General features: G+C 39.4%; 3 protein-coding genes across 7 annotated transcripts; 2 read left to right on the top strand and 1 right to left on the bottom strand.

Annotated features, from left to right (window-relative positions):
• Positions 1–60,304: 60,304 nt before the first annotated feature.
• On the top strand, positions 60,305–183,562 carry smchd1 (structural maintenance of chromosomes flexible hinge domain containing 1). 2 transcript variants are annotated; one of them, XM_059022530.1, is made up of 48 exons: positions 60,305–60,850; positions 62,431–62,506; positions 78,252–78,410; positions 78,872–78,954; positions 79,036–79,169; positions 85,832–85,946; positions 86,173–86,292; positions 86,415–86,581; positions 92,465–92,558; positions 94,919–95,129; positions 97,783–97,900; positions 99,002–99,185; positions 118,515–118,712; positions 125,128–125,241; positions 125,624–125,730; positions 125,834–125,916; positions 126,172–126,285; positions 126,529–126,606; positions 127,086–127,205; positions 130,700–130,844; positions 131,271–131,370; positions 131,678–131,750; positions 141,879–142,018; positions 143,621–143,755; positions 143,884–144,111; positions 144,362–144,510; positions 144,613–144,701; positions 144,984–145,102; positions 145,261–145,425; positions 149,765–149,890; positions 152,533–152,612; positions 152,963–153,120; positions 153,271–153,386; positions 155,407–155,468; positions 157,975–158,062; positions 158,515–158,646; positions 160,277–160,429; positions 162,659–162,788; positions 163,645–163,764; positions 164,078–164,163; positions 170,009–170,131; positions 171,450–171,640; positions 173,063–173,172; positions 174,119–174,189; positions 174,761–174,932; positions 175,668–175,826; positions 182,472–182,592; positions 182,933–183,562. In XM_059022530.1, the coding sequence occupies exons 1-48, from the start codon at positions 60,635–60,637 to the stop codon at positions 183,066–183,068; spliced, it is 6,168 nt and encodes a 2,055-aa protein (XP_058878513.1). In that variant the 5' UTR covers positions 60,305–60,634; the 3' UTR covers positions 183,069–183,562. The 2 variants fall into 2 exon arrangements, with proteins under 2 accessions (XP_058878513.1, XP_058878514.1); XM_059022531.1 differs by having other exon boundaries at positions 60,306–60,850; positions 182,972–183,562.
• Positions 183,563–196,593: 13,031 nt separating this feature from the next.
• LOC117399754 (EMILIN-2-like) lies at positions 196,594–241,279 on the top strand. The gene is made up of 9 exons (XM_033999122.3): positions 196,594–196,935; positions 197,880–197,957; positions 207,274–207,449; positions 212,034–213,935; positions 235,957–236,265; positions 237,030–237,074; positions 237,171–237,218; positions 237,617–237,751; positions 239,533–241,279. The coding sequence occupies exons 1-9, from the start codon at positions 196,748–196,750 to the stop codon at positions 239,868–239,870; spliced, it is 3,219 nt and encodes a 1,072-aa protein (XP_033855013.3). The 5' UTR covers positions 196,594–196,747; the 3' UTR covers positions 239,871–241,279.
• Positions 241,280–243,199: 1,920 nt separating this feature from the next.
• On the bottom strand, positions 243,200–285,462 carry LOC117400593 (phosphatidate phosphatase LPIN2). Of its 4 annotated transcripts, none has more exons than XM_059022527.1 (20): positions 285,444–285,462; positions 265,299–265,499; positions 262,661–262,756; positions 261,599–261,891; positions 258,882–258,989; positions 258,221–258,347; positions 253,701–254,064; positions 252,028–252,127; positions 251,686–251,873; positions 251,159–251,252; positions 250,914–250,983; positions 250,737–250,820; positions 250,499–250,578; positions 249,864–250,008; positions 249,414–249,562; positions 247,991–248,077; positions 247,580–247,732; positions 246,562–246,676; positions 246,259–246,362; positions 243,200–244,008 (listed from the first exon to the last, which is right to left on the bottom strand). In XM_059022527.1, the coding sequence occupies exons 2-20, from the start codon at positions 265,488–265,490 to the stop codon at positions 243,864–243,866; spliced, it is 2,694 nt and encodes an 897-aa protein (XP_058878510.1). In that variant the 5' UTR covers positions 265,491–265,499; positions 285,444–285,462; the 3' UTR covers positions 243,200–243,863. The 4 variants fall into 4 exon arrangements, with proteins under 4 accessions (XP_058878510.1, XP_033856672.2, XP_033856670.2 ...); XM_034000781.3 differs by lacking the exon at positions 285,444–285,462 and adding an exon at positions 281,559–281,757; XM_034000779.3 differs by lacking the exon at positions 285,444–285,462 and adding an exon at positions 270,258–270,564.
• Between the last annotated feature and the right edge of the window lie 2,896 nt (positions 285,463–288,358).

Genomic DNA, 288,358 nt, shown 5'->3' with positions numbered 1-288,358 from the left:
TGCCATCATTGAAGGAACCATGAATTCTGCTCTGTATCAGAGAATTCTACAGGAGAATGTCAGGCCATCCGTCCGTGAGCTGAAGCTGAAGCGCAGCTGGGTCATGCAGCAAGACAATGATCCGAAACACACAAGCAAGTCTACATCAGAATGGTTGAAGAACAAGAAATTTAAAGTTTTGGAATGGCCTAGTCAAAGTCCAGACCTACACCCCATTGAGATGTTGTGGCAGGACCTGAAACAAGCAGTTCATGCTCGAAAACCCACAAATGTCACTGAGTTGAAGCAGTTCTGCATGGAGGAGTGGGCCAGAATTCCTCCACGGCGCTGTGAGAGACTAATCAATAACTACAGGAAGCGTTTGGTTGCAGTTATTGCTGCTAAAGGTGGCATAACCAGTTATTGAGTCTAAGAGGGCGATTACTTTTTCACACGGGGGCATTGGGTGTTCCATAACTTTCTTTAATAAATAAATGAAATATGCATCAATTTTTTGTGTTATTTGTTCACTCGGTCCCTTTTTATCTAATATTAGGTTTTGGTTGAAGATCTGATAACATTCAGTGTCAAAAATATGCAAAAATGCAGAAAATCAGACGGGGCAAATATTTTTTTCACGGCACTTTATATTATATACATATTCTTGTAACCTTGTATTGCCATGTAACACTTGTAAGTCGTCTTAGATAGAGGTGTCTGCCAAATAAATAAATAAACAGGAATTATTTCATTCAGTTGCCCTACATAAATAAATCAAAGAGATTTGCATAACAAAATGACTACAAGTACGTAGTGTGTTGACAAATTGTACTTTTACCAGCAGAGGTTTTGAGACCTTCCAATTTTCATGTTAAAATGTGCTCTTTATTATCCCTGAATGCTAAAGCAAGTGTGGCATAATGTAGATTTTAACAGGAGGTATTGGAATTCCCCTTACAATATATTTCTGGAAACGCTGACGTTTAAATATCGGTACGTAAGATAAATAAAGTTTGCTATTAAAATGCTACTAGCACTGTATTGGTATTTAAGAAAACTGTATTTAAAAAAAAAAAAAAAGGTACTTTGAAAGTTTCAGTTTCCATCACTTAAAAGTGTAGATGTTGCTTGAACGTCAAACTGCAGCAGGGCACAGATGATAATGTAAACAACACCAAGCTACATACTGTAAACCCCGATAAGTTCGGCTGACTCAAAAAAATTGAGGCAACTGATTGCCTTTGATTTTTTGAGTAATGAAACTTAAAATGAAAAGGTATACAGTACTTACTATTCTTAGTTAATATCACTTTCAAGTTTAATTAAACTATACTTTAAAATAGTATGATGATGAACTCAATTGCTTTGCTAATTAAAACTCAATACATTGAATTAACCACAACTTACCATTTGAAGTGCACTTAATGTATACATATTATGTTGTCATAACTTAATGTGTTTGTGTTCTGCTTACTGATTTATTTTCTTACCCTTTACTTAACATTTTTAAGTTGTGGTAACTGTCACAAGTGACCATATGCCTGTGTTTAATTTTTTTTCCTGCACGTATTAATTAGTAGTGTTGAATATCTTATTTAGGTCATGTGTTTTCTTTTTTCCTTTTTTTATTATTCTGTTTGTCTTGCGTTGTGTTTTGCTGTGTTGATTATTAATTGTTTATGTTGTTTGGTGCATGGGTGAAACAGAGTTGGGAATTATATATATATATATATATATATATATATATATATATATATATATATATATATATATATATATATTTGTCTATCACAAGCACTGTGTACACGGACATTAAGTCACGCCCCAAACAATTGGCAGGTACCTGGGATTAGAAAGGCTATGGGGTATAAAAAAGGGTGAGGAACTAAGAGAGAGTAGCGTTGGAACTAAGAAGAACCGGAATAGGGGAAAGAGAGAGAGAGACTTTTTTCTGACTTTTCAATTTCCTTTATTTTCAATTATTAATACATTAATACACTTTTTTTCATGACAAAAACCAACCACAATTATTATTTTCCCCCCACCACCATACAGAAAAGAAAACACAAATCCTCTTTTCCATCTGTTATGTTAAAGTTAATTTGTAAGTTTACTCCGTCTAATTCACACAGCACCTCATTTACACACCACAATTCCTCAAATTTTCACCAGTATCATAAACATGCTCAGCACATCCTCACTCCCCTCCCTCTCCACTCTGTTCTTCCTACTCTTATAAATAGCCAGCTTAGCCTGCCCCACCAGGAAATTCACAATTTGATCAATTCTTTTTGTTTTCTTCCTATAACCATTTCCAAAAATAAAAACTGTGATGTTAAAATTTAAATTGAAGGCAGTAAAAACTGAGCTAAAAGACTAAAAATGGGTGCTAATCGGGAGCATGCGCTAAAACAATGAAACACGGTCTCTCTCTGAGCACAGAACGGACAGGAATCAGACACGCCGGGGTTAATAATGCTGATAAAAGCATTGACAGCAACAATCATGTGTAAAACTCTCCACTGCAGATCCCCAGCTCTCTTATTGAGGGGGGGTTTATACAAGCTGCTCCAGGCTGGCACTGTACTCTACTCCTCTTCCAGCCTGGCTCTCCAGGGTGTGTCAGGGAGTGTGGTTAGCTGGGTCTGATGTTTAACAAGCACGCAAACTCTGTACAGGGCTTTGCCCTCCATGCTTGAGACAAGCCTCCCACTCAATCCCTCTGCTTCCAGTAATGGCCCTGGAGGCCCCGCTTCTTCCCTGAAAGCAGGAGACACTCGCAGGCCTGGGAAAAGGGGGCGGGATGTCAGGGAGGGGGTGTCCCTGGAACAACTCTTTCAGGAGCAGCCGTCCCTCCGGGGACAAAGCGGATCTGAGCTGGCTCAACAACCTCTCCACTCTTCGTACTGAGTGCACTCCCAGCTCAGTACTCAGCCTCTCCGCGCTCAGCCAGTAGCCCTGCTGCTGGTCCAGCAGGTGGCGCAGCTTCGTGAGGCAAGCTCTGATTAGCTGGTGGTTCAATGCAGGGGCGTCGGTGCTTGGAGGAGCAAGGAGCGGGTTGATTACAATTGGCTCTTCCAGAAGCCAATGCAAAGTGAGGGCTCCTCCCCTCTTTCAACCCTCAAAATGCACCAGGCCCTCAGCATGCTCCTGTAGAAAGTGGGGAGCTATGACAGGTCCAACCGGCTGGAATCCACTAGGAACAGGTGCTTATCCAGCTGTAGCGCTCCTGCTCTCCTCAGCAGGGCGCAGGCCAGCAGTCTCCAGGACAGTGAGTCATATCCATATAGCAGCCGCTGGACTGACTGCAGTCGGAAAGCCGAGACCCGGCTGCTCACATCCATCACACCCTGACCTCCTTTCTCCCTTGTCAGGTACAGCACTCCTTTCCTTAGCCAGTGCAACCCGTCCCAGAAGAAATCCAGTATCACCTTCTTCACCTCTTCCAGCAGCCCCTGCGGTGGTTTCAAACACACCAGCCGGTGCCACAGTGTGGATGCCACCAGGTTGTTAATAATCAGAGCTCTGCCTCTGTAGGAGAGCTGCGGGAGCAGCCAGCGCCACCTGCCCAGTCGTGCCTTCACTCCCTTCAGCACCCCCTCCCAGTTCTTTATCTCGCTAATGTCGTCCCCCAGGTGCACCTCCAAGTAAGGAGGTAAGAAAGGCCAAGAGAGAGATAGAAATCAATATTGCTAAGGGGGCTAAAACCAATTCCAAAATGTTTTTCCAATATTGTAACAGCAAGAGAACATTCAAAGAGGAGGTTAAATGTCTAAGAGTAACAAATGGCAAAATCATAGATGAAGAAAAAAAAATAGCAAATAAATGATTACTTTTCACAGGTTTTTACAAAGGAGGACATGGACAACATGCCCCACATGTCGACCTGTTCCTATCCCATTTTAAATAACTTTATTAAAATAAACAAATCCCCTGGGCCGGATGAGATCCTCCCAATAGTACTCAAAGAATTGAAAGAAGTTATTTACAAACCGCTAACCAAGATCATGGAACAGTCTCTTGACACAGGGGTTGTACCGACAGACTTGAAAATAGCAAACGTAATACCGATTCACAAAAAGGGAGACAAAACCGAACCAGGTAACTACAGACCAATAAGCCTGACTTCTATTATATGTAAACTTATGGAAACTATAATAAGATCCAAAATGGAAAATTACCTATATGGTAACAATATCCTGAGAGACAGCATGGTTTAAGGAAAGGGAGATCGTGTCTAACTAACCTACTTGACTTTTTTGAGGATACAACATTGATAATTGCAAAGCATACAACATGGTTTATTTAGATTTCCAGAAAGCTTTTGACAAAGTCCTGCATAAAAGATTAATTCTCAAACTGAACGCAGTAGGGATTCAGGGAAATGCATGCACATGGATTAGGGAGTGGTTAACATGTAGAAAACAGAAAGTACTGATTAGAGGAGAAACCTCAAAATGGAGCGAGGTAACCAGTGGTGTACCACAGGGATCAGTATTAGGTCCTCTGCTATTCCTAATCTACATTAATGATTTAGATTCTGGTATAGTAAGCAAACTCGTTAAATTTGCAGACGACACAAAAATAGGAGGAGTGGCAAACGCTGTTGCAGCAGCAAAGGTAATTCAAAATGATCTAGACAGCATTCAGAACTGGGTAGACACATGGCAAATTAAATTTAATGGAGAAAAATGTAAAGTATTGCATGCAGGCAATAAAAATGTGCATAATAAATATCATATGGGAGATACTGAAATTGAAGAAGGGAACTATGAAAAAGACCTAGGAGTTTATGTTGACTCAGAAATGTCTTCATCTGGACAATGTGGGGAAGCTATAAAAAAGGCCAACAAGATGCTCAGATGTATTGTGAGAAGTGTTGAATTTAAATCAAGGGAAGTAATGTTAAAACTTTACAATGCATTAGTAAGACCTCACCTAGAATATTGTGTTCAGTTCTGGTCACCTTGTTACAAAAAGGATATTGCTGCTCTAGAAAGAGTGCAAAGAAGAGCAACCAGAATTATCCCGGGTTTAAAAGGCATGTCGTATGCAGACAGGCTAAAAGAATTGAAGTCTTGAACAAAGAAGACTACGCGCGATCTGATTCAAACATTCAGAACAGAAAATAGGAGGCACTTTTTTACACAGAGAATTGTGAGGGTCTGGAACCAACTCCCCAGTAATGTTGTTGAAGCTGACACACTTGGATCCTTCAAGAAGCTGAGATTAGATTCTGGGATCAATAAGCTACTAACAACCAAACGAGCAAGATGGGCTGAATGGCCTCCTCTCGTTTGTAAACTTTCTTATGTTCTTATGAATCCTCCCCTGCTCCATTGAAGCCCTCCTGGCAGTGCTGGGGGTCCGCAGACCCCCCACTGCCCCAGCAGCAGTGCACAGCTTTTATTCCAGTTCACCTTGGCTGAGGATAATGTCTCAAAGTCTACAAGTGTGCTGTGCAGTGTCTTGATGTCCTGCTCCCCCTTGACTATCATCACAAGGTCGTCAGCGTACGCTGACACTGTGACGGGGGCTGGGGCAGTGCGGTATAGACAGTCCACTGATCCCTCGACGCAGTTCTTGGAGCAGGGGTTCGATGGCCAGGGAGTACAACATGCCTGACAGTGCACAGCCCTGTATAACCCCCCTCTGTACTCTGAAAGCAGCACTCAGCCCACCGTTTATCTTCAGTACACTGTGAATCACGATAGAGCACCTGAGTCATGGCCATGAAGACAGGGCCGAACCCGAAGGCCTGCATGGTCCTCCACAAATACTGGTGCTCAACCCGGTCAAAAGCCTTTTCCTGATCCAGTGAAATCAGACCAGTGTTTAAGCCAAATATCTTGGAGACTTCCAAAATGTCCCGAATCAAAAATATGTTGTCAAAGATTGACCTGCCGGGCACACAGTAGGTCTGGTCTGAGTGTATCACTGAGCCCAGGACATCCCTCAGCCGACTGGCCAGGGTCTTCAAAAGCAAATTGTAATCCACACATAACAGTGAGACAGGTCTCCAGTTCTTTATCTCACACAGGTCCCCCTTTTTTGGCAGCAGTGTTACCACCGCCCTCCTGCAGCTAAGTGGCAGCTCTCCTTTGGCCAGGCTTTCGTTGTAAACCGCCAGGAGGTCCTCCCCAAGTTCACTCCAGAACGTTTTGTAGAACTCTGTGGGCAGGCCGTCCATGCCTTGGGCTTTCCCGTTGTTCAATCCACTGAGGGCAGTGGAGAGCTCCTGCAGAGAGAGTGCTCTCTCCAGCCCCTTCCTCTCCTCTTCAGGGACCTGTGGCAGACCTTGGTGGAAGCTGTGTGTGTGGGCTGTGTCTTCTCCTCCTACTTGACTGGAGAACAGCTCTGTGTAAAACTGCACAGCTCTCCTGCGGATCTCTCCTGGCTCCTGCAGCTCCCTCCCATCCTCCGCACGCAGGCAGTGGATCAGCTTGCTCTGTCCCTGTTTTTTCTCCAGGCTGAAGAAATAGTTGGTTGGGGCGTCCACCTGTGATACACTCTGGAACCTTGATCTTGTTAACGCTCCCTGTGCTTTTGTGTCCAGCAGGTCAATGAGTAACGCTTTTTTTCCTTTGAGATCCTCAACAAGCCTACTATTTGATGTGGACTCTAGAGCCTGCTGAAGCTCCAGAATGTCCTTCTCCAAAGATCTTATTGATTCATTGATGCCCCTTGTAACGCTCACAGTGTACTGCTGACAGAGCTGGCGAATCTGCACCTTCCCCACATCCCACCACTGTGTGAGGGAACTAAAACTGGCCTTTTGCCTTCTCCACTGCTGCCACAAAAAATTAAAACAGGTTTTAAAATGTGCATCATTGGTTAATAGGGTTTTAAAATGCCAATACGTGCTTCGCATTCTAACTGCCGGAATTAAAACAGTTACTATTAAAACACAGTGATCAGACAAACCAGTGGGGGTGATAAAACAAGACTTTACAGTGCTAAAATTGTGTTTAAAACAGTAAAAATGGTCTAATCTGGCCAGAGACAGCTTATCTCCCCTCGCTTTTACCCATGTGTACTGTCTTTTGTTAATATTAAAAGCTTTCCACAGATCTTTTAACTCACACTTCCCTGTTATACGGCGCATCTCTCAGGCTGATGGGGTTTGGGGTTCTACGTGATTCCTGTCCTCTTTGTCATTTTCTGTACAATTAAAATCTCCGCCCAGAAAAAGATACTCCTCCGCTTCACATTTAAGAAAGGTATTCTCTAAAACCTTTAAAAATAAAACTCTTTCTTTTCCGTTGGTTGGTGCATAAATGTTAATAAAAACGAGCAAGGTCTACAAGGAGACGCCCTTTAATAACCTCTTCAACATTCACAGAAGTAGGTTTTACATTTTCAGCAAATAAAACAGCAACCCCGGCGCTCAGAGAGGACCTGTGACTTAAAACAATATCACCCTTCCATTCTTTCATCCATTCAGTACAATTCCTATCATCACTGTGTGTTTCCTGTAAAAACATGACATTGATATTCTTCTGTTTAATCAGCTCAAACACAGCGGCTCTCTTCAGAGCATCTCGATACCCGTTAATATTTAAGCTCCCGATTTTAATTTCACCCATTAGATAAAATAAGAAAGAAAACAAGCAGAAAGAAGCAGCGGAGAGACAGATAAAAGCGAGAGATAAACTACCCTTCATTATATTTTAATTTTGTTAAAACATTTTTTAACCTCCACTTTTCCTGATCGCTCAGACCTTCGCTTGATGTATTCTTTTTCAAAAAAAACCTTACAGTTGCCTTGAACAGACTTATGTTCGGAAAATATTCCTTGACCACTACATTTTTCTTTCCTTTTGTTTTTTGTAAAAACTCCCTAACCTTTTCCAGCTCATACCCCCCGGCCGACCCCGATCTGCTCTGCTCTCTCTGCCAGAGACGAGTCAGTGAGGCCGCCCTCACGCTCACTCTCCGACTCCGAAGACTCCTCGGTGACGCTACTAGCAGCTAAAACACTCCGATCTAGTTGTGGGTCTCCTTTCTTCTACATCTTTCCCTTCAGCCTCTCTCTCCTTTGCCCCCGTTCCAACACCTCCAATACCTCCTTCCTCTGCCTCTGTATTATGTTTTTTAGCTACCAATCCTCTGCTTCTTTTCCTTGTCCTCTTTTTTCCTGGGATTTTCAAATCTCCATCCTTTTCTTTTTCAGTCTCCATCTGTGCTATCTCCTCCCTGATTTCTCCAATTTCCTACAAACCCGTCTCTTATTCTTCGGCTGCAGCCCGCGCTGCAACCCCTTCAGTGCTGCTTCCAGCCTCCTCCCCTCCCTCTGCCTCAACGCTATCACCTACCTGCTGTCCTTGGACGTCTTTTCCCCAGATCAGTTCTGTTTCCCCATCGGCGATGCTAGCAGCCCTTCCCAATCTGTTACTGCCACTGCCTCCTGCTACCTCAGTGTCCGCCTGGTCTATTCCCCTCCTCGGCTGAGGCTGCAGCTGAGTCGCTCTCGGCCACGGCCCCGACCCTGTCTAACCACCCTCCCCAGCTGCACCCCGCTCCTCGGCTACACCCCGCTCCTCCTCCTCCTCCCGCTCCGGACAGTTTTTAACAATGTGCTCCTCGCTCCCACACCTGAAGGACTTCATCGACTCCGAAGTTACAGAAAACACATAATCATGATTCTCAATTTTAAACTTTAAAGAGATGTTTAAGTCATCATTAATATTATTTAAAATCATGTATACTTGCCTTCGGAATGAGACGATGTGCTTCAGTTGTGGAGCTTTGCACCCCAGAGGAATTCTCTTAATCCCGGACATTACCTGCCCGTATCTCGCCAGTTCCCTCTCCAGAATCTCATTTCGGATAAACGGCGGCACATTCAAAATGGTGATCTTCCGAGACGGGGCTGCTAGCGGCAGCACTGGCGTAAACGTGTTGTTTAACACAACCCCATTCTCAACTACTTTCTGTACTAGCGCCGTTGTTTTGAGAAAAATGACAATAGCTCCATTCATGCGTGAAGCAGATTTGACATTCTCACATCCAACTATCTCCCCGACTGCCAACACACAGCTCTCCAAGGGGCAGAACTGCTCCGGGGAAATTTTAACTCCATGTCTCCTAGTTAATTTTTCAAAAGCGTAGTTCGAGGGGTAGCTCCCCCCGAAGCAGCCATTTCAGCCACAAAAGCCGACACCAAATAAAAACACCTCCTGTATGGTTTTAAACTTCTGTGTAGAAAATGAATATGGCTGTTATATTATAAGACTCTGTTTAAATGTCAAGTGTTTAGATATTTTCAGGTGATTAAAATGATGAAATATTGTTTTTTTTGTTGTTGTTTTTTGTATTCCATAGAACAAAAGCAAATGAACATATTGTTTCAGAGAAGGTGCTACCAGTTGAATGCAGAGAAGTGCCACAAACATCAACAAATGTTCATGTTTGGACCGCATGTTATACATTGCCTATGTTTCCTCCAGTTGTACAGATGGCCCTTGATAGAAAGGACATTGGTTTCAAATCAAAAGACAAATCTGCCCTTCGTGCAGCTCTAATACAGACTCTGTTTGATGACCTCAGCAAATATACACTGTAAGAACTGAGATTTCAGTATTTGTTTTAGATACACAGGCAACCAATTTTAGAATAATTACATAACGTAAAATAGCACATTCGTTTTTCAGGATTACTATTTTTTAAATCTATCATAACAGCAATATTTTATTCAAGAGAAAATTTATTAAATTAAATTTTCAAAATGCTCTTGAGCATTTTTTTGTAAATTAAAGCAATTGTAAAATGCAACTGTATTTCATAACATTATTTTTCAAATATATATTTTTCTTTTATCACTTGCAATTCATATATATATATATATATATATATATATATATATATATATATATATATATATATATAATTTCTAATCTGTATATTTAGGTATCCAGACCACGTAATGTACAGTATGTGAGTATAAATAGTATGGTAGTTATATTCATATAAGAAATAGTCAAATAAACATTAATTTGTCAAATTTTTACTAGTTGATATATAGTTTTATAGCCAAATAATGGACATAGGTTTAATTTTCTAACATTGTTTCAGGCTACTCTACTTGAAATACTGAGAATTAAATTAAAAAAAGAGAGAAAGCCACTTATTTCAGTGGAGACTGTAGAAGACATGAAAAAAAGAAGTTGGTGCTGTGGGTCGAGGAAGAAAGCATGCTTTAATTGCACCAGAGCAACAGCAACCGCTGATGAAAAATAGAAGAGAATCTGTGAGCCTAACTCTTGGATCTGCATTGACAGAAATAGATTGCAGCAGTACATTTCAAATGATTTATTTTTAATTTACATATGATTATACGTTATATATATACATACATGTGATTGTGTAGTTTATTAGTTAATTGGCTTTCATGGACAGCACTCGATCTTTAGCATTTTTCCAGAGTAAAGAAAAGCACAGAGAATACATGCAGTAAATGTCTGATCATAAGTATTGAATTACCCTATGTGGAAGGGTGGTGGGTAATTCACTGACACAGGACACAGAGAAATGATTCTGAAACACCGCACAGGTGCCCAGTTTTATTAGGAACTGATTTCGGTTCAGCCCACAGAGGGCGCTGTTGTCTGTGGCCTGCCGTACCAGCTATGGTAGCGACAGAGCCACAACTATACCGGAGAGGTACAGGGTACAGAGGTTTAAACAAAACAGTAATCAAAAGGCGAAAGGAACAGGGAAAACAAAACACAGTAAACAAAACTACAAAATAAAAAGTGCTGCGCTCGGCAGCTTCACCCCAACCGTCGCTACCCGCACGGCCCGGGTCTCCGTCCTGCACTAGCGGCTCCCTCAGCCTGCTATATACTCTATCGGGGCTGCCCAAGAGTTTTCCCTGCTACCGCTAATTCTTTTATTTCTTTCTTTTATTATTTATTTGTCCTGCTGGGATTTTCTTCCCGGCTGATTTTCCTCCAGCGCTTCCGCACGCCTTTTACGTCTCCGTGGGCAGACCTGAGGGAACAGCAGAATGTTAACTTATAGGGTCAGCAATTCCCCCAAGACCCGCCTCTCAGCCACTCAGAGAGAAGGAAAGTCCGCACACCCACTCTCCCCCCTCTCCGTGTCACTGCCATGACTGACAGGCGGATATTGACGAGCTGCTGCCCTCTCCCTGCAGCACTATGAACACGTCAGAAGAGTCAGCACAGGTCTCCCCCTCAAGTCACGGGAACGAGCTAAAAAATCAGCTCCCATGGCTTCCAGCTCTGGGTCGGGTCGGTCCGGAGCGGAGGCAGCCGAGCCAGACCCCTGTGCCGGCTCCGCAGCCTCCCCCCCGACTCTTCACCAACCGCCCCCACCTGAAACCTCTCGGACTCCTTCCATTGCCAGCCCTCATTCTTAGCGGCCCGACGTTCCCGTTTAGTTTTTCGGGGTCTAAATCTATGGCAAAACCAATTCGAGTCACAGAAGGGGAAGATCTCTCCAATTACTTCCTCCTTCTTGGCCAATAGGGTGGGCGGGGCTGTCAGAGCAGCTAACCAATCCTTAAACTGCCCACAGTCCCGCCCCAGAACTACTGGTACTGGCAACTGAGGACATAACCCTACATGCACCTGCGTCCCCTGCTGGCCAATCGTTATATTCACACTTATCTTAGGGTAGGAGCGTACATCCCCATGAATACATTTAATATGCACCTGTCCCAATAACCGTTTATGCCCCAGTGAGATTAGGCTCTCCTGTATTAGGGACTGACCACACCCTGAATCCAGGAGAGCCTGGGTTTTTGTACCATCCACTGTCACAGGAATAACAAAACCCATCTGCTGAAGTGACTGAGGTAATTGAACAGGCTTACCTGGTCGGCTGAGGTCACACTCCATCACGGGGCAATCCCGCGCGAGGTGTCCCACCTCCCGGCACGTCCAACACCGCAGTGGGCTAGTTTCTCGCCCTGGAGCCTCGGCAAGAGGTGGAAACACCGGAGCCATCAATGGGGCTCGACGGTAAGGAAGCCATGCGATACCCCGGTCCGACCCCGCAGCAGTCCGCGGGGAACCCCACGCTGCCCCGGTCCCCGGGCCGGGAGCTCTCACAGCCCCCCCGTCTAAAACCTTGTACACCCCTTCCCCCCAGTCCCTTCGCCCTATCCGGGGCCGGTGGGGCGGATGATGCCGCAGTGCTTCTCCCCGGCGGCCGGGCTGGCGTTGGTTCGGCTGCCCGGTACTGCTCTGCCAGTGCGACCGCCTGATCCAGGGTGGCGGGTGCCTGCCGCTGTACCCACAGCCGTGGTTCCGGAGCTAGACACTCCAGAAAGCGCTCCACCACAATCACCTCCACCAGCCTGGCTTTCGTGGTCGCATCCGGCCTCAACCACCCCATGGCATACTCATTCAAGCGATGGGCGATGGTTCTAGGGTGCTCCTCGGGCGGGAAGCGCTCCTCCCGAAACCTCCTGCGATAGCCCTCCAGTGTGGCCCCCACGCGATTCAGGATGGTGGCTTTTAGCGTGGGGTAGTCCATCATCCGGTCGGGAGACAGCGTCCTCGCTGCTGCTTGCGCCTCCCCCGTTAACTGGGGCAAGAGGTAACTGGCCCATTGGGCCTGATCCCACCCGGCAGAGGTCGCCAGGGCCTCGAACACCTCCAGGTAGGCTTCGGGTCGATCCTCTGCCATCATCTTGGTGGGTCTCATCAACCGGGGGTCAGGTCCCGCCGGTCTAGCCGCCCCTTGCACTGCTGCCGTCAGGGTCTGGCGCAGGAGATTCATCATCTCCGCAAACTGGGAAGCATCCATGCTGGTGTGCACTGCTTAAAGGGGGCAGTGCCAGTGAATCCCACTGCTGACACCACGTGTGGAAGGGTGGTGGGTAATTCACTGACACAGGACACAGAGAAATGATTCTGAAACACCGCACAGGTGCCCAGTTTTATTAGGAACTGATTTCGGTTCAGGCCGCAGAGGGCGCTGTTGTCTATGGCCTGCCGTACCAGCAATGGTAGCGACAGAGCCACAACTATACCGGAGAGGTACAGGGTACAGAGGTTTAAACAAAACAGTAATCAAAAGGCGAAAGGAACAGGGAAAACAAAACACAGTAAACAAAACTACAAAATAAAAAGTGCTGCGCTCGGCAGCTTCACCCCAACCGTCGCTACCCGCACGGCCCGGGTCTCCGTCCTGCACTAGCGGCTCCCTCAGCCTGCTATACACTCTACCGGGGCTGCCCAAGAGTTTTCCCCGCTACCGCTAATTCTTTTATTTCTTATTTTTATTATTTATTTGTCCTGCTGGGATTTTCGTCCCGGCTGATTTTCCTCCAGCGCTTCCGCACGCCTTTTACGTCTCCGTGGGCAGACCTGAGGGAACAGCAGAATGTTAACTTATAGGGTCAGCAATTCCCCCAAGACCCGCCTCTCAGCCACTCAGAGAGAAGGAAAGTCCGCACACCCACTCTCCCCCCTCTCCGTGTCACTGCCATGACTGACAGGCGGATATTGACGAGCTGCTGCCCTCTCCCTGCAGCACTATGAACACGTCAGAAGAGTCAGCACAGGTCTCCCCCTGTTACACCCTACGTTATGATAAATATTGCAGGTGCAAAGTGAGGAGATCCCAGGAGAAGATGAGCATAGTATTGCAAAAAACTTGAACTCCAGAAGAAAAGAAATAATGAAATTGAGGTCGAACATTGAAGCCATATGTGACAGCATGAATAGAACTGTACACACTCGGGAAAGAATGATGGAGAAGTAGTCAACTGAAGAAGTCCTTGGTCTGTTTCCATTCTTAAGGCATCCTAAACTGGTAGGTACTAGTTTTTTTTCTGCTGTGGTGATTGATCAGAAATAATTAATATTTTTAGTTATAAGCATGTATAATCACTTTAATTAATCCTCCTAGGTGACCTTTCTGCATCAGCAATCAACCTGCTCCAGCATTTACAAAATTCCACTGCTCCTGTTTTTTGTCTCATGCAACTTCTTCATTCTATTTAGTTTGATTTTGTTTTATTTATTGATTTTTGTAACTACTACATTATTTGTAATTATTCAACTCTTTGTTTACAGCTCTGTATGTCGCCTTGGATAAAGGCATCTGATAAATAAATAAATATAATAATAACTTTACCATCTGTATTTTAGCACAAAGTAGAACTACGTTTTGGAGTAAACTTGGAACAGAGCCTAATGAGTGGCCTATCCAGAATGGTAGATCCTATTTTCAGACTCTCTACTGGGTCTCTTCGAACTAATGTAATGTCCTACATTGAAGATGCTTCAGATAAGACACAGGAAAATGTTAATGTATAAGAAATATTTATTGTACATCAAATTGTTTTGACCTATCTCAGAATAGGATCTATAAATAACTATTAAACAGAAAATGATGCAACTTCATTTCGTACACTTAGAGCATAATATTTCATGGGGAAGATAGCTGGTATTTAACTCTCACAGGGGCATAAAAACCAATGCGAAAAACCTGCATAAACAGGTTTTTAGAAACTTTGTTGATACTGTTCTTAACATTTTTTTGCTCCAATCCACAATAACATTTATATCAGTGGCGGTCAGTCCTGGTCCTGGAGAGCTACAGTCCTGTGTTTTTTTTAGGTACCTTTTAAATCATTTAAACTATTCTTTATCTGTGCAGTTTAGCAAATAATTCATTCATGAATGTAACTGAGAGCACAGGTGGAATGCAAAGCCAAAGATCCTGAGGATCAGGATCCTGATCCTGATCCTCAAAAGACTGAGAATTAATGCTGCATTGTTGCTGTTGCCAGCTTTGTTTCGAGAGAGGGAAAAAATCTGTTTGTTAATTGAGTTAAGTAAGTTAATTGAGCTCTACTTCTTAAATGTGGCTTAACTGAATTGATGTTTTTAATGTTAAGTACAAAGCCAAATTATCATTTAGAGATATCAAAATTAATTCCAGATATCTGTAAACCATTTTGAGATATCTTAAAAGATATATAATAAATAAAGATGACAGAAAAATAAAGTAAAACAAAGACAGACAAAGGACTACAGATAGAGGGCGCTAATCATTTAAAATAATAGATGGAATGCGCCCTATAGATTAACCAGGAGAAGAAGTGTGGGGCCTTTGAGGTAACACTGAACCTGGGTTGCTGAGCCGTGTGTTTGTTTGTGTTATACATGTTTTTGGTTTGTTTATTGTCAGGACCGGGGTCAGAGTGATCGTGATCCTTGACACCAAGGAGTTGCCGCACTACTGCCTGCACTTTCACCTTGGACATCACACACCCCGCACGACTGAACTGGACACTTCAGCACCTGAGCACCTGCACATTCCACCACCCCAAAAGTGCACCCAAAGAGCTGAGAGGGACTTGCTCTATTGGGACCTATAATTTATATTTTTGTTGTTTTGGACTGTGTTCCACTTTAATAAAGTACGCCCTCTACCATTGTTGGTATTGGAGTATTTGCACCTGTATCAGTGACTCTGTGACGTCTGTTCCACCCCCACAACCACCACACCATCACAGACTTTTTTTTCACTGTGTAAATAATATGGTTTAATTATTAAACACACAGGTCGAATAAAACTTGTATATAACTAAACCTGAAACTGAAACTACACTAATGGTTTAACCTGTAAAACACTAAATTGTTATATACATTTTTAATAAATAAAAATTGTTGGCATCTTGAATTGAGTGATTTATCAAGGCATTTACAATTCTGAGGTTGGGGATTCTAAAGGATGTGAAGACCTCTTCAAGGTATACATTTGTTTTTTTCTCAGATGAACCACAAGTTTCTACATATCACTAAACTGGTGTTTCCATATTAACTAAAACAACCCTCCATAGAATGTTAATTGTAAGGTTCATTAGAGTAACTCTAATGGTTCTATATTAAACCTCAATACAAGGTTCTTCAGAGGAACCAATATGGTTCTGTATTATACCATTAATATAAGAACCATGGTGGTTCTTTATTAAACCTCTAATGCAGGGTTCTTCCAAAGAACCATTCTAAAAGGTTTCATATGGCACTTCAAAATGGTTCCAAATCTATACCAGAAGATAGCACCTTTTAGGGTTCTATATTGTACCCTTTTTTCTAAGAGTGTACTTCTTATTCGAAGCAGAATAGAAATGGATGAAGTATTTCAACGAAGTTGTGGGAAAGAGTTGCTGCAGTAATGAAGAACATGGGGGGCTACACAGTAACTAGAAATGTATGTAACACAAAGTGGAGGAACCTCATGAACACCTACAGAAAAAATAAAGACAAAAAATAGTAGTGGGGAGGGTTCTGTTAAGCGGGATTTTTTTGAAATTATTGACAAGGCCTTTGGATGTCATGCTAGTAGCGATCACCCCAAAGAGATGCTTGCTTCATCTTTATCAAATGATGATGCCTGTACTTGCAGCTCTGGTGAACCAACTGACAATCAAGTTAATTTCATGTATTCTCCTTGCAGCACATCCACACAACCACACTCCTTTAACACCCCTCTCTAATACACTAACTAGCCCCACTCCACTAACAAAAAAAAGAAAAAAAACAATAACGAACCACCAGAATGGTTAAAAAAGTTTGTCGAAGACAGAAAAGAATCTAATTGTTTAAGAGAGGAAAACCAAAAAAAAATGTGGGAGGAGCAAAAAGAGATTGAACAAAAAAAATTGAAATGATCAATAATTTGACTTCAGTTATTAAAGAATTGGCGGGTAGACAGAACAGCATAAATATACATTTTGCAAGTACTGCTATTGTTTTAAACAAATGATATTGTGTAAGGAAAAAGGAATAAGGCATAATTACTCCACTGTGCATTTTGTATCATTCATCTTTATATATATATATATATATATATATATATATATATATATATATATATATATATATATATATATACACAGTATATATACAGTACTGTGCAAAAGTTTTAGGCAGGTGTGAAAAAATGCTGTAAAGTAAGAATGCTTTCAAAAATAGACATGTTAATAGATTATATTTATCAATTAACTAAATGCAAAGTGAGTGAACAGAAGAAAAATCTAAATCAAATCCATATTTGGTGTGACCACCCTTTGCCTTCAAAACAGCATCAATTCTTCTAGGTACACTTGCACAAAGTCAGGGATTTTGTAGGCATTATAGTCAGGTGTATGATTAAACAATTATACCAAACAGGTGCTAATGATCATCAATTCAATATGTAGGTTGAAACACAATCATTAACTGAAACAGAAACAGCTGTGTAGGAGGAATAAAACTGGGTGAGGAACAGCCAAACTCAGCTAACAAGGTGAGGTTGCTGAAGAAAGTTTACTGTCAAAAGTCAGGCAAGACTGAGCACAGCAACAAGACACAAGGTAGTTATACTGCATCAGCAAGGTCTCTCCCAGGCAGAAATTTCAAGGCAGACAGGGGTTTCCAGATGTGCTGTCCAAGCTCTTTTGAAGAAGCACAAAGAAACGGGCAACGTTGAGGACCGTAGACGCAGTGGTCGGCCAAGGAAACTTACAGCAGCAGATGAAAGACACATCATGCTTACTTCCCTTCGCAATCGGAAGATGTCCAGCAGTGCCACCAGCTCAGAATTGGCAGAAAACAGTGGGACCCTGGTACACCCATCTACTGTCCGGAGAAGTCTGGTCAGAAGTGGCCTTCATGGAAGACTTGCGGCCAAAAAGCCATACCTCCGACGTGGAAACAAGGCCAAGCGACTCAACTATGCACGAAAACACAGGAACTGGGGTGCAGAAAAATGGCAGCAGGTGCTCTGGACTGATGAGTCAAAATTTGAAATATTTGGCTGTAGCAGAAGGCAGTTTGTTTGCCAAAGGGCTGGAGAGCGGTACACGAATGAGTGTCTGCATGCAACAGTGAAGCATGGTGGAGGTTCCTTGCAAGTTTGGGGCTGCATTTCTGCAAATGGAGTTGGGGATTTGGTCAGAATTAATGGTCTCCTCAATGCTGAGAAGTACAGGCAGATACTTATCCATCATGCAATACCATCAGGGAGGCATCTGATTGGCCCCAAATTTATTCTGCAGCATGACAACGACCCCAAACATACAGCGAAAGTCATTAAGAACTGCCTAAAACTTTTGCACAGTACTTGTATATATATATATATATATATATATATATATATATATATATATATATATATATATATATATATATATATACTGTATATATATATATATATATATATATATATATATATATATATAGTTTAATTAGGGGTTCAATTAAATAATTGAGAGCTCAGTTGGAACAAAAGCCAGAGTGGGTCCCCAGGAATGGAGTTGAGAACCACAGGGGCTCTCAATCCTGGTTCTGGGGGCCCCGTCTTTTTTTCTTTTTTTTTTTTTAAATAATTTAGTTATTGCCAATTAGTTTTTATTATTTTCTCCCCAATTTGAAATGCCCAATTATTTTTTAGGCTCAGCTCACCGCTACCACCCCTGCGCTGACTCGGGAGGCGAAGATGAACACACGCTGTCCTCCAAAGCATGTGCCGTCAGCCGCCCGCTTCTTTACACACTGCAAACTCACCGTGCAGCCGCCTCAGAGCTACAGCGTCGGAGGACAACGCAGCTCTGGGCAGCTTACAGGCAAGCCCGCAGGCGCCCGGCCAGACTACAGGGGTCGCTGCTGCGCGGTGAGCCGAGGACACCCTGGCTGACCTAACCCTCCCTCCCCACGGGCGACGCTCAGCCAATTGAGCGCCGCCCCCTGGGAGCTCCCGTCCACGGTCAGCTGTGGAATAGCCTGGACTCGAACCGGCGACGTCCAGGCTATAGAGCGCATCCTGCACTCTAGCGAGTGCTTTTACTGGATGCGCCACTCGGGAGCCCCCCCCCCCCCCGTCTTTTGTTTTTTGTTCCAACATTCATTTACTTAATTGAACCCTTAATTGAGATTTGCACTTATGTATACAATTGTATAAGGAACTTGAAATATATAACTTTTTATAATCTAAACCATTTAAAAAGTCTAAGCAATCAGACACCTTTCTAAGTTAGTGTATTATAAGGTCTGCTTTGCATCTCGTTTAAGCGCTGCTTCACTGTACTGGTCGTTAAGAGTGTTGTGTTTATGTCATCATCGGGATCATTTTGAAAAATTGTATTCTGGGGCTTCATCACCATCAAGCAAGCAAATATTGTGCAGTACGCAGCATGCTAAAATGACCTTTGCCATTAAGTCAGTTCTATACATATCTAAATATTTAAGCCTCCTAAAGCGCACTTTGAGAATTCCAAATGCTTGTTCCATTACTCACGGCTGGAACTCACCGGTTGAAGCTTTTCTGTGAGTTAGTGAGATGACCGTTATCTCTGTATGGGGTCATCAAAAAGGTGTCAAGGGGATATTTTGAATCACCAAGAAGATGCATATTTGGATCGTTGTCATTTGTTAATTTGTAATACACTGGACTACGTTTCCACATTCTGGCGTCATTCGATGACCCTGGCCAGCTAGCAAACAAATCAGTAAATACCATGTTAGCATCACAAACGCCTTGCAACAAAATGGAATGAAACCCCTTGCGGTTGTAATAGCTAGCACTATCTGTTACAGGCCCTCTAATTGGAATATGTGTCCCATCAATGCATCCAATTACATTTGGGAAACTTCTTGTCCCACAAAGTTCTTGAAACTGTTTGCAGACTTTCAAAGCATTGTTCCCAGTGGGAAAAACAATATATTCTTGGCATAAAGCACTTATTTTTTTTTACAAAAATGAATAAACTCCCTATCAGTGTGAGCTTTCCCCAACCCAAATCTACCCGCTACCCCTCTAAAAGATTATTGATTCACCAATGTCCATATGGAAGATAAAACAGTTGTTTCCAGATTCTCTGCTGGCCTCCCTGCTGTTCTTATCAGCCTATCATCTGCCTGATTGCCGAGAAGTTCGATGATGAGCTGAAATAATGAAAGAAATCGAATAATAAAAGAGTATAGTGGCTTATAGTAGAATAAGTAACTACAATGTGTCGATATTGAATATTATATAACATTCGATAGTGGCTTATAGAAGTAGAATAAGTAACTACAATGTGTCAATATTGAATATTATATAATATTATATAGTGGCTTATAGAAGTAGAATAAGTAACTACAATGTGTCGATATTGAATATTATATAATATCATATAGTGACTTATAGTAGAATAAGTAACTACAATGTGTCGATATTGAATATTATATAATATCATATAGTGACTTATAGTAGAATAAGTAACTACGATGTGTCGATATTGAATATTATATAATATTATATAGTGGCTTATAGAAGTAGAATAAGTAACTACAATGTGTCGATATTGAATATTATATAATATTATATAGTGGCTTATAGAAGTAGAATAAGTTACTACAATGTGTCGATATTGAATATCATATAGTGACTTATAGTAGAATAAGTAACTACAATGTGTCGATATTGAATATTATGGCTTGCGCTGTTTTGTCATCGATATGGACATTAGCAAACCAATAGTCGGTTCAGTAGGGGGTATGGAGATATGTGGGAAAGAACAATGTTCCCGGCAAGTATTTTTTTTTAAAAGTACAGGCTGAGGTGAATACTGAGCAGTGGATTTTTCATTTCAGAATAGGCTACAAACTAACAACTTCTGTAACACAATTTCGCACTTTTGCACAAATTTATTTTTTGATTGTAAATAAGCCTATTATTACCATATAAAGTGTCTAAGCGCTTTCTTGATAACATACCGTGACGGCGTGTAGTGGGTTGCGGTGGGAAGAAGGAGACACTGAAAAAGGGATTTCATTGGCGCCAACAAGTGCCGTTTATTGCTCTTAATAAAATGGACAGGGTTGCGCTTACAAGTGCCGTTGAGTTTCTCCTTTAATTAACAATCGATTTTAGCTCAAACTTTCACTCGAAGCACTCGCTGCCACTCACTCAGCACACAACACACCAAACAGACTGTGGTTTAAATACACTCGGCACACCTCCGCACCAATCACCGTGAGGCAAAGAGCAGACCTGACTGAGAACACATTGACAACAAGCAGCACATTACACACACACACAGTACAGCAATACACATCAACACACGAGTCACAGCCAAAACAGTAATCCCGGGCCCATCCTAAATGACTTATTTACTACAGGAATTACCAGTTGCCACCCCTGGGCCAAATGCACCCAGGATATAATTTTATTCATAACTGTTATATAAAATGCCTAAATCAAGAATACCCAGATACATTAATTTATTATCATTGTAAACATTAACGATACATTGTATAACACATGGGGTAGCCGAATTACTTATGACATACCGTACCTGCACTGAGCTGCGAAAGCCTGAAATGGGATTTGAAATCAATTTCAGAGTACAGTGTAACCACTTCTTCCACATATTCTCACACTTTTGCACGAATCTCTATTTTGCGTTTGTAAATAAGCTGCTACTGTAGCTACGTCATTTATTTCAGGAATACATAGGCCTGACACCTTTTCTGCGGTGAAAATATCAGAAAAAGCTGCTGCAACCACTGCAATCGCTTCCATGTTTAAATTTTTAGTTTAGGAATGAAACGAAGCGTTCCTAAATACCCGGAAGTGTTGTGACAATAGTGACGTTTTTGTTGAGTCAACGCTCAACATTAGCGTTGAATTTAGGTACGCACACAACGGCTGCGTTCACGTACGCATATTTTCCTAATGCTCCGCAGATTTTGTGCAAAACCTGTCCAAGTTCGCCATCTGCGTGAACTAATCCGGAAAAGACGTCACCAGGTCACGCATCTCCTGACAGGTACTGCGCTGGAGCAGCCACAAGCTCCGTGAAGTTGCTCCCCTTACAAACAGCACAAACTTCACGGAGCTGCAGCAGCTGCTTCAAACAACAGACTTGTGGTAGCTGACAAAGAAGTGTTTCTGCAAGCAAACCCGATCCTCACTCTACGTGCTACTGCCACCTAGGCTGGAGGTGTGAAGAACACAGAAAATGAGCTTGTATAAGTTACCACTATTATATAACTCAGTGGTTTTGAACCCAATACACTCTGTGCCTCTGCTGGTTTTGTTCCAACCGATTTGCTCTCAATTACTTCATTCAATCCTTAACTAATAATTTGCCGAGCCTTAAAATCATTTTAAACAGTTGGGGTTTCAAGTTAAGTATAACATTGTATAAGGAACTTGAATCCTCCAACATTTTATAAGCTGAACTATTCAAAATGTCAAATTAAGCAAATTATTAGTTAACTTAAGGGCACAAATCACAACTAAATCAGCTTCCATGTTTGTTCTCTATTCTTTGCAGCTAACCTCCAAATCGTGTCCAAGCTCCGGCTACACAGACCGTGACGTCAGACACAGACTCCCGTCTGCAATCTAACCGTCAAAAAAGTATCGTGAACGCAGCCAACCTGTCTATGGTTCTCTAACCAAGACTGCCAACTCCGCCTCTATTTCCGTCACCCGCCGCGCAGAGAATTGTGGGATTTAGAGAGAGCTCCGACAAGTGTTCTATGGAGAGTCAATGGAGCCGTGTAAAATTTCGCTCTGTTTTGTAGATTTGCGGTACGTTATTAAAATTTCCCAAACATTTGAAGTTCATTTCGCTGTAGCCCAATATGTCTGTAATGAAACGGCATAATCGTCAATGATGACTGAACGTGATTATTAAGAAAAATACTGTTTTTTGAGAACAGTAACGTATTTGGCGCATGCGCAGAAATACAGTGTGGCCAGTACCTGACAGTTTTCACTTTCGACTGAGGAGACACAAGCGACATTGAAGCAACATATTTGGAGATATAATTTAGCAAAATACAGGTTTTAACAAAAAATAAATGTAGGTTTATTGTTAACGATATAATAGTATTCTTGCATTGCAGTACTGGAAGGCCAAGGTGCTTCTGATTTTTATTCCATTCAATTCCACAATTGGCTTTATTGGACCAATTTAACCCTTTTTCAAGGACCTCCAGTACTGAAATTGAAGAACACTGTACAATAACACAAAATTAATAAAAGTAAAAATAATAATAATCAAAACAGTATGTATATTAAATACATTTTTTGCATTCAACATTTTTGCACTGGAAGTATTGTGTCCTATTTTAATTTACATAACTGAACCTGCTACATGTACCCATCAACATAGACCCATTCTAAGAGGTGTTTCTTGAAGAAGAAAAAAAGTGGGGGAGGATTTACATGTTTGGACTGATCAGATCAAGGGCTCAACGTTATGTTGCAGAGGTGATGCACTTAAGTTTTCTTCTTACTGCTAAACTGGTGAGGTCCCTGATTCGTGCCCACCCTCTGCCTGTGTGTGGATTGCCTCACCCTGTGATGAGCCTGCCTGCGTTAACCGAGATCGCTACAATATAGTTACATTATAGGATTGATGTACTTGGTGAGCACATAAAGACATTTACAAAGCCTACATCTCCAAGCAAAGGCAAAGTACAAACACTACCTGTGTGCAGCAACAACAAATATCTTCTACATAGACAAGATGGTCAACTCCGCTGACTTAACATTGGAACTTCCGTCTTAAACTTTTGAAATAGATTGCACATTTATTCCAAGTTTTCTCTTTCTAAAACGATTGCATTTTTAAACTCTATTAACCTAGATTTACTTAGAGACACCCCTTCTTAACACATACGTGTTATTATTTCTGTCGATGTTTTCACCTGGCCTGACAAGAGCTCTTTATCGCCGAAGTGCAGACAGAAATTGCCACTGAATTTTTTGCTAGTTTTTGCAATTTTTTAATGTTAAAAAAATGCATCAAACTTTTGAAATAGATTGCACATTTGCCCAAGGTCTCTTGAAGAAAACAGCAGCACTAGCAAATTATGACAGTTCGAAATTATTATGAAAAAGGTTATTTTCTGAGCACAGTCCCGTTCTGTGGCGCATACGCAGAAAATACAGTTAAGGCTGATTATACGTCATCTAAAAAATAAGGTACATCTCCTGACGACAACATTCGGAAGGGTAACGATAAAGAGTTATTGCCGAGAGTTTAAAGCTGTATCATTATCAGCTATATTTTATTACTATATTTGTGTATGTTCATTATTTGTGAAATGCCTTTTTTACCTGCTTTGTCCAAGTAGCTATTTATTTTGTTATTTTGTGTTATTATATTATTGCTGTTTATTGTTGTTTGTATTTTATATTTTTAATCTCATGTATTTCTAAAGTTACCTGTTACCCGAATGTTAAATTATTTAATCTATGCGCTTTTTTTATTTTATTAAAAAAGATATTGCAATGTGTGCATTAATAATACAATAAAAGATTTTTCTCAATATTTACTTGGTGATTGTACCCATTTTTGTAAAACCCACAAATTGCATATATGACAAGAGAGTTGCACAAATGTATGTAGTTGGGATCACTGTATGATCTGGATATTCATAATCATTGGCTGGGTTTACGTGCACGTGAAAATCGACTCTACAGTCATGACTGTATGACGTTGTCACACAAATACATTGTGAAAAAGGATGTCCTTTTGGCAGCGTGACTTTAAGGGCAAGGTCAATCACTTTCTCACGATAAAAATAGATAACCCATGTAAACCGGAGCAGGAATCGTGCTTGTGGCTCACGAGGTTTCAGCAGTCAAGATCCAGTTCTTCTGATTTAATCTCACGTAATCTCCAGCAGAAAGGCTGTACAAAACACACACACACAAAATGTAGATTTATGGACTATTTTAACACTAGAACCACCACGATTATACCTATACCTACAACCGCAGACGGCAGTCATTATCACAGTACATTTTAAACATCATCAATATTAAAATGAAAGACAAACTATTGGATACAACTCAAAAGTTGTATTCAAGCACATCATATAAAACATCTGCACAACCGAAACACCATATCTTAATGAACAATTAAACATAAAAGGGTTTATTTTCTAACTTGCCACATATAAAGCACTACTTCAAAAAATGAAAAACTATAATAAAATAAACATTTCAAAAGAAACTAGTGTATAAACAGGTTTATGTACCCGTGACATAAACTCTGTTGCAAGAACGCGTTGACCCGGAAAGTAAACGATGTGGCATCTGCAGATTGGAGAGGTCGTTGCACTCGTTTACCAAGGGGTCATGTGTGACAGCATAAAAGGGGATGGAGAATTGTAATCTGTTCCTTTGTTGTGGTTATGAAAATGAACTGAAAGGACCGGTATTTCTGTGTTTAAAAAGAACGTGAGTGTTTTATTTGTTTTTGTCAGTCTGTATCGTTTTGTTTGTCTTGTGTATTAGACTAGACGCCTAAACATGATCCGGAGCTGTCGCCCACGGCAAGCAAACCCGATCCTCACTCTACGTGCTACTGCCACCTAGGCTGGAGGTGTGAAGAACACAGAAAATGAGCTTGTATAAGTTACCACTATTATATAACTCAGTGGTTTTGAACCCAATACACTCTGTGCCTCTGCTGGTTTTGTTCCAACCGATTTGCTCTCAATTACTTCATTCAATCCTTAACTAATAATTTGCCGAGCCTTAAAATCATTTTAAACAGTTGGGGTTTCAAGTTAAGTATAACATTGTATAAGGAACTTGAATCCTCCAACATTTTATAAGCTGAACTATTCAAAATGTCAAATTAAGCAAATTATTAGTTAACTTAAGGGCACAAATCACAACTAAATCAGCTTCCATGTTTGTTCTCTATTCTTTGCAGCTAACCTCCAAATCGTGTCCAAGCTCCGGCTACACAGACCATGACGTCAGACACAGACTCCCGTCTGCAATCTAACCGTCAAAAAAGTATCGTGAACGCAGCCAACCTGTCTATGGTTCTCTAACCAAGACTGCCAACTCCGCCTCTATTTCCGTCACCCGCCGCGCAGAGAATTGTGGGATTTAGAGAGAGCTCCGACAAGTGTTCTATGGAGAGTCAATGGAGCCGTGTAAAATTTCGCTCTGTTTTGTAGATTTGCGGTACGTTATTAAAATTTCCCAAACATTTGAAGTTCATTTCGCTGTAGCCCAATATGTCTGTAATGAAACGGCATAATCGTCAATGATGACTGAACGTGATTATTAAGAAAAATACTGTTTTTTGAGAACAGTAACGTATTTGGCGCATGCGCAGAAATACAGTGTGGCCAGTACCTGACAGTTTTCACTTTCGACTGAGGAGACACAAGCGACATTGAAGCAACATATTTGGAGATATAATTTAGCAAAATACAGGTTTTAACAAAAAATAAATGTAGGTTTATTGTTAACGATATAATAGTATTCTTGCATTGCAGTACTGGAAGGCCAAGGTGCTTCTGATTTTTATTCCATTCAATTCCACAATTGGCTTTATTGGACCAATTTAACCCTTTTTCAAGGACCTCCAGTACTGAAATTGAAGAACACTGTACAATAACACAAAATTAATAAAAGTAAAAATAATAATAATCAAAACAGTATGTATATTAAATACATTTTTTGCATTCAACATTTTTGCACTGGAAGTATTGTGTCCTATTTTAATTTACATAACTGAACCTGCTACATGTACCCATCAACATAGACCCATTCTAAGAGGTGTTTCTTGAAGAAGAAAAAAAGTGGGGGAGGATTTACATGTTTGGACTGATCAGATCAAGGGCTCAACGTTATGTTGCAGAGGTGATGCACTTAAGTTTTCTTCTTACTGCTAAACTGGTGAGGTCCCTGATTCGTGCCCACCCTCTGCCTGTGTGTGGATTGCCTCACCCTGTGATGAGCCTGCCTGCGTTAACCGAGATCGCTACAATATAGTTACATTATAGGATTGATGTACTTGGTGAGCACATAAAGACATTTACAAAGCCTACATCTCCAAGCAAAGACAAAGTACAAACACTACCTGTGTGCAGCAACAACAAATATCTTCTACATAGACAAGATGGTCAACTCCGCTGACTTAACATTTGAACTTCCGTCTTAAACTTTTGAAATAGATTGCACATTTATTCCAAGTTTTCTCTTTCTAAAACGATTGCATTTTTAAACTCTATTAACCTAGATTTACTTAGAGACACCCCTTCTTAACACATACGTGTTATTATTTCTGTCGATGTTTTCACCTGGCCTGACAAGAGCTCTTTATCGCCGAAGTGCAGACAGAAATTGCCACTGAATTTTTTGCTAGTTTTTGCAATTTTTTAATGTTAAAAAAATGCATCAAACTTTTGAAATAGATTGCACATTTGCCCAAGGTCTCTTGAAGAAAACAGCAGCACTAGCAAATTATGACAGTTCGAAATTATTATGAAAAAGGTTATTTTCTGAGCACAGTCCCGTTCTGTGGCGCATACGCAGAAAATACAGTTAAGGCTGATTATACGTCATCTAAAAAATAAGGTACATCTCCTGACGACAACATTCGGAAGGGTAACGATAAAGAGTTATTGCCGAGAGTTTAAAGCTGTATCATTATCAGCTATATTTTATTACTATATTTGTGTATGTTCATTATTTGTGAAATGCCTTTTTTACCTGCTTTGTCCAAGTAGCTATTTATTTTGTTATTTTGTGTTATTATATTATTATTATTATTATTATTTATTTCTTAGCAGACGCCCTTATCCAGGGCGACTTACAATCGCAAGCAAATACAAATACATTCAAGTGTTACAATATAAGTCATACAATAAGAACAAGAAATACAATAATTCTCAAGTGTGACAAACCACAATTCAATAATACAGCAGATAATAGTGAAAGTTACATCAGGATATGATTAAGTAGTGATAGTTACATCAGGATATGATTAAGTACAAAATACTACAGATTAAACACTTGGCAGATTACAATATTCTGAGGTACAGGATTAAATGCAGTAAAATAGGGGGCAGATAAGAGCAAAATAAAGCATATTTAAATGAAGGGTGATAGTGTCCCAGGATACAACAGAGGAGTTCTACAGGTGCTGTTTGAAGAGGTGAGTCTTAAGGAGGCGCCGGAATGTGGTCAGGGACTGGGCAGTCCTGACATCTGTAGGAAGGTCGTTCCACCACTGCGGAGCAAGGGTGGAGAAGGAGCGGGCTCGGGAGGCAGGGGAGCGTAGCGGAGGTAGAGCCAGTCTTCTAGTGCAGGCGGAGCGGAGAGGTCGAGTGGGGGTGTAGGGAGAGATGAGGGTCTGGAGGTAGCTGGGTGCAGTCTGATCAAGGCATCTGTAGGCTAGTACAAGAGTCTTGAACTGGATGCGAGCGGTGATCGGGAGCCAGTGGAGCGAGCGGAGTAGTGGAGTAGCGTGGGCGAAGCGAGGTAGAGAGAACACCAGGCGAGCAGCAGAGTTCTGGATGAGCTGGAGCGGACGGGTGGCGGACGCAGGGAGGCCAGCCAGGAGGGAGTTGCAGTAGTCTAGGCGGGAGAGTACCAGGGCCTGGACCAGGAGCTGGGTAGCATAGTTGGTGAGGAAGGGTCGGATTCTTCGGATGTTGCTCAGGAAGAATCTGCAAGTGCGTGCCAGAGTGGAGATGTGCTGGGAATAAGAGAGGCAGGGGTCCAGGGTGACTCCAAGGTTCTTAGCTGAGGAAGAGGGAGAGAGTGTGGTAGATTCCAGAGGAACAGAGATAGAGAGATCAGAGGAGGGGGAGGAGGAGGGAAAGAAAAGGAGGTCAGATTTAGAGAGGTTGAGTTTGAGGTGATGCGAGTGCATCCAGGAGGAAATAGCAGACAGACAGGTAGAGATACGGGAGGAGATGGTGGAGTCAGAGGTGGGGAAGGAGAGGAAAATCTGAGCATCATCAGCATAGAAATGGTATGAGAAACCATAGGATGCGATGAGGGGGCCCAGGGAGCGGGTGTAGAGAGAGAACAGGAGAGGACCCAAGACTGACCCTTGGGGGACTCCAGTCAAGAGAGGGTGAGGTGTGGAGGTTGCTCCACGCCAGGTTACCTGGTAAGTGCGGTTGGAGAGGTAGGAGGAGAACCAGGCCAGAGCAGTGCCAGAGATCCCCAGGTCAGCAAGAGATGATAGTAGAATAGAGTGATCAACAGTGTCAAAGGCAGCAGAGAGGTCGAGGAGAATTAGGACAGAGGAGAGAGAGGCAGCTCGGGCACACTTAAGTGAGTTGGTGACAGACAGAAGGGCGGTTTCAGTGGAGTGAGCAGAGCGGAAGCCAGATTGGAGAGGGTCAAGCAGAGAGTGGTTGGACAGGAAAGCAGAGAGCTGGCGGTGTACAGTCCGCTCGAGGGTTTTGGAGAGGAAGGGTAGGAGGGAGACAGGACGGTAGCTCTGGAGGGAGGTGGGGTCGAGGGTAGGTTTTTTGAGGAGGGGAGTGATCGAGGCTTTTTTGAAGGCAGAGGGGAAGATGCCAGAAAGTAGAGAGGTGTTGAGGAGGGAGGAGATGAAGGGGAGTAGAGCAGGAGCAGCAGCTTGAAAGAGGTGAGTGGGGAGGGGGTCCAAGGCACACGTGGTGGGTTTGTGACCCTGGAGCAGGGAGGAGAGGTCAGAGTCTGAGAGGGGCAAGAAGGTGGAGAGGGAGGGCGAGTTAGTAGGGGATGTAGTGGGTGTAGGGGTTGGAGCAGGAGGGGGTGCGGGGGAGGGAGAGGTGTTAAAGAGTTTGCGGATATCTGAGATTTTAGAAGAGAAGAAGGAGGCAAAGTCGTCAGGGGAGATAGAGGAGGGAGGAGGAGGGGGGGGAGGGTTTAGGAGGGAGGAGAAGGTAGAGAATAGTTTACGTGGGTTGTTAGTGGAGGCTTGGATTACAGATTGGAAATAAGCACATTTAGCAGAGGAGAGAGTAGAGGAGAAGGAGGAGAGAAGAGTGCGGTAAAGGTCTAGGGCAGCAGGGAGTTTGGTTCTCTTCCATTTCTTTTCAGCAGATCGCAGTGTGATTCTTGCCGAGCGGAGCACAGAGGAGAGCCAGGGATGGGGAGGGGAGGGGCGAGCGGGTCGGGAGGTGAGGGGACAGAGGGAGTCGAGGGAGGAGGTGAGTGAGGAGAAGAGGGTGGAGGTAGCAGAGTCTACGGAGAGTTGTGAAAAGGAGTCGATAGGAGGGAGGTGAGAGAGAGCAGTGGAGGCAAGGACAGAGGGGGAGAGAGAGCGGAGGTTACGGCGAGAGGTGACAGTGGGGGTAGGAGGAGCAGGGAGAGGGGGGAGAGACAGAGAAAAAGAGATGAAATAGTGATCAGAGAGGTCCAGGGGGGTGACAGAGAGGTTGGAGGGGCAGCAGGCCCTGGAGAAGGTGAGGTCCAGTTGACGGCCAGCTTTGTGGGTAGGAGGAGACGGAGAGAGACAGAAGTCGAAGGAGTGAAGGAGAGGGAGGAATCCAGCAGAGTGGCTGGGGTTGGAGAGATGGATGTTGAAGTCACCCAACAGGACAGTCGGGGTAGACAGAGAGGGGAGGGAGGAGAGTAGATAGTCGAGTTATTATTGCTGTTTATTGTTGTTTGTATTTTATATTTTTAATCTCATGTATTTCTAAAGTTACCTGTTACCCGAATGTTAAATTATTTAATCTATGCGCTTTTTAATTTTATTAAAAAAGATATTGCAATGTGTGCATTAATAATACAATAAAAGATTTTTCTCAATATTTACTTGGTGATTGTACCTATTTTTGTAAAACCCACAAATTGCATATATGACAAGAGAGTTGCACAAATGTATGTAGTTGGGATCACTGTATGATCTGGATATTCATAATCATTGGCTGGGTTTACGTGCACGTGAAAATCGACTCTACAGTCATGACTGTATGACGTTGTCACACAAATACATTGTGAAAAAGGATGTCCTTTTGGCAGCGTGACTTTTAAGGGCAAGGTCAATCACTTTCTCACGATAAAAATAGATAACCCATGTAAACCGGAGCAGGAATCGTGCTTGTGGCTCACGAGGTTTCAGCAGTCAAGATCCAGTTCTTCTGATTTAATCTCACGTAATCTCCAGCAGAAAGGCTGTACAAAACACACACACACAAAATGTAGATTTATGGACTATTTTAACACTAGAACCACCACGATTATACCTATACCTACAACCGCAGACGGCAGTCATTATCACAGTACATTTTAAACATCATCAATATTAAAATGAAAGACAAACTATTGGATACAACTCAAAAGTTTTATTCAAGCACATCATATAAAACATCTGCACAACCGAAACACCATATCTTAATGAACAATTAAACATAAAAGGGTTTATTTTCTAACTTGCCACATATAAAGCACTACTTCAAAAAATGAAAAAACTATAATAAAATAAACATTTCAAAAGAAACTAGTGTATAAACAGGTTTATGTACCCGTGACATAAACTCTGTTGCAAGAACGCATTGACCCGGAAAGTAAACGATGTGGCATCTGCAGATTGGAGAGGCCGTTGCACTCGTTTACCAAGGGGTCATGTGTGACAGCTGTAATAAAGCGCAACTCACTCGGGTTCGTTGCCCCTTTAAGAACTTGACCCAGACACCAGAAATTGATTTTTCAAGCGCGTTGGCGCTATTTTTTTTTTAATGAACACCAAACAAAACACACAAAATAAACACCTAGCTCTTTACGAGCACTAACTAGACAGGCAGGTCCCTGACTCACTCGCAGGACGGCTAAACCGTTTACCTGCCAAACACCTTAAACAAAAACCACACAGGTTTAATGCAGCATACTTTTTTACCTCACGACTGCCCGGAAGCAGAGCACTCCTTTCTGCCTCCTTCTCCTTAGCAGCCCTGAGCAAACTGACTGCCCTCTTTAAATACCCTGCACCTGGTTCTAATTTAACAATAATTACCAGGTGCAGGGGATAATTAATTATAAAACAATTAATTAAATAAAATAATAAAGCAAAACAATTAAACAATTAAATTAAACAAATGTGCATTCCGCACATGTTTTTTCTTCAGGGAGGCTTTAACCCCCTCCCTGCTGTCTTACACAGCATAAAAGGGGATGGAGAATTGTAATCTGTTCCTTTGTTGTGGTTATGAAAATGAACTGAAAGGACCGGTATTTCTGTGTTTAAAAAGAACGTGAGTGTTTTGTTTGTTTTTGTCAGTCTGTCTGTATCGTTTTGTTTGTCTTGTGTATTAGACTAGACGCCTAAACATGATCCGGAGCTGTCGCCCACGGCAAGCACAAAACCCAGACAACAACGCACTGACTGTTCACTAAAATAACATTCACTAAAATGACCAGCACTACAGCACTCACTGGGAGAGGTGACCGTTTGTGTTTGGGTATTTGCATTGGGATTATTGTTCTTGGGGGATAATTGTTTATTGTAAACGGGACTGCAACCCATCATCATTTACTGTGCAATACACATTGTTGTGTATTGCCAGCCATCATTGTTTGTCTCTGTTTGGTCATCAGACCCCTGGATTAAAATAAACAGAAACCTTTTCACCCGTACTTTGTTTGTCTGTCGTTTCTTGTTGGATTACTGCACTGCACCTGCACGTACCACTTACCACTTTGCCACAGTACCGTACATACAAAACTGTAAAAACAAAAGTAGTTTTTAATCTAAAACTAAAGTAACTTATGATTTATCTTGTGTGTGTGTGTCACTCGCAGCACAGAATCCAGGTTGAGCTGCTGCAGCCTGCAGCTTTGCAGTTTTTTGATCGAAACATTTCTGCTGAAGCGCTGTGGCTAGCTTCAAGATGAAATCTCTCCTACTATTATTTTCCCCGGTGCATTTCTTTTACAAAACGAAGGAATTGATGGCTGCTAGGTCCAGTAGAGATAACAACAGTCTTGTATAGTGCCTTGCAAAAGTATACAGACCCCTGACCAATTCTCTCATATTACTGAATTACAAATGGTACATTGAAATTTCGTTCTGTTTGATATTTTATTTTAAAACACTGAAACTCAAAATCAATTATTGTAAGATGACATTGGTTTTATGTTGGGAAATATTTTGAAGAAAAATAAAAAACTGAAATATCTTGCTTGCATAAGTATTCAACCCCCACACATTAATATTTGGTAGAGCCACCTTTCGCTGCAATAACAGCTTTAAGTCTTTTGGGGGAAGTATGTACCAGCTTTGCACACAGTGTCGGAGTGATTTTGGCCCATTCTTCTTGGCAGATTTGCTCCAGGTTGTTCAGGTTGGTTGGACGACGCTTGTGGACCGCAATTTTCAAATAGTGTCACAGAGATTCTCAATGGGATTGAGATCAGGACTTTGACTGGGCCACTGTAGGACATTCACCTTTTTGTTCTTGAGCCACTCCAATGTTGCTTTGGCCTTGTGCTTGGGATCATTGTCCTGCTGAATAGTGAATTTCCTCCCAAGCTTCAGTTTTTTAGCGGACTGAAGCAGGTTCTCTTGCAGTATTTCCCTGTATTTTGCTCCATCCATTCTTCCTTCAATTTTAACAAGATGCCCAGTCCCTGCTGATGAGAAGCATCCCCACAGCATGATGCTGCCACCACCATACTTCACTGTAGGGATGGTGTGTCTTGAGGCATGGGCAGTGTTAGGTTTGCGCCACACATAGCGCTTTGAGTTTTGGCCAAAAAGCTCTATCTTGGTCTCATCTGACCACAAAACCTTTTCCCACATCGCAGCTGGGTCACTCTCATGCTTTCTGGCAAACTCCAGACGTGCTTTCAGATGGTACTTTTTGAGTAACGGCTTCTTTCTTGCCACCCTCCCATACAGGCCAGTGTTATGCAGAGCTCTTGATATGGTTAACTGGTGCACCATTACTCCACTCCCAGCCACTGAACTCTGTAGCTCCTTCAAAGTGATTGTTGTCCTCTCTGTGACTTCTCTCACAAGTCTCCTTCTTGTTTGAGCGCTGAGTTTTGAGGGACGGCCTTTTCTTGGCAGTGCCTGGGTGGTGTGATGCAGCTTCCACTTCCTGATTATTGATCCAACTGTGCTCACTGGGATATCCAAACACTTGGATATTATTTTGTACCCTTTCCCTAATCTATGCATTTGTATTACTTTATCTCTAACTTCTGTAGAATGCTCTTTGGTCTTCATTTTCCTTCAGATTCACAGCCTGACCAATGATCCTTCAACAGTGGGGTTTTTATCCAGAAAATGTGACAGCAACTTTAATGGTTCACAGGTGGAGGCCAATGGTAAGGTAATTGTGACCTCGTTAGGGCAATTTCTTTCATCGGTGTAAACTGGGAGCTTCCACAGCACAGGGGTTGAATACTTATGCAAGCAAGATATTTCAGTTTTTTATTTTTCTTAAAAATATTTCCCAACATAAAACCTCCAGAAAGTCCGGGAACACCGGAAAAGGCTGGGGGGTCTGCACTGTTTGGACACTGCCTTCCAGAGAACCTGGAGGAAGTTTGAGGCTCGCTCCACAAGTGCCCGAACCGAGCTCGAGGGCGCTGGAACCTCAGGCTCTGAGGCAAGCTCAGAGCTGGAGACCGTTTCTTGGGTCAGGTCTTGTTCTTGTGTCACTTCTCGTAGGAAGGACTCCTCATTCCAGGTAGCCGCGATAGGAATCGTGTCCTGTTCTTCCTTTGTTCATCACCACGTCCCACAGTTGGTTAGTACATTTCCTAACAAAAACTACATCATGAAGACGAAGGAACATTCAAAGCAAATCCGGAATAAGGTTCTTCAAAAGCACCAATCAGGGGTAGGATATAAGAACATTTCCAAGGCATTGAATATCCCCCGGAGCACAGTTCTAGCCACTGTATACTGCATGCTGGGCTCGAAGGCAGGCAGAGGGGGGAGACCTGGGTCCCCGTGGCCAAAGACGGTTCGTCCAGGCTGACCGAAGAGGTCTCGCCAGTGAACTGTGCAATCCTATTTTGCAGGGTCTTCTGCTTGGAACTGGCACAGATAGTGCAGAACATCCTGTCTGCCAAGGCAGTAGAGGCGTGCTGCACGCCCAGGCACTTAAACATATTCTTAACATTAATTTAAGTTTAAACCATGTTTAACCATCTTTTAAATTATTATTTTTTTTACAATTAAACAACATAATACATAAGATATCGGTAATACAATACTTTATGTGTAAAGTGAAGTTCATATATTTTGTGTTTTATTTTTTGTAGTTTAATTGATATATTATTTTGTTTATAAACTATTAAATACGGGTGCTTAAGAGACAATATAAGAGACAGAACTGTAAAGTCAACCTTTATTTTTCTTAAAGAAAGAACATTTTTTATTCAAATAAGTCAAAACAGTGATACAGCTAACTGGTCACCGTTTATATTTACAATAATTAATTTATAACAATTACATAACCAGAAACATGTGTTTACAAATTTGTTCTTAATTAAAACGTTTTTAAAAGAAATAGACAACAAGAAACAATGACATATTATTATTACATTTATTACAGCAGAGTGTAATAGCAAAAAATATACATATTTTCTCTAGTAAAAAAAGTCCTATTGGATATGTAGACATAGGCTGCCCAGCTGGCTATGTGCTCGAGCAGAGGCAAAGGGAATAATCATAATTAGGCACTAAAATAATGGTTTTGATAGCACAAGTCATCAAAGGCACAGAGGCTATGGGGCACCGGGGCACGAAGCCACCAGTGTTGGGGAGCAATTGAACACCGAGGGCATCAAGGCCTAGACATAGAGCACCAAGCACCAAGCACTGAGGGCCAAAGCACCAAGGCACTGAGCTGTGTGTCTTTGTCTTGGCTGCTTGCAGTCACAAAACCAGGAACAGCACGTAGCTTGCAACGGTGTGGAGCGTAGCCTTCAGACAGTTGCAGTCTGGTCTGCGTGCAGTCACACAACCGGTGCAGTGCGAAGCTTACAGCGGAGTGGAGCAATCCTCTGATGGTCCCATCTGGATTGAGTGCAATACACAGTCGGTGAGGTGCATAGCTTGCAGCATGGTGGCACAGCCTACAGACGTGGAGAAAAAAGACAGAAGAGAGAAAGGGAGAGAGATACTCTTTTTTTAATAGTAAATTATTATTATTATTATTGGACCTTGTGACAGGATGCGAGTGGTGCGGTGCAACAAAACACAATGTCCAAACAAGATTCTCCAAATAATGCCTGTGTTTTATTTGAAAACAATCCCAAATAATAATAATAATAATAATAATAATAATAATAATAATAATAATAATTATCCACCCCTCTACCAACTATGGTATCGGGGAGAAACAGCAGGTTTCAGTCTTTAATAAATAACAAAAGAAAAACACTCCTTAACCACAATCCTCTGTGCACGAAACTGTGCTCCTTTCTTCCAGGGATCTGTGCTGTGCTGTGAGAGATGTGCTCTGGGGTTTGTGCTGGCTCCGTGGCTGCAGGCCCTCGCTCCTACTCCTACTCTATGAAAAACACAAAACAAACAGCACTGTAGAGACCCCTGAAATAGGATGTAAAGGAAAGGATTCAACACATCAGACCCTGGAGCAGATTGTCAAGGTGTTTATTCAAGCACCAAACAGAGCTCTGGAGAATCAACTGCACACGGCCAAAGGTGTAGCAAGTCAGTTCTGCCAGTGAATCTTTAATGGATGCTTTATATACAATGATTATATGATTATATGCCATACCCATCCGCTTATCCAATCCCTACACCTACGCACTTTATATTCATTCATTAACCCATGCCCTGATATGTTGCAGTTTAATAGCCCCTCTCTGGTTTTGTGGTAGCACGTACTCCTGCTGAGACATCTGTTATTGCCCAAGTTGTTATTGCTTATCGAATAGAACATTCTGTCATCCTTGCCCTTCAACTGACACTTTATCTGTGTATTTGAGTTCATGCACAGTTGACCCATTGTTCTTGTTTTATTCTAGAATGTTCAAGCACATTGTGGTTTCATCCAGTTGTTCTGCAGGAGACGATCTCAGCATTCGGTTTTTACAGTCCCCCCTTATGGTACACGTTTCAGAAGGCGCTGTACCATTTACGGTGGGGTAGAGTCTTCTATATCTCAATGCAGAGGTCATCAGTACTTAGCTTGAGACATCGAAAACTGGTGTTAGAAAACTGCTGCTCGGACTCCTTTCTCAGTTCGCCTCTGCCTCCTTTGGCATCTTATGGCAGATTTCATGCGACAGAACAGAAATAGAATCCCCACCCAGGCGATGCACTGTGTGTTAAAACAATTTGGGCGGCATTTTTGGCTAATTGGGCGTGAAGTTCTGCAATAACAGCCTCATGTCTCACTTCCTCAAGTGCTACTTGTATTTTTTTTTTGTTGCGAGCAATGGCTGGTGGTGAACTGTGTTCAACCACTTGGGCTCTATGTTGTGTTGATTTACATACAGTGTGGGTAAGGGGTGTATTATTTTCACCCTTAAGGTTATTGTTTCATTGACATACAGACGTGCTCAAATTTGTTGGTACCCTTACAGCTCACTGAAATAATGCTTCATTCCTCCTGAAAAGTGATGACATTAAAAACTATTTTATCATGTATACTTGCATGCCTTTGGTATGTCATAGAATAAAGCAAAGAAGCTGTGAAAAGAGATGAATTATTGCTTATTCTACAAAGATATTCTAAAATGGCCTGGACACATTTGTTGGTACCCCTTAGAAAAGATAATAAATAATTGGATTATAGTGATATTTCAAACTAATTAGTTTCTTTAATTAGTATCACACATGTCTCCAATCTTGTAATCAGTCATTCAGCCTATTTAAATGGAGAAAAGTAGTCACTGTGCTGTTTGGTATCATTGTGTGCACCACACTGAACATGGACCAGAGAAAGCAAAGGACAGAGTTGTCTGAGGAGATCAGAAAGAAAATAATAGACAAGCATGGTAAAGGTAAATGCTACAAGACCATCTCCAAGCAGCTTGATGTTCCTGTGACAACAGTTGCAAATATTATTAAGAAGTTTAATGTCCATGGAACTGTAGCCAACCTCCCTGGGCGTGGCCGCAAGAGGAAAATCGACCCCAGATTGAACAGAAGGATAGTGCGAATGGTAGAAAAAGAACCAAGGATAACTGCCAAAGAGATACAAGCTGAACTCCAAGGTGAAGGTACGTCAGTTTCTGATCGCACCATCCGACGCTTTGTGAGCGAAAGTGGGCTCCATGGAAGAAGACCCAGGAGGACTCCACTTTTGAAAGAAAAACATAAAAAAGCCAGACTGGAATTTGCTAAAATGCATATTGACAAGCCATAATCATTCTGGGAGAATGTCCTTTGGACAGATGAGTCAAAACTGGAGCTTTTTGGCAAGTCACATCAGCTCTATGTTCACAGACGAAAAAATGAAGCTTTCAAAGAAAAGAACACCATACCTACAGTGAAACATGGAGGAGGCTCGGTTATGTTTTGGGGCTGCTTTGCTGCGCCTGGCACAGGGTGCCTTGAATCTGTGCAGGGCACAATGAAATCTCAAGACTATCAAGGCATTCTGGAGCGAAACGTACTGCCCAGTGTCAGAAAGCTCTGTCTCAGTCGCAGGTCATGGGTCCTCCAACAGGATAATGACCCAAAACACACAGCTAAAAGCACCCAAGAATGGATAAGAACAAAACATTGGACTATTCTGAAGTGGCCTTCTATGAGTCCTGATCTGAATCCTATCGAACATCTATGGAAAGAGCTGAAACTTGCAGTCTGGAGAAGGCACCCATCAAACCCGAGACAGCTGGAGCAGTTTGCTCAGGAAGAGGGGGCCAAACTACCTGTTAACAGGTGCAGAAGTCTCATTGAGAGCTACAGAAAACGTTTGATTGCAGTGATCGCCTCTAAAGGTTGTGCAACAAAATATTAGGTTAGCGGTGCCATCATTTTTGTCCATGCCATTTTCATTTGTTTTATTATTTACAATATTATGTTGAATAAAAAATCAAAAGTAAAGTCTGATTTCTATTAAATATGGAATAAACAATGGTGGATGCCAATTACTTTTGTCAGTTTCAAGTTATTTCAGAGAAAATTGTGCATTCTTCGTTTTTTGTGGAGGGGTACCAACAAATTTGAGCACGTCTGTATATGCAATATGATATGTTTGTGATATGCAATATGATATGTTTGTGGGGCACACCCTCGCACCCATGGACAGATGGGATCTATCAGATGTGAAAGTTGTCAAAGTGTCTGGTCATAGCGACTCCCATCCTATAGCATCTTTCTTCTGCTGACGTTTGATTGACGTCATCCCTAATAGCTGTTCATAGCTTTCACTAATAATTGGACAGCTGTGGCTGCATGATGTACACCTGTTGCGGCATATGCCAGTCCGTTACCACTCCATGTATGAGTGGAATCATTATCCCTCTGTTGGAACTTGGAGTTTATGTTATTTATGGTTGATTGCGCGGCTCCGAACCTCCCTCCCAGTTCTGAAAGGACTTCCCTACCCTGGCGATCAGGGGCAACACTTATTGTGCTTTGTTGTACATATCGTTCAAGACTTTAATTAATCATTTTAGTAAATAATTTTATAAGTGTGGGGAAGGCTGAACAGTTCTGCTTAAATAAGTGAAGTGAGTAGTTACAGTGTACTGTTACGCAATGCCAAACTACTTCTTCAATCAGTCCTATTGGGTCCCCTTGCTCCACAAGCCCATGAGATGGAGGTGCATATGTCTGTGGACATAGCTTGCATAATGGTTTGCGAGTAAACCATTGACCATATGTGGCGACCCCATTCATTGTAGATTTCATGGTGTCACCGTGGTTGCGACGTGCTCCAGACACGTTTTGTTGGTGCTGTTGAGGAAGGCAAAACGTCTGTATTGCCAAACTTCGAAGGGATCGGTATTTTTAAATTGATAGGGGAGGAATTGTACATACTCAGTAGAATTGATACTGTTGCCTGTTTCAGTACCGTTTGTGGAGGGGTTCCACGTAGGCCTGTGGAATTCCGAGTGTTGACAGTGTGGGTACTTATATCGGATGACAAACAACGTGTAATTTTCTAATCCGCCGGGCGTGATTATGGAGTCTTTGACTGTTAACTGCATCTGGTTGCATTGGGCATCCAATGGATACCCCCTCAGTGTACCCAGACTGTGGGATTTTCACCCTGCTCTCCGTACATTCATCCAGTGAAGGTTCAGGCGTTCTGTGGATACAAAATCAGGTTTAACATGGGTTCAGCATCCTCCTAGGGAAGAAAATGTGTAATTAGACAATCCCTGTTGACCCATATCCTTGTGCCCCCCTTATTGTAGAATCCAAGGTTTGGCGTTCCTGCAAAGTGGGATAACAGATCTTTTCACAGATTAACTGGGCCACTCGGCCTCCAGCATGGACTGTATAGTCTGCATTTCCCAAGTTGCACAGTACAACCTCTACATTCCCCCGATAATCTCTCCCTCTTCCTCAGCTAAGAACCTTGGAGTCACCCTGGACCCCTGCCTCTCTTATTCCCAGCACATCTCCACTCTGGCACGCACTTGCCGATTCTTCCTGAGCAACATCCGAAGAATCCGACCCTTCCTCACCAACTATGCTACCCAGCTCCTGGTCCAGGCCCTGGTACTCTCCCGCCTAGACTACTGCAACTCCCTCCTGGCTGGCCTCCCTGCGTCCGCCACCCGTCCGCTCCAGCTCATCCAGAACTCTGCTGCCCGCCTGGTGTTCTCTCTGCCTCGCTTCGCCCACGCTACTCCACTACTCCGCTTGCTCCACTGGCTCCCGATCACCGCTCGCATCCAGTTCAAGACTCTTGTACTAGCCTACAGACCAGACTGCACCCAGCTACCTCCAGACCCTCATCTCTCCCTACACCCCCACTCGACCTCTCCGCTCCGCCTGCACTAGAAGACTAGCTCTACCTCCTCTACGCTCCCCTGCCTCCAGAGCCCGCTCCTTCTCCACCCTTGCTCCGCAGTGGTGGAATGACCTTCCTACAGATGTCAGGACTGCCCAGTCCCTGACCACATTCCGGCGCCTCCTCAAGACTCACCTCTTCAAAGAGCACCTGTAGAACTCCTCTGTTTGTATCCTGGGACACTATCACCCTTCATGTAAATGTGCTTTATTTTGCTCTTATCTGCCCCCTATTTTACTGCATTTAATCCTGTACTTCAGAATACTGTAATCTGCCAAGTGTTTAACCTGTAGTACTTTGTATTTAATCACATCCTGATGTAACTATCACTACTTAATCATATCCTGATGTAACTATCACTATTATCTGCTGTATTATTGAATTGTGGTTTGTCACACTTGTACTTTGCTTGAACAAAAGTTATTGTATTTCTTGCTCTTATTGTATTACTTGTATTGTAACACTTGAAATGTATTTGCTTACGATTGTAAGTCGCCCTGGATAAGGGCGTCTGCTAAGAAATAAATAATAATAATAATAATAATAATAATAATAATCAACGTCAACTACCCCTGCCAAAACATCCAAAAAATGCTTCGCTACAAGTCCCCGGTTGGTACCTGTATGCTCAAGTCAGTCAGGATGAGAGCTTTGTCATGTGCCGAGACACAATAGTCATAAGCACTGTATAAATCATACCCCGCCGCTTATGGAGTACCTTTGGTGGGGGTGATAGCGTTTGGTGATAACTTGACAAAAAGTAAGACAGGTGTCTCTGTTCTTTGGTGAAGTTCAGACACCGGCTTGATCGTATCCCGTTGGTACAGTTTAGTCTGTGTTTTATGTACTCACTGAACTTGATTATATCTTTGGACACATACACTGGTGGGTGATGTCATGAGCACCATATAGGGACCATTCCAACGTGGTCCCAGCCCATGCCGTACATGGTTGAGTATCATTACTTGATCTTCAACCTCATACTCCGTTTGTTGCGTGTGTTTGGCCTCGTTGAGCCTTTCCATGCTGATTTGTTGGACTTGAGCTTCCTGTCGGAGCAATAGGAGGTGTTCTCCTATTACAAGACACACACAAGTATCTCAGTCACGAAAATATTTTTAATATTCTCGTCTAGATCCCTTAGTTTGTTTCGGGTTTAGTCTGTCTCATCACACCCTGACTTATACTACAGTTGCAATATCTGCAGTTCACCACTGCACCATCAATAATCACACGATTTATTACTGTTTCAGTTATCACATTAATCTAGTTATCATCACCTCTCCTGCTAGAAGCTCCGCAAAACATTAATTGTGACCAACATAAACAAAACATATCGTATATGTGCAAACATCCCATATCACATCATTCGCGTAGCTGAGTGACACTGCTTTTGTCTTTTATGCTACACTCGACTGATGCCTCAGCCTGTTTCACAATTGAAATCCTTGTAGATCACTCTTACCTCTTTCTGCCTTATTCCCATTATCAGTGGCCAGTCAATTCACGCACCTTCGGTGGTATCCTCTACTGCCGCCTTCAAGTGTGCTCGGTTATCACTCACAGTATCATCAGCCAAATATGCTCAGTTTTTTGGTTGCCGGGGGTATTTTAACCAGCATCCCCGCATCACACGCAGCCATTGTAAGAGTCCATACATCGGTTTCTGTTAAACCGTGTGACAACACCTGTCTTTAGTAGCACACTTGCGTTTAATTTTGGGCAGGCACGCCCCTAACGACTGCTTCTCAAGCAGAGTCAGGGGGTGAATCACCTGCATTTTTCCTAACCCTAAAGGGAGCTAGTCGTGTGTGCACTCCCCCTTTATCGTCTTTCTAGTAATGTTAAAACTTTACAATGCATTAGTAAGACCTCACCTAGAATATTGTGTTCAGTTCTGGTCACCTTGTTACAAAAAGGATATTGCTGCTCTAGAAAGAGTGCAAAGAAGAGCAACCAGAATTAAAAGGCATGTCGTATGCAGACAGGCTAAAAGAATTGAATCTATTCAGTCTTGAACAAAGAAGACTACGCGCGATCTGATTCAAATATTCAAAATCCTAAAAGGTATAGACAATGTCGGACCAGGGGACTTCTTTGACTTGAAAAAAGAAACAAGGACCAGGGGTCACAAATGGAGATTAGATAAAGGGGCATTCAGAACAGAAAATAGGAGGCACTTTTTTACACAGAGAATTGTGAGGGTCTGGAACCAACTCCCCATTAATGTTTGATGAGATTCTGGGATCAATAAGCTACTAACAACCAAACGAGCAAGATGGGCTGAATGGCCTCCTCTCGTTTGTAAACTTTCTTATGTTCTTATGTTCTTATGTTCTCTCGCTTCAGTTTGCTGCGCGTTTCAGGACCGGGTCCCGGGGCGGCCGCTCCCTGTACCCGACCCTGTCCCGTCACGGCAGATGTCCCGGACTCTCTATGCCATCTAAAATAATTTAAACATTATTCAAATTCCCTTGGTTTTACACTTAAAATATCCTAAGAAGAAATTTTATTAATTGGCAGTTGTTACTAACTAGATTCATTTCTAAAGGAACAAAGCACTCTTATGCGCAAATAAGGTCATGCTCTTTTTTTTTTAATCTGCAAGGCAGCGAGGCACAGACCCTGAACAGCCTGAAACTTGCCATATCTCTTAATAGGGTATTTTTGCATTTTTCAAACTTGATTCCAAATTAATTATCTTTTTCTGACAATCTATCAATTGTTGTCTTTGCGTTGCATTTTCCTTACGCCTTTCCAATTGCTGTGTAGCAGACAATTGCCTTTCAACCAAAGTAGTACTTGTAATTGTTTCTAACTGTTTAACTTGCTCTCTCAAACTTTTATTCCCAACAGACAATTACTTACAATTTTCGCATTTGTAACTCCTCGACAGTCTGTAACATGGCTTGCACACAATTAGCTTGTTTAACTTTATTTTTTTTCTTTCTCATTTCTGTCTATGCATTACTGCCCTATTGTGATAACAGGTTGTGGCGGAGTGTCCCGCCCCTATGTATTTATTTATTATTATTTGTATTTGTTATTTATAATTTAAAAACCTGTGAGGATGCGTGGCTGATCAGCTACTGATTATTTAACCAGCTGACAGTCATGCATCTTTACCAAACGTGTGCAGACTGTGGCCGAGGGGTAATAAGATAATTAATAGCTAGTTAACCCCTCGGCCAGAGTATAAGAACCTGCAGCTGTCTGTGCTGCGGGGTGGTTGAGTGTAGAGAGGAGAGTACGGGAGAGCGTAGAGAGAGAGCGAGGAGAATATAATGAACAATTGCTATATTTAACATATACTTGTTGCTGTTTATTTGTTTGGCCAACGCGCCTTTTTGTTTTGTGTTTTGTTGTTTTGTTCAAATCTTTTGTTTTGTTAATTTGGTTAATAAATCACGCTGAGTGCCGTAGCATTCAGTTTCACCCGCCCATCCATTGTGTTGGTTCAGTTACTTCCTGGTCCGTGACGTCACCACACTTCACCTCTGCAAGCCATCCTGCCACACAGGTTCACTGCTATTCTGCACATAGACTCCCTTTTTACCATGTTTTGCAACATAATCTATGCTCCACGTTCTCGTCATTCTCATTTTTGTCTTTGTCTTTTGAGTTCATCAGACTCCCTTTTCCCCCAGGCAACGAAAACAAAACAAAACTACACTTAGACTGTTACAGAAAATAGAACTGGCTCGACATAATGTACTGGCATTTTGTACTCCCATAACCTTGCTCACATAACCTTGTATGCTTTGCTAAAGATAAGGAACCGCAAGATGCCTACACTGCAGCTGCGGCTGTGAGATAAAAGGATGAGCCAGACGTGTCTTTTTACACGTATACCCAAACCACCCATCCTTTTTATCTGCTTGCTTAGTTTTATGCCACGTATGCATAGTTATAAGTTTTCTCTTATATGCTAATACCTGAATCATCATTGGCTAACCCTCTGCCTTGCTGACAGTTTTAAGGTATATAAGAAACTGATCTAACTCTGTATGTTGGAACACTGCTCGATGATTATCTATCACCCTGTGTGTTGAGAGTGTTTTCAGTTTGCAAACTTAAGAAATAAAGGCCAGTGTGTTTGGAACTCGCAGTCTCTCTTCCTTTTATTAGAATTTCCACGACAAGACGCACACACACGCAAAACTCTTGAGTAAGCCTTACGCAATACTCTACCTCTACATACCATAATTACACATGCCTGTTCCAACTGGGCTTTCTTTTATTTCACAAACTATGAATTTTGCATTTCATCTGTACTCTCTGGGTCCCAATTATTCTTTAATGCATGTTTTCTGGCTCTTGCCCGTTTGTCCCGGAGGTATTCACATACCTAGCCATGATTACTTTTTATTAACGTACTACCACGATTATGCAAACACTTGCAAGATGCTTCCACAATAGTAATAGGTTTACACACTTGAGTCGGTGACTGTGCCGAATCACCCGCCGGTAGGACTCAATCCCCCAACCACCTGATAGGGTAGACTATAACAAGTTAAAACTGTCTTCAGTTAGTCACAGGCAATGGCATGATAAAATCAACCGCCGTCTATTTGCCACCTATCAGGCTACTATGCCTTTGGGAATCAAACCCTTCAAGCACCTTTTCAATACAACACTCTCCTTAACAATCTCTCCGTCTAACCTATCTGTTTGATATCGTGTCACATTGAATTCTAAACTCCAATTAAGGAATAGCTTACCCCGTAACACAGAAGCCAACCCTGATCAGTCCGAACCCGAACCACACGATCCAATGCATCACGATATCCTGCCGACTACGCCAACTGTAGAGACCCCCAAAATAGGAGGTAAAGGAAAGGATTCAACACTTAAGATTGTTAAGGTGTTTATTGAAGCACAGAGCTCTGGAGAATCAACTGCACACGTAGGGTCTGCTCAACAGTAGGCCAGGCACAGTGGGCATGCCGAGGTCTCCAAGACTCCTCGAGTCAACAGTGGCGGGCAGCAAAGCTGGGTCTCGCTGGAGGATCATGTTCTCCCTTCTCTTAATTTCTACTTTCTGCAAGCTGCAAGTGTAGCAGGATTGTAGTTTCACCAGCGTATCCATCGAAATAATGCTTATACGCTATATATTAGAGCGACCTCTTGTGGTCAGCAAGAGGAATGGCAAGCGCTAATACGAATGCAGATGGACTGATCCACATTGCTACCACAACTGGAGCAGGGTATAGTATACCTCTAGTGGTTGTAGTGCTTCAGTAAAATATGTACTGAATATCTAGTGTACAAGACAGTGTAAGAGAAGTGCTATGGTAGAATATGTTTGAAACATACAAAATATAACATAACACAAATCATTTAAATTTAAAAAACTGAGCACCGTCCGCCCCTCCCTGCTCCAGCTTGTGTTATCCAGAGCCAAACCTTTGATTTCTTCATTCGCCATCTCAACAGCAAAGCATTGCATAGCGTAAGCTGTATTTAAAGAAATGTCTTGAAACCTATCTGCTGTTTGGGATTTTTTTGTTAAATGCCCAGACAAGCAAAAAAAAAGTTGAATGCAAACTGTGCAAGCGACTCGTATCATGGAGGCATACCAATCTCTGGGGTCACTTGACAAACATAAGTTCATATTATTATTAGTATTATTATTAATATTTTAGTAGTAGTAAAATGTGACTGATAGCCTGCTTGGAACGGTGACTGTTAGATAAAGCTTTGTCCGCTGCTGTTGGTGCTGCTGCAATGCAAGCTTACTGTATAGATCGCAAGCAGGCTCAATTAAGTGTAAATAAACAATATGTATTTTTATTTTTATTTAAATTATAAAAACACGATTACTGTTCTGTATAATGTATTTTTAAACTACATGTGAATGTTTTATTCCATTTATATGGCTTACCTGTAAAATAATAGGATTGTCAATCAAATATAAACAAGTAGTTACGGTGACGTTACCAATACATTATGCAAATAAGTACCATTGAAGGTTCGAACCTTCCTTCGGTAATGTGTTCCGAACCTTCGAAGGTCAAAATGTAACCTTCGTTGCAGCCCTAAAAGTTTGTGAAGTTGGACCAAGGAGGCAGAAATGAACCTCCAACTACTTCTTCTGAAAGTAATATAAGTTGCCCTAATGATGATACAGAAACTCCAGATCTGCTTTGTGGCATTAATTTGGCAAATGAAGAGGTAGTTAAAGATGCCGGTGTTGGTGAAATTGACAGGCCTGGGGATGTTGAATCTGAGTATTCCTGCATGGCTGATTTGGATGATCCTGGAACGTGGCCAAATGTAATTACTCAGCGATTAAAAGACTTGTTAGTGGAAAAGGGTCTTGGTTGTAAATCTCCCTCCTGACCTGTGAGGGCGCTAAGCAGCGAAAGTAGAGTTCTTTGGACGGGCTGGCCTGACAGTTCTTTCCCAGGGCTGGGAAGTCGGTAAGTCTGGAAGAAGGCGGGACTCATTTGCAGGAACATATTGACCCGGAAGGGAAACAACGTAGCAGCTTCATATTGTAGAGACAGCTGCACTCGTTTACCAAGGGGTCATGCGTGATAGCATAAAAGGGGACAGAGAATCGCAATCTACTCCTTTGCTTGGTTTTGAGTGAGAGCAAAACTGGAAGGACCGGGAGAAACTCAAAAAGAAATAAAAGGATTTGTGAGTGTTTTTGTTTGTTTGTTGCTGTTAGTAATTGTCTTTTGTTTGCGAATCACTAGATGGCTAACATGTATCCGGAGCTATCGCCTTGGGCCAGCACTACCCAGAAGAACACTACACCACAGTCAATTCATAATTGTTAACACCCACCACGGGTTTGAGGAAGGAAATTTACCTAAGATCCTCCATGAGTCAAGATCGTCTGACAGGTTCAGCAATGATTTCCATTGAAAAAAACTGGACTATACAGACTTAGTAAAATATTTTTGCAGCACAAAAAGCAATAAAGGTTCATTTCTAATGATGAGACTTTTTTTTTTGGGCTATTCGTCACATGGCTGAAGGGGGGGCACAAATAGGAAAAGCTGGCCCTGGTAATACTACAATTATTATTATAATGTTTGATTTGTATTGTTAGACTCCATTTGTTATATTTCATTGTTTTAATCAGCTATGGCCCTGTTTGTGATGTACTTGGTGTAGGTGCAGAGGAGGTCAATTTCATTTTCTTTTCTTTTGCCTGTGATACAGTGTGTGAGGTACTGTACCTGCAATAAAGGACTGTTGGTGAATGATTGGTCCAGGTCTGATTCTTTAAGAAATGGTGCCGTGCCCCGTAGTATGGTCTGCAGAAAGCTGACCGCCGAATTGCTGCAACATTGCCTGGAACGCTAACCTGTCATTCTCTTCATCTGGAATCTACAACACATCGTCAATTGGGGGGAGGTTAGCCTGTTGGAACGTGTGCACAGACCAAAGTATATCATATATAGTTAGACATACTGTGTTTTATTTCAAGTTGTGTTGTTTTCTTTGAATTGTATTGAATATGGATGTAAACAACCTTATCATAGTGTAATAGGGAGGGGTAGAGGAACATTTTTGTCAGATATGCTGCCCTTAGAGCACATACATGTTGGGCAGCCTTTTTCTTCTACACCTTTGTTTATGGAGAGCGGTTTCAATTTGACCAATAGGCAGTCAAAACCTTTGGTTAATAATTAATTCTTAGCAGTCAATGAGTCACCACCTGCATTATTGCCATCTCATGAGGCAGATATGTCAACATACCAATATACGATCTGATAAAGCAGATTGGTGATTCAATCAAGGAGTGCTTGGCAGCAAATATCGAGCGTAGTAGTACATCTATTACAAAAGAAAGTAGTCACACCACAGTTGAAAAGCCTGAACCAATTAACTCTAGTCTCCCTGATTTGACTAAACTGAGTTTAGTATTAAAATCAGATGTCAAAGAACCACTACATTTCAAAGGAGATGAATATTCAATTGGGCACTGGATTGGTGCTATGGAAACGTACCTGAAAAAGAAGGGTTTCACACAGCAAGAGCGTGCTGAAGAAGTTCTTTGTAAATTGGTTGGGAGGGCAAGGGATATTGTTAAGGTCAGTTTACGTAACAATAGTTCATTTCAGGTTAATAAGACCGCTGATGTATTGAAACAGCATTTCAGTGATGTGGTGTATTCTAACATGCCACTAGCTGACTTTTATGACACTAAACCGAAGCAAAACGAGGGTCCAGTTGAGTATTGGATACGATTGAATAAGGCAGCTGAAATAGTCGAAGAGTGTTTCAAAACACAAGGAAACATTTTGGATGATCAAAGTCTAATTACAGAAGTAATGTTCATTAGGAATTGCCCAGATAAAGAATTGGCCTATGTGTTTAAGAGCAAGCCTGTTAGTAAATGGACAGGTGGTGAAGTTCAGGAACGCTTGGATGAATACCAGCGTGAATGTAAAGCTAATGCAAATGATTTGGCTTGTTCAGGGGAGCAGCTCTATACTTAATAATACTATACAAGAGTATAAACAGGTTGCAACAATTCAACAATAACCGAATTGCACACGTCCATGCAAGGTACATTAGATATGGTTCTGGATTAACTGCCGTGCACCTTAGCACAGAATAATTTGAATACACAGAACCAACAACAGACACAGACACATAATAGGAGGAGGGTGTTTGGAAGACTGACATGTAAAATTTGTCATGACACACAACATAGTACAAGGGGCCATTATTATGAGGAAAAGCTGTGTTTTAAGTGTAACCTACCTGGGCACAATCATGCAGTCTGCCCAAAAAATGTAAATGCAGGGGGACCAAGGAGATTGTCAGGTGCCAACATGCCTGAGCAGCAGGAAAACTAGAGGGCCACTTTTTAGAGGAGGGGAATAGTAGGCCAGTAATTGACGCCTCCGATGACAAAGATTTAGAAACATTGTATTCAAATTACTGTAAGACGCTGCCTCAAACTAGTGAAGTAATTTGGCAGAATGTACAGATAACATCCAAGAGCACAAGCCTATTTTACACTGATGTAGTAAGGTGCCTCAGTTAAATTAAGAGCAATGATAGATAGTGGATCTGTGGCAACTATTTTGAGTGCTGCTGTCATACCCAAGTTGAAAGAAGCAAACATCATCTCCAAAGTCAAATGTCATTCTTGTTGGTTGTGGAGGAAAACGTGTACAGCCACAAGGTATGTGTAACCTGACTGTCCAGTTGTATAACCACGAATATACTGTTCCAGTGCTGATTGGGGAGGGACAGACTGATGACCTCATTCTCAAGGGCACCCATTGGGGAACGAGAGGGTGCTGCTCCAGTAGTGAAGGGTGTGCGTGGTTGAGGGGGCCCAGGCCTTGGGCCTGCCATCCTGGGCCCGTCATCAGCGCAAGGTCCCGTTGGAGAAAACATTGCCATGGTTTCTCCAATAGAGGGCCGCCCCGCAGCTGATTGCAATGGAGTCCTTCCAGGTATGTGCAACTACGCGCTCTCCCTAATATGGTCACCTTCCGGTTTCCGCCTACCGTCAAGGCAGTCCATCTAGGAGGAAGCATACCATCAACCTTACCCAGCGCCCTTTCTGGTTACAGCTTGAATTCTTTCTCTCTCTGTCACAAGTTACCATAGTGTAGTTTTTTTTCTATAGAATAGTACATATAGCCCAATGAATTCTACAGATTTTGAAAGCATACCATAGTATAGTTTTTACTATATTATATACAATACTATAGTTTTTAGATACTAAAATATTCTATACAATTTGCAAGAATACCATAGTATAGGTTTTTTTATAGTATATAATATATAGTACTGTGACAGAGATCGAATGAGTCTTAGTGTTAGATCTCCCTCTCGACCTGTGAGAGCACGGTATACAAGGAACAGAGTACCCTTAATGAAATGGCACGACAATTTATTCCGTAGGGTAGATGGAAGTCGGTCAGTTCGGAAGGGGGCGGAGCCATGGCACCCGAGCTCAGTGACCCAGACGGTAAGCGGCGTGGCATCCGAGGACTGGAGGAGCGGATGCGCTCGTTAACCTCGGGGTCATGGGCGAGGGTATAAATAGGGGGCATGGCTTGAGTGATCTGTTCCTTTGCATATGGTTAAGTTAACTAACCGAGAAGGAGCCCGTACTGTGAGTAAACCGTGAGTGTTTTGTGTCTGTGTATTAACACTGTGTGTCTTGTGTGTTATTTGTCACAGAAGATTACTGAGCACGATCCGGAGCTGCAGCCGCAGGCCAGCGAAAAACCCGGACTTCACCACTCACCTTTCACTACCGGAACTGTCTTTGTGTTTGCACCTTTTAGCACTTGAATCACGCACTGTCTTTGTGTTCGTGTTTAGTGTGGGTGTCGGAACGGGACTTTGGGGTTGCGGGTCAAACCCGTGGGATTATAAATTAGAAGTGATACACGCCGCTGTATCACTTCCAGCACTATTATTATTTACAGGTTTTGCCTTGAGGCTCTGGACATTTACTAAATTAAATAAACACCCTTGCACCTGTACCAACGTCTGTCTGTGTAATTATTCTGCACTGCACTCACCTGCACGTCATTACCACTTTGCCACACGTGGTCGTCAGAAGTAGGAGATGGACTACGCAACACTGTCGGCGCTGCTGGAGCAGCTGGACAGCAGACGGGAGGGGGAGGAAAGACGGAGAGAGGAGAGGTACACCGCGCTGATCGAGAGGGTCGGGCTGGCAATACCTCCCACAGCATCAGCGGAATGCGGCTTCATAGCGCCCAAAGCCAGGACGCATAAAATGACGGCGGATGATGATCCAGAGGCATACCTGGTGGCATTTGAGCGGCTGGCTACCACCGCGTCATGGCCCCGACAGTTCTGGGCAAGCCACCTGGTACCCTGCCTGATTGGGGAAGCACAGGCAGCATACCAGGCAATGGGGGATGACGACGCCGCTCAATATGACCTGGTAAAGCTGGCTATTCTCCGCCGTCTGAATATTACGGAGGAAACGCACAGAGTGAGGTTCAGGGAGTACAGGAGGTCCCCGAACGTACGCCCCAGGGTGGTCGCGCAGAAGCTCTGTGACCACATGATACACTGGCTCACCCCGGCGCTAAAAACAACTGCCCAGATGGGGGAGGCCATCGTTATTGAGCAGTTTTGTCATGTGGTCGGCGCCGAGACCCAAGGATGGATACGGCGCCACAACCCCGACACCCTGGAACAGGCAGTCAAGCTCGCTGAGGACTTCGAGGACTCCCTGGTATCCGCCCAGACCGGGCTACTCACCCCGCTACCTCAACGGAGCAGCCGAGCCCCACCTCCTCTCTCTGCTCCATCAGCCCCACCACCAGGACCGGGTCAACGACCTCCGAGAGCACCAACCCCAATGGGCGACCTTGCCTCCTCTTCATGGAGACCAAGGTTGGCCCCCAGCTGGGGTAGAGGTGCTGCCCCTGCCCCGTTGCCATACCAGCAGCGGGACAGACCATTTAATACTGTGCCCTCCTTTCCCCCTACCTGTTTTAGGTGCCGCCAGCCGGGACATCAGGCTAGGTCATGCCCATCTGCGATGGAGTGTGACGTGGCCGTCTGTAATCTGGCATCTGAAGCGGGTAAGCGAGGGAAAAATGGTCGGGAGGGGCCTTGTATTGTTAAGGTGATTTTTGGAAATGTGAAGACCCATGCATTAGTGGACACAGGGTGTGGTCAGACCTTAATTAGAGCATCTCTCTTGGGCGGTATGGTGTGGCAGCCACAAGGTCAGGTGGCGATCTCCTGTATCCATGGAGACACAGCAACATACCCCACAATAAAAGCATATTTATCGGTCGGTCCGATGAAACATTCCCTGGTAGTTGGGGTAGCGGAAAGGTTACCACATCCCATTATTCTGGGTCGGGACTGGCCCAACTATAAAGATTTATTGAAATTAAGGGCAGTCCCGGCCATACACGCAAATGTGGCAGAAAAAGTAGAAGGGGAAATGATTGGTAATGTTTTTCCCTTTCAAGCGGAAATGTTCTCTTCCCTGTTCCGGCCGAAAAAAACAAACAAAGAGAGAAGGCTGCGGAAATGGGAGGGAGCGTTAATGAGACAAGGCTGGGGGCTGGTGGGAGCCTGTTATAACGGTGAAAAACGTCAGTCGAAGGGGGTCGGAACGCAGTGTGACCGAGAGGGCGAGGTTACTGGGCCATCAAGGGCAGATGTTACTTCCGCCCCGCTCAATATACCGGACATGTGGCACTCGAATGTGAACCTAGTGTGGGAGCAGGACAATGACCCATCACTGGTGCACATTCGGGGACAGGTCCGGTCCATTGAAGGTAAGGATGTTGAAGGCGCTGGGGCACTAGTATTTCCACACTTCATTATCAAGGGGCAATTACTATATAGGGTAAACCTGGCCGCGGGCACAGGACATCCTGTAACACAATTATTGGTCCCCCCGTCTTGTCGGCTGGAGGTCATGAGGCTGGCGCATGATATCCCTTTTGCGGGGCACCTCGGAGTTGACAAGACAAGGGAACGGATATTGGCTCGATTCTTTTGGCCAGGTCTTTATAAAGAAGTGTCGAAATATGTAGCCACATGCCCAGACTGCCAGAGAGTAGCGCCGGGTCGAGTGCGCCCCGCCCCTTTGGTCCCACTGCCGATTATTTCCACCCCCTTTGAACGCATCGCAGTGGACATAGTCGGCCCTTTGCTACCTTCTGACTCCGGGTATACGCATATATTAGTGGTGGTAGATTACGCAACGCGATACCCAGAGGCAGTTCCATTGAGGTCCACTAGTGCTGCTGCGATAGCCAAAGAACTAGTGCAGATTATGGCAAGAGTAGGGATCCCCAACGAGATATTGACTGATCATGGAACTAATTTCTTGTCAAATACGCTACAGCAGGTATATAAATTACTAAAAATACGTCCCATCAGAACGTCGGTTTATCATCCACAGACGGACGGTTTGGTGGAACGTTTTAATCAGACTCTAAAGGCGATGCTGAGACGATTTGTGAATCAAGAGCAAAAACATTGGGCATCGCTTCTTCCCTACCTCCTTTTTGCAGTGAGAGAGGTGCCGCAGAGTTCGACAGGGTTCTCCCCCTTCGAGCTCTTGTACGGCCGACAGCCTCGCGGCATTCTCGATCTGTTGAGAGAGGGGTGGGAGGAGCACAAAGGCTCGTCCAAAAATGTAGTGCAGCATGTGCTCCTACTGAGAGATCGCCTAGATTTGGTCGGTCGTTTGGCCCAAGACAATCTCAGATCGGCTCAGCATCGACAACAGCAGCATTACAATCAAAATGCATTAATCCGAACTTTTCGACCTGGAGACAAGGTAATGCTGCTACTTCCCTCAGCGGAATCCAAACTATGTGCTAAATGGCAAGGGCCATATGAGGTGATTCGGGCTATAGGAAAGGTGAATTACGAAATTAAACAGCCTGATCGCCGTAACAAAAAAGAAATTTATCACATAAATTTATTAAAGCCCTGGCAGGCAAGAGAGGTGTTATTCATAGCCCCAGGCAATATAGAGGATGATTTAGGGCCTGAGCTAGAACCCTCTAGCACAAAGAACATTTCGATGGGGGAACAGTTACTTCCTGATAAGCAACGTGAACTCCGTAGGTTAATTGAGGAATTTAGCAATGTTTTTTCTAACACGCCCGGTAGAACTAACCTCGCTGAATATGACATTATCTCTCCCCCAGGTGTCACAGTGCGAGAGAGAACTTACCGGATCCCGGAAAGTCGACGGAGTGGCGTTCGCAAAGAGGTATGGGACATGCTCGAACTTGGGGTGATTGAGCCTTCCAGGAGCGAGTGGTGCAGTCCAATTGTGATAGTGGCCAAAAAGGACGGCACTATCTGCTTCTGCGTTGATTTCCGCAAGGTAAACGCTATTGCCAAGTTTGATGCGTATCCCATGCCTCGGGTCGACGAACTCCTAGATAGACTGGGGACGGTGAGGTTCATCTCCACTCTGGATCTGACGAAGGGATATTGGCAGATCCCGTTAACTCGTAGTTCTAGAGAGAAAACCGCATTTTCAACACCAGAGGGGCTGTTTCATTTTACAACCATGCCGTTTGGGTTACATGGTGCGCCTGCTGCCTTCCAGAGACTGATGGACCAGGTTTTACACCCACATCGTGAATATGCGGCAGCGTATATTGATGATGTGGTCATTTACAGCTCCACCTGGCGAGAGCATTTGGCTAGGATCACAGCTGTCCTTCAGTCTCTAAGGGCAGCCCGGCTGACAGCTAACTTGCGAAAATGTGCGTTTGCCAAAAGAGAAACACAATATTTGGGATTTGTAATGGGGAATGGCAGGGTGAAACCCGTTGTCTCCAAGGTCCAGTCCTTGGTAGACGCGGCAATCCCCAAAACCAAGGCTCAAGTGCGGTCGCTACTGGGGTTAGCCGGTTATTACCGCCGCTTTATCCCCGAGTATGCCACAGTGGTTAATCCCTTAGTTGACCTCACCAAAAAGAGCGCACCAAATTTAATTAAATGGTCAGAAGAATGTCAGGGGGCGTTTAATACTGTTAAGCAGAGACTTTGCCAGGCCCCTGCTCTCATCACGCCAGACTTCACTAAGAGATTCATCCTCCACACCGATGCTTCGGATGTCGGGTTGGGTGCAGTCCTGTCTCAAATGGTAGGCGGAGTAGAACATCCTGTTCTGTATATAAGTAAAAAAATGCTCCCTCGGGAGCGCAACTACTCCGTCGTCGAAAAAGAGTGTTTGGCCATTAAATGGGCTACTCACTCTTTAAGATACTACCTGCTGGGACACTCATTTGATCTTGTCACTGACCACGCCCCACTCAAGTGGTTAAGCACAATGAAGGACAGCAATGCCCGGATAACTCGGTGGTATCTGGCATTGCAGCCCTTCATGTACCATATGGTACACCGTGCAGGGAAAGACCACCACATGCAGATTATTTTTCCCGGGAGGGGGGAGTAATGGGAAAGGTAGGTTTAGCCGAGTGTTCCTTCGGCTCCACTCTGAGCGGTGGGATATGTGACAGAGATCGAATGAGTCTTAGTGTTAGATCTCCCTCTCGACCTGTGAGAGCATGGTATACGAGGAACAGAGTACCCTTAATGAAATGGCACGACAATTTATTCTGTAGGGTAGATGGAAGTCGGTCAGTTCGGAAGGGGGCGGAGCCATGGCACCCGAGCTCAGTGACCCAGACGGTAAGCGGCGTGGCATCCGAGGACTGGAGGAGCGGATGCGCTCGTTAACCTCGGGGTCATGGGCGAGGGTATAAATAGGGGGCATGGCTTGAGTGATCTGTTCCTTTGTATATGGTTAAGTCAACTAACCGAGAAGGAGCCCGTACTGTGAGTAAACCGTGAGTGTTTTGTGTCTGTGTATTAACACTGTGTGTCTTGTGTGTTATTTGTCACAGAAGATTACTGAGCACGATCCGGAGCTGCAGCCGCAGGCCAGCGAAAAACCCGGACTTCACCACTCACCTTTCACTACCGGAACTGTCTTTGTGTTTGCACCTTTTAGCACTTGAATCACGCACTGTCTTTGTGTTCGTGTTTAGTGTGGGTGTCGGAACGGGACTTTGGGGTTGCGGGTCAAACCCGTGGGATTATAAATTAGAAGTGATACATGCCGCTGTATCACTTCCAGCACTATTATTATTTACAGGTTTTGCCTTGAGGCTCTGGACATTTACTAAATTAAATAAACACCCTTGCACCTGTACCAACGTCTGTCTGTGTAATTATTCTGCACTGCACTCACCTGCACGTCATTACCACTTTGCCACAAGTACATACTACAGTTTTTAGGTACAAAAAAATTCTATCGAATTCTATATTATAGATTCTATATTATATAGATTCTGCAAAAATACCCTAGGTACATACTAAAGTAAATACTACAGTAAATGTTATGGTACTTTCTATAGGTTTTTTCATATGGGTGGTAAGCTCGCTGTACAGCCATGTGTGTGTATTGGCTGGAACAATCAGTATGACGCGCATTATATTATTATTTATAACCCTGCCTTTAAAAGAGACTGGTGTCTATTTATCATATTTCCCAGCAGCCCCGTTGCCTGTTACAGACCGGCGAGTATTTGAGACCGGCAATTATTTGAAGTTTTACAGTATACACAATGTTTCACTTATTCGTTACATAGAGTCAGTTGACAGCTATCACCAGCAGCATTCATAAAACAGCATTAACCATATTTTCTACTGTACAGTAATGTATGTGTATTTCAGTGAGTTTCAGTGAGCAGTGGCTGCATTGCACCCTCCCCGCGCCTCCACTGGGGGCAAGTCAAGCCGCTGGCGAGCTTCTCAGACGCGGACTGTCACTAGAACAGTTCCAGTCCCCACAGCTTTGCTGGGTGACCTAAGGCATCGCCTACAGGGCACATCAGCGCAAGCAACCAGGCCCAACCGGCAGGTGGAGGGAACGCAGGACATGGCCAGTCCACACACCAGCATCACAGGAGACGCTTTCAGGGCCAGCACACTAAACAGCCACCCCAAACCGCCACCCCAAACCGCCCCGCCTCAGCCTTGGCAGCCCGAGCAGGGCCCCTGAAAGCTGGCGGCCTCAGACACCCTTTTCGGCACAACAGCTGCAGTACTGGCGCACTTGCACCTCAGGCTGCTGGGTGCTCGCCACTGTGCAAAATGGTTATGCGCTTCAGTTCTGCTTGGGACCTCCTCCCTTCGAGGCATCACGAATACTTTCGTGACAGACCATCTCCAAGCCTCGGTACTTCAGAAGGAAATGGCCGTCTTGCTGTGCAAGCGAGCCATTCGTCTCGTAGACCCCACCTCCCACTGAGAGGGGTACTACTCGAGGTATTTTCTGGTACCAAAAAGGATGCCAGCTTTCGCCCCATCTTAGACCTGAGGCTCCTCAACGGATTCTTAAAAGAAAGGAGGTTCCAAATGCTGACGCACCGTCACATCCTCCAGTCCGTCCGGCCGGGTGACTGGTTCACCACTGTGGACTTATGGGATGCGTACTTTCACGTTCCCATTCATCCAGAGCACAGAAAGTATCTCTGCTTATCTTTTCAGGGAAGCGTTCACGAGTTTGCTGTGCTGCCATTCTGCCTAGCTACTCGTACGTTCTCAAAGTGCGTGGACGCTATCCTGGCTGCTATGCGGCTGCAGGGGATTAGAGTAATAAATTATCTCAACGACCGGTTGATCTGTTCTTAGTCGCGTGAGGGAGCACTGACCCACAGGCCCACATGGCGGTTGTGACAGAGCATCTGGCGAGGCTGGGCCTCACAATCAACAATGCAAAGAGTCAGCTTACACCGGTGCAGTGCACTACTGTGTGGCAAAGTGGCGAGTGGTTACAGGTGTGTGCAGTGCAGAACGGATACAAAACAGACAGACAATGATTTCCAGGTGCAAGGGTGTTTATTGATTATAAAATGTCCAGAGCCTGAGGGCAAACACCTGTAAAAAATAAATGTTGGAAGTGATACAACAGCGTGTATCACTTCATTTGTCTGTGCACAGCTCCTGCATGCGTATTTGGGAGGATGGCAGCAGGGCGTCTCTGCGCACCAAACCTGCTTTCCACCCCAAGGTGATCACAGCCTTCCACGTTAATCAGTCTGTGGAATTGGAGTCCTTCCATCCACCTCCGTTTTCTTCAGCGGAGGATAAGAGATTAAATTTCCTCTGCCCAGTGTGGGCAATGAGATGCTACGTGCACAGGACAAGAGCTCTACATCAATCTGACCAGCTCTTCGTCTGTCACAGGACACGGACCCTAGGACAGCCCCTCTCTAAGCAGCGTCTGTCACATTGGATTGTGGATACAGTCTCGACTGCATATAATAGTGCTGGCTTGCCCCCACCTGGTAGGGTAGCCGCACACTTCACTAGAGGGTTGGCTACATCTTGGGCCCTCATCAGAGGTGCCTCGATGTCTGATATTTGTACTGCAACTAGCTGGGCTACGCCGCATACTTTCTCCAGGTTCTACCGCGTTAATGTGGTAGACCCTGCCTTGCCTTCTTTAGGCACAAGGGTCCTTGAGGGTGTAAATTCACACCGCTAACCTCTGGGTTAGACAGTACTTGTGAGTCCCTCATATACTGCCGTTCCTTCTCCCTCGCGATGGCTCTGGTATAAATGATCCCATACGTAATGTCATTGGTGGTCGTCTTCAAATTGAAAGGGAATGTTAGGTTACTTACCGTAACCCTGGTTCACTGAAAGAGAAGATGACCACCAACCACAAGGTCGCATCGGTCGCCCTCACGGGTTCGATGAGAGTTTTATCCCCTCGGTGGGCAGGACCGAGTGCATCATCCCAGGAAGGGGCCTATCGGCAGCTCTGGTATAGAAAGCTCAGCGATACCTACCCAATGGGCAGGCATATCCCATACGCAATGTCATTGGTGGTCGTCTTCCCTTTAAGGGAACCAGGGTTATGGTAAGTAACCTAACGTTCTGGTGTATTTAGAAGAATTTGACGTTTCCATTTGAAGTGGGATACTTCAGGCTTGATTGACTTGGTAGTTGAGTTGGGGGTTTTGTCGAGTTCAGGGCTGTGCAGGTTTGCAAGGAGCCTCGCAGTGGATCACATTAAAGAAGTAAATGCAGATTCATGAGTATAGTCGGAACATGGCCAAACAGCCAATCAAATCGACTGGTCAGCCGAAAAGCTTGAGCTGCAACCCTCTGAACTACACATTGGTTATGATGTGCTGACAGCTCACGCAGCTGAACTCTCACCAACCTGCTTAATAGCTATGAGATACTGCATCCCTTACAAAAGGTGTTTTTATAGCTATGAGATACTGCACCCCCTCAGAAAAGTTGTGTTAATAGCTATGAGATACTGCCTCTTGGCAGCCTCTCTGATCAGTCTCCTTCTTGCTCAGTCATCCAGTTTGGAAGGATGGCCTGATCTAGGCAGGGTCTTGGTGGTGCCATACACCTTCCACTTCTTAATAATCGTCTTGACCGTGCTCCAAGGGATATTCAAGGACTTTGATATTTTTTTATACCCATCCCGATCTGTGCCTTTCAACAACTTTTCAGTTTTTATTTTTAATTAATTTTCTGCAAATTTCTAGAATATTTTTTTCACTTGGAAGTTGTGGGGTAGGATGTGTAGATAAATGAAAAAAAAAAACTATTCCATGCTTTAAGGCAACAAAAGGTGAACATTTTGAAAGGGGGTGTAGACTTTCTATAGGCACTGTACACACACACACACACACACACTATGTAAGCAATACTGCACGACAGGGTGCTGGATATGTCTTCAGCGCTGGAAGTTATTCTAGTACACCCAGGAGTGGATCTGCGCTTATTAAATGGGTTAATTTTTTTTTTTTTAGAAATAAAGATATATGATATAGAAATGAATTTTGTTCAATGTATTACTTAGCTAGGAACAATAGTCCAGTTACATTTAATTACATGAACATATCTACGTATGTATTACTAGTGTTACTGAAACCTTGTTCGTAATCTTTTAAAGAGAAATGGGCTAACAGAAAAAGCCTCAGTCGTTTGCAATGGTGGTTTTGTGATGGCATATCCTTGCCTACACCCCTCTCTGTCTGTCAGCACTCCAACGCAGCACCTCTCTGCGCGATCTGTGCAGCCGCTTAAGTCTATGGCTGCGTGACGTCTTTTCCGCCTGAGTACACGCAGACGACTAACTAGAATGAGTTTTGCGCAGAATCTACGCAGACTGGTGAAAGTCTACGGTCAAGAACACAACCAGAGACTAAGATTTGCATATTTTCGATAAACACGTGTTCCAATTGTAATGATGCTGACAAGTGACGCAACTTGAACTGTAGGAACCAGTTCCGGGGTTACACGACAATCGCTTTGTTTTGGAATTTCGCGGCGCTGAGTTCAAGTGTTTTTTGAACTTAAGACGCATTCCACGGCACTGTTGACAGCGGTGCTCTTAATTAATCTTACTGTTTGCTGCGGCCGACAACAGCAAATTGAGCACAAACATTTGCTGCAGCCCCGTACTCGGTACAAACATGGAGGCGGGCAGCGGGAAGCATAGCAGCAAAAATAGCATGAATAAGCCTTCTCTCTTCCCGGTGGTATCCCAAGACGCGGCCGGCCCTTCTCCTCTCAGCCGGACAGTTTTTGTGTTTGACTGCCGCCTGGAACGCAGTAATGCTGGTGGTAACGAGAAGAAAGTGGAGAGTGGAGGTATCTCATTCCTGGAGTTCAGGAAAACAGTGTGCCAGGTAAACCGGAAACTGTTTTCAGTTACATTTTTTTGTGTCATCTCAAACAATATAATTTTGTATGAAGGAATATTATCACATTTTTAAAGCTAATGTTATGCATGGTCATGTTCGGGTTTGCTTTCCATGACAAAACTATTTTAATTTAAATTAGAAAATTGCACAGTGGTACACCACGCTGTCATAACCACGCTAGTAGTTTTACTGTCCCTGCCAGGGTTGCCAGGAGATACTAATCACAAAAATCGCATGTTGACGAAAACATATCTCCCATTTGCAGCAGCAGTTACAGCTTCTTAGATTTATGTCATCATACTGGTGCTTTAATATGACTTCCTTATAACAAAAACAGAATTTCAGGTGAAATTTGTTTATACTGGCAGAAACACAAAAATAGATCAAAGTTCAAATAGTCTCTAGAAACAAACATATATATAATATATATATATAGCATTTATTTCTTAAATGCCATAATACATTTTATAGATCTAATGCATATATAATTGATGTAAATATAAAATATTCTGTAATCACACACACTTTACATGTTAATTTTAAAATTGAATTGATTTGTGATTAGGCGAGTTAAAACAAACAAACAAACAAAAAAAAACACCCTGTCCTACTGTCCCGTAATTATAGGGCCAGGTGGCAACCCTGGAATGGACTGACAGCCTATATTTACTCCGAATCTGAAGCCATCGATAAAATGTTGTAAAAACGAATGTTCTTAGAAACTTTCTTCACAATTGGATTATGAGTGGTCCTCGACTATACATATCTACAAATGTTATTGCCAGCTAGGGTTGCACTGACCCCATAATTCCGGGACAGCGATTTTAAGTTGCCCCTAAACTGAAAGAAAAACACGTGAATTGAGCACTAAACACTTGCTTAATTTATACTGCTTCTTAATTATCCAAATCGTTGTGATAATACAAAAATCGTACAAAATAAATAAAGAAAAAAGCATCTTGAATAAACGTGTGTAGGTTTTATTGAGTAAAATTAGTGTTTCAGTTATCTCTTTAAAAGTTGCTATTTTTATCCTGTTAATTAGTAATATATAGCCCTAATTTACACTGACTCTCCCAATTTAATAACACTGATCAGGTGTTCACATTGTCTTCTGTCAGGAATAGTGAACTGGTCAGTATTAATGGGGGAAGGCGATATACTATTATAAACTATAAAGAAAGTTTAAAATGTATATTTTTAAAACTTAATAAAATAAATAAATATTGATGATGGCATTTATTTATCTAATTTGTTAAAAGCTATTGTATTCTCATGCTGCCTCGAGATAATTAATCAACAGAATCAATTTATCAAAGGTTTTGCGCTCAATTCACATGTTGATTTCCTTCTGTTTAAAGGCAACTTCAAAATCCTGTTCTGTCTCGCAATGTTCTGGAATTATGGTGATAGGTGGCAACCCTAATTGCAGTTGGACCAACCTGTAGTACAACTCCCAGATTATGTCTTTAGTTAGACGAGCAGTTATCTAGATATGTGTAATGTGTAATGTGGCACCAGCAGAGGATACTAGTATCTTTCTACTATTTTTTTTCTACCCGTAGGTATTTGGTATAGCTCCAGAAGAAAACTTTGTTATTACAACAACAGCCAGAAAGTCAATCACAGACCACAGTTTTGGTAAGCATGATTTGAAATACAAGATTTACAATCAAACAACTATTCAAGACTACTACCTGCTAGTTTGACCATATCCAGTATACTCCCATTTTAAAACATGATGTCCACCTGTCTGAAATAGCCATGGTGTCTGTCTGCCCTTAACATGTACAGATACCATTTAAAATAAGCTAAGGACTAAAAGTTTAGCTTGTTATACAGTACTCATGCTTTTAGTAAAAAAAAAAAAAAAAAGATTGTCTCTGCTTTGATGACTGGCAGATGCACAGACATTCCCTGAAGATGACAATATTATTTTGACTTTGTAAAGAACTTGCACACGTGAGAGCCGTACAGGTACAATTGATGATTACTTGAATGTCCTGGTTAATATTATGAATTCATATACAGTATGATTAAAATAGCATAATTCTACTTTCTGTACTAATAATATTGGAATCTGTACTAATATAATATATTAGAAAAGACTATCTAGATACCATTGGAATACTGGTAAAGTACAACATTGTCACTGATATGACAAGATAAGATAATGGTTCTACTTTGGTAGTCACAGATGCACAGCTACATTTAGCTTGCATCTCCATTAATACGTGTATCTAGATTGCAGGTCTTGAATTTCATTTTTGTGTGCTGGGGGAATTCCAAAGTTTTAGAGGGGAATAGTATAAAAGGCACTTTTGCATATAGAGCACTCACCATTGCTTTTGCCATTGCCTGACATGAAGTTTCTACTTCGCGTTTCTTTTTTTTAAAGCTGCATTGTGTGTTCTGCCAATGGAATGGCTCAATAATATAGACGTTTTGTAACAGCGGCTAGCAAACTTTACAGATGCATAGACTGCAGACTGAACAGCTCATTACACCGTTATTAAACTCCAGCCGTGGGTAAATATTCAGCCAGTTTGACTGAAACATATCTTTTTTTGCCTTTCCCTTCACTGCTATTGTTTGTACATTCTGCACTGTTTTCATTTAACGGCTCCGGCAAACTTTTTTTTGCCTGCAGCTAGTGCTGCATGAAACAATTATTAATGTAATTGATTAATCTATCAATTATTGCTTTGATTAATCAATCATTCGGATAAATACCAACACATCACTCAATAGCAGATTTTTAAGTACCCAGTGTACCCTGTATCCTGTTGTCCACAGTAATTATGCTCTTCTGCACAGCAGTAAACTTAGCATTGTGTCACTTTGTAACAGTCCCATCTGGTTTGGTTTCCCAAAGCATAAGTTGGACTGCAGTCATTCTTCCTGCTGATTGAATAAGTTCACGTTTTCATGATTGGAGAAGTTTTGCATTGCCTACATTTGCTACCAGGAATCATTGCCCATTTGTCATTTCTATAAATGAGTTCTTCCAAACACATGGAATCTGTACCAGCAGGTACATGTAGAGGATAAACATGCAACACCTCTTGGTTTGATGAGCAGTAGTTACATCTAGTACATAGAATGTCATAACTTATTGTGACTGAAACCATGCGAGATACTTCAGGACAAATTTCAGACAATTTGGTGAGAAACTCTGCAATATCTTGCTGCTCACCTTTATTGAAAGGTTCTCCTAAGAAGTGACAAATATCCACAGTAGTTAGAGACGCAGTGGATGGCAAGTGATCCTATTTGTGAACAAAGCACCCGATAGCCTCTTGTTGACTGTGTTTTAATGAATCCTTCAGAGGTTGTAAGTGAAGAAGGCACTACAATGTTGCATTTGCATAGCATGAGGTGAAATTGGGGTTGCTCAAGCCTCTGAATGGATGTGTAAGTGCAAGTGTTCTCTTGATACATTTACTACCAAACTAAATACAAATGCAAATATGTGACAAATGCTAAATGGACTTCAAATACTTTCCCATACAACAAATGTTAATTTATTAACATGAGTTTGGCAGAGGCCTTTATCCAAGGTGACATACAAGGAAAACAGTTTAATAACAACATAAACACAGTAATCACGTAGTTCATAATAATAAACAGGTATGTACCAATTAGGAAGCAAGTTACATAAAACAGTGTTTCCCAATCTTGGTCCTGAGGACCCAGTATTTGCTGATTTTTTGTTCCAACTGAGCTTTTAAATTACTGAATTGAACCCTCAATTGAATGAATAATTTGTCTAATCAGAGCATTTGAATTATTTGTAGCTCTAAATGGCTGGCTGCACAGGCCTCAATTAGTACTAATCTAGGACTACCTAATGTTAACTCAGGTAAGGTAGTCCAAGATTAGTGCTGATCAGGGTTTGTGAAAGCAGCCAAAAGAGTTGGATATTTCAAGTTATTTCTAACATTGCATTAAGTCACTAATTGTTAGTTCAATTGGGGGATCAATTTAGTAATTGAGAACTCAGTTGTAACACAAACAGCAGACACAGTGGGCCTGCAGGACCAGGTTTGTGAAAAACTGACAAACGATGAGATATATGTATATAGTATATATTTATATATGTGTGCATTGGACAGTTATTCTTTTTACTTGTTTTGATTGTTATGTTTAATAAACATGAAGTTCTCAAAAGTGTCCTTTAGTTTGCATCTTTCAGGTTAATCAACTTTACCAGCAATACTGAGAAGTCTTGCTTCTTTATTATGAGCATTATTATTATTGAAAAGTATTTAAATGTATTTAAATGTATTTGAAATATTTTTGAAGCTTTCCCTTGATTTGAAATTCAAATGCAAATTTTTATATTTCAGAATATACAAATACCAAGTCAAATGCAAATAGTTCAGCAGATTGCATTTAAATTATTATTTATTTTTTAGCAGACACCCTTATCCAGGGCAACTTACAATTGTCACAATTCATCTGATGTCAGTACTTGATGGCTAGTTGTAACTACTAATGTTAAACTAGACATTGTTTGTACACTTTGTGAACCAGGCTAAACTTTACCGGCTTACATGTTATGCTGTCTGTTCTTCTTTTGAGAAACATTTTGCACTAAATGTTTCTCAAAAGAGACTCTGTCAGCATGAGTCATCAATCACGTGATGATGCAAGATGGTGACTTCTGCAGAAGTTCACAGGGTGGGAGCCAGGCTACCTATAGAGATGTCACCTGACTTATCGGAGAGCCGCCCACCATTGGGACCAAGCCCTCGGCAGGACGAGGTCTCCATCATGGTGAGGTCACCACCGCATATTATGATAGTGCTGTGTCATGATGCGGTTAATTCCAAGGCTTGGTGCTTGGCACCCTCAGGGACATAGTTAGTAAAGATTGTAACATATTAGGACCCGCTGTTTGCTAAGGCCCGACATGTAGAAGGGGAGGTCCCCTTCATTTGGGGGACCAGACACACGGGAGATCCCCTGCACATAAAACAGAGGCTTGAGAACCTGAAAGGAAGAAAGAAAGTAGAACTGGCTTGTTGAGAGCTGCCCTCGATGAGGTGAATTAGACTTCCAAAGCTGGGGTGGAGAAGCACCCCTAGAGAACCTGAAATGAGAAGATTGCCCTGTGTTACAAAGGAAAAGCTCCTTCTGCGAGGTTAGCTAGAATAAGCTTAGATCCTCGGATTGCGAGGGGAGCGATAGGACGTGAGATGCTAAAAGGTTGAGTTTGGCCGGGGGTCCCCTCTGACTCACTGAGAGAACCTCCTTACTGTAGGTAAAGGAAGCGTAGCTTGCACAAAGGTCGGGGAAGTTGAGTCCTGCATCGGGTCGGGTACCCGCGGAGCCCGCGGATGACCTGCAAAAGCGGGTCTGGTTCGGGTCGAAATGTGAACTTTCGCGGTTCAGGTGCGGGCCCAAAATGTTTTCTGTCCTTTCAATGTACTCGTCTGTAACCCTTTCCTAAATAACTCACTAAAGCAGGAGGCGATGGAGGAGTCCGCTGACTAAGCAGTGTTGTTCTCACTTGTTTTATACGTCTTAGATCTTTTATCACGTCTGCTTGGTGATATTAAAAATGCTTGTGGACGAGATGAAACACAAGATAGTGCTGGGTTTATATCATGTGGTGGATAATAGTTAGACAGGTAAATCACAAGTGTGGAATTCTTTTGGAATCATAGCGAATGAGAATAATGAACATGTGACTGGATGCATTGCTTGTAAAACCTGTCATTATGTTTTGTAAACGACAGCCACAAAACTCTCTGCAAAAGCAAGTAAGTAGAGATAGTTCATGTTACAATGTTAAAATATATTCAGACCACTAGAAAATGCTACCACACTGTATCCCTGTTGTATAAACTCAATCCGTGGAGAATGGTAGAGATATCTGTGTGTGAATGTGACAGCGTGAGAGTCAGTCGGCGCAGGCAGTAGGTAAAGGACAAACACTTGCAGGTTCAGGTTGCTGGTCTTATTAAAGTGGGTTGGGTCGGGTTGCGGGTAAGAAGATGGTGTTGCAGTGGGTTGCGGGTTCAGGTCGGGTCCGCACAGGACTCTAGGGGAACTGCGACTCACTAACCCCCCAAAAAAATGGACCCCCGGCTCCCCGCTAAAGATTTCTATGAGTGCAGACAAACAAAAGAACCGCCAGTACATATACAAAAAGAAAGAAAGAAAACATTTAATGGAACAAGAAGGTTAGTAATTGGCTCTCTACTTACTATGTGAAGACCCTCCGTTCAGTGGAAAGAAAAAAAAAAAAAAAAAAAGGTTTTTAGGGGGAAACTTTTGGTGGCCCTGGTGGAAGGGTCGTCCCCATTCTGGACATACTAGCTATAGACTGTTGTGCAGAAGATATCTCAGATGGGGAAGAACGTATGTATGATTCAACTGCTGATGAGGTCCAGCACCCCATATTTTTTATTTTTTATTTCTTAGCAGATTTATGATGCTGATTTAATCTTTGCTCTTGCTGCTGATGTGACTGCCCTGTTTCTGAGTTAATGAGGAGTATAGAATTGAGGGGGAAGTCCTGCTCTGGAAACCAACGAAGACAGATGAGATGTGAACCAATGTCTGGATATAACAATCCGGATTGAATTGATGGACAGAAGTTCCGAATTTGAAATAGGTTTGCGTTCTGCGATATATTTCTGCATGGAAGCAAATGGGCATAGAGGAGACTCCATTTTTGATAGTTGAATAAATTGACCTTGCCGAAGCTGATCTGTTTTGGAAATGTGCAGGAAGAGGATAAAGTGGGAATCTAGGATGAGCGTGAGATCACTGCAGCGGATACCCAGCATAGGACAGCTGACAATAGAAGGAACTAGGGTTGTCACGATACCAGAATTTTGAAATTCGATACGATATCAGTTCAGTTTCATGATACTCGATACCTCTTCAATACCACAGCAAAAAAAAAAAACAAAAAAAAAAAACATCTGAACTCACAAAATAAGAGAACATTCCTTTAATAAAGGTAAACAATCTTGACTCTAGGTCAAACGGTGCAGGTGCAGTAAACGTAATTTGCATATTATCACTTAAGAATTGTTTTGTGTAGGACTGTGATTGACTGGCCCTTTAATAGTTCTGCTTGTTTTTGGTAGTGAAATAAAGAGGATGAAGTAAAACTACAAAGTTTTTATTAAGTGATTCAGGTGAGTGCTCTGAAGTACCATATGTGGAATAAATCAGCACAAATGGGCTAGGTACTTTACCTAGATTGACCCAGTAAAAACCCAACTGTATAAACGGGTAATTGTATGTAAAAATAATGATATCTTGTAATAATTGTAAGTCGCTCTGGATAAGGGCATCTGCTAAGAAATAAATAATAATAAATACAATAATGAATGGCAGGATGAAAATAAATAAAATACGCTTTTTAGAAAAAAATAACTTTTGTTAATAAATATTTTTTTCAGTGCTCTGAGTAGAAGAAAATGTATTTTACAATCAAACTTCAAGGTCTTGGGAACATGTCTAAAATGAAACAATTAAAATTGGAACACCAGAACAAAAGTTACAGCCATTTATAACAAAACTATAGAAAACGCAAGAAATGCAAAATATATAAAAGTAAAGAAAATGATCAAAAACAAGGGAAACACTGTCCTGCGCGTCTGCTCCATCCAGTGCTCTCTCACACAGCGTGAAGCAGTCAGTCAGATTCTCACCGACGTAGATGCCCATATTTGGTATAATCTGGCAGCAGTGTGGAGTAGTGGTTAGGGCTCTGGACTCTTGACCGGAGGGTCGTGGGTTCAATCCCAGGTGGTGGACACTGCTGCTGTACCCTTGAGCAAGGTACTTTACCTAGATTGCTCCAGTAAAAACCCAACTGTATAAATGGGTAATTGTATGTAAAAATAATGTGATATCTTGTAACAATTGTAAGTCGCCCTGGATAAGGGTGACTGCTAAGAAATAAATAATAATAATAATTAGAAAGGCACAGACCGGCCGATGGAGTGACAGCCATATACGCCTATGATATACTGCTCTCGTGTACTACGTCTTAGAAGGCCGAGCCCGGGGGCGACCACAATGAAGCTAGACTAACCTCAGAGAGAAATCTGTGAAGTGTGTTTGACAGAGAACTAGAGTTGTTTCCCTCCAGGCGAACAGCGGCTAGCAAGTGAAGTGGCAGGAGGTAACGCTGTTTTACAGTTGAAATCCCGTTTCTGTATGGTGGCTGAGAGGTGCAAAAATACTTTTTTCATGCGTTCCCATGACGTGTTTCTTCAAGCCTCTTGTCATACAAACACTGTTATTTCAAGTAATAAAAAAAAAATATATACATATATATTTTGTTGTTTAAAGAAATGAGCTAACTAGTAAAGCTACCGATGTATTAGCTTAGCTAGCTTGCTTGCTGGTTATCTGTAACATTAATGTGAAGGCAGACAAATACTATCTATCACTTCAACGTAGAGCACAACACCGTACACATTAGCGCTAAGTTAGCTAGCTTGCTTTCTTAATTTCACATTTCCCCATCGTTTTCATTGAGGACATGTATTTTTAACTTATATATGTGATGCATTCATTCAATAATCTACGCTGTCTGAATTATTTGAAGAGGTCAGGGTGCCTGTCCGCCAAATGTTTGTTCCGTCTTAAGCACCGTTTGCATATGTGCTTGGGTGGATCTTTTGCTTTGCCTTGCTCATTTGCTTCATAAGCGAAGTACTTCCACACAGCAATCCTGCTGTTCTCTTTTTCTAAGAGCACGGACCGCTCAGCTTATGTGCCTTCCATCTTAACCTTTTACTCCTGAATCCTGGCTGTCTTGTTGTTGTTGTTGTTTCCACCTGGAGTGTATGGTGTCCCTGCACAGTCATAAAGGGAAGCTTTTTTTTTTTTTTTTTTTTTTTTTTTTAGTAATTGACTCCATCTTTTACATGAAGGACGCAAACACGCAATTTTCATTATACAAGTAGAGAGTTCTCTGATACTTTCTGTTTTTCGGTATTACCAAATGCATAATTAATGAAGCTCAGAACCGTTTTTGAAATTTGGTATCGCGGTAGCATCAAAGTATCTGTATTTTTGACAACCCTCGACAGTATATTCTAAGCATCTTAAAAAAACAAATGCGGTTAGTCATATAGTTTCCATTTTTAGGTCATCAAATGTAGAGAAGCAGCCTTGACGGAGAATTTTAAATCAGATTATTCAGAATATCTATAGAGAGAGCTAGGCAGACGAGAAGGAGAAGTGGTTGGAGAGCTCTTAGAGATTCCACAGAGGAGGAGACAGACAGCTGGTATTGATAGGAGAGTTGGGGAGGTAATGGACATCAAGCGAAGTTGGTATTGTATTCCTGACAGTTTAGGATTTGATTGTATCTGGTGCAAGATGTAGAGTCCTTTTGCGTGCACAATAAAAGGCATAATCCAGTCCTGGTTGAATGGGGTCAGGTGAATCCTGCTTTGGGAGCAGAAAGTCAAATTGGTGATCCAGCCAGTGGAATAAGAGGATCTGGTGGAAGGAGTGAGTGCTGTATTGAGTAGTCCACTGATAGTTGGATTTAGTTGAAAATTATCTGGTTGAACTGCGCTGTCACTGCTGGAGTTGGCAGAGCTGTAGGGACCAGATGGTGAAATCTGTAAACGTAAAAGAGGGTCAGCTGCATTATTATAAATACCCGGTAGATGGCAGGCTTGGATTAGAAAATTTTGATACTGAAATCCATATTAGTCGCCAAAGTAGTTGCATAATAAGAGGTGAACTGGAACAGCCTTTATTGATAATATGAACTGTAGATTTGTTGTCACAAAAGAATAGTATTGATTTCTTTGACCAAAGATGACCCCATAGGTATGCTGCCATGACTGTTGGGTACATTTTAAGGAGAGCTGTGGATTTTAACCCTTTGCGGTCCATTGTCGGACCCTGTCTGACACCATTATAGAAACGCAAAAAACGGGTTTCAGTCGTTTTTTCTCCGGAAAAAATCGAGAAAACCATTCAATGGCCGAGTGGGAACGACAGGAGCCGAGACAAGTCGGAAAAAAAAAAAAGGCGTATCTCATGAATAGTCATACATGGCCCTGGTATCAGATAACGGGGCGGTCGTAAGTAAACAAGCTGGCTGCCTGTGAATCAGCGCACAGAGAACACGGACATTTGCAGAGCTTTTTTGAGATGTTATAGTAATAAAATAATGACTTGGATCGCATTATTGAGGAGTTTGGTGATAAAACGAGTGATCAGGAGATGATTGATCGGTATGTACGACTATTATTATTATTATTATTGTTATTGTTATTATTATTATTATTATTATTTCTTACATAGGTGAAAGCTATAGCGAACGAAAGGGTGGGGCGGGGCTGGAGATGCCTAGCGAGTGCTTTGTTGATATGCAGGGCCATTTAAACCCGTTTGACTTTGAAAAAAAATACTTTTAAACAGCGCGTCTAAAATTAACTGCACGTGTGAAAATAAATTAGACCTGGCGTGCCTGATGCACATTTAATAAATGGACCGCAGAGGGTTAGATGTGGTGATGGTGGCTAAGCACTAGAAATAAAGCCAGGTTGTGAGGTGCTGAAATGAAATCATCATAGAATATAGACAGGCCGTTCCAATGCTGTTTGAGAGCTGACCACATTTTAATGTCTTTCCTAGCTTCTGATGAAATATTGATGTAGGAGTCCAAGTTTTTTGCTGTTGATGAAAGAGCAAGTAATGGATAATGCGAACTGCAAAATTTAAATGTCACAGCAAAGAGAGCAGTGGACATTTCCTGATCATTTTACTGATCTGAAACTTCTGAATAAGAGAACGAATATGGTTTACGGGAAGGCTGGCTTCAAACTGTGTCCAGTATGATTCCTAGAAATTCCAGTAAATGAAGGGGGCTGATTTGGTTTTTTTTTTTCTGAAAGCGGGACACCAACCTCTGAAAATAAACTTAAGATTGGTGATCGCTTCTGCTGGCAGATCAAGAGAAAATCATCAAGTACAGCAGAGAAAGTTAACTGAGTAGAAAAATAGAATTTCTTTTCCCAGCGTATTCCAAAACAGGTGGCGAAGAAAAGGATGGATTAACATTACTTTAAATGCGTCTGATATGTCTTGCTTTTGCTAACCAGGAGCTGGGACCTGCCAATTTAATTGAATGAATTGCATCAGATATGGTAATGTACTGTAGAGAAAATTGATCGTGAGGAATGAGCAAGTAGATACTAATGGTGCTTGATCCCTGTGGTACTGACAAATCATTGATGAGACGCTTTTTTCCTGACATTTTCCAAGTGGCGATGTCCTATGTCCTAATCCTGAATATTGGAAACAGGGGAGGTGCAAATGGGCTGACCATAAGTCCTTTTTTAATCTCTTTTTGAATACTAGACTGTACTGTATTTTTTGACTAGCAGAATGTAGGTTTTTGCTTTGGAAGGAGGAGGGAGGGATTTGACTGAGTTCGGTTGAAAAAACATTCTCTCGTCCATCGATTTAAATAATTAACGAAGCTCTTGTCTGGCTGATTCAGAAGTTTTTGTTTTAAAATGGAAATATTTATGGGAGTGGAGACTAAGTATTGGAGAGAGTCACTGGAGCTACTAGGCAGATGGCTTTTGAATGAGCATCCTAGCAGAAACTGCACATATGGATGTTTTTGCATTGCCTCATCGAGCAGATACTGAAATTGTACATATTGTACATATACATTGTACATATTTGCTTTTCTCCTGCGTGTCCGATTCTTCGCCCGAATTTGTCTTCTCTTGTAGATTGCTCAGGTGGGACAGAAGAGTGGATGGAGTTGGGGATCGAGATTCTGTTTGAAAAGCAGGGAGGAGTGATGCAGACTGCTGATCTGGAGGTTGATGCTATGGCAGCTTTTGGGCAGAGAGAGGTTGAGTGGCCGGTGGAAGCGCAGACCCTGCATGTGTTGACTCTGAGACCGCTGAAAATCCTGTTGAATAGGTCTAAATCCGGTTGTGCCCAGTCGATGATTTGGTTATCTGATGCCAAAATAGCTGCTGCTTTTCCTGAAAATGATTTGTAATAGTCGAAAAACATGGTCCCTCCATACCTGACAGACAGCTCCACGATGTAGAATTCATAATCCAGTTCTTGTCTGCGGTTCGGTTATACAGAACGTAGCACATCTCTAAATATAGAGAAAGCAAGGAAGTAATCTGGGGTCTCTTGATTTCAGTGTGACTAAGTCTCTGCAATCCACTACTCTACGGTCCAGAAATTCCGATGTAGCCATGTGACAAGCAGGCTGTAGTGGATGACATCAGGCCAGAAAGAGTCACAGAGACAGGCAGTACGTGTGTTGAAACTGAGTTGCTGCGACGCTCAGTATGTTTATTAAACAAACAAGTAAAAGGTTGAACAAAACAGAACATGGCACTTTAAGCCAAAATAAACAGACAAACAAAACGGACTAACACTTAAACAAACGGTAGACTAAGAGACAAACAAACACGGTGAGTACAAACACTTATTATTCTTTTCGTTTATTTTATCTCCTCTCCACACCCGTTCTCCACTGACCGAACACACACACACCCCGAGTGAGTAAAACGTGCATCTATATATACTGTTGTGCCGGGATTCAATTACTAATTAATTATTCACTTGAATCCCAGCACGTGAATTAATTATGTGCAACCTCGTGCTCACATATTATATACTTTAAATGCACGTGAAGTGCAATCCCCGTGCCTAAATACAATTATACATTTTAAATAACTCATGCTGCACACACCCATTTATATCCCGTGCAGCCATATCTATACACCAACATTAACACATGCAACATACAACATAAAACACCAAAAATACACACAGGGACGGGGCACATTGCCACAAGCCATCAATAGAGAAACCAGATTACGTCCTTACCTTCAGTTATGCTGCGCCGATCAGTGGTTGAGGTGGCAGAACCATATGCTGTTGCAGATGCAGGTTGTAGACCGGAGGCTCTATTGTAGGGACCGTGGTTGGTGTAAAACCAGAAGCGACTGTAACTGTTGCAGCAGTTGCATTTATGGCAGGAATGGATGAGAATACTAAAACTTCAGAACCTTGCTTCTCTTGCTTGATGTTGGACACCCATTTATCCAAATTGCTAAGTTTGGTATTAACTGAGGATAAGCTATCCACAAATGATTGCATGAATTCTTTTATTTCATTGAAAATCACGAAAATGTTCCTGTTGAGTCTCGCTGGTTGGAACGGCTGCCTGTTGGCGTGAGCGAGGCTGGAGAGTTTTCTTGGGTGGAAATATAGGTTCTGCTGAGATGAATTCACAATAGAAAATTAAAAGGGATTCTCGATTGCTCCCTGCTGGGATTTTGCTGCCGTTTTTGAGGAGGATCTTTATGAGATGTCCTGAGTTTGGAGCTGCTTGGATCTATGAGGATTAACTACTTGAACGGGAGGTAGTGGAATGGTGTCCTGCTCGGGAGGCACGTGTTCGGATGTTGCAGGGATGCCTGATAGAGGAAAGAGTGGTGGGATGACATGTGCATCAACATGTGAAATGAACTGAATAAGAAAAAGCAAAACAATAGGCAAATGTATGTTAATAAACTACAATAATAAAGTAACAAACTAACTTTTTAAAATAAAGCTAAAGCAAAACATGGTCAAAAAGCTTAAATTGCTATGTACTATGAAATTAGCTGTCGGGTGTGTTTCGGGCCATTAAAATAATGGCCATTACTTAGGGGTATGTCAGAAATTCTCGCAATGTACTTTTTATTTATGTATATGCCCTGAGCACTCTTATACTCAGGGGAGACATTCAAACAGGACAGAGATGTTTTAAACTCCTGCAGTGGTTTTGTTCTTGCACTGGGCTTGCAACGTATCCAGATGACTTTTTAATAATAAAGAAAATCACAGACTCACTTAATTTGAATTTTTAACGAATCTGAGCAGTAGTAGTGCTCGTTTCGGTTTATTAAATGCTTATGTTAAAAATTGGATTGGTTGGTTGCACAGACCACCATAAATCCCAAGTAATAAGCTGTCCAGGCGATCTGGTGCCTTTACAGGTTTAACAGCATTAATACTTCAATATAGTAATACATAATAAATATGGTTAATTATGTGCTTAGTCCTTAGGCTATACATGCATAAAGCTAAAAATGCCTACCGCTAAATTCTAGAACATTCAATATATATAACGTCAGGGCCGGCTTTAAGGCAAGACAAGCAAGATAGATTAACCAGTCAGGTTTTGAGTTTAGTTACGTGATAGAATAACCAATCAGCTTTTGAGTATAGTTGACGATCCAACCTCCGTTTTAACCCAATGCTGCCTGCTGGGAATGACCATATTCGGTCATAAATCTGAACACTTTCTGTTTAAACGCTTGTAGTTTTGGAACCTTAAATCAGAAATTAAAACCCAATACACCTACAGAAAGGCATTAAGTAGATCTTTCCATTGATGTGATTTTGTTGTGGGGTGATTTATTTATTTTTTTTCATATGAGCTACACCCCCCAAAAAATTATCGAAATATGAAAAATTATAAATATTTTTAAAAATTGTCAATTTCAACCTCTTTCCAAGTATTATATAAAAAACCTAGAGTATACAGTAGCTGCACAATTTTCCAAGGATCTCAAATCTTAAATCAGAATTGAAATATCTTGAACAGTTGCAGAGCTAGATAAGCTTTTACAATGCATAGTATTTTACATAAAATCAACCTCCGAATGGCAAATGTAAAATAATAAATAACATTTTTAATTGCCAATTTCAACCTCTTTCCAAGTTTCATATATAAAAAAAAAAACTTAGTATATTGTATCTTCACAATTTGTCAAGGATTTCAAATCTGAAATCAGAATTAATATCTTGTAAAGGTGCAGAACTAGATAAGGTTTTATAATGCATAGTATTTTACAAAAAGTCAACTTCCGAAATGACAAATGTAAAATATTAATAAATCATTTAAAAAATTGGCAATAGAAAAAACCTTAGCGTATATTGTAGCTTCATAATTTGTCAAGGATTTCAAATCTGAAATCAGAATTGAAATACCTTGTACAGTTGCAGAGCTAGATAAGGTTTTGCAATGCATAGTATTTTACAAAATTCAACCTCCGAAATGGCAAAGGCAGACTAGGGTTAAAACTTGGCAAAAAGTGAGACTGGAAACACTATTGCCCTGTTGGAGATACAATTATATTTTCAGTATAAAAATAAAGAAACAACACACATGTTTCTCCAACACATGTTTTTTTTGAAAAAAAAAAGTACATTACAAATAAAACTTTAAAATTAAGAATTTTATTTGGGAGGGAGAAAAAAAACAAAACTTTCATATTGTGCTGTATTTATTTATTTTCAAAACTACCCTGTAGTTGGGCTGGGGCTCCTCCAGATCACTCTCCTCCTCCTCATCCTCCTGCAGCAGCTCTTCATCAAGGAGGTCAGCCTGCATGGTGTACATGCCCTCGATCTCTTCCTCAGTCAGGGTCCTCCTCCTCTTCAGTGACTGAACCAGATGCTATAGCTGATTTGTCTCCATCCATTTTCTGGTTTACACACACCCACATAAAACATTAAAATAAATACCAAATAATAATAATAATAATAATAATAATAATAATAATAATTGTGAATAATACTACTACCAATAATAATAATAAATAATATTCTCCTCCATCCTTTTTCACACATAAAAAAGTAAATTAATAATAATGACTCTTCATACACACACAAAGTAAAAGTAAACTAATAATAAAATACATGGCTAAATAATAGTGACTATAGCTAAATAATGTTTTCTGTTCTTTACACACAGTAAACTAGTAATAAAATACATGGCTAAATAATAATAATTACAGCTAAATGTCTTTGTTCTTCACATAGGCTACATACAGAACGTAAAAATAAAAACTAAACCAATAATAAAAAAAACAAGATTTATTCCTCATTCTTTTACACATCGAATAAAGAAATAGGTTAAGAAAATAATAGATGCATAGCTAATTGTTCACAAACGTCTGTTACCATACAGGGATGTCAGTAAAATTAGATTTTATAAGCTTCTGTTTACTTTGCAAGTAGCGTACATTTACATTGTTGATAAATGCTGTTTCATTGTGCTTTAAGCAAGTCATAAACGGCTGGTTTGTGATTTTATATTGAAGTTCAGTAAGATCATTAATGTAGCATTATGGATTTTGTTAACGGTAAAATATTTTTTTTATGTAAGTACTGGGAATCACCGACCCGCATAAGTGTAATCCTGTTTAACTGTATAGCAAAATATTTATAAAAAAAAACGGCCATACAAGTAAGCGTGTTAAAGTTGGACTTAATACTACTACTACCACTACTACTAATAATAATAATAATAACGTAATATCAGAACTACCAATATATGCTTACTGATACTAACTTTTTATGAAGCGCTCACTACAAAAGAATGGGTCCAGTCTTGTTCTTTTTTTTTATTTTCTTTTAATCGCTGAAATCCATTGTACCCTCCTGTCTGGATCAGCAGGAATCCTGTAGAAGGAAACTTTATATTTCTGTCCAGAACAAAATAATCGGGCATTACTGTAATGTTACCGCGCTAGGCATTTTGGGCATCTTCCACAGTAATGCTGACTGAAATAGTGTTCAGCTTGGTGACCAAAAACAAAACCCAACACAGAGCCAGCCTGAGCACAGAGTTCACTGGTAACGCACAAAGTCATGATGTCAGTGAAGCAGCAAGTGTGTCACACACAAACCTTTAGTGACACCTTGCTCAGGAAAGCCAAGTCAGTCACCTGTGAAGCTAAACATTCAAGATCTGAAAGTGCAGTTTGACCTGTTGGATTCCTTTCTGTTCCAATCAACTCACTTTGTGGATAGCTATTACATTTGGTGCTGACTCAGTGACTATTTACAATTTTTTTTTTCCTTTTTTGAAAGTGCTTTGTTTCTCTGTTTTAGAAGCTTATACATTTCAATTTGTTATGTTTTGACAGTAAATAAAATACAAACATACTACAAAAATGGCTATTTTCTGTACTTGAAATAATTCAGTTGGTATATATTAAAAAGGTTTCATCTATACTATGGTAAACAAAATTACATTTAAAATGAAACAATCATAGCTAATCTCATTATTTTTTTTACTGAAAAAATCATACTCAAAATTCATCAGTGTAGCATTTAGCTGTTTTATACCCTAAAACAATTATGGGGGGAAGCCCCTTGGACCCGCCGAGATGTCCACATGAAAGAGTGCTACTCAAAAAAAAAAATGTCAAGGTTGGCAGGTCTGTAACATTATATTTGTCTCTTTAATTTCCTCACCAAATTGGCGAGATACTTTTAATGATGACTCCACTATAACCCCAAGATCCTTTTAAAAGTAATATCTTATTTTTTTCCTGTTTTACAGGTGAGATTCAAGATGGAAGTACATTATACCTGCTTCAGTCTGTTGATCAGATTTTGCCATCAGCAATAAGAGAGCGTATTGAATTCCTTCCACACTATGACACGCTCGTTAAGAGTGGCATGTATGAGTATTATGCCAGTGAAGGCCAAAAGTCTCTACGTAAGTGCTGAACTACTCTGTCTACAAATTCAATATAGTTTAAAATGGTATGGATAGCAGAATGGTCATACATTATGTATTTGGTGGACTGCGCATAATATTCATCAACCAAATATTGGGAAAACTGAATAAGTACTTTATTACTAAATATCTTGGTATCGCTGAATACATTTGTCTCACCAGTACAGTAGGACCCCAAAAAGTGATTCATTTTCTATGAATGCATAATGACTGACTTCAGGCATGTGTTGACCATTTTATTGAAATCGGATCCATTGCTCACTAAGTATCTTGGTACCATTCCAGAAACATAGGATACGTGTTGGGTGAGGAAATCTGAGCAATGAATATTGCACCGAATGGCCCATATCTGTTGTGTTGCCCATCACTATTGAAACGACCTTGCCTTAAAGAGATGCATTACAGGTCTTTCTGTTTCTATTTTTTTTTTCCTCCTGCAGCTTTTGCCTTTGCAGAATTGATAGACAATTCACTATCAGCAACATCACACATTAGTGGAGTCAGAAGTATAGACCTCAGATGTGTAAGTACAGTATTTAATATTCCAAACATTTGTTAAATATGATCTTTGAGGAAAGGTAATTAATATGTTGTTTCTTTTCAGTTATTTGATGAATCGCAAGGTAAACCTGCTATAGCTGTTATTGATAACGGAAGAGGTATGACCTCTAAACAGCTCAACAACTGGGCTGTCTACAGATTGTCAAAGTTTACAAGAAGAGATCAAGAATTTGAAAGGTTTGTTTAAAAGTTAAAGGACAAAGCTAATGAAGGATTACTTGAAATATTACCTCATTTTATCGTCACATCTTGGGTCTCATATTTTCATATAATAAAGATGAACATTATGGTAAACTTATACACTATTTCAAGTTTCATTTTAACCCTTTCTCTACGGTGAACATTCTACCTGTTTGAGGTCTGACTGACATAACTTGACTTTCGGCTTGTGTATCGGGATAAATATACACCAAAACTATACATTATAATACCTTTCTAAACCTCTGAGAGAAGATTATTAAGAGAATAAAGTTTTTACTCTATGATGAAATGTACCTAGGGCTTCCGATTTTTGGTTTAACCGATTTAAAAAAAAAAAAAAAAAAATTGGTGCATAGCCAATAAATACCGGAAAAACTGTGGAAATGGTTACTCAATTCAAGTTGACCAGACCTTTCCCATTAAAAAAAAAAAAAAACCTCAAAGGGGCTCCCGAGTGGTGCATCCAGTAAAGGATGTGCCCTATAGCCTGAAGATCGCAGGTTCAAATCAAGGCTATGTCACAGCCGACTGTGACTGGGAGTTCCTAGGGGGTGGCGCACAATTGGCCGAGCGCTGCCCGGGTAGGGAGGGCTTAGGTCGGCAGGGGAATCCATGGCTCACCGTGCATCAGCGACCCCTGTGGCCGATAGGGCGCCTGGGGTTCTGCAGTGGAGCCACCAAATCTGTGTTGTCCTCCGGCATTATAGATCTGGTGGCATCGATGTGGATCCACAGTGCGAAAAATGATGGCGTGGCAGGAGCACGTTTCGGAGGACGCGTACTCCGGAGTCGGCGGGGGGGTTGCGAGCGGTGAGCCGAGGATACAGATAATAATTGGGCATACTATATTGTGGAGAAACCCGGGGTAAAAAATTGGCGACGACTAAATTTATTAAAAAAAAAAAAAAAAACCTCAAAAACAGACCTTTCCAAGTGCAGCAGGGCAACGTCCCTCCTTCCTGACTTAAGAACATAAGAACATAAGAAAGTTTACAAACGAGAGGAGGCCATTCAGCCCATCTTGCTCGTTTGGTTGTTAGTAGCTTATTGATCCCAGAATCTCATCAAGCAGCTTCTTGAAGGATCCCAGGGTGTCGGCTTCAACAACATTACTGGGGAGTTGGTTCCAGACCCTTACAATTCTCTGTGTAAAAAAGTGCCTCCTATTTTCTGTTCTGAATGCCCCTTTATCTAATCTCCATTTATGACCCCTGGTCCTTTTTTCTTTTTTCAAGTCAAAGAAGTCCCTATATTGCCTATACCTTTTAGGATTTTGAATGTTTGAATCAGATCGCCGCGTAGTCGTCTTTGTTCAAGACTGAATAGATTCAATTCTTTTAGCCTGTCTGCATACGACATGCCTTTTAAACCCGGGATAATTCTGGTTGCTCTTCTTTGCACTCTTTCTAGAGCAGCAATATCCTTTTTGTAACGAGGTGACCAGAACTGAACACAATATTCTAGGTGAGGTCTTACTAATGCATTGTAGAGTTTTAACATTACTTCCCTTGATTTTAATTCAACACTTCTCACAATATATCCAAGCATCTTGTTAGCCTTTTTTATAGCTTCCCCACATTGTCTAGATGAAGACATTTCTGAGTCAACATAAACTCCTAGGTCTTTTTCATAGTTCCCTTCTTCAATTTCACTATCTCCCATATGATATTTATAATGAACGTTTTTATTGCCCGCATGCAATACTTTACACTTTTCTCTATTAAATTTCATTTGCCATGTGTCTGCCCAATTTTGAATGCGGTCTAGATCATTTTGAATGACCTTTGCTGCTTCAACAGTGTCTGCCACTCCTCCTATTTTTGTGTCGTCTGCAAATTTAACGAGTTTGCTTACTATATCAGAGTCTAAATCATTAATGTAGATTAGGAATAGCAGAGGACCTAATATTGATCCCTGTGGTACACCACTGGTTACCTCGCTCTATTTTGAGGTTTCTCCTGTAATCAGTACTTTCTGTTTTCTACATGTTAACCACTCCCTAATCCATGTGCATGCATTTCCTTGAATCCCTACTGCGTTCAGTTTGAGAATTAATCTTTTATGCAGGACTTTGTCAAAAGCTTTCTGGAAATCTAAATAAACCATGTCATATGCTTTGCAATTATCCATTTTCAATGTTGCATCCTCAAAAAAGTCAAGCAGGTTAGTTAGACACGATCTCCCTTTCTTAAAACCATGCTGACTGTCTCCCATATAGGTAATTTTCCATTTTGGAACTTATTATAGTTTCCATAAGCTTACTTATAATAGAAGTCAGGCTTATTGGTCTGTAGTTACCGGGTTCAGTTTTGTCTCCCTTTTTGTGGATCGGTATTACGTTTGCTATTTTCCAGTCTGTCGGTACAACCCCTGTGTCAAGAGACTGTTGCATGATCTTGGTTAGCGGCTTGTAAATAACTTCTTTCATTTCTTTGAGTACTATTGGGAGGATCTCATCCGGCCCAGGGGATTTGTTTATTTTAGGAGCTCCTAGTCCCTTTAACACTTCTGCCTCTGTTATGCTAAAGTTATTTAAAACTGGATAGGCACAGGTCGACATGTGGGGCATGTTGTCCGTGTCCTCCTTTGTAAAAACCTGTGAAAAGTAATCATTTAATATATTTGCATTTTTTTTTTCTTGATCTATGATTTTGCCATTTGTGTCTCTTAGACATTTAACCTCCTCTTTGAATGTTCTCTTGCTGTTATAATATTGGAAAAACATTTTGGAATTGGTTTTAGCCCCCTTAGCAATATTGATTTCTATCTCTCTCTTGGCCTTTCTAACTTCCTTTTTGACTTGTGTTTGCAGTTCCAAGTACTCTTTCTGTGTGCTTTGTTTTTGGTCCCTTTTAAACGCTCTGTAAAGTGCCTTTTTTCGCTGAATATTTTTTTTAATTGATCTATTAAACCATTTTGGCCATTTTGTTTTAGATTTAGATTTGTCTACTTTTGGGATGTAATTGTTTTGTGCCTCTAGTACTACTTTTTTTAAAAACAGCCACCCTTTTTCTGTGGATGTTTTCTCTATTTTACTCCAATCTACTTCTGTTAGTCTCTGTTTCATACCTTCATAGTTTGCTTTTCTAAAATTGTAAACCTTAGCTTTAGTCATTACTTTTGGGGTTTTAAAAAATATTTCAAATGAGACCATGTTGTGGTCTGAGTTTGCCAATGGCTCTCTGACCTCTGTTTTAGTTATTCTGTCTTCATTATTTGAAAAGACTAAATCAAGGCATGCCTCCCCTCTAGTCGGTGCCTTGACAAATTGCGTTAGGAAGCAGTCATTTGTCATTTCCACCATTTCAATTTCGTCCGTCGTGCCCCCCATTGGGTTTTCCCATTTTATATGGGGGAAGTTGAACTCCCCCATTAGTATGGCTTCTCCTTTTCTACACGCATTTCCAATGTCATTGTACAACAGATTATTTTGCTCAGCGTCTGAATTTGGCGGTCTATAGCATGCTCCTATTATTATGCCCTTTGAATTTGTGTCCATTATTCTGACCCATATTGATTCTGCATTGTTTTCTTTGTCCTGATTTAACACCTGGGCTTCAAGGCTATTTCTTATGTATAGCGCTACCCCTCCGCCTCTTCTGTCCTGCCTGTCTTTCCTATACAGTGTGTACCCACTAATATTATATTCGTCTCCATCACTCTCAGACAACCAAGTTTCTGTAACACCTATCACATCGTAGTTACTTGTTAGTGCAGTAGCTTCAAGTTCTAACATTTTGTTTCTGAGACTTCCAGCATTAAGATAAATACATTTAATAGTGGTCTTACCTGAGTTGTTGCCCTTGTTTTGATGTAGTCTCCCTTCTGTTTTTTTGTTTTCTCCCCCCTTCCTTTCTAGTTTAAATGCTTCTGTACCGCCTGAAGGATCCTTTCTCCGAGTAGATTGGTTCCCTTTCTGTTTAAGTGCAGTCCGTCCCACCTGTATAGATAGTCCTTGTTGTAGAAAGTGCTCCAATGTTCAAGAAAGGTGAAGCCTTCCTGTGTGCACCATGATTTCAGCCATGCATTTTGATTTTGTATTTCCAGCTGTCCATATGGTCCTTTGCAAGGCGCCGGCAGTATCCCAGAAAATACCACAGTTTTGGTCTTGTCTTTTAATTTCCTTCCTAGCTCTCTGAATTTGTTTTGCAGGGATCTTGGCCTGTCTCTTCCAATGTTGTTTGTACCAATGTGGACGACTACTACCGGGTCATCTCCTGTTCGTTCTAGGAGCCTGTCCACGTTCTCAGTGATGTGCTTGACAGAGGCTCCTGGAAGGCAGCACACTGTTGTAGTAAGGGGTTCCAAACTGTGAACTGAACTTGCTGTGTTTCTCAGTATGGAGTCCCCAACAATCATGACCTCCCTTCTTTTTGCTGGCTGGTCAGCACTGTTTATAGGGTCCTGGGTGTTGTTTCTTTCATTCTCTTGATGTTGGTTTTGGTCATCTAAATGTTGAAGTGGCTCAAAAGTGTTGGATGTCTGGATTTCTGGTGGTTGTGTTTGACGAAGTTTCTTTTTTCCCCTGCTTCTGCCTATCTGAACCCAGCTGTTTCGACTCTCTTCCATCTCCCTGGTGGCTTTCAGTCTGCTAGGGGTGCAGACTTCCATGAATTGTGGGTGTGTCAGCTCCTCAAGCTCCTGTTGCTGTCTCATTTCCTCCATCTCCTTTTCTAGCAGGCTTAATCGCTGAAGCAAGTCCTGGATGGTGCGGCACTTTACACAAACTTGGTTGAGCTCTGTTGGGTTTTCTCGGATTTCCCACATCATGCAGTTGTCACAGATTACTGGCTTGAAGACCATTTTTTGTTTAGTGTAGCTTCTGCAGCTGTCAACCTGCTTTCAAACTGCTTCTAACTGCGTTGTACTTGTCCACTTGTACTTCTCCCACGATGTTGCTTCCACACGCTGTCGCTTGGAAGACTGCCTGCCTTTTGTTAGTTTGTGTTTGTGCTGCGTGCTCTGCTCCTCCCCCGTGTCCCAGAACGCCGCGGGATTTGAATCAGCTGCTCCGAGTTTCAGCTGATCAGAAAAATACACGCAGCTGCAAGGCTTTAAGCTGCAATGTTTTCTGATTTAAAGCAACTCCAGATTTAAAGATGTAATTCCTCCTTTCTGCTTCTAACTGCGTTGTACTTGTCCACTTGTACTTCTCCCACGATGTCGCTTCCACACGCTGTCGCTTGGAAGACTGCCTGCCTTTTGTTCGTTTGTGTTTGTGCTGCGTGCTCTGCTCCTCCCCCGTGTCCCAGAACGCCGCGGGATTTGAATCAGCTGCTCCGAGTTTCAGCTGATCAGTAAAATACACGCAGCTGCAAGGCTTTAAGCTGCAATGTTTTCTGATTTAAAGCAACTCCAGATTTAAAGATGTAATTCCTCCTTTCTGCTTCTAACTGCGTTGTACTTGTCCACTTGTACTTCTCCCACGATGTCGCTTCCACACGCTGTCGCTTGGAAGACTGCCTGCCTTTTGTTCGTTTGTGTTTGTGCTGCGTGCTCTGCTCCTCCCCCGTGTCCCAGAACGCAGCGGGATTTGAATCAGCTGCTCCGAGTTTCAACTTCTATATATCATTGATTTCGCAGTATTTAAAGCTGTATTACAGTTAAGATATGGAGGATTTAAAACAGAATTGCAAATTGTGGCAAAGTTTTCTTTAACCACTGGACCACACAGCCTGTAGGAGGCTGTGTGGTCCAGTGGTTAAAGAAACGGTCTTGTAACCAGGAGGTCTCCGGTTCAAATCCCACCTCAGCCACTGACTCATTGTGTGACCCTGAGCAAGTCACTTAACTTAACCTCCTTGTGCTTGTGCGTCTTTCGGGTGGGACGTAGTTGTAAGTGACTCTGCAGCTGATGCATAGTTCACACACCCTAGTCTCTGTAAGTCGCCTTGGATAAAGGCGTCTGCTAAATAAACTAATAATAATAAAAAAAAAAAAAAAAATGCCTACACACAAAAACCCTAGAATAATGTGACCGTGACCGTAAGGATTTTGTTGTAGAAGACAGCAAAGGAAAGAAGGTACAATTTAAGCGTGTAAGTACTGTTGTGTTACTACTATATATATATATATATATATATATATATATATATATATATATATATATATATATATATATATATATATATATATATATATATAATATATTTTGTGATCAAATGTTTTTTTTTTTTTTATTGGGGAGTGCAATAAAACAATGCAACAAAAATAATATTACCCAAGTTTTTCAATTTTCACCTCCCTCCCTCCACTTATCAAACTCACTTGTCTAGCTTTCTGTCTATCTAACTACTTTCATTTTGAAAGTATATAAAACCATCCCTGATTGGTTGTTGGAGTCTGGAGATGTCAGTCATTTGGCAAGCAACCAGTGGTTGTTTTAAAAAGGCTTCAAATGTTACATCATCGTTCATATATGAACGATTTCTAGCGGCGCAGTAGGGAAAGGGTTAATTGAATTTTGTTTACTTTTTTTATGGAGTTTGCAGTCTCCGAGTTGTACTGGTTTCTGTATCTCCAATGTTGTGAGTTATTACATTATGTCTATAAGCTACTTTTACCTGACCTAAGGATGATTTTTTATTGTAGTACAGTGATCACTGAGATACTTTCTTTTTCCCCCCCTTTTAAAATAGTGATCATTCAGGGTACGTACGTCCCGCTCCAGTGGCCCGCAGTTTAAATAGTGATATATCCTATTTTGGAGTAGGCGGAAAGCAAGCTGTTTTCTACATTGGGCAAGCAACTAGAGTAAGTACAGAAAAATATAATTTTTTATAACCACCTAGAGCCCACTTTGTAATTGGCAATTGTCTATCAGATTTGAACAAGACCCCACTGTGTTCATTGGGAACAATCATTTCCTCTCGTTTGTTTTTGACAGTGGGATTATAGCTGAATGCTCCTATATACAGAGTGTTATGCAAGACTTAAGAAATGAATCATCAACAAAATGTCAATATTTCTTTATTTATAGATGATAAGCAAGCCGGCCAGTTCTTTAGATGCTCATGAACTACTTCTATCTAAAGAAGACTTTGAAAAAAAGGAAAAGAATAAAGAGGCTATATACAGTGGTTTCATCAGGAACAGAAAGGTATGTTTATCATTGTGGGGTATTTGCCAAAATTACACCACAGCAGTGTTAAAATTAAGACTTGTTTTCTAAGCATTTTTATGACCTTTCAAGTTGTGTTTATGGGGAATGTTTCTTCCTAGCCTGGTGATTCATCCCACATAACCAGTGATGATGAGAGGTTCCTGCACAGTCTTGTGAAGGAAGAGAAGAACAAGGAAAGCTTTACTGCTGTTGTGATTACTGGGATCCACACAGATCATATGCAGTATCTGAAAAACAACTTTCATCTGTGGACTAGAGAGTTGGCGTAAGTGTATATATATTAATTTCAGTAGTATCCTAGCCTAAAAAAAACTCCTGCTCCTTAAATTGTAATATTTGCAAACTCTGATTTCTTTAATCCTGATAATCTCTGTTTTACAATAGGCCACATGATGTGTTTAGAAGTTTGTATTATTTATTACTTTTTTTGACCTATCTATCTATCTATATATATATATATATATATATATATATATATATATATATATATATATATATATATATATATATATAATATATATATATATACACAGTACTGTGCAAAAGTTTTAGGCAGGTGTGAAAAAATGCTATAAAGTAAGAATGCTTTCAAAAATAGACATGTTAATAGTTTATATTTATCAATTAACAAAATGCAAAGTGAGTGAACAGAAGAAAAATCTACATCAAATCAATATTTGGTGTGACCACCCTTTGCCTTCAAAACAGCATCACACAGTTTTTGAAGGAACTCGGCAGGTAGGTTGGCCCAAACATCTTGGAGAACTAACCACAGTTCTTCTGTGGATTTAGGCAGCCTCAGTTGCTTCTCTCTCTTCATGTAATCCCAGACAGACTCAATGATGTTGAGATCAGGGCTCTGTGGGGGCCATACCATCACTTCCAGGACTCCTTGTTCTTCTTTACGCTGAAGATAGTTCTTAATGACTTTCGCTGTATGTTTGGGGTCGTTGTCATGCTGCAGAATACATTTGGGGCCAATCAGATGCCTCCCTGATGGTATTGCATGATGGATAAGTATCTGCCTGTACTTCTCAGCATTGAGGAGACCATTAATTCTGACCAAATCCCCAACTCCATTTGCAGAAATGCAGCCCCAAACTTGCAAGGAACCTCCACCATGCTTCACTGTTGCCTGCAGACACCTCATTCGTGTACTGCTCTCCAGCCCTTTGGCGAACAAACTGCCTTCTGCTACAGCCAAATATTTCAAATTTTGACTCATCAGTCCAGAGCACCTGCTGCCATTTTTCTGCACCCCAGTTCCTGTGTTTTCATGCATAGTTGAGTCGCTTGGCCTTGTTTCCACGTCGGAGGTATGGCTTTTTGGCCGCAAGTCTTCCATGAAGGCCACTTCTGACCAGACTTCTCCGGACAGTAGATGGGTATACCAGGGTCCCACTGTTTTCTGCCAATTCTGAGCTGATGGCACTGCTGGACATCTTCCGATTGCGAAGGGAAGTAAGCATGATGTGTCTTTCATCTGCTGCAGTAAGTTTCCTTGGCCGACCACTGCGTCTACGGTCCTCAACGTTGCCCGTTTCTTTGTGCTTCTTCAAAAGAGCTTGGACAGCACATCTGGAAACCCCTGTCTGCCTTGAAATTTCTGCCTGGGAGAGACCTTGCTGATGCAGTATAACTACCTTGTGTCTTGTTGCTGTGCTCAGTCTTGCCATGGTGTATGACTTTTGACAGTAAACTGTCTTCAGCAACCTCACCTTGTTAGCTGAGTTTGGCTGTTCCTCACCCAGTTTTATTCCTCCTACACAGCTGTTTCTGTTTCAGTTAATGATTGTGTTTCAACCTACATATTGAATTGATGATCATTAGCACCTGTTTGGTATAATTGTTTAATCATACACCTGACTATATGCCTACAAAATCCCTGACTTTGTGCAAGTGTACCTAGAAGAATTGATGCTGTTTTGAAGGCAAAGGGTGGTCACACCAAATATTGATTTGATGTAGATTTTTCTTCTGTTCACTCACTTTGCATTTTGTTAATTGATAAATATAATCTATTAACATGTCTGTTTTTGAAAGCATTCTTACTTTACAGCATTTTTTCACACCTGCCTAAAACTTTTGCACAGTACTGTATGTGTGTATATATATATATATATATATATATATATATATATATATATATATATATATATATACAGTGCCTTGCAAAAGTATTCAGAACCCTGACCAATTCTCTCATATTACTGAATTACAAATGGTACATTGAAATTTCGTTCTGTTTTGATATTTTATTTTAAAACACTGAAACTCAAAATCAATTATTGTAAGGTGACATTGGTTTTATGTTGGGAAATATTTTTACGAAAAATAAAAAACTGAAATATCTTGCTTGCATAAGTATTCAACCCCATGTGCTGTGGAAGCTCCCAGTTTACACCGATGAAAGACATTGCCCTAACGAGGACACAATTTCCTTACCATTGGCCTCCACCTGTGAACCATTAAAGTTGCTGTCACATTTTCTGGATAAAAACCCCACTGTTGAAGGATCATTGGTCAGGCTGTGAATCTGAAGGAAAATGAAGACCAAAGAGCATTCTACAGAAGTTAGAGAGAAAGTAATACAAATGCATAGATTAGGGAAAGGGTACAAAATAATATCCAAGTGTTTGGATATCCCAGTGAGCACAGTTGGATCAATAATCAGGAAGTGGAAGCTGCATCACACCACCCAGACACTGCCAAGAAAAGGCCGTCCCTCAAAACTCAGCGCTCAAACAAGAAGGAGACTTGTGAGAGAAGCCACAGAGAGGCCAACAATCACTTTGAAGGAGCTACAGAGTTCAGTGGCTGGGAGTGGAGTAATGGTGCACCAGTCAACCATATCAAGAGCTCTGCATAACACTGGCCTGTATGGGAGGGTGGCAAGAAAGAAGCAGTTACTCAAAAAGTACCATCTGAAAGCATGTCTGGAGTTTGCCAGAAAGCATGAGAGTGACCCAGCTGCGATGTGGGAAAATGTTTTGTGGTCAGATGAGACCAAGATAGAGCTTTTTGGCCAAAACTCAAAGCTCTATGTGTGGCGCAAACCTAACACTGCCCATGCCTCAAGACACACCATCCCTACAGTGAAGTATGGTGGTGGCAGCATCATGCTGTGGTGATGCTTCTCATCAGCAGGGACTGGGCATCTTGTTAAAATTGAAGGAAGAATGGATGGAGACAGGGAAATACTGCAAGAGAACCTGCTTCAGTCCGCTAAAAAACTGAAGCTTGGGAGGAAATTCACCTTTCAGCAGGACAATGATCCCAAACACAAGGCCAAAGCAACATTGGAGTGGCTCAAGAACAAAAAGGTGAATGTCCTACAGTGGCCCAGTTAAAGTCTTGATCTCAATCCCATTGAAAATCTGTGACACTATTTGAAAATTGCGGTCCACAAGCGTCGTCCAACCAATCTGAACAACCTGGAGCAAATCTGCAAAGAAGAATGGGCCAAAATCACTCCGACACTGTGTGCAAAGCTGGTACATACTTACCCCAAAAGACTTAAACTGTTATTGCAGCAAAAGGTGGCTCTACCAAATATTAATATGTGGGGGTTGATGCACTTATGCAAGCAAGATATTTCAGTTTTTTATTTCTTAAAAATATTTCCCAACATAAAACCAATGTCACCTTACAATAATTGATTTTGAGTTTCAGTGTTTTAAAATAAAATATCAAACGGAACGAAATTTCAGTGTACCATTTGTAATTCAGTAATATGAGAGAATTGGTCAGGGGTCTGAATACTTTTGCAAGGCACTGTATATAGAGTGATGCAGTGCGTAATGAACTAGACAGAGACTTATTCCAAGGGAAAGTTTTATTTACAAGAAAAGTCCCTGACAATACACAACAATGTGTAAAGTGCAGGGAAAATAACACGGGTTGCAGTCCTAAATAAATAATAAAATACATCTCTCCCACAATATACAATCACGGTCACCAGTCCTGGGTACACGTTGTAGTGCTCAGGGTGCGTGATACAGTTTATCTGGTGACAATCCGTGCAGTTTTCCAGGTTTTTGCTGGCCCTCGGCAACAGCTCCGGAACTTGTTAAAGTGTCTACTAATAAATCACAGTAATTAGTACAAAAACAAATAACCAGTCATGAACAGCAATCACAGGCGTTTTCCGTCCTAGGTTATTTAGGTTTTAACCAAAGCGAAGGAACCGATCACGTCGCTTCGTCCCCTTAATATACTGTCATACATGACCCCTTGGTAAATGATTGCAGCCACTCCTCCAATCCGTGGCTGTCATATCATTTCCCTTCCGGGTCAGTGCATTTGTGTGTCGAAGTTCTGTCCTCTTCCTACCGACTTCCTTTTAACCCATGGAATGAATTGTCAAGCCAAAAAGTCCAAGTTACTCGGTCCTTGCTACGTAGCGCCCTCACAGGTCAGGAAGGAGATTTACCACCAAGAATCATTGTCTGTCATGGAGGTACAACAAGTTTTACAGTTATACTTTACGTGTCAGACAAGAACTTTTTTCTTCTTTTGTCATAACATTCTGTAGCTAGAAAAACTGCAGAAGTCTCGCACAAACAAATGAAAAAAAAAAGCATAACTTTAAACCTCAAAGCAAAAATATATACAGTGTACAGAAATACACATATCCTTTTAATTCACAAACCCTCAGTCACGCACAGTAACAAACGTATTGAAATTAATACAACAATACTATTACATTGCCTTTGTCTACAGTAGGAGCCCAGTAAAGTTTGACTGCCAGCTCTAGGAAGAATGTTTAACATAATAAAAATTACAAAAACCTTTTACCAAACTATTTTATATGTAACATTTAGCAATGCATTTATTTTGTAAAAAGCTACTTAATCTTGGGTGGTTGGCAGTAGGCTTGTAAAGCTATAGATTGACTTAATTATTTTTAATACAATTTGCGCTGTGGGACCGATGGCGCAATGCCTACAGAAACGCCTACAAAACAAAATTATTTCTCTTTATCCAGTGGCCATATAGGAAACCAAAACGTATTAAACAAGCGTCATCACCGTTCTTCTGGGTAATGTAGTTTAGAAACCAATCCTTTAACCCTTCTGCTCCAGTGAACATTCTACTTGTTTGAGGTCTGACTGACCTAATGAGACTTTCAGCTTGTGTATCAGGTCAAATATCCACCAAAAGTATACCGTATTATACCTTTTAATAACGTTTTCACTATGATGACATATACTCTACCATTACCTAGTTTGAATGTAAAAAATAAATTTTAAAATGTACTCTGATACATGTTTTCTTTAGAAATGTCTCCATAAGTGTAATTTTAGTGATCTCCTACCTAAAAACCTGTAAACATCGGTGGTAGCCACAACTCTCAGGAATTGGGATCAGAAAGAATTTTATAAATAGTGTCTGGTTTTAATTTTACACCAGATTTGTTTGTTTGTTAAAAAAAAAAAAAAAGTATTTCGGGTCAGTAAGCATTTCTTCGTTATGTAAAGCAATTTAGTATGCCCTCTGGTAATGCTGTGCTTTAAAATCATGGTATACTATATATGGTAATCGAAACAAAAGCCTAAGATACTGAAATGCCGCACATAATAAAAGGTATCTCTGTTGGCCTGGTGCGTGAAGTCTGACGTTGTTTTGAGTCTCTTCAGTTCAATTGTTATTTTTGTCATATCGAAATTTGAAAAACAATTGCTGCCCAGCACGTAGTAAGACTTTTTTTTGTTTCTTTTGACCCACGTTCTCACTGCTACAACAGTGATTGTTTGTAAAGGAATCCTACATTTTTAAGTTCAGTCCGTCTTGCAGTATTTAAATGTACAATATGTGTATTTTCACTGTTTACCCTCTATATATGATTTGTTCTCTCTAATGTCTAAGGCAGGCAGCACGTAATGCATGCTGCCTGCCTTAGACATTATGGCTTCAATATTTTAACATTATGACAAAGGCCATTCATTTTTCTATTTCTAGAGAATCGCTTATGCAATTGTCCTAATAAAGACCAATTGTGGCTCAAATCCAAGCAACTGTGTCTTCATTTGTTTCAATTAGAGTAGCAAATTACAATTTATCACCTACTTGCTGTGGAATGCTCAGCTGGAATAATTGGGTGCTGCAGCACTAATAGGCATATTAAATGTTTTTTTTTTTTTTTTAGGCATGTTTATCACTATTACATTCACGGGCCAAAAGGGAATGATGCGAAAGCTTCAGTTAAAGACACAGGCCCCGTCCAGAAAATTGATATTCAGGTAAGGTGTAAGATCCAGGACATAATACTGCTTAAAGATACTTTTAACATTTTCCAACACTGTTGGTAGGGCTGGGACGATAGTGTTTTTTTTTTTTTACTATCAATGCATCGTTTTTTTCATAACGCAAAAGAAACGTGTAAATAAGTACATATATTTATCAAATGTAATCACGAAAAGTAAACATTTCTCCAGTTGAACTTAAAACTACACATTTCTACTTATTTATGTCTAGTTACACTGTCGGTGAAGTTCCCCACAAAAAGTTAATAAAACATTACAAATATTACTGTCTTACCTTAAGATGTCTTGACAGCAACCGGATTAGAGGAAAAAAACAAACTCTAATGTGGAACAAAAGAATAACTATTTACAAGTCCAACGTAACAAAGTCTGTGTTCTCTCCAGAGCTTATTTTCTGTTTTTATTCAGAAATATTATGGCATCCACATTCTCCGGTTTCAAAGAACAGAGTTTGTTCACAAGCATCCCTGCTTTGCTGAACACTCACTCGCTCTGGACCGATGTTTCAGGGATACTTAACATAGGGTTACCATGTGGCTCCAGATTAACTGGACGCTGTGAGACAGAACGGGATTTCAAACTTGCCCCTAAATTGAAATAAATGAAGGTGTAAATGAACCATCCTTAGCTACAATTAATAATGGTGCTTAAATACCCGCATGCGCGTCAAATAATTGTATTATACCAAGAATGAATTGCAGCCAGTCACTATTTTTTTCTGTTTGTTAAAATTCAATCGCCCATATTATTCTGCAAATACAATTTCATCATCATCTCGTTGCTCTATCGATAGATTAGCTATTCGTTCATTAAGATCTGATCAGAAGCAGCTGATCCGTGTGAATTGTTTGCTGCTCCCAAGCAATTCCACCACAGCAGGATTAATCTCAGCAAAGGTGGAGCTCATTTATACGTGAATTACTTTCAATTTAGGGGGAATTTTGAAATACCGGTCTGTCTCAAAGCGTCCGGTTAATCTGGAGCCATATGGTAACCCTACTTAACATGCTGTTTGCCAAGGCTGTTAGGTTGGGAAAGCGTGTCTGGTTATTTTTCCACCAAATCAGGGGATCTTCGCTGATGTTTAATGCAGTTTCAGAAGCATAACTTGTCATCTCTTGTTGGATTAAGGTTTCCTTGGAAGTAGTGTGTGTTTGTTGCTGTGCACGAAGTAACAATTCCATTGCTTGTTCGGTCTTAGTTTTCTTTTTAACAGGTAAGTCCTCTGTGCTGCACTCACTTGTACAGGCACGATTCCCGTCATTTTCGAGGTTGTCCTCCACCTGCCTCACTAGTTTGGAAGATAGTGCTTCAGACACAAGCTATTACTTTTGTAGCCCCTTCAAACTCTGTGTTTATCTGATTGATCGCTTCTGCTAAATTCACAGCTGTGTGTGTCTCGTGTAATTTTCGTGTCGCTAATACTTTTGACTCGAGTTCCCAGTTTTGTGTAATGTAATGGCAGGTGACTGTTAAACGCTTCTTGTGTCATGCTTGTTCATACATCGGTAGTGATGGACATTGAGTACACTACTGACTTAAATCCTGTCGAAGCTTTTCCTTTGATTTGTGATCCAGAGTAATGAATTTCATAACCCGGAGCAAGATTCGCAATCAGATTTTTAAACGCAGCTCCATCTACTATACTAACAGGTCTGATGTCTTGTATGACAACATCCACTATCAGGCCTGTTATTTATTTTGCTCTGACGCTTTTTGGATGAACCTTCTTTCCAAAATAAGCTGCCACTGAAGGTGTTGCTTCCTTTTGTTTTTTACTTGTGTTCACTCTGTTGTATTTTGTCGGGTGCTGTCTTACTAAATGATCCCACGGGTTGGTGGTATTACCACAGAAGCTCATTAAAACTCCACAAACAGAACATTTGACCTTTTACATTTTGTACTTTTTGTAAAAAACAAACAAACAAACAAAAAAACTTCCAAAAGTCTGACGGCAGTACTTAAATAAATTAATCGACAATTTAAATAACATCTGATCCTGAAATGCAGCCTACCGCTAGTCTCTTTTCTAGGATTGTAGATTTAAATTTTGCTGGTCCTAAAAAAAAAACGGTCCTATTAAAGAACTGATAAGATTTTTTTTTTTTTTTTTTTTAAAAGCCATCGATTGGTTATTCCAACGATTCGATGCATTGTCCCAGCCCTAACTGTTGAATTATTTTTCTGGGGAGCCTATTTCCCTTTGTTTACCGATCGAAATTAATCTTTAATTTATGAATAACAAAGAGGAATTACCTTCTGGTGGCTCTTTAACTGATATTTGGTTATTTGGTCATTCAAATTGGTTTTTGTTAACCCTGTTCTCTTCATGTTAGATCTCAATGTTTGAGAAGGGAAAGGTTCCAAAGGTGATTAACCTGAGAGACGTAAAGGACGATATGCAGACCCTATACAACAGTTCATCGGCAGACAGCTTTGAGTTTGTGACACATGTTGATGGAGATGGAGTTGTAGAGGGAGTCATCCGGTATCATCCTTTCCTTTATGACAGGGAAACCTATCCTGAAGACCCAATCGGCCTATCAAGTAAGTCAGACCTGTGGGAACTGCCTCAATCACTAGATTCCTAGACTTAGGATTTGTAACTCAATGACACTTTATTTATTAATTGGTTAGTTTTACTTCTTTAAAAAATATATATATTTTAGAATGATTTTTAGAATTGAAATGTGATGGATTGCAAAAATCCATCCATCACTTGTTAACACTAGAAGGACCGGAGATATACTCATACCTAGAAGCCCCTCAGCCGTCTTTCTGATGGCTCTATTCAAAACACTGTAAGTAGTATAACGAAAGGAGAAACAGTTGGATGGAATTATTATTATTATTTTTTTTTTTGAGTACGTCAAACATCTGAACAACTGAAGCATGCATGCATATATATATATATATATATATATATATATATATATATATATATATATTATATATATAATATAATATAATATTATATATATATATATATATATATATATATATATATAAGATATATAGAATGAACATTTATTTTACAAATCAAAACAAAAAAAATGTAAATAAATAAACATCTGAACAGACATCGGTTTACAACATACCTATTTATAAAACTGAAACGATAGCAGTACATTTTTAACTTTTCAACAGCAATCGGTTTATCAGATGAGCAAAAGCAACTGAACAACGTTGATACATAAACTTTGAAAAAAAACATTTTACAGAAGCGCACAGCACAAGAAGTTATAAAAAAAACCAAATTTTATTTCTTTTTTTCGAGAAAAGGGTATTCATTTACCTTTTGAGTCTGAGGCTGTTTACAGTCAACACAGATAATGCGCTTCTCCATGTCGCCTTTCTGCACAGGGAACAGCTGTTCGAAGTTTTATTTTTATTGCACTTTCCAACCTGGCATTGGCGTCTCTTGCGGCTCTCAGTGGGGTTGCCAGATTCAGCTGTGGGTACACGCTTGGCAGTCTCCCTTTGTTCCAAATGCTTCTTGTGAAGTTGCTGTGCTAACTGTAAAATATATTCTCTCCTTGGTAAGTTCTTCTCTGTGCATTCTTTGTAAAGTACCCAGGAGTTGATCACTGCTAGGTCCAATACATTGTAAAACACCTGAACAGGCCACCGTCGGAGCAGCTTTCACAGAATACTTCCATGTCATCTGATCCAAAACATCAACTCCATATTTTGTTGCGTTGTAAAGCCAGCCTTCAAAAGGCTGATTGAAAAACAAAAAACTGTCAGTCATTCACTCAGGCAGAGAGTAGAGACTAATCTAATTACAGCTAAACACATTGCGGACTGGTAAATAAAAATAATAAAGTAGAATACCGTTCTGTATAATGAAAATACAATTGTTTTATGTGTGGCCATCAATGTGACTGCTCCCGGACTTTTAGGTATAATGTAATATATTTCCTTTATTTCTGCACTTTTGTCACTGATCTACACAAATGGATGGAGCCAAATACAGGGAAATTCTAGAGGAAAACCTGTTTGTGGGACTGGGGCAGAGGTTCACCTTCCAGCAGGACAATGACCCTAAACACACAGCTAAAGCTACACTGGAGTTGTTTAAAAACAAGAACCTGAATGTCTTAGAATGGCCCAATCAAAGCCCAGACCTCAATCCGATTGAGAATCTGTGGCAAGACTTGAAAATTGCTGTTCACCAACGGTCCCCATCCAACTTGCAGAGCTTGAGCAATTTTGCCAAGAAGAATGGGCAAAAATTACAGGATCCAGATGTGCAAAGCTGGTAGAGACTTACCCAAAAAGACTCACAGCTGTAATTGCTGCCAAAGGTGCTTCTACCAAGTATTGACTCAGGGGGGGTTGAATACTTATGCAACCAACAAATGTCTTTTTTTTTTTGGTTTGTTTTTTGTTTTTAATTAACTTTTGTTTCACAATAAAAAATATTTTGCACCTTCAAAGTGTTAAATATGTTGTGTAAATAAAAAGTTAAAAATCCCAATTAAATACATTTTAATTCCAGGTTGTAATACTACAAAATGTGGAAAAGTCCAAGGGGGGTGAATACTTATGCAAGGCACTGTATTTAATACATACGGACAGAAAGGTACACGAACGCACCGCCCCATATGTATTAAACGACTGGAGAAAATTACATTTTAAAACCAAAAACTGCCAAAATGACAGCCACGGGGCTTCTAGTGTTAAAAGTAAAACACACAAGTTCTTGGAAAGAGAAATTGTGTTCTTCCTTGTATCCTGATTTTGGGGGCGGGGGGGACAATTATCTATATCTATCTGAAGATCTGAAAATATGAAGTACGTGAAAAATAAGTTGCACACACCTCTACTGCACATTCTCTTGTCAAACAGGAGACTGCTTTGGCTGAACCAAGCTAAACTCTGTTTGAGCTGAAAATGCTAATGAAGTTCAATTCTCCACAGCAATGGGTGCTACTGTACACTTATTTTAACTAACAGATTTAAAATAAAAAATAATAAAACATTTCCATGAAACCCATGCCACTGTTTATACAATATGGATTTAAACACTACCGGCATCGACAGTAATACAGATAGTAATCTGTCCTTGGCATTAGGGATTAGCTTGGAAATGAAGGAAAGTTCCCTGTTTGTTGAGGAGAGCGCAAATAGTGTTTGTCAACATCGGAGAAGAGATACGTGTTCTGAGGGTGATATTTTTGTTCCCCTCATTAATTAGGTAAATCTGACGAAGATGACGACGACTCCATGCTGAGTGAAAAAGGAGGAAGGGGAAAAAGGCCTATATTTGAATGTTTTTGGAATGGACGCTTGATACCTTACACAACTGTGGAAGAGTAAGAAGATAATGTTTACTAGAAGTGGGATCAATGTAACATTTTCTGAGACCATGTGATAGAGCGTTATCATTAGTTTTTTCAGTATCAGAGTAATTAGTGATTTGCTAATACAGTACACCCTCTCTATAACGAACCTGTTGGGGTCCAAGCCTTTTGTTCATTGTATCGAGAGGCTTGTTATAGCAAAAGCACAATAAAAATGAATGATAAACTCTTGGAATAAGTAAATGAGATGAGATTGTGAATAAAAGTAGAATTACATGTACCTGTTCCTCTCATGTATGCAGTATTCTGCCTTTTGCTTTATCCTAGTCGTTAAATAATTTAAAATGCAGTATAAAAAGCAAAAATCCCCAATTGAAGCTGAAATTTCATTCAAAATCAATCTCAGATGAATTGTTTCAAAGTGCAACAAATCTTAATACAACATGCAAGAATCCCACACTACACTTTTTATTCCAAATCAACCAAACAGAAAAGTTTGACAAAGTTCAAGTTTTTTTTGTTGTTGTTGCTTTGCTGCATGGTTGCTGAACAAGCCAAAAAAGTGCCTTCTGACAACCCATATTCACGACAGAGATATGCATGCGTTACTGCTGTTTTCAAACAGTCAATATCATTTCCAGCTTTGTTGCAACATTAAATTATTTTTGTTTCGTGTTTGTTTTTTTATTTGGGGTCCAGGGGCCAGGTTCGTTATAGCCTAAGGTTTGTTATAATGAAGGGCATTGTAGCAAGGGTGTACTGTATAATGAAATGCATTAAAAACAGGTATTCAAATATTTATGGCAAGTCTATGTAAACAGAATTGGAACAATGGTTGGGTTGAGTTGAGTTGGCCCTCGAGATCCATCCAGTCCAGGTTTTTACTCCAAGCAGGTTCTAATGTACTTAATTGAAGCTATTAAGAGGCAGTTAAGTAATGTAGGACCTGGCTGGAATAAAGATCAGTACTGGAATAGATGTCAAGTGCCAGAGTTGAGTACCACTGGTTTAGTTACTGATTTTAGTGTAAGAATTTGACTTTACTTTGAGTTTATATTCAATATATAAAAATAAAATAAAAAAAAATATTCCTTCCCATTTTGAATTGTTTAGTTTTGAGTGGTGCTCCACTTCAAAGAAGAGAGGCCCGATTCCAGAGGAATGCTTAAACCGTATATCAGGTGTTCTCTTCACCAATGACAAGTTTGAGGTTAGCACTAACAAGCTCACATTCATGGACCTGGAGCTGAGGTTAAAGGACAAGGACACAATCTTCACTCGGGTGATCAATGGACAGGTATTAATTTAATTCTACTTCTACTGCAAGTTGAATGTTTGCTATGGTATTAAATTAAGGAATGATTGCAAAACACAGCATGAAAACTTTTTCAGGTAATGTAAAAATGTTCATAATTTAAAAAGGATGCAAGTACAACTCTTTGAAGGTAAAAGTATGTTACTCCCTCTTTAAACTTGGCAAGACTAGTCTTTTGCTGACAGATTGAGAATTGGAATACTCAAGCGTTATAACTAGAGCCCTGTGTTTTTCTCAAATATGAAATAAAACAAAACGTAACATATAAAATGAACTTCAAATACAAAATGAAAAATCATTATACAATGCAAACATAGAATGACATTTTTAAATTGGGAGGTTTATACAAAAAATACTATAAATAAATACTTGCAATCGTAGTTGTCAAGGCTCAGCTGTTACCATGGACATGGTCTGACAGCACTTGCGCAGATGTATAATTTGGAGCGAATTGTTTGGGAATGAATTGTGATGAAATAGAAGAGATGTTTCTAAAATGCCTAAACCCCGCATAACAATTAAACAACACTGCAAAGAATTTGAGCATGAGGGGATGTATGACGCTGACGGTGACAAAATAATGATATGCAGATTTTGCAACTGTTGGCTGGAATGGGAGTTGAAAGATACCACCGTTAAGCATGAGCTGTTTATTTATTTTCGGGAAAATATGGCTTGTTTGCTTGTGTTTTTTATTAGTATGCTAATTATTTGTTTTATTTCACTGGCGCAAATGCTGTTTTGGTTTGGAATGGATTTGAGTGAATTAATCTGCTTTGCTTAGTGTTTAAATACTGAGAAACCCCAAGCTTGTTGTGTACTGGAGTCCTGCTTCAGTGCGATGGGATTGAAATACAATTCATATATATATATATATATATATATATATATATATATATAATATATATATATATATATATATATATATATATATATATATATATATATATATGTGTATAAAATGTAATGGTTAAATTGCTGTATGTGCAATTGACAGCCCCACAATAGTAGGGCAGTGTAAATATATATATATATTTGATTTACCTTATTGTAGTTTTATAGAGGGCATGGGTAGTATTTACTGTAAATAGGCAGTTAATTATGTCTTCAGCAGAACTGCTCTGATGAAGATATGTTGTCGAAATGCGTAAGCTAATTTTTGTAATTTTTGTTGAAACCTTGATTGTGGACCTTGATTTTTGGGAGTTTCCGTCTTTTTCCTTTCTGTGCCTTTACGGCTGGAACGGTACTTGTGTGTGTGTGTGTGTGTGTTATTACCTTGCTTCGACTTTACTATATCGATATACACCATTTACGACACGGTGAAACATGAGCCACGCGTCATGTGCACACACTCGGTGCCCGAACCCGCAGTACCTGTCATGGTCGCCCTGACTCAGTCACTTAGCTTTTTTTTTTTTTTTTAAATGCATGCAACTGTGTTTTATTTTACTTGCCCTTAACAATGTCTGGTAAGAGGAAATTAACTGCGGGAGATATTTCGGTTTCTAAGAAACGTAGAACCATTACAATGGAAACAAAGTTGAACATTATCAAGCTTTCTGAAAAAGGTGAGATGGCTTCTGAAATTGGTCGAACCTTGGATATCCCTCGTACGTCTGGTGACAGTCAAAAGATAAGGTAAGAATTAAGGAGCATGTTAAGGGCTCTGCTCCAATGCAAGCAACAGTGATAACCAAGCAGCGTGAGGGACTTACTGCCGAGGTTGAAAAACTTTTGATTGTTTGGATTGAGGATCAAACTCAACGCCGTATGCCCTTGAGTTTGGCAGTCATTTAGGAAAAGGCTAGGAGTCTTTATGAGCTTTTTAAGCAAGAACGGGGAGGGTTCTAATGTGGAATATTTTATTGCAAGCAGAGGTTGGTTTTCTAGATTTAAAGCAAGAGCTAATTTGCATAATATAAAGGGAACTGGTGAAGCTGCTAGTGCTGATGAGGAGGCAGCTCGTGCTTTTCCTGAGACATTAGCTCAGATTATTAGAGGGTGGGTATTGCCCCCCAACATGACCTAATTGCTACAGCCTATGGATCAGGGGGTAATTGCCTCCTTCAAGGCCTATTACCTTAGGCGAACATTTGCCCAGGCCATCAGAGCAACTGATGTTGAAGGTGAGCCAAAAAATTCTGGAAAGGCTTCAGCATCTACCATGCAGTGAAAAACAATGGTGACTCTTGGAATGAAGTGAATCAATCAAATTTGAATGGTGTGTGGAGAAAACTGCCCTGATTTTGTTTCTGACTTCCAAGACTCTACAGAAACTGTTGCAGAGGTGACTGAAATTGTTGTAGATATGTGTAGAAAACGCCACTTAGAGGTGGAACCAGAGGATGTTGATGAGTTGCTGACATCACATTCTGAGGAATTGTCTAATGAAGACCTGCTCATATTGCAACAGCAAAAAGTTAATGATGAATCTGAGGTGCACTCTGTTGAAGAGACTCCTCTATGTAAAACCTTGACAACCAAAGTGCTGTGTGAGGCATTCAAACATTTGGAAATCGCCATGGCCCTGTTTGAGGAGAATGATCCAAACCTTGAGCTCAGTGCTTCAGTAAATCGTGGGATATCGAACAGGTACAGTTGCTAGAGACATTTACAAAGAAAAGAAAAAAGCAGCTGTTAGAACTTCCTTGGACATTTTCTTTGAGAGCTGAAAAAACCGCATCCAAGTTCCATGAGAAGTCCAGCCAACACCCCTGATCTGTCCATCTAAGATGCCAATTTTTTTAATTTGCAATGTTTTTGTTAGTTTTTTGTTTTTTCAGAATTTTATAACCTTCAATGTTTCTAGAAGTTCTAATTTAAATGAAATGATTTGTTATGTATCTTAAATAAGTTATATTAAATAAATATTTGCATGAGTACAATATTACATGTCATTTTTGTAAAAATATATTATCTGGCCAAAGAGTCAGGAACGTAACCCCAATTTATAACATTGTTCCTGTGGGAAAATGTGCTTCGACTTACAACGCTTCGACTTACAACAAGACTTTCAGGAACCAATTCTGTCGTAAGTGCGAGGTGCGTGTGTGTGTGTGTGCGTGTATATACAGTGCCTTGCAAAAGTATTCAGACCCATGACCAATTCTCTCATATTACTGAATTACAAATTTTATTTTAAAACACTGAAACTCAAAATCAATTATTGTAAGGTGATATTGGTTTTATGTTGGGAAATATTTTTAAGAAAAATAACAAACTGAAATATCTTGCTTGCATAAGTATTCAACCCCTGTGCTGTGGAAGCTCCCAGTTTACACAGATGAAAGAAATTGCCCTAACGAGGACACAATTACCTTACCATTGGCCTCCACCTGTGAACCATTAAAGTTGCTGTCACATTTTCTGGATAAAAACCCCACTGTTGAAGGATCATTGGTCAGGCTGTGAATCTGAAGGAAAATGAAGACCAAAGAGCATTCTACAGAAGTTAGAGATAAAGTAATACAAATGCATAGATTAGGGAAAGGGTACAAAATAATATCCAAGTGTTTGGATATCTCAGTGAGCACAGTTGGATCAGGAAGTGGAAGCTGCATCACACCATCCAGGCACTGCCAAGAAAAGGCCATCGCTCAAAACTCAGCGCTCAAACAAGAAGGAGACTTGTGAGAGAAGCCAGAGAGAGGCCAACAATCACTTTGAAGGAGCTACAGACAGTGGCTGGGAGTGGAGTAATGGTGCACCAGTCAACCATATCAAGAGCTCTGCATAACACTGGCCTGTATGGGAGGGTGGCAAGAAAGTAGCCGTTACTCAAAAAGTACCATCTGAAAGCACGTCTTGAGTTTGCCAGAAAGCATATAGAGTGACCCAGCTGCGATGTGGGAAAAAGTTTTGTGGTCAGATGAGTCCAGGATAGAGCTTTTTGGCCAAAACTCAAAGCGCTATGTGTGGCGCAAACCTAACACTGCCCATGCCTCAAGACACACCATCCCTACAGTGAAGTATGGTGGTGGCAGCATCATGCTGTGGGGATGCTTCTCATCAGCAGGGACTGGGCATCTTGTTAAAATTGAAGGAAGAATGGATGGAGCAAAATACAGGGAAATACTGCAAGAGAACCTGCTTTAGTCTGCTAAAAAACCGAAGCTTGGGAGGAAATTCACCTTTCAGCAGGACAGTGATCTCAAGCACAAGACCAAAGCAACATTGGAGTGGCTCAAGAACAAAAAGGTGAATGTCCTACAGTGGCCCAGTCAAAGTCCTGATCTCAATCCCATTGAGAATCTCTGTGACACTATTTGAAAATTGCGGTCCACAAGCGTCGTCCAAGCAACCTGAACAACCTGGAGCAAATCTGCCAAGAAGAATGGGCCAAAATCACTCCGACACTATGTGTAAAGCTGGTACATACTTACCCCAAAAGACTTAAAGCTGTTATTGCAGCGAAAGGTGGCTCTACCAAATATTTCCCAACATAAAACCAATGTCACCTTATAATAATTGATTTTGAGTTTCAGTGTTTTAAAATAAAATATCAAACAGAACGAAATTTCAATGTACCATTTGTAATTCAGTAATATGAGAGAATTGGTTCAGGGTTCTGAATACTTTTGCAAGGCACTGTGTGTGTGTGTATGTGTGTATGTGTGTATATATATATATATATATATATATATATATATATATATATATATATATATATATATATACACACACACAGTACTGTGCAAAAGTTTTAGGGAGGTGTGAAAAAATGCTGTAAAGTAAGAATGCTTTCAAAAATAGACATGTTAATTGATTATATTTATCAATTAACTAAATGCAAAGTGAGTGAACAGAAGAAAAATCTGAATCTAATCCATATTTGGTGTGACCACCCTTTGCCTTCAAAACAGCATCAATTCTTCTCGGTACACTTGCACAAAGTCAGGGATTTTGTAGGCATATAGTCAGGTGTATGATTAAACAATTATACCAAACAGGTGCTAATGATCATCAATTCAATATGTAGGTTGAAACACAATCATTAACAGGCAGCAGTGTGGAGTAGTGGTTAGGGCTCTGGACTCTTGACCGGAGGGGTGTGGGTTCAATCCCCGGTGGGGGACACTTCTGCTGTACAAAACCCAACTGTATAAATGGGTAATTGTATGTAAAAAAATAATGTGATATCTTGTAACAATTGTAAGTCGCCCTGGATAAGGGCGTCGGCTAAGAAATAAATAATAATAATAAATAATAACTGAAACAGAAACAGCTGTGTAGGAGGAATAAAACTGGGTGAGGAACAGCCAAACTCAGCTAACAAGGTGAGGTTGCTGAAGACAGTTCAAATGTCAAAAGTCATACACCATGGCAAGACTGAGCACAGCAACAAGACACAAGGTAGTTATACTGCATCAGCAAGGTCTCTCCCAGGCAGAAATTTCAAGGCAGACAGGGGTTTCCAGATGTGCTGTCCAAGCTCTTTTGAAGAAGCACAAAGAAACGGGCAACGTTGAGGACCGTAGACGCAGTGGTCGGCCAAGGAAACTTATTGCAGCAGATGAAAGACACATCATGGTTACTTCCCTTCGCAATCGGAAGATGTCCAGCAGTGCCATCAGCTCAGAATTGGCAGAAAACAGTGGGACCCTGGTACACCCATCTACTGTCCGGAGAAGTCTGGTCAGAAGTGGCCTTCATGGAAGACTTGCGGCCAAAAAGCCATACCTCCGACGTGGAAACAAGGCCAAGCGACTCAACTATGCACGAAAACACAGGAACTGGGGTGCAGAAAAATGGCAGCAGGTGCTCTGGACTGATGAGTCAAAATTTGAAATATTTGGCTGTAGCAGAAGGCAGTTTGTTCGCCAAAGGGCTGGAGAGCGGTACACGAATGAGTGTCTGCAGGCAACAGTGAAGCATGGTGGAGGTTCCTTGCAAGTTTGGGGCTGCATTTCTGCAAATGGAGTTGGGGATTTGGTCAGAATTAATGGTCTCCTCAATGCTGAGAAGTACAGGCAGATACTTCTCCATCATGCAATACCATCAGGGAGGCATCTGATTGGCCCCAAATTTATTCTGCAGCATGACAATGACCCCAAACATACAGCGAAAGTCATTAAGAACTATCTTCAGCGTAAAGAAGAACAAGGAGTCCTGGAAGTGATGGTATGGCCCCCAGAGAGCCCTGATCTCAACATCATCGAATCTGTCTGGGATTACATGAAGAGAGAAGCAACTGAGGCTGCCTAAATCCACAGAAGAACTGTGGTTAGTTCTCCAAGATGTTTGGGCCAACCTACCTGCCGAGTTCTCTCAAAAACTGTGTGCAAGTGTACCTAGAAGAACTGATGCTGTTTTGAAGGCAAAGGGTGGTCACACCAAATATTGATTTGATGTAGATTTTTCTTCTGTTCACTCACTTTGCATTTTGTTAATTGATAAATATAAACTATTAACATGTCTATTTTTGAAAGCATTCTTACTTTACAGCATTTTTTCACACCTGCCTAAAACTTTTGCACAGTACTGTGTGTGTGTGTGTGTGTATATATATATATATATATATATATATATATATATATATATATATATATATATATATATAGTAAAAGATTTGCACCCTCTCTGGTTCTTTGCCCCTTTAAAACAGACCCAGGATACAGGTTTTAGCGCGGTTGCGCACTTTTATTACAACAAAAACAAAACAAACACCTAGCTCTTTTTTGAGCACTAAACTAAAACACAAACAGCAACCTAAACTAACACTTAGGACGGCTAAGTCGTTTACTTGACCAATAACAAAACACTCTCTTCTTCAGACTTTTATCCTTTTTTAATGACTGCTCGGAAGCAGAGCACCCCTTCTGCCTCCTACTCAGCAGCCCTGTGCAGACTGACTGCACCTCTTAAATACCCTGCACCTGGTCCTAATTTACAATCACTACCAGTTGCAGGGGATAATTAATACAACAATTAAATTAAACAATTGCAGCTTTTCAGCCTGTGTTCTTCTGGGAAGTGTAGTCCTTTTCTTTCCCCCAGGACTACACTCTCTCAAACTTCCTCCCCCTTGTCTTTACAATACACCGGCCATTCAACGGCCACCTCCCTCTACCCTTAAAAGACCACCCACCCTCAAGTCCCATCTTTTTGATCTTCGCCCTTTTCCACGGGTGGGCTTGAGGGTGGGTCAATCCCTCCGGTGCTTCCTGGGTTGGACTGAAGACCGGCGAGGAGGGACCCAGACGGCTTGCCCTGGGCGACCGCAACGCAGGCCGGTGACCGGGAGCAAGAACTGGTAGGCAGAGGTGCGTGGCTGTGGACCGGCGCAGCGACGTCTGCAGCCTCAGGGGGAACATAGTGGGAGGAAGGGGGAGCGCATGCAACGTCTGACTCCCAAGACGTGACATCTGCAGCTTCGGGGGGAGTGGAGCAAGGGACCAGGCAGGCAACTGTGCCTGACAGAGCTGCGACCTGGGAGCAAGGTCCAGTGTAGGGAGGTCTGGGCATTCCGGCCAGGTGTCCATGATGACGGGACCGGGAACCTCATATGGCAGCGCCGGACGCACTCGCATGGTTGGTGGTTGAGGGACCTCCTCTCCCTCGATTGCAGCCGGTGTCTCCGGAGACGGCAACGGCTCCTCTCCCTCTGACAGCTGCAGCTCCTGCTGCAGCTCGGGCACCGCCGGTTCTAACTCCGGAGCAGGCAGCTATAGTTCCATCTGTTCCTCAAGCAGCTGCAGCTCGGGTACTGTCGGTCCTAGTTCAGGGACAGGCAGCTCCGGCTCCAGAGCTAATAACTTGCTCTGGTGCAGGTACCGGCGACTTGCTGTGGCGCCAACCACACTATCTTTTGCAGCACCTGCTCCAGCTGTGACACAGGGAAGCTTGCGGGTCGCCTCCTGTATCTCCACCGTGGACTTTTCTAAAGTCCTGATCGGCTCTGCAATGTCCATTTTTAATTTTTCCTCCTTGGTTCGTAGGGACACCCACAATCGCTGCCACCATATGTAAAAACAGACCCAGGATACAGGAACTTTTGGTTTTAGCGCGGTTGCGCACTTTTTTATTAAAACAAACAAAACAAAACAAACGCCTAGCTCTTTTTTGAGCACTAAACTAAAACACAAACAGCAACCTAAACTAACACTCAGGACGGCTAAGCCGTTTACCTGACCAATAACAAAACACTCTCTTCTTGAGACTTACTTTTTCCTTTTTTAATGACTTCGGAAGCAGAGCACTCCTTCTACTCAGCAGCCCTGTGCAGACTGACTGCACCTCTTAAATACCCTGCACCTGGTCCTAACTTACAATCACTACCAGGTGCAGGGGATAATTTAACAATAAAACAATTAAGTTAAACAATTAAACAATTGCGGCTTTTCAGCCTGTGTTCTTCTGGGAAGTGTAGTCCTTTTCCTTCCCATAATTATGGGCAGAATGTACACAGAATTATTTCATAAATTGTGTGTATAGAATTTCTAATTTTTTAAAACAGCAGACTAGTAAAATAATTTAGAATTTATATATTGAAAATAATTTGGAGATGATCTCCACTTAAAAGTATAGATGTACAGTGGCCAGGACTCTGTCAGACCTATTAAACTGTTTTGTTTTAAGCATGAACATTTTACAACTAAACACAAACATATACTGTAAAAACATAAATATTTGCGATTCTCTTATGCGTTTTTCGCATATGAAAAAAAAAAACGCAAACATTTCTGGCACAAAATCAAATTCCACTAACAATACATACTTCATATATTGCAACAGGTCACCAACATTTCTGGAACAAAATAGGTTTTATGGGTGTGATTCGCCAAATATTTTGGTCGCAAATATTTATGGTTTTACAGTATACATTTCGCTTATTCTTCAGGTATTTCTGTTTTACTTATTTGAATTAAAGTTCAGCTTGTTAGTTGGTTCACTTGTTCCTCTTTCATGGATTGCCTGTGCGGAGTAAAAACCTGCCCATATGCCGAAACGCTTTGCTCTGTTACCTTACTGCTCTGGATTCCCGACTTTCTCTTTCGGTGAACACCTGAATCCAGATGCTTGTCAACAGATGATTTTCGGTAGTGACCTACAGTAACGTTGCAGGAGGTCCAGAAGAGCTTACCTCCATCACTGTGTAAAACTACGTATGGATACTGCTTCACACAATCTCCTGCAGAGCTTTATTTATTTATTTATTTATTTATTTATTTATTTATTTATTTATTTAGAGACATTCATTTTCTTCTTTGCAGTTTACAGTGTTTCCTGCCAGTCACATGACAAAATCACTATACAGCACTATGCATGCGGAATACTACACACACTGAGGCAGATTAGTTGAGGTTGTGTTTTTTTTAATGAAATACTTTTTACATGCATTTTCATTTTATTTAAGAGTGTGTGTGTGTGTGTGTGTGTGTGTGTGTTGCGATATTGGGCTATTTTCATGATTTTGGTACAGTCCGTGATATTGCGATTTACACTATTATAACATTATAAAAGGTCAGCGGTGCAGTTGGTAACTCTACTGATGTTTGTTTATTTTCTTACTGCAAATTGAATAGCATAGACTAGAGGTTTTAATCGATTTTATGATTAATCACACCTGTGGGCTTTGTTCGACAAAAAAAAAAAAAAGGTATTGGTTTTAATCTTGTCTACCTAAGTGCGGTATCGAAGGATACGCGGAAAAGAAATCTTGAAAAATGGTAGGAGGGTGCTTGCTGGAAGTTATACCCAATATTTCACTATCTCAGAATGAAGAAAAAATTACTGCAACTTGCAGCACTTGCTCATCGCTGCTTTCATTTCATGGCCGTACTACAAGTTTATTGTATCATCTTAGTCGCAAGTAAGTTGATTTCTTTTTATTCAACGTATCAGAAAACGTTTATTGAAAAACGGGGTTGTCTGAAAAACTGTCAGGCTTAGTGATTTAACAACGGTGTATATAGTTGGTGTTTGCTGTTAGGAGCTTTAAAACGTAAGCTAAAGAAAATTTCAATGCTGGACACTTGTTTATTTTTTATATTCTGTCAAAAAATGATATTAATCAGTTGTTAAAAACATGCAAACAAGAGTGAATCAAATAAACAAATACATCTTGACATTCCAAACAATCTGACAAACCTCTTCTCCCCCTTTTTTTTTTTTGTTGCTTTTAAAGCACTGTGCACTTTCATAACCCATCTCCAGCACCACTGATTGATTTAAAAAGAAAAATAAACCCTCCACATTTAGTTCTCTCCTTCCCCTTCCAATGAAACATTAGCTGGCATTATGAAACATTTGCAGTAAATAGAGTAAGTTAAATATAATCTAAAAGCTGTAATCATTAAAATACAGTTTACGTTATCGTTGTATTACTGATTTATAATTGAGTTGCTGTAGCTTTGAGAGATGTTATGTGCTGCAGTGCTTGCAGGGACGGTGGAGGAGTTATGGGATAAATGGTTGTAGTACAAGCGTGTAGTCAGTGTATTACTTTGGCAGCTTCAAACTTGCAACAATATCGGTTCATATTCCTGTTTGTGTATTCGGAAAAGGCATAATCAAGTTACTGAGTATTTAGGAAACACAAAAATAAACGTTACCTGGATTGGTTTCACAAACATCAGTCTGGAAGTGGTTTTCTTTCACTGATCGGCCGGCTACAATAGCATTATGTTTATATACTGATGCACAATGAAAATACAACAGTCTAAGTTTTACATGAGTAGCTCATTGGGCACATACATAATGTTATTTACATTTTAAGTAGTGAGCAGATAGGTTTGTTGATTGTTAGAGTAGTATTTTTCCTTGGGATAACAAAATACTGAACATGTGATTTCATAAAAACGCCAGGTGCTCAGTGTTTGGTATTTGAGTTAAAATTGCCAAAATGAGTTGATTAAGAATCTTTATAAATAGCCCTTTGAAAATACATGATTTTTATTATCACGAGAACAGCGAAAGATACGACCATGCCCCGCTTGAGTAATGAAGATCGCCTGGTTGCTATCGGCATGTTTGAAGGCGGCCTGTCTGTGAGAAGTTGCCCGGAGAATGAGATGTTCTGCTTCAACAATCAGCCGACTTGTCCACAGAAACCAGGAAACCGGCTCTGTGAGGGACAGGCCACATCCTGGAAGGTAGAGGGTCACCACACCAACCCAGGACCGTCACATCCGACTGATCGATCTGCATAATCGTTTTCAGACTGCAGTGGCTACAGCACAAGAAATTTCAGGAAGAAATAGCCCGGGCATCAGCAGAATGACTGTAGCTCTCCGTCTGCATTAAAATGATTTGCATGCTCGGAGGCCGTTCAGGGGTAACATATTGACAGCGGAGAGACGAAATCACTGTCTTCTGTGGACCAGAGAAAATCTGAGGTGGCGGCAGAGAGTGATGGAGTGTTTTATTCACCGATGAATGCCATTTTGCCCTTGACAGACCTGATGGAAGACAGTGTGTGTGGAGACGTCGTGGTGAGCGTTATGCTGACCGTTGCATTGTTCAAGCCAACTGGTGGGGCGGTGAAAGTGTGATGTGGGGAGGAATCTCCTTTACAAGAACACCTTTGGTGCAGATTGAGGGCAACCTTACTGCTCAGCGATACATTGACAAAGCCCTTGAGGCAACACTTACTCTGTTCCTGCAAGCCAATCCGGAAGTGTTGATTATCCAGCAGGACAATGCAAGACCACACAGTTCTAGGATTACAACTGCACGACTTCAAGAAAACAATGTCGAGGTCTTGCCCTGGACAGCTTTTTCTTCTGAGTTCAATAGAACATCTGTGTGACCAAATCGCCAGTGCCATCCACAGGAGACAACCATGATCAGCCCACCTTCACCAGCTGGCTGCAGCTGCACAGGAAGAGTGGCGGAACATCCCACAGCAGTCTATCCAGAGGCTGATCATGTCTATGCGTCAACTCTGCCAGGATTGCGTTAATGCTCAGGGAGGTCATACCCGATAACAACTTTGTAATGTTTTCCTTTTGACAGTGTCACCTTTCATACTGAAAACTTATCATGATTCTTTGATCTGTGTTTTTGTTCACATTTTCTGTGATTTTGTTTGATATCTGTTTAAAATATTTGATTAAATCCATTAGACCTGAGTGTTGCCTTTCTTTTGTGCATCAGTATACTTTGTATTGCTTGCTATTGTCTTTCAGTACAATTTCATATCACTAGCAAACAGGTGTGATTTAATATATTAGATGAATAATCAATCAATGGAAAATATCAAGATTAAAACCCCTAGTATAGACATGTATGTAACAATTATATATATATATATATATATATATATATGTGTGTGTGTGTGTGTGTGTGTGTGTGTGTGTGTGTATATATATATATATATATATATATATACAGTACTGTGCAAAAGTTTTAGGCAGGTGTGAAAAAATGCTGTAAAGTAAGAATGCTTTCAAAAATAGACATGTTAATAGTTTATATCTATCAATTGACAAAATGCAAAGTGAGTGAACAGAAGAAAAATCTACATCAAATCAATATTTGGTGTGACCACCCTTTGCCTTCAAAATAGCATCAGTTCTTCTAGGTACACTTGCACACAGTTTTTGAAGGAACTCGGCAGGTAGGTTGGCCCAAACATCTTGGAGAACTAACCACAGTTCTTCTGTGGATTTAGGCACCCTCAGTTGCTTCTCTCTCTTCATGTAATCCCAGACAGACTCGATGATGTTGAGATCAGGGCTCTGTGGGGGCCATAGCATTACTTCCAGGACTCCTTGTTCTAATTTTACGCTGAAGATAGTTCTTAATGACTTTCGCTGTATGTTTGGGGTCGTTGTCATGCTGCAGAATACATTTGGGGCCAATCAGATGCCTCCCTGATGGTATTGCATGATGGATAAGTATCTGCCTGTACTTCTCAGCATTGAGGAGACCATTAATTCTGACCAAATCCCCAACTCCATTTGCAGAAATGCATCCCCAAACTTGCAAGGAACCTCCACCATGCTTCACTGTTGCCTGCAGACACTCATTCGTGTACCGCTCTCCAGCCCTTTGGCGAACAAACTGCCTTCTGCTACAGCCAAATATTTCAAATTTTGACTCATCAGTCCAGAGCACCTGCTGCCATTTTTCTGCACCCCAGTTCCTGTGTTTTCGTGCATAGTTGAGTCGCTTGGCCTTGTTTCCACGTCAGAGGTATGGCTTTTTGGCCGCAAGTCTTCCATGAAGGCCACTTCTGACCAGACTTCTCCGGACAGTAGGTGGGTGTACCAGGGTCCCACTGTTTTTTGCCAATTCTGAGCTGATGGCACTGCTGGACATCTTCCGATTGCGAAGGGAAGTAAGCATGATGTGTCTTTCATCTGCTGCAGTAAGTTTCCTTGGCCGACCACTGCGTCTACGGTCCCCAACGTTGCCCGTTTCTTTGTGCTTCTTCAAAAGAGCTTGGACAGCACATCTGGAAACCCCTGTCTGCCTTGAAATTTCTGCCTGGGAGAGACCTTGCTGATGCAGTATAACTACCTTGTGTCTTGTTGCTGTGCTCAGTCTTGCCATGGTGTATGACTTTTGACAGTAAACTGTCTTCAGTAGCCTCACCTTGTTAGCTGGGTTTGGCTATTCCTCACCCAGTTTTATTCCTCCTACACAGCTGTTTCTGTTTCAGTTAATGATTGTGTTTCAACCTACATATTGAATTGATGATCATTAGCACCTGTTTGGTATAATTGTTTAATCATACACCTGACTATATGCCTACACAATCCCTGATCTTGTGCAAGTGTACCTAGAAGAATTGATGCTGTTTTGAAGGCAAAGGGTGGTCACACCAAATATGGATTTGATTTAGATTTTTCTTCTGTTCACTCACTTTGCATTTAGTTAATTGATAAATATAATCTATTAACACGTCTATTTTTTAAAGCATTCTTACTTTACAGCATTTTTTCACACCTGCCTAAAACTTTTGCACAGTACTGTATGTATGTATGTATGTATGTGTGTATATATATATATATATATATATATATATATATATATATATATATATATATATATACACACACAAATTACAAGACATAGAACAGACACCTGAAGCAAGCCACCCTTTTTTTTTTTTTTTTTTTTTTTTTTTTTTCTTTAAACAGTTCAACCAACCAAAAAACAAAATTGGGTACAAAAATCTCAGTTGCTTCACCCTGGCAATGCTCATATGGAGGCAATGTGTATGTTATCAGGAAATAAATGTTTCCCTTTATTGAGAAGAAATAAAGTGCAGTGTTTTCTTGCAGGAACAGGATGAACAAGCAGATCCAAAAACATTACAGCAGGATAGATGTCCAGTCAGAAACCAGTTGGGAAACAAGGTGTGAAGTGAGGGCTATGTAGTTGGAAAATAAAAATGCAATTATTGATTTTTACCATGCTCACAAATGCATTATAAACAAACACACACACACACACAGTAGTAGTGAGACATGTACAGTGGTAGCCAAAACCAGCTATTTACCTGTTTCCGATACTGTCACAGTGCGATAAGGTAAAAATGTTGCAGCTTTGCAATCTTGTTTTTTCTGATTACCATTGAATCAGCTGCATTTCATTAGTCCTGCCAGCAGGTGGCAAAAAAGAGCAAAACATGCATTAAACAAAACAACAGGGAGCACTGAGGATTAACAATTGTGCAATTATTTTCTTTTTGGTTTTTTTTCATTTTATAAATTTGGAATCACCAATTATTTCTTATTTTCACCCCAATTTGAAATGTCCAATTCCCCAATCACCGCTGCCACCCCCGCACTGACTCGGGAGAGACGAAGACAGACACAAGCGTCCTCCGAAAGTGTGCCGTCAGCCGTCCGCTTCTTTTCACTCTGCGGGCCCGCCATGCAGACATCTCAGGGCTACAGCGTCGGAAGACCACGCAGCTCTGGGTATCTTACAGACAGGCACTCGGCCAGTCTACAAGGGTCGCTGGCCGACCTACGCCCTCTCCACCCAGATGGCGCTTGTTCAGTTGTGCGCTGCCCCTGGGAGCTCCCGTCCATGGTTGGTAGTGGAATAGGCTGGACCCGAACCGGCAACCGCCAGGCTATAGGGCGCATCTTGCACTTCACGTGGAGTGGCTTTACCAGGTGCGCCACTCAGGAGCCCGACAATTGTGTATTTTGTCAGAGCATTGTTAAACTACACGGTTTGGAGTTATGCTAATACGTTAATTCAAACAGGAGGAGTTCTAGTTATTGAACTAAAATCAATATAGCAGGCTGTATAAAAAATGCTTACAAGTATAAATACCCCACCCTTTTTTAAGCATACAGGAGATGATCAGTCCAGCAAGAATCTGAAATGATCTGCAGTGTATAATATTAATTTAAATATGCATTTATACTACGGGTACAGTACTTCTACACTTCCAACTATAATGATTCACTACTCTGTATCAAACTATTGTACAGCCCTGTTAATTTTGTATTTGTAAATATGTGCATGAAAGGTGGAAAAATAAAAACTCGGCACTAAATTTAATATTGCAACGATAATCAAAAGCCCAATATATATTATTATACACACACACACACTACCGGTCAAAAGTTTTAGAACACCTCCATTTTTCCAGTTTTTATTGAAATTTAACAGTTTAATGTCTCAATGTACTCTGAAATTAAAGCATAGAACAAATAAACAATTGGAGATAAAAAAGAAATCATGGAATTGTTTTGTTTAACAAAATTTAATCTAAATTTTTGACTCGTCAAAGTAGCCACCTTTTGCAGATATAACAGCCGAACACACTCGTGGCATTCTTTCTACAATGGAAATCAAATATTGTTCGGAAAGTTCTTCCCAACACTGTTGCAGAAGTTCACACAAATGTGTTGCACTTGTAGGTTGCTTTGCTTTCACCCTTCTGTCCAGTTCATCCCAAACCAGCTCGATGGGGTTTAAGTCTGGAGACTGTGCTGGCCATGCCATGATTTGAAGCCTACCGTCTTGTTCTTTTCTTCTAAGGTAGTTCTGACATAGCCTGGAGGTATGTTTTGGGTCATTATCTTGCTGTAGGATGAACCCCTGACCAACTAGGCGTATACCAGAGAGTATTACATGGTGCTGCAAAATGCTGTGGTAGCAGTTTTGGTTCAGGGTGCCACTCACTCTGTGCAAGTCGCCGACTCTGGATCCAGCAAAAGAGCCCCAGACCATCACGCTTCCTCCTCCATGTTTGACAGTTGGTGTCACACACAGAGGAACCATCCTTTCGTCTACTCGATGACGTACAAAAACCCTGCGTGATGAACCGAAGATTTCAATTTTTGATTCATCGGTCCATAAGACCTTCTTCCAGTCTTCAGTAGTCCACTGGCGGTGCTTCGTGGCCCAGGCAAGCCTCTTTTTCTTATTTTGCCATCTTAGCAATGGCTTTCTTACTGCCACTCGACCTGTCAAACCTGCAGCTCGAAGTCTTCTCTTCACAGTTGAAACTGAGACTTGCTTACTTCGACCAGTGTTAAGCTGTGCTTGAAGCTGTTGTCCTGTGAGCCGCCTATCACGCAAGCTGTTGACTCTCAGAAACTTGTCTTCTGATTCTGTTGTGGCTTTGGGTCTGCCAGACCTCTTCCTGTCAGTTTCCTCCAGTTTCCAAGTGCCTTTTGATGGTGTAGGAAACTGTACTCACTGACACCTTGGCTTTCTTTGCAATTTCTCTAAAGGAAAGACCTACACTTTTACGGGTTATAATGGTCGGTCTGTCTTTCTTTGTTAATTGCCTTTTTCTTGCCATTATGAGAGCAATATACTACTTCCTGCAGTACAATACTGTCCAAGTAATGCTTAAGAGGGTGTAGTAACACAGTCTGTTCCAACACTGCTTTTATACAGACAGAGGGTTTGTAAGTAATCAACAAAAGTTGGGACACCTGTAGGAATTGTTAGCATCAACTTTCAAGGCTTAATTTACTACCATTGCTGCAGAACAGCTGTAAGTTGTTAACCCATTACTTGTTCCCTGAAAAAGGCCTTTTTGTATAACTCTGAAATGTACATTATTTTTCAGTTTTTGGTAACCTAAACTTTTTTTTTTTTAACCTCTGGCAGTTTACCGCTTACCTTTGTACCATTTCAGGTTATTTACTGGACTTGAACTGCTTAAATTTCAATAAAAACTGGAAAAATGGGGGTGTTCTAAAACTTTTGACCGGTAGTGTGTGTGTATATGTATGTATGTGTGTGTGTATATATATATATATATATATATATATATATATATATATATATATATATATATATATATATATATATATATATATATATATATATATAGATTTACAATGGCAGTGGCAAAGATCCTGCTATGTAATCAGGGTGAGTACAGTGTCATACTGTATTATGTTATGCACATTAGTCATAACAAACCATAAACATCAGAAATGGTATCACGATTGAGAAATTTCACAATGGGGGAAAAAAACTTGTAGAAACAGTTCTTTACTACCAGGCTCTGCCTTCACCTGTCCGTTTGATATAACCCTTACTACATGGGGTAGCAGTGTGGAGTAGTGGTTAGGGTTCTGGACTCTTGACCGGAGGGTTGTGGGTTCAATCCCCGGTGGGGACACTGCTGCTGTACCCTTGAGCAAGGTACTTTACCTAGATTGCTCCAGTAAAAACCAACTGTATAAATGGGTAATTGTATGTAAAAATAATGTGATATCTTGTAACAATTGTAAGTCGCCCTGGATAAGAGCGTCAGCTAAGAAATAAATAATAATAATTGTGCGCCAACACTGCCTTAGTTGACTGGGTCCTAGTGGCAACTTTATACAAATGCATTATTGATAAACAAACGTTTTAGTGCTGTGGCAATGTGGGGAACATTTCCCTATATTGAAAAAGTGAAAGTCACATGTCCCCTATGTAAATTATGCCTATGGTTAGGATATACAATAGATCTCCTCATATCCATCCCTGTAAGATAGGATATCCTTAACCCCTTAAGGACCATGATCGTGTAAACACGGTCATACTGAAGTGTCTTTCTGGGTCCATGATCGAGTAAACATGTACTTCAATTTATTGACTTACTGGGCCACTCATATTATTGTAGGGGAGGGACTGAATTTTACTTCCTAATTAGTGTTTTTTTTTATTTTTCCCTCATGTGATGTCACAGAGATGGGCATTTAAATTTTAAAGAAAGTTTCAGTAGCATGCAGAAAGAAAAACATCAGAGGAACTTGTTTAACGATAAGAAACGGAAAACCACTGTAAATCTGATGTATGTGTAATTTTTATGTTGTATCGTTGTAAATGCATCTTTATTTGATGTTTTATTTTTTCCTGAAATTGAGGGTGGTAAATTTGGGCTGCGTCTTAAATTCGAAGGAATACGGTACAGTTAATTGTACAGTGATCATTATATGATTATATGAGGAAATGGTAAACAGTTTCTTTCTTTCTTTCTTTCTTTCTTTCTTTCTTTCTTTCTTAGCAGACGCCCTTATCCGGTAATGTGGTTACATTACTGTAAAGTGGTTACATAAACTTTGTGCCAGGTTACAGTGGCTGCTGGCAGCTCACTTTCCCTGTTGAAAACTGACAGCTAGTGGTTTTCAGATATACACAACAGAAAATAAGCTTGTTCACGATTCTGCATCCTTTTCTTAAGATCACAAGCATTTGGTTTGCCTTCCACATGTACATGTTGTAATTATAGTTTGTAGAGAAAAGGAGTTTGCAGTATTTTATATGTGCTACTTTAAATTTGACATGATTTAGAGGGCACATAAGGACCTTTTTATTTTATTGTGTTACATGTTCCCATGTGTTGCTACAACTGTTTACATAAGGTGTGTGTGTGTGTTGTTTTAATTATTATTATTATTATTATTATTATTATTATTATTATTATTATTATTATTTTTACATTTTGACCACTTTTTTAAACTTTTAAATTGCATGCCCTGCCTCAAGATGGGTTCCCATGTACCTGCATAGACCTCTCAGAACTACATTTCCCGTCATCCTCCTGCTCACATATGTAACCGAGGTGGATTTACCAGTGAACAGGAGGATCATGGAAAATGTAGTTCTGAGAGGTCCATGCGGGTAAATGGGAAGCCATCTTGAGGCAGGGAATGCAATTTAAAAGTTTAAAAAACTGGTCAAAATGTAAAATAAAAATATTAAAACAATACACACACCTTACGTAAACAGTTGTAGCAACACATGGGACCATGTAACACAATAAAATAAAAAGGTCCTTATGTGCCCTTTAACATTACTGTACACCCTCAATATGTTGCAGGGTCAACCATGTAATACAATTAAAATATCTGAAAAGTCGAAGTTATTACAAATATTTTCTTGCAGGAACAAAGAGTGAAGATTTACAGAGAATTTGCTCTTTGGCTGAAAGAATGCCATGAGAAGTTTGATAAACAGATAAAGTTTTCTGGTTTCAAAGGAATAATGACAAGGACTGATATTGCAGCAAAAAGAATGCAGAGCCCGTGGGCAATATTTACATCTGTGGAGTGGGATGGCAAAACGTACAAAGCTGGACAAATGGTGAGTATAAATTACAGATGTAGTGGTAAGCTTAGCTCGATTTTACTACCACATAGGAACATGTACATTTGTATTGCAGAATATCAAAATCAAAGGAAGATACAATCAAATATCTCATGAATATTTTAAAGTTGAACTTAAATACATTTCAATGATCATTTCATGTTAATACTTTTGTTCAAGTAATTCAAAGGTTAATAGATAAACTTGAGTTTTTAAGCGTTTAACACATTCTGGGAGTAGCAGGTGTATTATATAGTACAGGGGTGGCCAAAGTCATCCTTTCCAGTCCTGTGCCTATATTTATGCGTCCATAAATGACGACTAGATTAATTCATACACAAAAAGTTTTAAATTGCCATATGCATAATTAAATCCTGATTTATCAATCTTGCGTAAGGCACTCTTACGCAAGTTTTTAAGTAGTAGGTGTTAATAAATCTCAATATCTCTATAAAGTTGTCTGCACATGGGAATTTGCATTTAAAATGTCCCTATATAGCCATACTGTATATTGTTAATGTAGTTCTGTCACTGCTTCATTTTCTAGACAAGATATCAGAGTACTGCTGCTTTTTGAGTAATAAATTAATTGTGAGTTCCGCCTGGCTATTTAGCCACAGCATTTAGTAGACAGAGATGGGCATCAGATATAACCTGTACATTAAAGAGTAATTGCTGCCGGAAGAGCGATGGGGTAATAAGTACTGCAATTATTATTATTATTATTATTGTTATTGTTATTGTTATTGTTGTTATTATTATTATTATTATTATTATTATTATTATTATTATTATTATTATAATAGCCTATACTATAAGGATTAGTCCCCACATAGCCAAACATGTAACACAGCAGGTACGACCCATGATGTCGTACGGAACACAAAAGCCAGAGCACTTGTAGATTATTATTATTATTATTATTATTATTATTATTATTATTATTATTATTATTATTATTATTATTATTATTATTAATAATTTCTTAGCAGACACCCTTCTCCAAGGAGACTTGCAATTGTTACAAAATATCACAGTACAAAGTAGCACATTAGAAGGTATAACATAAGATATCACATTACAGAATATTACATTAAGAGCAGTTATAAAGTACAGTGGAACGTCGCATATCTGACCATCACATAACCACCCTGATCAATTAACCACCTCGCTAAATAAATAAATAAATATTAAAATTAGGCTACGAGAGTAATGGTATTGGCAGCAAGTGCAGCGTCCGCGATGGAAACAGAAAGAAAACGTTATAGCAATTATTATTATTATTATTATTATTATTATTATTATTATTATTATTATTATTTGTTTATGTAGCAGACGCCTTTATCCAAGGCGACTTACAGAGACTAGGGTGTGTGAACTGTGCATCAGCTGCAGAGTCACTTACAATTACGTCTCACCTGAAAGACGGAGCACAAGGAGGTTAAGTGACTTCCTCAGGGTCACACAATGAGTCAGTGGCTGAGGTGGGATTTGAACCGGGGACCTCCTGGTGCGTTTCCCTTTAAGATAAATGGGCTATGTGCGTGTGTTAGTCAACTGTGTGTAGCAGTGACGTTTCAATACACCAGTCGACAAAGCTTTTGTATTTTACTCTTTTTTTTTTTTTTTTTTGTGCAATGTGTTTATATGATGGAGTGCACGGTTGCAGATATTGGCAGCGTGTTGTAGCTTTTAAATGCATTTGAATTAAACAAAACAAGCTTCATAAACGCAATGCTTACCGGCCGTTTGCTTAAAATAGCCAAAGCTGTTTGTTTAAAATATTTAAACCAAGCTTCTTATTGGCTGTTGGTAATATCAAGAAAGAGCGCAGAGTACCGTGACAGAGATATTAAGAAAGCAGAACCAGGGAGGCAGGGACTTCTAGAGTTAAGAAAGAAGCCATCAGTTGCAGGTTACTGTACATTTACTGTTTGTTTTGTATTTTTTTAAAAGCTTTGCGTGGAGACCGCATAGCAACACTGTGTATTGTATGCTAATTAATCTTGTTTTAAGTTTGCTTACTTTTTAAAGCAAAGAATTTCCCTGTGTTTAAAGCAGTTTTAGTGTTGTTTTTGTTCACTAACCTATTTATGCATGTGTAAATGTCATTTTCTATACAAATCTGACTTTTTTTCACATATCCACCTATAGTGGGTCGGATATGCGACTTTGTACTGTGCAGTGAACTCAGCAGCAGATAAGTAAAATAAGATCAAAATAAAGAATACAGTAAATAATTACATTTAAGAGCGAGTTTGACTAAAGCAGTTAACTTATAGTAAAAATAATTGCTTATACGAATAAAGTCCAGTAAGAGCACGTAGTAAGTACGATAAATGGATGAGAATGATTTCAAATAAGAGCAATTGCAAAAAACGTAAATTCAGATACCTAGAAGAGTAAAATCGGGTATAAGAATAGAGTACGGCAAGGTATGGAGCAGTTCAGTGCAAGGACAAAATATAGACCAGTATAGTCGAGAGTTGTGAGGTTTACAGATGCTGTCCGAACAGGTGTGTCTTGAGGAGGCACCAGAAGGTGGTCAAGTAGTCCTGATATCCGTGGGTAGGTTGTTCCACCACTGAGGGGCAAGGGTGGAGAAGGAGCGGTCTTTGGAAGCAGGGGAGCGGAGGGGGGGTACAGCTAATCTGTCGGTGGTGAAGGGGGCGAGAGGGGGTGTAGCGAGAAATGATAGTCTGGAAATAGGAGGGAGCATAAAGATCAAGACAGTGATCGCCGATTACAAGAGTTTTTAATTGGATGCGAGCAGCGATAGGGAGCCAGTGCAGAGAGCGAAGCAACGGTGTGGCGTGGGAGAAATGAAGAAGGGAAAAGACAAGGCGAGCAGCAGAGTTTGGGATGAGCTGGAGCGGACGGATGGCAGAGGCAGGGAGGCCGGCCAGGAGTGAGTTGCAGTAGTCAAGGCGGGACAGTACCAAGGACTGAACTAGGAGCTGCTTGGAATAGTCAGTAAGGGGCGAATTCTGTGTGTTGCTGAGGAAAAAGCGACCGGAGCGTGCCAGAGTACAGATGTGCTGACAGTAGGAGAGGGAGGGGTCGAGGGTGACACCAAGGTTTTTTGTGGAGGGAGAGAGGGTGGATTCAAGAGGAATAGAAATAGAGAGATCAGCGGTGGGGGAGGAAGAGGGGGGGGAGAAAAGGTCTGATTTGGAGAGGTTGAGTTTAAGATGATGCGAGTGCATCCAGGAGGAGATGGCTAAGAGGCAGGAAGAGATACAGAAGGAAATGTCTGAGTCAGAAGGGGGAAAGGCAAGGAAGATCTGGACATCATCAGCATAGACATGATATGAGAAGCCATGGGAGGAGATGAGATGAGCCAGGGAGCGGGTGTGGAGAGAGAAAACAGGAGGTGGCCCAGGGGGAAACCTGTCAAAAGAGAGCAAGAGGCAAAGGGTGAGCCACGCCAGGACACCCGGTACGTGCGGTCAGCGAGGTAGGAGGAGAACCAGGCAAGTTTTTTTTTTTTTTGTTGTTGTTTTTTTATATATAAAAGATGGGGGTGATGCAGGCCTGTTTGAATGCAGAGGGGAAACAGCCAGAGAGCAGAGAGGTGTTGAGAAGAAAGGAAATGAAAGGGAGTAGAACAGGGGCAGCAGCCTGGAAGAACTGAGTGGGGAGGGGGTCCAGAGAACACGTGGTGGGTATATGGCTCTGGTGCAGGAGGCAAAAATCAGTCGGAGAGGGGCGAGAAGGAGGGTAGAATTGTAGGGTTTGCAGAGGATGGTGAGGCGTGAGAGCAGAGGATGGGGTGGGTGGGGAAGGAGGTGAGCTATTGAAGAGTTTGCAGATGTCTGATTTTGGAGGAGAAGGAGGAGGCAAAGTCATCAGCTGAGAAGAGGAAGGTGGAAGAGGGGGTGTGCTAAGGAGGGAGGAGAAGGTAGAAGAAAGTTTACGGGGATTGTTAGTGGAAGACTGAATGATAGAGTGGAAGTAGGAGTGTTTGACCGAGGTGAGTGTAGAAGAGAAGGAAGCGAGGAACGAGCGATAGAGATCCAAGGCAGCAGGGAGATTGGTTTTCTTCCATTTCTTTTCAGCAGAGCGCAGTTTGGTACGAGCCGAGCGGAGCATGGAGGAGAACCAGAGCAGGGGCGGGGAGAAGCCGGCAGGGCAAGGGGCGAAAGGGCAAAGGGAGTTAAGGCAGGAGGTGAGGGAGGAGAAGAGGGTAGAGGTAGAAGAGTCTACAGAGAGTTGGGAGAAGGAGTCGATAGAGGGGAGGTGCGAGAGAGCAGCAGAGGAGAAGACGGAGGAAGAGGGAACAGAGGTTTCAATGGCAGGTGACGGGGTTGGCGGATTAGGAATGGATGGGAGCGACAGACAGAGAAGGAGATAAAATAGTGGTCAGAGATGTCGAGAGGAATGACAGAGGGCGGGGGGCAAGCAGTCCGCGGTGAAGACGAGGTCCAGTTGATGGCCTGCTGTGTGAGTGGGGGTGGGGAGGGGGGTGGGAGAGACAGAAGGCGAAGGAGTGATGAAGGGGTAATCCAGCAGAGTGGTTAGGGTTGGAGAGGTGGATGTTGAAGTCATCCAATAGTACAATAGGGGTGGAGAGAGAGGGGAGGAGGAAGTCAAGCTCATCAAGAAAGTGAGTAAGGGGTCCTAGAGGGCAGTATTGAACAATGAGGAGGCGACAAGGGGAGGTGATTTCAGCAGCAAGAAACTCAAAGGTGCTACAGAGAGAGAGGAGGGAGGGAAAGAGCAGAAGTCCTGTTCCCCCACCCCTTCCAGAGGGGCGAGGAGAGTGGGAGAGGACATAGAGAGAGGAAAGGGCTGCCGGAGTAGTAGTATTATCAGGGAAGATCCTAGTTTCAATGAGAGCTAGAAAGTCGAGAGGTGAGAGGCAAAGGCAGTGATCAGAGGACACACCCATAATGTCAAACCTGCACTGGAACTGACATGTTGAAAAGACCTTTGAAACAGACTAAACTTTTATAAGTGTAAAACGTTGTCAGGATGTTAACAAGGAAAAGAAAAATTACAGATACGTTATTTAAACAGTTGTAGCAACACGTGGGGGCGTATAACGCTATACTTTTGGGAACCCCGCTACTTGCTCTTTAATTGAATGATACTGTTTTCTTTTCACGAAATAAAATGAATTCACTCTTGGTGCTTTTAATTGCAACATGAGTACAGTCTATAGCACTGATCATACTGGGGAACCCAGCAATTGACTGAAAATTCCTTTTTACTCCAATCTGCTGTTCTTCCCTGCAGGAAATTGAATGTACCAAGGACAAAGTAAAACAAGTCCAAAACCCCAGGTGTCAGTGCGCTAAAAGAAGCTTGTGATCTGCCTTTGAAAGCTACCAGTGGCCAAAAAGACAATAGTAGTAGACAGAACTGTATGTAGGAATAGGATGTGTGCGCTTGGTTGGTCTGTGCAACCTAGGACCCAACATCTCACACAATTCCATTAGGACTGCATTTGGAAAGCAGTATCTTTGCGAAAAGTTACTCTGTATGTGCTGCAAATAAGTCATTCTCGCCGAAAACCAGCATTAACAAGGTCTCCCAGAAGTGAGAGCGCAACCATTTTCAAATGATGTTTTGACGTATTAACGTATGTGAATTTTTTTTTTTTATATCCTATACACCTGCTACAACTTATCATATTAATGTCTTCTGTAATTACCAGTGCTGAAACAAGGGAGTCACAAAAACATTACTTTCTGCTTATTAAGTAATAATCATGGTGGTGGTAACCAACAATTATATGATACTACTGCCTAAATATTAATAACAATATTAATAATACCATATTTGATATATATGATGGCAGTAATTTATTAAAAAATTATATGTGACAGATATTTCAGCAATACATCAGTAACATGAAAATAAGAGAACGTTCTTATTTTTACATAATGCACAGAACTTTAGACAGTTTGCAGTACCAAGGAAACGATCGTACGCAAATTCCAGAGTGTGCATGAGTCTACAACCATTCTCACACAAACATCAGTGTTGATAAATCACATACTTTCTGTTTGAATGTGGATATGCACCGTTTAGAAAGGAATACTTGAGCACACACGAATGATAAATATAGGCCATGGTCTGTGTCCCAAACCTGTTCTAAATTGTTTAAGTGAACCAATTAAAACTCAATCCAGACCATGAAGTACTTCATTATAACATTTTCATGTTAAACCTGGAGTGGAATTTCCCTCCAGGACTGTGATTTGACACCCCTGATCTAGAACTAAATACTGATTACTTCAGATGTTATGAATTGCAACGTAAAGCAATCTACTGTTATCTGATGTACTAGATTACAATTCTTAAACTTGCTCTGTAATGTATTGTTAGAGAGCATATCTAAAGTTAAATATGATACATGACATTAAGTACTCTGACTGTCCACATTATTTATATTTTGTATTTCCAGGTGAAAACAACCAAAACTGCACCCATATTGTATGGCAGTATAGTCCGGTTCCTTCTCTATGGGGATCATGATGGAGATATATATGCGACTGGAGGAGTTGTTCAGATTGCTGTGGTAAAAATTGCTGTGAAAAGTACAGTTTGGAAGGATTAATACTTAAGAGTTTTATGTAGTTTGTTTTTTAAATACTGTATGTTAAACAGCAGTTTGATTTTTGCATTTACTGTTGATTCTAAATAATGCATCTCTAAAGGCTGTGTGGTAATATATGCGTTTACACTGTATAACCATAGTAAAAAGCAGAACCACTCTATTTTAAGAGATTCTCCAAAAGCGGCCTGTGGCCAAATACTGCAGCCTCTGTCTATTTCGGGGTGGACAATAACCTTGATATGTCTATTTTGCAAATACCGGCACATCCCACATACAAAAATTCAACCTATCGATCAGTTGAGAAAAAAATGTTTGACAGTTATTCTGTGGTTTGCTTTTTCAGGAACCCCAGGCTTTGTATGATGAAGTAAAAACGATTCCGATATCTAAACTTGATAGGAATGCTGTTGTGAGCATTATCAAGAAGTATGTAGAGGACGAAATGGCAAGGTGAACAATAAAACGATCCTGTATTCATTATTACAATTATTTTACTTCTAGTTAGTTGTTTGACTATTTTAAACTTTCTAATATGTATTAAATTGTTTAACAGGCTCCCAGATAGGCTGTCTGTGACATGGCCTGAAGGAGAGGAGTTGGATCAAAATGACATCCGTTCTGCTGGAACTCCTATAGGTAATCATTTTCAGTGTTTTGACATTTGTTTTAAAATAAGCTTTCTTATATTTTAGTTACCAAGATTAAGCTGTTTACGCTACTGAAGGAATAGGAAAAAAGACTATTATACTCATCAGTTTGATTAATTTCAATGGCTTGAACTACTATTTTTTTTCTGATTTTTGTAATAAATCAAAACTAGTTCTGACACAAGTAATGGTTTTATATCCTTGACTGGTTATGTTTTTATTTTGTTTTGTTTTTTGTACATAGGTGCAATTAGGATTGAGATCTTGAACAAGAAGGGAGAAGCAATGCAAAAGCTCCCTGGCACAAGTCATAGTGGATCAAAGAAACTGCTGGTAGAACTAAAGGTCATCTGGCATTGTAAGTGTAGTTCTTTTATGGTTTACTCAGTGACATAAATAAATGCTTTTGTACTGTACATTACTCCCCATTGAAGAGGGCAGGTGATGTCAATCAAAAAACAAATGTTTGCACTTTAAGTCTTTCTTTAAAGGACACTGCTCTATTACGTTACACACATCAGGGATAGATACAGAAAGCCTTTGTTGATACCAGCCAATGACAACTTCTATATTGTTTTAAACAAATGTTTGTTTATTGCAGCTTCCAATGGAGACAAGGAAATAACTTCCCACATCAGTCAGCATGGTGGAAAGTGGCCATATTGGTTTAAAAAGATGGGTTAGTTGTTCTTTAACTTATCTGTAACATATGTCTGTTTTGAAATTATTTATAAAAATATGATTACATTTTTTTTTTCAGTTTCATAATTTGGTAATATAATTACCTCCTGCTGGGGATTCATATTCCTTTATGTTCCTTTGTATCCCTGGAAACAGAGATTCATTGGAGGCAGCCCAACACAGTGTGTACAGCACAGAAATGAGTTGCCTGTTTGAGGTCTCGGCTAATTCACTCTGCATCTCATCACTCTGTGATGTTAATACCGGAGCAAACTATTCTGCTGTTAACCAGATAATGCACATTTTGGACTCAACAGAGCCCTTGTAGCATGTTTTCCCATTGCAGTGTGTTATATGCCTTTAGCAAAATTCTGCACTCTATGCCAATCCCTATATGTCTAAAGAACACTTTGTCTAGCTAGAAAGAAAGTGTTGCCTCTCATTGTCATTTGTTCTTCAAACTTTTTTTTTCTTCAGAAAATATCAACAAACTTGGAAAGTATACATTGAAGCTACAGACTGTATTAAATGAGAGCAATGCTGATACATATGCTGGAAGGCCTCTCCCTTCTCAGAAGTTTGAATTCTCAGTGATTGGTAATTTTACATTTATTTTAAGAAATTTGATGTTGGATATTAATTGAACGTCTATGTTTTGTGGGTTGCACAGATGGAACAATGCACATGTACAATGTATTTCTGCTCCAACCAATATGTGATTTATTATTTATTTATATATATATATATATATATATATATATATATATATATATATATATATATATATATATATATATATATATATATCACTATGACTTCTATTCACAAATCAGGAGTTACTTAATGTTTTTTCATGAACAAAATCCAGTTTGATATTCCTGAAACTGTTCTGGACTATTGATGTTTTCATTAAGAACAGTAAAGAACAGTTATAAGTAAATATCAAACTTGATTTTATTCATAAAAGCATTTTTTAACCCTTTGCGGTCCATTTATTCCTCACGTCAGGTCCAATTTATTTTCACACGCGCAGTTTATTTTAGACGCGCTGTTTAAAGGTATTTTTTTCACAGTAAAACAGGTTTAAAAGGCACTGCAGGACACTCAGTACTGCATCTCCAGCCCCGCCCCACCCCTTGTTCGCTGTTTTTTTCACATACCTCTTGATAGTACTGCATACCGATCAATCATCTCCTGATCACTCGTTTTATCACCAAACTCCTCAATAATGTGATCCAAGTCAATATTTTATTACTATAACATCTAAAAAAAGCTCTGCAAATGACTGTGATATTCTTTGAGCGCTGGATGCAGAAGCAGCTATCTTGTTTGTTTATGTCCGTGTTATCTATGTGATGCCAGGGCTAGCTGTAATCATGAGATACACCCCTGTTTTTTGTTTTTTTTCCCCCCGGCTTCTCTCGGCTCCTATCGGTCTTACTCGGCCATTCAATGGTTTTCTCGGCTTTCTCCGGAGAAAAAACGACTAGAGACCTGTTTTTTGTGTCTTTTTGATGATGTCGGACAGGGTCCGACATTAGACTGGAAAGGGAAAATTGCAATGTTGGACCAGGTCCGACATAGGACCGCAAAGGGTTAAACAAAGTTGTACATGTTTTATATAGATGACTATTCTATACTTGCTACACATGTTGAATTAAATTGCCTTTAACAACCGTAGTGAGGGATAGTGCTAATGTGCAGCCTGCACATTAGCAGAAAAGTGCTTATCACCATTTTTAATCTAAATTCCTTAGAAAGTCACCCCATTGAGTGATCAGTTGAGTTGAACAAAAAGCAGACTGTGGCAGATCGGTCCGTGTACATTCCGGCCAATCGTTTTTGCATACTAAATCGGAAATCGGAAAACCAGAAAACGACTTGTTTTTCTATTTCGGTTTTTTATAAAAACACAAATCGACCCGTTTTTCATTTTCCAATTTCTGAGTTTAAAATACAAAAACTGATTCAGACTTGTTTTCCCATTTTTCATATTGCTTTTTACAACGAAGTATTCGAAATGGAATAATCTGTAATACAAAAATAAATAGACCATTAAAAAAAAAAAAAAAAAAAAGTACTGAGGCGCGCTCTACTCGTATCGAATGCGTCTCAGTGTTATGACATTTTCTGCATCAATACATCTATATCTATCCTTCTTTTGTAAGAGCTGCAAACCGCAGGGAGAGAGGAAATGATTGCATCTTACAGAGCTTGCCATAGGATCATTAAAGGGGGCTAGCACGCTTAGTTGAATAGGTCTGTACCTCTTCCGACACATTAGTATATCTATCATTGTTTAAGTGTGTACCTGTTAAAGAAGCATTAACAGATTTTTTGTGAAGTGCTGTCTCTGTCTGAATAAAGACTATTATTATTATTTATAAGCAGACGTCCTTTATCCAGGACGACTTACAAGATATCACATTATTTTTACATACAATTACATTGTGGCGCAATCTAGGTAAAGTACCTTGCTCAAAGGTACAGCAGCCGTGTCTCCCACCTGGGATTGAACCCACAACCCTCCAGTCAAGAGTCGAGAGCCCTAACCACTACTCCACACTGCTGCTTCTTGGGAGGTATGGGTTTCCTGATGTCCTGGGAGCCATCCATTGCACATGTGCAGCTACATGCAACAACACAGAATAGGCACTTCTACTACTACTACTCCACACTGCTGCCCTACACTACCTCACTCCACACACTCTTTATCACCGACTCTTGGAGATTAATTTCACAGTCTATTATTTATTTTTGTATTACAGATTGTTCAATTTCGAATATTTTGTTGCAAAAGCCAATATGAAAAATGGGAAACAAGCCTAAATCAGTTTTTGTACTTTAAACTCAGAAATTGGAAAATGAAAAACCGGTCGATTTTAGTTTTTATGAAAAACCGAAATAGAAAAAACAAGTCGTTTTCTGGTTTTCTGATTTCCGATTTAGAATGCAAAAACGATTGGCCGGAATGTACACGGACCCAGATCGTCTCTAATGCCTCTTTTTCCACTGTACAGCTCAGTCGCACCAGGGCCATACTAAGTCCTCACGGTGCGGTTAAGGAGAGCCTGGGTTGTTTTTCCACTGCAGAGCCATGCTACTGACATCACCCGCAATGAAAGACAGTTGTTATTAATGAACTCAGTTTGCCAAAAGATGCGCAAACAAATGGTGTTAAACAATTAATAGACCAGCGGTACAGCAGTATCTTGTATCGTTATATTTTGTAAATATATTTAGGAATTTCTTTATAAATTTTACTGTTGAAGGGGTTTTACAAATATGATTTGCCAAAGATATATCCCGTTTTAAGGATAGGTGATGTTTTTTGTTTGGGTGCTTAAAAAAAAAAAAAAAAAAAAAAAAAAGCAGCTGTGTGAGCACAGCAAGAGCTGTAGTTGTATGTATGGTATAGCTGTACAGTATTTTGTATGTATTATAATGGTACAGCTGTATTTTGTTTGACTATTTTTGTAAATAAGTTTAGAATTTTTTTTTTTGATTTTTTGATTTTTTATTTATTTTTTTGTATATTAATAAAGGTCAAGGATGAGAAATTTGGTAGAATTTTGTGTTCTTGAGCATGTGAGTTAAGTGTACCGTACCTGCGGTTTGTCCATTTGCTTCAAATCATCATAAATTCGGACATATACATTCTCATTTCTGATGCACGACTCCAGATCTTCCTGAACACTTCTATCTGCCGACAGATAAACTAGAGCCTGCGCTTCCTCAGCGTTCCAAGGCTGTGTGTTTCATCACACTCAATGCCCGTCGTGTTTGTTGTTTTTCTTTCTGGAGTGTACTGACTGATGCAACGTAATGATAAAAATCCTTAACCCCGCCCCTGGCCCGGCTTGGCTCCGAGCCAGATTCAGATGTCTTGTGAGGCCAGAGTTTCATGGTTTGGTTCTCACTCGGCTCGACAAATACTCAGTGGAAAACCATCCATTTTACTGTTTATCTAACAGTATGATCAGCATGTTGGTGTTAAATGTATTGAATGTATCTATTATTGTGAAAAAGTTGTAGACTTTGTGAAAGTTATAAATAAACTTTTCTTGCCTTCTCTCATTTTCTCTTTTAAGAGGGCAAAGCAGAAAAGTTTTCTGTTGGTACTTTGGACGCTCCTGTTCGCGTAGGAGTACCTTTTAACATTCCATTGGAGCTGCTTGATGAATTTGGGCATCCCACACACCCAACCTTGGATATCAAGCCAGTCCTAGAGTGCAGGTATACACATTTTACAATATCTCAATTTTAACATTATCTGCATCTGATGCTAAATGCTAGTAAAATGATGCCAAACTTTGTCCCTACTTGATTTCCATTGTATAGATGTTTACTGTATATTGATAATTTCTGAATATCCCATAGGCCACTGTTGCACACAGTTTTAGGGCCTCTGTATTATGATGTGTTCCACTTTAGACCACACCTACACACACACACACACAGTCTAAATCTACTCTAGATCTGTATAACAAGATCTGGCAAAAAGAGAAATACTAAAGAAGAGGGAGTTCTATAAAAACCACAAAATAGATCTTCAGTACATATTTATCAATATCAATTTAACTTTGTGAAGTTCTGAAGGTAAGCTGTTTTTGTAGTCAGTATAATGTGTTCAGGGTTTTAATTGCTTGACCTTTCTTGCAGTGCTCTGGATGTTAGTCACAATGGGACAATGACAAAAAAAAATAACTTCATCATTAAAGGTGTGAAAGCAAAGGGTCCCGTGAACAACTATCAGGGAAAGGTGTGTGTGAACTTCTGATTACTTCTGCTTTACAAACATTAAGGGGTGGTCTCATAGACCTTGATTAACACTAATGTTAACACTAATGTGACTACCTTGACTAAGGTAACATGAGGTAGTCCAAGATTAGTGCTAATCGGATAAAAGTCAAATACAAATACTTTGTCGCTATATCTTGACCCCTTGTTGTAGGAACATATTTAATTATGATTTGAAGAACTATGCTGTACAGTTAATTAGAGCTGTGTTTTTTTGTTTTGTTTTGTTTTTTGTAATATATTGTATATAATTGATTTGGTTATTACAGAACTACATTGTAAAAGTCATCTTGCCTGGATTGAAAGAAGACACACAGATGCTGAAAATGAGACTCATGCCCGGTAAGGACAATGTAATTAGTGTGTGCCAGAAAGTTTATATTCAACTTGTGTAAATTACCTTTTATTATGGGTTTGATGCAGTTGATTCCAGGTAACTGAATTGCTTACATGTGGATGTTTAAGCAGGTTGCGAGCTGTTGCTGTGAGCACAAAAGGCTCTCCTTTCAAGTGATCATGCTAAGCAGACATCATTCATTGGGTCCCATGAGATATTTAGTTTCATTTGCGTGAAGAAATAAATAACTTTCGTGGTGGAATTGTATGTCTGAGCGCAGTGTGTGATCCCCATGTCAGAGTACAAATAAACTGTAATTTTACCAGTGTAGTCTCATGATTCAGACTTTGCATAAATGTAGATACTGAGACAAATTCACTATTTTACTGCCAAGACAACTTTCAATAGACTTAAATGTACCACTTAATATATTTATTATATATATACTGTATATGTGTGTGTGTATATATATATATATATATATATATATATATATATATATATATATATATATACACAGTACTGTGCAAAAGTTTTAGGCAGGTGTAAAAAAATGCTGTAAAGTAAGAATGCTTTCAAAAATAGACATGTTAATAGTTTATATTTATCAATTAACAAAATGCAAAGTGAGTGAACAGAAGAAAAATCTACATCAAATCAATATTTGGTGTGACCACCCTTTGACTTCAAAACAGCATCAATTCTTCTAGGTACACTTGCACACAGTTTTTGAAGGAACTCGGCAGGTAGGTTGGCCCAAACATCTTGGAGAACTAACCACAGTTCTTCTGTGGATTTAGGCAGCCTCAGTTGCTTCTCTCTCTTCATGTAATCCCAGACAGACTCGATGATGTTGAGATCAGGGCTCTGTGGGGGCCATACCATCACTTCCAGGACTCCTTGTTCTTCTTTACGCTGAAGATAGTTCTTAATGACTTTCACTGTATGTTTGGGGTCGTTGTCATGCTGCAGAATACATTTGGGGCTAATCAGATGCCTCCCTGATGGTATTGCATGATAGATAAGTATCTGCCTGTACTTCTCAGCATTGAGGAGCCCATTAATTCTGACCAAATCCCCAACTCCATTTGGAGAAATGCAGCCCCAAACTTGCAAGGAACCTCCACCATGCTTCACTGTTGCCTGCAGACCATTCGTGTACCGCTCTCCAGCCCTACGGCGAACAAACTGCCTTCTGTTACAGCCAAATATTTCAAATTTTGACTCATCAGTCCAGAGCACCTGCTGCCATTTTTCTGCACCCCAGTTTCTGTGTTTTCGTGCATAGTTGAGCCGCTTGGCCTTGTTTCCACGTCGGAGGTATGGCTTTTTGGCCGCAAGTCTTCCATGAAGGCCACTTCTGACCAGACTTCTCCGGACAGTAGATGTGTGTACCAGGGTCCCACTGTTTTCTGCCAATTCTGAGCTGATGGCACTGCTGGACATCTTCCGATTGCGAAGGGAAGTAAGCATGATGTGTCTTTCATCTGCTGCAGTAAGTTTCCTTGGCCGACCACTGCGTCTACGGTCCTCAACGTTGCCCGTTTCTTTGTGCTTGGACAGCACATCTGGAAACCCCTGTCTGCCTTGAAATTTCTGCCTGGGAGAGACCTTGCTGATGCAGTATAAATACCTTGTGTCTTGTTGCTGTGCTCAGTCTTGCCATGGTGTATGACTTTTGACAGTAAACTGTCTTCAGCAACCTCACCTTGTTAGCTGAGTTTGGCTGTTCCTCACCCAGTTTTATTCCTCCTACACAGCTGTTTCTGTTTCAGTTAATGATTGTGTTTCAACCTACATATTGAATTGATGATCATTAGCACCTGTTTGGTATAATTGTTTAATCACACACCTGACTATATGCCTACAAAATCCCTGACTTTGTGCAAGTGTACCTAGAAGAATTGATGCTGTTTTGAAGGCAAAGGGTGGTCACACCAAATATGGATTTGATTTAGATTTTTCTTCTGTTCACTCACTTTGCATTTAGTTAATTGATAAATATAATCTATTAACATGTCTATTTTTCAAAGCATTCTTACTTTACAGCATTTTTTCACACCTGCCTAAAACTTTTGTGAATTAAGGTGGGGTGGGGGATAAGCAAATGACTTACAATGCTACAATTTCTGATTTGCCATTTAATAAAAATACAAAGCAAATATATTTATCACTGCACTTTCCACACACCGCCTTTCTGCACCCTGGCATTGGAGTCTTGCGGCTGTCAGCAGGGTTGCCAACTTCAGCTGTGGGTACACGCTTGGCAGTCTCCCTCTGTTCCAAATACTTCTTCCTAATTTCCTGTACTAACTGTAAAATATATTCTCTCCTTGGTAAATTATTCTCTGTGCATTCTTTGTAAAGTACCCAGGAGTTTACATTGTATAACACCTCAACAGGCCACTGGCGGGAGCCAGCTTTCACAGAATACTTTCGTGCCATCTGATCCAAAACATCAACTCCATATTTTGTTGCGTGTAAAACTCCACGGTCTCTTTTATTTATTAATTTATTTTTTTCACTAGTCCTGATTGTAATTGACTGATGTGAAGTGTGCTGAGAAGGAGTACATTTTTCAATGACTGGCATTTGTAAATGGTTCTAATTACAGCTAATCACAATGCGGACTGGTAAATAAAAATAATAAAATAGAATACCGTTCTTTACAATCAAAATGCAATTGTTTTCTGTGTGGCCGTCAATGTGACTGCTCCCGAGGCTTTTAGGTATAATGTAATATATCTCCTTTATTTCTGCATGCCTGCGTTTTGATGCTTTGTGAGAATATGTAATACATATGCACAGAAAGGTATATGAACGTGCAGCCCCAAATGTGTTACACTAGTGGAGAAAATTAAATTAAAACCAAAAACCGCCAAAATGAGTGTCGCAGTGCTTCTAGTGTTAAAGCTGTGAAATTAAAATGGACATATAATTTCCTTTCTTTTTTTTAAAATTGACACTCGCTCGCAGTCTTTGTTTCCAAAAAAATTACTGCGCAGCAAACATGCAAGTTAAGTAATAAAAACACGTCAATCAGAGGCGGCACCAGACTTTCCCTGATGAGGGGGCTAAGGGGGGGGAAGAACAAAAAAAAATTGAGGGGGCTACACCCCACATTGTGCAGACACACATAAAATACATTCAAATCCTTTTCTGTGTCAGAAATGGGCCAGGGTGAAAAGCAAGCATTTAAATGTGTGCTGTGTGTATTTTACCCTCAAAGGATAACAAGATAGTGAAATTGTGATGATGTATTTTCTTAAAACCAGCATTCACTGGAACATTTTGTATATAAACGGGGACTGGGATTGTTCTAACACAGGCAAGCCGTCACTGTGACTTTTATCCCTGGCCCGCACTCTGGTGGGACAGGGGGTTGCAGACTAAAAAGATTATTTTATAATACTTGTCCTTTCTGTGTCTTGTTTTCTGTTGATGCTGTCGATGCGAAAATAGCAATATTTCACAATCACCATATTGGTTTTAAAGATATAACTTCAATGACAAAATACTTTGAAAATGTCACCAATAACAAAATTGAAGTTATAAGTGAAAACTGTATCTGAGCCTTTCTACGTTCTACCTGAGGGTGACTTTGCATCTCACGTCTGCGAGGTCCTCCCCGTAATAAACAAGGGTGCGCTGCAGCTGGAACTATTCGATCTGCAAACTTCTGACGTGTTGAAGACTGAACTCAAAAACACAGAAATCATAACATTCTGGACACAGAGAAATATCCAAACTTTAAACTCCGCCTCCTTGTGCTCTCAGTGTTCGTATCAACGTACATGTGTTAATCCAGTTTATCAGTTATGAATGTCATCAAGAATGATGCTCGAAACAGGCTTCATTTAGCAGTCATATCACTGACCACATTTTAACAAGGTAGTACAGAGTAAGAAGTGCCACTTTTCTCACTAGTAACAGTTGACCAAAATTAGCAAAATAAGTACAGTATTTGTGTGGTGTAGATATTATCGATTTTAGTTTTACAGTGTCTTTTCACTTTGATTAAAATGTGCAGTTCTTACTTTTGCCAAACATTTATTTTTAAGCCCAAATAAAATATCTTTGACAGGCTCGGTTTCTTTGGCTCATTTTACTTTCTCTCGCTGTTTGTTCTTTTGTCTGTCTAGGGCTGTTGATGCTGAATCAAAATATAAGGCATTATTTATCGTGGTTCTCCAGGTAACAAAACCAACAGTGTTTAGCCCAGTAAATCAATGGAGGCAGGGACCTTTTAAAAGATAGAAGTTACAGGAGAGGAGTAATTATTTGGAGTAGTTAATAGTAGACGGAAGGCTCTCACGGGCCAGATTTGACCAGTGGGCCGCCAATTGAAGAACACTGCCCTAAAGGATGAAATAGCTGAAAGTTATGAGCATTTAAACAAAAATAAGAGCTGCCTTGATTTATCATTGTATTACCATGTTAGTTATCAAACTAGCACTAGATGTCATCATTAATTGTATAAAATAACGATTTTAAAGCTAAAATGGTTATATTAAAATACATTTGCAATCAACATGATTCTTAATGCCAACATTTACATTTAATCAGTAAACTGGGAAGATTCTGTGGTCACTTAATTTACAGTGCTGCAGGTGTATCTTAAATGTCTGTGTCTTAAATATTTGGATTCCTTAGTGTTGGCACTTGTGCATTACTTGATCGGTTGTTTTATTTAAAACAATGCAAGCCCTTGTCGTTTTACAGTACGCATGCAACCTTGTAAGTACAGCTCCCTTTATGCAAATGACAACCATTTGTTATTGAGAGCTTCCAGATCTGTGGCTTGACCTATTTATACCTGCTCGCATTTGGTAATCTGCAAATTAGCAACACCTGATGCTGTGTGATGCATTAGATTGTACAGTACATATCTGGGTGGCCCACCAATTTTTTTACTAACACTTTTTTTTGCTAGCTATATGACTCTACAGGCACACAAAACACTTATTATTAATCAAAATATTGTGTTGGCATCTACTTTTTGCTGAAGCAGTTACAGAAGCAAACCATTAAACTAGCTGTAAGTTAATTCACAAGGTATGTTGTATTCGCTTTACTTCTGGTACAGTGTTTTTAATGTACAGTAATTAAATGCACTAGATAATATGTATTGACACGCAATTACCTTTTAAATCCTTAGTTAATAAAGCTGTTAGAAAATATGATAATTTGACAGTTTTAGTGATCAATTCATAGTAGTGTACACGACTGTCACTTACAAATAAATGATTACATTTTTTTAAAATTATTTTTAAATAGTACATAAGTCTGAACCCACAATCAAGAACTATTTTAACTGCGTAGATCATGATGAAATCAACGTATTTGTGCTTGTGAAAGACTACCAACATTCCATATGTGTGTAGTAATCTTGATTTTGAATTTTTATGATTCAAGACTTAAGGTACTGGCAAGGAATCCAATTTAGGCCTGGCATCGCCAAATAAAGTGTTGTACTTGCAAACTATTTTTTTTTTAGCTCTTCTAAGTTACAGAGTGATTTATTGTTCATAATTTAGTAATTCTTGCATCTAATAATTATTATTTTTTTTTATGGGTTATAAGCTACCTCTTAAAACAAAATAAGAACTGTGAATTGACCGATAAAATAAGAGCTGAAATAACAGTGCATCACAGAGAAACCTGTTTTTGCATAAAACTAAACATTTTTGAGTAAATTGTTGATGCTCATAATGCATCAGAGTAGAAAAATTTTATAAAATGACTGCTATGCAAAAGTCTTAGACATGTTGCATTTTTCTACTCTGATGCATTATGAGCATCAACAATTTACTCAAAGCCTCCCCTAGTGTTTTCTACTATTATAACAACCTTGACTTGCATAAAGAAAGAAAAATATTGAGTGAAATAGCTCACATCACTTAATTTTTAAGGTGTGGTGTCTGAAGCATAATCAACAAGTACAGAGAAACATCATCTGTAACTGACAAACCTAGGACTGGAAGACCCAAAAAGCTGTCTAACAAGGATGAGCAATACTTGAATTCCTTAAGGAATTGAAAGAAGACAAGCATTGAATTGACAACAGAACTGGCAGAAGGCACAGGTATCATTGTCCATCAAATCAATAGTACGAAGGTCACTCTTGAAATCAGGACTTAAAGGATGTGTTGCAGTAAGAACACCTCTTAAGAAAGGGGAACAAGACTAAAAGGCTAAAATATGCACAAGAACACAGAAATTGGACTACGACACCTGTGACTTCTGCCAGTTCTCTTGTCAATTCAACGCTTGTCGTCTTTCTATTCCTTAAGGATATTATGTTCAAATATTGCTCATCCCTGTTAGACAGCTTTTTTTTTTTAGGATTGAAACAATAAACAGCTATATGAACATAATTTAGATATTTTATTTAACATAATCTGATCGCAGAAACTACAAAATGATATAATTCCCCAGAAATATGCAGAGTTTCATGAAGATCTGTCTTCCTTCACTATATGTGTTGCCTCTTTGATTGACCCTCTTGATACAGTAGTCCCTCAATAAAACAGACATGTCGGGAAGACAGGTTGACCAGAATAAGAGGTGTCTGGTTTATATATATATATATATATATATATATATATATATATATATATATATATATATATAATATACATACAGTGCCTTGCATAAGTATTCACCCCCCTTGGACTTTTCCACATTTTGTAGTGTTACAACCTGGAATTAAAATGGATTTAATTGGGATTTTTACCATTTGATTTACACAGCATACTTAACACTTTGAAGGCGCAAAATATTTTTTATTGTGAAACAAAAGTTAATTAAACAAAAAAAATGACATTTGTTGGTTGCATAAGTATTCACCCCCCTGAGTCAATACTTGGTAGAAGCACCTTTGGCAGCAATTACAGCTGTGAGTCTTTTTGGGTAAGTCTCTACCAGCTTTGCACATCTGGATCCTAAGACATTCAGGTTCTTGTTTTTAAACCACTCCAGTGTAGCTTTGGCTGTGTGTTTAGGGTCATTGTCCTGCTGGAAGGTGAACCTCCGCCCCAGTCCCAGGTCTCTTGCTGACCTGAAACAGGTTTTCCTCTAGAATTTCAATGTATTTGGCTCCATCCATCTAAAACTCAATCCTGACCAGTTTCCCAGTCCCTGTCGATGAAAAGCATCCCCATAACGTGATGCTGCCACCACCATGCTTCACCGTGGGGATGGTGTTCTCAGTGTGGTGAGCAGTGTTGGCTTTGCGCCACACATAGCGTTTTGCGCTAAAGCCAAAAACTTAAATTTTGGTCTCATCAGACCAGAGAACCATTTTCCACATGTTTGCTGTGTCTCCCACATGCCTTTTGGCAAAATCCAAACGGTTGATATGGGTTTTTTTCAGTAATGGCTTTCTTCTCGCCACTCTTCCATAAAGCCCAGCTTTATGAGGAGAGTCCGGGTTATAGTTGTCCCATGAACGGTTTCTCCCATCTCAGCTGTGGATCTCTCCAGCTCCTTCAGAGTTACCATTGGCCTCTTGGTTGCTTCTCTGACTAATGTCCTCCTTACCTGGTCACAGAGTTTTGGTGGACTGTCTTCTCTAGGCAGAGTCGCGGTTGTGCCATATGCTTTCCATTTTTTAATAATGGATTTAACGGTGCTCCGGGGGATGTTCAAAGTTTGGGATATTTTTTTTATAACTCAACTCTGATTGGTGCTTCTCCAGAACTTTATCCCGGACTTGTTTTGATAGCTCCTTGGTCTTCATGATGCTGTTTGTTTAGATATGCTCTCTGACAAACTCTGGGGCCTTCCAGAAATAGTTGTATTTAATCTGAGATCATGTGACACTTTAATTGCACACAGGTGGACTCCAACTAATTTATATGACTTCTGAAGGCAATTGGTTGCACCAGAGCTTATTTAGGGGTGTCACAGCAAAGGGGTGACTACTTATGCAATCAAGACTTTTCAGTTTTTTATTTGTAAATCATTTTGAAAAATATGTAGATTTTTTTTTCACCACTTCGACATTATGGACTATTTTGTGTAGATCAGTGACAAAAAATCCTAATTAAATCCATTTTAATTCCAGGTTGTAACACTACAAAATGTGGAAAAGTTCAAGGGGGGTGAATACTTATGCAAGGCACTGTGTGTGTGTGTGTGTGTGTGTGTGTGTATATATATATATATATATGTACATACAGACGTGCTCAAATTTGTTGGTACCCCTCCACAAAAAACGAAGAATGCACAATTTTCTCTGAAATAACTTGAAACTGACAAAAGTAATTGGCATCCACCATTGTTTATTCCATATTTAATAGAAATCAGACTTTGATTTTGATTTTTTATTCAACATAATATTGTAAATAAGAAAACAAATGAAAATGGCATGGACAAAAATGATGGGACCGCTAACCTAATATTTTGTTGCACAACCTTTAGAGGCAATCACTGCAATCAAATGTTTTCTGTAGCTCTCAATGAGACTTCTGCACCTGTTAACAGGTAGTTTGGCCCACTCTTCCTTAGCAAACTGCTCCAGCTGTCTCAGGTTTGATGGGTGCCTTCTCCAGACTGCAAGTTTCAGTTCTTTCCATAGATGTTCGATAGGATTCGGATCAGGACTCGTAGAAGGCTACATCAGAATAGTCCAGTGTTTTGTTCTTATCCATTCTTGGGTGCTTTTAGCTGTGTGTTTTGGGTCATTATCCTGTTGGAGGACCCATGACCTGCGACTGAGACAGAGCTTTCTGACACTGGGCAGTACTTTTCGCTCCAGAATGCCTTGATAGTCTTGAGATTTCATTGTGCCCTGCACAGATTCAAGGCACCCTGTGCCAGGCGCAGCAAAGCAGCCCCAAAACATAACCGAGCCTCCTCCATGTTTCACTGTAGGTATGGTGTTCTTTTCTTTGAAAGCTTCATTTTTTCGTCTGTGAACATAGAGCTGACGTGACTTGCCAAAAAGCTCCAGTTTTGACTCATCTGTCCAAAGGACATTCTCCCAGAAGGATTGTAGCTTGTCAATATGCATTTTAGCAAATTCCAGTCTGGCTTTTTTATGTTTTTCTTTCAAAAGTGGAGTCCTCCACTCCATGGAGCCCGCTTTCGCTCAAAAAGCGACGGATGGTGCGATCAGAAACTGACGTACCTTCACCGTGGAGTTCAGCTTGTATCTCTTTGGCAGTTATCCTTGGTTCTTTTTCTACCATTCGCACTATCCTTCTGTTCAATCTGGGGTCGATTTTCCTCTTGCGGCCGCGCCCAGGGAGGTTGGCTACAGTTTCATGAACCTTAAACTTCTTAATAATATTTGCAACTGTTGTCACGGGAACATCAAGCTGCTTGGAGATGGTCTTGTAACCTTTACCTTTACAATGCTTGTCTATTATTTTCTTTCTGATCTCCTCAGACAACTCTCTCCTTTGCTTTCTCTGGTCCATGTTCAGTGTGGTGCACACAATGATACCAAACAGCACAGTGACTACTTTTCTCCATTTAAATAGGCTGAATGACTGATTACAAGATTGGAGACATGTGTGATACTAATTAAAGAAACTAATTAGTTTGAAATATCACTATAATCCAATTATTTATTATCTTTTCTAAGGGGTACCAACAAATGTGTCCAGGCCATTTTAGAATATCTTTGTGGAATAAGCAATAATTCATCTCTTTTCACAGCTTCTTTGCTTTATTCTATGACATACCAAAGGCATGCAAGTATACATGATAAAATAGCTTTTAATTTCATCAGTTTTCAGGAGGAATGAAGCATTATTTCAATGAGCGTAAGGGTACCAACAAATTTGAGCATGTCTGTGTATATATATGTTGAAATAACATTCATGTGTTTTCTGTACACATTACACTATGTAAAAATAGAAATTTGTACAGTAGGCCTATACAGTATACAGTACAGAGGTAAAATCAAATGAATGCCTGTTGCCTATAGGCTACCGTTAACAAAAAATAAATCCTGCTGCTGCATTATACACATTGTTTTATGAGCTGTCCAGAAAAACAGCTGAAACAACTTGGAAAAAGGTGGCAATATATTTCAGTCCTGTAAGGTAGTTATGGCTGGAGTGACTACCGTGAATCTTAATTTTTCTAAAATAACTTTTTTTTTTTTTTTTTTTTTTTAAAAGGTCCTCCTCATACACTGAAAGTAAAACCTGATTCTGAAAAGCTAATTTTTGAAAATGGAACAGCTTTTCCTTTTCAAGTTGAGGTGCTGGATGAAGCAGGAAATATCACAGCGCAACCAAAATTGGTGGTGAATTGTAAGGTAAATGTTTTTACATTTTGTATTTGTGTGCACGCGTGCAACCAGCATTTACTGTATAATTTAGTTTTGCTCTAAATTAATAGTGGCTTAAATGACAGGGGGGGGGGGGGGGGGTTCAATAGTACAGAAGTACATTACTGAACCTTGATTGTCTTGGAAGTTAAATGTGCATTTTACAAGACTTTGTTTTATAAAGCACAACAGACATTCTCAGTTGCCTGATCTGTTTTATTTTTGGCTGCAAGACTCAACAGGAAAGATTGCATAATGAAATGGGTTCATATTGTACATCTGCTGAGAATTCGGTAATACTTGGCTACAAGTCTTGTGCTCCAAATGGCTATGCAGTCGATGGAAAATATGAAGTTAAGCAACGGATGGTCACATGTGAATGATGAGGAAATGCAGGGTGGTAAAATAGGAGCATTCATTTCATTTGAAGTTTTTAATTTAACAATCTAGAATAGACACCTAACTTTATCCTATACATGTGTGTTCATTTATACACTGCCCCACCTTTGAGCAATTTATTTAAAACATATTTTATAGGAATTGCTTTTAGACCAAAATTCATTGCTTTTAGACTAGTTTACAGTCGATGACAAAGTTGAGACACCCAATACTTAATTTCCACTGAACATCATAGTCAGAGCAGGGTAAATGGCTTGGAACAGATAAATTGAGGAAAAGTTGATATTTGATATAAATTTATATAAATTGATGCCATGGCAACAGAGAACCGATTCAAACTGTATTCCTATCTTCTATCAATTATGTTATTTCTGGCACACACAAGCATTTTATTTTGCCTGTTAATTTGAATATTTGTATATTTGTCCTACCACTAGAAACACTGTTTCCCAGCTACCATATAAAGTCTGCATCCACAGTTTGCTTATTGTAATAATTACAAACCTGAGCAGGATACAAATGTGATTTATATCAGCCAGTGTACCAAATTTAGTGTTTTAATTTGATTTGCCAATTGAAAGTAGTTGTAACTTGTAAAATTGTTTTATTTTGGGTTTTTTTCAGTTGCAACTGCCTGTGGCATTTGTGCTTTATACAAACCACGGCAGATTGTCCTTTAGAAATGTAGTCATGATAGCAATCATATAGGTCTTCTACTCGCACACACAACGTCTTAATTCAGGGACGAACTGGCTGAATCGACCTGTGTTTCCAGCTCTTGAAATATGCTTCAACCATATCTTGTAAGTCGCCCTGGATAAGGACGTCTGCTAAGCTTTTAAACATAAAAACCTTGACCCTGGTCTCTCAGCATGATAGCAATCCTATACTTGCTATTTTCAAAATTATTTTTGTATTGTCACTCGCCACATACAATTATTTTTTCTGAACTTTCAAAGAAGGGCACAACATGTTCCTGTTTCAGGCTGCCTCACTGGAAAAAGCAGCCTACTAATAATCATAAATTTGGTAACCATGCAGTATTCATCAGTACTGAATAAACAATATTTGGAGCTTGTTTTATTTGCAATTTCTCAGTAAATATCACATGTACTATATTAATATAATGTAAAGAATAAACTGACATCATCTTACAAAGGAATGTGCTTTGACGTGTGGCTTTTTCCCCAGTTCCTAGGTGCACCTAACTTGCCTGTCTATGCAGTGGATTGCAGCAATACTGGCACTGGAATATTAACTGGTCCAGTTGTGCATGCATTGAAACTAGAGAAGGACCAGTATGTAACTGCAATATTTGAAATACCAGTAAGTAGATGTTTCACTTTACCTTACCTTTCTTGATGGAATCTGTTTGTTTAGTTTTTTTCATTCTATAAAAAAGTATTTCTGTTGACTATTTTTATAAACTTTTTTTTTTTTTTTTTAAATAACAGAGCTGTAAAGGTGTACTTCCAATAGAAAAGACAATCAAGCTGCTTCCCAGTACTCGAGCAGCCAAGATACAAATCTTCAGTCTTGAGGGACAGAAAGCCATTGAAATCAAACACCAGGATGAAATCAGCTGGACAGCTGGGGACAGTCTGCAGAATCTTATCTTCAAAATGTATGATGAGGGGGATAGAGAAATCATAGTGACACCTGCTTTAGCAGAAAAGATTAAGGTGTGTACTACATACAAGTTTCTTGTGTTACATTCAAGCAGCCATTAAGTTGGTGAAATGAGGAATTGTATGCTAATAAAAGGGGGGTTAGAGTAAATGTAAATACTTAGTTATCTACCCCAGTGGCATCCTATAACACATACAGCCATTTTAGAAAAGGCTGCTTTATTTGGTTTCTAAATTACAATTCTGGCAGTGCCAAGTAAATTACACATGTGGCTAATGCTTAATTCCAATACTTTTATCTTAGGCTAACTGGACCCCCAATATTAATAAGGAACACCTGGTTAAGGGACTGTTGCCTGATGTAAAGGTACCGAGTGCTGTAAAGGATGTCCGGTACTGCCAAGTGTCCTTCCAGGATGACCACGCATCACTGGAGAGTGCTTTTAGCGTAAAGTATGTAAAACAATAAAAGAACACACAAAAACATGATTTATTTTTGTTTTGTTTTTAATGGCCAAAATTCTTTTAAATTGAAGCTTATATGTTATATTTTAGGCCCATTGCAGACGAGCCAAAGCTACTAAAAGCTTCACTGAAAGGTGTTTACAACGTTAAAATGGGTGAAGAGTTGCAAGGGGAAATTCGTAAGTACATTAAAGAATATACAGTTTGTGTTTTGAGTATGAGTTATAAATGTCATGTTGGTTGTGTTGTCTTTGCCGCTTAATTATCAGGACTTTATCAAAACTGCACACTTTTTTTTTAACAATGATTGGTGTTGGTACTTAATCTACTTTGCAATTAATATGTATTTAAACAGTTTTCCTTTATTGCTTGTTTTCAATAAATGTAATCAGTTATGCTTTAGAAAACTACTGAAAAAATTTGGATAAAGTTGTGTATTTTATTTTTATTTTTTAACCCAGAATTAGAAGTTACTGATCAGTTTGGAAATAAAATTCAGACATTGACATCAACTTGTGTGAATTCCCTGGGAATCTCATCGGATGGACTTGACAAGTCTAGCTTAAAGGTTTCCTGGCAGGTAAAGTGTTCTATTTCAGCCATGTCTTATTAAAATGTTGTGTCATATTATTTTATTTAATGTCATTTGTTTCTAAATGAGTGTGTTAAGCAAATGTATTGATGTTTTTTATGGTTGTCATGCATTTTTTATTTTATTTTTTATCTTTTGGAAACTAGGAGAACACAAAAACAATACTGGTTCAAGGAATAAAATTTATTCCTGGAGCTCCTGGTTCCAAAGAATTGTGCTTTGCTTGGAGAGAGTTTGCAGAGTATATTCGAGTCAATTTGATGGCAGGACCCCCAGCACAGATCAGTCTTGTTGACTGGCCAGCAGATGAGGTAACTTCCTCTTGTGGGAGTTCCTAACTTTAGCAAGCCTGTATTCCTTGTGAAATAAATCACGAGATAGAGAAAACAAAGCTTTTTATTTTCCAAATGCATAGGTAATGATGGTTTGTAGTTACAAGTAATTTTGGAACAGTAATAAAACTATGTTTACTAACATTGGATTAAAAAAAAACAACAAAAAAAAACAACATTATTCAAATAGCTGTCCACATTAATTGGTTTAACCAAAGATTAATTTTTTTAAGTTTATATAAGTCCAGATTTTTAGGTGTTTGGTGATTAACCCTTTGCAGTCCATTTATTAAGTGCGCGTCAGGCTCGTCAGGTCCAGTTTATTTTCACACGCGCAGTTAATTTTAGACGCGCTGTTTAAAAGTATTTTTTCACAAACGGGTTTAAAAGGCCCTGCATATCAACAAAGCACTCACTAGGCATCTCCAGCCCTGCCCCACCCTTTTGTTCGCTATCGCTTTCACATATGCTAAGAAATAAATAATAATAATAATAAGTCGTTGTCACAAAGACGGCCGGAGTGGGTGGCGTCAGACCAGAAACAGGAACACAATAAACAGAGAGATGTGGTTTGGTATAAGCTGGGCGCGTGATCGCGCTCAGCATTTAATAAACAGAAAATAAAAGGTTTTAAACACAACAAAACACAGGACACGGCACTACACGCCAAAATAAAAAGACAAACGAAACGGACTACACAGACAAACAAACACGGTGAGCAGATTTCACTACTATTCACTTTTACGATACACAGTTACCTCCGTCTCCAATCCCGTTCTCCACTCACCGAACACCTAACTCCCGAGTGACTAAACGTGCATCTATATATACTGTTGTGCTGGGATTCAATTACTAATTAATTATTCACTTGAATCCCAGCACGTGAATTAATTCTGTGCAACCCCGTGCTCGCATATTATATTTTAAATGCACGTGCGTGATGTGCAATCCCATGCCTAAATACAAATATACAATTTAAACACACGTGAAACACAGACCCGTTTATATCCCGTGTACCAATCTATACACCAACATTAACACACGCACGCAACATACATACACAGAACACACAAATGCACACAGGGGCGGGGCACTTTGCCACATATACCCCCCCTTGTGCGCAGCACACATGGCCTCAACGGCCACCTCCCCCCTTAAAAATCCAGCAGTCCAGGACAAAGTCTCGGGCTGGGAAGGGAGGCTCCAGTGGGCCCATGGCTGGCCATGCTGTCAGCACCCCTGCCGGTAATGGCACGGCTGACAGCCTGTTGGTCCTGTCCTGCAGCGAAAAAGCTGCGGGGGCAGGTGGTCCCCCGACCTCCCCCTTCTTCGTAGCCGGCAGCTCCCTCCTGTGGGGCTCCGGCCACAAGAACTCCTGCAGCGAAACTGCTGCTGGGGAAAGTGGTCTCCAGACCTCGTCCCCCTTCGTGGCCGGCAGCTCCCCTTTCTGGGGCTCCGGCCACCGTACTCCCTGCGGAGGTACGGGCAGCAGAGGCAGCTCCTGCTCCTCTGCTCCTGGCGGTGGTGGAGGCAGAGGCAGCTCCAGCTCCTCTGCTCCTGGCGGTGGTGGAGGCAGAGGCAGCTCCTGCTCCTCTGCTCCTGGAGGTGGTGGAGGCAGAGGCAGCTCCTGCTCCTCTGCTCCTGGAAGTGGTGGAGGCAGAGGCAGCTCCTGCTCCTCTGCTCCTAGTGGAGGAAGCGGTGGAGGTGGCGGAGGCAGAGGCAGCTCCTGCTCCTCTGCTCCTGGTGGTGGTGGAGGCAGAGGCAGCTCCTGCTCCTCTGCTCCTAGTGGAGGAAGCGGTGGAGGTGGCGGAGGCAGAGGCAGCTCCTCTGCTCCTGGCGGCGCTGGCTCCCTCCGCTGTGGCGGCTGGGCTGGTGCGCGCCGTGCTGCCTTCAGCAGCATGAATAGAGGCTGCTGGGGGACACCAGCCTCCTGCCCCTCTCCCCCCAAAAAATTTCCAGGGGGTTGGGCCTGTAACTCCTCCCCTTCCGGCTCTTGGGGCTGAACCAGCAAGCATTTTCCCTCTGCTGGTGGCTTGGGTCCCAGAGCTGTGGAAGCCCCGACTTGCCTCCCTTTGGGCTGTGGACGCACCGACTCCTCCCTTTTGGGCTGTGGACGCACCGACTCCTCCCTTTTGGGCTGTGGACGCACCGACTCCTCCCTTTTGGGCTGTGGACGCACCGACTCCCCCCTCTTGGGCTGTGGACGTTCGGGCTCCCCCCACTCAGGCGTAGGACGTTCGGGCTCCTCCCACTCAGGCGTAGGACGTTCGGGCTCCTCCCACTCAGGCGTAGGACGTTCGGGCTCCTCCCACTCAGGCGTAGGACGTTCGGGCTCCTCCCACTCAGGCGTAGGACGTTCGGGCTCCTCCCACTCAGGCGTAGGACGTTCGGGCTCCTCCCACTCAGGCGTAGGACGTTCGGGCTCCTCCCACTCAGGCGTAGGACGTTCGGGCTCCTCCCACTCAGGCGTAGGACGTTCGGGCTCCTCCCACTCAGGCGTAGGACGTTCGGGCTCCTCCCACTCAGGCGTAGGACGTTCGGGCTCCTCCCACTCAGGCGTAGGACGTTCGGGCTCCTTCCGCTTGGGCTCCTCCCATTTGGGCTGTGGATGCTCAGGCTCCTCCCATTTGGGCTGTGGAGGCAAAACCAGCAGGCATTCACCCTCTGCTGGTGGAGATGGGGACAGCAGGTACTCACCCTCTGCTGGTGGAGATGGGGACAGCAGGTACTCACCCTCTGCTGGTGGAGATGGGGACAGCAGGTACTCCTCTGCTGGTGGTCCTGCTACCTGGGCTGCTGTTCCATTTATGGTTGCCTCCAGGTAGCTGAGGACAAACTCCACACCTTCCTCCAAGGTGTTTGGGGTGTGTTCCTCCTGATAGGCCTCCCATCTCTCACAGTCCATCATCCACAGGGCCTGGACGACTATGGGCAGAGACTGGGCCTCCAGCCCAGCATTCTCCAGCATCCAGTCCCGCACTTTGATGGCGTCTTCTGCCATTTTTTTTTTTTTTTTTTTTTCTTTTTTTTAAATCCAAACTGCGGTTCCTGCTCTGGCCTGAGTCCTGGAGGCGCTGTCGATCCCACGCAGGACACCACGTGTCACAAAGACGGCCGGAGTGGGTGGCGTCAGACCAGAAACAGGAACACAATAAACAGAGAGATGTGGTTTGGTATAAGCTGGGCGCGTGATCGCGCTCAGCATTTAATAAACAGAAAATAAAAGGTTTTAAACACAACAAAACACAGGACACGGCACTACACGCCAAAATAAAAAGACAAACGAAACGGACTACACAGACAAACAAACACGGTGAGCAGATTTCACTACTATTCACTTTTACGATACACAGTTACCTCCGTCTCCAATCCCGTTCTCCACTCACCGAACACCTAACTCCCGAGTGACTAAACGTGCATCTATATATACTGTTGTGCTGGGATTCAATTACTAATTAATTATTCACTTGAATCCCAGCACGTGAATTAATTCTGTGCAACCCCGTGCTCGCATATTATATTTTAAATGCACGTGCGTGATGTGCAATCCCGTGCCTAAATACAAATATACAATTTAAACACACGTGAAACACAGACCCGTTTATATCCCGTGTACCAATCTATACACCAACATTAACACACGCACGCAACATACATACACAGAACACACAAATGCACACAGGGGCGGGGCACTTTGCCACAGTCGTACATACCGATCAATCATCTCCTGATCACTCGTTTTATCACCAAACTCCTCAATAATGCAACCCAAGTCATTATTCTATAACTATAACATCTCAAAAAAGCTCTGCAAATGTCCGTGATAGTCTCTGTGCGCTGATACAGTAACATCCAGCTTGTTTCCTTATGACTGCCCATATGGGATGCCAATGGCAAGTATGACTATTCACAAGAGATTTTTTTTTTTTTATCGGCTCGGCCATTGAATGGTTTTCTCGGCTTTTTCCGGAGAAAAAACGACTAGAAACCCGTTTTTTTGATGATGTCGGACAGGGTCCGACAATGGACCGGATAGGAATAATTGCAATGTCGGACCAGGTCCGACAATGGACAGCAAAGGGTTAAACAGTTTGCATTTATTTATTTGTTTACCATGGTCTTGGTTAGGTGGAACAGGAAATCTGCATTAACACTTTTTTATATACTGTACATATAAAGTACTTTTTAATTTAACTTTTTTTTTCATCCATACCATCTATTATTGAAAACAAAAGTATCAATTTGTTGCAGGTAAATCAGATTAACATTCATCTTTTGACTCTAGGTTTTAGCTTGATTTTTTTACTTATTTTTACAGCCTGTAACGGTAGTAAATGGAAAAGAACTGGATAAGCCATTTATTGTCCAGCTATGTGATCAATGGGGCAATCCATCACCCGAACCACTTGTCAAAGTCTCATTGGTGAAGGGTAACAACATAAAGGTAAGTTTTTATGGTTTAATGACTAATTACAGTCAGCATTCGGATATCCGTTACCCAGATACATCTGTGGAAGGGTGGTGGGCAATTCACTGACACACACGGGAGACGGAAGGTTTTATTTGAAACGCCGCTTGGCGCACTGATTTATTTTCGCCACAAGGTGGCACTGTGGTACTGCTCCAGAGCTCATCCTAATACCATCAATGTTTAAAAAGGTTGGCAGGTTGTAGCGCACGCAGGTGCTCAAAATAATAGTGACAAAAAAGGCGAAAGGAAAAGGGAAACTAAAACACAGTAATAAAACTACAAAATAAAAGTTCTGCACTCAGCAGTGTTACCCCGACCGTCACAATCCGCACGACCCGGGTCTCCGTCCTACGCTCACCCGTTCCATCAACTTGCTTATACTGTTTGGGGTTTTGCCCAAATTTTTCCCCGCTACTAAAAATTCCTTTTCTTTTTTCTTTTTAATTAATTTGTTGTTGTGCTCGTTCTTCTCCGGCCGTGCTCGGTCCGGCAGCAGAGCTTCCGCCAGCTGGCTCGTTTCGTCTAAGGGGCAGGCTGAGGGAACAACAGAGCCTCATCTTATAGGGTCAGCAATCCCCCCCAAGGCTCGCCTCTCAGCCACTCAGATAGAGGGAAAGCCAACACACCCTCTTCCCCACCTCTCCATGTCACTGCCGTGACTGACAGGCGGATCTACGAGACTGCTGTCCCTTTCCTGCAGTACCACGTGTGCGCCAGACAGTCAGCACAGATCTCCCCTGTTACAACGTCAGTCGTGTTTTACCGCCCTTGTATTAAGAATAAAATCAATCCCCATTATATAGATGTAACAAATTAATGCACTTGTCCGTCACATGTGATTTCTGACTCCGTCACCAGTTTTGTGATACAAAGCCCATCTCTTCAATGTTACAATTTATTTGAATATCCGTCGCAGCCCCGTTTTTTTTCTCTCTCTGCATGCCAAATCAATCTGTGCAGTTACACAGCGCTTCCTCCAGTTTCACCTGACCTGCAGCCAAAACTAAGCAACGGTAATGTAATAGTTAATCATTAAACAGTTTTAGATACTGTGATGTCGTGGTTTTTTTTTGGTTTTTTTTTTAATAAAATATGTGATCTTTAGTTGCTTTTGTGCATTTTCATTTGCAAGTGAGCTGTGACATTATGGCCTTATCGAGCACTATATTCTGCAATTATGAATACTGACTTTGGATACAGTTTTAATTTGGTTTTTTGGGGTTTTTTTTGTATCTTTTGCTAAATTGCATTACCTTTTACGTTGTATGCAGTTCTGTGCATGGGTAACATTTTGATTTAATTTTGCTGTTGGGTCATTAACTGGGAATTTTATACAATACGTATCAGATTTAAAAATATGTACTGTGTTACAATCCACGTGTCGTCTCTTTTGGCAAGTGATGTTTTCAGAATCATATCGTTCTGAATTAAAATACCTCTGTTGAAAATAGTATTGTATGAACAAAACCAATACAGTACATCGAAATGGAAGCCTACTTTATTTTAAAACACAGTCTTTTCAGATATGTATTTTTGATATTGTATCTTTTATGTGTTCCGTGAAACATGGACAAGGGTTGGAACGGGCCAAAATGAAATAATCAGATATGCGTCACACTCGTTTAATCGTCACTGAAGTTAAAAATGTTATAGGCTCGGATATGTGAGTGCTGACTCTAATATTTTAGAGTACAGTGCATTGTTGATCAGCGATGATGGCTTTTAACTTACAAAAGTAAGGATGGTTCAGTAACACTCAAGGGGCAAAGCCTACTGTGCTATGCAGTATTTCTTTGTATACAATACATGAAACGCACAGATTATATACATTTGTACTGAGATACATAATGCAAGCTGAATGTTGCTGGCAGCACATTATCAAATATGTGTTAAAGTACCCAGTGCTGCTGTGGAGTCACCTCTTATTGAGCTGCTGCCCCACCCCAGCTTTCCATTTTATTATTTATGAAAAATATTTTTGCCAGATTGTGACAGGATGTGAGTGGGGTGGAGATAGAGTGAATGTCCAAACAAGTGTTAAAATGTTCCAAAAAGTTTTATTTTAAACACAATGAATCCCCCACTACCAGATATGGTATGGGGGGAAACGGTGGGTTTACAGTACCCAAACAAAAAGTTAATAAATAATAGTAGTAATGGTGGTGTTGCTGTGCTGTTGTGCTCCGTGGCTACAGCTCCCTGGCTGTTATTAGTTTGCAACACAAAACAAATACACAACGTTCCGGCACGTTAGTAACTTTCAGAGTAAGGAGCCGTGCTCGCGTAGCTGCGTCCCCTTTGTACTGCCCCTGTGATCAGCCCGGCGCCACAGTCTATCCAATCACTGCATGCCACGCAGCTGATCACAGTGGATTTGTTTAGTAAACTCGCAGTTACGCGCTTTCTCCAAAATGTCTGACTTCATCGAGATGCCCAGTCTATGGGAAAACATACCACCAACCTTACACAGCGCCCTTTCTGGTGAGGAGGGAGATTTGCAGCTCAGATTCCTTCTCTCTCTGTCACACAGATACAAACCGTTAACCGCCTGCATTGGCGCGCTCTTTCTTTCTCTCTCGTAAATTTGGCTTACTTGCTCTTTTTGATGCTCACAGATTATGCCAGTACCACAAGTACTAAAAACAGATGCTAATGGCAGAGCAGACTTTGGAGTGTTTACAATCGTTGCACCTAGGTAAGTACTGCAAAATAATCAAGGTAAGGAGGATAATCAAATGTCATAGAGAACAATTCCAGAAATACACCAGACTTGCCCTTAAAAATGGTGACACAAGGATGCAGTAAGCAAATCGCTTCATGACACGCATAAATTGCACCCCAATAAAATGCACGTACCAAAAGTTAAAATAACCTCCTTCTGTTTTAAACATTAACTATTATTATTTTGTGTGTCATTGTTTTTGACTGCTGCAGATTCACAATGAATTTAGCAATATTGCCAACACAAACTGCAAATAGTTTGTTTAAATCTACAAAAATGTGTTATTATTGTATGTTTTAATAAATATTCTCTGTTTATTTTAGGGGAGAAAACAAGCTTGAAATTAGAGCCACTTTTAACAAAGTTGTTTTGGAGGGACCTGTTGTAAATCTGAACGTCATTCCAGATCAAAACAAACCTGTTGGTCTTTCTGTTGATTATGACAAAAAGGCATCATTTCCTGCAGGAGGCTTTTTAACAGGTACACTGAGTAGTACAAGTGACTAATTCATGGCATTCCAAGTTATTGTAGTTATTTAATGTAACACTTTTTGCATGACTACCCTTTATGCTGTGTTTAGACAAAGTTTACTGAATCCATGAATACATTTATTTATTGATTTACTTGCAGTGTTTATGGTAAGCGTTCTTTCAGAAGATGGCAATGCAATGAGAAATGTGAACCCGGCTGCTATAACAATGCGGATGTGGAAGGGACAGGGGCATGGATCTCGACTGCCAGCTAGTGTAAGTTTATTTACAAAAAATATAAAGATTCTAAAAAGTTATGATTTTAAAAAACTCAGCAGAGGCATACTTATCAGATCCCTTGCTTGTCTTTTTAATTGCTAGTGTCAGAAGGTAAAACAAGTATTTGTGATGAAACTAATGGTTCAAATTTTGTATACAGCTGTGATTGGTACGTATATAAGTATATATGTTACAGTTCACGTGTAAAATCAGTAAATCTAAAGATACTCTCCCTATCTTCTTTTTTAATTTTTAAATGATGATTTGATCTTGCTATGCATCATACCAGTAGCCATTCGGAACCATCACCTGTATGGTGGTGCATCTTCTCGTAACATTAGTATATCGTTGCACCCCTATTAATAACTGTATTTGTGTATCTACAGTTTGTGTTTGTATATGGATATGGCAAAAGGAGTATGGCAAGCCAAATTATCATTTAGAGATATCTCAAATTAATTTATAGATATCTCTAAATATTTGAAGATATCTCTAAATATTTGAAGATATCTCTAAATATTTGAAGATATCTCTAAATATTTGAAGATATCTCTAAATATTTGAAGATATCTATCTATTTAAAGATATCTCTAAATATTTAAAGATATCTCCAAATATTTAAAGATATCTTTAAATCATTTTAAGATGTCTAAAATACATTTAGAGATATCTCAAAATGATTTACAGATATCTTTAAATTGAGCGTTAAATGAGATATCTAAAATGCATTTTTAGATATCTCTAAATGTTTTTGAGATATCTTGAAATACTTTTCAGATATCTCTAAATCATTTAAAGATATCTCTGAATAATGTCCTGTTCATTTAAAGATATCTCTAAATCATTTAAAGATATCTTCAAATAACTTCCTGTTCATTTAGAAACCTCAAAATCATTTAAAGATATCTTCAAATAACTTCCTGTTCATTTAGAGATCTCTAAATCATTTGAAGATATCTTCAAATGAACAAGAAGCTATTTTGAGATATCTGGAAATGACTTCCTGTGAAAATGCTCTATGTTTTCAATGGACTTCCTGTCTATTTAAAGATATCTTCAAATGAACAGGAAGTTATTTAGAGATATCTCTAAATGATTCAGAGATATCTCTAAATGAACAGGACGTTATTTGAAGATATCTTCAAATGATTTAAAGATATCTTTAAATGACCAGGAAGTTATTTAGAGATATCTTTAAATGATTTACAGATATCTTTAAAACCCTCATTTTAAGATATCTCTAAATGACAGTTTGGCATGCCATGCTAGCACAATCCATATGGTTTCCATAGTATTTAAAGATATCTGTAAATCAATTTGAGATATCTTTATTTCATTTTTAGATATCTTAGATTGATTTACAGATATCTTTAAATTAATTTTAGATATCTTAAAAACTGCACAATTAAAGATATCTGGAATTCAATTTGAGATATCTGGAAATGTTTTACAGAAATCTCTAAATATTTCAAGATATCTTAAAATGCAATTTGAGATCTCTAAATGATAATTTGGCTTGCAATAAAGGAGTCAGTCTGGAAATGTTGTTCCGGACCTTGCCTTGCTGTAACCAAGAATTCTTGACCTTCACGTAAAATAATTGACTACTCCTGCTGTACATGATCCTATCTCTGAAAGCACTAGTTCATAAACAAAGTTTGTAACCATTTAAATGTGATGTGTCAAAATTGCAAAAGCTCTATTCTGTTTTGCTCTTCTACCAAGTCATAAGCCAAATAGTTTTGTAAGGCAGTCAACAACAGCCCTTTTCTACTAAGGTCATACCTTATGTACTTGATGAGAAATATGCCTGGGGGCAAAGTAGACTGTGATAGACAATGTTTTGTTGCTGCAGGACATACAATTAGTCTATGAATGACTTATTAGTATACTAAACAGACCTTTTTCATGAAATACAAAAAGGTTTTTTAAGCAAAATTGTTTTTTTTTTGTTTTTTTTTAAACTTTACCATCTGAAATCATAATCTTTGTTCTAACATCTTGCTTTCTTTCTTAGGCTACAGTGCTCAACTGTAACAAACCAAAGGAGAATGAAAAAGAGGGCTGTTTTTACTTCAGGTACTATTACATTTGTAAAGAGGGACACATGGATGTACTGCCTGCTGTGTTGATTGCGTTTATCACTGTATGTGTTTATGTCTCTGTAGATGGGAATTGTTCATATGTCATCTTCCTGTTTTAACGCACCGATTTTGATTAAAATTAGGTCTGCATACAGGTTGCAAAAATAATGGTCTTGGTTTGGGTTCTTAAAGTCTAGTGAGCAGGGAAGAAAATAATTGCAAAGGGGCTTAACTTCCTGGCAAAGGAAACATTTATTTTATTGAATCTCATAAAGTGTAAGGCCCATGGGAAAGGAAAGTCAAGCATGATGAAGTGCAATAAATACTAGCACCATCAGAGGGTAGCTTTTTAAACAAATAAAAATTCCTCTCTTTGCACATGCATTACATCATATAGATAATTTACATGTTTGTCAATGCAGTGTTGAGTTTTGGTTTGTTGTAGTAAAGCCATGTGCTACTTTCAGTAATATAATGTCTAGCTAGTGCTAGCATGTGTGTTTTATTTGTTTATTTATTTTTAATGTACGAATTTGCTATACATTTGTTTTGGTCCAGCTGACCAGATAGCTGATGACTGACATACAGCCTTCTGTTTGCATACCATTTCAAGATGGCCTGAACAAACTGTAAAAAGGATTCAACCCATTAGCCCAGTAACACACTTGAAGGTTTGCGGTTGTACTGCCCATTTTTCTGGTGGTTGAGGTGTAGATTGTCTACAATAGCATACCTTCTTGTGTTGTGAGTAGGATCCCCTTTGGCCTAATAATGAGTAGGATCACCTTTGGCTTTGCAAAGGAAGATGTGTAAGGTCATGTTTTGCAAACCAATCTTGCACATTATGGCCCCATACTGGATACTGATTTTTTGTCCAGTGTACTATAAAGTGCCCTTTATACTGCAGAACCAGTTATAAGATGGCATGGTCGTGGTTGTTATTTGTTCCATAATGCCATTCCACTAACACAGTGGTCTTAAACCAATTTTTTTTGGTACCACAGTTGCAATAAAAGGTATAATAATCTGATAAACCAATCACCCCCCCCCCCCCCCCCCCCATTTACTTTAATATATAATTCACAACAGTTTGGGAGTGACAATTCAAGATTAAATTAATTATTTTCTTTACTCTGTATGACCTTTAGAATTACCACCAGGGGTACCCCCGGTTGAGAACCCCTGAACTAACACTTCTCATTATTATTATTATTATTATTATTATTATTATTATTATTATTATTATTATTATTTATTTCTTAGCAGACGCCCTTATCCAGGGCGACTTACAATTGTTGCAAGATATCACATTATTTTTGCATACAATTACCCATTTATACAGTTGGGTTTTTACTGGAGCAATCTAGGTAAAGTACCTTGCTCAGGGGTACAGCAGCAGTGTCCCCCACAAGGGATTGAACCCACGACCCTTTGGTCAGGAGTCCAGAGCCCTAACCACTACTCCACACTGCTGCCCGGCTTGTAACTATGGCTCCTGGCTACAGCTCACTGTGGGGTAGATGTAAGGATATGCGCAAAGTGATTTGCAGGTGCAAAACCCCCATAATGCTGTCGTAAATAGTGTTTTGCTGCCGTAAAGTCTGATTTTACCAGCCGCTACAAATGCGCTGTATGTAAAGAATGGTGTTCACATGGCGTTCTGCACCCGCTATCAAATTTGCACTTTGCCATCATTAATCCATTACAATTATATTGAATGCATTCAAATGAAGAAAAGAGCATGGAATTGGATGGGATCTGGATACTATCCCTGCACATGTGAAAGTGCTGTGTTCTCTGCACTATTTAGCCTCTTTTTTTTTCAGACCATAGTTGAAATGTCTGGAACGATAGCCCAATCCACCTTTTCCAGTGCTAGGCAAATTTCTGGATGTCATGCTAAAAAGGGCAGGCAAATACACATCATTTCCTAAGGATACTAGCATAACATGTTGGCTGAGGCTTTTCCAAACAACTCCATTTCATGCTGAGTGACCTCAGCCGTAAAGACTCTCCGCTCCTCCACAGAAAACTTCTCTCTTCCGTGTGCCAAGGATTTTGCTGCCCTTCTTGTGACATATTTTTTTTGGTTTGTATTTCCGTGCTCCACAAATGTCATACAGCGACTACTGCTCTCTGTACTCCTAACTCTGCAAGTGCAGCCGCTAAATAGACCGATGCGCTTATTGAGACCCTCATTATCATAATTGTGGATCATTATTTTTGCATGTTGAGTAATTTGCATTGCTCTTAAGCTTACATTGGGTGCAGTGCAAAATAATTGCCTGGCTGTAATGCAATTTGAATTTTGCATCTGCAATTATTTGCACTGCGCCTATACCTCCATCTACCCCTATATGTATTTTAGATGCAAATTGATTGGAAATCAACATGATGCCACTTTTTACTGCAGCATCATGATGTAATAATAATCATGTTAAAAAGTTCTGAAATGTTGAAACTGGTTACTAATTCCATAACCTTTTTTATATTGTTGTTAGGGACAAAGTAATTCCTGATCGAGTTGGGGTCTACACCATTCAGTTTGTGTATATGGTAGACAAAATTAATATGCTGTGCAGTGACCAGGTATGTTTATAAAATTTCTCTAATCTCTTTTCAGGGATTAAAAAGGTATAATGTTTTTCATTTAATAAAAAAAAAATCCACCAACTAGGACACTAATAAAATAAGTTAAGTGGATTCACTGGAAATGTACAATGCTCTAGAAAAATCTGTCTGTGTCTTATCCTGATTTAAATCCCCCCTTAAGATCAAAAGCTTGTTACATCTATAGTATCCAATGTATTTATCAAAATTCTAAACATAAATAGGTTTTATATTTAAATTCTCTACTTTTAAACGGCTTGCTTTCTTTGAATAGTCATTATTCGATTATTCAGTATTTTTTACCATTTTAATAAAAGAGGAAAATAAGTAGTTTATAAAAGGTTCAGTTCTAATATTTCGTACATTAAGTAGAACATGATAGTACTATAACAGTTAAATAACAGGTATTCAACTCCTGCTTTTTTTTTCAGATTTCACTAAATGTGGTACCTAATGAGCCTGTGAAATTGATTCCAGATGAACAGCCGCCAACTCCAGTTGTTTCAAATATCCGTGCCATTGCCAGTCGGACTTTGGTTCAAAGCTTGACTCTTAAAATCATGGTAATTTCATTCTTGTATGTGTTATTTTTTTTTTAAGGATAGGCTGCAAATACAGTACATATTATTTATGAGTTGTTAAAGGGGTTCTGGTTTAACCCTTAGTGGTCCATTTATTCAGCACGTCTCAGGCGCGTCGGGTCCAATTTATTTTCACATGCGCAGTTTATTTTAGATGCGCTGTTTAAAAGTATTTTTTTTCACAGTAAAACAGGTTTAAAAGGCACTGCAACACTCAGTACTGCATCTCCAGCCCCGCCCCACCCCTTGTTCGCTGTATTTTTTACATACCTCTACATAGTAGTGCATCACCAAACTCCTCAATAATGTGATCCGTCATTATTTTATTACTATAACATCTAAAAAAAGCTCTGCAAATGTCTGTGATATTCTTTGAGCGCTGGATGCAGAGCAGATTTCTTGTTTGTTTATGTCCATGTTAGCTATGTGGTTTCGGGGCTATCTGTATTCGTGAGATACGCCCCCTTTTTTTTCCCCATCCCCGGCTTCTCTCGGCTCCTATTGGTCGCACTCGGCCATTGAATGGTTTTCTCGGCTTTTTCCGGAGAAAAAACGACTAGTAACCTATTTTTTACATCTTTTTGATGATGTCGACATTGGACCGGAAAGGGAAAATTGCATTGTCGGACCAGGTCCAAGATAGGACCGCAAAGGGTTAATTAATTAATTAACTTTGTTTACAATTGGTACAACAAAACAAGCAAACACTAAACACTCACGGTATATCACAGTCCTTCAGCGGTTCTCTCGTAACCATAACAAAGGAACAGTTCGCTCAGCCACATCCCCTTTTGTACCTTCAGCCACACCCCCTTGGTTAGCGAGTGCAGTCGTTTTTCCTCCAATCTGCGATTGCCACATCGCCTCCCATCTAGGGCGAGGACTTGGTGTACTGTGGCTCCGCCCCCTTCCCGGATGGCCAACTTCCGACTGACCCTGGAATGAACTGCCAAACCATCCAGTCCGGGGCACACTGTTCCCTTTACACAGCACCCTCACAGGTCGGGAGGGAGATTTATAACCAAGATTCATTCTTTCTCTGTCACAGATATATAGTAACGTGTTGCTAAAATACAGCAACAGTTCGGAACTCTTAATGAATTTAACAAAAACATCAGAGGTAACAACTCCACTTCCAGTGATATGTGACCACTGTTAACACAGACAATGTCATGCTTTTATACTTTTTCAGTCTAGGTATAGTGCAGAGTAAGGGTAACCAGGCCCCAGGGCAGTTTCTCCTACCTTCTATAACATATGATTGGCCTCATCTTATTTTTTTCTGCCCCCAGCTAGTATAACATAAATCCCTATGAACTCTCGGGAAAGCAGCAGGAAGCCCTGGAGCCAAAAAGGCTGCACGAAAGCAGATGGACCTCGGAATGGGGTTTTACTGCTGTGTAACACAACAGCACGTTCATTTACTTGTCAACAATCACCTAATGTTTTTCTCAAAATCACAAATACATACTGTACTAACAATACTAATTAACTCCTATGTCATCACTGTTATTTATTCTTTGTGATGTTCACTTGATCAGTTTCTGCAAATACAGCAGTAAAATTAAATCATGAGCATGCCTTTTTTAAATAAAAAAAAACTGTATTTCAGGATGAATATAACAACCCCACTTGTACAGACCTGGATGGGAAAGTGGTAGTTACCATTAAAAGCCCAAATCGGAATGTCACAGAGATTCCCCAGTTTCAGGGGAAAGTTAAGTCTGTGGAATTTAAACTCTTTAAAGGTTCTGCTGAGATTTCGGTAAGTGTTTTTTAATTATAAATATATATATACACACACACACACACACATTGGTTTTTGATCCACAAATCAAACTCTACCGCAATGTATTTAAAAAATGAATTTGTTGATTGCCAAAATGAAATGGAAACATTCTGCTCGTATTTGAATTATAATATAATTGGAGAACAAAACATTGCGAGAAACTCTACATCCACTGTTCCCCTTTTAAATAAAATAAAATAAATGTATCAGTTGCTACTGACACATGTAAACGTAGATGGGAAATCATTTGCTGCCTTGTTGTATTTAATGGGGATACCATCAGCATTATCTCACACCGAAATATACTTCTTTTTTTGGCAAGTGTACATCTGATGAAAAAATATACATTTGTTGTTCAAATCCTCTGAGCATCATGGCTTGGTAGTCATTTAGGTTAACCCTGTGTGACGTATTAACCTTGTACTCTATGAAATAAGTACCAATTACCAGTTATGATTATGTAGTTTTAGAAATAATATTTCAGCCCCTTTTAAGAGTTCATCCTTTTGTACTTATTGGTGTGGCTGACAAATGGATATTCTTGTGGAACACATGAAACTAAGCTAAATAAAATAAAAACATTCAACTGCCTTACACCCCTTATACGGCACACTATCACATTTTTGTTGCAAATACACATTCCATATTCCTTGAAAATGACATCTACAGCACAACATCAACACAGAGCAGATAGAAAATGTAAGAAAGTGTCTGTATAAAGATACATAATTCAGAACAGGATGTCTTTGTGGGTGCATGTTGGGAATGAGTGGTTAAGTACACATGGGCTAACAATATAATTCCAGCAAATGTTATCTTATATATATTGACATAACTTTTGAATGAGCTCATAGTTTCCTATATGAATGATGCCCAGATTATGGTAAACATGCATTTTGAATTTAATTTATTATTTTTTTTTCAATAGTGTTTGTAAACAAAATAATCGATGGCTTATTTTAGGAATTTAATCCTACATTTATACACAAAGGCACGTTTTATTGTTTTAAAGATGACTTTCTCAGCTTCAATGCTACTATGTTGTGGTCGTCGTATGCTGTTTCCATTTTTACTTAGAATTATTATTTGATATTATATAACTAATCATTACAATATTTGAATGAATAATTGAGAACAGAAGCCCATTTTGTATAATTGTATGAATATGTACAGATACAGATTAGGTTTAGGGTTGTTGATGCTGGAGCATTGGGATCCTTTAAGAGCCAACTTGACAAAGGTTTAAGATCAATCAGCTATGAGGAACCAGCATAAAACGGATGGACTGAATCGTCTCTCTGATTGTAATTGTACTTATTTAGACAGTTGAAGGAGCACGGGTGGCACAGTTTTTTGTAGCCAATGACTCATCCTGAGAGAGAGTGTGTGTGTGTATTTATTTATTTATTTATTTATTTATTGATTTATTTATTTATTTTGACATATACATACGTAGACAAATACAGCCTTTCACTGTGCAGTGTGATAACGCAAAAATGATGCAGCTTTGCAATCCTGTTTTTTCTGACCACCATTGGATCAGCTAAACTTCATTAGTCTTGGCAGAAAATGTATTAAACAAAACGTCAGAGACTGTCTGTCCCCACAAATAAAAATAGTGCTACATTTTTTCTTATTTTCTGTAAAGGAACAAAAATAGTATTTACATTTGAGTACCAAGCACTACTTTTCCCATGACTGATCTGTTTTAAATGCCGACTTCATGCAAACTCTCTCTGCAAAAGTTGTAACATTTAAAGTATTTGCAAGGAGTGATTTGATATATTTTCTTCACTGACTGCTTCAAATTACCATGAAAAACTCAAATTTACCTTTACCATAATGTGTTCATTTTTCATTTAAGAAAATGTGAGACCTATAAAATAATGGAAATACATATTCGGTAATACATGTATTTACTGGAATTGTTTTGTAAGCACCACGCACCTTTAACAATTTTCAAGCTGTAATGTTAGTTCTTGAGGTGCAAACAGTTTTCAGAATCTGACTGTTTAAACAAGCAGCTATTTCCACAGAGGCTGGACGCTTCCATAAATGGAGCTAGAATCTTTTTTCCCCCCCATACATTACGCACTTTAGTATATGCATGATAATGAAACATTGTACAGTATGTTTAGCAAAATTGTATTATTTCGTGTTTAAACAATGCTCCTGTAATCTAATGTAATTTCCATGTCCTTTCAGAACCTTATTCTTGCAGAAAATAGCCTTGGTGTCGATGGCACTGAATATATCCTTCATTTTGACCCAGTCATTCCAGACCTGAAAGACACCACATTGACACCATTCCGGCTATGTTTCATGTTTTCGAACGGTGAGTTAAATGTATTGCTGTTGTTGCCAATCTGTCCTGAAATGGCATCATGAAAAATTTATAATGAGAAACAAACTAGCTATACAGAGTACTTTCACCTTTTTATACCAAGGTGTAGGGCTTTATTCCAGAGGTGTAAAGAAGACCTTGCTGCTGCCGAACAGTTGTATATTACAAGGTCAACCAAGGCAATATCCATTTTAAAACAGTTTTAAGCTGTTTTAAATTCATATTTTCAGTGTTGATAAAGACCTAACACTTCTAGATAGAGGCTTCATACTCAGTACAGAGCTGTATTGTGTGATTCTCTAGGACCTAGAGTAGATCAAGTTCAGTCGTGGGTGTTCTTAAAGAAAGATGAACTGTTTCCTGTCATTTTTTTTTTACAAAGCTTCTGCCTTTTATCTCAGAAACCAATTGAGTTTGCGACTTCATATTTGCAGTGTTATATAAAAACTGCATGCGAAATGTGTTGCTGAACATGACATTTAACTCAGACCTAAAATGGCTTCCATATTAAGGTCAGGTGACATTTGAAGTCATAGTATTGTAAATTTAATGGAGTTAACATGATTGTGTAAACTATGTGATTTGTTCTGGCAATACCAGCTGGGTATTCTATGCATTGATGCATTGTGATCCTTTTCTAGGATTGTATGGTACACTATTTAAAACAACCTTGTATCAGCATGCGCACACCAGAATTCTGTCAGGCCAGGCATTTAACCAAACTTTTTTTTATTAGTTTTCTAGTACAAACATACAATATAAAATGTAGCCTTTGGTTAAATGAATGACTGACCTGAAAACATATAAAATATGATTTTTATATTATATACTTTTTTTTTTTTTTTAGATTTCAAGAAGCAACAGCAAATGACAGCCCTAACACGGGAAAAAGACCAGATATCCCAATCAATTGTTGCTTACAAGAGTTTATTTGACACCACCAATCAACTTGTCGGTGAGATGAAATGTAAGTTATTTATACAATATTGTGATTTGTGTTTTTAAAAGCAAATATTGAAAGAATATAAAGTTCATATGAGGCAGCAGCTGTATCAATAACAGTCTTGTGTGACATAAGCTTATTCAATTGGAACCCCAATTTGCTTTATTTTATAGAAGCTGTACTTCAAGTTTGACCAATTTCGAAATTAAATTTGAACAAACAAAAAAAAAAAAAAAAAATTGTGTTAAAGGTTATGGAAACATTTTTGTATTCACAGACCTGTGTCTTCTATGTATATTACTGTGTTTTTCTATTTTTTGTTTGTTTATTTTTTCAGGTCAGGCTCAGGATGCCTCAGTCAAGGAAGCTCAACTGAAAACTGAGCTGAACAAACTTAAAGTAGAAATTCCACAAGTGAATGTTGTAAGTATTCCCTTTATGAAAAAGTACATTGCAACACAATTTTATGAAGCAAAGTCGATTTAAAGGACAAAAATGCTTAAGTTGGAGATGGGCATTTCCATATATTTTAATGAACGTATACACGTAATTTACTAACGCTTAAACCATTACACTATTATACATTACATCAAAGTGCCACTGGCAAAAGATAATGCTTACGTAATACTAAAATTCAAGTAATACATACTTTAAAAAAAACAAAAAAAAAAAACAATAGCGGTACTTAGCAATCCAGGTAAGGTTTTGGGGAATTGAGTAATTTACTAATTTAGACACTGTCACAAAACACTTTATGAATGAGTGTACAATCGTTCAAGAACGAAATTCGACTCTTTTTGATGACATCCTCAGCATTATTAATATTCTCTGGGTGGCGTCAGTAGCTGCCAGTCAAGGGCAGTTTGCAAAACCTGATTCCGATGCCCCTATCACGTCTGCTAGAATTAGCTTTCCCAGTATTTCTATGATCCATTCTCTCACTATCACATGCAAACTCAAGCTTGCAGCAAAATTGCTATGCATATTTTTTATACATTCAATTTAAATATCGGACACATTTTTACATTTTTCAATGCTTAAAACACTCATTATGCAGCTCATCTGGGGTGCTAGCAGTACTATTTAACATTACTTCTATAGGTAGCTCTTTTTATTAACAGGAAGTAACAAGGACAGTTTGTGTAAAGGCCAACTTCTGCATAATTTCCAAACAGCAATTGAAAGCAACATAATGTACAGATGTCTGCATTAGACAACGATAAAAAATAAATACATGTTTACATTAAGTAACATAGCATATTAAATACAGTACATACCTCCCAGTCCTGGTATACATTCTGCTACGTGAAGCCTTATATGTGGATTAAATAAAACTCAGTTTAATGCTAAACTAGGGTTAGTTGATCTGGGGTTACGTTTTAATCGGTTACATTGCACCACAATTAGTAAATCTTGGAGTAAGCAGGTAATCCTAGACTTCTGATTAGCAGTCAGTCATTATTTGTATACACCGTATTTTGCAAATGTAAACGTAAAAGCAAATGTAAACAAAAAAATTATAGAAAGTATGAAAATATTCAATTCTATTAATTTTACTCATTATATGTTCTCTGCTCAGATGATGTTTAATTCATGAAAATATAATCATTGATTTAATCTGGGTTAGTGGTTAATCCACGTTGATGCAGTTGACCCTGAATGTCATGAATTAGTCATCATTGTAACGGAACAAGTTTAAAACTACAAAATTATTTTTATTTATTTATTTATTTATTTAGTAGTTAACCCTGTCCTTCAACAGTGCTGATAGTCACTATATCTTTAGCGATCATTTCAACCATTAGGTTTGTGTTTGCTCCTGGGTGGAGTGCATTTGGTGTAGCGAGTTGTAATGGTTCGTTCGGATTTAGCAGGTCTCCTGCTGCTTGTGCAAGGCATATGCTCATTCTCTCACAGCAGAGCCCAAGGGTTGTGGCTGGGCCTCTCTCTGCAGCTAGGTGAAGCCTTCCCGACTCATCTCATCTCATCTCATCTCATCTCAACTGGCCGTACAGAGTTTAGAAGAATCGTATCAGTGTGCGTGCACTTAAAACCAAGATTATGCATATTTCAGTCGGGATGTCTTCAGATTTGAAGATCGAACATGTTGAATCTTTTTCAGACGCAGTTTCGTTCAGATGTGATCAGTCTGTCTGTGTGCAGCGGTTGCCAACCAAGACTGACTGAGACCGATTAGTCATAAGGGTGTCAACCAGTGGTGAAGCAGGTTTAAGTGATGTAACTTGTCATACAAGATGGTGGAATATTGACAGCTTTTGTTCCACAGGTAAAAATATATTAGTCTTGAATTGCTCCGAGTGTCCCGAATTAAAAAAATACCAGATATGTGCACATTTGAATTGTTTTTTTAGGCGTTTACTAATCAAAGGTAAATTATCAATTTACCTTTTTATTATCAATCTACTGGCAGCGTATATTTTCTTACTGCGCAAAACAGATGTAACCGGTGCGTCGATCTCCAATAGGTCACAAATCACAAGCCCCTAGATCCACTCGCTGAGAAAAAAACGCCAGTCAAATAAAAAATCAACAGTTTGGATTTTATTTACCACAGGCTAAAGTGTAGTAGACAAACTATACAAAAAGTCAAACACTGCCTGAAATGTTTGCACGGTGTAAATGGTCAATTGCTAAATTAATAGGCCAAGCGCTTCTTTTGGTTGCCTCGTAGCGCTGTCTCCACCATCTAATCAGCATACGATGCAATGCATAATATGAGGGTCGCTATGTTGGGTTAAGTTAATACAAAAATGTGTACAGGGCAGTATTAATTAAATCTGCATACATAGTAATCACCAGGATCTAGCTGTGGTCTGTAATTCAGTCTTAGCAGTGTGCGACACCCAGTCGTAAAAAACTGAACTGTGACGTCAAACCAAAACTCAGCAAAACTGATCGCAAAATCTGTGCATACTCAGATGAGATGAGTCGGAATGGCTTGAGTTGGGCTGTGTGCAGCGGGCTTAAGGGGCCGTTACGTTGTTACCTTGAAAAGTGACTCTGTATTCAGGCCATTGCGCTGTGTTTTTAGTTTGCTTAAAATACTTACTTATTTCAGCTCTCAATACTCTTCAATGGGTTGGTTGTTCTCACAAAAGAATAATAATAAAAGAAAAAATTGATATCTACGTTGATTGTAATGTATGCGACACGGAGACGGGATTGAACTTCACTGAACTTTATTAGCACATTCCCCCCTGCTGACGGATGAGACTAGATCCTGGGTGCGCCCCTGATACACAGCTCTGTAACAACCAACACCACTGCAGATCTTTATTATTATACCATAACAAGCTGGGTTAAATAAAAATATTGTTCAGACGAAGAGCAGTAATTCAATCTAATTCAAATGTCTTTAGAAACTAAATCCAAAGTTCCACAGTTTTACAGCCTTTTGTGTGACTTCAGTTTCCCATAGATAGATTTTCATATAGTATGTAGGTTTTAAAATATAATATGTGGGACACAGTACATGTCCAGTTTTACTTGCGAAGTGGAAAAAACGTTTATGGTGGATATTCCTTAACTATGGAACAACAGTGATAAACGGGTTTTCCACTTCTTCCTGCAAGCACACATGTGATCAAGTGTAAGTTAATGATGCAACAACCATACTGTATATATCAGAACAATGACAACAAACAGTAAAGTTTATTAGAATATTTAAAATGATATGATGCACGTTATTAGTATAGCTTTTTTAGTAATCAATAAGCAGCCTATATTTTAACTACAACTAATACAATTCACATGCAGAAACTACTACAGTATTGGGGAAAAAAAAGACAGTCGTGAATTAAAAAAATGTTTAGAAAACCTAATATTTATTCTAATTTTGAAAGTAGAATAAAAACAGTACTAATTATATCCTCATGATCGTAGGCCATTCTTAATGTTTTGAAAGGTAAAAACAGGTTTCTCAGTCCAACCATACGGCTCTTTAGTGCTTTCGTCACAAAGACTTACTTCCTTGGATATCGTTGCTTTGCGGTTGTAAACAATATGGCGGTCTCATTGTTTTCTGCATAGACTTTTTTAAAAAATGAAAAGTGGAGAAAAGCTTTCAAGTCAGGGGATTAACAATCATTCATGTATGATGGTACACTTGGTGTCTTGAAAATCAAAAAAGTTTCAAATCTACGATGTCGAGGCAAGTTTCTCGCTAAATTCACGCTTGGATTTTATTATCATTTATTTGTAAAGTGTATATACAGTACTGTGCAAAAGTTTTAGGCAGGTGTGAAAAAATTCTGTAAAGTAAGAATGCTTTCAAAAATAGACATGTTAATAGTTTATATTTATCAATTAACAAAATGCAAAGTGAGTGAACAGAAGAAAAATCTACATCAAATCAATATTTGGTGTGACCACCCTTTGCCTTCAAAACAGCATCAGTTCTTCTAGGTACACTTGCACACAGTTTTTGAAGGAACTAGGCAGGTAGGTTGGCCCAAACATCTTGGAGAACTAACCACAGTTCTTCTGTGGATTTAGGCAGCCTCAGTTGCTTCTCTCTCTTCATGTAATCCCAGACAGACTCGATGATGTTGAGATCAGGGCTCTGTGGGGGCCATACCATCACTTCCAGGACTCCTTGTTCTTCTTTACGCTGAAGATAGTTCTTAATGACTTTCGCTGTATGTTTGGGGTCGTTGTCATGCTGCAGAATAAATTTGGGGCCAATCAGATGCCTCCCTGATGGTATTGCATGATGGATAAGTATCTGCCTGTACTTCTCAGCATTGAGGAGACCATTAATTCTGACCAAATCCCCAACTCCATTTGCAGAAATGCAGCCCCAAACTTGCAAGGAACCTCCACCATGCTTCACTGTTGCCTGCAGACACTCATTCGTGTACCGCTCTCCAGCCCTTTGGCGAACAAACTGCCTTCTGCTACAGCCAAATATTTCAAATTTTGACTCATCAGTCCAGAGTACCTGCTGCAGTTTTTCTGCACCCCAGTTCCTGTGTTTTCGTGCATAGTTGAGTCGCTTGGCCTTGTTTCCACGTCGGAGGTATGGCTTTTTGGCCGCAAGTCTTCCATGAAGGCCACTTCTGACCAGACTTCTCCGGACAGTAGATGGGTGTACCAGGGTCCCACTGTTTTCTGCCAATTCTGAGCTGATGGCACTGCTGGACATCTTCCGATTGCGAAGGGAAGTAAGCATGATGTGTCTTTCATCTGCTGCAGTAAGTTTCCTTGGCCGACCACTGCTTCTACGGTCCTCAACGTTGCCCGTTTCTTTGTGCTTCTTCAAAAGACTTGGACAGCACATCTGGAAACCCCTGTCTGCCTTGAAATTTCTGCCTGGGAGAGACCTTGCTGATGCAGTATAAATACCTTGTGTCTTGTTGCTGTGCTCAGTCTTGCCATGGTGTATGACTTTTGACAGTAAACTGTCTCCAGCAACCTCACCTTGTTAGCTGAGTTTGGCTGTTCCTCACCCAGTTTTATTCCTCCTACACAGCTGTTTCTGTTTCAGTTAATGATTGTGTTTCAACCTACATATTGAATTGATGATCATTAGCACCTGTTTGGTATAATTGTTTAATCATACATCTGTCTATATGCCTACAAAATCCCTGACTTTGTGCAAGTGTACCTAGAAGAATTGATGCTGTTTTGAAGGCAAAGGGTGGTCACACCAAATATGGATTTGATTTAGATTTTTCTTCTGTTCACTCACTTTGCATTTAGTTAATTGATAAATATAATCTATTAACATGTCTATTTTTGAAAGCATTCTTGCTTTACAGCATTTTTTCACACCTGCCTAAAACTTTTGCACAGTACTGTATAAACGATTTAAAATGTATTTTTAAACAAGAATACTAGTAGTTGATAATATTAATGAAAAATACATGGACTAGTTGATAACGATTTAATATTCTGCTGTACATTTTAAGTTGTGCTTTGTTGTTCTCTGTAGTATACAGTAATATAATAAAACCAAATGAACATGATAAAATTACATGTCTATACACACATTGTGGTGTTTATTTGTTATTAGCACTAATGCCTTTTGCCATTGACTCGCCCGCTTGTTTAGTGTGATGTCACACTAAAGAAGCGCATAGATATAGAATACTGTATATGCTGACAACTACTTCCACAAAGCGTAAGCATGTGCATGACTTGTCCTGCCTCCCCTGCAGAGGGTTGTGAGGATCTCTGTTTCTTTCGCCGTGTCGCCACCGTTATTTGCACCACCTCTCCATTTATAAATGTAATAATTATTTTGCAGGTCCAACAAATAGAAGAAATGATAAAACAAAAGAGTGCAGAAAGAGAACAGATATTGAAGGAACCTAGAAGAACATGCACCATCCCCATGGCTCCTAAAGGAAACCCTGATGTACTCGGAAAGGTTTGTTATTTGCAAAAGAGAATTTGCCTTTTTATATGTTTGAAGTTCAGATCATCTGTTAACTAATGTATTAGCCTCCATCACAATTTGTTGTAATCAAGTTTTAGCTTAGGGTTTTATTTGATCGCCCTATAGCCTGCTGGAATAAACTACAGCCAGATTTTCTTAAAGCATTTTACAGTGCCACCTGTATTGCATTAGCCATTTAGTTTTAGTGGTAATCTCAAGATAACCATGGATAGGTGGTTGATGCAATCAAGGGTGGTGTGCCCAGGGCTATAAAAGGCTTAAAAAATCCAGCTTTGGCTTATCCAGGCAGGGTATAGGTTAACTTAATCAACCACTAAAACAAGAACAGACAGATTAAGGAGTGCATGACCATAAACTGGCATGGTTTTGAATTGATGCAGACCACATGTTGTTTTTGGTTTAAAATTAGTTGTATCTCTGTGTACCTTGTTTTATCTATAATGGAAAAAAAAATTCTTATTTGGCAATCTTCAGATCTGCCACATGACCACTTGCTGATTTAATGTAGAAAATGGGAATCATTTATATGACGGACTCAACCTTTTCTATAAATGGTTTACACGTGGATTGACTAACTGAAGTGGAATGCAGTGTAAAAATGAACATTTAAGGGCAATAAGGGTTTTCTTCTGTGTTTTGATTTCCCTGAGTGTTTGTTTCATGTAGTTAACTGTATTTAGGAATGTATCTTTCTTCCTAAATTATCTATGCATTTCCCTGGTGTGTTTTGGGTATTTCAGCTAAATAGGTACAGTAAGACACTAGATTTCAACATCTGCGATCACATTACCTTAAAATGTATTGAGTATGTGAAGTCATACACAATGCATTATATTTAATTTTGAAATCTAAAAAATAATAAATACCTGTATTCAATGTAAACCTTTTAAACCTTTAATTAAATTATACCATATTCATATTGAGTGTTATGATTTGATAATCAGTTTGTGTATATTTATTATATAATCTGTATTATAATAAACTGAAAATGCCTCATAAACTCTTTGCTATTTTGGCACTTATACTCTTGTATTTGGGAAAAATGAATATTAACTTTATGCTGCAATTTTTTCAAGGAAAAACATGTGGTTTACAAGTAACTTTGACTTATTTTTGTTTTAAAAATGTGCCTAATCTATATGTAGCTTTTTATAGCCAACTATTGTTTGCCAGGTTGTTTGCAGTCAGAGCTTTGTGGGGTTTGTATGTAACACAATTGTTTAACACAAACATAACAGTAAGGCAGAAGTTTAAAAAAAAAAGTTTCAAATATTTGTTTAACTTTCAGATTGCACATTTGGCACAAATTGAAAACAGTGAGGCAGCAAAGGTCATTTCCTGGCACTTAGCAAGTGATATGGACTGTGTGGTTACTTTGACCACAGATTCAGCACGTCAAATCTTTAAGGACACACAGGGACGGCAGCAAGTGCTCCCACTTGACTCAATCTACATGAAGAACCTCCCACAGTGGAACAGGTAAGGAGGAAAGATACTTTTATTTAAGTTCCCATCTGTCCTCTGCAGGTTTTGATACTTGCATCATTTACATTAATTGATTTGTCATAGCAAAATATATTTTACACATCCACTACAGGAGGTGTTGGTGTTTGTCAACCTTCACCTCAAGGTGTAATCTTTCTCTGCATCATTGATGTGATCCATTCGCTCTTCTGGCTAGCTAATTCAGCGTCACTGGAAGGGGATGTCACTTTCAACTACTCGTATCTCATAAACCGCTTGAGATGCCGACTTTGTTAATGTAACAGTACCTATCGGTTTGACCTGTGACCTGATATGGCTTCCATATTGTGTCATGTGACTTGATTCCAAAAACGGGCACTTATTTTTTTTATTGGCTGTATATTTGGCGCTTGGTAGAGTTTGGTTGTGGGTATTGTATAAGAACAATTGACCCTTTTTGTGGCAGTAATTATACAAAGCCACTGCTATGCAAGCCCATTTGTGGTACTGACGTAATTGGTGAAGAAAAATGTTTTACTTTGTCTTTTGGTTAATTAAACACTTTGAGGTAAAATTCCAGGTCTTGTATGCATTATACAGACAAATACCCTGATATGTGTATAGTTGTACAATATGTAATGGCTGTCATTTATATAATTGTCGTTATGATACCTGACAGCAGGAATTGGGCAGTAACCATGTATATAATTTGTGTACATATGAAACCTTTTAGATGGCAGGGGAAAACAAATATATTGCCTCTCGGTTGGGTATTGTTCACAAACTTCAGCATTCCGTTTTAATCAGTAACGATTGGTTTTGTAAGTTCAGAGGTTAATCCTATCCAGCTACTACATTTTCAGCGGGTAGGCGTTTCAGTGTTGACTGGAAATAGGATTCATGCTTCTGTAATTTACAGTATGTGCCTGCATCCCATGGGCCGTGTTAAAAGAAACCCATGATAGCTTTGGACATAACACTGCTTATAGTTTGATTCTCTGCTTCTATCGTTATTTTAAAACACTATACATCTTGTGATTTATTTTTCAAAATCTTTATTTTCACTTTTCTCACTAAAGGTTAAGTATGGGATGGCTCTTTTCGTAGTTACAGTTCAAAACCCTTCTTGATGTCTGTAGTTCAAATGCCATTCATAAACACGTAACTGAATCATTAAGTTCAAAACCTGCATTTAAGTTTTAGCCTTTTGCATGAGGACATTAGTGGGGGAATACAAAATAAAAGGAAGGGAACCCTTATTAGCTGCTGCTCCCAGACTACTGTGAAAATGTAAGTTTTAAACTACAGACATTAATATATTAGACTTCATGCACACATAATATATTTCAGATAATTTCTTTCCCAATTCTTAAGTGAGAATAAGTACTTTTGAATATTGTTTTTATTTTTACATATTTGTGTGTCATTTTCTCCTAGACCTTTACCACATCTAAGGAATGGGAAATGTCACTTTGAACCCATGGGGAACCCTGTGTTTGCTCGAGATCTCCTTATTTTCCCAGAAAATGTGAAACACTGTCAGACAGGTAAGGAAGCTAATTACCAACCACATTTAGGCACAAATTCAAAGTTCATTGAAATATCCCACATTTTGACTTGTTTTCTTTTACTTTTTGGTTGCATTTTCTATTTTCTTTGCATATGCAATATTTACATACATTGTACTGTGGTTTTCTTTAATACAATTTTACTGTTTTTTGTAATGAATAACAAATATATATTTAAAAATGTTGCCCAAGTAAGACATGGTGATGGTGATTTAGGGAGTATCTATTTTGAGGGTAAGAAATGTCTGTGGGATAAAAGTTTTGCCTTTGTCTAGACTGTCACTAAACTGAAGACCGATACAGGACACCTTTCCCCATCTAAAGGATGTTTAGAGATCTTTGCGAAACAACATGTTCTGGGGTCTGTCCCCAGTTCCCAGTGTATAGTGAGGGTGCAGATGCATTCACAATTGAAGTTGTGTTGATACTTGATTTTATAAAACATCTGTGTTTCCAAATGTTTTCAGTCAAAGTGTGGCTTAATTAAAATGTCAGTAGATTAAAAAAAAAATAAAAATTAAACATTGAGAGCAAATTCTTCCATGTTCCCCCACCAATGAGAATGTTGAAGTTTGTAATGTTCTTAACCAAAATGCTAGTGTAGGGTCTGAAAAATAAACTTGTGTGTTGGTGGTAGTATAAATATTTCCAGATTAGGTTTCTTTCTTTCTTTTTCGTTTTCTTTCTTTCTTTCTTTCTAGTTTTTTTTTTTTAATGATCCCCTGTGATGTGATGGCCCTAGATTTACTAATAATAGATCTTCAAGTAAACAAGCATCAGAGAAATCCAAGCATTTATTATGTTGTGGTTGCATACAAATGTTAACATACCAATTACCTTTGTACAGACAAATTGTTATTGTCTAACTTTTTGTTGGGGGTTTGGTTTGCTTTGTTTAATGAAGCCCTATTTCCTGCTGTTTTAGTCTTTGGAATGCTCCTGGGAGACACCATTATTCTTGATGACTTGGATGCTTCAAACAGTTATAGGAAAGAGGTATGTAACATACATTTGGTGTAAATAGGACAAAAATAGTTCAAGCTGCTTTGTATAAATGGTGCTGATGGTATAAAAGGTGCATTTTACAGTGTATTATTTTTTAAATGTAGGCATACTGACTCCCTTGGGGGAACACAGGTGTATAAGTTAGGTTGTATTTTTTTTCACAGTTATCACAAATTTCACAATTTTCACTATTTCCGTGAAATTTACCCATTGACACGGAATACATAGTTATCTGTGAAAAATCCCATTTCTGAAAGAATAGTGTAAATAGGCCAATATGTATTTTTTATAAAGAACTACAGCAAACGTTTGCCTTGTTAACGCACTTTTTTTCTGCATTAATAAATATTATGTTAAATAATGAAAGATCTTGAAATACTTATTTTTACACTGTGAAATAAGCCATTTTTTACCGTGAAAAAATATAGCCCTATGAATAAGCCAAGCATAAGGTTAATAAAATATTAATATTAAAATGCAAGCATGCCTCGACCTGAAACAGTAGATCCTAAATTTGAATTTAATACATATTCTTTCTTTGTTGCATCTTCAACCCCCCCAGGTTGTTAAAATAACACATTGTCCTACCTTACTGACAAGGCAAGGGGACCGTATTCGCAGCAATGGAAAGTTTGGAGGTCTTCAGAACAAAGCGCCTTCAATGGACAAGCTTAGGGGAATGGTTTTTGGATCACCACTGCCACCCATGTACTATACTTTGGGGACACAAATTGGTTAGTATGAAATCTGTAAAAAAAAAAAAAAAAAAAAATTAAAAATTAATAATAAAGTATTTACATCAATTCAGAATTAATTGGGGGTGGGGTTGGGCGTGAGGATTGCAAATTCACTGATGCAAAATATATATAACAAAAAAATATCCTAAGCAATTAGAAACTACCTTACTGGACTGACAGTAAAAAAAATAAATAATTAATAATAAAAAAAGTTGATTTGTCAGAAGTAATTGTTGTCAAAATGTCCTTCAGTATTATTTATAATATCTGTGGCGATGCCCAAGTTTTTCCATAGTGTTTGGTCATGTATAGTGTGTCACGGTACATTTTTTAGCTATTACATCTTTATGTGGTTGATCCCTTTTATTTCAGCTTGTCAGGAATAACTACCGTGACTCAAAATACACGGCACTTTTTTTTTAACCCTATAAATCAAAATCACAGAAGTATGATGCTCTGCATTTTTACTGTGGTTTTTTAATGTCCATTTTTTTTTTCTGATACTAATTTACGTTGCAGGCTGTTTGTAGTGGATGTAGGTCCTGGTGATCTACTGTCGTGATCCTGGTGGCTTTAATTTTTCATGGCTTTTGTTGTTGCCCAGTCTTAAACTGCTGCTGTTTCTGTAGGGTTGTTTGTGTCGCTTTTCTTCCTGAAAGGGATAAGGGTTAATGCTGTACATACTAGCAATGCCGCTGACATCACTGTCACATATATATTTTTTCTCTATAGATCTCCTTCAGCAGTACCGCACTGCAGTAATTAAACTTGGTAATGTGAAAGAAGAACTAGATCTGCAGCTGAACTACCTCCATTCACCAGAAATGCTTCAGAAACGAGATGAACTTTTCTCACAAGAGAAACAACTCAAAGATATTGAAAAAAAACTAGGTATGTTGTCATTTTCCAATAATAGACATTGTTTTTGGGAGGGTGGGGCAGCAGTATTGTGCTGCACTGCATCTGGAGTTCATCATGTTCCATAACTCACAAGGGGCATGTGGTGTGAGGCTTAAGAAAAAAAATCTTCAGGATTTTGTACACAAAGGCAGAAAGCTGTATAGAACAGGCTGGAGACTTTTTTTTCTTTTTTTATTGACTTTCAGACCTTTTTAATAGCAACCAGGGTTGAATGTTCATTTTACAGGCTTAAATACTCAAAGTCAAGTAATGCCCTGTTTTCATACTATTTGGCACATTCGGACAATAACAAGAACATATAGTACTTCATTGTATAAACCTGACATACATGGTAATCTTTTTTTTATTAAAGACTTTTATCTGTGCAAGTACTATAAAAGTATTAAGAATTTTCAATCTTCAAAGATTTGTAAACGTTATTATAAATTCTTGAATCACTCTTGAATTGCAATGAAAACCCCCAATTACCATGAATAATGTACTTCACTTTATAATGTATATATAATTAGGGCTTCTGATTTTCACCCCAAAATTACATGCTTGTGTGATAAAGCAGTAAACGCTTGTGAGATTTAAAGCAGTGTTACGGTTAGATCGGGAGGACAGTACACGCAGTACAGTGGATTTTAAAACTGTATATTTTTGAAGAAAAAAATGCCTAGGCACGTAAAAACCCCAGAACAGTATGCCCGTGATCACAAGGATTTCGTCGTGCAAAAAACCATCTAAAAAAAACTCAAAAAACCATCCAAACCAGGTGCCTCTAGTGCTACAACCCAATTGTCGATTAACGAAACTATGACATGGCGCAGTCCAATATTTGCCTTTCCCAAGCAGATGGAGCGATAGGCTCGGTTTTTCGTAAGAGAGCGCCGGCAGCAAAAACGATGCTAAAAGCAGCTTAGCTTTACAGTAAATACCTGCCAGAAGTGTTTGAATTGGACCTGGAGCACATTAAGGAACTCCTGAGTGATGTTCAGATTTCAATTACTGTTGACGAGACACCAAAATTCATGGTGACCCAACTGTTGCAGTCTTATTTACTTTTTACAAAGACTGTGAAAATGTACATTGCACATTGATGGCACATCTGGAGGTGCTTGAATCTTGTAACACTGTTTCTGTGTCAGCCTTAATACAGCAATTGTTGGACAAATTCGAAAAGCGATGGGAGGATGTTGTATGTATTTGTAGCGATTCAACCAGCTACATGAAAAAGCTGTATGAAGATTTAAAAAGTGCAAAGCCAGAATTCAACCTGTTCATACTTCATGACCCTTGCCATTTGCTAGATGGTGTTCACAACTTTTTCAAGACGTGTTAGATTTTGTAGTGCATTTTGGGGTGATTTTTAAACATGCACGTGAGCTCAAAAGAAAATACATTGCTGTATGTTGCAAAGTTGGTGCTGAACCACAAATTATTCCCAGTGTCACGCAGAGACGCTGGTATTCAGTCATTGAGGCAGTAAATGTTCTGATCAAAGTCTGGCATCCATTTGTTACTTTTCTCAACAGTGCAGATGCCAAAAGCAAGAAATGTGAATCTTTGCGAAAGTTTTTGGACACAAAAAACAGACTCTCTTGTCTTGTGACATTTCTTACTGAAAATGTGACACCAGTGATTGACATCATGAAGTGCCTGGAAGATGAAAATGCCTACGTACATCAAGTTTTCAAGTCTCTATGAGTCAAAGCAAAAGTTCTATTTGACAAAAAAAATCACAGAAGGGTTTTCAGGATTTGGAAACTCCCAATTTGAAATAGCCAATTGTATTATTTTGGGCTCAGCTCACCACTACCACCCCTGCACTGACTCAGGAGTGGCAAAGACAAACACGCTGTCCTCCGAAGCGTGTGCCGTCAGCCGACCACTTTTTTTTCACTCTGCAGGCACGCCATGCAGCCACCTCAGAGCTACAGCGTCGGAGGACAATGCCATCCCCGCAGGTGCCCGGCCAGTCTACAGGGGTCGCTGGTGAGCGGTGAGCTGAGGACACCCTGGCTGACCTAAGCCCTCCCCACCCGGGTGATGCTCTGCCAATTGTGCGCTGCCCCTTGGGAGCTCTCGTCCTCGGTCGGCAGTGGAATAGCCTGGACTCGAACCAGCGACCTTCAGGCTATAGGGTACATCCTGCGCTCCACGCGGAGCGCCTTTACTGGATGCGCCACTCGGGGAGCCCCCCCCAAATGAACTTTGAGGATAGCAGTCCTACATTGTAGTACAACACACAAGCAATTGATCAATTTTGAAAGCCTGAATTTTCTGCGAACTACAGGTTTTTATTCGATCGCTTCTCGAGAAATGACATGGAAAAAATACCAGCACAGTTTACAGAATACCTTCCTGAAGTGATTCCTGAAAACACCAGTTTAGCCATTCATGATTACTGGAAAGGAAAGCTGCAGCAGTGGCCTAAACTGGCTCAATCTGTATTGCAAGTGTTACCCTTGCCTGTATCCAGTGCAAATGCTGAGTGAGCGTTTTCAAAGTTTAAAGCTTGTGAATGGCAGAAAGGTGCACGCTTCCAGTTCAAACAATCAATGAAAATATGTGCAATGCTGCACTAAAACCAGTTCAACATTTTAGCATTCTTATTTTTATATGTACATAGTTGCATGCTTTATTCTGGGACTGAAACTACTTTAAAAGGCTTCTTATTTATTTTCTTTTTTTTAATTTATTTTAGCCCACAGAGGTCGCTGTTGTCCGTGTTCTGTATACTGTCGACAGTAAAACAGGACCACGGGGTTACAAATACAGGTATACTGTTCTGTGCACATACAAGTGCTCGAAAATAATAATGAAAACAGAAGGCGAAAGAAAAAGGGAAAATAAAACAGTAATAAAACTACAAACGCAGTGCCCCCACTGCCGCTAAGCCGGTCAGAACGGATCTCCGTCCTACACTCAGTTGTTCCTATACACTGGGGTTGGCCAGGGTTCCCCGTACATCTACACACGTCCCCTCTGGTACGTATTTATTTATTGCTTTGTGAAATTAGTTTTTATGCAAGGCTGTCCCCTCAGCCGGGCTCGCCTGCTCCTTGTTTCACTCTGGCCTCTTCTGCCAGCGACACTGTATTTCCCTGAACACGGCCACCCGAGTGCACAACCAAGCCAGATCTTATGGGCCGAGCAGTCTCCCAAGGCCCGCCACTCAGAGAGAGGGAAAGCACACACACCCTCTTCCCCACCTCTCCGTGTCATCGCCATGACCGACAGGCAGATCCCACGAGACTTCTGCCCGCTACCTGCAGTAATACGGATGTGCTAAATAGTCAGTCCAGATCTCCCCTGTCACACAGCCTCCCCCTCAGAATGGCACCACCGGTCCATTCGAAAATCCTACAACCCCATGCCTTCCGGAGAGAAGAAATCTGCGTTTTGATGCAGTTTCCCTGCTCGATGCACTACCCTGAAGGCATAGGGCTGCAGGGCCAAGTACCACCGCGTGATTCTGGCGTTGTTATCCTTCATCCGGTGAAGCCATGCTAAGGGGGCATGATCCGTAATCAGGGTGAAGTGTTGCCCCAGGAGGTAGTACCGGAGTGACTCGACTGCCCATTTTACTGCGAGACACTCCTTCTCGATGGTACTATAGTTTTTCTCGCGGGGAAGGAGCTTCCTGCTGATATACAGGACCGGGTGCTCGCTTCACCGCACCTCCTGAGACAACACTGCCCCGAGACCTGTCTCTAATGCATCCGTCTGCAGGGTGAACCTCCTACTAAAATCAGGACTGCATAGCACTGGCTTGCTAGACAGCCTTCACTTCAAAGCGAGAAAGGCTCTCTGGCACGGCTCCGTCCACTGAACCGTATTTGGGGCAGCCTTCCTGGTGAGGTCTGTCAAAGGAGCAGCGAGCGTGGCGAAGCTCAGGATGAACTTCCTGTAATAGCCCGCTAGTCCCAAGAAAGAGCGCACCTGGGTTTTGGTTGTAGGGACCAGCCAGTCAGCCAAGGCTTTCACCTTAGCAATCAGCGGTCTGATCTGGCCGCTCCCTATTCGATACCCCAAATACTCTGACTCACTCTTCCTGATGGCACATTTATTTGGGTTAGCAGTGAGCCCAGCCTCCCGCAAGGGTTGCAGCACTGCCGCTAATTTACCCAGATGACTCGGCCAGTCCTCACTTGGATAACCACGTCATCTATGTAAGCAGCGGTGTACTGCTGATTGGGCCGCAAAATGCGATCCATCATCCTCTGGAAAGTGGCTGGTGCTCTGTGCAACCCAAAGGGCATGGTCCTAAATTGGTACAACCCGAAGGGAGTCGAAAACGCCGTCCTCTCTCCTGGACTCTGGGGTCAGGGGTATTTGCCAGTACCCCTTCGTTAAATCCAGTGTCGTCATAAAATGAGCCGTGCCAAGATGCTCCAGCAACTCATCTACCCGGGGCATGGGATAAGCGTCAAACTTCGATTTTTCATTAATTCGCCTGAAGTCAATGCAAAATCGAGTTGACCCGTCCGGCTTATCCACTAAAACAATCGGACTGTTCCAGTCACTTTGGGACTCCTCTATTACCCCCAGTCTGAGCATCTCGTCTGAGTTTCCCTGCTATCTTTGCCTTTGGGACAGCAGGGACACCAAGACGCACTACCACAGGCGGGACTGGCCACAGCGGACCGAGTTCTCTGTGGGGAGGAACAACGTCAAGTGGGAGCCAATGGTGGACCCCCGGAAGGTGCTGATGCCACCACTGCACATCAAATTGGGCCTTATGAAACAATTTGTCAGAGCTCTAGATAAGGAGTCGGCAGCCTTCAAGTACCTTCAAGACTTTTTCCCTAAGCTGTCTGAGGCAAAGGTCAAAGCCGGTGTCTTCGTCGGACCACAGATAAAGAAGATCCTGGAGTGCAATGAATTCCCCAAGAAGCTCACTAGTAAGGAGAAAGCGGCTTGGAACAGCTTTGTCGCAGTGGTTCGGGGCTTCCTGGGCAATCAGGAGGCCGAAAACTATGTGGAGCTGGTTGAGACTCTGGTGAAGAACTACGGCACAATGGGCTGTAGGATGTCCCTCAAAGTCCATATCCTTGATGCTCATCTTGATAAATTCAAGGAGAACATGGGAGCGTACTCGGAGGAGCAAGGCGAGCGCTTCCAAGAGGATATACTGGACTTTGAACGCCGCTACCAAGGACAGTATAACGAGAACATGATGGGAGACTACATTTGGGGGCTGATTCATGAAAGTGATTTACAGTATAATCGTAAATCTCGAAAAACTACTCACTTCTAAATCTTTTGTAGTCATTTTTGTATTACTTTAGTATAAATACATGTTAATTTGGATTAATATGTTGTTTTTTTCTGACGTTATGTGAACGAAAAGACACAAAGTCGCCCGTTTTCTCATTGGAAATAGGTAAATTTCAAAATATCACTGTCCTGGTCACAAAAGCTAAGTTTGTGGGGAATAATAGCCATTTTCTATACTTTTGAGGCATAAGCAATTAGGAAATAACACTTACTACCCAGGAACAAAAATTGTGTTACATAGTGATCTGCAATCTGTACCAACCCCTGTTTCGCCAACACAGAAAGATCAGGTCCCAGGTCGGTGATGTCATCTGCTTGTGCCACTAACAAAGCCTCCTGCTGTAACTAAGGCTTTAACAGGTTTACAAGGTTAAATGTGCTTTTCTCTCCGTCGCTCCGGCTGGCAGATCTCATAATCCACCGTCCCAACCCGGCGTGTAACCTCAAACGGTCCTTGCCACTTCACCAGAAGTTTGGACTCGGAGCTGGGTAACAACAGAAGCACCTTATCCCCTGGCTGAAACGTGCGCAACCGGGCCCCCCTGTTATATTGGGTCTCCTGTCTGTGCTGAGCTTGCTGCAAATTGTCATGCACCCATTTTCCCACAGACTCAAGACGTTTGCGCAGGTCCAACACATACCGGACAGTACTGGTCGAATGGGTTTGTGTTTGTGTATCATCCACTGACACAGGAATCACAAAACCTGTGACTGATGGAATGGAACAGTCTTACCTGGTCAAATGACGTCACATCCCATAGCGGGGCAATCCCGGTCGATGTGGCTCACCTCCCAGCTTGTTCCACACATCAGTGAACTGGTTTCTCACCAGGAAGCTTCAGCAGGAGGTTGAAACACAGGACCTATCAAAGGGGCTCGACGGTAGAGTGGCCGCACGAGACCCCGGTTTTACAAAGCTTCAACAGAAATGAAAGTATGTTTTATACATGTAATCACTCATGTAAGAAAAATTAGTGTGCAGAGAATTTTGGGAATTGACTGAAAAGCAATCTTAATACAGTATGTTAAAAGCGAAAACCCTGAAAAAATGATTTTAAGGTATTTACATAAAACTCTAAAATAGCTAAAAAATAAACACCAATGTTTTTTTTTATAAACACCGAAAAACAGAAGCCCTATGTATAACCCCCCCCCCCCCCCCCCCCCAATAAAATAATTAGGTTCTTGTGTTTACAAACCATTATTTCATTTATTCCATTCCAGTTGTGCCCACAAGGATGCTTTGTTTGTTTTCACTAAACCTCCTATTTCTATTTGTACATATAAAACATGTATAGAGCCACAATATTTATTTATTTATTTATTTATTTATTTATTTATTTATTTTAGGTATGACACCAGCAAGGGGAACCAATGGCTCTGGATTCAAACCAAAAGTATTGGACATGGCTGATGATTCTCCAATCTGTACAAAAAGAACAAGACGAGACAATTCACGAAAAACATTTTGGTAGGTATTTTTAAAACATTTTTGCTGGAATCTTAAAAAAAAAAAAAATTAAATAAAAAACCTGTTTAAATAGCAAACAGTTGATATAAATAGACATGACAAGTCTGAAAAATGTACACAGTGGAAAGACCATAGGCATGCCATTAATATTTTATAAGTGTTTATTGAAGTAGGTATACTGTATTCTGGAGTGTTTTTGTTAATGGGGCCATTGTACTAAAGGGAGGAACTACTCTATGTAAAGTATAACTGTTTTAATAAAAAATGATATTGAGGAAGATTTGGTTTAATATGAATGTATATCTGGTAAATCTGTTTGTTGTTTCTTTGTTTTTTTTAGTGGTACAAAAAACAAAACCCTTTGTTTTTCCATCCACAGCTCAGATGAGTGGATTTCCCCTCCGCTGAAAAAACTGCATATGACTTCTGAATCAGAAACCAGTGACAGTGTAGTGAAAAAGAAGAGAAAGACTTAAGCCAAATAGGTAATCAAAAGCAATAGCAAATCTATGGACATTTTTAAATATGATGACAAATACAAAAAAAAGTTATTCATTTATTTAAACCTAGAAACTCCAGTGTTTTTTGTATATTTAATTTTCTAGTGTTATTTTATGCTTCTAAGGTAATATACATGTTATCTTTATACCAGGAATAGTTTCTTATGTTTTGGGTTTTTGCTTTGTTCTTAAAAAAAAAAAAGAATGCCTGGAAGAACCAGAATATATCTGGTGAACATTTTTGCAACATTTTGTACACTCACACATTTTCTACCATGTTTTTAGGCTCATAGTTTAAAAGTGGATTGTTTTTTTTGTTTCCATAAAAAGCGATTTAAAAAAATAAAACTTACTTTTGAATGCCTAAGATACAAGCATTTCTTTTTTGTGTGTGTTTAATATTGATATCTCTGTGTGTGTGTCCTGTGTGAAGAAAACTTAGTTTTTATTAAATGGAATTGTTAGTAAAACGTGTGTGTGTTGTAATTTTTTTTTTTTTTTTTTTTAATTATGCTGTGTGAATGAATGATATTTTCCAACCACAACTTGTTTTTAGTTAAGGTTTCAACCATACCATCCCTTTCCTTGTTGTCTTATGTTGATACTTGCCAAATATTACTGACTCATACTGACTGAGTGTGCCTCATACTTTTTCCCTGATTTAAGAAGTAGCTGAGTCTAGTATCAAGTACGGTCACCAGTTTGTTAAATGTGTTTGTATAGGCACTTGTTGTTCATGTGTCGTACGGATCTTATGCAGCATTAAAGTTATTTGGAAACCTGCTAAGCACAACAGTTTTGCAGAAATTCAGAAAGTATCATGACACAGAGCATACAGAAAGGCAATTCTGTTGCCTTATATGCTTGAATTCTTTGGCAGTGTTGTTATAATATTTGTTAGACCAGTGAGACTGAAATACTGCCTATGATGTGAAACTTAACCATAAAAGGGAAAGAGTGTACAAGCTCAAATGACTAAAACTATAAAGATTGTCAGGAAAACTTTCCTCTATTGAGCTGGCATGGACAGAAATCGTTGGGTTATTTACCGTAACCCTGGTTCCCTGAAAGAGAAGACAACCACCAACCAATACTTTTGGGATATGCCTACATTAGGTAGGTATTCGTTGAGCATTTTATGTCAGAGCTGCCGATCGGCCCCTCCGTGGAGTGACATCCTTGGTCCTGCCTGCCGAGGGAATAAGTGGTATTTCTGCAGAACTCGCTTCCTCTTTTGCATCGAACCCGTGAATGTGAGTGATGTGACCTTGCAAGGTTTGGTGGTCATCTTCTCTTTCAGGGAACCAGGGTTACGGGAAGTAACCTAACGTTCCCTTTCAATGCGAAGACGACCACCAACCAATACTTTTGGGAAAGTATACTGGAGCCGTCGCAAGGGAGCGTGAGCAGACAGCATATGAGGGACGCCTCGCTACCGCCAACTAGTGTTGGTGGTGTGTGCATGCACCCTCAAAGACCCTTGTTCCTAATGAAGTCGTAGAAGGATCTACCACATTGATTCGGTAGAACCTGGTGAATACTGCACAGGCAGTCACACTCATACGACGGACAGCCAAGAAAAGACGGCCTGCGACACAAGCGAAGCAGACCGTAAGAAGAAGGAAAAAGACGCTCAAAATGGAGCCGCTGATGCAAACCGACTCTCAGCACAAATGCAAGGGAATTGCAGTTGATTCAGAGGAGCTTTTTTTGAAAAACACACTCTGGTTAGTCACACAGAAGCGTACCTTACCGTAGGTGAGAGGCAAAAGAGGAAGTGAGCTCCGCGGAACAACTACTTATTCCCTAGGTAGGCGGGACCGAAGACATCATTCCACGGAGGGGCCTATCGGCAGCTCCGACATAAAATGCTCAGCGAATACTTACCTAAGGCGGGCATATCCCAAAAGTATTGGTTGGTGGTCGTCTTCGAATTGAAAGGGAAATACTGATTGAGGAACGGTAGTTCCTTGTACAAGTTGGAAAAACTTGTTTGAAACTACGAGTCTCTACACAGCTCCAAGAGTTTTGCTGTTTTCACCATGTTCCAGCGGCAAAACTAAATCACTTAGAATTACCATCTGTACCAGTATCAAAAGTCTGAAACTTTCTTACATCAAATGTGAAAAAAATGTAAATACCTCTCATACACAATGAGAAGTCGTCAAACTAAGGTAAAATTGTTATTCTCCTTCCTCTTCCGTTTACTTTTTAAGGGTGTGTTGCGACACATTTGTTGGTACCCCTTAGAAAAGATAATAAATAATTGGATTATAGTGATATTTCAAACTAATTAGTTTCTTTAATTAGTATCACACATGTCTCCAATCTTGTAATCAGTCATTCAGCCTATTTAAATGGAGAAAAGTAGTCACTGTGCTGTTTGGTATCATTGTGTGCACCACACTGAACATGGACCAGAGAAAGCAAAGGAGAGAGTTGTCTGAGGAGATCAGAAAGAAAATAATAGACAAGCATGGTAAAGGTAAAGGCTACAAGACCATCTGCAAGCAGCTTGATGTTCCCGTGACAATAGTTGCAAATATTATTAAGAAGTTTAAGGTTCATGGAACTGTAGCCAACCTCCCTGGGCACGGCCGCAAGAGGAAAATCGACTCCAGATTGAACAGAAGGATAGTGCGAATGGTAGAAAAAGAACCAAGGATAACTGCCAAAGAGATACAAGCTGAACTCCAAGGTGAAGGTACGTCAGTTTCTGATCGCACCATCCGTCGCTTTTTGAGCGAAAGTGGGCTCCATGGAAGAAGACCCAGGAGGACTCCACTTTTGAAAGAAAAACATAAAGCCAGACTGGAATTTGCTAAAATGCATATTGACAAGCCACAATCCTTCTGGGAGAATGTCCTTTGGACAGATGAGTCAAAACGAGCTTTTTGGCAAGTCACATCAGCTCTATGTTCACAGACGATAAAATGAAGCTTTCAAAGAAAAGAAAACCATACCTACAGTGAAACATGGAGGAGGCTCGGTTATGTTTTGGGGCTGCTTTGCTGCGCCTGGCACAGGGTGCCTTGAATCTGTGCAGGGCACAATGAAATCTCAAGACTATCGAGGCATTCTGGAGCGAAACGTACTGCCCAGTGTCAGAAAGCTCTGTCTCAGTCGCAGGTCATGGGTCCTCCAACAGGATAATGACCCAAAACACAGCTAAAAGCACCCAAGAATGGATAAGAACAAAACATTGCACTATTCTGAAGTGGCCTTCTATGAGTCCTGATCTGAATCCTATCGAACATCTATGGAAAGAGCTGAAACTTGCAGTCTGGAAAAGGCATCCATCTAACCTGAGACAGCTGGAGCAGTTTGCTAAGGAAGAGTGGGCCAAACTACCTAACAGGTGCAGAAGTCTCATTGAGAGCTACAGAAAACGTTTGATTGCAGTGATTGCCTCTAAAGGTTGTGCAACAAAATATTAGGTTAGCGGTCCCATCATTTTTGTCCATGCAATTTTCATTTGTTTTCTTATTTACAATATTATGTTGAATAAAAAAATCAAAAGCAAAGTCTGATTTCTATTAAATATGGAATAAACAATGGTGGATGCCAATTACTTTTGTCAGTTTCAAGAGAAAATTGTGCATTCTTCGTTTTTTGTGGAGGGGTACCAACAAATTTGAGCACGTCTGTATATTAAACAATTTATTTATGTTTTAAAACAGGACATATTGCAAAACAAAAAAAAAAAACTTGCAACATGACGTCCTAAAAGAGCACACAGCCTTAGCCCGCTGCGCCACTGCACAGTTATTGAAATGCATTAATTTTTTTTTAAGCTTCCATCCATGCCTGACCAGCTTTTGCTGAAAACCTGAAGGTGGTTCTCGATTCTAGAAATGTTCTATTTCCTGTTTGAAAATATCCAGTTTCCTGTTTGTTTGGTAGATACCATAGAATGGAATTGTACACAAGAGTGGCATGTAGCTTCCTTGTCTAAATCTCTGATAAATTGTAGTTCCTCGTTTAATTAAAAATAAATACAGGAATAATTTATTTGGTAGAAATAAATAAATGATTTAAACAAATGCATAGAGGAATAAATACATTTAGAAATACCTATTTTTAAATAAATGTAGAAATTAATACATGTTTATATTATAAATGTATAAATAAATTAATAAATAGCGAGCTAGAAAAATACGTCATATTAATTGATTTGGCTGATGCGTTTATCCACAGCAATTGACATTTATATACCTATATAAAAAGTACAAGTTTAATGTAAATATATACAAGGCAGTTCCACGTACGTTAGAAAAACTTGTCAGAAACTGCTGAGAATTAGTTATATGACGAGACACTAGTAATCCATCTTGGAGTAGTGGTTAGAGCACTGTGCTCCTGACTGGAGGGTTGTGAGTTCAATCACAGGTGGAGGACACAGTGCTGCTTTACCTAGATTGGTCCAGTTAAAAAAACAAGTGTATAAATGAGTAATTTTATGTAAATAAAATAAATAACGTCACAATTGTAAATTGGCCTGGATAAATTAGTTATCTAATTGAATTTGAAGACGCTTTCTCATTATTATTGTTTGGTACTGAAAAAATGTGTATTTTTGTTTACGACAGTAAGACACCCTGGATAAGGGGCTTATTTGTATCCAAATAGCTAATAGGGTGTTCAAAGCAACCGACAAACACATATGAGTGAGTAAACGGGGCTGACGGACCACCCTGTACTAGTGTATGAACTATCCTTAAGAGTGCAGAAAATATAAACCATGTTCACAGCGCTGTATGGTGCATAACCGTAGAACTGTATAAGAACAATAACCGGAGATAGATGGACACACACACACACAGATGACGTGTCTCACATTTTTATATGGCACAAATGCAGCTCCACAATCGGGAATATATATATATATATATATATATATATATATATACATATATATATATATATATATATATATATATATATATATATATATATATACAGTGCCTTGCAAAAGTATTCAGACCCCTGACCAATTCTCTCATATTACTGAATTACAAATGGTACATTGAAATTTCATTCTGTTTGATATTTTATTTTAAAACACTGAAACTCAAATCAATTATTGTAAGGTGACATTGGTTTTAGGTTGGGAAATATTTTTACGAAAAATAAAAAACTGAATATCTTGCTTACATAAATATTCAACCCCTGTGCTGTGGAAGCTCCCAGTTAACACCGATGAAAGAAATGGCCCTAATGAGGACACAATTACCTTACCATTGGCCTCCACCTGTGAACCATTAAAGTTGCTGTCACATTTTCTGGATAAAAACCCCACTGTTGAAGGATCATTGGTCAGGCTGTGAATCTGAAGGAAAATGAAGACCAAAGAGCATTCTACAGAAGTTAGAGATAAAGTAATACAAATGCATAGATTAGGGAAAGGGTACAAAATAATATCCAGATGTTTGGATATCCCAGTGAACACAGTTGGATCAATAATCAGGAAGTGGAAGCTGCATCAAACCACCCAGACACTGCCAAGAAAAGGCCGTCCCTCAAAACTCAGCACTCAGACAAGAAGGAGATTGTGAGAGAAGCCACAGAGGCCAACAATCGCTTTGAATGAGCTACAGAGTTCAGTGGCTGGGAGTGGAGTAATGGTGCACCAGTCAACCATGTCAAGAGCTTTGCATAACACTGGCCTGTATGGGAGGGTGGCAAGAAAGAAGCCGTTACTCAAAAAGTACCATCTGAAAGCATGTCTGGAGTTTGCAAGAAAGCATGAGAGTGACCCAGCTGCGATGTGGGAAAAGGTTTTGTGGTCAGATGAGACCAAGATAGAGTTTTTTGGCCAAAACTCAAAGCGCTATGTGTGGCGCAAACCTAACACTGCCCATGCCTCAAGGCACACCATCCCTACAATGAAGTATGGTGGTGGCAGCATCATGCTGTGGGGATGCTTCTCATCAGCAGGGACTGGGCATCTTGTTAAAATTGAAGGAAGAATGGATGGAGCAAAATACAGGGAAATACTGCAAGAGAACCTGCTTCAGTCCGCTAAAAAACTGAAGCTTGGGAGGAAATTCACTTTTCAGCAGGACAATGATCCCAAGCACAAGGCCAAAGCAACATTGGAGTGGCTCAAGAACAAAAAGGTGAATGTCCTACACTGGCCCAGTCAAAGTCCTGCTCTCAATCCCATTGAGTATCTGTGGCACTATTTGAAAATTGCGGTCCACAAGCGTCATCCAACCAACCTGAACTACCTGGAGCAAATCTGCCAAGATGAATGGGCCAAAATCACTCTGACACTGTGTGCAAAGCTGGTACATACTTACCCCAAAAGACTTAAAGCTGTTATTGCTGCGAAAGGTGGCTCTACCAAATATTAATGTGTGGGGGTTGAATACTTATGCAAGCAAGATATTTCAGTTTTTTATTTTTTTAAAAAATATTTCCCAACATAAAACCAATGTCACCTTACAATAATTGATTTGAGTTTCAGTGTTTTAAAATAAAATATCAAACAGAACGAAATTTCAATGTACCATTTGTAATTCAGTAATATGAGAGAATTGGTCAGGGGTCTGAATACTTTTGCAAGGCACTGTATATAGCTACGGTCTGGAGGATGTAACTGACTCCATTTTGGCTTGCACACAGTACTTATCATGCACTAAGTAAGCGGGAATTTGGATCCAACATGGCACATACGGTCTTCAGTTTCATAACACTCAACGAGTTGAGAGACAACCCGGCTTCCTTGTTACAACGAACAAATCCACCAGACTCGAAAGGTAAGGAATCATTTTATGAGTTTTGATAGGCTGGTAACTCGACTCCTGTGCGACACGAGCTTGTTCATAGGGTGAATCAAAAGAACCAATTCAATGGGGACTCTGATCCGATTCCCACCGTTCACCTTAGTGAGTCATTCAAAAAGAACGATTCGTTCGCGAACTGCACATCATTACATGAGATAGTACGGGCCGGTACAGTCACGTGACCAAACGCATCATTGAATAACAGAGTATGATATACTGCATCCCCTTTATCAACAGAAAGGTGTAAACAAAACTTCTCGTGTTTAAAATCAAACTATCTCAATAACGTATTATGTACTATTAACACATTAAATAGCAATTCTTCCCCTTTATTTTGATGCAATTCATGTCCCGATCTGACATAACAAAAGGAAAATAGAATACGGTTCATGAGTACGGCGAGTGCACATCTTTCCGTTGTAGGTGTTTAACGATTATATTTATGTGAAATTGATGAGTTTTTATTATTATTATTATTATTTCAGCATGCATTAAAAAATACAAATGTGACTTTTATGTGTACATGTAGTACTTAATATACTTCATAAGGTACAGATGAGTTCAATAAACAAATCCCCTGGGCCGGATGAGATCCTCCCAATAATACTCAAAGAAATGAAAGAAGTTATTTACAAACCGCTAACCAAGATCATGCAACAGTCTCTTGACACAGGGGTTGTACCGACAGACTGGAAAATTGCAAATGTAATACCGATCCACAAAAAGGGAGTCAAACCCGAACCAGGTAACTACAGACCAAGAAGCCTGACTTCTATTATATGTAAACCTATGGTAACTATAATAAGATCTAAAATGGAAAATTGCCTATAACTAACCTGCTTGATTTTTTTGAGGATGCAACATCGACAATGGATAATTGCAAAGCATACAACATGGTTTATTTAGATTTCCAGATAGCTTTTGACAAAGTCCCACATAAAAGATTAATTCTCAAACTGAACACAGTAGGGATTCAAGGAAATGCATGCACATGGATTAGGGAGTGGTTAACTTGTAGAAAACAAAAAGTACTGATTAGAGGAGAAACCTCAAAATGGAGCGAGGTAACCAGTGGTGTACCACAGGGATCAGTATTAGGTCCTCTGCTATCCCTAATCTACATTAATGATTTAGATTCTGGTATAGTAAGCAAACTTTACATTGCTCCACTTTACATTGAAATGCTCTTTGTACAGCTTCAAGGGCATTGTGACCATTCCCTTATCAACTCAAAAGTCACATCTGCAACAAAAAACATTGACAATGCACAACCAAAAAAAATGCTCCAACACCCCAGCCCTGGATCTGCAATGCCTGCCTGTGACAGTCTGGCTGAGTGGTGACGTCAGAACCAGGAAATGAATAACACAAAAAAGGACGGATGAAATGGTAAATGTGCTTGCTTGCGCTGGTTTATTGTAAATAAAAAGGTTGAAACAGAAAACAGGACACGGCATTTGAGGCCAAAATAAACAGACAAACAAAACAAACAAACACTAACAAACAGGGCACGAACACTAAACACAAAACAAGTATGGTGCTGGTGTTTCCACCTCTGTTGATGGATGTGGCGGAGGCAGAGGCAGCTCCTGCTGCTCTGCTCCTCCTGGTGGAGGCAGAAGCAGCTCCTGCTACTCTGCTCCTGGCGGCGGAGGTAGAGGCAGCTCCTGCTGCTCTGCTCCTGCCGGTGGAGGTGGCGGATGGGGACAGCAGGCATTCTTCCTCTGCTGGTGGAGATAGGGACAGCAGGCATTCTTCCTCTGCTGGCAGAAATGGGGACAGCAGGCATGCCTCCTCTGCTGGTGGAGATGGGGACAGCAGGCATTCTTCTGCTGGTGGAGATGGGGACAGCAGGCATTCCTCCTCTGCTGGTGGAGATGGGGACAGCAGCCTCTCGGGCTTTGGATTCCCGCAGTCCCCTGCATCTGGGCGCTGGACGCTCACGGTCCCCCCGTCTGGGCGCTGGACGCTCAGGCTCCTCCCACTCAGGTGTAGGACGACTGGAATCCTCATCCTCCCAGCCATCATCCCCGACCTCCTCCTTCTCTTCCTAATTCTCTCTACCTTCCTCTCCTGGGCCGGTTCCTCCTCCTCACCTTGGAAGGGGCGGATTGCCACCGTGTGTCCATAGACCCCGCAGGCAAGGCACCAGCCTTGGTCCTTGAGGACCCCGAGGAGGTCCTCCAGGTCCCGGCAGCCGTCTCTCCAGCCTTCCATTTCCTTATTTATTTGTAAATTTTTTTCCAAAAACAATATTTGTAATCCTTTTACCTCAACAAAAAATAAAATAACGCACTTTCCCTGGTCTGACGCTTGGGGCCACTGTCATCCCATGTCTGACACCATATGTGACAGTCTGGCTGAGTGGTGACGTCAGAACCAGGAAATGAACAACACAGACAGGATGGATGAAATGGTGAATGTGCTCGCTTGCGCTGGTTTATTGTAAATAAAAAGGTTGAAACAGAAAACAGGACTCAGCACTTGAGGCCAAAATAAACAGACAAACAAAACGAACGGACACTAACAAACAGGGCACGAACACTAAACACACAACCCCGAGTGAATGAGATGTGCATCTATATATACAATTGTGCTGGGATTCAATTACCAATTAATTATTCACTTGAATCCCAACACGTGAACTAATCTGTGAAAACCCCGTGCTCACATATTATGAAGTACTTTAAATGCACGTGAAGTGAAGTGCATTCCCCGTGCCTAAATACAATTATATATTTAAATAACTCATGCTACACACACCCATTTATATCCCATGCAGCAATATCTATACACCAACATTTACACACTACATACAACATATAACACCAAATGCACACAGGGGCGGGGCACATTGCCACACTGTCACATCAACTGTCACTTCCCATACACTTACCTTGCATTCTCATTATCCCTTGTACTCATTGCCATTATTGGTCTTGTTCATCATCTTCATTGTTGGGAATATATTGCTTCATGCTCTTTGAGATATTCTTGTATGTATGGGCTTAATGTCTGTCCATGTGTGCCCTCATCTACCTGTGCCTTACCTGCATGTTGTCCGTGTGTCTTCCCAAAGCATACTTGTCTGCGCCTGTGATAACACTTCTCCCATTCCCTGTCTGTCTTTCTCTCTGTAGTAGTGCTTGTAAGGATAACCAAGAACACTTCAGTCTGTGTTGAGCACTTTCCTTGGCACATATATGTCTCAGCATCTTTATTCTGGTTACAACCCAGCTGATAAGGGAATGAGCATTTCAATGTAAAGTGGAGTGATCAAAAAAGAAGCCAAGTTAGAAGCAACAATTGTGTGAATGTTGGGCCCCAGCACCTTTCCAATTGTGGCTATTTGCTTAATGCTTGACAAGGTTGCCCCAATTTCTTCTCCTAACTTGGGCTTTTGTGTTTGATATCACCCCTTTAAACGGCTGTTGCGTTTTTCTAACTTGTTTTTTTACATTTTTACATTGTTTTTGTTATAGATTTCAGTATATTGTGTGAAACAAAATTTATGTATTCTTCAATTAGTAATGTATGTCAATACTCAGAAGAATTAAAGAGATAACTTACTATAAAATGTGTAAAAAAAATAAATAAATCCCCTCCCCCCAAAAAATATATATATTGTGAAAGAAAATAACATTTTAATACATTTACAGAAAGGATTGCATTATTATTTGTTTTACACTTATCAGTCATCTGGTTTAAGTAACAACTGAAAAAATTGTGTTTTGAATAAATTAAAGATAGTACAGATGTTCTTAAATAAATAAAAGAAACTTGTTTTGGTATCTTATCTATTGTTTTGGAAAAGGTGGGTTCTTCCTGATGGAAAATTCTGCCCTCTACAGTGGAGTGGTGAAAGGCATGTGAGATTGTACAGTCAGTGGACTTTGTTGTGAGTTTTTACTTCAATGTGTCGTGCACACCCAAGGCTGCACACTATAGAAAGTTGATTAAACTAGGTTATATGACCCTATATTTTTTAATTGTGAAACATAATTAAAATTGTCACACCAGTGTTTTCTGTTAGGTGAAGCTATTAGCCATGGATGTAATATATATATATATATATATATATATATATATATATATATATATATATATATATATATATATTACATCCATAATATATATATATATATTTTACAACTGGGTCAAAATGTTCTATTCACTGGTTAAGCAAAAGACTTGAACAACAAGAGAAGCATTTGATGTCTATCTTGTGTACAGTATTCACAGGATGGCTTTATGACGAGGATTGCAATATTTTTTAAAAGCTTTTTTAATGACTACCCTGTTTATGAAAGAAATTCTAAATAAACAAGATGCTTACAGTTTTCTCATTTTGTCTTGCTCAAGTGAACATCATTGTGAAATCATACAGTATTTTGGAATCTATGATCATGGCATTGGGCTTTCTAATCACTAGGAGCACTTGAATTAGTTCAGCCCCCTTGAAAACCTTGGAGCAAAACACAAGACAGTCAGTCTGTGATTTAAGTCATCTGGTTTATTCATCTTTATAATTTTCAGTACAATCTTTGTACAGTATTTAACTCCACCTGTTTAAGTCTGGGACATTTTTCAAAGGGGGAGAATAAAAAAAAAACCCTGATTGCTCCATTATGGTGTTTTAATAAACATGTTTGATCAACTTTAAATCAAGTTTACCCCTGTTTTTCACCCAATTTTAATGTTGCCTCACCTTGGCTGCTGCCTTTTGGGCACCTGGTCAATAGGGGTCACTGATGAGTGATTAAACTATTTCCAGCTGGTTTTCTTACCTAACTCACAGGAGTGCAAGGACAATGTAGGGCTCTTGAGTCCTTGTGGGTCCCCGTAAAGTTCGGCAACTATGAACTTTTAAAAAATATAATCGAACAAACTGAGCTGGAGCTAGTAAATGAAAAATGTGTTTGTTGTAGTACAGATTTACAAAAATGTTTGAGATACTTCTTGATACAATCATCTTAATATGTATATAAAAAAGGTTCCTTTACAGACGATAGTACAGACTTAATCATAACACAGCATGGTATTTGGATATTGACCTTTTGGGGTGCATGGAAGGTAAAACATTTAAAATTATTTCTTTTCAGTAAATGAAGCCAGAAATGTTTGAAAAGTGTAGCATGTTTTCTGCCATCTCTACCTTGGTGGTCTAAAGTCTGGTAATCTTGGGATATAGTGAGCATGTATTTAGATTCAAGTGTTGCACACTCCTGTATACTTATTATGCCATACATAACATGTTTATTATACAGGGGTCTTAAAGGCTATGATTTATTGAAGACAAGTGAAATTTCACTACTTACTGGTAGGTATGCCTATTGATCACTGCTGACTGCTGGAAACTAAATACTACACAGTATTTTTTCTTGTTGTAGTTATAGTGCTTTACTCAAAAACTCTACCATATGACAGGGCTACCATCTGATACTGGAGGATGTTGCAAATGAAAAGGTGGAATAGATTCCATGAAATCTATTGCAGATTGATTCCCCCAATACCCCACCTCCTTCAGACATAGTTATTCTTTTTCTGGGACTCTGTGTCACTGTATGTAAATATTCCTGCATCCTACTTGGAAGCTAGCAGCTCACGATCAAATTGCTGTGATGAGAGACAACAGGAATGCAATTCTTCACAAGCACACAGTTTTCCAAGGTCCAGCCATTCCTTTGAACACTTATTAGCTGACCTCACAAAAGCTTGAAAAAAAAAGCAGCAGATGGTTTGTCCCACTGACTGCGGTTACTGTAAGTGCTTTAAATCTAAATCAAACACTAATGATGTTATCATGAACAGAACATGTCAATTTCCTACTACTGTGGTTGCGTCTTAGTATGATGAGACATAGTAATGAGCATGTGGTTGACCAAGAGCCAGACTGTGGGAGGACTATCTGCCAACACACTCTCTTTTCCCAACTTAGTCATGAAGGACTTTTCCAACCTTTTGTGATTTCCCCCTTGCCTCTGGAAATTGTGTCTTTGTATCACTTTTTCTTTGCATTTTGGCTTTACAAATGGTTTTTAATCTTACATATACAGTAGCAGGTGTCGTTTTTTCTTTGATTTCTACAGAATTGTTTCTTTAAACTTTCATGGTTTGTATTTTTAGCATTGCCCATTTTGTGATCTTTTGGGATACACATCATTTGCATGTATAATCAGAAAAGTTTCATGAAAGTGATATACTTGCTTATGTCAACGATTCTTCGATTTTTTTATGTTTTGGCAAAATCTTACTGCCTGCAAAACATTAAGGGGCCTTCCTGTGAATGTTGGCATACTGCCTAACATTGTAATCCAGAGCTGTTGGACATTAAGTAACAACTTTAAATTATTCTGAAAAATGAAACAAAAATACGTGTATTAAAAATGAAACGAAAAAAGATTCCAAAAAAAAGTAGATGAGCATTTAGTTTTCAAAAAGTTATGTGTATCTGTACAGCAGTATACTGTAACTTCTTTATAATGTCGCAAATACTGTACATGGTACAGAGTAATTACTTATTTGTTTGTTTGTTTTTAAGAACGAAAAGGAACCAAACAGGATTTTATTTTAAATGTGTGTTTGTTTGTTATTTATTTATTTATTTATTTATTTATTTATTTATTTATTTATTTAACCGAGTAGTGTGGGAGGGGGAGGGGTCTTACCCCCCTGTGGACTGGAGTTTCGCGTCACATCTAATTACTCTGGAACTCCCAGAAAGTAATTCAGTCTAAGTATACCCTTGTTTGAGGAACAGAATCTGCTCTCTCTTCTGAATTCCTGCATAACTTAATCCTTAAAGTTGAGGGATACACTACTCTAGGAATAATAAATCCACAACTTGTATTTATTTTCAGTTGATGTATGTATGCGTTAAAGACAACTTCTAAAATGAAACAAATGCAGACTGGAACAGGACAGAATCTGCTCATCTTTTGTATCCTGATTAGCTGTTCGTTGATTTATGCGACACCGTCCTCTTCAAGATATAACCTATTTTCTCCAGGAGCTGCTTATTCTGGTTCTGCAAGTAGACCCAGTAATAGAAACAAGTAAGTACGCGACCGAAACATCTTTTTATACCGAGTTGAAGAAGCATTGAAATTCCGTAAGTAGTGTTATGGGCGAGATATAATTGCAGCATCTTTAGCGTAATGTCAATAATACCTACTCATACCCGCCAGCATCTATTTTTTTTATGTTACCGGGATTGCACAATATACCTAATGCATTGGGTGCTTTTTCTGACTGTGCTGGTGGGAACGTAATTTAAGAGGCTATTAGAACAAGGCAACCCATGATGAAGTAATTAACTACGTATTTGACCAATGTGTTTTATTGTACTATCTGTACCGTTTGAAAATAATAATTTCTGAACTAATTTTGTGGGTTACCCTACTTTGCTGGGACCCCTCGATTATTTCAAGTGAATAAAGATTAGTATCAGCAATAAACTGCTGGTCACGCTTTAATAAAGTACCTGTAATGCATGAACAAGAACATGATTTAGTCTATTAGCAAGTATAGCAATGTATCCTCAATTGATGCTTCATTTCAATTCAATGGGATTTATGTTAGTTAATACACGATTATAATTTCTGCTAGGCTTCTTGGTACAAGATGAACCCAAATTACTGAACCCAGGCATTTTAATCTAAATCTGGAAATCGTAATAAAATGAAAAATTAAAAGTGGCGGGAATTCATCGAAAAGTATGCATCTGATGAAATTGCCTCCCTGCATTGGATTTTACTAAAGTAAAGCACTTCCGAAAATGTAGTCCGCACAATGGGTCCAGATAATCAACAGTAACGACCAGATAAAGGCGTTTTAGCAGGTCCTGATTTAGTTGACGAACAATTAATTCAGGCCTCAGGAGATGAAGATGATTTAGCTTAGTTTGAAGTTTATTGTCAGCGATTTTGTGAATGCTATTGTGAAACAGACCTCACTGTATAGTAATACCACTGCACATTGTTTTTTTCTTCCATAACAGGAACTGGTGTGCACATATAGTATATAAGAATGTGACCTGTACTGTGCTGGATGGGATAGGAAATGATATGCAGGCAGAGTAAGTATCCTTTGAGAAGATTGGGTGGCGATATCTCATGTTTTTTCTTTAATATAATTGTTGGTTAGGGAAACACTGGAGAGCTACATAACTCATGAGTTACACAGTGGGAGTTGTGGGGTTGGCAGTGGTGGTGCAAGACTTTCCCTGATGAGGGGGCTAAGTGGGTGGTGGGAGCTTAACAAAAAATTGAGAGGGTTACACCCAAATTTGTGCGGGCATGCATAAAATACATGTAAATCACTTGATTGGCTACTCTTGTAATTATGCAGCATGACTGTAAAATGACCAGCCCCTACGTGGGTACTACTGTAAATTGACCAGCTACTACATAGAAAATGTGTAGTTAATTTACATTTATTTAGAACACATAGTATTTTATGTATTCTGATTGGTCCAAATCAATATGTGTTTTTGACCTGTATGGCCTTCTGTAGTCTGTGACAGGAGCACCAAGATGTGTGTGAGATATAATATTTTTCTATAATGAGGAAGAAGTGATACAGCCATGGTCTTGCTAATAGCTGTTGTTCTTACGGCCTTTCCACTGACAACAGACATCATGGAAAATAGCATCAATTCTTCTGGGAACTTGTTTAAACATTCATTATTTAAGATCCATTCAAATTAACAGATACATATGTTATTTTTACTTATTAGAGTCAACAAATGAAAGACGTTGACAAAACTGTAATGCAATATTTAATATAACATTCGTATTAAGTTATGTATTAGAAAATTGACTCTCTACTATTTAAGTAAAATATATATTTTTTCAAACTGGGTTAATTAGTTGATTTGTATGTAAAAAATAATGTGATATCTTGTAACAGTTGTAAGTTGGCCTGGATAAGGGTGTCTGCTAAGAAATTAATAAATAATAATAATAATAATAATAATAATAATATTCAAAGTTAATCAAGAGTTGTGTAGCAACTATGTTCTGTTGCTGCTTCAGCTCTTGAAAACCCAAATAAACCACTAACATTTTCAGAATTTTACTTTATACTTCTTTAATATTTTGAACAATACATTTTTTTTTTATTGTTGCAGGGTGTGCATATTTCCATGTAAATGTTGTAACATCAATAAATGAACCTTGATAAGAGTATGGGATGCATTTTCTGACAAGAATGCAAAATTCGATATACATCAGAAACGTTACACCGGTGTTAACGCAGAGCCCTGCTTTAAGTAGACTATTAAAGCTAAACAAATACTTTGTAGACAGCTGTTCAGTATTCTTTATCAATACATTACTTATCAATGTAAATGCTGTACATGGTCATTTTCTTTTTTCTTTTTTTTTTTACAAAACAGACATTTAATTTGTTTTGAAGTAAATTAAACAGTGTTAGTGGGATACAACTCACTACCCAGCATTCAGAAAACAAGCTCATTATTATTATTAGTCGTTGTAGTAGTGTCATAGTAGTATTGCTGTTGTTGTTCACCTTAAACTTTAAATAGCCAGTAGACTATAAATAGACCCCGCTCACACTTGCTATTTAAGGCGGCCCAGGGCCTTTACATATATAAGTGCCGCCTTTTCGTATCACATGACCAATTTGGTTACGTCGCTCAGTAGCCCCATACTCCCACAAGTGTGAAAGGTAAATAGAAAGGTGAATTCTCTGCTAGCCAAGACGGCAGTAATAACTGAATGGCAATATTGAATGGTAATTATTTCTGCATCAACTTTAATTATAAAAATATTAAATTAAAATAAATCTAGCGGGTTAACGTTCAGGTTGTTTCTTTCATATAATATACAAGCTGCACTGCATTCATAATTAAGCTTAATTTGTCACAATTAGCTTTTCTTCCTGTTATTTAGTAACTAAACGATAAATATAAAAACTGCAGGATTGTGGTTCTCAATACTGCTCAATAATGCAGTGACTAGGGGTCCCCGAGTGGCTCATCCAGATAAAGCTGCTGCTGGGAGCGCAGGATGAGTCATACAGCTTCGACAGCGCCGGTTCGTGTCCGGGCTGTGCAGAGGCCGAAGTTTGCTGGGGACTCCGAAGGGGGCGTCACATTGGCCCTGATGCTCCCAGGGTGGGGGATGGGAAAGCGGCAGGGATTGCTTCTCCTCATCGTGCAACAGCGAACCCTACTGGCCAGACACCGAGCAGATTCAGAGTGGATAAGAGGCAGAGCTGGTCTCTGTTCTCTGGGATCGGTAGCGTGCCCACCTCTGCTCTGGATTGCTCAGTGTAAAAGCGATTCTGGCTTCAGACTTGTGAGATCGGAGAACACTTACATGCCCTCAGACCATCTGTGCTGTGTGGGGACCCGCTGCGGTGAGGAGAAAAAACATAATTAATGTAAAAAAAAAAATAAATAAAAAAAAAAAATGCAGCGACTTGGAAATATTCAGCCATCATTTTGCACGTAATGATATACATAGCTACAGAAGTGTGTGTCTTTACATTAAAATGCCAATAATTTATTTTAGCTGCTCAGGGCTTGAATTTCATTTTTGTGTGCTGGGGGGGATTTCCCCCTCTGCTGCAGCCAATGGGGGAGGGGTGGGATTCCAAAGTTTTAGGGGGGAATGGCAAAAAAAGGCACTTTTGATATAAAAACCATATATATTTTACTGCATCATCATTCACACTAGTGTTGCTTTAAAATAAACAGCTTTCAGGAGACCTAACAGCTGTTCATCACTGTGAGACAGAGCACTCTCCATTGCTTTTGCCATTGCCTGATGTGAAGTTTTTGCATGCAGCAGAATAAAAAGGTGCTTTTCTTTTAAAACAGCGCTTGTATGTTTAACTACTGGATAGTTTGTACTGCATGCATGTAACATCAAATGAAATGCCACAAAATGTCCTTTCATATTATGCATGTTGCAACAGGATCAGGCATACTATATGTGGTAGTGATGAGAATATATGTAAAAAAAAAAATAATAATAATACTTTTCCAAAAAAATCATGTTTGGGCACTACTATATATATATATATAATATATATATATATATATATATATACACAGCTCTGGAAAAAATTAAGAGACCACTGCAAAATTATCAGTTTCTCTGGTTTTACTATTTATAGGTATGTGTTTGGGTAAAATTAACATTTTTGTTTTATTCTATAAACTACTGACAACATTTCTCCCAAATTCCAAATAAAAATATTGTCATTTAGAGCATTTATTTGCAGAAAATGACAACTGGTCAAAATAACAAAAAAGATGCAGTGTTGTCAGACCTCGAATAATGCAGAGAAAATAAGTTCATATTCATTTTTAAACAACACAATACTAATGTTTTAACTTAGGAAGAGTTCAGAAATCAATATTTGGTGGAATAACCCTGATTTTCAAGCACAGCTTTCTTGCGTCTTGGCATGCTCTCCACCAGTCTTTCACATTGATGTTGGGTGACTTTATGCCACTCCTGGCGCAAAAATTCAAGCAGCTCGGCTTTGTTTGATGGCTTGAGACCATCCATCTTCCTCTTGATCACATTCCAGAGGTTTTCAATGGGGTTCAGGTCTGGAGGTTGGGCTGGCCATGACAGGGTCTTGATCTGGTGGTCCTCCATCCACACCTTGATTGACCTGGCTGTGTGGCATGGAGCTTGTCCTGCTGGAAAAACCAATCCTCAGAGTTGAGGAACATTGTCAGAGCAGAAGGAAGCAAGTTTTCTTCCAGGACAACCTTGTACTTGGCTTGATTCATGCCAAAGCTGCCCGATTCCAGCCTTGCTGAAGCACCCCCAGATCATCACCGATCCTCCACCACATTTCACAGTGGGTGCGAGACACTGTGGCTTGTAGGCCTCTCCAGGTCTCCGTCTGACCATTAGACAACCAGGTGTTGGGCAAAGCTGAAAATTGGACTCATCTGGGGGTGCTTCAGCAAGGCTGGAATCGGGCAGACTTGTCTTTGTGAAGGACGCATGAATCAAGCCAAGTACAAGGTTGTCCTGGAAGAAAACTTGCTTCCTTCTGCTCTGACAATGTTCCCCAACTCTGAGGATTGGTTTTTCCAGCAGGACAATGCTCCATGCCACACAGCCAGGTCAATCAAGGTGTGGATGGAGGACCACCAGATCAAGACCCTGTCATGGCCAGCCCAATCTCCAGACCTGAACCCCATTGAAAACCTCTGGAATGTGATCAAGAGGAAGATGGATGGTCACAAGCCATCAAACAAAGCCGAGCTGCTTGAATTTTTGCGCCAGGAGTGGCATAAAGTCACCCAACATCAATGTGAAAGACTGGTGGAGAGCATGCCAAGACGCATGAAAGCTGTGCTTGAAAATCAGTGTTATTCCACCAAATATTGATTTCTGAACTCTTCCTAAGTTAAAACATTAGTATTGTGTTGTTTAAAAATGAATATGAACTTATTTTCTTTGCATTATTCGAGGTCTGACAACACTGCATCTTTTTTGTTATTTTGACCAGTTGTCATTTTCTGCAAATAAATGCTCTAAATGACAATATTTTTATTTGGAATTTGGGAGAAATGTTGTCAGTAGTTTATAGAATAAAACAAAAATGTTAATTTTACCCAAACACATACCTATAAATAGTAAAACCAGAGAAACTGATAATTTTGCAGTGGTCTCTTAATTTTTTCCAGAGCTGTATATATATATATATATATATATATATATATTGTAATCATAGACGGCTAAAAAAAAAACACTGCACCATTGAACATCAATATGAAATGAACATGGGGGGGCAGGGACACTGAGCTTCTAAGCTTTCCAACGAATCCGATACAGTCTAGCTGCTACAATGACGGAGCAATAGACTCAAAACGAAACCTAAGCTGTGAACTGTGTCACATGATGAGAGGCTTAACTTCAGGCGATCGTAGTTCCGGCTAGGAGTACAGCATACACACACTGAATACGTCTTTGGAACGCCCCGAGTCTGTACTTTTAAACAGGAACCGGGTAGGTGGCTTTTACGGTGCCTGAGTAATATGTGCATAATCTTCGGTGCGCTGGCGCCCCAAAATGAATGGGGATGAGTTTTAAGAGTTAAAGGAAAAGTCACCGCTTGCAAAACAACACCTAGATAGACTTAATATCTTATTTTTATTTTCAAAACTGTTTACCTACTGCTGTGTACTGAGTTTCAATAATGCTTAAAGGTAGCAGCCCAGAATCACGTACAAGAGACTTTCTGTTATGTGAATGTAATAAACGAGAACCAAAACGGTGAGTTTTTCCCCTTCACTTTACAACGCTGCTTTTTTGTTTTATTTGAAGTTAAATTTCAGTTTTCGTTTGCTTGTTCAGTTACAAAAAGGCACAAGTAAACCTCATGTTATTACTTTACTGTTTACTGTGAAGAAACGGTAATGGCAAGGAATGAAAAAACATTTTTTAAAAATTAAATGCAGTGTCAACTTTATGTATTATTTATTTTGGGAATAAACAAAACAACGTTTAACTTGAACTGCTATTTGGCATCCTTTGTTTTGTAGTTAATTCACCGGGGTAAAGTAAGGCCTACACAACTTATTCTTTACTCCTAGGATATTTTTCTATTTTAATGTGTTACATATTGTAAGGTTTTGCTGGAAAATAAAGCCACACACAGGGGCCACGCTCCCTGCCCCTGCTGCTATGCTGTCTCTGCCTTCGTTCAGAGCAATATAATGGCTTTTATTACTTTTTGAAAAACAAACGGATATCTGAACGAATATTTAAATTATGAGCGAATATCCGAACATGAAAATTCCATGTTCGTCCGAGCACTATTTCAGGGTTCTTCCCAGGCTGATCCGCCCGTCTTGTAGATGCTACTGTGCCTTTAACAATAAGGATTGATTTCGCTTCCAGAAGACCGTTGCTGCATGAAAAAAAATCTTTGAATCACATGACAGCTGTGTTACGTCTTGACACAACATTTAACCAATCAGAGAGTTGAAGGGGTGGGTTTTCTGTGTTAAGTACTTAGAGAGGCTAAAACGTTTAAAAATTTCTGCTAAAAAAATAACCAATTATTTTCAAAGCAAAAATAGTGACAAATGAATGCAGGGGGTGAAAATAAGCCGGTGATCAGCGCAATCCATCGCCTAATACTATATTTGCACCAGCTACTTTATTAAAAAAAATATTAAGATTATTTTTGGGTATTATCATTGTCATCTTTTTGTCTAATTATCGTACTGCAAGGTGATATATAGTACATAATAGCTATACATATGCACCAAAAAAAACCCCAAAAAAACAAAGCGTATTCCTTTTGTTGTGATATCCTTACAATATGTACCCAGGTGCGTGTAAGAGATATTGGGGGTATATAGAGGCTGTACGCCTTTAAGAAGTAAGTCGTGATGGGATATCAGCTGAACATTGTCAGCTGACATACAAATGCTTAAGTGCAGCGGTGCTCGATTTTTACACTGGGGTTTCATCAAGTTATGATGGTGACCAAACGTGATGAACAGTTGCATTAAAAAAAATGTAAAATAGCGAAAAACAAAAATAGACGTGCATTAACAAAATGCCCTGAAAACTTAACATAAAGAAAACATTTTAAATGAAGCAATAATCTCAATAATTAAGCTAAAAAGGAAGTGCAAAGGTTAGCGGGTTTTTTTTTGTGAACTCCAATAAACCTACGTTATCTTTCCCCAGTCAAATCGTAGAGTGCCTAAATAAGCACGGTAATTTACCATAATAAAAAATAGTAATGAAAAAAGAGCAACCAGATATAGTCAACGAAAGACAACACATTATTCAAATTCTTTATCGTATTATATATTTAAGGTAAGGCAAGTTTATTTTTCCATTAAAAGTGCTCCTGACTATAATGTTCTGCCACCCGGCTGTACAGAATTCCTGGGGAGAACTCTGCTATTTTTTACTGATAAGGTACAAAAAAGCAGCAGAGTATTTTTTTTTTTTTTATCCATAGCTTTGTACTTATAAATGATGTACATTGTAGAGTAAAAAGAAAGAAAAGAACCAACAGACTGTCAGCCCAGAGAAAGTGGGACCAGTGATTGCACTACTAAGAAGCTAAAGGTTTTGATTTCTTGGTTGGATGTGACCAACATGTATTGCAAGCTGAGCCGTGTTACCATGGACCGCAATGGACGGGCTGACCCTGACCTAGAAGACTATTCTTTTTGTTTTGTAAGGTGAATGGTCCTTCCCTGATTCCTCAGGAGACCTAACTAACACAGTGTTGACCACATAACCAGGTGCAAACTGTTATAGCTGCAGGAGGTTTTTTGGCTGTAAACTAAACTTGCACAAACTAATTGTCAATAAATACTGGCTAATGATTTGACTCGTGGCTGTTCAAAATCAGAAAATTAGTACAATTAGCAACTGAATATACACCAGTAAAAGCCCCTTTATATACTGGTTTCTGATTTTATTGTCATTTGTTCAAAATGAATATTCCCATTTGGAAATGGCCTGGCAGGGGAATATTATAGTTCAATTTTAAAGAGAAGGTGTTAGTTTCTAGTATGCTAAGAAACACAACTGTAATGACCCATTAAGATCATTTTTCTCCAAGAACCTGTAAATTTGATTTGTTGGTATTTATGTTTAGACGTTAAAGCATTGAAGCAGCATTACATCCTGTATTAATGTACAGTCAATGCCATGAAATGAATGTGAGCGGTATTCACAGACAGAAAGGATATTGACTACTGGAAAGGACAGTGATTACTGTATATAATTAACAGTGCCCCATATGTATGTGTTCAATAAGGACAGATGAGCTAAGAAGTGGACAAACAACAAATTACACTCCTATAAAAATTCATTTCCAGGGCCATGGGAATGAATTTCCTTCAATTTTTACTAACATTAAATGTTACATTATTATATTGCCTCTATATTATAGGTGTACTATGCACATGAAAGGGATTAAAAAATGAACTGAAAGGTATGCCATCTGGAATTTGTTTAAATATTGGATTTTATAGCTGGGACCCCCTGGTAACCACCCTCTTCCACTGTAGTTGTATATTTACACACTTTACTGTTAAATTATACTCTAAATTGTGGAAGTGCCTCTAGGGATTTTAAGATATGCATTAGTGTTCAAATGATTTATTTCACTGTTTTTTTTTAAAAAAAAAGCTTTATGAATCGTATTTTATGTTGTTCGAGGGGAACACTAGCACAGACATAGTTATAAGGATTTTTTTTTTTAAATGTATAGAAATGACACATTGGCCTAATTTTGGAAATCGCATTTCCAGTAACTATACTTCAGTGACCACTCCTGGTGTCTACTTACCTGTTACCTGATAGTTATGAGCAGTCAGTCACAGATTTAAGCAATTATTTTATTAATCTGCTCAGTGTTCACATATGCAGCCAACTAGTTGTACATTATTATGCAAAGAGAGGTTTTAATGTTCTGCCCTATGTGTCATATAAAGTAAAAAGTCTGCAATCTAAGTGTCTCAATTTCGAGTGACAAAGCACTATAATGCTGATTAAGAGCTCCCATAGGCACCTCTTCACAGCAGTCCCAGGGCTATGGGGCATCTGTGATCTCCTTTCATTGCAGATTAGCAGCAAATTTAGTTTCCCAGCCATCTAAGACTTAACAAAATTGTATAAATATTGTTTGCTACTTTCCATTTCAAATTTTGATGATCAAATAGCTAACCCAACTTTTAGGAGTAAAAATGTTTTATTTTTTTTTGCTTTAATATTGTGTTATGTAACAGTTATGTTTTATTACTTTTTACTCTTTAATGTATTTAGGTGATGTATAAAACCTAGAAAAAGGTTGAATTACTTATGCAATATGCAAAATATGATATCCTGTGCTTTACACAAAGTACATAACATTGAAAAATCTGAGGTCGTGTTTCATGAAGAAAAGACAAGTGAGGGCAAGATTAATCACCAAGAGATGACCAAGAGACTGAATACAAAATGAAGGAAGGCAAAGACAAGGTGGTCAGGAGATATGGACAGACGCTTGACTTGCTTCACGTCAGAAGACTATCAGTCAGGAAACAGGAGAGGCTGTAGTTCAACAGTGGGCAGAGGATAGCTTTGGTGCTACTGATGAGGACTTTATAAAGTGCTGACACCTAGAATTCTTTTTTTATATAACATCATTTTTTGACAATTTTGTGAGTTTAACTTGTAGCTTTGCAAACAAAAGTAACATATTACTGACTGATAAAACTAGCTATAGAGTTGAATACAGTTGAACCAGGTATTAAAGCCACTATGTTATAACAACCGTTGATCAGCAGAACAAAGAGAAGTGTAGTGCTGATAATATTATGTGTCTTGTCAGTTCATATCCTGCCACTGTCATGGGAAAATGTCTCTTTTTCTTTTTAGATATCGTACTTATTTCCGGCCCACATACAAGATTGCATACAAGACAGTTACAGAACTGGAATGGAAATGTTGTCCTGGCTTTAGAGGTGCTGACTGTAAAGAGGTCAAAGAAGGTCCACCAAAACAAACCTCCCTGGGACCAAATACAGCCCCCATACCGATACAACATGGCTCAAGTAAGACATTTCTACAGCCTTTTAAAATATTATCTTACTGGAAATATGTACATGGAAAATGTCAGGAATAAATATTATAGCTCTCACATCACCAAGGTGTGATAGTTGCATTATAAAGACTACTCTAGACAACACATTCTTATGTCATATTTTAATGTCTTTATGGTGGACACCATTTTTTTTAGGGATATTTATCTATCAATCTATCTACTGTATCTGTCTACTGTATCTATCTGTCTATCTAGGAAAGCAAACAGTTATGCAGGATTCTAAAATAGATTGAGTACCTTCAACTTTTATAAAACTTAGAGAAGAAGCTATGTGCTATTCTATGTTTAATGGAATTGCAAATTATTACATACAGTATAATAAGAGATTTATGAAATCAGCAGTAAATACAATTCACATGCATATATTTCATGAAGTTACAATAATTAGAAAACGATTCAGTACCATCAGCCAATCAGCTTCCAGCTCTAGCGGGTTTCTATCAGACAGTAGATGCCTGCTGGAACGTCACAGCATCAACTGTGTATCAAACACAAAATCAATCCACACAAGTGCTGGCTTTTTCATTTTGAGTTGCATTAATTAAAGATGAGTTCACATCTATTGGACAGTAAATACTAAACAAAAACATGATTGGTCCAAATTAATTTTATTAACCACAAAAACAAGCCAATCAACATTTTGCAACGAAGAAAGCAACCAATCATGTAACTGCAACAGCTGAGTCAGCTAGACTGGAGCTCAGACAACATCTTTCAACTACAACAAACCGAGACATGGACAATTCAGTACTATTGCTCCATGCAGATCTCTCCAGCAGTTTACACAAGGTAAGTCATAGTTAAAATGGGCAGAAGTGTGGAGTAGTGGTTAGGGCTCAGGACTCGACTGGAGGGTTGTGGGTTCAATCCCAGGTAGGGGACACTGCTGCTGTGCCCTTGAGCAAGGTACTTTACCTAGATTGCTCCAGTAAGAATCCAACTGTATGAATGGGTAATTGTATGTAAAAATAATGTGATATCTTGTAACAATTGTAAGTTGCCCTGGATAAGGGCGTCTGCAAATAAATAAATAAGAAAATGTTTTTTAAAGAAAATTGTTTTCTAATAGCGATAGCACGCTCACGATGAAGGCTCTACCATGTGGTAGTTGAACTTGGCCTTCATTAGCACCTGCACCTTTGGCTTGGGACACATAACTCCAGTCACGGTCAACTACCAAAAGGTAAAGCCTTTATCGACGGGCACTATTGCTTAAATTACATGGCTGTTTGCAAATAAACAATAATATGCAAACAATACAACATTATTCCAGGTGGTAGACGGGCCAGGTTTAGTAAAGCTCTCGCACTCCACTGTACAGGTCTCAGTTCACCTCCTCTTTACATGGCACAAGGCAGCCCCAGCTCAACGGAGGAAGCTGGTAGTCAAAGAGGTGCAACAAGGTCAACATGTGATGTTCTCCCATCACCACAGAACCTTAACCCTTTCAGGACCAAGCATTTTTCAGTGGGATGCTCCCCCGGGACTAGGTGATTTTTGGCTGTAGTTGACGCTCTTTTTTTCAGAACACTCTGGGCAATATTATAAAGTACTTCAGAAACCATATCAACTTTTTTCTTTTTTCTTTTTTAAAGTAATTTTTATTATGTATTCAGCTTAGAGATACATGTATAAAAACGCATTATTCTATGACCCGAGGGACCTTACTTCCTGAAAGTTTTGTTGAAAAATATTGATGTTTGGGCAGATATCAAGACATTGTTTCACCTGAGTGATTGCAATGACATAATACAGGTTTGTTCTCAGGGTCTTTTATAAGTAATAATGGACACTACTCTCAATTCATTTTCTCAAAATAAATATAAATAAAATAGTTACTCATTTCATTCTTATCAGTAATAAGAAAAAGAAAAACGTACCTGATACATTTAGTTCATGAAATAGTATATGCTTATATCCACTCGTTTCTTGATACTTATAAATGTTGTAAACACATATACAATACATGAGACAGAATAAATGTTATAATATAATTATAAGTCAAATACACAGATGATTTATAGTATTTTCCCCTTTTTTATTAGCTCTAAACAAGTTTCTGTGATGTTTTGTTTCTGCTTTTGTCTCTTCCGGGCTGCTGTAAACTGTCTCTGTCCTTCAGACACTACATGCCCCTTTCAGTGACGTCAAACGGGGAAAAAAAAAAATATCAGAAAGTGAACGTCAGTCCCTCCCTGTGACAGAAATATAATGAATCTTGGTTGTAAATCTCCCTCCCGGCCTGTGAGGGTGCTAAGCAGTGAAAGTAGAGTTCTTTGGACGGGCTGGCCTGAGAGTTCTTTCCCAGGGTTTGGGTTGTCGGTCAGTCTGGAAGAAGGCGAGACTGTTGCAGGAATGTATTGACCCGGAAGGGAAACGACATAGCAGCTGCAGATTGTAGAGACAGCTGCACTCGTTTACCAAGGGGTCATGTGTGATAGCATAAAAGGGGACGGAGAATCGCAGTCTACTCCTTCGCTTGGTTTTGAGCGAGAGCGAAACTGGAAGGACCAGGAGAAACCCAAAAAGAATACAAAGGATTTGTGAGTGTTTTTTGTTTGTTTGTTTGTTGCTGTTAGTAATTGTTTTTTGTTTGTTTCCACCACCATGGGGCTCCCGAGTGGCGCATCCAGTAAAGGTGCTCCACGTGGAGTGTAGGATGCGCTCTATAGTCTGGACGCCGCGAGTTCAAGTCCAGGCTATTCCACAGCCGACCTTGCACGGGAGCTCCTAGGGGGCGGCGCACAATTGGCCGAGCGTCGCCCGGGGGGAGGGAGGGTTAGGTCGGTCAGGGTGTCCTCTGCTCACCGTGCACCAGCAACCCCTGTAGTCTGGCCGGGCGCCTGCGTGCTTGCCTGTAAGCTGCCCGAGAGCTGCGTTGTCCTCCGACGCTGTAGCTCTTGGGTGGCTGCATGGTGAGTCCGCAGTGTGAAAAAAAGCGGTCGGCTGACAGCACATGCTTCAGAGGACAGTGTGTGTTCATCTTCGCCCTCCCGAGTCAGTGCAGGGGTGGTAGCGGTGAGCTGACCTTCAAAATAATAATTGGCGATTCCAAATTGGGAGAAAATAATAAAAATAATTGGCAACGACTCCATTTATTTAAAAAAAAAAAAAAAGATTTCCACCACCAACCTTCGACTCGATATTGTCTTGTGGTCTGGATTGGCATGCCTTGTTCACCTGGTAAAGTTAACAGTGCCATGGGAGGATGCTGTGGATGAGGTGTATGAAAAGAAGAAACTTTGGTACGCTCAACTAGCTGCTGAAGCAGAACAGCGAGGATAGAGAGTCCAGGTTTACCCAGTGGAGGTGGGTTGTCGAGGATATGTGGCACACTCCACAACCCGGTTTCTCAGAGACATCGGATTCAGTGGTCAGGAGTTGCGACGCATAGTGAATAACTTATCTGAAGCAGCAGAGAGGAGCAGCAACTGACTCTGGTTGAGACAAAAAGATTCTGGTTGGGGACCTCAAGCACAGTAGAAAGAAAGCAATGTCGATGTAAAGGAAGGTAAGTAAGTTGTGCTTAGCTGAGTGCGGGATGGAGGCGGGGTGATGCTGGGACACCAGAATCACTGTCAAGCCCTTTTAAGGTGTCATGGGCTAGCCGACGCAACACCAAAGATGGAAGGCTCCCACTTGAAGACCCCAGGGAAGTATCCTACTCAGTTCAATCCAGACAGTTGTCATGTTGATGCACTAGGGAGGCCGCACTGTGATTGATCCCTGCGAGCCAGCATTGCAACCGTTGTGTGTGCTGATGCGCTAGGGGGGCAAAATAGGCTGATCCCTGGAGCCAGCATTACACTTCAGCCATCAACACCAGGCAGAAGGATATCTATGTCATCAGATGGAAGGAAACGCAGATGGATCACATTAAAAGAAGCTAGGTCTTAGTTGGTGCTTATCTTGGTGAGAGCTGAGTCCAATATCAGCATGACATTTTAACACCTACTCTCATGTAATTGAAATCTTAAGTGTTAATGGTCTTTCCAACCATTTATATTAAAATGAAACATGATGACCTTAAAATTTGAATAACTGGCTTAACTGATTGGTCAATTTAATGCAGTTACTGTAATTCTACTAGTTGGATAACCCTGGCGATATACTGTGCATCTTAAATAATCACCCCCAAATGTTTTTACTGCAGTACTTCACAGCACACACTTCCTTTATTGACATTGAAATGCTTTAGAGACTAGTCATAGTATGTTGCATTATGGGAGTTGCCTCCTCTGAGAATTCTTTTTTCATGCTCTAATTGCCTGCATCTAAATGTTTATATGTGTCTGTTGAAGTTTCCATGAGAACAGAGCATATGCCAACTTAAAAGCAAAATGCCAATTTGTAAGCTTTTCCAAATGTTTGCGCTGTTTGTACGTCTTGACTTGAAGAAATGCTTCAGGGGCTTTTACAATCCTGGAGAACGTAAGACCGGTTGAATGCCTTGGATTTTCACCATTTGCATTACATTCATGATTAGCTTATGTACAGTGTTTAAATATTAATATTGCATTTTTTTTACTTGCAGTACCAGAACTAAAAGTGACACCCAAGGATAATCAAGGAGAGAAAATAGAGCAGCTGGAGGATGAGGTGCAGCGGCTTTCCCAGACTGTGCTTGAACTGCAGTCTGCCATTACAGGGATGAATGATAACCTAAGAGTGAACATCCAGGAGGACACCAGCAAAATGCTGGTGACGCTGTTGAACAATCTAAAAGTGCCTGACAGTGCCCATGGAGGGGAGACTGAAAGTATTCAATTACCAGGCTTTGGGTATGGCAGAGAGCAGGATGGGATGGAAGAGATCATGTCTAAACTTAAAGATGTTTCAGACACCTTATCAAGCAAAAGTGTCATGCTGGAAGACTTGAATGGGAAGGTGAGTGACCATGATGGACAGTTGAGACAGCTCATGGAGACTGTCCGTGGTCCTCCTGCTACTGCATCATCTTTCGAAATTCATCAGGTGTATATAGACAGCAAGTTTGACAAGCTGAGAGATGAGATGCTTGAAGGAATTGAGATAAAGATGGCCGATCTAAAGAGTTCCTGCGACTACAAAATACTGTCCGTGCAGCAGGAGTGCGAAGAACAAGAAACCAACTACCTTGGATTGACAGAGCTCTTAGAGACAAAAGAGGCTGATCTGAGGAAAGAGATCAGTGACCTCAGGTCTGAGATGGAGGAATCACAAGGGACTGGAAAGACTATTTGCTGTAATTCGGGTTCCCAAGCGAAAGACCAGACAAATGACCTTGATAGAAAGATCCAGCGTATTGCTGAAGCCAACATGGCACTCAACGCAAGGCTGGACAATGAAGTGGCGCGTTTCACAACGCTTCAGTTAGAAGATATTTTTGCTGAACGCCTTGAAGACCTTGAGGCTAAAATGAATATCACTGAAAAGAACTCTGAAGTGCACTGCTTTTACATAGAAGAGAAACTCAGCACACATATTGCAGAAGAGGTGGATGGTCTGAAGGAATTGCTAGACGAGAGGCTGAAGTCTATAGAAGACCAGTATGGCAACATGCTTGTTGAGTTAAGGAATGGTTCTTCCAATGGATTGGTATCTGCAATACAGAGGGAACTGGGATCCAATAAGAATCTGTTTAACAATGAGATTGAACGCCTAGAGGACAGGCTAAAAGGAGTGGAGAAACTCTGCTCTACAGAATGTAAATCCAATACGGAAGGTATGGAAAATGTCATAAGCGATTTAGAGACCTACAATAACAATTTAAACAATGTGCGATTGAAAGTAGATGAAAATTCAGCAAAGCTCAGAACACTGGACAGCACTGTCCAGAAAGAGATCAGGGCAGTCCATCACAACCACCATAACATTGGGACAATTGAGAGAGAAATCAATTCCCTGAAGGTTAATGTCAGTGGTTTGGATGGTGCTGTAAAAGGCCTAGAGGATGTTGTAAGTAAATACACAGTAGATCTGTTGCACATTAACTCTACTTGTGGACAGAAGGAGCGCATCCTAATGGGAGAGGTTAGTAAAATGCAGGAGGCACTGGACAACCATGTCTCCCAAAATGTTTTAAATAGTAGTGAGGTCAGCGAGGTGAAGAAAAAGCTGGATCAGATAAGAACTCAGGTTAGCAAAGATCTCAGCCAGTGCAAAGAAAGCACACAAGGCATCCAGAAGGAGGTCTCCAATGTGGATGGCAGAGTGAGCAACATTGAGAATGTGTGCAGCAAGCTGGATACTATATCTGGCAGCCTGCAGAGGATCAAAGATGGCCTCAACAAACATGTTACCAGCCTGTGGAACTGCGTTCACCAGATCAATGGAACCATGAAATCTCATTCCAAGGACATCTTTGGACTGAAGGATTCTGTACAGAAATTCCAGACTCAGGTCTCTGACATCACTAACAACATTAAGGACTTGGTGCAGACTCAGATCGTTCCAGGTAGGTCCTGCATTTACCAATGTTTTGCTTTCTTCTCACGTGTCTTCATTTGTGATGTTGCTACTTAAATCACAAGCAGCACTAACAAGAAATTCTACATTTATTTTTAGGTAAATCTAGAATTGTTGGTGAGCAGAAGCCTATTGTTCATAGCAGTAGAAAAGAAGGTAGCTCATTTGTACCTATGGACAAGCCCACAAGTTTTGGGAAGTCTACCAATACTCCACTGTGGTATACATTATGTGGTCAGGATAAGGCCAATTAGATTGAGTGGATAAAACAGAAAAGCAATTATCTTGATGGTTTTCACATTCCTTGTCTTTGCTAAACATTAATCTGTAACATCTGCTTGGTTTAAAATGTAATTCTTCAGTACATAGAAGACAATATATTTAATCAGATTCAGACATCAGAAAGAAGTGCCAGAAACTTAAAATAAGTTAAAAATAACTTTCTCATACATATTGAAGATGATGTTTTCTACTATGTAATGTGTGACCCATTACATAGTGTGGAAAACTGATGTTGCATATGCAGGGTGCAGCCAGTTTATTCATCTTCCTGCATACAGTAATGCCGTGTTCTGCTTGATGCAGCTTTTTTTTTTTTTTTTTTTTAACTATAGTCGTTGCCAATTAGTTTTTATTATTTTCTCCCCAATTTGAAATGCTCAATTATTTTTAGGCTCAGCTCACCACTACCACCAGCCACCCGCTTCTTTACGCTCTGCAGACTCACCGAGTAGCTGCCTCAGAGCTACAGCGTTGGAGGACAACGCAGCTCTGGGCAGCTTACAGGCAAGCCCGCAGGCGCCCGGCCAGACTACAGGGGTCGCTGGTGCGCGGTGAGCTGAGGACACCCTGGCCAACCAAACCCTCCCTCCCCCCGGGCGACGCTCGGCCAATTGAGCGCCACCCCCTGGGAGCTCCCATCCACGGTCGGCTGTGGAATAATCTGGATTCGAACTCGCGAAATCCAGGCTATAGAGCGCATCCTGCACTCTAGCGAGTGCTTTTACTGGATGCGCCACTCGGGAGCCCCTGCTTGATACAGCTTGTTCACTACTTGCAATAGGTATTGGTTTATTGGGCACCAGCTAGCTCCTTCCAGGCTCTGATACATCTTGTTTATAGCCAACTAACAAACAGCTACAGGGTATCTAAATACATTTTAATGGACAACGTATATTCTTTGGGGAAAAATGAAACATGCACTATTCTCCCAACAATTCTGTGGCAACTTATGTTCCAGTACATGTTGAAGGTTAGAGTAATTTAATATTAAGTATTTATGTAATTATTTAAATATGATTACTGATTACAGTTTATTATACTGTACAGTACATGCCAGCAGTGGTGTAGTCCTAAATCTGAAAGTACCGGAATGCCAATAAAATATAGATGTTCTTAAACAAAAATTATACAAATTCCTGTTTTATTTGTTCATTGAGCTTGAGGTAACATTTAATCGGTAATATATGCGCCTCGCATGCGACTTTTATAGGCTACTTCCCCACAGTGCTGTCAGAATGGTGGTTTTCCAGCCAAATTTTGGAAAGCATCTAGCAGGTAAATACGGTCTTTGGTGGTTTGGTTATTTTTATGATGCATGTTTTTTCTATACCTTTCGATTTATGAGGTCATCACCAGCGCAGAACTTCTGTCACCACAATGTCCTGTATATCTGATTTAAAAAAAAAAAAAAAAAACAGGAGTTCTGGTACTGTAAATTGGGAGAAAAAAAACAAGCAAAGCAGATAAATAAATAACTGTGTTTTTAATTTTAAATAAATGTGTAGCACTTACTTATGCTTTTGTAATACAGTACCGTGAAAGTATTTCCCCCGTCTGATTTTCTGCATTTTTGCATATTTTAAACTGAATGTTATCAGATCTTCAACCAAAACCTAGTATAGATAAAAGGGACCCTGAGTCAACAAATAACACAAACATTTGATACATATTTCATTTATTTATTAAAGAAAGTTATGCAACACCCAATGCCCCCATGTGAAAAAGTAATCGTCCCCTTAGACTCAATAACTGGTTACGCCACCTTTAGCAGCAATAACTGCAACCAAAAGTTTCCTGTAGTTATTGATTAGTCTCTCAAGGCGCCGTGGAGGAATTTTGGCAGAATTCATGGTTCCAATGATGGCAAGGCATCCAGGTCCTGATGCAGCAAAGCATCCCCAAACCATGACACTACCACCATCATGCTTGACCACTGGTATGAGGTTCTTACTGTGGAATGCAGTGTTTGGTTTTCGCCAGACATAATGGGGCCCATGTCAGCCAGAAAGTTCCACTTTTGACTCATCTGTCCATAGAACATTGTTCCAGAACTCTTGAGGATCATCCAGGTGCTTTTTGGCAAACTTGAGACAAGCATTCATGTTCTTCTTAGTGAACAACGGTTTCCGCCTTGCTACTCTGCCATGAATCCCATTTTTGCCTAGTGTCTTTCTGATGGTGGAGTCATGAAAACTGACCTTAGCCGAGGCGAGAGAGGCCTGCAGATCCCTGGATGTTGTTCTAGGGTTCTGTGTGACTTCCTGGACGATTTTACGCCTTGCTCTTGGAGAGATTTTGGGAAGATTCACTACTTTCCCAAACTTTCTCCATTTGGACAATATGGCTCTGACTGTGGTTCGGTGGAGCCCCAGTGCCTTAGAAATGGCTTTGTAACCCTTTCCAGACTGATAGGCATCAACAACTTTTTTTTCCGGAGGTCTTCAGGAATTTCTTTTGTTTGTGGCATGATGTGCCTCTAGAATCTGCACTGACCAATATACAAAGCAGCTTTAAACATGTGTTTATTATTTGTTTATTATTATTTGTTTATTTAGCAGACGCCTTTATCCAAGGCGACTTACAGAGACTAGGGTGTTTGAACTGTGCATCAGTTTCAGAGTCACTTACAATTACGTTTCACCCAAAAGACGGAGCACAAGGAGGTTAAGTGACTTGCTCAGGGTCACAAAATGAGTCAGTGGGATTTGAACCGGGGACCTCCTTGTTACAAGCCCTTTTCTTTAACCACATGGTCACAGTCATAGGATGCACTTTTGCTGTCTTCGTCGTCAGCATTTTTACTAAAAAACATTGTTAGCCTTATTAAACTGGTACTGTAGTTTGTAATAGAAGTTCCAGATGTTCTCTTCATTGCATCACAAGGACGGCTGACTGAATCAGACAATTGTGTGGGAATCAGGAGATGTGTGTGACTTGACTCTGCAAACATTTAAAATACGTGCCGGTTATCGGAGACTCCGATTCGTGTCCCATCAGAAGTTGCACGTAGGGAATCGGACTGATTGTTTTGTTCCTAGTGCCTGTTCAATGGCATGGTGCAGAAAGACTATTTTGATTTCCACGCGGAAAAGAGGTCGCTTCATCGGTGCCCATGCACCGAAATTACAGTGGAAATACTGTATACCAGAGGTGGCAAAACCATGGCTCACAGGCAGTTCAAGTGCAGCTGCCGGTGAAATGCTGGGTGACGCACACTTTGCGGCTCGAATGAACTGAAGAAAGAGTAATAAACAAAAACAAAAAGAAAAGAGAAAAAGTAAAAATAAACAAGTTTTATTATTTGTGTTCTCTGTATTCATTCGTGTTTATTATTCTTTCTTCTCTCCCTTTCTCTCTCTTCAGTTTCTTTGAGCCTGCATGCAGGGTTGCCAGGAATTAAATACGTTGTAGCCCAATATAGTGAATTAGGTATACAATTTATTTAAATAAAAATTAGTCTCCTGTCTCAGGGACGTCAAAATGTAACAAATAAGATATACCTTATTTCAGTTCGGGATCATGTAGAACTCAGATTCCCTTGACAATAATAATCGACATTCACACAGCTTGTCAGAAATATAAAACAATATTTTATATATTTATAAAAAGGGCGTACAACTAATATTACCGAAAGGAAAGGCGATACGTTAGAGATATTCGTGAAAAGTATACAGTTCATTGATTTCATAGTCAAATGATTACATTGATCATAACATTATTAGCATACATGGTTAATATACTAATATTAATTAAGGCTGATCACAAGTGTCTACTTTGCATTAGTATTTTCACTGCTCATTCCTTGTTGTAATAATATAGTAATTGTTACAGCTGTGTATAATGGTATTTAAAACAGGATTCATTCATCCGACTTTTTACATATCTGCCCTTACTCTGGTCCCACCACAGTCGGATATGTGACTGGTTACTGTATTCAAAATATGTCCAATTGTAATACTCGCACAAATACCCAAAACTAGCCCAAAAATTAGGCACCCACCCAAAGTAATTTTGCCCGCCCAGTCTGGCAACACTGCCTGCTTGTTCACTACAAGGACATTTCGTCACTTGATGACCTTCAACACCGCGCGCTGGCGCATGCATATTTCAATCACCTTGAGTGAAAACCGGATGTGCTTGAAAGTGAATTTAATAGTTTTGAATTAAGTGCTCGTTCGTTTCATGGAGACAATGGCATTGAGCAAACCATCCACGAGTAATAAACGAAAGTATGAGGCCAAGTCAGAAGAGACTTTATTCACGGCAGACTCAAAACGAGGCATGATGTGCAGCTGTCAGCTTCCGGCCGCCAGTCAAACTGCAGTGGAGTGGAGTCTGAGAGAAATATGACGTTGCATTGCTGTGTCCCGTGTTGTGTGTCTGATTCTCACTGTGATCCCGAGAAAAAAAATGTGTTTTCATCGCTTTCCCAAAGAAGCAAAGATGAAAAAAGAGTGGGTGCAGAAAATAAGAAGAGACACTAATTTTCAGGTAAATAACAAGAATCATCCAGTTTACCGATGTATCTTCACATAACATTATGAGAAACTTAACCTTGTTGTTGTTCTTGTGTAGTTTAACAAATTATTTATGAATGGGTAATGTTTTATAAATAAATCCAAATACATAATATATACAGTAAATTATAAAATTATACTTTGTAAATGATGTCATGTGTGTAACCCTGTAGCGTAATAATCCCACGTCTTTTTTGCAATACTCCTTCGAAATACTGCTGATCTTATTACAAATATGCTCTACTTAGTAGTACTTATTTGGAATGCTGAGTATTCTGAATATTCAAATATTAGCCTGTACGTAAACGTGCTGTTTGTGGTATATGGTGGTTATATAGGGTGCCCCATGAATCATGAACACATTTAATTTTAATTCAGCACAAGATTCAAAACACAGAGGTAACTTTATATATAATAGTCAAGTATTACATTAAACAAATTGTAAAATGCTGATTAACATTCATTATTGGAAAAAATAAATGTGCTCAACATTCGTGAGACACCCTGTATATGGTGTGTCTACTGATGTAACAATAAAGGGCTTATCAATTAAAAATGTAGATTTGAACTTTATTTAACATCTGTCATATTACATAATCTGTACAGCACATATTTTTACATTTAAGAAATTATAAAACAGGTTACACAGCAAAGTGGTAATATTGCAATATACCTGGGCATGAAGTTCTGTCACTGGGTTATAAAAGTTTTTATTGACGCATGTAAAAATTATACAAAATGTGTTTGAATAAGTACAATACAGTTTGTCACACAATGCATGACAGAAAGGGCATCCTTACGTTAACTCCAAGTAAGCCACAGGAGGAGCAGGGTAAACACAAATGTTGAATTCTGTATTTGCTATTATAACAATTTCTTGCAGTGGTTTAATTACTTACTTTACTGTTACTTATAGTTCTACAGCACTAAGCGATGAATGTGTTAATATAACAATGGATTAGTATAAAACTGAACAGAAACTTGGAGGAACAAACCAAGCATTTAGGTTTCAGAGATGGTGCTACTGAACCGTGTAAGGAGACTCATTCTTTCTCATTGACCAGATTGCCTTAGCCCTAACACACCATCCATTCACCTGTCTCTTAACTGTATTTAGGAAACAATGTACAAACACATGATTAATACCAATACATGTACAAACAATACACAAATACGTACTTTTTTTTTTTTTTTTTTTTTTTATAAATTTAGTCGTCGCCAATCTTTTTACCCCGGTTTTTCTCCACAATTTAGCATGCCCAATTATTAACTGTATCCTCAGCTCACCACTCGCAACCCCCCTGCCGACTTGGGGAACGGAGGCTGGAACACGCACCCTCCGAAACGTGCATCTGCCAAGCCGTCATTTTTCGCACTGCAGATCCACAGCAATGCCACCAGACCTATAGTGCCAGAGGACAACACAGATCTGGCGGCTCCACTGCAGAACCACAGGCGCCCTATCAGCCACAGGGGTCGCTGATGCGCGGTGAGCCGTGGATTCCCCTGCCGACCTCAGCCCTCCCTACCTGGGCAGCGCTCAGCCAATTGTGCGCCGCCCCCTAGGAACTCCCGGTCACGGTCGGCTGTGACATAGCCTGGATTCGAACCTGCGATCTCCAGGCTATAGGGCACATCCTGCACTCCGCGCGGAGCGCCTTTATTGGATGCGCCACTCGGGAGCCCTTACAAATAGGTACTTAATACAGTCAGCACTCACATATCCAACCCTATAAAATTTTGACACCAGTGACGGTTAAACTTGTGTGACGCTGTGACAGGGTCTTACATCACGTGCGTGGATAGCCGCTGTTTACAAAGTACAGAGAGACATTGGGGGTTGGCGTTGAAACGCTGGCACAAGCGTGCAGGATTTATTAATGCAAAACAGAAAGTAAATAAAGGTCATGTGACGTTACCAGCCATGGTAACGCGCAGAGGACACATACAGCAAGCTGTACAAAAGGCAAAATAAAACACAGTACAAAAACTACAAATAAAAGGTGCCCCAGAGGGCGAGCGCTAGCCTTAAAATGAGGCGTCCCACTCCAGCAACCGGCTACACTACGTAACCATCGCTATACATCACATGGGATCACTATCCCCTAACTAACCTACTCATGAGCCGGTATTCATACAACGACTCCTGCTGCTTCATACGGCCTTGGCTGGGCATTGCCTTCACAAGCACCGCTTGCAGTCTCAGGGTTGCGTAGCGGACGCTCCTGCAGCGCGGACCCTCTCCTCCCGAGTATACGCCGCTCCCCTCTGGCATGGCATTGCAGTCGCCCCGAGCCATCTCCCGCGGATGCTTTTGAACTGACGGACACTCGGTCAAGACCCGCCCACCTGCTGATTGAGGTCCAGCACAGCCAATCACTTGCTGCCCTTCCCCTCAACCAAGCATAGCAGGCAGCAAGTCTCAATCGAGCGCCCGTCTGTAAACAATAATGTAATTAAACAAATCAACTCCAAAACGACACACAATAAACCCATTTCCCCATACAAATTATACCAACACTAAATACACACATGCAGGGCAATCACCCTGCTACAGACACATATCTGATTATTTCATTTTGGCCTGTTCCAACCCTTGTCCGTTTTTTCAGGGAACACAAAAAATATATAATACATAGCTGTCAAAAATACATTGCTGAAAGGACTGTGTTTTAAAATAAGTAAGCTTCCATTTAGATTTACTGTAGTTGGTTTTGTTGGTACAGTACTATATTTTCAACAGAAGAAGTATTTTAATACAGAATGATATGATTCTGAAAATATCACTTGCCAAAAGAGATGACTGTGGACACGTGGACTGTAATACAGTACATACTTTTAAACCCGGTACGTATTGTAGCAGTATGTAGAATTCCCCGTTAACGAATGTTACCCACAGAACTGCGTAAAAGGCAATGCAATTTAGCAAAATATTAAAAAACAACACCACCAGTTTCCAAAATTAAGAGTATCCAAAGTCAGTATTCAAAATTGCAGAATATAGTGCTAGATAAGGCCCTAATGTCACAGTTCACTTGCAAATGAAAATGCACAAAAGCAACTAAAGATCACAGATTTAAAAAAAATGCATCACAGTATCTAAAACTGTTTAATGATTAACTTTTACATATCATAGCTTGTCTCTTCGATTTAAAAAAAAAAAAAATCGCAGGCTGTGACGGATAAACAAGTATATTGCAGGGGTGTGCAATTTTTGAAAAAAACTTGTTGTCCAAGGAACAAAATGCTAGAAAAATCTACTTCTTCTTAAAAATCTATTTGCCCCCTACCCATCACGCAAAAAAAGTATAACTTGTAGGACTTTGGTTTTATTTAACAGTGAACACAATCAATCAATTAGCGATTAACGGGCATATCTAGCCTTGTAGCTTGACGGGTTCACTAAATTCTTCAAGATACACAAAAGGTTCCCTGTGACCCGACCTCACCTCAACAAATTTATAGAACATACTTTAAAGAAATGTTTCTTTCAGTGCAGTTTGGAACATATTTGCTAGTACATTTAAGTACCATATAAAGAGTAAAACTATAATAAGCAATACTTGAGAGTTATTCAAATATAAAAATAGCTTCTTCCTGAATCCAACTCCTGATGTACTGGTGTTTTAGTTTGTTGCATCACAGATACAAAATCATTGCCAACGATTACTGCTGCTGTGAGGAATTCTGATTTTTCTTGAAGTTTTCATTTTTGTAACTGCTGAACCCCAGATTTTTAAAGGACCTGTGTATAACCTGTCAAGTTTCTCTGCATTATGTTTTGAAATGCATGCAATATTTACAGTAGGCTCCATCAAATTCTGCAAAGACAAAATCTTTTTTTTGTTTATTTCTATTATATACTTTTATTTTTTAAACAGTACAACATTTTTACAGCTATTTTTTCCTCATCAAACATCTTGTCCCATGATGGCTAACTGCATCACTGCTGCAGCAAGGTGATTATGGTTTCATACTCTGCTGGAATGCTGTTATTTAAATAAATACCGGTACATAAATAAATGAATGCATAAGCACATTGCCATGAGATTTACAGTCTGTATTTTATTTTAAAAAATAAAATATTGTACAGATAATCTCTCATATTAGCATTTCATTTCTATTATTATGAACATATTTGTCAATCTCCGTGTTTTAATTGTTTCACAAATCGATGGATTGAGCATGTCACACGATTTTTTCTAATCCGCTAATACCTTATTATTATTATTATTTGTTTATTTAGCAGACGCCTTTATCCAAGGCGACTTACAGAGACTAGAGTGTGTGAACTATGCATCAGCTGCAGAGTCACTTACAATTACGTCTCACCCGAAAGACGGAGCACAAGGAGGTTAAGTGACTTGCTCAGGGTCACACAATGAGTCGGTGGCTGAGGTGGGATTTGAACCGGGGACCTCCTGGTTACAAGCCCTTTTCTTTAACCACTGGACCACCTTAGCCACTACGGTGTGTGTTTTTATTTTTAACTTTACTAGATTGCAGCATTTAAATGAAAGGTTCATGTATTAAAGCAGTATCACTTATTTTCTAATTTGCAAAAATCGTAAATAATACCTTAAATTTAAAAGCGTAGTCTTTTAAATTTAAGGTATTTACGGTTAGTAGGTATTATTACAGTAGTAGGCTCTCTTGGCAGCCATTCCTGGTTTCTTTGTAACCAACAAAAATCATCTTCTTCCACAGCTAAACAATCAGAAGTGATAGGGGTGGGACATAAACACTTTTTAAAATATGTGTGCTTTGGTGCTAGACTTAAGCAATTCAGTTTTCAGAAACTTGCGTGGCTCTCTATAAATATACCCGGAGCGTCTTTCTAGGAAAACAGCAAAACTTGTTGTCCGTCACACAAATCGTGTTGCCCCAGGCGTCGGGAGATACGAATTGCACACCCCTGTATTGTAACATTGAAGAGATGGGCTTTGTACCAGTAAACTGGTGATGGAGTAAGAAATCATGTGTGGGGGCTCCCGAGTGGCGCATCCAGTAAAAGGCGCTTTGCGCGGAGTGCAGGATGTGCCCTATAGCCTGGAGATCGCAGGTTTGAATCCAGGCTATGTCACAGCCGACCGTGAGTGGGAGTTCCTAGGGGACGGCGCACAATTGGCTGAGCGCTGCCCGGGTAGGGAGGGCTTAGGTCGGCAGGGGAATCCACGGCTCACCACGCATCAGCGACCCCTGTGGCTGATAGGGCGCCTGTGGCTCTGCAGTGGAGCCGCCAGATCTGTGTTGTCCTCCGGCACTATAGGTCTGGTGGCATTGCTGTGGACCTGCAGTGCGAAAAATGACGGCTTGGCAGGAGCACGTTTCCCGAGTCGGCGGGGGGGTTGCGAGCGGTGAGTCGAGGATACAGATAATAATTGGGCATGCTAAAATGGGGGTGAAAACCCGGGGTAAAATAATTGCCGACGACTAAATTTTAAATAAATAAATTAATTAATTAATTAATTAATTTAAAAAAAGAAAGAAATAGTGTGTGACGGGTAAGTGCATTCATTTGTTACATTATATATATATATATAACGTGTATATAATGGGGATTGGTTTTATTCTTATTACAAGGGCGGTTAAACGCAACTAACATGTATTTGGGTAACAGATATCCGAGTTCTGACTGTATCAACACAGTACATATTAGTTAAATTAAACGTCATCATACTGAAACTGACAGATAAACACTTTTTTGAGGATATAAGTCAGCACAGTACAGTATTCACTTTCTGATTGCCAGATAAGACGCTTGCTAATTCACCTTCAATTTCATGAATGTAACCCTCAATCCAGTTTCTGTAACCTTTCTGTTGTGTGCTTTTAGGAATTTGCACATCATTATTCACCCAGTTATCCATTTCTTCCTGCTTTATTGGAGGTACACAAATCGATGCCCTCTGCGGCCATGACAGCAGCTTGTACACCAAGCCTAGTTTTGAAATCCAACATGGCCACTGCGTGAATAAAGTCCATGCAAGGAAGAGTTTGCTTTCACTGAAAGCAGTGGTAAACATGTGTCTCACCTGCAACAAATCGCTTACACACTGTAGTCTGTACAGGGCGAGCAACCTCAAATGTCATTATGAAACCAATCACAGCACATTTTCATCTGAATATCCTCCTGGATCAGCCTTGAAGCATGCCTCATCAGTCAGCAGATGCTCCTTTTGTCGTTCAGTAAAGAAGGTGATGTAGCGACTCAAGCGAGTTTTGTATGGCATGTATCTCTTTGTTTTCTTTTTTTCTTTTTGGTCACGTGATGTCCCTTTTAATGTTATTGAGCCGACCTGTTTCTTAATTAAACTCTTGGAAAAGCGTTGAGTGTGAACCCATTTTGTTTTTTTCTCCCGTAACTTGAATGAGAAAACATTTTTCCTTTCTCCTTTTAATGCATATACAGTAAAAGTCTCCATGGATCGGGGTGACAGTGTTGTGTGAATACAATCAATAGCACCCATCACATTGGAGAAGCCAGTAACCTGGTAGAAGCCCATTTTCACGTCCTGTAAACCTGTCCTTGTGTGGGAAATTTAATTTAATTCCCTGTGAGCTTTAGCAGGGCATGCCCTTGTATTATACACGAGTAGCTACAGCTTTTAATCGCAGGGAGCGTGTGAAGCCAACTAAACACAGGCTGGGAGAAATCATAGTGCACTAGAAAAATGTGATACTGTTCAGATTTTACTTAGTAAAAAGACTGAAGGCACACAAACCTAAAAAAAAAATTATGATATGCAAACACACACAGAAGATATTGTAGCAGCCGGCTGTATGTGGGTTCATCGGGAAGAAATAAGCAGACAACAGTGTGCAGTTAAAGTAGTGAAAACTGCTATTATTATTTAACTCCTTTTTGTCTCAATGGATATTATCTTTCTCTCTCTTGTCTCTGATACTATACTCTCAACTCTCCTCAATTGGCACGCTGCAGAACGAAGGCTTGCACAGCGTAGCTCTCGCAGGGAGCTCACATAGGGTAGTGCAGCGTGCGCAACTCGTAATTTAGGGTCAGGTATTGGGTTAGGGTTAGGTTTTAGGGATGGGGTTGGTCTTTGTACGTTTAGCTAGTTGACTGAGAATGATCTGTAATATATATTTTCTTTTTTAATCTTTCTGTCACTTTATTAAGGGAAATAGTTGTTACAGGGGGCTTGTTAATACAGCGTTTTTTAAATGCAGGTGACATTAGCACATAATCTTGCACTGAGATGGCCTAATTATGTATTAATCCATTCATAATTCTTATTAGAATTACTAAAGTTTAATGGATCATGTGACCTGTGAGAGCGATGGTGGTTTAGGATTTTTTTCTCCTCGCCTTGCTTGCATATTTTGCTCTTTGAGAAGGGTTTAATCCCTTGCTATATCTTTATTTTTTATATGTATAGATGACTGAACTGTCCAAGAATGTTGACTTTGTCGAAAAAAGACTTCTCTGAATCGTCTCTCTCTCGGGGGGAAAAAATAAGATTGATCTGGGCCTGTCTGCCATTAACTAGGCCTGCATGTCGCACACTCACCAATATTTGGAACGTGTTATCTCGGATTGAAAAGACGTCGTCTGAGACTGATGCTGCGATGGCTGCTTTGCGTACTGATTTCTCAGCATTTTCTCAGGAATTTAAATCCCTTAAATCCGATTTTGCTACTCTTTGCAACCAAGTAGATAGCAACAAGAGGGCTATAGCTATTCATGAGATCAAGATCGACCGGTTTGAGGCTAAGATGGCAGATCTGATCGGTTTCAAAGAGGGAGCTGAGTGTGCTGACGCCGTAGACTTTTTGACCAGATCACTTCCATTGTGGTTCCCAACCCTGACTGGGATGGACATTCAAATAATGTGGGCTCACTGTATTTAGTCTGACCACGCCAAAACAAAAGACAGGCCCTGCACACTTATTTTCAATCTTTTAAGATATTCAGACTGCCAGGCTAGCCTTCCAGCAGCCAGGAAGGACACCTCTCGTTCCACGGCTAAGGAACTCAAGCTCTTATATTGGATGCTTGTTGCATGGGATTTCTACAGTTTGTTTTGTGAGGGGAGGACAGGAACAGAGCTTTGCTTGCCCTGTCTACCACACAGGGAGATAGTTTAACGGAACCTTCTCAAATAAACTTGGCATTCCATTCCTTTTACTCAGACCTTTATAGAGTGCCTGGTCATAGCTTCATTTTGGGAGCAGGTGTCGTCTACTATGTTTGGAAAGATAATCCCTTGCTGCGCTCCGGTTTTCTTGTTGAATGATGATACATCCCTTGACTTAACACCACAACAGATATGCATTTGGTTAGCTGGCCTTACTACAGCTAAAAAGATGGTGGCTCTGCGTTGGCAGCCGCCGCACTCTCTTCCCTGGCGCCAATGGATCCTAATGTTTCTTGATATTATTTACTTAGAACTTTCTACCACTCGGATCCATGATGCCAGAGAGAAGACGGTCCAAGCCTGGGAAAGCATAGCAGATCTTATTAAGCCTTTGTTAAATCCAAATTAATTTAGGACCCTGAGGTCCTTGTGGGTGGGTGGGAGGGGAGGCGAGGGAGGGAGAGGGTGAAAAAGGAAAATCTCTTCATGTTTTTCTTTGTATTTTTGTAATATCCCCAATAAAAATATTTGATCACAAAAAAAAGAATTAACGTTAAATGTGGTATATAAACATGTCTCGGTAAGAACTTAACTTGGTAACAACAATTGTGCATGCAGCACTACCCTGTGTGAGCTGCCTATGAGAGCTACGCTGTGCAAGTCTGCGTTCTGCAGCAATACCCCTCTCCTTTTGGTGGACGCAGACTCCGCCCACTCATCACCCATTGGCCCATCAGTATCCCCTCGCATTCACACACACACACACAGAAACTGACAGGCAGGCAGGCAGGCTGCTCAAGGAAAGAGGGAGAGTGATTAGCTGGCGAAACACATTCACAACAGTGCAGAACGAAACACATCATCACACCAACACAGCAAATTCCCAACCACATCTCCAGTCCATTATTAAGTCCATATTTTGGCCGGTAACTTGTGTTGTGGCTGCCCTGCCGTTACAATATGAATACAAGGTAGTTAGAAATGTATCGGACCCTGGAAGTCTCGCTTGCTCACATATTATTGCGATATAAAAAGGAAAGTAAGAAATCAACTATTACTCCTTAATTTCATACACTATAGCTGTTACTTTTTTGTTGTAAATTACAGTTTATTAAATAGGTTGCTGTTAAAGCTGAATGACAGTTTAAAATAAATAGTTAATACTCTTAAGTTTTCTCCTTAAGGATTTTTACTAAAATGTAGTATTTTTTATTTTTATTTTAACTGTATACCATTTCATGTGTAAACACAACCACCTAGACAATCATTTCTGGACTTTTTGCCATTCAAACAAATTTTCATACCCAAGTAATTCAGCAAGATTTATTTATTTCGCGTTAGTGAATCAAGCGAACAAATCTGTTGAATTGATTCACTAAACTGAATGAATCAAACAAATTGAGTCAGTAAAAACAATCGAACTGCATATGAAAATGCTGGTATGCGGCTCGTAGGGTCAGGAAGTTTGGCCACCCCTACTATGTTCTATGGTAGGTAAATAAGACAAATCGTAAAAGCATATTATACCACAGTTCTATTTTAAACGGCGCTTGTAGCCTGTGCTGGATTAATGCTGAACTCACAGCTGTTTTTTTCTGTTGTGTTCAGAAAATGTCTTGTTCAAATAAATTAGCACTTTTGTACACTCTTGTATAGTTTTTCTTAATATTACTGATGTGATTCTCCTGGTGAACAAAGACACATACTGTGTGACTATATGTTTGTGTGTAAATTGAAAACAAACCTACCCAATTTTATGACTGTGACCTCTTCCTACAGGTCAGCATTTATTTGACCTGAAGGGTAAAACAATGTTTAACTATCTTCCGGCTAATAAACTAGGAAGGAAGCATACGTGAAGGGTGGCTGAGGGTCACTGCTATTTCATAAACAGAGTGGATAAAGTTAAAGCATCACATGCTTGGAAAAAGTATATAATGGGGTTTAAGGTTGTTGCATACGATGCTGGTGTTGGCTTAATTGAAACCAGGCTTTATCTTTTATAGATTTCATTGTCAGTATAGAGAGACCCTTAGTGACATGGTTAATGTTTTTAACTCACTGTGCATAACTGGTCAAATATACAGTACTGTAAGTAATTTTTTTCTGAAGAGGTTTGACTATGTCATTTCGAAACAATGCCAAGTCATTATAGACTGAGTCATATACATCATACTCGTATGATTTGTAATGGCTAGAGGCATCATTAATAGTGATAACTAATTTATACACCTCATTAATATTGGATCTGAAGTAGATTGCGTATGTATTAAAACCCAAAACACTTAGGAGAAGCTTATTGTCGACCAAGGTGTCATCAGCATCACCACAACAGTTCAAAAATGATTTGAATATAATTAAACAAGATAAACATTCAACAAAGTGATAACATGCAGCTCCTCAAAGTGTCAACACACAAACTTCAAAAGCAGTTTGGTAAGATGTGCTAATTTTCTATAATATGTGATATCAGACTACAAGCTTCAGTATATTAAATGATGAACTCAAGCACACATGACAGTGGGGTTTAACTGCAGAATAACTAACCTAAAGCTGCATCCACACTGGACGCAAGCGAATCAAGGAAGCAAATTTTGCGTCGCTAAAATAGAACCTGTTTCTATTTTTTTTTCGTTGCGCGACTGGAATGGAACTGACCAATCGGAAGCAAGGTTAACACCATTGACACAAGTCAAACACATGCCTCAAAACATGTCATGCATCAAAACAAGTCACGCCTCAAAACAAAAAAGTTAATTTATGAGGTGCAGCAGTATCCATTATTATATGATTGCAAATTGAACGACTACAAAGACATCCAGAAGAAAGACAGTGCCTGGGTGGCTTGCAGGTGGTGCATTTAGCAGCACAGAGACATTTTCTTTCCAATTATGCAAGTTGCACAAAAATAGGTTTATTAATAAGCAAAAATAAACCGGACCATATATGCAGTCTACATACCCAGTATTTAAATGAAAAATGGGCACTTTTGCTGGCTTTTAAAAATGACACAAAAAAGGTCCAGCATTCACACAACTTGAACATGTGACCTAATTTTAAGCAAGGTTTTCTTTTTTTTTGGTTTGTTTGTTTTTATGATAAATAACGTTTTGTTCTCTAAATTGTTCCGTGGCACAAATCGGTTTCAAGAAGATCTTTATATACGCATCAAGTGGAGATTCAGCAAACAAAAATATTATGGAGGTCCTACTATTCTATACATTGTAAAACAAAGCCAGCAATGCGGTTGTGTTCTATGTGACACATCCCAACATTACCAAGCTCATAGTTTTGAAGATTATGAGCCATATTTATAAAACATTTTCTGTCAAGTTCACCGGTCAGTTTTTAAAAGGAAAAACTAAATAGAAGTAAATAATACAAGGTAAGTGGTGACCTGCGCATTTGTAAAGAAACACAATTGAGATTGCAGTAAGTTGTATATATAAATGTATTAACAATAAAATAATTGTTAAATATGAGTTCAACTATACTACTGTTGTGTAGCCGTCTTCTGACAGCTGGAGATTTATCGGGTTTTAAATGAGACGACTACTACTACTACTACTACTACTACTACTACTGGTACCACGAAAAAAATAAAAATGAATATGACTACAACTGTACAATTACTACTAATAATAATGATAACAATAAAACTGTTGGATATATAGGGATGTTCAATAATTCTGATCTGTAGATTTTACAAGTCCAACATTTATTTTACAACAGAGTTGCCGGAGGTCAGGGTGGTAACCTTTTATCAAAACGAGACCTGTTTTGTAATGGGACAGCCCATCTCTTGTATGTCCAATAGGAATGCATGGGCGGGGTCATGTATTTATTTCCAGTCTTTTGGATTGTTTCCAAGTCGTGTGTGGTGTGGACTGACAATCGGCGACTTTGCTCGTGTCGCCCTGTCCAGTGTGGATGCAGCTTAACACTTAGTGGGGTGAATTTCCAAAGGAAACTGTTGTGTTGAAGGAGGATGTTATAATTAGAGCCTGGTTTTTTATCAAGGATTATAAAGTTAAATTAGGAAGCTCTCCTCACTACTTCTACTCTAAGCCCTGAAAGCTTCTTCTTTCAGATGTGCTGCTGTACAGCTATGGCCAAAAGTTGTGCATCACCGTATATAATTAACTAATTTTGCTTCATAAAGTTGAATAAAACCTCAATCCTAAAATTTCTAGGTCATGCTAAACTTTTGGTCATAGCCATGACATCATGATCACTCATTTCCCTGGAGTGCCTCGCATTACAATAGACAGTTTATTTCAGCTCAGCTGGGGAATGAAAACACCCCCGACCTACGTGACATTGCCAGTGATTTTCAACAGCAGGAGTGTTTCCAGTCTCTAAACAAGCAGATGTTAACTTTACAGATCAAGACACGTAAAAAATATCTTGTATTAAATAAATGAGTGCTGGGACAAATATCTGAATATTCAAACTAATATTTTTTTACATATATTCGGATACAAAAATCAGATGTTCGTTTGAGCGCTGAGTTTTGAGGGACGGCCTTTTCTTGGCAGTGCCAAGTGTTTGGATATCCCAAGTGAACTGTGCTCACTTGGGATATCCAAACACTTGGATATTATTTTGTACCCTTTCCCTAATCTATGCATTTGTATTACTTTATCTCTAACTTCTGTAGAATGCTCTTTGGTCTTCATTTTCCTTCAGATTCACAGCCTGACCAATGATCCTTTAACAGTGGTTTTTTTACCCAGAAAATGTGACAGCAACTTTAATGGTTCACAGGTGGAGGCCAATGGTAAGGTAATTGTCTCCTCGTTAGGGCAATTTCTTTCTTCGGTGTAAACTGGGAGCTTCCAGAGCACAGGGGTTGAATACTTATGTAAGCAAGATATTTCAGTTTTTTATTTTTCTTAAGAATATTTCCAAACATAAAACCAATGTCACCTTACAATAATTGATTTTGAGTTTCTGTGTTTTAAAATAAAATATCAAACAGAACAAAATTTCAATGTACCATTTGTAATTCAGTAATATGAGAGAAATGATCAGGGGTCTGAATACTGTATATATATATCTTGACCGGAGGGTTGTGGGTTCAATCCCCGGTGGGGACACTGCTGCTGTACCCTTGAGCAAGGTACTTTACCTAGATTGCTCCAGTAAAAATCCGACTGTATAAATGGGTAATTGTATGTAAAAATAATGTGATATCTTGTAAGTCGCCCTGGATAAGGGCGTCTGCTAAGAAAGAAAGAAATTATTATATATATATATACTGATGCACAATGAAAACGCAACAGTCTTAAGTTTTGCATCAATATCTCATTGGGCACATACATAATGTTATTTACATTTTAAATAGTGAGCAGATAGGTTTGTTGATTGTTTGAATAGTATTGTTCCTTGGGATAACAAAATACTGAGCAAGTCATGTGATTTCATAAAAATGCCAGGTGCTCAGTGTTTGGTATTTCAGTTAAAATTGTCAAAATGAGTTGATTAAGAATCTGTATAAATACATGATTTTAATTAACACAAGAACATCAAAAGTTGAGTTTGAGTAATGAAGATTGCCTGGTTGCTGTCGGCATGATTGAAGGCGGCCTGTCTAAGAAAAGTTGACTGGAGAATGAGATTTTTCTGCTTCAACAATCACCAGACTAGTCCAGAGAAACCAGGAAACCGGCGGGGGGCCGGGGGGTTGGGTTGGATGGGGTGCAAGGGGTGCAACTGCACCCGGGCTCTGCCTTTTTCTTTTTTTTCTGAGCCCACTTTAATGACTAGAAGTAAAAAATATAGAGGTGTCGTCTAATCTACTGTGATTAGAAAAAGAAACCGTAGCAAAGTAGTATTGGTGGAATGTCAATCAAAACTCAAATTCGCAAATCACAGCTGACAGATTGTCAATCTGGAGGCGGGACACAGCAAGCGCTCTGGCAGTAGTGTTAAAGTCATGTGATTGCTCTTTTATATGCTCCTAAAGGCGTAATTTCGTGAGACAGAATTGAACAACCTGATTTGACGAAACTATTCCACCTTCCTGCCGTGGAACATGTTGTTCGGTCAAACAGCCCGTTCTGCACACGGTGAAACATGGTGAAGCCCCGCAGGTACAGCTATGACAGTTTTGCATCAACTACATTTTCTTTTTTTTGGATTTCAATATTAACTAAACCAAGTAATTAATCAAATTGATTAATCTTGTTACATAATTGATTTGTTAAAATGTTTGGATATACTGTTATTTGATTGATTACTGTCTTGTTCACAGTCATCTTAAAATAACGCTAGAGAGGGGCTCCCGAGTGGCGCATCTGATAAAGCCACTCCGCCTGGAGGTCGCCGGTTCGGGTCCAGGCTATTTCACTGCCGGTCGTAGACGGGAGTCAACCGGCAGGGGGGGGCGCACCCGGGGTGTGGAGGGCTTAGGTCGGCCAGGGTGGCCTGCCTGTAAGCTACCCAGAGCTGCGTGGTCCTCCAACGCTGTAGCTCTGAGGTGGCTGCATGGAGGGCCTGCAGAGTGAAAAGAAGCGGGCGGCTGACGACACACTTTTTGGAGGAGAGAGTGTATTCGCCTTCATCTCTCCCGAGTCAGCGTGGGGGTGGCAGCGGTGAGCCGGGTTGAAATAAAAATAATTGGACATTTCAAATTGGGGAGAAAAACAATAATAAATAAATAAATGAAAATAAATAAATGCCAAACTTAGTCCCACAGATTACAGATTTCCTAAATTCTGAATAGCTTTGCAGAGATACTCATGTACTGCATAATCTGACTGACGTGGTACTAGACGGTGCTATTAGTGTTTGTTAAAATTAATGCCTCCCTGACCAACCGCAGCTCTGGGTTTCACAAGCATATACTAATATCAATAGGATTGTACAGCCACTATTGTGTTTAAAAATCTTTTTTTTTTTACAGTGTTCTTTCACTTGGGACTACTGACAGTAATAATATACACCGATTCTGACATTAAAACTCAATAAACGATTCCTTCTTTTAAAACAATAAATGTATTTATTATTTTATTCAATTGTTCCTCTTTGGAATCCACTGTTACTATTTCCAAAATATATTTCAGCACATTTTAGAGCTAGCAAACATTGGGGAAAAAAAACAAAAAAAAAAACGTATCTTTCGAAGCTGCATGTTTCTGGCTTGCCGTCTGTGAAAATGTTATTTCGGGACCAGAAAGTATGTTTGAAACCATGACTGCTTCACCTGCCTGTGACTATCACGGTCATATTTTAGTTTTGTGTACATGGGTGACTGGTATTCCTTGAGCTACATCTTTCGGTACATGATTCTAATAAATTTTCTGTACAATTTTTGTTCAATGTCAAGAATTTTTCAATTTGGATGCAGATTTTTTTATTTATTTTTTTTTAAAATAATTTTTACAAGCAGCGCCGTCCGCTAACTATTTCTAATTAGAACCTCTGCCTTCCGCCAAACACAACGTTTGTGGCATATATATGTTACGTGAATAAGCTAAAGGGCTTTCATTGGGCGAAATGAAATCAAACTAAACAGTCTGTATTGATTCATCTGCCAGCACACATTGAAAGTAATCGTACTGGCAGTCTTACACAAGCGCATTTTTCAAAGCCTTCGCCACCGTGGCGAACTTGGTGAAAAGTAGTTGAGCCACAGGGAAAACGTTTCACTTGTGGTAACATGGCGAGTGGCTAGCAGGAACGTAGAGGCTGAAATCAGTAAGCTTCTATGTAAGGTAGTTTACTAGATTGATACTATGAATTAAGCATCCTTCAGCATGTTTTTGTCATACTTTACCTTACTATTTTTTGTTTTACGATGGTACTAATCTTTGCTTTTCGACACATTGCTATACTTTGAGCATGCTATATAGCAGTAAACATTTTTATTGTTTGGTACTTTAATAGCATACCAGCATACCCTAAGCTGGTTTCACAGACCACTATTAGCACTAATTTAGGACCATACCAAAGGTAACACTAAGTAGTCCTACATCAGTGCTTATCCAGGTCTTTTCTGTAAGTGTTACATTTTCCTGCAGCTTATATCTAAGATGGTTTCCTATCCTGCACAGCTAAAAGGTTTCCTACCAGGCTTCTGGTTACATGCTTTGTGTTGCTCCTTTGAAAGACAGTCTTTTTTCTCTTTACTTTGAGTCTCTTGTGTGGTGGTTGTGATCATTGATTAATGGGGTAGTTCTAGTGCAGTGGATTAATGTAACTACTAACACTGAATTTATAGTCATGGTTCTGAATGTATTTTCTTTATTGCTTAACAGCCAGCAGGCAACCAAGCGACCCAGCTCTTCCCTGGTTTGAAGGAGATAACTGGAAACTTTCTCTGTTTGCATTCTGTGTCAAAGCAGCTACCATTTGTCTTTCATTTCTGCCCGGTTCATTACAGGGAAGCCCCACAATTCAATAGGCCTACGGTCTTACAGGACGAGGGCTATTACAGTTGCTTTTTTTGTGGTCTGCATCTTGGCCAGTTTCACGTCCCACTACCAGTTATCTGTTTATATCTTGGTTAGTGCAGGAACTAGGGCATCTAATTTCTATGAAAGCAGATTTAGACGTAAACCCACCATCAACACTAAACACCTTGGAGCTATGTCTATGCATAAGATTACACAAAACAAAGTTGGGAAATGTATTATATTTTAATTTGTAAAACCAAATAAGTAGCCTGTACAAAAATAAATAAACTGAAAAAGTTAAGAAATGAAAGTGGAGTAGCCAGTTGCTTAGAATGGCGTGACACATCCAAATCTAAATTTAAAAAGGCTTTTTTTTCTGAACGAAATCAAAGACTTGTTTTAAAACAATAATGTTTGACAAAGCTGTACTAAGAAAACACCATCGCAACCATTATCAAATTGGGTTGAAAACTAACATTAATACTGGCTCATACTGTGTGGGCAGATTATTGTTTTATTTTTTTGCCCTGTATTTGCTTTTCTCTGAGCACTAATGTTCATCATCTATCTGTCAATAAATGTATACACTTTGACTGGATCAGACTTTTTAACTGCAGCATAATACCAGCGCTTTGCTTCACAGGTAGGTTTCCAATATTTTCATTGATCTATATTACACAATTCTTACCTTTTTCTTTTTTCACCACCTGCAGAAAAAGGGGATACAGGCCTCCCAACAATGCCAAGAGCACCAGTCCGTCCTATCACTCCCATACTACATGAACCAGGCCCTCCCAGACAACGTGTGCCGGTCATTTCCAGGCCACATGTGCCAGTAACCGCCAGGCCACATGTGCCAGTCACCTCAAAGCCACGTGTGCCCATAGTTCCAAGACAGCGTGAGGTGGTGATGGAGACTGGGGAAGCAGGTCCTCCGGGGACAGTTCTAAAGAAAGTGGCCGTTCTCCCTGAAGGCACTGATGGATTCATGCCAGACTTTAAGGGGTTTGCAGGAGCACCAGGTAAGTGGAAAAAATTAGTTACATTTTGTTTCAAGGTTGATAAAGTGTGCTAGTATTATTTAATAAGGCTACAGAAGGAACAGTACAAATTTTAACGATAAAAACTCACATGAAATAACTTACTCTAGGTGCAGATAGGATAAGTGTGTTTATTGTTATGAGTACTGCAGTTTAGTCATAGTTTTATATATTGTTAAAATTGGTTTATACCTCTCAGAAAAATTGCCCTTTTTTGCCTCAAAATAGGACCACTGCTGCATATTAAAGCTCCACACACATTCAAACCAATTAAACATAAGAACACTAAAAATGTGTATTCTCCCTTGGGGTATAAAGTTGTAAAGAACTGATTTCTTGACTTGGCCTCAGTATTTCAATTAGTGAAAGAGGTTTTCCTTACACATTCTCCTCCAAATCACATTCTTAATATACTGTTTTATATTTTAAAATGACAAGGAAAGATAAATCAATCTCCTTGGTCCAGCCTGTGCAAATAAGTCACCATACCAGCATGGCTTGGACCTTTTAGAACCAATTCACGTGACAAAGAAATCATTTTGAGAGGTGGTGTGGGGCCGGGGCCCCTATTTTAAGTACTATAGCACACTTAAGGGTGTTCAACTATGGTGCAAGATCCTCATGCCTCTGCTTTTGAAAAACATTGCTAGGCTTGCACCACATTTGAATACACAGCAGTGTTATGGGTTTCTTATTTCTTTCTTCATATTATTATAAGTTTAATCAACTCTCTTTTTTCCCCATAGGTTATCTTCTTACTCCCACGTCTTATAAGCCTGATGTTATTCCAGGTAAATTTGCATTTTCTAGTCAATTTGATTCAATATTTCCCCGTGATTCAAAATGTTTAATCACTTTTGTTGATCGATTCTTTCTTTTTTCCATAGGCCGTCCTCCTCTTAAGCCCACATCTTTTAAACCTAATGTAATTCCAGGTAAAGTTTGAAGTGTTTTTACCTCTGCTGCTGTCCTACTAAACTGCTGAATCACTGCACTGTAGTTTGACATGTATTACTAAAGCAGATACCCCGACCTTAACTGAAAAATAAACACCGAACAAAGCTGCAGGTTATAAAAAAAGGACTCTGGGGCGGGATCTCCCAGAGGATAGTAAAAAGATAAGAGCGCCTGTGATATTAGAATGCTGTGCCTTCAGCAGTATCAGTGAAGGTCCATTTACAAAAGAGAACTGCAGAGGCTAAGAAAGATTATCAAACGATGCTAAAAAAGAGATTTACAACTACTTGATTTATATCTATATTATATTCATTGAAAGCCATGCACTGCAGTGTATTGAATGTCTCCTGAATGAACATGCTTTCTCTATTTGTAGGCAGCAGCTTTGACATGGCAGAGCCTTTCTCCTTTTCTGCCGGTCTCACTCAGAAGCCCTTCCCTGGAGACGTGGGAGTGATCCGATTCAACAAGGTCCTCGTGAATGATGGAGGCCATTACAACCCACGCACAGGTAACAGTGCACCTGAAGAGGAAAGGGGTTCATTGTAATAGTGAAAGACAGAAGCAGAATCAAGGCTGTATGTGACGTTTCCAGTTGTCTTTGCTAAGCTAACAGGGTGAAGGTTAAAATACATTACTCATAGGGCTGTGCTGACTATTTACTTTGAATAGGACAGGATTTATTTCTCAGCCTATGTAAAGTTAAAATAGTAGTTTAAGGTTAAAGTTAAAAGGTAGTTTAATGTATCAGAAGCAACAGTTTTGCACTACAGTTGCCATTCCATTATCAAATCAAGTACTACACTGAAATCAAGAAATATCTTCAGTTAATATCAGTTTTCTAATAAGAAAGGAAACACTGCTGGTTATTGCTATTTTCTGATATTTTAACTTAAATTATATAACTGAATACTTATCTGTTGAGCTTGACTTTCCCATTAAGATTCTCTTATCGATTTCACTTGACTGACTTACTTTGTTTGAACCCATGGTAGCTGTTAACCCCAAGATGTTTAATTGTGTGTGTGTTTTTTAATATTAATAATAAAAGGTACAAACCACCTCTATCATGACCTGTGGGATGCAAAAAATATCAAGGCATATCAATAACTTTCTTTTATGCTCAAACTTACTATAGTGCAGAACATATGTATCTGAACAATTTCTCAAGGGAAATACTAAACACATGGCATAGTAGTCTATCCAAAATGTATAGATAATAGCTAGCTGCCACTGCTTGCTTTCTTTGAAGTTTATCACAATCACAATCATGTTTTATTTTGCATATCCACAATTGATTACTATTATTTTGTTGAATCTTTTTTTGTGCAAGTAAATTTTTATGTGCAGATTGCTGCACCATCATGTAACAAAAAAAAGAAAAATATGTGATACACCAGCTTGCTTGTCACAAGTCATGCAGACCCGCTTCATGATGCTACAAAAAATAATTCTAGGAACAATGCATTTAATACTTTTTTTAATGGTGTGGGTCAATGCTAGTTCTGTGTCACCAACAAAATACAAAATTTTATTTTCATAAAATAATACATAACATAATTACTGTACTCACTCGTAGTACAGAATTTTAATTTTTGCTGTACACTGTCAACTTTTGTCCCCCTTGGGAAATGCAGCGTTAAGAAATCCGTTCATTACTTCTCGGTTTAATAAATATGAAACAAAAAATGAAACATCAGATGAGAAGCGGGATATTTAGTTATTTGCACTGCTTACTGTTACTGTTACACACACATTTGTTTTTACTATTAGGCAATGTTTTCAATTGTTGTACCAATTGTTGTTCAATTTAAGTTAGAATTCCTGGCAGATTCTCCTCATCTATTTTTTCCAGCCTTTATGGTTATTTTATATAATATCACCATAACTGTTTTCATTTGGGCTGTAGCATGCTGTATTTATCCATCTCTTCAGCAAAATCATTGCTTAACTTCTTGATATACTGTGGGCTTCAGGATATTCAAGCTGTTACCACAATCGTACAATATAAAAATCACTAACTCAATGTAAACATTTGGTATTTCACAAGCTTCAGTGTGTGACACCTGCTGGTGAAACGCTGTATTTCTCTACCAAAACCAGTTTCTAGTCAGATAACGACCTCTAGTGTGCAGAAAATGCAGGATAGTTTAACTAAACTGCAGGTCGCATTGTCTTAAGTTTTATTGGCGAGAATTCCGCCCTTATTTTGCCATTTCTATAGCTGCTTTTGGCTCCACTGTACTCGCTTAGGATTGTTACAATTAAGATACAAACTCTTGTTTATTGCAGGTATCCTCACTGCCCCCTGTAGGGGTCGGTACCTGATCAGTGCAGTTCTAGTACCAGAGCGGGATGAACGTGTGGAAGCTGTGCTGTCCGTCTCACACGAGAGTGTTCTTCGTCTGGATACATCTGGCTACAGAAAAGAACTGCTTGAATACAATAAGCCTAGCCTGGGTCAGCAGGCCTGTGGAGGCACCGGCACGTTCAATGTGATTCTTAATTTGAAACAGGGGGATGAAGTGAGTATTGTAGTAACAGCAGGCAAACTGGCATACACACAGTCAAATGAAATCTTCTCCACTTATAGTGGAGTGTTTCTGTATCCACCTCCCTCCCGCAAATAACACAGCAGAAAACTGTGGACTAAAGCATTAGATAAAAAAATAAGCTAAGAATGTTTTTCGGAGTCCTAATATATTTCTATATAACCTATATCTGTATGGTCTTTGTCTTTACCACTTGCTCCTGTTTTGCCAAAGCACACAGGTTGTTTACATGTTGAAAGTTAGCTGAAGAGTTTTGTTGCCATGTTAATGACAATGGATTGTAAGCAACCACATAGTTTGTACTACTTAAAAAGTGTTATGCTGTATACTTGTTTTGAGTGTCATACATACTGTATTTGGAAGAGACCACTTGGATGCAAAGCAGCAGCTTTCTAAATTGCAGAGTGTTGTCTGTTTAAAATCAAGGGATTTCCATGGAAGGGACAACTCTTGTGAAGTGAAGCAGCATGTGTATCACTTCAAAATAATGTTTCTTACATTACAAGGAATGTTCAAAAAACTGTATTGACTATCCTGATTTCAAAGAAATGCATAAATGCAAGATGTCAATTTTTCACTGTTACAAATGTACTGTAAAATCGATTTTTATAAAAAAAATCGATATCTATTTCCAAAGGGGCAGCAATATTTTATATTTATTGTAAATTATACATATGTCAGTATTGTTTGATGTATTTGGGAAAAAAAAGGTTTGTATACCTTAAAATTGAAAATCATGTCACTGATGTCTTTTGTATATATACACATACATATATAAACGAAAAGACTCATTTTATTATTATTATTATTTAACTAAGCTATGCATGTTTGTGTTAGCAGTGTTCAAACATAATAATGCAGTTATTGCTGCTTGTAAATGTGTTTTTGGTAAATAACAAACATTCTCACTGTGCAGTTTAAGCTTTGCAGTAATGTGCCACCTGTCATTTTCAATCCCTCCTTTTACCATGCAGAGAAAATGCTAGGGGTCAGAGTTGCTTACTAAACAGTGCATGAGTAATGATTTTTTACAGTGGTGCTCAAAAGTATTGACCCCTTCCTATCCTTTCAAGCTCACAATGATCACTTGGGGTGTGCGTATACTGTAAGTTTGAGGTACATATAAAAATTCTTCAATACTTGTAATATTTCAATTATGCTAAAAACTTTAATTTCTTGCTTTATTAGGTTTAGAATTGTACGACCTAAAAAAAATAAATGCAACCTTAAAAACAAAGACTACAAATTTAATTATTTTCCTTTATTACATGTCTTAACGTAACTGAAAACTACTGTTAGTGCAGTAGTTACATATCCCTATTTGCCAAGTAGTAATAATATCATATCAACATGACATTTTGAATTAAACATAAGTGTCAATACTTTAGTACTCCACTGTATATTTTCTAAATGTAGGTGCTCCATGCAATGCTGAAATGTCTGCAATTCTTGTATTTTTTGTAATTAAAATCAGAACAAACATACAAGGATGACAGGTTGTAGAATTGTTTTTCGTACATACGTTTAGATATTAATTATATATTTTTTGGCACTTTACACTTTGAAAGCATACCCTCTTAAAGCAAAGCTTACATCAGTGGTTTTCAACTTTTTTTTTAAAACTGTAACTCAAGTACCCCATAACAATTTTCTCTCTAATGAAAGGTACTACAGTTGCAATGAAAGGCAGAATAATCTGATTAACAAATTACATTTTTTTTCCTGTTTATAGAACATTGATATCACAACAGTTTGGGACTGACAAACTGCTGGTTTATGACATAATATCAAACAGTAGGCCTAATTCTTAAAACCTTTAATTACATGTCTTTGGCTGCACAGAATGAAAGATAGTGTTTAGTAATCTCTTCGGAAACACACTGCCAAATCCCTCGACTCAGGCTCATTTGCACCCTTTAAAAACACTGGCCCAACACCGAGACTTTGATTTTAGCAGCATTGCACATATTTATTTACAATAAATGAAAATAAACAAACCAAAAGAAAACAACTCTTTTACGGAGCGCTAACGCACTGTACGGCTATGCCTTTACCAGCTACCCAAACACACAGTACATGAAAATATAGGAACAGGCAGTACCTCCTTGTATGACCACACAGGTCTCCCTAGCACATGCAGCTTCCTCAGCCCTGACTGCAGGGTTTCCAACCTTTTTATGCAGGGCCTTCTAATTCAATTGGAGCCAGGTGTTCCTCTCTGGCTCCTCCCCCTACTCCACCACAACACTTATTCGCTTTTTATTCGGCAAAGTACTAAATCCAAAATACTCTGCGCTGTAAATGTTTATCATGTTAACATTTACTTCCCCATCTCAGCATAGTTATGTGTGCCATTTAAAATGTTTACAATATCAAAAACATTAACCTCAAGATAAAACTATAATAACTATTATAAACTTCTCCTTTGTTTTTCTTTTGAAATGCTTCCATTTTTACTTGAGAAACGAGTCACAGGATAACATATTCAACCAGCCGATATTGTTGTTACAAAAACAAATTGAGCTGTGCCTAATAGAAGAAAAACAAAAGTATGAGTTTTGTGATTATTATTTACGTTTACAGGAGCATTTATGCTTGTAAAAAATACAGAAAGATTGTGCTTCACTAATTAGTATTCAATTATATGACGAGTTAAACTGCAAAGTTCACGAGCAGTGCAGAACGTTCTGAGCAGAGAACTCCACAGCAGACTCACCTGCTTCAGCCACCCGTAATATCAGTGGAAATCCGCTCATTCGAAATCATGCATGTGTACAGGTGGATGATTGAAACTGGTTTACAGATAATATATAATAGTTAAAAAAAAATTAATTCAAGATCATTATTTTTGTTAACTTTTTATTTTTGCACCCCTGGCTTACATCGTAAACACTGCAGTACAATGCTGTCAAGCTCTAAACTTTACATGGAAAGGAAAAACATAGAAACCTCTTTTCTTGTATGAAAATAAAAGTAATTAAACAAAAGGTATTTAATAATAACTGAAGACAATACATCAAAGTATAACCAATTGCACAACCAAAGTAATCTCAACAGTGTTTTACTGTGTATTATATTACTGTTATTAAACTGTAAAGACATAGTAAATAAGACTGGTGTGTTGTCATCACACGACTTACTTTCATAGAAAGAATACGTCCACTTTGCAGTGCCCAGACACAAAGTTCTTCATATTTAAATGGCATGAAACACTGACAAACAGATGCACAAATACAGCGTATACTGTATAAGGAAAGTCTTAACAATTACTAAATGTTGTACACTCTGGACTTAGGGAGTCCAATAATGCAGTTGTTGATTACAAACACAATGATTGCGCTTTATTGTGAAAAATAATTCGTAATTGCAAAGACTCAAATTGGCTCAATATGTAAGGCAGCCAAGCTGTTAATCGTAAAATTGAATTGATTTTTTTTTTTTTTTTTTTTTTTTTTTTTTTAAATAGGGGTGGAAAGTATATATGAATTCACTTTTACAAAAGTACATTTCTTCATTGTGACCCATTTCGACTACAGCAGTGCAAAATAACAAAACTATCTCAAGCTAGTATTCCTTACCTGATACTACTACACAGCTTTACTGTATATTCTTAATACTATTTAGCTTATTTAAATATGCTGTTAATACGCATTTTATATATTATGGTAATGGAGAATCCTCAAATTTAGTTTTTTCTAACGGAAATTTGCTGGCTGTGCATTATATTAATAATTTTTTTTTTTTTTTTTTAAGCAATTTTAGGTGACAGATACCAGTACAGTGTTTACTAGTATTTTGTCATTGTGTAGTTCAAAATTAAAACAGATATTACCAGCATATAATAATTAGTGGATTGAAAAAGGCTTTAAATCAGTACTAAAGAAAAATAAAAGTTTAACTTACTGACACCCGCTGTTCTTTTTGTCTTTATCCATTTGTGAAAATACCTTTATGACCATCACTGCTTATTAAAAATACAGGATCTGACTTTACTACAACAAATCGGCTGAAATAATCCTTGGTAAGAGAATATTCATTTTATCCACCAACTTCAGTAACAGCATGTCGTACTTAGGCCAAGTCTTCCATGTCAATCTCCAGAATTGGTTCCCTCCAGTAGCAGAAAGAGCTGAATTCGGGGAAAGCAAAAGCCGAGCTCTGTTCTTTGTTCAGCAACGGGAAAACGTGTTCAACCAGCACACTCAGTCTGCTGTACCTGTTTAAACATTAAACATATTATACATGATTACTAAAGCATTTACAAAATAAACCCTTGGACAGATACTGTCCACAAGTTAATATGCAATAATATGCTAGCCATATTTATCAATAATGTCATCTGAACGGTAAATAGTTTACATAAGTAAATAAAACAGCAGCAACACTGGTACCCCCTGACCTGTGGACAGATTACAATGAACAGGACAAATGTAATACACTCTTCTTTCCATGTTAAAGCCTGGTGTGAAATCGGTATTAAAACTGGTTTGCATACAATAATACAATTATACCTACTACTAACTACTCGTGTGCAGGTGTTGGAATCCCCCACGGTGCAGAGGCAGATGGTCTCGGCTAGTGACCAGAGTCTGGTATCCCCTGGATTGTGAACGCTCAGAGTGGCTGACTCCCGAGTCGCTGGTTGCCAGGGCGGCTCGGGGGATCATCAGAACAGCCCGCCGAGTGATCCAGGAGTGCAAAGCAGCATTGCACCCAGACTCTGTCAGGTATCTCAAGGGGGTCCTTAGGACCGCAGAGCCGGCCTCGCTCCCCAGCCCCAACTCTCCGGTCCTGCTGATCCAGCCGAAGGCAAGGGACCCTCCTTAGCCTCCCCTCGAGAACAAACTGAGCAGGATTTCTCCTTGATTACCCTCTAATCCGTGTCGAGGAGAACCCAGTACGCGATGACGCTCCACACCCTCCATTTCCTCGCCCTCGTCTTCCTCCGAGACACAGCTTGGCGGGAGCCCCTACAACCCCTGGAGAGCGAGAGTCCCCAGTGGGAAGCTCTGTATTCCCCCTTGGTCCCTAGAGGAGCTGAGGACCTGGGATGGAGGGTGCTGCACGGAGCACTCGCGTCAGGAGAGATCCTGCGTCACTTTACCGACTCGGACGCCGCATGCCCTTTCTGCGGACAGTCCGAGTCGGTGGTTCACATTTATTTTCTGTGCGCCAGGCTGCAGCTGTTCTCACTCCTCTTAAAGAACCTCATGCTGCAGTTCTGGCTGCATTTTTCATCTACTCTTTATTTTCGGGCACCCTGTTCATGACCCCACCAAGAAGAGGTTCCTCCTGGTGAATCTGCTCCTGGCTCTTTGTAAACTTGCAATTTACAAGACCAGGAAGCGCAAGATTACCAGGGAGGGTCTCTGACTGCAGAGCCATTTTCAGGGCTCTAGTCTGCTCCCGGGTTGTTTTACAGCACGTCAACACATTTAACCCTTTGCAGTCAATTTATTAAGTGCGTGTCAGGCACGTCAGGTCCAATTTATTTTCACACGCGCAATTAATTTTAGACACGCTGTTTAAAAGTATTTTTTTTTCCCCCACAGTCAAACAGGTTTAAAAGGCCCTGCATATCAACAAAGCACTCACTAGGCATCTCCAGCCCCGCCCCACCCTTTCGTTCGCTATAGCTTTCACATATGCCAAGAAATAAATAATAATAATAGTCGTACATACCAATCAATCATCTCCTGATCACTCGTTTTATCACCAAACTCCTCAATAATGCGATCCAAGTCATTATTTTATTACTATAACATCTCAAAAAAGCTCTGCAAATGTCTGTGATATTCTCTGTGTGCTGATTCAGTAACAGCCAGCTTGTTTCCTTATGGCTACTGTTATCTGAAGCCAGGGGCAAGTATGACTATTCATGAGATACGCCCTTTTTTGGGGGGGGGTTTTCGGCTTGTCTCGGCCCCTGTCGCACCCACTCGGCCATTGAATGGTTTTCTCGGCTTTTTCCGGAGAAAAAACGACTAGAAACCCGTTTTTTTGATGATGTCCGACAGGGTCCGACATTGGACCGGATAGGAATAATTGCAATGTCGGACCAGGTCCGACATAGGACCGCAAAGGGTTAAAGCTCACTGGCGACATGACGGCTTTTGGTTGACCAGTGGGCTCTAAATGGCATGCTCTGCAAGATTTCTTGAAGATTTGCACTGTTACAATTAATTTACATTTACAGTTTGAAAAAATGGTCTTTGCTAAAATTACTTAGTCACCATCCTTGTTAGCACCTTTTTGTTTAGAGGGTGCTAATTTGAATTTTTCTCCCCAGCTGTCACGACAGCTGGTGAAGGTACTTCGTGGTGTCTAAATACGACTACGACGACTACTACTACTACTACTACTGGAAGAAAAACAAAGCTTCTGAGCAGAGGTTTTGCATTACTCTACGCAAGGCAGGTTATGACTGGTTGTCATAATAGGGGTGAATATAGGTCGATATACTTACGAGGACTTGTTTCCTTTAGTTTGTTCTTGTATTAATTCACCTTTTGGATTCACTGTAAAAATTCTACAGACTGGGACTCCCACTTGCTTATAAGCAAAAACATCCTGTTTGGAAAAAAAAAAAAGTTTGATATTAGCCTGCAACAGAATTTATTCCATCTTGTACATGAATAAAAATGCTGAATGATCTAAATGATCTGGTATTAGTTTTAATTGTGAGTAAGAGCATCAATTACAAACAAACCCCACATCAGACCAAATTACTTCTCAAACAAAATCAAATTAAAAAAACTATCACACTTACATTAGGCCTGTTCCCAAATGCAGCATAGAATGGATGTTTATTAAGTTGAAATAAATTTTTGATATCAGTAAGGCATTCGATCTTAAACTTCTCAGGTTTCTTCTCGATAACCTCCCTGCAGAAATTAGACAATTGTGTATCAAATATAAAGCCAATATCTCAGAGCTTTTTTCTCTCTATCATCTGCAATCCAAAAATAGCACATGACTATGGCAGCCATATTAAATTAAACATCAAGACTGAAGACAGTGGCTATAACCATGTAAACTAGAAATGTGAGCAAAAACAAATCATCCTTAGTAGCATAATCTAAGGGGTATGTCATATAAAAAGACTTGATGTTTATGGTGAAAATCATTTACTCTGTATCACTGAAATGGCCAGGGAGGTTATTATTATTATTATTTATTTCTTAGCAGACGCCCTTATCCAGGGCGATTTATAATTGTTACAACATATCACATTATTTCACATTATACAGATATCACATTATTTTTACATACAATTACCCATTTATACAGTTGGGTTTTTACTAGAGCAATCTAGGTAAAGTACCTTGCTCAAGGGTACAACAGCAGTGTCCCCCACTGGGGATTGAACCCACAAACCTCCGGTCAGGAGTCCAGAGCCCTAACCACTACTCCACACTGCTGCCCATAAGGAGGTTAAAGCAATCCAGCAGTGAAAGAGTTAAAAAAAAAAAGCAAATAGTGACAACAGTAAGGCAGTAACTCAGAAGTGTACTATGTCTATGCAGCTGCAATTTCAAAAGCCACATTAAGCATGCATGGTTTTATATAACCCTGTCAATATGAAGTTACTTCTCAAATGTGTTCTGAGATGAGGCTTTGACGGTACGGCAGGGGGCAGATTTGCAAAAAACTGCCATGAAAGGGTTCATTTTTCTTGTACCACATTTAAAATGTATTTTTTTAAAGTTGTGTACTAAAACATAAATTCACCCTTTTACAGATATGCAAATATCTTAAAAAAAACAAACAAAAAAAAAAACACATACCTGTGAAATGCAGAGAACAGGCTGCTTGGGGACAGCATAAGAGGACCACGAGGAAGAATTGTCCCTCTGTCATTGACCCAGTGCAGATAACCTCTCGTCATATCAGCCATTCCAATGGCTCGAGCTGAACAGTACAAGAACTTGTAGCCATTCCTACAGAGTAAACAAGCAAAGGGAAATTTCATACATATACCATACAACAAATGTATACACATTTTCTGGTATAAACCCCATTAACCATATGAAAACCTCAAGGATCATGCATACAAAAAACTAACAGGTGACAATTTAAAATCTCAAACGTTTCAAGAATATATAGTGCAAAGTAGTAGAAAAAAGGGATCATGCCATTCTCGGTTTCATTGTTACTATTGAGGATAAAAAGGTTCAGCGCCCATGCTGGATAGTTACTCGTGTACTGAATGGTACAGCTTAGCAATGCCTTGATGTGTCCAGTCCTTGCCAAGCTGGGGGAGAATTTGCCCAAGAGCATCAGATCTGAAAAACAGTAAACGCAGAATTTCATCATTTAACATATTTTGTATATAAATTACTTCTCAGTTTGTATGTAATGGAGTAGTTTAGAGTTTAAACATCTGAACATCAACTAAGTGTGAAACATTTAGAATTGTGCCTAAACATTTAACTATTGTAAATAAAAGTGCAGTAGTAGTAGTAGTAAACATAAACAGTAAGTAGATTAATTTCATATTCAATATTTCTTCACAATCTTTACATCTATAGACATCTAGTCTTGCTTTAACATTGTACACAAGTTTCGTATCCATGCCTTAAATCGTGAAGCACAAAGAATGTGTGCTTTAACAAACTTAACAATCACACATTTTAAAACATGCTTTCAGTGTGCGTAAAGACGGATGTGTGTGTGTACTTGGTTTGGTTTCTTGTAGTTTTACCTTGGATTTCTGACTGAGCATTCTGAACTTATGAATGAAAGGATACAAAGAATAGAAATACTAATCATAAACTGGAATGAAGAAAATAATATAAATGAGGCTACAGAGATTATTAGAATACAATAAATGTATTTTGTTGTATGTAAAATATGTTTGATGTTATTGTAAATATGTAATTAGTTGTATGAAAACCAATGAAAAATAGATTATAATAAAAATAAAGTGCCCTGAGTAAAGCACAGTTACACAGTGCTTTATTATGGTGCAGACATGTCTTAAAGTGCTGCAGATTGTATACCGGTAATACAAGAGAAATGGGTGTGCCCTTTTAATCTGGCGTGGTCGCTTGCATACATGCACAACATTATGGCAAGGGCTTCAATGTTTTAAATCTAGTTTTGACTGCAGGTCTGGTATGTGTTTTCATACGCACAACTATTTCAAAATAGCCACCACAAAAACTGCCAGCTCATCTTCTGTAAAACAGAATTTGTATTTTTATTTGCGTATTCATCATCTTTACATGTAAGTTTGGCCGCCACACAGCTCTTTACAGATGTTTTCATTTCTTACAGGGGTCAGCGACCTGGTTAATTGATTTTCTACCAGTAAAACTAACATTATGGCTGGATGTTACTAACTTTTTTTTTTATTATTTGAGCACTCACTTAAGACCAAACTTGGGTCTAAAAGACTGTGTCTAAAGTTTTGTTAATTAAGATAAAGAACCATGCATAAGGCTTGTTTTAAAACAGAACCCTAAACTTGACACAAAATGTTTAGAAAATGAAATGGAAACTAACACCCCTATAAGGGAGGGACCAGTACCCTGTTGCCCTGATGCTTAAAACTGATATGCAACTTCTGTTTAAATGACAGTTGAATATTTCTGTTCAGTTGTTTGCGATCTTACTTACTTGGTAATTGTCCCATCAATGTCAGAAATAATGACCTTGTCATCCCAGTTCCAGAGGTAGATGGTTCCTTCACACCGACATGTGCCTTGATATTGGGTTGTGATGCTGAACATAACATCATTTGGACCTTCTTTCAACTTTAAACTTGCCTGTCAACAAAGAAAACAAGGCCACAGATCAGCATACCGTACCCCATGTGCTTATAACAGGGCCAGTGCCACAATTGTAGGTCTCCAGATATTCACTCTGGAGGTGCCAACTGTAATTCTCCTAGTTTAACTGTCACTGTGCTTATAGGACACAATGACAATCTGGAAAGAACACAATATAACTTTTGAGTATCTATAGCCCAAGGCAGTACTGCCAGTATGATTGTGATTGTGTATATGCAAATATTACAATATTACTACTGCTACTGATACATGTTTTATTAAAAAAAAATAATCTTACAATTTGATCTGAAGACAGCCGAAGTGACTTCTTATAAGAGGTAGTATTTCCTTGGCAGAGATTTTCAGTTTGAATTATATCCTTGTGAGCTGATTTGTTAATCTCGTTTGATTCCTCATTGCTTGAAGAGTCCCCTTCCTTTGACCTACATTGAAACAGTAATATGCATCAGCAACTTTAGCTCTTAAAATTAAATGGGCATGTTAAAGGTTCTCAGGTACGGTTTCTCTGTTACAGTAGTTTACATGGTTCCAGGACCCACAGATATCTACAGGGTTAAATGAAATAGCCTTTGTGAATAAACAAAAAAAAAACATTGCGTTTCAAAAAGAAATTTAGGTAAACAAAAAATGTGTACAAATGTTGGGTTGTGTTTAATTTGCTTTGGAAATGCAATGTAGTTATGTTATTGCTCCAAGAGCATGGAAGTGGATAGTTGTAACCTGTAATAGACCCACAGTACAGTAGGTGCTGCTGCCACACAGTTGAGGTAGCTTTATTCATTTGCCAACAGGTGGTGCTATTTAGCTGTTTCAGCTGTTAGTTCACAGAAATATGGTGAGGTAGTGTATTATTATTATGGATGTTTATTAACAATGCATTTAAGCAACATCTGATGTTATAGAAACTCATACCTCATACTGGTATTATCCTGGCAGTGAGGAGGATCAGTGCCACTCAGTGAATCTTGGGTTTCAAGTTTGGTCTCTGAAAGCTTAAAAAATAAATGATAGAGAAAAGGCACATGAGTATTGTCATATTTATCTACATAAATATACATACATACATACATACATACATACATACATACATACATACATACAGTTGTTATATTTATACAATATTCAAACACAATTCTTACAAAAGTTGTACCTGTTTGACAGTGCTCTTGCGCCAGAACCACCACCTTCCAGACTTCTTTGGCATCTTTTCTTGTACCCAGGCCTCCACTGTGGTCTAAAATGTCAGGAAACAGTTAATAAATGTGAATGCTTGCAACATGTAAAATAGTAATTTTAAACTATTTTATTTAATAATGTTGACATGTACCTTAGGTAGGCTCTTCTGAAAAGTCTGTAGGCTCAGTATCATGGGAGCTGCCAGCGTCCAGTTGTAATATCTGTGAAAATAAAAAAAAAACTGTCATACAAAATTCTCACTTTCATGTCTCATTCGCCAAAAAAGTAGTTTTGCATTATATTAATAAAAAAAGCAATTTTTACATCATATGTATTTATAAAGTGAACATTTTCTCCACATACAGTAAATATTAAAACCAAAACATAATTGTTTACCTGTTTGCTATCCTTACGACTAAATTTGGGTTGTCAATAAGACCTGGATTTTCAGCAAATTCCTGATAAGTTACGATATGTTCCAGGAATTTTTCTGCAAGACATAAAAATATTTAAGATTGTGATTCACTTTATAGTTTTAAAATAGTATCCCCAATCATTTTGGATTCTACCCCTAAAGCGGATTGATATGTTTTCTGTTAAATCTTTTGAGAATTCACAATGCAAGAGAGGTCATTGATATTGTTATCTGTATTACTGAAAATGTCCTCACTACCAGTATAATAGAAACCCAGGACAGGGATTTGTTCCAAAGATATTTCTTGTAATATGGAAAATTAAGGTTGAAATCAAAGTGGCTGTTTCGTTACCAGTCAAACAAAAAAAAAGACTTAATTAGCTATTCTTGCTTATTACATTTGAAATGTGTGTGACGGGGAGGTACTAAAATATCACAATTAAAGATTATTTGAGTGATCAGCTTTATAACTGCATTATTTGTATTTGGAAAGGGTAATTAATCATACCTTTAGAAATCTCTGAGTTTTCACCAAGTCCTCCACAAAGAGACAGAGTGACATCTGGCATGTCAGTGGCAGAATCCGACAGACACTCAGTACCACTGTCTGCAGCGGCACTTCCTACTGACTGCGGAGACTGAGAGCCAGAGTGTGTTTCTGACTCCATCCAGTGCTTGGGACCAGGGTCCGATTCACTGCAACACACAGACATTCACCAGGAGATGGTTCATTTAAAAATTGCGTAAGCCAGGGAACCCCACAAAAACCTTTACTCTTTCCTTTTTTGGACAACAAACACCTAAACCATTTACTATATACTTCCAACTAAGAGTGACAAGTTCTAAATACCTTTTAGGGAAGTAACGTGCAGCAACATCTGGCTCCAGTACATTCAGATCATCCAAATAGATGTCTTCAGGACCCTGGTGTTGGCTTCTCTTGCGCAAACCTGTTTAATGAATTGGACACAATACATAAATAAATAAATAAAATGTATGCATTGATTGAAAACCATTACACAATAATTAAGCTGCATTATGAAGTCAATAGCAAGAAAAATAGGTAATTAATTCCAACATCTACAACAGAGGAAATGGCAACAGAACAGAATCAAAGACATGGAACATGTACCTCAGAACACATTCAACTGAAATGCTTGACAAAAGTGGATGTCCATAGAAAATTTGGTTACAGCAGGTAGGAGAATTGTCCAAGCAACTTAAAATAAAGATTTAGAAGCATCAGGTATAGTAAAGCATGAAGAAACTGAACACAGAAGAGTTGTTTGCACGTGGACCTCACTGCCAACCACTTTTAAAGAAAATTCATAAAATAAACGTCTAAAATTTGCCAAGAAATATGACCAGGCTTCTGAAGCACTGTTCAACAAAATTCTCTGGTCAATCGAGACTAAAATATAACTTTTCCCCAAAAATGGGCCACAGTATGTTTGGAGAAAAAAAGGGAAAGCCTTCAATCAAAAGAAATCTTGTACCTATAATTATTTGTTTATTTAGCACAGGGTTTCCCAGTCCTGGTCCAGGGGGACCCCTGTGTTTGCTGGTTTTCATTCCAACTGAGTTCTCAATTACTTAATTGAACTATTCATTAGCTTAATGAGACCTTTTTAATTGTTTTCAGCTTTTAAACAGTTGGCGATTTCAAGTTAACTATACAATTTTATAAGCAACTTGCAAATCAGCAACTTTTTAGGCGCTGACAACAATTAAAAATGTAATTAAGCACATTATTAGTTCAATTAAGGGTTTGATTAAGTAACTGATAATTTGGAATAAAAACCAGCAGACACCGGGGTCCCCCAGGACCAGGCTTGGGAAACCCTGATTTAGCAGATGCCTTTATCCAAGGCAACTTACAGAGACTAGGGTGTGTGAACTATGTATCAGCTGCAGAGTCACTTACAACAATGTCTCACCCGAAAGACGGAGCACAAGGAGATTAAGTGACTTGTTCAAATTCATACAGTGAGTGAGCTGGGATTTGAACAGGGGACCTCCTGGTTACAAGCCCTTTTCTTTAACCACTGGACCACACAGCCTCCTACAGTTATACTTTTGCCATGAACTTTAATTAAATAAGTTTGTTTTTTTGATAAAGACTATTTCTAAAATTACTAGAAATTGTGTATTTTGCTTTTTGTTGTATAAAGTGGTTAAAGTTTACTAAATGCTAGTCCTTTGTCTGTTACCTTGAATTATGGTGCTTGTATAATAAGCGTAAGGTGCCAATAATTTTGACTGTAGTAAAGCATAGATAAGAATTGTAAAGCATAAGAGAGTGGTATGGTAAAGTAAATTTAAAACACATGGCAAACAATGGTTAACAATGGTACATTCATAATATAACGGGGAAAGTATGGGAAACCTTTTCCTGCAATTCTAGATTTTTCAGAATAAGTACCTTTAACTTAATAAAACATTGAGGTCTCCAGAATGCAAACTAATTATACCAGTCACTGCACAGCAATTATATTTTTATGCAAGATTTGTGTTTACTGATACCTTTCTTTTTGGAAGGGGAGTCTGTTTTTGAACTTGGCTTAATCTCCGATATGACATCCACAGGCTGGTGAAAAGAAGTAGCAGAATGTGGAGAATCTTCAGGCACAGTCACTGCAACACTGCTGCTGCCAGTTGTCATTGTAGCAGTAACTGCAGGAAGGTCATTAGAAGCCTGCTGCTGGACACTGCCTGTATGGGTTCTGGGCTCCGGCTTTACTATTGTACAAACAGTGTCCACAACTGTCATCTGGTCATCCATCTCCTCTTGCATCGCATCAGAGCTAAGGATGACTCGGAAGTGTGTGTTTTCTGAAGGAGTGATAGTGACTGTTTTCAAAGGCTCAGCTTTATCCTTTTTACTGACCTGAAAACATATAAGCAAATAAAACAATGAACAGTGAGCCGTGTGCAGATCTGTGTGCTTTGACTTTTGACACTTAATGTTCAGGAAATGCATGTTTATGCAATCTGGAATTCTCAATGAGAATTCCAGATTGCATAAACATGCATTTCCTGAACATTTTTAAAGCAATCTGCTTCTTTCAACTGCTGTGGAAGAAAATGTGATTTAAATATTTGTTGGGAAAAAATAAACAGCAACAGATTTATTTTTTGTGTTATAAATAATTTAAGAACCTAGTGCAATCTGCTTTCCAATTATAAAATGTTATAAATAAATAATAAAGATTATATATATATATATATATATATATATATATATATATATATATATATATATATATATATATATATACACACACACACACACATACACAGTACTGTGCAAAAGTTTTAGGCAGGTGTGAAAAAATGCTGTAAAGTAAGAATGCTTTCAAAAATAGACATGTTAATAGATTATATTTATCAATTAACTAAATGCAAAGTGAGTGAACAGAAGAAAAATCTAAATCAAATCCATATTTGGTGTGACCACCCTTTGCCTTCAAAACAGCATCAATTCTTCTAGGTACACTTGCACAAAGTCAGGGATTTTGTAGGCATATAGTCAGGTGTATGATTAAACAATTATACCAAACAGGTGCTAATGATCATCAATTCAATATGTAGGTTGAAACACAATCATTAACTGAAACTGAAACAGCTGTGTAGGAGGAATAAAACTGGGTGAGGAACAGCCAAACTCAGCTAACAAGGTGAGGTTGCTGAAGACAGTTTACTGTCAAAAGTCATACACCATGGCAAGACTGAGCACAGCAACAAGACACAAGGTAGTTATACTGCATCAGCAAGGTCTCTCCCAGGCAGAAATTTCAAGGCAGACAGGGGTTTCCAGATGTGCTGTCCAAGCTCTTTTGAAGAAGCACAAAGAAACGGGCAACGTTGAGGACCGTAGACGCAGTGGTCGGCCAAGGAAACTTACTGCAGCAGATGAAAGACACATCATGCTTGCTTCCCTTCGCAATCGGAAGATGTCCAGCAGTGCCATCAGCTCAGAATTGGCAGAAAACAGTGGGACCTTGGTACACCCATCTACTGTCTGCAGAAGTCTGGTCAGAAGTGGCCTTCATGGAAGACTTGCGGCCAAAAAGCCATACCTCCGACGTGGAAACAAGGCCAAGCGACTCAACTATGCACGAAAACACAGGAACTGGGGTGCAGAAAAAATGGCAGCAGGTGCTCTGGACTGATGAGTCAAAATTTGAAATATTTGGCTGTAGCAGAAGGCAGTTTGTTCGCCGAAGGGCTGGAGAGCGGTACACGAATGAGTGTCTGCAGGCAACAGTGAAGCATGGTGGAGGTTCCTTGCAAGTTTGGGGCTGCATTTCTGCAAATGGAGTTGGGGATTTGGTCAGAATTAATGGTCTCCTCAATGCTGAGAAGTACAGGCAGATACTTATCCATCATGCAATACCATCAGGGAGGCATCTGATTGGCCCCAAATTTATTCTGCAGCATGACAACGACCCCAAACATACAGCGAAAGTCATTAAGAATTATCTTCAGCGTAAAGAAGAACAAGGAGTCCTGGAAGTGATGGTATGGCCCCCACAGAGCCCTGATCTCAACATCATCAAGTCTGTCTGGGATTACATGAAGAGAGAGAAGCAACTGAGGCTGCCTAAATCCACAGAAGAACTGTGGTTAGTTCTCCAAGATGTTTGGGCCAACCTACCTGCCGAGTTCCTTCAAAAACTGTGTGCAAGTGTACCTAGAAGAATTGATGCTGTTTTGAAGGCAAAGGGTGGTCACACCAAATATGGATTTGATTTAGATTTTTCTTCTGTTCACTCACTTTGCATTTAGTTAATTGATAAATATAATCTATTAACATGTCTATTTTTGAAAGCATTTTTCACACCTGCCTAAAACTTTTGCACAGTACTGTGTGTATATATATATATATATATATATATATATATATATATATATATATATATATATATATATATATATATACACACACATACATATACACACAGTGCCTTGCAAAAGTATTCAGACCCCTGACCAATTCTCTCATATTACTGAATTACAAATGGTACATTGACATTTCGTTCTGTTTGATATTTTATTTTAAAACACTGAAACTCAAAATCAATTATTGTAAGGTGACATTGGTTTTATGTTGGGAAATATTTTTAAGAAAAATAAATAAAAAACTGAAATATCTTGCTTGCATAAGTATTCAACCCCTGTGCTGTAGAAGCTCCCAGTTTACACCGATGAAAGAAATTGCCCTAACGAGGACACAGTTACCTTACCATTGGCCTCCACCTGTGAACCATTAAAGTTGCTGTCACATTTTCTGGATAAAAACCCCACTGTTGAAGGATCATTGGTCAGGCTGTGAATCTGAAGGAAAGTGAAGAACAAAGAGCATTCTACAGAAGTTAGAGAGAAAGTAATACAAATGCATAGATTAGGGAAAGGGTACAAAATAATATCCAAGTGTTTGGATATCCCAGTGAGCACAGTTGGATCAATAATCAGAAAGTGGAAGCTGCATCACACCACCCAGGCACTGCCAAGAAAAGGCCGTCCCTCAAAACTCAGCGCTCAAACAAGAAGGAGACTTGTGAGAGAAGCCACAAAGAGGCCAACAATTACTTTGAAGGAGCTACAGAATTCAGTGGCTCTTCAGACAGCACCTGTAGAACTCCTCTGTTTTTCCCCTGGGACACTTATCACCGTTCCTTAAATGCGCTTTACTTGCTCTTATCTGCACCCTATTTTACTGCATTTAATCTTGTACTTCAAAGTACTGTAATCTGCCAAGTGTTTAATCTGTAGTATTTAGTATTTAATCATATCCTGATGTAACTATCACTGACATTGTTATCTGCTGTATTATTGAATTGTATTTTGTCACACTTGTACTTGCTTGAACCAAAGTTATTGTATTTATCTTGCTCTTAATTGTATTATTACTTGTACTGTGATACTTGAAATGTATTTGCTTACGATTGTAAGTCATCCTGGATAAGGGCGTCTGCTAAGAAATAAATAATAATAATAATAAAAATAATAATGGTGCACCAGACAACCATATCAAGAGCTCTGCATAACACTGGCCTGTATGGGAAGGTGGCAAGAAAGAAGCTGTTACTCAAAAAGTACCATCTGAAAGCACGTCTGGAGTTTGCCAGAAAGCATATAGAGTGACCCAGCTGCGATGTGGGAAAAGGTTTTGTGGTCAGATGAGACCAAGATAGAGCTTTTTGGCCAAAACTCAAAGCGCTATGTGTGACGCAAACCTAACACTGCCCATGCCTCAAGACACACCATCCCTACAGTGAAGTATGGTGGTGGCAGCATCATGCTGTGGGGATGCTTCTCATCAGCAGGGACTGGGCATCTTGTTAAAATTGAAGGAAGAATGGATGGAGCAAAATACAGGGAAATACTGCAAGAGAACCTGCTTCAGTCCGCTAAAAAACTGAAGCTTGGGAAGAAATTCACCTTTCAGCAGGACAATGATCCCAAGCACAAGGCCAAAGCAACATTGGAGTGGCTCAAGAACAAAAAGGTGAATGTCCTACAGTGGCCCAGTGAAAGTCCTGATCTCAATCCCATTGAGAATCTGTGGCACTATTTGAAAATTGCGGTCCACAAGCGTCGTCCAACCAACCTGAACAACCTGGAGCAAATCTGCCAAGAAGAATGGGCCAAAATCACTCCGACACTGTGTGCAAAGCTGGTACATACTTACCCCAAAAGACTTAAAGCTGTTATTGCAGCAAAAGGTGGATCTACCAAATATTAATGTGTGGGGGTTGAATACTTATGCAAGCAAGATATTTCAGTTTTTTATTTTTCTTAAAAATATTTCCCAACATAAAACCAATGTCACCTTACAATAATTGATTTTGAGTTTCAGTGTTTTAAAATAAAATATCAAACAGAACTAAATTTCAAGACAAGCTTAAAAAAAATACTCAAAGATCTGGACATCATCGAGTGAAACTGTACTAAAGTTATTAATGGGGAAAGCAATACACCCACTAATAACCAATCATCAGCTCCAGTTGAAGCTTTTGTTGTAAGTGTGCATTCTTTACCCTTGTGGATTCAGGGAACTCTCCCCATGTCCACTGCATGTGGGACTCGGTTCTCAGCAGGCTCTCTGAAGGCTTCACCATCAACTCGGAGTCACTCTTAGGGGAAAACGGCTGGGACATAGCCATGCTGGAGAAAATACAAAAGGTCAGTTTTCTATTGCTTAGGAACTGTCCTATTTGTCAAAGCTAATGACAAGTGTGTGCTACATTTAGTATTGGGAAAGGGATCTCTACTTCTGACACAGTTTCTGCTAAATATGATGCTGTATGGGTGTGTTCAATGCACAGGAAATGAGCAGTCAGTCCCCCCCTCCCCCTTGACAGCTGTCTGCTTACAATTCATGCAGCAAGGCTTGAAACCCTACTCAGAGTTTACAGACAATAAGGCTAGCATCTTTAATGAAGCTTAAGTCAAAGAAAACATATTTAGCAACCTGTTTAAATAATTTATGGTCTGTCTTTCTGTTTTGTAGTATATTTTGTGGTATGCAATATTAAAAGCTAAACTTAGGTTTATAAATAGCAATTAAATACAATTGTTTGCAGTCATGAAAAAGTACAAGAACGTCATTTTACATTATCAATTATCAGTCAAATACACGTTTGACAAAAAATAACAGTCACTAATACAAAAAAAGTTATTAAAACAAGCAATGCTTACTTGTCAGAGGGGGACCAGTCTCCATCAGAAAAAGGGTAATGATCCCGGGTGTGTAGGATCAGTGGCTGCTTATACTCATCATCTTTTACAGGAGTAAAGGAAGAACTCCTTTAGAAAGACAAGCCCAATAAAAAATGTGCTTAAACGTAATCCCACAGCATTTTCAGATGACATTCCAGAAGCTTTCATTATTGTAAATATGCTTGTTTTCTCTCCAAATTGTGCTTGTTTCTCCCAAATAGCTTTTTGAACCTACTAAAGCTGGATGCATAGCTACGTGAAGGAGGTACATAAATAACTTCCAGCTACTTCTGCATTATCTAGAATAAAATTACTGTAAACAATTACAATAGAAACTGTCTCTGAATATAAACAAAACATGCTTTAAAACATAAAAACTTCAAATCTTTTTTTTTTTTTAAAGACACTTCCTCTTGCTTCGTAGATTGTATAAACACATGCATGTATATTTTACTTCATATGTGTAACTAAGTCCCACCATCACAAAATTAAACAAGTTTCTCATTAGCATCAATAACAATACAGTGTCAAAAATTCAGCACTCTGGGGCCTAACAAGAGTATCTGTAAGGCAACCATCAGCTAGGAAAATGAAACTAACACTGCAGATGGAAATATTCTCAGATACAGTCGCAGACAAATGTATTTGGACAGTTAAAAAAAAAAATATATATATGAGAGAAAACCACAAAGAAAGTGATTTCTAGAATTTCTAATTGTTCTATTGAAAGATATAAATTATAAGTAGAGATTCAGCTTATAATAAAACAATACATTATTACATAAATATTCATACAATGAAAAACATGCAAAAATGAATATCATACTTTGGTCAAAGTATTTGGGCTCCCTTACATTAGTATTTTGTGTGCCCACCCTTTGCTTCCTTTTACAGCTTGCAGTCGTTTTTTGCATTTTGAAACAAGTTGCTGGCATCTTTCAGAAGATTTGTTGCCCACTCTTCAACACATACAGCTTTGAGTTCTGCAATCGACTTTGGTTTTGTTTTTGCAACAGCAGCCTTCAAGTCAATCCACAACATCTCGATGGGATTCAAGTCTGGAGACTGAGATGGCCATATAACTGTAATCTTCCTTTTTTCAGAAATTTTTTCCAGCAGGCACCTGCCAATCTACAGGGGTCGCTGGTGCGCAGTGAGCCGTAGACACCCTGGCCGATCTAAGCCCTCCCCACCCAGGGCGGCACTCGGCCAATTGTGAGCCGCCCCCTGGGAACTCCCATCCACGGCCGGCAGAGGAATAGCCTGGACCCGAACCGGCGACCTCCAGGCTAAAGGGCACATCCTGCACTCCACATGGAGTGCCTTTACTGGATGTGACACTCAGGAGCCCTGTATTTATTTATTTTATAATTATCATCAGGTGTTGGTTTTCAATCATGATAAATGTCAATAATTAGCAACGAATGGGTTTCATACGAAATATGTTGATTGCCCAAATACTTTTATCAAAGTATGAAATTCGTTTTTGCATGCTACTTTACATTGTACACAGGTTTTGTAATAATGTGTTGTTTTATTATAAAGCTGAATCTCTACTTTAATTTAGATCTTTCAATAGAAAAATTTGAAATTATAGAAATCACTTTCTTTGTGTTTTTTCACTTTAACAGCCCAACTATTTTTAGAGTTAAGAAATCTCATTAAAAATAAAAAAACACAACAGTGCTGAGTTTTTAATAAGATTTATTAACAAAAACCCAAGTTTTATTTTGTATTTCTCTCTGCCTAATTAGTGATTTCACATTATAGCCCCAAATACGCAGATAATTAACTCTATTGGGTATTAGTGGGTAGTAAAATATCCATACTGGACCAGATTAGATAGCATGCAGTGGGGTTAATCAGTTATGCTCCCTGTGTCAGCAAGGGGACCACTCATAACACACAAAATACATTCTTTTGTTAAAAAGTGCACACACATATAGATGATCTTCATAATTGTGTAAATATTTGTACAAATTGTATAAAACCAAATATCTTGGATTATCCAAATGCAATTTGCAAGGTTTATAGGAGATCCAATATAGTTACCCTGTGACACCGGCAGGATGACTGAGGGGCATGAGGAGTGTCATGATCATATACATATATATATATACATACATATATATATATATATATATATATATATATATATATATATATATATATATATACACACACACACACACACACACTATATATATATATATATATATATATATATATATATATATATATATATATATATATATATATATATATATATATATATATATATATATACATACAGTATTGTCTTTATATTTCCATTTTCTCTTCCCTTGTATTTTACAATTTTAGACTGGGAACAGTAATGTTAGGGCTACAATGTACATCAAAATGCAAGCATTACAGTGTGACACTTGAATTATCTTAACTAAGGTAAATAATTATTATATATTTGTGTACAGATGCCCAATAGTGTATACGCTTGAGTTTGGAGTAAAGAACAATTAATCACGGTATTTGAAAGGCATCGGATTTCTGGTTTACTTTTACTTAACCATGGTAGCTGTGTCTTAAAGTACCATAGCTATCCACAAAGACACAACTAAAAGTAAATTACAAACTACCTTTTAAGAAAACTAAATTCAAATAATTACATTTCAACTGTCACTTTGACAGGCTGTGCTTTTTTAAACATGTAACTGTACCTTGTAGCATGTACTGCTTGTTCCTCATCAGAGCTCATATCCATTTCAAAGATCTCTTCACTCCCAGGACATGGTGGCTGCTCCTCTTTCCTGCTATCTGCTTTATGCTTCTTTCTCCTTCGCTTTTTCTTCTTCACCGAGCCCATGCTGTGCACCACACTCTCGGGATCTGCTGCCACAGGACACTGTGCTGCTCTGTCCTCCATTCCCTTGAGCTCATTGGGGTCGAGTTTCCAGAACATCTGGACCTCTGTAGGAATAGGTGAAGTAGCCAGGTGGGCAGGAACAATCTCCTACACAGCACAGGGAAACAAACACATTTAGAAAGGAGGATAGAGCAGAGCCCTGTTTGTACAATTAACATATCAATGTTGGTGGGACAATGTGGTACTCCTTAGTCTTGTTGAGCTGGTGTTATATATTGATAGGAGTGATGTCGACTTAATTAATACTAAATACTGGTAAAGCAGCTCGTTAAGCCAAGTCTTTATAGTCAATTACAGTTCAAACCTTTATGAAATTATGCAGTTAAACCGCAAATGAATACCCCCCTTCTTTTTCCTGTCACATCTTTCTGTAAATTACAGAGCAACTTTAAAAAGTTTTCTTAACTAATGCATTATACTTCTTGTTTATATTCCCTTTGTATCATTAAATTATGTAAGGGGCAGATTGAGTGAAGACTACTTGTAAACCTCAGACATTTAAACAAGATAAAAGTAGCAATACGGAAAATGTGAACATCTGATAACCTTTTCAACATGTACTTCCCACAGTGCAGTAAAACTAAGTGCTTGCAGGATAAGTGGTTAGTTTTCAGATAGCACAGATGTTATGGTAAATGCTATTTATTGGGGTAATAAAGTATTTAAAATAATTTTCTAACCACTCATTAGTAGAACATTCTCAGTCCTTTAATGTGTTGCTGTTTTTTTTTTAAATGTTCTAATTATTACAGCATTCCTTAGTGAGCTGATGCATTTCATACAGCACCTAAAAGGGATATATTTTTAGTTTTCAATAAAATAAATAAAAGCAGGATGAAAGCTTGCTGAAGCTTACATTTTTCTCTTCAGTTTCTTGTACAAAAAAAGCCTCTCCATTGTCCCCCAGTTTCATGTGAAGTTCCACTGGCTCCCCATTAATCTCTATGTCGATCTGCAAATCGGAAGAAAGTTAATAAATGTCATAAAATACAAGATTTAGGGGTTCTTTTGATATTGCAAATAATATTTTAAAACCAGAACTAAAATATATGAATACCGGTATGTGCAAAATCTACAAAACCTGCTTCTACAACACAATTACATTTTTACTTCTCCTTTCTTAAAAGAAAATGTCTTTTAGTTAAAACAACAGAAAAAAGTGTGGTGTCTGTATGGAAGAATATGCAGAAAAAAAAAACCAGTAAACATTATTTTTTATTACACTAGGCCTGTCCCCCATTGGGGTCATGGAAAGGTTTCAGGAGGAGCAGCAAGAGCACGTCTCAAGCACACCTCATTTGCATAATGGCAACAGTGCAGCAGTTCTTTTATTGAAAGAAGACATTTCACCTTTAAACTCTGTCAGATTAAGAATACTCCAATATGAATTTTTGCTTCATTATTCTGATATTTTATGTATAATTTAGGGTGTCCAAATAGAACAATTTGGTTAATATTGCAAGAAAAAGAGGAACATTGGATTCAGATTTGAGCTGACCAAAAAAAAACAAATAAAAACAGAAGCAGACTAAACTCTATTAAAGGTTTGGCTCGCACTCTGCTGCTGTTCCCTTATACATTCAGATTAATAAAGCAGTTAGAATGTGCCGTCTACTCAAAATCTCATTGCTGCAATGGGTAGACTAAATGACACCATTTCATACATTTCCTCTCGAGTTTCTTTCATGCAAGGTGATACAGCAGCTTCATGGCATTCATTACCACGCAGTACCTGAAAGCAAATAAATCTGAAACACAGCATTGTACTGCACTGCACCGCACAGCATCATTCCCTGTGTAGTCTGTCCTGCACCCAGTCTTATAGATGGGTGAATTAAAGCACACAAAGTTGAGATGAATTCCCAGCAACCACCTGAGCACAAATACAAGTTCTGATCTTGAATCCCTACAACCCCTGACTATCTAGTTGCATCTTCCTTCACTTAATTCAAAACTGACTGTGTTCCTTTTGAAATTACACAGTTCAAACTTAAATTATTATTTTGAAATCCAAGCACTGGTACAAAGTTCCAAGCACTGGTACAAAGTTTCAAAGTCAGTTAGGTAAATTTACCCTCCTCCTTATTATCTGGCAACAAAACATTTTTAAATTGACTTGTTAGAAATCACTTTAGCCCAAGGGTTACAGTCCCCTGTCAGATTATAGTAACCATTTGCATGGGCTCTCCTCATGCATCAGTTATTGTATTTCCTGTTGTAAAAAGCCATCAGCAAATAACATCAAAGCTTATGAAACGGGTTTGAATTACTCATAAGACCACCAACCTATATAAATAAAAAGTTCTAAAGATTTTCAGGGCTAAGAAAGCAATTTAAAACATATTTTATACCAAACTGATGTCTTTACATACAGGAAAACAAAACTGTAGGGATAAAATGTAGACTTATCTTATAAATTATAAAATTGTAAAAATTACTGCAAGAGAATAACCAATAGGTTAATGTATCCCATTAAAGAATCAAATAAATTAAATGAGTGTTATTTGCATAAACCCAACTAAAATACTTAAAATCAACACAGATTAGACTGCTTGTGGAATACAGATGAAAGTGAAGAATGCTAGTGGAATACACACTTCTATGTACTGTTTTATACCGTGTCTTGTGTAATTATTATTACTGTGAGTGCCCTTCCATATAAACTGCACAATATCTTCTTGAGAGAAAAAAAATCACTTAAGTAAACAGACCCAATACTTCTTTGCCTAAACAAATTTATATTTTAAAGCAGTGTTTTAATCCTCATACTAGGACAGTTGCTAAGCAACATACAACAGAAGTATATATACTGTGTACATGAATGTTAAGAACACCAGAACAATTGGCAGAGTTGTCAGCTTTTTAATCCTTTCTAAATAGAAAAACAAAAGCAGCCACTATAATTTTAGAACCAGTAAGACACAACCTAAGAATACATACTTGGGTTTGTTAATTTCTTTGTGACAATGACAATTGACAGTTAAAAGATTTTAGGCATACAGAACTGACCCGGTCTAAAACAGAGGCAATATTTTTCATCACTGAAGGCATGAAAACAGACTAAAGGTATCCAACCTGGTCAAGGTTATGAGAACCCAACTTGATCTTGACCCAATTAAAATGCACTGCAGCAGAGCGGTTATGTAAATACCTTGTGCTATCACTGTACCCTGCATTTTATAACACTGGAGCAACAGTTCTTTAAAGCTGCTAATATAGCCAGTTCCCATGATAACAAAAGCAATACCTACAGTGCACCTAGCTGAAAAGGATGCCCCTACACAAGACACAACAACCCAACACCTTTTGTATTTCCCATTTTTTTTATTTTTGTACACAGTGTAGGTGAAGAATTTCTTTCTTAAATATGTGCTATGTGGTGCGTTAACACAGCAACATAACCCCTTTCTAAAAGAAAGCATCTACAAAACACCCGAGTTCCGATGCTCTTAGGCAGCTCCTACTTTCCATACCCTTGCTCTCAAGATACCCACCACTTTTTCTTTGGAGCGCAGCACCCCCAGCTTTCCAAATCGTACGTGAAACGGGGAACACTGATAGGTTCCATCTTCCTGTCGTACCACTATGACATCAATGCAGCCCGAGAGGGTGGCTTGGTTGATTCCTTTGTACAGTTCCTTCACTGTAACTAGGACCTGTCCAGCCAGCTGTCCTACATAGTTCATTGTTTGGACCTGCAAAATTAAAAAAAAAAAAAAAAGACAAAAGAAATGTGAATCAGTGACAACGAAAACACTACTACATTGAAAGCAACACAGAAAAGGTTAAAGGATTCATGAGTTACAAACATTTTGAACTTTTCTCAATGCACTGCAAAATGCTTTGATAAGCTAATTTACAGGTTTACCATTAGTTGTAATGTGTTAATTAAAATAAAATCAGTCACTCGTGAAAAACGAAGAACATTTAGCAAGCCCTTTGTTTCACTCACTGAGTTGATGTGCTGTTTTCCAAAATTCCAGAAAAGCCTAACAGAACATAATGTCACATGTTGTTTATTAGGGGTCTTGTTATGACTTCCTTGGCAGCCTTTAACCTGTTAAATCCATTGTCTGTTGCTACACTATGTGTTTAATAGTCATACCCAGACACTGTACAAGTTTTGCAGACCACATATCATGTCCTAAAATATTTCCTTATATAAAAGACAACATTGAACAAGTTAAATTACAGAGAATAGCAGAACTTTGGATAAAAAAAAACCTTAGACATGCTGCACTCTGTCCTAATAATAAATACAAGTCTCTCTACCACTAAAGTGGATTGTTCTTGTTCAAGAGACATCTGTCTCTGAATATAAACACTTGAAGATATTCCTTGTAATAATGCCTAAAATGAAAATGTGTCAGAATCCAAGATAATGCTTTCAGATTCTGCACAGAAAGCATCGATCCAACAAATAATATTACAGCCCATGTCAAAAATTACATCAATCAAAGCTTGCTCCTTCATTACTACTCTACCTTGACGAACAGGTACAACATGAGCACTTCACTGTAATTGAATTACTCAATGCAGAAACCGGATCAGTTTACAAGATGACAAGAAAAACACAGAAGATCCACTAAAACAGTAAAGTCGGTTTCTCTGGGGTATATCTTGCAAGCAGCAACCAAAACAAAACCAAAAAAAAAAAACCTTACTGTTCATTTTGACACACTTAGATTAGGTCTCAAAGCACATCTTGGTGTAAAAGTTGGCAAACTGGCAGGACTGTCTGTCTCCAGAGATACTGTACTTCCTTGAAAAGACACCCAGGTTGCTCTCTAGGTATTCCCTAAACCAGAACTGTCAATAGACATATGTGTGAAATAAACTTGCCGGCATGAAAACAATTATAAAACCGGTGGGAAAACAAAGAAATACGCTAATTATACTGCTAAAAATAAGTGGAAAACCCAGAAACTGAAATGTTTTCCATTACACCACACAGGCCTCTGAACACAAGAAATTGCCTATTTTAAAATCAGCAATCACTATTCATGACGCTTTCATTCCTTTAACTCTTCATCAGCAGCTAGGGGTACAAACGCACCCCAGCACGGTTAAATAATAATATAAACCAGTTTTGTGTCATTTGTTTGCTTTAAATTATAAGTAGGGTTTCTGATTTTCGGTTTTAACCGATAAACTTGATAAAACACCCGATACAAAAAAAATGAAATCGGTGGATAGCCAATAAACACTGGAAAACAACGTAAAAACTGTGAAAATGGTTAATCAATTCACGTTGACTTTACCCTTTTCACATAAAAAAAATAAAACATACTACAAAAATAATAATAAATACATTTCCCTGTCCCGCCTTCCTGACTTGTATCTATCATTGATTTGTTCTGAATACTTTAAACCCGCTCCAACTACTGAGTGACAGCACATTCCTACATTTCTATTGAAGATTTAAAACGAGATTACAAATCAGGATGGAGGCTTGTTAGCAGGATTTAAAGCTGTATTACAGTTAAAATAGGGAGGATTTAAAACAGAATTGTGGCGAAATGTACAAAAATGCCTACACACAAAAACCCCAGAAGAATGTGCCCGTGACCATAGGGATTTCGTTGTGGAAGACAGCAAAGGAAAGAAGATACAACTTAAGTGTGCAAGTACTGTCAAGTTACTATACATATTTTGACACAAAAAAACGCTCCAGCATTTGGAAAGTAACCGAAAACACTAATTTCATACAGTATATCAAAAACAAAAGCCCCACAAAAAAACGATTACATAAAACTTGAAAATAGCTCAAAATAAGCACAGAAAAATACAATTAATAAAACCTGCAAAACAGAAGCCCTAATTATAAGTTAACTGTGTTTGTGTATGTGGGATGCATTTGCACCCCTTTTCCACCTTCTTTGTGAGCACAATTATTGCTGCTGATGGAGGGTTAAATATTGTATAAGTAATCCACCATGCAGCAGACATTCTATTGCTTTGTATAGAAAATAAAGAAAGAAAAAAAAAGGTATAAAAGTTGATTTTGTCACACTGGTCAATACCTCTGTAAGCATTAACATGCTTTCACTATGCAATACACTTGATAACATAAGCAAACACATAGGCAACCTAATAAAATAATATTTCATTCTGATTAACTTGTTTTGCTCCCAACACATTTGAGTACTTATCTTTGAATAACGCAAACTAAGAATCACTTTTACATTACCACCCATGTCCACTGACCTTTGGGTCTAAAGTTAATACTGCATAACTACTCTAAACTAGTATTGGAAGAATCTAGTAGCACAATTATAATAAAAAACAGAACCCATACCTGAAAAGCAGAAAACATTCGAACAGTAAACAGATCCGTTACTGTAGCTTATAGCACAAGTTATCAATCTTGGAAACCTGTCATTTTTGTTTTTACAGTTTTACATAAATATGCTTCAAAAGCTGCATACGTGTTGTATCTTTTCTCAATGAGACAGGATGTGTACTGAACTGAAAGCAAAAGAAAAGCTGTAGGCTGCATCTCCTGAGACACGCATGAGAAAGGAAACCATAACCACAACACACACACAAATAAATATGCCTTTACAATACAGGTATATAACATCACTTTCTTTTGTTTTATTCTCACAATAATGGTATGTTAAAATTCATGTTTTGAATAGCAACAGGCCATGCTTTACCAGTATATAGCATAAGGAGAGCAATTTCCAACAGCAAACTTAAAATGTAAGATTTTCTTGTGGAAATATTTAGTAATGTTATTGTAAAAACATAGTAAGACTATGTGCCTGAATGAAAAAAACTCACAAGTTGTGTTTCAAGACACTGTTTAATTATTCACACAGATGTTAAACTGTCTTTAAATGACTTGTGGGTTAAAGGGATATCATCTACATTTTCACAATATTTACAAGCTATTTTTTTTCTTATTATGTTTTGTTTCATATAGGATCCTCTAATGTTTCAGCTTAGAACATTATTTGCCACACTTACTATTTCAGCAAACAAATGTTTCTAACCTAACAAGACTCTCTTAAAAGTAATTGTAGCTAACAAAATAGTTCCATACATTTTCTCCATCATGAATATCCATCAATTGTGCCATTTTACCTGCAGATAAAAAGCTGCCCAATACATTGCTAAGAATGTTGCATTTCAATTGACTTTCCTTTTAATCAGATTAATCCAATGCCATGTAAACAAGATAGCAATACACATCTGTCAGGGTTTCAGGGTAGTGGCATGTCAACAGTTTTGCTTTTTGTTCTTTATGTCCATACTTGATACTTTCTTTCTTTGAGCACAGGGATAATAATTTGGCAAACTGACTTCAAATTATATCACTTCTGGTGGACTTTTTCTCCTTTTTTATTCTATGAAAGTGCTTGCATTGCACGGTTTTATAATTTGCAGGTCTTTTTATTGCCACAAGGGAAGGCTTCTTTTTACCATTAGAAATTCAAAAGTATTTCTTAATGAAATTATTATTCTTTATTTACAATGTAGGCTATTGTTTTTTTATTTATTTTTTTATATTAGAACAAATTTAATATAGTATACACGTAAATTATCGAATATAAATGTAGTATTTCATATGAAGGACTGTTTTTCCTCCACTGTAGTGTGCATAGTGCCTGTTTCCCAGCACTCAGGTATTGTACAACTGAGACCTAATGTAGCAGGACTGTACCTTATTTGAGTGAGAGGGGAATCTGTCTCCATGGCTTATGCTTTATCCTGCCAACTACGCTAGACTCCCCTGTAGTATGAGCAGAAATCGCTCAAACTAAAATTGATCTTTGGCATGAAACTAAAAAGTGGTTACAGTACTGTTGACCAGGGCATTGGTCCCCAATTAGACCAAGTAAACAAATATTTCCAGGACTGCATAAAAATAACCCAGTATGGCTCCACCTTGATGATTGTCTACTAGTCTACAGTAAATACTACAAGAACCAATGTCTAATTACACATGATCAAAAACAATCAAACTTGGCTTCGAGAATCACAGAATACACCTGTACAAAATCATGAAGCGTTAGGTCTTTATCATCAGGAAATCAAAAGGTCACATGATCCCTGTACGGCAGCCATCTTACAGTTAAAGGTCAAGTGAAAGGTGCCGGCAGCGTGTTTACAAACTCATACAAGCTGGTGCATTTAATCACTTACCAAGAAAGAAAATCAGTTACTGTACTCAGCTTTTAAGAATTTAAAAGTAAATGTGCAAACTTACTTGTTAAAATATTTTGTGTTATATAGCTACTCAACCTTTGTTTATGCACCGCTCATGTAGTAGTTTTACACGAACAATCCCTTAATCTTCATACTGCACAGTCACTATAAACAGCAGAAACAAAAAATCATATTCTAAATAAAAGTCTTAAAATGTCCATGAAACAACACATATACATATATTTAGATGTTTTCGTTGAACACTGTAAACAGAATACAGATAAAAACAGCTGACTCACCAGGGTCCAGGAGTCATCTGCAGTAACACTCTCCTCTTCAGTATAAAATTCATCATTATTGACTGAAAAGCTCATTTTTTCAACAGCAATATTGCCATATGCATACAATTTCCACAGGAATTAGTCCTAGTTAGACTACAGAACAGATGTTCCGCAGTTTCACCTGGGAAGATGTCCTTAATGAATGCGTACACATGCTGAATTGTTGGCTTTGATGGTGTTGTTGTCTTGAAGTGAAAGAAGCCCATTTATATACTGAAATAACTCCAAAGTTCTTTTCAATTATTATCAAATTTAAAAGGGGCTTTCAGACACAAGTGACAAAACATGATACTGTGAGCCAATGAACTGTCCCTGGCCTGGCAGATAGATAAGGAACTCCTGGAAATGGGCTTGCCATGCTTTACCGATAGGGACAGAGTCAGACCTTGTACACAGTCATGTGCTGCACGTACTGGGGCCTCACAAGAAGCAAAGCTATTTGTTAATAATTTTCTAACTAATCTCCAGGTTACACAAGGGAGTCAAAGACTGAGAAGAACTGAAATGATTATTTCACTTCCGGTGGGCTATACAGAAGGATAGACAGTGTTTATATGTGTTTTTACCGATACTGTATCTGGTGGACAGTAAATATAACTTCTAAAAATGTTTTATTACAACAGTAGGCTAAACATATGAATCTAAAAAAGAAGGATGATGGCATTTTAATAAGTTGTTGATATATATCCACCAAGAGAGAAAAAAAAAGTATGATATTAAAACTATTAAAGTAAGGTGAAAGTAATAATTTATTTCTGAATAAACAGGAACGTTCAACTTTCATTGTAACCCTGTACTATAAGTTATTCCATGTTTTTATATTACTAAAAAGAGTTATATTTATGGATTGTTTAGGTCTTCTAATTTAGTTTTATTAAGAGAGACCTTACAGTGATCCAGAACACATTTTAAATATATTCAAAGCATTCATCTGCTCTCCTAAAGTTTGCTGTTATATTTTCTTTCTTGAACTATCGCTGTTGTATTTTATAACTGCTCTTATAATGTGATATTTTGCAATGTGACATTTTGTAACAACTGTAAGTTGCCCTGGATAAGGGCATCTGTTAAGAATTAATTAATTAAATAAATAAATAAATAATTAATTCATATGCTAGCATATTAACTTTCTCCCAGTTAATAAATCATCTCTTATCTTGGTTCCTCTTATCATAGTATTTAACTGCATAAATATTTAACAGTTAGGGAATCCAAAGCACATTCTGAAGGATATTCTCAAACTAAAACTGACAACATCTATTCTACGCTCTCCTGCCACAAACCCAGTCTACTACTTGACCACCTTCACTCTCTTCCGGTCACCCCTCCTGCCCTCTCCTTTCTCCATTGCTGATGTCTCCAGCTTACTGTTGAAATCAACTACTGCCACGTGCCCCCTGGACCCCTGGCCGCCTAACCTTGTCCGTCTCTGTGCTTCTGATCTTGCTCCTTCCATTATGCACACTCTCAACCTGTCCCTGGACTCAAGGTTCCCGCTGCCCTTAAGCTTGCCTGAGTTACGCCGGTACTCAAAAAACCCTCCCTCTACCTGGCTGACTTATCTAATTTCAGTCCCATCTCCAATCTCCCTTTTCTCTCCAAAACTCTCGAAAGGGCTGTAGCCAGTCAGCTGATGAAACATCTCACATAACAATCTCGGATAACAATCTGCTTCAATCTTTACAGTCTGGTTTCCAGCCGCATCACAGCACTGAAACTGCTCTGCTCCAGATTGTGAATGCTCGCCTGCTTAATGCTGATGCTGGTGCTCACTGTGTGCTTGTCCTCCTTGACTTAACAGCCGCTTTTGACACCATATATCATGGCATTCTTCTTGACTGCCTTCAGAAGTATGCTGGGATCTCTGGAACCTGTCTCTCCTGGATGTCCTCTCACCTATCTGGATGCATGCAGTCTGTTTTTTATGCTGGACACAGTGGTATCATAAACCCAGTGACTTGTGGTGTCCCCCAAGGATCTGTTCTTGGGCCCTTTCTCTTCAATATCTACATGCTTCCCTTGGGTCACCTCATCTGCCAGCACAGCCTCATGTTTCACGCCAATACTGACGACACCCAGCTCTACTTAAAACTCGACCCTGGAAGCCCCCCTGCCATGGTCCGGCTCTCGGCTTGCATTCAAGACATCGAGGCCTGGATGTCTGCCAATTTACTTCAGGTGAACACCAGGAAATCTGAACTCCTGGTAGGATCTAAAACTCAACTTAAGTATCTCAATAAACCTCTGACCTGAACCTCAGAAACTGTCTGCTGCTGCCTTCCCCCACAGTACGAAGCCTTGGTGTACTTCTTGACAGCAAACTCTCCTTTGATGCCCACATCTCCTCCGTAGTCAAATCTTCCTTCTACCATCTTCGAAACATCTCCAAAGTCCGTCCCTAGCTTTCCCTCCTGGATGCGGAGATACTTTGTCATACTTTGATGCATTTGTCTCCTCTCGACTAGACTACTGCAACTTTCTTTATGGTGGTCTCCCAGCACGCACCATAAATCGACTGCAGCTGGTTCAGAATGCCGCTGCCATGATCCTTGCCAGGTGTAAAAAATGTGAACACATAACCCCGTCTTGCCCAGCTGCCTGTAAAGTTCAGGATTACTTTACAGCTACCTGTAAAGTTCAGGATTACTTTCAAAACTCTCCTGCTCACCTACAATGCCCTTCATCACACAGGTCCTGAGTATCTCCTCAACCTGCTGACCCACTATGTCCCTGCCCGTAAGCTGAGGTCCTCCGATTCTGGCCTGCTTGTTATCCCCAAGCAAAAGTGCATCACGCTTGGAGAACGCTCATTTAGCTTTATGGCTCCGACTCTCTGGAACTCTCTCCCAGCTTTGGTGCGTGATGCTCCCACCGTTGCTTGCTTTAAATCAACTCTCAAGACCCACTTATTCTCTCTTGCTTTCCATGCTCTTTAAGCCTGATACCTGCTATTAGCTGCTGTGTTGTTGCTACTATTTTATGTATCTTAGTACTAGTTCATGTATTATGCATTTCTCTATATTTAAAGTATTATGGATTTTCTTGTTGTTACTGCATCTTGTAAAGCGCTTTGTGATGGTGGTCCACTATGAAAGGCTCTATATAAAATAAAGATTGATTGATTGATTGATTGATAAAAATTGAGGCATTAAAACAGACAATAAAAACTGATGGTTATCCGAAATAACACACACTGACATATATATTTTATACTGCAGCGTACAGTAAATAATAGCAGAAGAGGATGATGTGTCAAAAAATAAAATATATGCTCCAATACAAAGGAAGTTTTGCATTCATGCTGTGTTGACAGAACATTGTATCTGTTCGTGGGGGTTCAGTAGATTAGAAACAACTGTTGGAGCCTGTAAGTGGTAATAGTTGTACTTGAAACGGCCAGTTTAACATGAAAGGCACTGTAAAATCTACCTAAAGTGACAAAATGCATGATCATGTCAGTAAAACAAAAGTTAAATTGTTTGTTTAGAATTTGTAACATTGTCAGAATTGCAAAGCATTAATGCTGTGATAAATATTTGCAATACCTCACTGCTCCACCATAGTTGTGCTGAATTGAAAATTGTGGTATCAAAACACAAAGACAAATGTGAATGACGCTTTCAAAAACTGAAGCTTGTAGTAAAAGTATAAGCAATTACAAAATTGGCAGGCTGATCTTCCATTGTCTTCCAGTCTGCATCTCTGTGTATTTTAAAGGCATAAGGCGGAAACCCAAGAACAACATTAGCCCTTGTTATCCTGTGACCTTTTAAAATGTATTTTCTTTGCATTATTTTCTGTTTCATTAATCACCTTATTGTAACACAAGGACCCCTGTGGCCTCCGTCCATAAACAACTGTAAGTCGCCCTGGACAAGGACGACTGCTAAGAAATAAATAATAATAATAATAATAATAATAATAATAATAATAATAATAATAATAATAATAATAATAATAATAAAGCTCTCAAATGTTTTCTAACTTCCAAGTGCATCTGGTATACCAAAGTGTACCATTAACCTGTCCCTCTGCAACAGTGATTCAGATTTGAAACTATAGTACATACAAAGTTATTTTAACATGTTTTTTTTCACACTCATTTTTTTTTACTAAAAGTAAAAATAGGTGGTGGTAATGATGAAAAGTTGATGACCATAACCATATAGTGTATTATAAACTGCTGATAATTAATCTGTGCAGAATAGTATGGAATAAGAAATGGTCATAACATGTTTAATCATCGTACTCAAAACCGTTCTAATTACCAGCTCAAAGCGTCCACACTGAAGTACCGTTTCATGTTTAGGTCGGGCTTAATGCGTCCACACACTATTAGAATAGTTTGGTTACAGTTCCTAGCAGTGCAATGAACAGTGGAAATGAATAACATAGTATCCTACCATGCACTGTATTTTATTTTAAAATAATGTGTTATGCCCCCCATTAACAGAGGTCCATATTGCTTAAAATAAATAAAACAAGTAAATGTGAACACACACAAGTAATTCTGTTTCATAATTAAACAAAAAAAAGCTGCTAATTACAAAACAATCTTTGTTTTTACCTTCATATCTTGCCTGAACCTAATTCTGGTCCCCTTAATTTTATTTCAAACAGAGCTGACAAATTACATGAATTGTTCATCCCCAATCCTACTTTTAACTTGCATTTCATTTTTGCAGTCGCTTAATTTAACGTTGTGCTTTTTTTATTTTCCCCACTAGTTTATTATTATTATTATTATTATTATTTGTTTATTTAGCAGATGCCTTTATCCAAGGCGACTTACAGAGACTAGGGTGTGTGAACTATGCATCAGCTGCACAGTCACTTACAATTACGTCTCACTCGACAGACGGAGCACAAGGAGGTTAAGTGACTTGCTCAGGGTCACACAATGAGTCAGTGGCTGAGGTGGGATTTGAACCGGGGACCTCCTGGTTACAAGCCCTTTTCTTTAACCACTGGACCACCCAGCCTAGTTTAACAGAGATGTCCTGACAGATTTTTTAAGCATAAAAATATATACCTGCAGAGTGTACACTGATAAGTCCTTCAGGCGCCTGTTCTGAGTATTTGGCCAAACATACCACAAAGCATTTTGGGATATTGGGGGATACACAAAAAACGTTGTTCGGTATTACAGCGTCCACACTTCTGATAAACCACACTACCCGATGTGATATAATTTAGAACCAGACTCGAGACTACCCCCTGAGGTGGTCTCGAGTCCAGTTCTGGAGTAAGGTATTAAACGCTGCGTAGTGTGGACGCAAACCGTATTTAGCACTTAAGCTGGTTTAAAGGCAACTAATACGGTTTAAAGGCATAGTGTGGACAGGGCCATACTTTCATAAGCTGTCCTCCACATATATGCAGAAATGTAAGTGTGGCCGACCTAAAAATGTACATGCAGAGACCTCCATATAGCACCATAATCTTTCATTTCATTTCATCTAAACATTCTATCGCTGGACTGTCACTCGATTGGAAACCCGGTGCTGTGTGCAGATTTATTCTGGCATCTGGTATAATAAAATATTGTGTATACCATTTTTTTTGTGGAAAAGCTGAGGAAACACTGGGAATTTTTATCCTTGCAATACATTTACTGTATGTAGTAGGTGGTCAGTAGTTAGATTAGATAGATAGATAGATAGATAGATAGATAGATAGATAGATAGATAGATAGATTTCGAGCAAGACAATTGTCGGGTGACACTAAACTGCATGCTGATGGGACAGCGATGATCGCCGATCGCTATGCTCTCAATGGCGGTCGAGCGATGGAGTTTAAACTAGCCTTTATTCTAAATCTTTGTTAAATCAAAATTTAAGCAGTTTTCCAAATATATTCAAAAATGTAACTGTGATACACAGTTGGATGGAGGTATGGACTGGACTGGACGCCCATATCTCCCCAGAATATAAAGCTCTCGCAGCTAATTTCACAGCCCAATTAGCATTAATCCTGGATAAACCCTACTTTAGGTTACATTAGGTCCAGGACTAGTGCTAATCAGGGTCTGTGAAACCAGCCATCCATCACAATTGAAGAAGTGGTTTCCCAGAAATAAGGACAAATTTAAAGTGTGACATACCGCATTCACTGTGTTATTTATTTTTTGCTTTCATGGGTGGTTTATGTGTATAACAGTTAAACTATAACCAGAAACCATCTGTATAATGCATTAACATTACTCTGCCATAAATTGTTGTAGTTTTTACTAAATACAGTAAAATAACAGAGCTAATACTTTCTGATTTTAAAAGCTAAAATTATATAACACAACTGTGTCCATAATATAAATTATGCATCATTATACTATTTTATAGGATAAGACTTATTTTCCCTAAAAATTTGAGAATGTCTGTGGTGTGTCTCAAGGTTCTTTTGAAAACAGTCTGGCATCAAATGACACCAAGTTCCATCTAGAAATGTACAGTAAACACTGAAACCATGGTTACATTCATGCTATGTGGGTTTTCCTGGACTAGAGTTACCACATTTGACTTGCAACCCTGACACACATGCACGTTTCCTGTGAGTCACTGTGGCACATCTATGCTTTACATTTTTTTCGGTAGAATTAGAGCTCTATAAAGATTTTCCATATCATTTCCAATGCAGCTGACTAACAAAAAAAATAAAAAAATTAAGTCATATCTTTCACTACTTTTCAAGCTAAAGTTAATTTCAAAGCATTTTTATTTAGCTAATCATTGTAATGGGTTTTGAACTTATTCAAAATCTGTTTTGAACCTGGTTTTCACCCTCTATCCTAAACTATTAAGGCATATGTTTGTTTGACTGTTTGACATTATGTGAACTTTACAATGTGAAATGCTGTTTGCAAGTACAGTAATGTTGGCAAACATATCTTGATGTATGTCAGCAAACTCTTATTCGGCTAATAGTAACTGAAGTTCATAATCAAGGATGTGCAACTCAGTTTTTTCAACCAGATGCTTTATTTAAGCAAATACTGAAAGCCACAAGCACGCTAACATCTCTACTGAGACGTCTACAGTGGATGTGGGGGTGGGGGGAAGGATGACTCGCTAATTTGAAGACAAAAAAATTGTCAGAACCAAAAAGATGAATTAGTACTATGCGTGCATAAAAAATTATATATGGGAAAATGCCTGTAGTGATATTTTTTTGTTGTTTTTACTTGCACTGTATTTTGCATTTCATTTGCACAATATAGAAGTGATAATGCTGCTAAAATACGTAAGCATACCTGTATGCTACTAGACTTAGGCTATCAAATATTGCCCATAACGTACATACCATTTGTCTTACAGGGTGTGAATAAGCACATATTTATATTAATATACTAAATACATTCTTTAATATAACAAACACTGTACTGTAGAGCTTTTTTTAAAACACTGCATGTATTACCAACTTTAAATCCTGCTGTAGAGCCCACATTAAATCTCATGGGAAAACAATGCTTTTTTATTTAATTTTTTAGATGATATAATTAGGTTTACGTGCACCTTTCATCCGACTTATTATTATTATTTATTTCTTAGCAGACACACTTATCCAGGGCGACTTACAATTGTTACAAGATATCACATTATTTTTACATACAATTACCCATTTATACAGTTGGGTTTTTACTGGAGCAATCCACTCTGCTGCCCTAGACTTTAGTGCTATAACAGACTTGTAAAACTGTGACCACCTTTTGGGTGAAGCATCATTATCACCCATAAATCCAGAGTGCTAGAGGCCAACCGCAAGTACTAATTTTCATTGCAAATCATTTTAGTAGATATGATAGCTCTCCTACTACTACTAGGTCATTGTGGATATGGCGGGTAAACCCTCTTGATGCATATCAAAGTACTGATTGCCAAGAGCAGAGATAATTAATGAATTTGTGTGATTTATTAGATCAAGAAATTATAAATAAAATACAACGAAATATCTCACTACACTGTAAAAAAAAAAAAAAGAAGTGTTACATTTTTTTTTTTTTTTTTTTTTTTTACAGTGTACACATATCATTGCAGCAAGTCTTAACTGCTCTCTGTGGTAGTTTTCAGGAAGTAGTAGCTGACTGTCATGGTATAAGTAAGGCCACTGTTCCAAAGTTTCAATAGCTTCACCACAGCACAAATCACTAAAAGGGATGGCAAGCGATGGTCCTTGCAATGGGTTTTATGAAATGCTCTCAGCACAGACTTCAAAGTCCTTTCAACCACTTGCAACCTCATCGCAAATCACAGACTTTTATGAAACGGGCTCCTGGTCCTTATTTATTTATTTGTTTTAAGCAGAGCATTTCCTTTTTACCTAAATAATAATAATAATAAAAAACACCAGACTCAAAAAACAAGATAAGAATTTGAAATCAAAGAAATCATTTTTGCTAACCCTTTCTATTTTACTCTATCAATTCACATTAATATAATCCCCCCCCCCCCCCCCCCCCCCCACACACACACATTACAAGGTGCACTGTACTCCAGATGTATGTATGTATGTTTATATTTATATATATATATATATATATTACACACAGTATATATACAGTACTGTGCAAAAGTTTTAGGCAGGTGTGAAAAAATGCTGTAAAGTAAGAATGCTTTCAAAAATGGACATGTTAATAGATTATATTTATCAATTAACTAAATGAAAAGTGAGTGAACAGAAGAAAAATCTAAATCAAATCCATATTTGGTGTGACCACCCTTTGCCTTCAAAACAGCATCAATTCTTCTAGGTACACTTGCACAAAGTCAGGGATTTTGTAGGCATATAGTCAGGTGTATGATTAAACAATTATACCAAACAGGTGCTAATGATCATCAATTCAATATGTAGGTTGAAACACAATCATTAACTGAAACTGAAACAGCTGTGTAGGAGGAATAAAACTGGGTGAGGAACAGCCAAACTCAGCTAACAAGGTGAGGTTGCTGAAGACAGTTTACTGTCAAAAGTCATACACCATGGCAAGACTGAGCACAGCAACAAGACACAAGGTAGTTATACTGCATCAGCAAGGTCTCTCCCAGGCAGAAATTTCAAGGCAGACAGGGGTTTCCAGATGTGCTGTCCAAGCTCTTTTGAAGAAGCACAAAGAAACGGTCAACGTTGAGGACCGTAGACGCAGTGGTCGGCCAAGGAAACATACTGCAGCAGATGAAAGACACATCATGCTTACTTCCCTTCGCAATTGGAAGATGTCCAGCAGTCAGTGCCATCAGCTCAGAATTGGCAGAAAACAGTGGGACCCTGGTACACCCATCTACTGTCCGGAGAAGTCTGGTCAGAAGTGGCCTTCATGGAAGACTTGCGGCCAAAAAGCCATACCTCCAATGTGGAAACAAGGCCAAGCGACTCAACTATGCACGAAAACACAGGAACTGGGGTGCAGAAAAATGGCAGCAGGTGCTCTGGACTGATGAGTCAAAATTTGAAATATTTGGCTGTAGCAGAAGGCAGTTTGTTCGCCAAATGGCTGGAGAGCGGTACACGAATGAGTGTCTGCAGGCAACAGTGAAGCATGGTGGAGGTTCCTTGCAAGTTTGGGGCTGCATTTCTGCAAATGGAGTTGGGGATTTGGTCAGAATTAATGGTCTCCTCAATGCTGAGAAGTACAGGCAGATACTTCTCCATCATGCAATACCATCAGGGAGGCATCTGATTGGCCCCAAATTTATTCTGCAGCATGACAACGACCCCAAACATACAGCGAAAGTCATGAAGAACTATCTTCAGCGTAAAGAAGAACAAGGAGTCCTGGAAGTGATGGTATGGCCCCCACAGAGCCCTGATCACAACATCGAGTCTGTCTGGGATTACATGAAGAGAGAGAAGCAACTGAGGCTGCCTAAATCCACAGAAGAACTGTGGTTAGTTCTCCAAGATGTTTGGGCCAACCTACCTGCCGAGTTCCTTCAAAAACTGTGTGCAAGTGTACCTAGAAGAATTGATGCTGTCTTGAAGGCAAAGGGTGGTCACACCAAATATTGATTTGATGTAGATTTTTCTTCTGTTCACTCACTTTGCACTTTGTTAATTGATAAATATAAACTATTAACATGTCTATTTTTGAAAGCATTCTTACTTTACAACATTTTTTCACACCTGCCTAAAACTTTTGCACAGTACTGTATGTGTGTGTATATATATATATATATATATATATATATATATATATATATACACACACACACACGATGGATGTACTGTAGTCACACACTTGCAGGATATGGTTGGGAAACAATGCACTGCAGCAGTAAAAAGAAAAAATAAATCAGAAACAAAGCTTTTATTTCTTTAAAAGAACGTGTTGTGTTAACACTGGTGCAGAAGTTTATAAATCTTGAAAAACAGATTGCAAGTTATGGCCCAAAAGAAAATTGGAAGCAGAACCCTCGCCTAAATAACACATTCATTACTGTTTATGTACCAGACTTCATAACCTATACTAGTGTACACTGACATGCTAATCCAGATAAAACCATAAAATGCCCTGCTTGTCCTAACCTAGTTTTAGGTTTAGCAACACTTGCACTATGGTTATGCAACAAGAAAATAAGGCAGAATTTACCTTAAAGAAGCTTAAATGTTTATTAACCAGTACTACTAGCCAGAAATCAAGTAAGCTCTTCCCTGAAGGCGATTTTCAAACAGGGCTATTCTTCCTTCTTTCTGTTTTACATATTTTTGCCAATACAATACAACTACAGTTGTTACACTTAAAAATGAGTATTGCTAGACTTATAAACTCATTGAATCACCTTAGCATTGCAATACTACTACAATTCACAAAAATGAAGTGTTATTTTTACAACAGTGTGTCTTTTTTTTTTGTCACTATTGAGCAGTAGCCGTATTTGTGATGAGCTGGCAGTTAGTGTGTCAAAACAAAACAGTATTTGAATCAATGTAACCTACATTGCAAACAATATAATGCCAGCGCATAAGCCACGGTTGTACAGTGCATTACTCAATTTTCATCGTTTTACACTAGAAAGGTAAATTTGTGGTACGACGTACTAAAAAAATAAAAACGTGTATGATTTATAAAACGGTTATTTTGGCAAAACAAAAGTCAGTTTCACTTTTAAACGTAATTATGTAAGTCAGTAAATAAAAATAAAAAAATAAAATAAAATTACAATAAAGCGTACCCAAGGCCAACCTGCTGCTGTATGAAAGCCAAGGTACCGCATGAGAATTAATTATTAGACACACTTAAGTTAGAAGAAGCGCTGTCATCACCTTACCTTAGTGTAACTGTATCTCAGAGACTGTAAGGTTATTGTTGGTTAAGTTAGTGGATGATGTGCGCCCGTTCACTTCACGCTTCACTGGACATTGATATCTTGCGTTTTAAAATGACACACAGAATAATATCGCAGGGATCCTCTGCGTGTGCCAACAGACTGGAGATTTCAGTTCTCAGCTTTCTCTGTCTGACTGGCCGGGGAGGGGGAATGCAATGACTGATCACGTGACATACAAACACCACATCCACGTGATTCGCTGGGAAACTCCTGCTTCTCCTATTCCATAATTTCGATGTCGCTGCAGTATCTACTCACGACAATTTAATTCGTCAGTTGTTGTTCAGATAAAACTAGGGAAATGCAACCAGTTGTAAACAGTTGCTTTAAACCATGAACAAAACGGCCGCTTTCTTTAATAGAGAGTGTTTTGTTTTTCCAACCAGGCTTTTTTTTTTTCTTTTTTTTTTTTGTGGTAATGTAATTGTTGCTTTGAAAACAAGTACATCTTTGGTTATGTGAACAAGGCATCTCCCGTGTGCATAAAGGTGCCATATATTAATTATAAACAAAATATTCATAATGGTTTTATTTGTACCAGATCTCATTTAGAGAATTATACTGTAGAATAGCATAAATTCTGTGAAGTGGTTGCCAAAATGTAGCCTTCACTGCACATCAAATCTCATATATATATATATATATATATATATATATATATATATATATATATATATATATATATATATATATATATATACACACACACACACACACTGTATATATATATATATAAAAAAATATATATATATATATATACACACACACACACACACTGTATATATATATATATATATATATATATATATATATATATATATATATATACATACACACACACACTGTATATATATATATATAAAAAAATATATATATATATATATACACACACACACACACACTGTATATATATATATATATATATATATATATATATATATATATATATATATATATATATATATACAGTGCCTTGCAAAAGTATTCAGACCCCTGACCAATTCTCTCATATTACAGAATTACAAATTCTACATTGAAATTTCGTTCTGTTTGATATTTTATTTTAAAACACTGAAACTCAAAATCAGTTATTATAAGGTGACATTGGTTTTATGTTGGGAAATATTTTTAAGAAAAATAAAAAACTGAAATATCTTGCTTGCATAAGTATTCAACCCCCACACATTAATATTTGGTAGAGCCACCTTTTGCTGCAATAACAGCTTTAAGTCTTTTGGGGTAAGTATGTACCAGCTTTGCACACAGTGTCGGAGTGATTTTGGCCCATTCTTCTTGGCAGATTTGCTCCAGGTTGTTCAGGTTGGTTGGACGACGCTTGTGGACCGCAATTTTCAAATAGTGCCACAGATTCTCAATGGGATTGAGATCAGGACTTTGACTGGGCCACTGTAGGACATTCACCTTTTTGTTCTTGAGCCACTCCAATGTTGCTTTGGCCTTGTGCTTGGGATCATTGTCCTGCTGAAAGGTGAATTTCTTCCCAAGCTTCAGTTTTTTAGTGGACTGAAGCAGGTTCTCTTGCAGTATTTCCTTGTATTTTGCTCCATCCATTCTTCCTTCAATTTTAACAAGATGCCCAGTCCCTGCTGATGAGAAGCATCCCCACATCATGATGCTGCCACCACCATACTTCACTGTAGGGATGGTGTGTCTTGAGGCATGGGCAGTGTTAGGTTTGCGCCACACATAGCGCTTTGAGTTTTGGCCAAAAAGCTCTATCTTGGTCTCATCTGACCACAAAACCTTTTCCCACATCACAGCTGGGTCACTCTATATGCTTTCTGGCAAACTCCAGACGTGCTTTCAGATGGTACTTTTTGAGTAACGGCTTCTTTCTTGCCACCCTCCCATACAGGCCAGTGTTATGCAGAGCTCTTGATATGATTGACTGGTGCACCATTACTCCACTCCCAGCCACAGAACTCTGTAGCTCCTTCAAAGTGATTGTTGGCCTCTCTCTGGCTTCTCTCACAAGTCTCCTTCTTGTTTGAGTGCTGAGTTTTGAGGAACGGCCTTTTCTTGGCAGTGCCTGGGTGGTGTGATGCAGCTTCCACTTCCTGATTATTGATCCAACTGTGCTCACTGGGATATCCAAACACTTGGATATTATTTTGTACTCTTTTCCTAATCTATGCATTTGTATTACTTTATCTCTAACTTCTGTAGAATGCTCTTTGGTCTTCATTTTCCTTCAGATTCACAGCCTGACCAATGATCCTTCAACAGTGGGTTTTTTATCCAGAAAATGTGACAGCAACTTTAATGGTTCACACTTGTTAGGGCAATTTCTTTCATCGGTGTAAACTGGGAGCTTCCACAGCACAGGGGTTGAATACTTATGCAAGCAAGATATTTCAGTGTACCATTTGTAATTCAGTAATATGAGAGAATTGGTCAGGGGTCTGAATACTTTTGCAAGGCACTGTATATTTATGGTGCACCTGATGGAGTTGGGGGGGGGGGGGGGGGGGGTGCTGAAGAGATTAGCTGATCAGCTTGTCAGCAAAGAGCGTGACATCCCATGTGCATATGAGCTCTTCAAAGCTCTGCTTGAGACGGGCACAACTGTGAAGCTCTTTTATGTGAATAGTGAAACGATTGACAGTGCAATGAAAAACATTCCAGCCAACATTCCGCGTGTTCCATCAACAATGCGGATACATCAGATCGTGACACTTGCCCAAGGTCAGCTGATCTACCGTGACGTTAGCTGCATGTGCTCTACAAAGCAGACACTTGATTGCAGGTGTTTCTATACTCAGCACTAGCTTCAACAAGGAGCCAACAACTGCATCCCTGTCAGAGGAGATTAACTGGCAAAATACAGAGGTTCTTGCAAAGTGGTGCGTACTCAAGTATGACAATGAGCTCTACCCAGGAATAATCTTGGCCACTGATGAGAATCATGCACAGGCCAAACGCATGCATCATGCTGGAGTAAATCGATTCTTCTGGCCAGCTCGAGAGGATATGATATGGTACATGTTTGATGAGGTCATTCGCTTAATTCCACCTCCCCTGCCAGTCACTGCGCGCCATGTCGAAATTCAGAGAGACATATGGTCTGAGCTTGTTGAGTAGATCTTTGTCCAGAGTATTTCATCTGAATATATTAGGCCATGTGGTGACTTTACGAGCTTAAATGTGACTCAGGTAACTTTATGATTTTGTTTTTATGATCATTTGCCCAACTATTAAAAGAATGTATAAACTAAGAAATTGAAAGCAACAGACTAAGTTTTAAGAAAGTTTTCTAATGCATTTATATTGTCAAGGATTTTTCGCAACGTACTCTTTTTATTTACGTATATGCTCGGAGCACACTCTTAAACTCAGGGGAGACGTTCAGGAGGACATTAAGATGTTTCAAACTCCTGTAGTGGATTGTTCATGCACTGGGCTTGCACCGTATCCAGATGACTTTTTAATAATAAAGAAAATCACACAGACTCATTTAATTTGAAGTTTTAACGAATCAGAGCAGTAGTAGTTCTCTTTTCAGTTTATTAAATGCTTATGTTAAAAATTGGATTGGTTGGTTGCGCAGATCACCATAAATCCCAAGTAATAAGCAATCTGGGCGATCCAGTGCTTTACAGGTTTAACAGCATTAATACTTCAATATAGTAATACAGATATGGTTAATTATATGCTTAGTCCTTAGGCTATGCATGCATAAAGCTAAAAACCACTACATTCTAGAACATTCAATATATATCACTCTCTTAAGACTAAAACATAATTTCTATACCTTATAGCAATGCATCAATATAAAAGAGATATTAAATTCAAATATATGCTTACCTTCCAGTATATGGACGTATAGTGTAGGATATATTGAAAGTTAAGAACTGTCTTCAAAAGGCAGAGACTTGTGAATACGACTAAACAGCAATCAGTTTTTCAGAGATCCTCAGAGCATGGACCACACAACTTGTAGTTAGCAAGTCGTGTGATACTTGACTCGGGTTTTACCTTGGTTTTTATAGGATTTTCCCTCCATTGAATACATCAGGTCCCAAGTAAATCTAATCATCACTCGGCCTTGGCATTTCTTATCTTTAAGTTAATTATACATTCTAGAAGAATGTGTTCAACTCCTTTTTCAAATCTGATTGGATATAACTTCTTGCCAAAAAATATTGGAACATGATTTCAGCGCTCTCTTTTTCCAACTCCTCCTTTTTCTGAAAAGTCAGGTAGACCAAAGTTCACAGAATCCTTGCTACCAAATACAATACAAGTATATGTGTATATATGAGAGATGTTTTAATATGTAACACCAGCTCTATTTGATTATATTAAGCTGAGACCAAAATACATGTCCCTCTTAGCCGCATATTACATTACCTTATCAATGGGCCAGTTTAACTTCATATACAAATGTGTGTTAACAAAGTTTTTGACAAAGACTGCCTTTGAATAAGCATACAGTGGTCAGTTCAATTATTTTCATTTAAATTCAAGATATAATAAAACATGTTAAATATAATAGCCTTGTATTAACTTGTGCCATGCTTGGACCAAGCCTGACCTCTCTCTCTCGGTTTTTAAAATTCGCCTGCACAAGCAGGCTAGTGTTTTAATCAATATGAAACTCCACTGTAAGCACTTTTCCAAATTCACAGCATGAAATAATTTTTTGGCTGATTCAAGAGACACCTGGACCGGTATCTTTTCAGATAATACAAAACAACGCTTACATCCTAATTTTTATATCTCAGCTCTCATTATTTTCTTATAATATAATGAGATACATACTCCTGTCTTTCTTAAAGCACCTTCCGTTGGTTATCATTCAAGGTTGGCAAATCCCACTTTTAAGAGCCAACACCGAATCCTGCTTTGAGGTGCCAAAGACTAAGCTTTATTTTTTTGAGGTCTAATGCCCTTCCAGAATTCTACTGTGTGTCTGAGACAAACATTTAATTCTTTCACTTTACAGTTTCCCTGTAAATAAATACCTTTGTTTTTTATTGCAGTAAAATCTTTATACAAACTAAACATGTATATTCTTTGGTTTAATTTATATAGTAATGTCTAAATACTTTTTGTTTAGTTGGAGAAACTGAACTAATTCTTAAATCGATTAAATGAAATGAACATTATCGTAAACGTGTCAACAATATGGTTGCAATGTTGTCAGTGCCATGCTTCTGTTATAATAAACCTTTTCTATGTTCTTGAACAGTTTATCGTTAAATGGCATATAAGATGTATTTCTAATTAAGTTACTTCAGTATAACAGTTACTCCTAGAAACTGTAATATTATTTTACTCTATTGATAAATCTTTCATGATTTTAAGGGAAGGTCCAGTTATTTATATCTAAATACAGGCTAGAATTAACATATTAAAATATAATAGTGTTATAGTGACTGAACTGTGTCTGACCTTCTTCACTGTTCATACAAAATCCAGCCAAAGCAGGTTTTAAGACAACCTTTGCTTTTTGCCAATTTTAGAGTTGATTAATATGAAACACTATTGTAAGCATTTTCCAGTACTCATTATATCAAACCAATATCTAACTTAACGTATTAACACATCCTACGCTTTCCATTCCCATCTCTTCCTGTCAGGTTCTAATTCATTTCTGTTATATGTAGAAAATGATTATTGTAAGATAAACTCATATCTTCTGTTATCCGAAAGGTATTTCCGTTCGTTAATATTAACGAGATCGCTCATTATAGAGATGATCTTGGCTTTTAAATCGCTGACCATCAGAAAAAATCCCTGCTTCATCGGCCAAAACCAATGAGTCATCTTCAACACTGCTTTTACTACAAGCAGGTGTGAACGAGGTTACAACATTAGTTGTATTCCTTCAACGAGTTTACTGTTAGAGTTACAGTTTATACTTTAAATGATTTTATAACATTTAGTTTTAATTCAGATATGTCAATATAGTAATCTCTTATAAACTACAATTCTGTTTTACTTCATTGATATACACAGAAGGCAAGAGGTTAATTTTTAATTAGCAACAAATTGCAACATTAAATATTAAAACTTGGGTCTGCTCATACATTTACCTAATGTTATTATATTAGGTTTCTTATTTATTTAAATACTTTTTCTTTTTCTTACTATAATCAAACCTAGTTCGACTGCTTCTAGCATATTAACTGTGTTCGATAGATTCTACCATTCTGCTCTCGCTGGATCAGAATGTTTTGAGACTGAGTCTAATTAATAAAGATGCTTTTGCCTGATAAGTGAGGTTTGGAACTTTCAGCAGGTCAGCCTGACCTTCAATGCAATGAACTCCTTCTCACAGGCCTTACACAGATCTGCTAATAATATTTTCTAATGTTTGTATAGTCTTTAAATCACATTACAGTCATTACAATATTTGTTGCAGTTTCACATATGTTCAATTTGTATCCCAAAGATCAGCCTGCTTCCAGTAGCTGTGACAGTCTTGGGTCAGTTTCTGCTCTCAGTGAGTCTGCCAAAGACACCACAGGTGTGGGTGACAGTCTTTAAAAGCCTGATACCTGCAAAACTTAAATCTTGTTAGCTGGGCTCCCATCGCTACATTCCCATTCCCATCATCAGTGGGCAAACACATTTTAACTGAATCTGGGTCCATCAAAGAACCGCACACCCTTGCAACCAAGGCCTTCCATGCAAAAGGATCTAATGACTTATAGCACAAAAGGGACATGCTAGAACCGTCTGTGACAATATATATATATATATATATATATATA

This window comes from Acipenser ruthenus, chromosome 4 (assembly GCF_902713425.1).
Source record: "Acipenser ruthenus chromosome 4, fAciRut3.2 maternal haplotype, whole genome shotgun sequence".
In the NCBI taxonomy this organism is placed as follows: Eukaryota; Metazoa; Chordata; class Actinopteri; order Acipenseriformes; family Acipenseridae; genus Acipenser; species Acipenser ruthenus.
This window is presented reverse-complemented; position numbering and strand designations above follow the sequence as displayed.

What these genes read in the sequence shown, in the direction of transcription:
- smchd1 (XM_059022530.1), top strand. Translation starts at nt 60,635, where the DNA reads ATGGAGGCGGGCAGCGGGAAGCATAGCAGCAAAAATAGCATGAATAAG. An exon ending in GCTTAAAGGTTTCCTGGCAG is followed by an intron (nt 145,103 to 145,260) that starts GTAAAGTGTTCT and finishes TTTGGAAACTAG; the next exon opens with GAGAACACAAAAACAATACT. An exon ending in AACCTCCCACAGTGGAACAG is followed by an intron (nt 171,641 to 173,062) that starts GTAAGGAGGAAA and finishes ATTTTCTCCTAG; the next exon opens with ACCTTTACCACATCTAAGGA.
- LOC117399754 (XM_033999122.3), top strand. Translation starts at nt 196,748, where the DNA reads ATGTATGCGTTAAAGACAACTTCTAAAATGAAACAAATGCAGACTGGA. An exon ending in GGAAATGATATGCAGGCAGA is followed by an intron (nt 197,958 to 207,273) that starts GTAAGTATCCTT and finishes TTTTCTTTTTAG; the next exon opens with ATATCGTACTTATTTCCGGC. An exon ending in TAAACCTAATGTAATTCCAG is followed by an intron (nt 237,219 to 237,616) that starts GTAAAGTTTGAA and finishes CTCTATTTGTAG; the next exon opens with GCAGCAGCTTTGACATGGCA.
- LOC117400593 (XM_034000779.3), bottom strand. Translation starts at nt 270,332, where the DNA reads ATGAGCTTTTCAGTCAATAATGATGAATTTTATACTGAAGAGGAGAGT. An exon ending in CTCCCCTTCCAAAAAGAAAG is followed by an intron (nt 252,128 to 253,700) that starts GTATCAGTAAAC and finishes TTCATTAAACAG; the next exon opens with GTTTGCGCAAGAGAAGCCAA. An exon ending in CTGTTCTCTGCATTTCACAG is followed by an intron (nt 246,677 to 247,579) that starts GTATGTGTTTTT and finishes TAATTTCTGCAG; the next exon opens with GGAGGTTATCGAGAAGAAAC.